Genomic DNA, 285983 nt, shown 5'->3' with positions numbered 1-285983 from the left:
TCAGCTTCATCTAGCATAACAGCTTGGTATTGTAGTCTTAACATGAGGATTCTAACCTGGACACTATCCAAGCCTATCCACCAAGGTCATGACTAGCTTTTAGAACTTCTAAGCTTATACGGACTGTGATCCCTGAGGCACAGTCCCAAGAAGTGTTAAGAGTACTAACATATGCAATGTTACATCATTTGTAATGGAAATCAAGCCTATCCCACACCTATCTTGACAGAACCCAGGACAAACATGACTGAGTTTCCCTCTAGGTCCCAGCTCTCAGCCCCAACAGCTAGTACACGGCTGGTGAGGGCTGAGAATTGACAGCTGTCAGGGTGGTCAGCAGCACCAGGTACAGTCCTTTCCAGTGAGGCTCGAGTGTCTGGACTCAGTGTAGCTGCAACCTGGAACTGATGGGATGTCTCAGGGGTCTCCGGGGCATAGGCTGCTGTCAGCTGTGAGCAGATTTCTTTCTGTATCACCTGTAGGTCTTTTAGCCTGGCACACAAATCATTATTACTATGGCACTATGACATGTTGGTTCAGTAACATCATCTAATACAGTCAGGGGGGCTGAGGCCCCATATAAGATCTCAAAGGGGGTAAGGCTGAATCTGGAAGGGGTATTTCTTGCTCTGAAGAGAGCAAGAGGGAAGGAGTGTCACCCAGTCTGTGCCAGTCTCCATGGTTAATTTGGTCAGGGTCTCTTTTAGAGTTCTATTTATTTACCCTACCTGTCCTGAACTTTGAGGTCTGTAAATACAATGTAATTTCCAATTGACCTCTAAATACTTGGCCACACCCTGGCTTACCTTGGCAACGAAAGTAGGGCCGTTGTCTGACCAGATTACCTTGGGCATTCCAAATCGGAGGAAGATTTCTTCCAGTATCTTCTTGATGATTGCAGAGGCCGTCTCTTGTTTGGTGAGGAAAGCTTCTATCTATTCCTGAAAAAGTATCTACAAGCACTAGGAGATACTTGTGATTATATTTTTCTGGTTTTATCTCAGTGAAGTTCACTTCGACTTTTCACCAAACTCTCTAGGTCTCTTTGCCCTGTTTGCTTGCTAAGCATTCACTTATTGACATACCTTATACTTTCTACTGCCTCTCTGGCTAAAATCTTAAAGTCTATTACATACACTTAACTACTTGGACAAACTTTTTATCTCCTAATTGAGTCCATTTCTGTATTTGGCAAAGTGAGTCTTTTCTTTGTTCTCTGGGAAGTATAGCTTTCCCCTCAATGTGCCATTGTCCTTTATCTTTTAAGCAATTTGGGCCTTTTCTAAGTGAGGCCATCCCTTAGTCCGATCCCAGTTCCCAGTGGCTGTCTCTTGCAGGCCTGCAACCAGGATGGGCTCCTGCATAACCATTTTTCGAGCCACTTTATCTGCTTCGTTATTGCCCCATGTCACTGAATCTCTTCCCTCCTGATATCCTGAGCAATGAATAGTACTCACAGTTGTTGGCTTCATCAGGACATCCAAGAGATGGTAAAGGCATCTGCAGTGCTGATGTACTGGGGGGGTAGAGGTTCAGCCATCCCAGATGACATTGTGTTGTCCACCATGGCAGCACCCACTTGTCTCTGACCTTCATTCATGAAGAGAACTGTTCCTGTCTGTGGACAAGGTCCTCAGGTTTCAGCAGGGGTCAATCAGCCAGTCGCAGAGGTCTTTCCTCCACCCATGGGCTTCTGCCAGTGCTTGACACTCGTGCTGTGGTGGCTCCAGGTCAGGATTGGGCAGCAAGGTGACCAGATTGCCCCCAACAGGTGGAGAATCTAGTCCATGGCAGCTGACCAGTGGTCCCATCTTTTGGGACACTCTATTCAAAGGCAGAACATCAGCCACTCTATCACAGTTTAAGTCCTGGATTGGGTGATAATTGTTAGTGCCCGGCTGGCAGGAGTGATATGTTCCAAGTAGAACAGCGCTAAGCCATTCGTCTCCCAGCATCAGGTACTGGTGCACTGAGACAGGTCTTAAGCTCCACATACACAGTCTGTAGATATGCATACACATGGCCTCACCCAGCCATTTCAGCCCACGCAAGCCATTTTGGGGAGCAATTTTCTCATGAGCAAGGGATAGGGGCAGTCAGGGATGACTATGAACTAGTGGGTTACCCGGCCCACGCCAAGGTCCACTGTTCTTCGGGCAGTCCATAAGTATTGTTTGTTGCCAGTAGGCCCCTGTACCCAAGGTCTTTGGATATTGGCCCACTGGAGGGGGGCATAGGAGCACAGAGCATTGGGTCCCTGCATCCACACTTCCCTTCTATCTCTGTACATAGCCAGCACTCTAGGACCAAGAGGCTCTCCAGTGTCCCCTCTTGTTCTTTCTGGGGCAGTCCCTGACCCAGTGTCTTTTTTTTTTCTTCGTATTAGGCACACTGATCTTTAGCCAGGAATTCTCTTCTGTTGCCAGGTACTATCTTCCTAGGTTCCCTAACTACTGTGGCCAGTATATGTTCCTCTCTTGTCTTTTATCTCTCTTTAGCTCTCTAATTTCCTCTTCCTTTAGTCTCTTTTCTTCCCTAGCTTCCTGCTCTTTTTAACCTTCTTTCTTTCTTTCTTTTTTTTCAGTCTCTCTGCATCTTCTTCTACAGCTATTAGGTGCTGTCCACTTTTCTGCACAGACCCTGAACCATGCATCAACTTACAATAACTCTCTCAGCGACTTAGCTTAACCCTTCAAGTTTCTGTAACTTTCTCTTCATATCTTTTCCTTATCTTAGCCAGATTGGTGGGGCATTTTCCAGCCCCTAGGAGACCGACCCTTGGAGCCTGGGGGCAGACCTGGCACTCCCTACCTTCAGGCGTCTGAAGAGAGCAGGCAGAAGTGAGGGCCTTCTATGCGTGTTGGAACCCTTTTTTTTTTTTTTCTGGCCTCTAGTAGGATTCCGTCTTTCCTCAGTGGTAAAGAAGACCTGTAACAGTTACTAACAAGCATATCAAATGGGATGGTGAGAAAACAAGAGAATCTTGAGAATAGAGTCTACCGAAGAGGGCAAACAGCATTTAGTCACACAGCTAAACCAGGAGGCCTTTCTTGGAACAAAAAGGCCATTGTCAGTGTCAGCTCCATGGCTTTGCCTCTCAAGAGAACCAGCCTCCAAATGACACTAGGCTTCTAGTAACAACTAATAACAAAAGGATGGAGAGATGGTTAGAACCTGGGTGCTAGATGCCAGGGGGCTGATAAAAGAATTGTAACCAGTTCACCTGGGGCTATCAGGACCTCAGTAGTAGCCCTTTACCAAACTGTCTCACTGGGTTTAAAGGCCCATGGAAAAGAAAACATTAATCCTGACCTTGGCTACCTCCAAGTAATTTAGTGCTGGAGACTGACTCCTCCCTTGGAATAAAGACAGCAGATAAGGCAGGCTTCCTTAAAGAACTTCTCTAAATGAGCACTCTCCTTCTGTGAGCAAATGTCAGAAATTCCTTTCCTGTTCTTGTTTTCCTTATAGCCCCACCTAGCTCTCAGCCTTTTTAGATTATTCTTCCTGTAGCATTTCTAACACAGCCTGTCCCTTTTTTTTTTTTTTTTTTTTTAGCCTGTTAACAGCATTTTTGATCTTTTAGGCAGTTATGCACTAAGTGTCATACGGGCTGAAACTCCGCCTTTAAGATTCTTTGCTCCCAAGCAAAATTTAAATCCTTTTCCAGCTTATCTCAGCTGTCCACCATGAGATTCCCAGAGATCGCGAACCAAGGTGTAGTAATTCACTAAGAAATCTCTCTATAGTGTTTCTTTTTACCTTAAGCCTTTTCCTTTTAAACAGCTCCTGAAGAGCCAGAAAAATTGGGTGAGACTTGAGAAGTCCCCATGCTCGCTGCAGCAGCTCCGCAGCTAATTTCGCTCCCCCCTCTACTGTGTGCTGCGAGCACAGATAAAACACTATTTTAAAAATTAACTTTGGCTATCAACCAACACACCGCCACTAGAGCGGGGTCCATAAGATTAAGTTTCTTACTAAGCATTAAGGGGACCAAGTAAAACTCTTCGACGAACAAAGCAAACAGTTTCATGATTTCAAACACAGTCGTCAGTCCAAGATTTTAAACACGGTCGTCAGTCCAAATTCAAACACGAAACAAAAGTCAAAAAAACACTGGACAATACCACAGAAAACAATCCAGACAAACAAGACCAAGACAAAGCATCCTATAACCAATTTCCACAGATGCCTGGTACCTTCAGTACCTGGCCCAAACTGCAGCTTAACCTTAGCTGCTTCCGGGATACCAAACACAGAAACAGAATACAGACAACAGACACTAACACATCTAAGCACACTTGTCCGTGCCTATACTTAAATAGGCAGCCGAACTCGACCTCCAAAGTCACAGTCAGATCTTTTTGACTGTCCGTTGCCGGGTCCTCCCGACAAAATTCGGCTCGAGGAACGTTTCTCACGCGTCCCAGAGCCAGGACCCAACAAAGGCTGACTCGTGGAACGTCTCTCACGAGTCCCAGAGCCTGCGCGATTGGGGCGTCCCCCGGTGCGCTTTCTAAAAAGGAAAAAAAAGAAAGAAAAAGACTAAGAATTTCTAAAAAGAAAAAGAAGTAGGAATCCTTCATCTACTCACAGGCGCCATTTCGGGGTGGGGAACCTTCTTCCACCCGTGCACAGGGCAGGAAACCTTCTTCTGCCCAGACAGTGCACTAAGACTCTCGTGCACAGGGCAGGAATCCTTCTTCTGCCCAGACAGTGCACTAAGACTCTCGTGCACAGGGCAGGAATCCTTCATCTGCCCAGACAGTGCACTAAGACCTTAAACCGGTACCGAAAAACACAGACTACAGGACTTAATTCACACACACTCACACACACGAGCACAAACAAAAGAGAAAAAAGAAAACAAAACCGACGTCGACTTCGTGTCGACCAGAGGCACTGAAACTGATCGGCAGGTCGCAGACCTTGCCTAACAAACCGGTCGTCAAGGAGTAAAGTCTCCTCTGGACCTATCAGATGGGGTTCACCAGGCGTCCCTGGTCCCCCCTTGTCCTCCTGGGACGTCTCCCAGGGCGAACGGACGGTGGGTACCTGGACACGTCTATCCCTATCCACCCCGCTCTCCTTCCTGGAGCGCGGTCTCACTGAGCGTCCGCAAAACCGAAACAGCGATCGCACCAGATTCCCAGACAGAACATAGACACAGACCCAGACACAGCGCTGAGATAAAACAGAGAATCTTACCTCCAAGTGGGTCTAGGACCCCTGGGTGGTCGCGCATATCCCGGACGAGCCCCCAAATGAAAGACCCCCGAAGGGAGCCCCCCACTCAAGTCTCGGGAAAGACGCGCACCCAGTAGGACACAGACACCGACCTGCTGCAATCACACGAGGAAGATTTATTGTAAGCGAGATGAAACGAGAGCTCAGGCCAGCATGCTGGGGTCGAGACTCATACACCACACAGGGAGTAGAGGAGTTCGACCCCGACCTGAATTTTCACAGAGCTTATAAAGGAAAAAACCACAAACCAGGGGGATCAAGAGGGAGGGAGGAGGGGAATTCCAAAACCATAAACTGCCCATACAATTTAGGACTTTGTGACATTGTGATTAGGGGTAGTGACATTTTACAGGGCCATTGGACCATTGTGGCCGGAGGCTATGGGTCATTGTGGCTGTTCCAGGAAACCTTTCATGCAAGAATGTTCCGGGAACCATTGTACAGCAAGGGAGGGGCGAAAAGTTCATGTTCTCACAGACCCTACCTCTTCTTTTTGGGTAGCTAGGCGGCTTATTATTAATTTTTAATCCTTCACAACCAGAGGACCCAGGTTCTACTCCCAGCAGCTCACAACCATTTGTAATTCCCATTCTAGGGGACACAAAATCCTCATCTGGGCTCCACGGAAACCAGGAAGTATGTGGTATATAGACATACATCTAGACAAAACACACCCATACACATTAGATAAAACAATACAATTTCTATACATTTTAAAATTATTAAGTTGGTAGCCTGGGATGTGGGTTAAATAGGCTGATCTAAAAGTGGTTCTGAAAGTGGTTCTAAAAGTCATTTATTTAAACATGAACAAATGACGGACAAAGGAACTTATTGCTTATAATTAACCATAGAAGCCAAACTTCATCGGGATTAGGCTGCGTTTCCTTGCTGACATACCGATAGTCACAATATCCTGAGGATGTTCTTGTGCTCAGCGTGACTCTGCGGTACTTATGGCTGTGGTATTTTTCTGGGGACATCCAAAACCAGGTCTGGGTAGTTTGTTTCGATGATGGGAAGTTTTTTGTTTTTTTCTTTTTTCTTTTTTTCAGAGCTGGGGACCGAACCCAGGGCCTTGCACTTGCTAGGCAAGCGCTCTACCACTGAGCTAAATCCCCAACCCCTGATGGGAAGTTTTGAAGGATAAGGTTTGCTTTTGAAAGCAGCAGGTAAGGCCACTTGCCACACAACCTCAAGGACCTAAGTGCAGTCCGTGGAACTCAGGCACAGGTAGAGGAAAGAACTGACACCAAAGTCATCCTGTGACTGCCATGTATGTACAGCCCTGTGTGGGATTGCTTCTTTGTCATACCCAAGAACACACAGGGAGAAAATTAAAACAAAACCAACGAAACAGCTCCCGGGCTGGAAAGATGACTCGGCACTTAAGAGTACTTCCTGGTCTTTCAGAAAACCTGAGTTTGGGGGCTGGAGAGATGGCTCAGTGGTTAAGAGCACCGACTGCTCTTCCCGAGGCCCTGAGTTCAAATCCCAGCAACCACATGGTGGCTCACAACCATCTGTAATGAGATCTGATGCCCTCTTCTGGTGTGTCTGAAGACAGCTACAGTGTACTCATATATATGATAAATAAATAAAACATTTAAAAAAAAAAAAAAAAAAAAAAAGAAAACCTGAGTTTGGTTCCCAGCACCCACACAGGTGGCTCACAACCGCCTGTAACTTTAGCTTCCGGCATCTGTCGCCCTCTTCTGGCCTCTATGAACAAGGGCATTCACGTGCCCCACCTCCACCTACCATGCACAGAGATAAGTAATAATAGTGTATATATTTTAAAACCAGCTGAAACAAATTTGGCCTGTAAGAAACTGAACCCACGGCCTGCTTTTTTTTTTTTTTTTTTTTCTGGAGCTGGGGACCGAACCCACGGCCTTGCGGTTGCTAGGCAAGCGCTCTACCACTGACCTAAATCCCCAACCCCAACGGGGTGCTCTTAAAGACAGAGACACTTCGATACATTGACACCACCCAGAAAAGAGTGGAAAGATACAGTTCCCGAGGGTCTAAGCCATTGGTCTGACACTCCTTTCTCTCTTGACATCCCGGTAACCAGGAAGCTGCAGACGTAAGAGCCAAAAGCAACCAACAAGGAAGTAATGAGACAGGGGAGGGGGGCAGATAGGATATGTATAAACTGTCAAGTTCTTAGAGTCTTCAAAACCTGTGTCACTGAACCCCCACCCCCACCCCCTCACCCACACCCTGCTTTCTTCCTTTTGGTGTTATTTTGTTTACTGGCGAATTTCCTTTTGAAAATGACAAATGTTCTCATCTTTGCTGGAGGCAACAGGGAGATTGGATTGCATGAACATCCGATTCTACGAAGCTTTCGAGTGGGGAGAGAGGTTACTGAGACATCAAGAGGCATGCTGGGTTGGTATTTTGATTTTTTTTTTTTTTGTTAGCTTCTCTATCTGTTCAAATGGACACCATTGAATCGTTAAAGATGTAGAGACAGAGTAGGAAATGCCCCACAGAGCTGCTGTCACAAGAACGGATGCCGCCAGCTCTTTTGGTATCCCAAGAATTGAAATGTAACGGGGTGGGGCAAAACACACCTGCAAGCCAAGTCCTCAGGAGGCAAAACCAGGAGAACATCTGTGTGCTTGTCTTACAGAGTTCCAGACCAGCCAAGGTTACATGATAACACTGTCTTAAAACAAACAAACAAACAAACAAACAAACAAACAAAAAACTGAACTATAATGGCACAGTCTTGAGGTTGATCAGTTTCCTCATCATACTGAACTGGGGCTGGCAGGGGTGGGATCGGGAGGGCTGGAAACATTTCTTCTAAAGCCAGGGACAAAATGAGGGTGTCGACTTCCTCTACTCTTGATTAATATAGTGATTTAATTCCCAGCCAAAGCAATAAGACAAGAGAATTAAATAAAAGAGATATCCAGGTGGTGGTAGTGTTTGTCTTTAATCCCAGAACTCAGGAGGCAGAGGTGGGCAGATCTCTTGAGTTTGAGGCTAGCCTGCTCTATGGAGAGAGTTCCAGGACAGCCAGGGCTATGCCAAGAAACCCTGTCTCAACAAGAAAGAAAGAAAGAAAGAAAGAAAGAAAGAAAGAAAGAAAGAAAGAAAGAAAGAAAGAAAGAGAGAGAGAGAGAGAGAGAGACAGACAGACAGACAGACAGACAGACAGACAGAAAGGTGGACAGGCAGGCAGACAGACAACCAGACCTCATGACTCAGGTCATGTAGGCTCAGCTTCTTGGAAGCCTGAGGCAAGAGCATCACAAGTTCAAGGCCAGATGGATTAGCCATTGCTTCCATTGGAAAAAAAATGGGGGTATTGTTACTACAGCCTTCTATGACCCAAGAAATATGGAAGTTCTATGCAAGCCTGCTCCATTTTTTTTTCCTGCGGGGACAACCCATTTGAAAACAAGCGCTCCCTGCTGAAGTTCTGGGGCCATATTACACCATTTGAAGAACTAGGGCACCCGGCAGACCCTGCCAAGTGTTCTGAAGCAAGACCAGAACTCAGGAAGTGTGGTTACAATCTTCCTCACATCACTGAAGACGAATGCCTGAATGCTCTACTCCTGAAGGATCAAAGGCAGAATTTCTTTTCTCTGCTTCCTGAATGGGTGATGAATATGTCAGATAAGAAAATTCTAGGGGCTGGAGAGATGGTGGCTCAGTGGTTAAGAGCACTGACTGCTCTTCCAGAGGTCCTGAGTTCAAATCCCAGCAACCGCATGGAGGCTCACAGCCATCTGTAATGGGATCCCACACCCTCTTCTAGTGTGTCTGAAAACGGCTATTAAATAAATAAATCTTTAAAGAGAGAAAATGCTAAAACTTACAGGTGAGAACAGGCATTACAGCTCATACACACACACACACACACACACACACCCGTAGGAGGTTGGCCTGATGTTGCTTGTATTCTAAGGCTAATACAGGTTAGAGTCTGCACATAGACCCAAGTGATCTTGCCCCCAGGTTGTTTCTGGTTGGTGAATAAGACTCCAACAGCCAATAACTGGGCAGGCAAGATGTAGGTGGGGTTTAGGGTTCTGGGGCTTGGGGATCAGAGGAGGAGAACCACAAAAGGGAGAAGAAGGTGGAGGAAGGAAAGGCTGCCATGAGTTGGGAGTCAAGAAAACGTGGTCCTGAGGGCTGGCCAGCTGGAGTTAAGAGCAGCCCAGATGAAACATAGTAAGTAATAACTCAGGGCTATCGATAGGAAATAGATTTTAATAATACAGAGGGTATCTGCCCAGCTCTAGTGCTAATTAAGGCTTATTATAAACATATGTGTGTCTTTTATCCTCCCAGGAAAGCAGACTTGTTGAAGAGTTCCGGGTGGGGGACCGAAACAAATGGCTTCCTGTTGTGTTTTCCAGATGTATAAACTGGGGCTTGTGTCAGCTGTCACTGACCCCAGGGGTTGCCTCAGTTGTCAGTCATGGTGAGTGGATCTCTTGCTCCTTTCCACCTGAAATTAAATGACAAGAAGAAGGGGTGGGATGGGAGGATTACAGGTTAACCTGAGCAATTTAGGGAAACCTTGTCTTCAAGAAAAAGTAAAGATGGGCTGTGGCTGTTGTAGGGGTCCAGGAGTCACCCCACAAACCACACAAACATTGATCTCAGTCAGACAGGGATGGTTTATTAAACAAATACCTTAATACAGATCAATCACGGTTGTAGCTCAGAATTCAGGGGCTGAGGTGATGGCCCCAAACATTTCTCAGGGCCATCCCATAAAGGGAAAAAAAACCACAATGGGCTTGTGTGCAGGTACTGGATGTGCTGACTCAAGCTATTTTGCCCAGCCAGCCAGAACAGTTCTAACTGACCTGTATTGGTCCTAAGTGGAGCTTACGTTTGAATTTCTTAAGATTAACAAACCTCACAACACAGAGACCATAACAGGGTATGTGGTCAGCATGACCGTGCTCTGAGTCAAGTTATTTTTCTGGGTCAATGGCTGGCGGGCGTATTTCAGCAACAATATGAAACAGCTGGCAGGCAGGGAACAAAATGGCTACAACTATGCTCAGGTGGGGCAGACCTCAGAGTTGTAACTCAGAGGTAGAACACTTGCCTAGTATGGATGAGGCCCTAGGTTCCATTCTCAGTACCACAGAAAGAAAGGAACGAGCAACTGACAAGCGCTGCTGAGCTGCTGAGATGCAGGAGAAAGAGGAACCATTGTGGGAATTATCATGGAGACTCTTCAAAAAACACTGTAGCACCATAAGACTCAGCTGTAACACTCCTGGCTTCTGCAGAAGACAAGAGTCAGCACACACATCCACAGCCCTACTCACAGTAGCTAAGTTATAGAATCATCTCAAGTGGCCACTGACAGACAAACACACACACACACACACACACACACACACACACACACACACACACACACACATTACTTACATAAAGAACCAACCACGAAGGGTCATTGATAAGGAAATAGGCAGAACTGACAAACTTCACAGCCAGACTCAGACCAAGATGGCATTCCCTCAAATCTAGCTAAGAGGGGGAGAGGAGGGGAGAGAAAGGAGGAGGGAGAAAGGAATGGGGGAGAGAGAGAGATGTGGGGAGGAGGAAGTAAGAGAGAAGAAGAGGAGGGAGGGAGAGAGGGAGGAAGAGAGAGAGAGAGAGAGAGAGAGAGAGAGAGAGAGAGAGAGAGAGAGAATGAGAATATCTAAAAGCACACACAATTTCCTTTTGAAGGATGATTGTTTTTTTTCCAGAGCTGAGGATCGAACCCAGGGCCTAGTGCTTGCTAGGCAAGCACTCTACCACTAAACTAAATCCCCAACCCCAAGTCCCTATGTTGATTCTCAGCACTAAAGGAAAAAATATGAGAAAAGATATGATGAGAGGGAAGGGGAGGAACAAGAGAGAGGAAGAGAGTGAATTCGTTCCTTTCCTGTTGCTGAGATAAAACAGCATGACCAAGTCAGCTTACAAAAGAAAACACTTAGGTTCCGGAGGGTTAGAGCCATGACAGCAGGAGCAGGGAGTGGAGGGCTCACACCTTGAACTGCAAGAACAGAGAGAGCAAATGGAGTTTTGTGAGGCCTGGAAACGTCAAAGCTCACCTCCAGTGATCTATTTCCTCCAGCAAGGGAAGGTCTTCTAGACCTCCCCAAACAGCGCCACCAACTGGGAACTGAGGGTTAAAACACCAGAGCCTATGGGGGAACAAACCATTCAAACCACCCCCGAGGCTGAGGGTGACCCAGATTCATTCTATGTACATCTGAAAATGTCACAGGGAAGCCAATTATATTACATGATTGATACACGCTTTAAAAAGTGGGTACTGGGGCTGGGGAAATGGCTCAGCGGTTAAGAGCACAGACTGCTCTTCCAGAGGTCCTGAGGTTCGATTCCCAGCACCCACATGGTGACTCATAACCATCTGCAATGGAATTCAATGCTCTCTTCTGATGTGCCCGAAGACAACTATGGTATATACATATACATAAAAAAAAAAAAAAAAACTGGGTATCTGTGGCTTCTGGATGCGGCTCCGTAGTGGGATGCATGAGAACCCCGGTTTGTCCCCAGGACCCTCCCTTAGAGAGTCTGGGTGCTACAAGACCTCTTATTTGTCTTTTTAAAATCCTCCTGGCCATCTCCGGTACACTTCGGCTCATTTGAGGAAGCATGGATATGATTTTGCCTTTAATGTATTCACTACCAATTATCCACTTGCACACAGCCCTGTGTGGGCGAGTTCCAGGGCTGGAATTCCCTGAAGAAAATGAATTCTAAGTTTTAGGTTGACTTTGATCGCTCCTCCGTTGCAGCCAGCTACCTGTGGCGAGGAGAACTCAAGAGAACAGATGCCAATTTTAACTTTTGGGTTGAGTCACGCTGATAAGGTTTAGCCTAGAAAACAGAAGAACTAAACCCTGGAGCTTCTCTGTGTTCCTTCTAATTTATAGGTCTCAGACAAGGAGACTGGGCTGATTTTAAAAATTCATAAGGAATGCGCTTTTCAGTTTTGCTGTTTGAAATATCAGGTGTTGCTCAGTCTGAGCCTCCGAGCCAGCCAACAAAATGGTGCACTTGGCAACATTTCTTTCAGCTGCCCAAACTCCTCCCACAGCTGGCACCTCTCTGCCTCACTGTGCTGGCTCACTCCCTGTCCTCTTGTCTTCCCCTTCATTTCCACAAAAAACACCCTCAAGGACTTGACCCCGCCCCCTCGTGGATGTGTTGGCACTCTGCCAGGCTCCCCACCCTTCTGCTTTCCTTCTTGGGTTCTGTTTGTTCTGTTTGCAATTAACTAACCCCCGGGGGTATAACAAGCGAGGCTGGTTCAACCTGCCCAGGGGAAATTGCCTTTCCAGATGTTTATTTTCTCCCTTCGGTGAGAACCCTGGGTGGCATGCCATCCGTAACTGACATTCCCATCATGCATTGGTCCAAGATGAATCACGAACCGGGTTCAATTATCAGTGTTTTGGTAGAAAAGACTTGCCTCCTTGAGTCAGTAGGGGACCCACCCTCCCGACCAAACTGGGTCTAGAAGAGCGGTTCTCAACCTGTGGGTGGCAACGGATGTTGACCGAACCTCTCACAGGGGTGGCCAGAGACTGTAAGAAAACACAGATATTTACATTACGATTCACAACAGCAACAAAGATACAGTTATGAAGTGGCAATGAAACAATTTTATGGTTGGGGCTCATGGTACTAGGAAGGTTGAGAATCACTAATCTAGAAGAAACTAAGTCATTGAGACGTGTTAGTCCATTTTAGAAAAAAACAAAAACAAAACAAAAAATACTCTAGGTCTGAGCGTATGTCCAGAGGAATTAAGCGGTTTGGAAGTTCTTTGCCCCTCAAAGGTTCGTAGGCTGGAGGCTGGCTTCCCCAGAGTGAAACTGAGAACGCCATTTTGGAGGTGGAGCTGGGAAGCAGTGAGATCTTTTAGAGAGAGGGTTGGTTTCTTTATTTCTATTTTTTGTTGTTAATTTGTTTTACTTCTTCATTTCGTGTACAGGTATCTGTGGATGTGGACAACCTGTAAGGGTGATCTCTCTTCCTCCCACCATGTGGGTTCTGGGAATCGAACTCCGGGTGTCAAGCTTGGGCAGCATTTACCTCTATCCACTAAGCCATCTTGCCAGCCCCTGGTTTTGTTTGTAGAGATTCAATGTGGCCCCAAATGGAAGGTCATGAATGTATTGAGTGGTTCCCCAGGGGGCTGCGTTGACTACTCAGATCCCCCAAACTCTCTTCTTCTATTTTCTCCCCTTGTGCTACCCACAGAGTTGCCCCTCCCTTCTGGTTGATGTCATATCCTGCCCCTGCCGTAGGCCAAAGTTACACAGCTGGGAAATTTAGGGATGGATCTGGACCACAGATGAGTGAGAGCTGCAGAGACAGGGTCTCTCCCCATCACGGACTATCCTGGATGTGGTGGCTGCTTCTTCTTCTTCTTCTTCTTCTTCTTCTTCTTCTTCTTCTTCTTCTTCTTCTTCTTCTTCTTCTTCTTCTTCTTCCTCTTCCTCTTCCTCTTCCTCTTCCTCCTCCTCCTCCTCCTCCTTCCTCCTCTTCTTCCTCCTCCTTGTCCTCCTCGTCCTCCTTGTCCTCCTCTTCCTCTTCCTCTTCCTCTTCCTCCTCCTCCTCCTCCTCCTCCTCCTCCTCCTCCTCCTCCTCCTCCTCCTTGTGTCCCCTTGTCTAGCAGTTTCCTCTGAATTAAAATATCCCCTCTAGGAGAGATGTGACTCTGAAGCTCTGGAGGTAAACAAAGGTCACACCTCTGGAAAGGTGAAACTTGAAAGATTCTCCTGGCCACACCCCACTCCCCAGCTTTTTCTAGATGCAGTAATCAACTACTTGGGATAGAGGGAAGGGGAGAAGGGAGAGGGGAAGGGAGACCCCAAGCATCGTGACTGAGAGAACTCTCTCTCTCACCTGGGCACCTGTGGGTGAGCAGCTTAAGTGTGTGGTTATCCATACTGGGCCGGGCCTTTTAGCTATGCAGTTGCTTTTGAGTCTCCCCTACTATAAGGAGCCCCTCACCCCTGCCCCACTCCTGTTAGGGACCCCTTACCCCTGCTCTGCTCCTGTAAACAACCCCTCACCCACACTCCTGTTAGTAACCCCAAAGAAACTCATTGGTTCATTAAGTTGGACTATGGTGCCATCGTTACTTTGAGCTGTTGTGGGCTCCCTTTCTGGGATGAGCTGTGATGGTGGTGATGGTGTGTGTGTGTGTGTGTGTGTGTGTGTGGTGTGTATACATGTGTGTGTTGCCTTCAATGGAAGAGTCTCATACAACAATCTCCCTAGGAAAGGAGTGTGTGTCCAGCAGGCAAACCTGCTAAGCATCCTCCCATGGACTGCTGAGCTGCGTGTAACTCGCTATGGACCGCTGGGCTCCATGCACGGTCCACAATTTTCTCAGGTAGCTTTACATTGTCCCTCAACTCCTTGTGTTTCTTCCACGTGCACCTCCATGGGTCTTTACCTCCTGAATCCAGCGCTCATCCTTGTTATAACTCTGCTTTCTAACCAGAAAGCCCTCCTCCAAAGGAATTTCATTGTCTGTCTCCTCCAGATGCTTAGGGAGAAGGTTAAGCCATCATGGAGAGTGCTAGGAGGGAAGGAGGCACACCTTTTGAGTAGAACATGGTAAGGGGAAGTAGGCCCAGTCACATGTGGTGGTGGCACCGAGTTGGGACAATAGGAATTCAAAGCCCGACTGACGGTGGTGTGTTAAAACAGTTCCCTAGAACAGAATCGATAGAGTATGCACACATTATTAAGGGCATTTATTAGAATCATTTGTGTGAATCTGCCTTACACTGAAGAGGCTGAGAACCATGAGACTGGGTGGTTTAGCAGTCTCTAGAAGGCTGAACTAGATGCCACCTGTCTCCCCAGCCCCCTCATCCTTATTTCCTAAGGACTTTGTGTGTGTCAGACACCATGCTAGGTTCTGAGGACCTAGCGATGGAGACCAATAATGGTCTCCATGGAGCTCCCTGCTTAGCGGGGAAGGAAGAAAGGACACATCTAAATTAGAAGCACAGGATGTAAGAGGAGAGTGTGTTCCGGGAGGTTTTGGTGCCAAGAAGCAAATTGCCTCCTAGAACTGTAGGATATTAATGGAAATGAGGAAGGCAGGGATTTCAGAAGGCTCCCAGGACCTACTGGTAAAAATGTACAACCCAGCCTGCCCGGATGTATCGGAATGTATCCCACTGGCTTTCCAAATGACTACATTGTCGGCTAGAACGCTGAGCTCCTCAGAGTCAGCCCAGAGTCTCTTTATTTCATGGGTAGATTACTGTAACAGTGAGCCACTCCCCCAATAGAGGGACTTAAACAAGTTAGTTTCTCTCCGCCTTGTGTTTTAGTCCATGCACAAAGGTTGGTTGAATGGCAGACCAGGCTCCTTCTGTGTTGATCCTCTGACACTGTAGCCTTTCTCTAGGATAAGTCAGCTCACCAGCACTGACGTGTTTGAGGCTGCGAGACTGCAAGAAAGAAATGAAGCCTGTGTGGGCAGGCTGCTCTAAGAAACACACCATTATGCTCTGTCTCAGTATGAGGTGTGTTTAGAATTCAGCAATGAATCACAGATAAGCAAGCAAGAGACACCAGGCTCCTGCCTTCCCCAGCTAGCGGCTGGCACCTCCTTGCCTGGGTGCTGTTCAATTTATCTTAGGGTTGAAAAGTTACAGTTGGACTGATCACTGAATCCGCAAATCAGGAAAGAGCTGGAGGGAGGGTGCTCAAGCTCCAGAAGAATGGAAAACTTGGGATGGAGGGAAAACTAGCTTCTGGGCAGAGTGTGCCACCCTGAAAAAGTCAGCCAATGAGGATCCAGGGAAACGTGATTGGGTGCACCGGCCATTTTTACCATTCTCTCTCTGCAGATTGATGCCCGGCTTTGCAATGTCTGTAATAGACTTCTTCGCTGCTGGGTCTCCAGGACTCTATGAGGTGAGGATCTCAGTGATTCACACGACTGCTCTTCTACTCTTCTCTTCTTGCTGCTTCTTCCTCTTCCTCCTCTTCCTCCACGTTCTTCTAAAAGATTTATTTATTTAATGTATGTGAGCACACTGTAGCTGTCTTCAGACACACCAGAAGAGGGCATCAGATCCCATTACAGATGGTTATGAGCCACCATGTGGTTGCTGGGAATTGAACTCAGGACCTCTGGAAGAGCAGTCAGTGCTATTTATTTATTTATTTATTTATTTATTTAATTTATTAACTTGAGTATTTCTTATATACATTTCGAGTGTTATTCCCTTTCCCGGTTTCCGGGCAAACATCCCCCTCCCCAGTCAGTGCTCTTAAACACAGCCATTTCTCCAGGCCTGGATGAATGTTCTGATTGAGTGTATGTGGTGTGTGCACCCAGCACCCACCTGTGAGCATGCGCACACAGGCATGTGTATACTATGTGTATGTATGATTCCTATGGAGGCCAAGAAGAGGGTGCCAGTTCGCCTGGACCTGGTGTCAAAGACTTAGGAGCCACCCAATGGTTCCTGGAAACCGAACCTGGGTCCTCAGCAAGAGCAGCCAGCATTCAAGTGCTAAGCTATCTCTCTAGCCCCCTTTTGCAAAGCTTTTAGATGCCTTCTTCTTTTGCATCATAAATTACCTCTAGCACCTTTTCCCTGCTTCCTGGCCTCCTTCATGCCCTGCAGCCGTTCTTCTCTGTTCACAGGCCATTTCTGCAAGGAAAAGTTTGCCAATAAAACGAGGCGTAAGGCAAGCTCAACCTTGAACAGAGCATGAATGGCGGTGAGTCTTCGGGGAGTGTTTATCAGGCCTTCTGAAGCAGCTATAGGAGTCATTGGATGTGCTGCTGTAGTTTGTTCTTTGTGGTGGTGGTTGTTTTGCCTAAGGCCTGTGCTATAAATAAGACAGCTATAGATTTATACTGATATCTGTTTCCTCCCTATGGCAGAGGGACAAACTGCTACTGGGCTGGTCAGGGAAAACAAAATAGACGAGTGGGAATTTTTTTATTCTTCTCCCCTAAAGGGGAGATAACTCAGTCAGTAAAATACTTGGGATGGAGGCATGAAGATTTGACTTTAATCCTTGGTATCACATAAAAAGCTTGATATGGTGGTGTCTTAGAAAGTCAGAGCTGGAGAGCCGGAGACAGGAGGATCACTGGGCTCACTGACCAGTCTGCCTTGTCTTATCAATGAGGTCCAGGTCTGTTTCGAACAAGATGCCGGCTCCTCCAGAATGGAAACCAAGACTGACTCTGGCCTCCACACACGTGTATATGCACACATATAGGTCTCTGCATGTGTAATCATACCTACACACACACACACAAACGCACACACTAGGGGGAACATGCAAAGGAAATGGCTCTATGCAAAGAGCCTTCCCCTCAATGCGTGGCTACCTTCAATGATAGCAGCTTTAGTAGAAAGCTTTGAAATTAAACACGGTGGGGGGGGGGGCGACTCTAACCAGGTGGAGGTGGAGCACACTGTTAATCCCAGCACTTGGTTGGCAGAGGCAGGAGGATCTTTGACTCTGAGGCCAGCCTGGTCTACAGAGTGAGTTTCATGATAGCCAGGGCTACACAGAGAAACCCTGTCTTGAAAAAAAACCAGACTGATAGATAGATAGATAGATAGATAGATAGATAGATAGATAGATAGATACATACATACATACATACATACATAGATACATAGATAGATACATAGATACATAGATAGATACATAGATGCATAGATAGATACATACACAGATACATAGGTACATAGATACATAGATCAAATAGATAGATACACACATACATACATACATAGGTACATATGTACATAGATACATATATGGATACAAAGATATATACATAGATACATAGATATATAGATACATAGATACATAAATACATAGATACATACATAGATATATACATAGATACAGATGGATATATAGATAGATACATAGATCAGATAGGTAGATACACACATACATACATACATATATACATACATACATACATAGGTACATAGGTACATACATACGTACACACACACAGAGATACCTAGACAGGCAAAGAGAGATTTCGATAAGGCTTACAGACACAGTGCTGGATGCTAGAGAGGTCTTACCCAGTGCAGGGAGAAAATGCCTGCAGATCTTTAGATTCCGGGAGTTGAAGGGAAAAGGCAGAGCCCTTGTGTTCATCTGAATCAGACACGGTGAGCTCATTGGGTCCTTTGGAGTCATCCTTGGGGTTTCTTAAGGCCTCACCCCCTTAATCATTTCAACTGTTTTTGTTTTTGTTTTTTATTTATTTTTTTAACATGTGTTAAACCAATCTGGTGCCTACCTTCTATGAGCTCCTTTCTCCTCTGCTCCCTTGCGCCTCCCTGGAGGAGGGGCTGTTGGGAAGTCAGTTTTGGGAACAGAGCACAAGCTTCTGGATGCCTCATGCCCTTCAGAAAAACGATTGGAGAACGTAGTAATGAGCTTTAAAATGCAGCCAACCTAACAAGCTGTCCTGAACGTGCTGATACAGTGGAACACTAATAATTGGATTCATGGCTAGTCCTCGTGAAATAGAACCGTGCCACTTGAGTGGGTGTCAGGTGGTGCTTAAATAAACGGGGACATATCACCTTGAGAGCTTTTGGAGAGTGCTGGACATCCAAAGCAAACATGGATTGGAATCAGTGGGTGCCTCTGCATATAAGTGACCATGTTTGACATCCTACAACACCATAGTTGAGGACAGCTCACTGTGACTACTAGAACAACTGAGAAATGGAAACTGGTTTCAGTTAAATTTTGTTAATTTTTTTTCCAACACGCTGAAAACAGCATATTCACTGACCATTTCAAAACGATCCATTCACCTTAATAATCCATTCACAATAGCTATTTCTGTATACCGAACACAAGTGGAAATGAAAGTATTTTGACTCTGTTGGGCTTACTAGAATTTACCACCTTTACTTAGTTCCAGAAAACATTTATTTCACCCAAAGGAAGCTCCTTACATAGTTTCTCCCCATCTCTTCTCCTAGTCCCCGTCAACCATCAACCATCAACCTATGACCCATCTCCTAGGAATTTATCTATCCTGGATATTAAAAAAAAAAAAAAAACCCGACAGATTCAGAGCCAATAGGATGGCCCAGTGGATAAGATTGTTGTCAAGCTTAATGACATAGCTTGATTCTCTGGATTCACACAGTAGAAAGAAAGAAATGGCTCTCGCAAGTTGTCTTCTGATCTATGTGTGCACATCGGTGTGGGCGCGCGCGCACACACACACACACACACACACACACACAAACAGATTTTCAAAAAAATGTAATAAAAAAACTAAAAACAAAAACACACCCACAGTGTACCTCCTCCACCACCCCCACACCACCCCCCAAAAACCCCCAGAAGCTGGAAAGATGACTCAGTGATTAAGAACATTCACTGTCTGCATTACAGAGAACCAGTGTCTGATACCCAGCATCCAACAGGGGAGCTTACAACCATTCCTAACTCCAACTCCAGGGACTCCAGCGCCCCCTTCTGGCCTCTGAGGCTACTGCACACAGACAAACATGCAGGCAAAATATGTAAATACGTAAAATAAGGGTAAATAAATTTTAAGGAAAAACAGAATCATCTAGTATGTGACGTTCTTTATCTGGTGTCTCTTGTCATGCTACCCTTAATTCCCATTTTAAATTTAAAACTGACTCTTGGCTTTTCTTGGAAAACACGGAAGTGTTCGGAACGTGTGTAGATAGGAATTCACATTTTTTGATCCGTAAGTTTGGTGAAATTCAAGTGTAAGGGGAATCCTTTTCCAACTAAAGTTTGACACCCCAATTGAGCTATGCTGTAGGTCGAATCTTAGCTTGATTCGTTGGGAGAGGCTTGGGATTGAACCAGGGCCTCTCATGTGAGAGGTGAGTGCCTTTGCCCCCAACTCTGCCACAAGTGTAATGTCGCACTTTCATTTCAAAGACTGTGTGTCAAAGCAGTGCAAAATATCTCCTTGGTATTCTTTGTATAGTGACCGCATTTTGAAATATTTTGGCTGTATTTGGCTTAATAAAATGTACTATTGGACTGGAGAGATGGCTCGGCAGTTAAGACCACCAACTGCTCTTCTGGAGGCCCTGAGTTCAATTCCCAGCAACCACATGGTGGCTCAAAACCATCTGTAATGGGATCTGGCGCCCTCTTCTGGTGTCTGAAGACAGTGACAGTGTACTCATATACATTAAATAAATAAATAAATCTTTTTAAAAAATCTACTACTAGGGGCTGGGGATTTAGCTCAGTGGTAGAGCGCTTACCTAGGAAGCGCAAGGCCCTGGGTTCGGTCCCCAGCTCCGAAAAAAAGAACCAAAAAAAAAAAAAAATCTACTACTAAACTAAATTTTACCTTGTTTGTTTTGTTTTTATTTGGGCTACTAGAAAATTTACAATGTGGCTGTGGCTCACCTTATGTTTCTGTCGGATAGTGCTGGTCTAACAAATATGGTCTGACTCATATTGTACACTCTGTTGTTTTTTTTTTTAATCAGTCCAGGTATAGTAAAACATGCCTTTAATTCAAGCACCCAGAAGAGAGAGACAGGTGGATCTCTGTGAGTTCAAGACCAGCCTGATCCACATAGACTGTTCCAGGACAGATAGCATTACATGGTGAGACCCTGTCTAAAACAAAACAAAACTTTTTTTTTTTTTGGTTCTTTTTTTTCGGAGCTGGGGACCGAACCCAGGGCCTTGCGCTTCCTAGGCAAGCGCTCTACCACTGAGCTAAATCCCCAACCCCACTTTTTTGAGCGTCTACCATGAAGTTTTCCTTTTTTATTCTCTCTAACCTGTGGAAAACTTAGTTAAGAATACATTTGCTGGGGCTGGGGATTTAGCTCAGTGGTAGAGCGCTTACCTAGGAAGCGCAAGGCCCTGGGTTCGGTCCCCAGCTCCGAAAAAAAGAACCAAAAAAAAAAAAAAAAAAAAAAAAAGAATACATTTGCTGCTCTAGTTTAAAAAAATTAGGGTTATTTATTTTATGTATATGTGTGTTTTGCCTACACACATACACACACACACACACACACACACACACACACACACATACACACACACACACATCCCGTGTGCCTAGCAGCTATAGATGTCAGGAGAAGGCATTGAATCACTGGAAACAAATTTATAGATGGTTGTGAACCGCCGTGTGAATCTGGGAACTGAACTCTGGTCCTCTGCAAGAGGTAGGAGTGTTCTTAACTGCTGAGCTGTATCCCCAGCCCCGATTTCCACTTAAAAGCGTTTATCCTTTTTGTTTTGTGTCTGTGAAGTGTCCTGCATGTTGGTCCTGGGTCATGTGTGTGCAGTACCTGCACAGGCCAGAAGAGGGCGCGGGAACGGGAGTTACTGATGGTTTACGAGCCACAGCGTGGGTGCTGCGAACTGGACCCTGGTTCTCTGCAAACGCTCTTAATGGCTAAGCTGTGTCCGCCCCTCACTGCTTCAACAACAGCAACAACAACAACAACAACAACAACAACAACAACAACAACCACCTTTCCTTTAGCCTGTTACAGAAATTGATCAGCATTGCATGAATTGGTGACTTGATCCTCATTCAGAGTCAGGATCTCCGGGGAAAATCTTAGATAATTATTGAGGAAATAAGGGGTTGGGGATTTGGCTCAGTGGTAGAGCGCTTGCCTAGCAAGCACAAGGCCCTGGTTCGGTCCCCAGCTCCGAAAAAAAGAAAAGGAAAAAAATTATTGAGGAAATAATAATTATTGGTGACTTAATTATTGGGGATTGCCTCTTTGAATGTTAAGTACACTCTCTGCCCTTGATTTACAGCCCTAAACCCCACTGAAATGTTTTAGAAGCGAGAGAAAATACGCGGGGTGTTGATTCATCCCATGGAAAAGGAAGGTGGTTTGAGAGTCACAAATTTGATTATCAAATAGTGGGCACTGGGGTAGGTGCAAGCAGCTGGGCCGATGTCCAGAGAAGTGACATTTGAGTTGACATTTGAATCAGGAGTCAGCCATTAAAAAAAAAAAAAAAAAGCCGTGGGAGGAATACTCTAGGCAGAAGGGGTGACAGAGGCGAAGACTGTGAGGTGAAAAAGAGAAGAGAGTGGCATTTTTGTTTGTTTTTGAGACAAGGTTTCCCTGTGTACCCCTGGCTGTCCTGGAACTCACTCTGTAGACCAGGCTGACCTCAAACCCAGAGACCCTCCTGCCTCTGCCTCCTGTGTACTGGGATTAAAGAAGTGTGGTACCACTGACCAGTGTGGCACTTTTAAGGAATAGAAAGGAAACCCCAGAGCTGGGACAAGTTTGTTAAAAGGGAGAGGGAGAGATGAGGCTGTGCCAGGTGGGGGCCAATAGGTCCTATTAAGAAGTTCTAGTTTAGCTGGGCAGTGGTGGCTGCACCTTTAAACCTGTTCTCCAGGAGGCAGAGGCAGGAGCATCTCTGAGTCCGAGGTCAGCTGAGTCTAGGGAGCAAATTCCAGGACATCCAGGGCTACACAGAGAAATCCCATCTCAAAAGCAAAAATGAAACAAAACATATCCTAGTTTTATTTTAAGGGAAACATGGAGCCAAAGATAGTTTTAGAGGACAAAAGCCAGCCCGTACCTGGTTTATAAAGGTAAGCCCAGAGATAGCTTCACAGAGAGCCAATATTAGCTTCACAAATAGCTAATATTTCTACGACACCTCCCTAAATGTTGCCAGAAAGGAGACTGAAGAAATAGCTCGCTCTGTCAGTATTTGCAAACAAGAATCCAGGGCCTTAGGCATGTTCTACCACTGAGCTGCACCCACATCCATTAGAAATGAGTATCGTGGTGGATGGCCTTTAATATTCAACAGGATTTTTAATGAATAATCCTCTCTTCCAGGACAGCTCATACATTTTTCATGGATCCTGTTTGCCAGAAGTACCCGGGGGGCATCACAGGGATAGTCATCAAAAGGGAAAGCCAAGGTTGGTTAGACAGGCTTAAGTTGAAACAAAGTTTATTTGGAAAGAGTTTTCATTTTAGTGGGGTGTGTGTGTGTGTGTGTGTGTGTGTGTGTGTGTGTGTGCATGTGGTGCTGGTATGGAGTTCAGCCATATGCATGTGCTAGGTAGTCCAATACTCTAGAACTTCATTCCACCCCTTGTCTGGGGTGGGTGGTTATTGAGGATGGTAGGACAGTCTTCCCTGGAAATTAAGTTTCAGGATCAATGCTTATGACTGACTGACCATGCCTGAGCTCGAAGTGCTGATGGGCGTAGACAAAAGTCAAAAGAACTTTTAGAGGGATATTTACTGAAGAGTGTTGTAAATAAAAAAACTTTTTGTTGATGTTGTTCTGGTCCCTAGACAGCATGGAGGTAACCGGAGTGGTTAGGAGGTAGTTCTCCTGGCTGAGTATCGGACAGCTTTGATACCACCGGTCTATTGGCATCCAGTAAACCAACAGTAGCTGGGTGAGAAAGACGATGCTCAGTGGAACAAGATGGAGATGTCCCTTGGCTAAAGTGGATTCAACCAAGACAGCATGTTGTGGTTGATGTCTGGAAACAAAGGAGGTGGTGTGGTCTGAATAAGAATGGCCCCCTTTGGGGTTGGGGATTTAGCTCAGTGGTAGAGCGCTTGCCTAGCAAGCAAGCGCAAGGCCCTGGGTTCGGTCCCCAGCTCCGGAAAAAAACGAAAAGAAAAGAAAAAAAAATGGCCCGCTTCTCGCCCTGTAGGCTCACTCACCAAAGCGTGGCACTGTTTGGAAGGATTAGGAGGCGTGGCCTTGTTGGAGGAAGTACGTCACTGGAGGGGGTGGGCTCAGAGGTTTGAAGAGCCCACACCCTGCCCAGTGTTCCTTTCTCCTTCTGCCAGCGGATCAGAACATAAAGCCCTCAGCTTCATCTCCAGTGCCATGTGTGCCACCATACTCCCCATCATGATGATAAGGGATTACAGTACAGCATTTATAAGCAACACCCTCAAATAAATGCTTTCTCTTTTAAAAAAGTTGACTTGGTCATGATGTCTCTGAAAGATGATACAGCACCCGCCTAAGTGCTGTTGCAGAAGGGAGAGGAGCTGGGTCGCACTAGCTTCTCTCTGGACTGTTCTCCAAAGGGTGATGTGGTAAATGCTTGCTCCTCACTCTCTGGTGGAACCTTTAGGAAGTGGGGTCTAATGGGAGAGGATATTAGGACACTGAGGACCCCAAGTCATTTCCTGTCTCTTTTTGCTTTCCTGACACAGCAGTAGAAGTTGCCTCTTCCACCTCATGCTCCTGCCATGATATATTACCACAGGAACAAAGGGACGGAAGCAAGTGAGCGTGTGTAGCATGTAGTTTTGTCTACACTGCTCTGTGTTCCTGGCTGGTTGCACGCAAGCATGCACCCGCCCAGGAGCTATCTCAGATCTGCAGATAAAAGACATGTTAGCTCCTTAGTAAACTTGATTATCAGCTCTGTGGCTGGGCTCTTCTAAGCCTTCCAGGGCTAGCATGCTTTTACCTTCACTCCTAGCTCAACACCTCTAAATCTTCCCTCAACTTAGTTGCTTGGTTACCTTCTGTGAAGTCCATTGGTTTGGGCTGCTTTCCCTTTCTGCCTATATTTTAGAAGATCTCCCCTACAGCTCTGAGTCTGTTTGGTCTCTCCCCTTCCAAGTATCTTGATTCTCTTCCTTTCTCCTAGCCTGTGAGAAGCTGGAAGTCCTGCCTCTTTCTTTCAGCCCAACCGTTGGTTGCTGGCATCTTTATTGATAGGTCAAAAACCAATTGGGGGCAAGGACCTTAAACGTCAGTAAACACAGAGTCCCGCTCAAAGCATCAGAACCACTCCCCCTACAAACATGGACAAGACCCTCTGACACCATGAGTCAAAACCAACGTGTGCTTCTCCAGACTGACTGTCTCAGGTAGTTTGGCATAACAGCAGGAAGCTGTCTAACACAGGTATCGATCTATTAGGCATTGATCTATCAGCTCCCACCCATCACTGGCTGAGAGCTCTTTCTGGGGCTATGGACTTGCAGGCATTTTGGGGACATGTGACTAGGTGTGTGCCCACAAAGAAAGCACCCATTCAGATCTCAATGAAAATTATTCAGTGCCTAGAGGGAGGACTGAGGGGCTCTAGGAGAGCCCCAATAACACCAGCAACAGCCCAGTTATGTACGCACAGGGAACTGATCATACCCGTGTCTGAGTTAGTCTCGTCTCTGGCCCTATCTCTGCCCTCATTCCTGATTTGTTTACCTTCCTTCTTTCCTATATAAAATTTCCACTACCTGGCAACGTGGTAGGTATCCTAAATAAGAATAAATAGGCTGTCTTAATTCTTTTCTGGAACACAGGAGACTATAAATAAATAAATACTAATAGAGTTGTGTTTTGATTTTGGTTTTGAATATTTTCTTCTCAGTCTGAGACCTCGGAATAGAAAATCTTTTTCTTTTCTTTTCTTTTTTTTTTTTTTCTGAGACAGAGTCTGCATAGCCCTGGCTCTCCTTGAACTCACCTTTGTAGACCAGGCTGTCCTTGAACTCACCTCTGTAGACCAGGCTGTCCTTGAACTAGTTATCTCTGGTCCTTTTTTACCCTTGAACCCAGTACCTAGAATAGCACCTGACACATAATAACTGCTTCTGTAAGTATGGATCTAATGTATTAATGAGACATAGAAGATTTATGTATAACAATGCCCCTCATGAGATGAGCCCCTCAGTCAGAAATCTACCAACAGACCGGAATTATGTGTTTCATAAGGTCAGGGTTGCCCTTCAAATGACTGTCATGTGAATGTGCTTATTTTCATAAACACAAGCTGTGAGGTAGAGACTAAAGATAGCTCCGGCAATCATGTTGGGGAATGTATACCCAGCAGGCTACATGTGCATCTGAGAACACCCAATGGCATTTCAGAGGCAGGCTGTTTATGAGCTTAATCTTTGCTTGTAGGTGTCCTGGCAAACGGTTCTTAATAACAACCCTGTGGAGAAAAGAATTACCAACAATGTGGGAAGCCAGGCTCCCCGGAAGCCTCAAATGCTAGCATTCCGGTGACTACTTTACATTCGAGGAATCAGAAAGAAGTTGTTTAAGTGGTGGGTCACAGGCATTTAGGTGTCTGGGGGTTTGTGCTAGAAATGTTTCCCTTAAGAGGCAAACGTAGTAGTTTTACTTCCTGAAAACAGGCATGAGAGGCTGAAAATGATCGCACTTTTAAAAACATTTTAAAATTAATTATTTATGCATATAAGTACTCTGTCACTGTCTTCAGACACACCAGAAGAGGGCATCAGATCCCATTATAGATGGTTGTGAGCCACCACGTGGTTGGTGGGATTTGAACTCAGAACCTCTGGAAGAGCAGTCAGTGCTCTTAACCGCTGAGCCATCTCTCTAGCCTGTGATTACACTCTTTTACAGACACAGTCTTGAAATTTTGTTATGTGACCAAACTTCTCAGAGGACTAACCCCATATTGGGATCCCATGACAAACTAAAGTACAGGAAACACCAAGGTCCAATCAGTGAACCCATGAATTTTATTGGGATTACTTAATAGGAATATGGATGAGGGGTAACTTAGAAGTGCAGAAATGTGTCAAAGACAGCTGCATCACCAAAGCCCTCCCCAGCTTGGGTGACATCTGGAGCACAACCTGCAGGCAGCTCAGCAGGTTGTAGAGTATCCTTTCAGGCTGCCTCAGTTGGTCTAAACCTCTTCCAGGCAGCTTGGCTGGTTTCTGTTACTTCCAGGCAGCAGGTTTGGCTGCAAGAGTCTTTTGCGGCTTGGCTCGCCCTTCTCTGATGAGAGCTCACAGCCTTTATTTTTTACCCTGGCAGGGAGAGGACCTAGCAAATCTGGTCAGTTTCAGGGACTTCCTGAAGCTATTTTGAGTTGTTTAACCTTCCTGTTTAGATCATTCCTACAGGATAGAATGTATCAATTTCAGAGGAAACAGTTATACACTGGGTTTCACAGGTCAGTGTTACCCATGTACACTTCATGTTCATATACTCTGTAGTTAGACTTGATGGTCAGCCTTCCTGGATTTAGAACCACCTAGAGCATTAGTGAGTACATCTGTGGGCTTATCTGTGATTATGTTTCCAAAGAGGATCAGCTGCCGGTGTGGGAAAGATAGGCAATGAACGTGTCACCATCTTCCAGCCTGGACTGAATGATACACAGAAAAGTAGAAAGTAAGGAGTGAGATGCTGGAAAAGATGGCTTAGTGGTTAAGAGCACTGGCTGCTTCCAAAGGTCCTAGGTTTGGTTCCCAGCACCCATGGTAGTAGTTCACAACTACCTATAACTCTAGTCCCAAGGGCTCCAAGACCCTGTTCAGACCTCTTTGGTCAACAGGTAACCACAGGACACACACACACACACACACACACACACACACACACACACACACACACAGAGGCAAGACACTCAGATTGATAAAACAAATATTAATTTTTTTTTAAAAAGATGCTGTTGGGTTGGGGATTTAGCTCAGTGGTAGAGCGCTTGCCTAGCAAGCGCAAGGCCCTGGGTTTGGTCCCCAGCTCCGAAAAAAAGAAAAAAAAATGCTGTTTTAATTTGAGTTTTATTGCTGTGAAAAGACACCATGGGGCTGGAGATGGCTCAGTGGCTAAGAGCACTGACTGCTCTTCCAAAGGTCCTGAGTTCAATTCCCAGCAACCACATGGTGGCTCACAACCATCTGTAATGGGATCTGATGCCCTCTTCTGGTGTGTCAAAGACAGCTGCAGTGTACTTATATACATAAAATAAAAAATAAAATATTTTTAAAAAAAGAGACACTATGATCCCTTGGGCCTGGCCTACAGCTTCAGAGGTTCAGTCCATTATCATCATGGCAAGAAGAAAGGCAGTGTGCAGGTAGACATGGTACTGGAGGAGTTGAGAGTTGTACGTCTTGATCCTAAGGCAGCCAGGAGGACACTGGCCAGGAGACTAGCCTCCACACTGGGGAGAGCCTGAGCCCTCCTACATAGTGACACACTTCCTCCAATAAGGCCACACTTTCTAATAGTATCACTCCCTATGGCCGATCACTCAAACACATGACTCTATGGGGACCAAACCTATCAAACCACCATAGACAGGATCTTGTAGCCAATATCTTGCTCCTCAGACTTTTACAATCTTTTTACCCCTTCTGCAACTTTGTTTCCTGAATCTTAGGAGCAGGACTATGTTGCAGGTTGTCAATTCAAGTTGTACTTGCCCTCTAAACCCTGTCTCCAAAAAACAGCAGCAGCAACAACAATCTAGACTGCAGGGTGCACTGTACCACTTCTGGGTGCGAATGACCCCTAATAGCACAGAGGGGATGGGCAGGAAGGCCTGTCCAGTGTTTTATCTTGAATGACACCAGTTCGATGTTTATCTTGGGTGAATCATCGCCTCTCAGGCAGAAGCAATTCTGGGCACTGGCTAACCTATTGATTTTTCATGGTTTATTATTTTTTCTCTGCTGCGGAGCCTGTCATTGGAGATCCAACGTATATTACCCTCCCAGGAGGTTTGCCAGTGTACCAGCTATAATGTTATTCCTTTCTCTCCCATTGGTAAGCATGTTAAATGTTGGCGAGGATCAGTTTGTTAGAGGGATAATATATTATGTACAAAAGGAGATAAATCATTCTCAGGCTTCAGAACTTCGGCCGTTAGCGTTGAATCACTCTTGGTTGCAGCTCCCGACCGATTGAATTTGGGAATTGCTTCTCTCCTTCCAGACTCCTGAATCGCATTAAAAAGTCATTTAGCCTTGTGGTGTCTTCATTTTCTCACCTGGAAATGGGAATGGCACTGCCTCCTCTGCCTGGTTGAGTTGTTGCGGTGGAAGGCAAATGTGGTAATGAGTGTCAGATCTTTGGGAAGTCAAGGTCTTCCACAGTATAGATGGCTGAGGTGGCTGTCTGTTCTAATTTCAGTTCCCCTGCTGTGATAAGATGCTTCAGGAAAAAAAAGCGACTTGAGGGAGACAAGGGTTCATTTCAGCTTTCAAAGCATCATGGGGACGTCAAAGCAGGACTTCAAACAACAGCTAGTCCCATCTCTTCCATTTCTTTTTTTTTTTTCTTTTTTCTTTTTTTCGGAGCTGGGGACCGAACCCAGGGCCTTGCGCTTGCTAGGCAAGTGCTCTACCGCTGAGCTAAATCCCCAACCCCATCTCTTCCATTTCTATTTCTCCACTCTTAGATCTGTCAGGAAACCCTGCCTAGGGGATGGTGCCGCCCACAGTGGGCTAGGTCCTCCCATTTCAGTTAACTTAATGAATTGGTCCCCTAAGGACATGCCAACCCAATGCAGACAATGCTTTGCAGAGACTCTCTGTCCCAGGTGATTCTAGGCTGTGTCAATTAAAACCAGCCTCACACAGCTATCTGTACCAATAGGCAGCCACATCTGCTGAGAATTTTCAGAAGCCACGTAAAGATTTACAAAATAGCTCGCAGGTCGATTTGCACGTACCTTATTTGCACAGCCATTCTTTCCTCCAGATATTTACAAGTCAAAAATCTCACCAGTGTTCTTGGTCATTTATGTGAATTTACTATATCTATGCCAAGGTATATTAGAATCCTACTGCCACAGAGGAAAGAAATCCAATCTGAGTTATATGCAGTGAACAAGGAAGAAAATTCCTGGATTATGTGAGAGGACCATGAGGATGTCCTGCTTGAAGGTAGCCATGGAAATAACTGGAACTTTGGGGTTGGAAAAACAGCTGTCAGTAAGTACTTAACTGAGTTTGGAGCCCCAGTATGGCACACATCTGTAGACCCAGAGCTGGGGTATTGTGCAATTTGAGATAGACAAGTGGATCCCCGAAGTTTGCTGGCTAGCCAGTTCAGTGGAGTCTGTGAGGTCCAAGTTCAGGGGAAGCTGTCTCCAAAAATAAATAAATAAATAAATAAATAAATAAATAAATAAATTATATATACACACATACATATGTATACACATACATATATACACATATATACATACATATATATACATACATATATACACATATATACATACATACATATATACACATATATACATACATACACGCATATGCACACACACACACATATATATACATATATATATATATATATATATATATATATATATATATATATATATATATATATGCAACTGAGGAAGGTACCTGCTCTTGACTTCCCTTCGGTCTCATGTGCATGCACGTGTGTACTTGTGTGATGATATACACAATCTACACCTCACATGCACAATAAAGAGGAGAAGGAGGAAATGGAGTGGAGGGTGTGGGAAGACCAGAACTCCAGACTTAAATACCGTTGTGGAAAAATCCCAGGTGTGAGAACCAGTTCTCCTAAGTGGAAGATGCTGAGAGACCACAGGAAGAAGCGAGACAACCCAGTGCACTCTGCTAGGAGCAGCATTTGGGCAAGCAGCAGGATGGGGAGGTTTCCTGTGCACTTAGGCATGAAGTAGGGGCTTTGTATGCTAATCTAGATAAAAAGTGGGCTACTGCTGACTGGCATGTCCTTGGGTGTTTTCAGGAGTGACTGACCCATCTGATGTCAGAGCATCATGGCCAGCACAAGATGCTTGGCTGGCTCTCTTCCTGAATTTGGTTATCCTATATGTTTTGGGATGCATGTTAATGTCATCTACCTTGGGTTCTATCCAAGATGGCTGCCAACTCATGGAGCTAGATTCCCACAAATGTCACAGAGATTCTAGGCATCTGTTCCCCCCCCCCATTGTTCCTTAGGCTGGAGCATGTGTGCTGGACATGGGGGAGGAGTCATCACATCCTTAGTCCCTTTGCCTGACTCACCTGCTCAGGTTAATGAGATGCCTAGGGAAGCACTGTTTGTCAGTGTGAACTGCTATAACTAAGTACCTTAGACTGGGCCGCCTTAAAGGCTCAGTGGATAAAGCAATTTGCCATGAAACCTGACCACCTGAGTTTGATCCCAGATTCACATTGGTATTTTTACCCCCAGTCCCCAAGACAGGGTTTCTCTATCTAACTCCCCTGGCTGTCCTGGAACTCACTCTGTAGACCAGGCTGGCCTCAAACTCACAGAAATTCACCTCTGTCTCTCTCGTCCTGGGATTAAATGTATGTGCCACCACTGCCCAGTGAGACCCACACGGTGGAAGGAGAAAACTGCCTTCTATAAGTTGTCTTGGCATGGGTGTGGGCACACATGCGTGAATGTGTTCATGTGCATGCCTGTGCACTTGTGCGCGCGCGCGCGCGCGCGCACACACACACACACACACACACACACACACACACACAGAGTGAGTTTAAAGACCAGATACCTTAGACTGCAATCAATAAACAATAGAATTGACTGATTAGGGTTCTGCATGGGGCTACTTCAGAAATTGGAGGGAGCTGGCAGTCACTGAATCTGTGTCTATCACGTCAGGAAAATACAGCCTTATATCCTGTCAAACCCTTATTCCTAATGAATCTATTACACTTTCAAGGCTATAAATAACGACCCGTTCCCTTCCTTCCAATGCAAATATTTTGAATATTTTAATGATTGCTTTCCAACGTCTACTTTTGAAATCACCCTCCTAAGGTTTGTGCCAACGTATACTCCCACAAACAGATGGTGGTGGGCACTCCTGAAGCATAAACTGTCATTGATCTACACTGGTGGCTCTCAGATGGGGGGGTATTTCACTCCCCCAGAGTGTTGTGGCAAGGGCCGAGATATCATTAATCATCACAGGTGATGTGATGCAGATTCTTCTAGCCACAGCAGGATGAAACACTGCTGGGAACCACTTGATACATGGAGCAGGTCTCCACAACAAAGAATTACCTGGCCCCAGAGGTCGAGAAGCCCTGGCTTACACAGACCTGTTCATTGTTTGTTAAAGATTTATTTTATATATATATATTTTTTTTCGGAGCTGGGGACCGAACCCAGGGCCTCGCGCTTGCTAGGCAAGCGCTCTACCGCTGAGCTAAATCTCCAACCCCTATTTTATATTTTTAACTACACACACATGCACAAGCGTGCGAGAGAGAGAGAGAGAGAGAGAGAGAGAGAGAGAGAGAGAGAGAGAGAGAGAGATGTGCAGGTGCCTACAGATTCCCGGAGTTAAAGTTCACTGTGAGCCTCTGGAAACCACACTCAGGTCCCCTGCTAGAGCAAAATATACATTCTTCCCTGCTGAGCCATCTCTCCATCTCTCCATCCTATATGATCCATATTGTTAGACTATAAATTAGTTTCTGTGAGAAGAGACAGAAAGACCTGAGCAACCCACTCTGTGGTTGGTCCTGAGGCCTCAAGTGCACACGAGGTCCTTTTTCCCCAGTTGGGAGGGTGACTGAGTAGGGCAGATGGAAATTTCCAAGGTGGCCAGCTCAACTGTTTCCAAAACTCTCTTTGAGCTCTGGTAGACACTGCATTAAAGACATTGGTCGCTGTACTTTAGCAAGAGGGATGTGGCTGTGATGGGAGACTCACCAAGTTCAACTTTATTTCCAGTCACTTCTATTCTGACTATGTGAGGAAGAAACGTCTAGCTTCATTGGAAAGCAGGTTATGTCAAATGATGTTTTCCCAGGGCACACAGGTAAAAGGATGTCTTGCTAAAGCAGACATGGGTAAGAATGTTTTCCTGAAGCAGAAACAGGTGAAAGGACGTTTGGATACAGCAGACATAGGAAAGAAGCTGTGATGGAGGAGTATAAATGACCCCCACAGGCAGTGGGAGACACTGAGCATTGGTTTGGTTTGCCTCTGCCTCGCTATTCTCCGCTAACACGCATGTGTCAGTTCGACTTACATAGCATTGTTGAGCTCAACTTGTGGTAACACCAACATTGAAAGAAACTTGCCCAATGACTATTCATGAGCTTTCCGAGCCAGTTTGCTGTTTCAGCAGCTTTGAGCCAGTTGGTGAGCCTGGTGGTTTCCTCGGGATTGAACTGTAACTGCTGGTTTGTGTGCGGTGTCTGCCTGCTGAGAGGACTGGACTGTAGCTACTGGTTCATATTTTGTGTTTGGTACAAGACTGAACTGCCAATCAAGATCAAGCTCACCCCCAAAGAACCATTTCTAAACACATCTACTTCCCCCAGATCCTAATGTTTCTCTTCCATTACTTCTGCTGGGTGGTGGGCTAGAGAAGAGGTTGAACCCTTATTAAAGTAGGTTGGAAAAATCTATGCCTACAGCTATGTATTAGTCAGGGTTTGTCAAAGAAACAGAACCGATAGGGTGAATGTAGACATCAAAAGGGGATTTACTAGTTTGACTTATAGGATATGGTTCAGGCAGTTCCACAGTGGCTGTCTCTTTTTTTTTTTTTTTTTTTTTTGGTTCTTTTTTTCGGAGCTGGGGACCGAACCCAGGGCCTTGCGCTTCCTAGGTAAGCGCTCTACCACTGAGCTAAATCCCCAGCCCCAACAGTGGCTGTCTCTTCTTGACAGAGAGGATGCTACAGCTACAGAATGGATGAACTTGCCATCGAGAGTAAAGGGCAAGCAGGCAAAAAGCAAGCTTCCTTCTTCCTTGTCCCTTCATGAGGCCTGCCAGCAGATGGTGCACATTTAGGGCGAGCCTTCCTGCTTCGAATACTCTGATCAAGAAAATGCCTCACAGAAATGCCCAGCAGATTGTTTTATTTTATTGATTCCAGATGGAGTTCAGTCAGCAACAAAGATTAGCCATCACTGACACTTGAAGAATAATGGTTACATAGTATAAAGAAAATGTAACGTCTGGCAAAACAGAAGTAAAAATCATTAGGAACAAGGTCTTTGTCTCATTGTGGGTTTCTGTCCCTGTGATGAAACTCCATGACCAAAGCAACTCGGGGAGGAAAGGGTTTATTCAGCTCACACTTCCACAGCACTGTTCATCACTGAAGGAAGTCGGGACAGGAACTCAAACAGGGCAGGAACCTTGAGGCAGGAGCTACTGCAGAGGGCATGGAAGGGTGCTGCTTACTGGCTTGCTCCGCCTGCTTTTTTATAGAACCCAGACGACCAGTCCAGGGATGGCACCACCCATTGATCACCCTACAGGCTAATACAGAGGAAATTTTTTCAAGTGAGGTTTCTTTTTCTCAGATGACTGTAGCCTGTAGCCAGCGCAGTCTGGATTTACAGTTTAGCTTTTAGCTTCCTTACTTGGTGTCCTTCTCCACACATTCACCAGTAACCACAACAAGTCGCCTTTTGTGCCTCTGTCTCTGTGAGAAAATATCCATGATTAAGGGCAACTTACGGGAGGCTTTATTTTTCTTTATGGTTCCGGAGGAACAGAGCTCATCATGGTGTAGCTGGGCATGGGAGAAGAGGTAGGCAAGGGGTTGTGGGTGATAGGTGTCAGGAGCCATCATAGGACAAGGTAATAACTAGGAGGTGATCTTCCTGAGATGGTCTGCCTTGATTATAACAATCCATGACAGATTTGCTCCCATCGGCAAAGTCCGGGAGAAAATCATTTAAGGAAAGATTCCTGCTATTAATGTGCTTTTTCTGTTATCACAAATAGGACAATCACTAGGTATTAGCCAACCCCTTTTGAGCAGATCTCTGCAGAACTATGAAGACATACGGTCTTGTAGTGGATGCTACGTAGACAAATAGATGACTTCTTAATTCTTAATGATAATCCTATAAGAATTCCCAAAATTATATCAGTATTTATTAAGCTTCTTTAATGGAAGACTGCTATTAGGTTCTTTCTGATAGTCAAAACTGCACTGAGAACTCTGTCAGTCTCCCATTTGTCACCAGTTAATCGCTTCTAGATAGTAACCAAAATTTTCTACTACTCAGAGCAAATTCCAAAAGGTTGTAAAACCATTATCCGAAGGTCATAAAAAAGGGAACTATGATTATTAGAGTCGCTAAGGCAGAAGATAAAAAATATTGACCGGGTTTATCTATACACAAATTCACTAATAATTATAATAGTTCCTGTCCTGTTTCATGGTCATGTTCCTGTCCTGGTCACGGTCAGGGACAGAAACCCACAATGGGACAAAGACTTTGTTCCTAATAACTAATAGTTATGGTTTTTAACTCTCCAATTACCTGTGGAGTTGTGACAGTTGATTGATGTTTAGCCAGATAATTACTCCTAATGGATATGCATGTAAACATTCTCTGTTGCAAACGTCTTATTCCACTTGTTGCTTGAATTTATGTGTAAACTCGCGATGAACTTTTTACACCTATTCTGAAAGATGTATAAGTACTGAGGACAAAGAAAAAAGACAGAACTGAGCTGAGGAGAACTTTTTGGACAGAACACTTTTTAGATAAATTGATGATCATTCCACTTTCACCTTTTTTTCTTGGAAAGCTTTCACAGGTAACTTTTTTTTTACAACTTAGAAATGAACGCTAAATCCACTTTTCAAAGCATCCCTTTTTCTTCCTGCAACTTCAAGGAGCAGGCTGAAAGTTAGAGACACGTAGTTCCCACAGAGATAGAACAGCTGTTAGTTAGGCTACAGGTGTGATTTGCCCATGCCAGTGGCTTTTAACCCTCAGAATGAGCAAGAAAGTTTTGGGGACTTTTTAGAAGTTATCAGCATTCAGTATAGTTAGACAGCTTGAATGTGCAGAGACCATTAGTTGTTAAAGCCACACCAGAGTCCTATTCTGTGTCCCATTTCAATCTGCTTCAGGCTGGGAGTCTCCTGGTAGATAGGAGGAACAGGAAGCTGAATGATTATATTTAATTTGGTTCTTTTCTTTCTTCTTCTTTTCTTCTTCCTCCTCCTCCTCCTTCTTTCAAGACAGGGTCCCTGTCTGGCTGTCCTGGAGCTCACTGTGTAGACCAAGCTGGTCTTGAACTCATAGAAACACTCTTGCCTCTGCCTCTGTCTCCAAGTACTTGGAATAAGGGCATATGTCACCCTACCTAGCCGATCACATCTTCACCCACACACAGAAAGCAAAGAGAGGCAGAGATGGAGACACAGAAAGAGAACAGGTAAAGTGCCCCCTCACCAGTGACATACCTCCACCCACAAGGCTCTACCTCCTAAAGGTCCTAAAACCCTTCCTCAACAGTACCACTAACCAGGGATCAAGTGTTCAAATAAGCTATGACAGAGATCTCTTATTCAAATGGCCGTAGTACTGGACAAGAGCAAGGTAAAGAAGGAAAGATTGTGCTGGAGAGATGGCTTTTCGGTGAAGACTGCCTACCCCTCTTAGACAGGGTCTTGAGCTGAGTTCCCAGCACCCACATCAGGTGACTCACCCCCTCTTGTGACTTCAACTTCAGGGAGATCTGATGCCTCTCTCATGGGCAAGAACTTCGGACATGGTGCAGATCTATACACAGATGCACACATACATGAGCATTATTTACAAAAACAATAAAAATGAAAAATATTTTCAAAGGATTTATTTTGGCTCATGGTTTGAAGGAATATGACCCATGAGAAAGAATGGCAGAGGGAATTGGCATTTGGAGATGGTATTACACTTTCTTTTTTGTGTCACTCTTTGTCTCTGTCTCTCTGTCTCTCTGTGTGTCTCTGTCTCTGTCTCTCTGCCTCATGGCCCCTACCTACAACCCCCATTACACTCAAATTTCCCTCCTTTCCTTTCTAGCTTAGTATAGAATACCTTCATAGACAGACCCAGGATGTGTCTCATAAATGATTCTGTTGTGGGTTGGTCTGGTGCTGCTACGAATTCAAATTCTAAATGCTGGCCCCCAAGATCTGGCTGCAGTCTAGGTGTGCACATTCTGATGTGCACCAAGTGATGTTGTATAAACTGTGCTCGCCTATGTTCTCTGACTGGTTAAATAAGTGTGGCTGATGGACAGTTACTGGGGAAAATAGACATAGGTGGGGCTTTGGTTACCGGGCTGGGGGTTACAGGTAGGAGGCAGAGAAAGAGAGACTGAGAGAGACAGACAGACACAGAGAGAGAGAGAGAAAGAGAGAGAGAGAGAGAGAGAGAAAGAAAGAGAGAGGGGGGGAGAGAGAGAGGAGAGAGAGAGGAGAGAGAGAGAGAGAGAGAGAGAGAGAGAGAGAGAGAGAGAGAGAGAGAGAGAGAGGAGGTATCCATTAGGTAGAATGGACCAGGAAATGCACCCCGAGGACAGACTGCTGGAGCAAAAATAACCCAGGCAAGACTTAAACAGCAAGTACTTGGTAAGCACACCTGGGAAATAGCCAGTCTAGCGAGGAAAAATAGTTTAGGGAGTCCAGTAATTGTGCTAAAGCTAATTAAATGAATTGATAGAACTCTGACTTGATGATTGGGTGGCGGGCTGGCCCATAATAAGAGCTAATCGAGTTATTAAATATCATACAAAAACATGATTCTGAGTCCAGAGGAATCTAAATCAAGATGATAAGGAAGAAGAACTATCCTTGGGGCCAAACGTTTCTGTTTAATTTCCAGACAGGATCTCACCCTGTAGCTTATGCCCACCAGGAACTAACGCTCTCACCCAAGATGACCTCGAACTCATGACAGTTCTGCCTCAGCCTCTTGAGAGCTGGGATTAAAAACGTGAGTGGTTGAGAGCACTTCCTTTTCTTCCAGCTGATCTGAGTTCTGTTCCTAATACCCACGTTAGGTGCAGGCTTGTATTTGGAGGCTTTCCACGGAGGAGATCGCTGGCCCAGCCAGTTGTGAGGGTTCAGGCGAAGGGGAGAGAACTCGAGCAAGGAGGGGCAATCACCTTCACTGCCTTCACTGCTGGTGCTGCTCCACCTCTGTCTCTACCGCTTCAGTTGCTTCAAGATGTTGGGCCAGGCTGAGTCAGCAGGAGGCTGACTAGCCAGTGAGGGGTACAGGGGAGCTTCTGGTGGCTTCAGGAGAGCGGATCTCTTCCCGGAGTGGCAGTGTTATGGCTCTTATGACAGAAGTTTTCAGACCATCACACCTTTATTCCTTCTGGATAGGATTCTTATACACAGTTTTGGGGGTGGGTCAGGGTCTGACAGTAGGTACTTCCTATTGGCTTGGTCTGAGAGCTTGGGGATATCTTATTTACATGTGGGAGGGCTTGGAGTGCTGCGCTGCTCCTACATGCCTGACAGTCACAAACCTCTCTACAGCGAGCTTGGGGGGGGGAGGCGGTGCTGTAGCTCCGTGACAGGCCTGGTTTCCTGGAAGTTTAGGGAAATGCCTACCGTCCCTTAGGGTCACGGGAGTATCAAACCTCAGCTCAACCGGGAACCAGGATACCTTTCACAGCCCACTGTCCCCCAGTCAGGGAGCACACAACCACCTGTAAGTCCAGATCTAGGCGGTCTGATGTTCTCTTCTGGTCTCTGAGACCACGCACGCACGCACGCACATGTGCGCGCGCGCCATAAATAGACTCCTTAAAAATTAGCCGGGAATGTCACCTGGACTCCCATTATGATTACCATTCTTGCTTTAGGTGTGACTTTGAGCAAATCCTTGTCTTTGAGATATAGATAATGGTACAGAGTACTTACTGCATGAAGAGCCTGGAGGGTTGGGGTATAGCTCACTGATAGAACACTTGCATAGAAGTGTTCTATCATAGGGGCCCTAGCTATCAGCCCAGCCCCTCGAGGCCTGAAGCACTATAAACTCTTTATAAATATTAAACATTTTGTTTTGACTTCTATCCCACTTTATGGAAAGCCTGGTGTGCCGGTAAGTCGTATATCAACTTGACGCGTGTAGTGGTTTGAGTGAAAATGGCCCCCATAGGCTCATAGGAAGTGACATTATTAGGAGGCATGGCCTTGTTGGAGGGGGCGTGACCTTGTTGGAGTGGGTGTGGCCTTGTTGGAGGAGGTGTGAACTTGTTAGAGGAGGTGTGGCGCTGTTGGAGGAGGTGTGGCCTTGTTGGAGTGGGTGCAGCCTTGTTGGAGGAGGTGTGGCCTTGTTGGAGGAGGTGTGGCCTTGTTGGAGGAGGTGTGGCCTTGTTGGAGGAAGTGTGTCACTGAGGGTGGGCTTTGAGGTCTCAGAAGCGCAAGCCAGGCTTAGTGGCTATCGGTCTCTTCCTGGTGCCTTCAGATTCAGATGGAGAACGCTCAGCTCCTACTCCGGCACCATGTCTGCCTGCATGCCACCATGCTTCCCTCCACAATGACGATGGACTAAACCCGTAAACTGTAAGCCAGGCTCAATGAAGTGTTTTCCTAAACTGGGTGGTGATGGCACACAATACTTTAATCCCAATACCCAGGAGGCAGAGGCAGGTGAATCTCTGAGTTGGAGGCCAGCCTGGTCTACAGAATGAGTTCCAGGACAGCCAGCGCTACACAGAGAAACTTTGTCTTGAAAAACAACAACGACGACGACAACGAGACAAATTATGAGTTGCCATGGTCTTTATAGCAACAGAAGCCCTAACTAAAATAACAAGCTAGGGTTATCAGAAAGGAGGGAGCCTCAATTGAGGAAATGCCTCCTTAAGACTGTGCTGTAAGTCATTTTCTTCATTATTGATTGGTGAGGGAGGGCCCTGTCCATTGTGGGTGGAGCCACCCCTGAGCTGGTGGTCCTGGGTTCTATAAGAAAGCAGGCGGGGAAAGACATGGGGAGCAAGCCAGTAAGCAGCATCCCTCCGTGGCCTCTGCATCAGCTCCTGCCTCCAGGTTTCTCCCTGCTTGACTTCCTGTCCTGACTTGCTCCAAAGATGAACAGCAACGTGGAAGTGTAAGCCAAATTAACCCTCTCCTCCCCAACTTGCTTTGGTTATGGTGTTTTACCGTAGCAATAGTAATCCTAACTAAGACCTCTGGTGGTTTGCAAATCCAGGAATCCTCCTGTCTCAGTATTCCCCACCCCCATACCCCCAACGTTAGAGTCACAAGTTTGTGCACAGCAAGGTCTAGCTTTTTTTTTTTTTTTTTCGGAGCTGGGGACCGAACCCAGGGCCTTGCCATTGCTAGGCAAGCGCTCTACCACTGAGCTAAATCCCCAACCCCAAGGTCTAGCTTTTTACCTGGCTTCTGGCATTTGAACTCAGCCCCGCATGCTCTTACAGGAAACTCTATTGCCGTCTCAGAATCTGGTTTTTAACAGAACCACATGCGATGTGTGTACACTGTGAGAAGTGCACACTGGACATTAATACGATTAACTACAGGGCATTAATTACCTCGCAAGGAGGAGTTTGTGACTCTGGATCCCCTTGTCCTATCAAACTCCAAGTGAAGAACCTATTTGATTCTTGTCAGACTCGATCCTGAGGTTTGGGACATTACTAAAAAAATCAACCAATTCTCAGCTTGAAAAGACACTTAGAGATAGAATTTCTTCTTCTTCTTTTCTCCTTCTCTCGGCCCATTTCATTTTTTAAAAGATTTTTATTTTATGTGCATATGTATGTGTGTGCCTGATTGTATGCACACCACATGAGAGCAGGAACCTCTGATAGCCAGAAGAGGGCAGCAGACGCCGTGGAACTGCAGCTACAGGTGAGCTATTTGTGTGGGGACTGGGAACTGAACCTGGGTCCTTTGGAGGAACACTGTGCACTCCTAATGACACAGCTATCTCTTTAGCCCCTTACTACTTTTGCTAAAACAAAATTTCCCCTTCCTTTATTTGTTTTATTTGTGGTGTGTGTGTGTGTGTGTGTGTGTGTGTGTGTGTACATATGTTCGTGTCACTGTGCATGTGTAGCGGTGAGAGGACAGCTCGGAGGAGTTAGTTCTTTCCTTCCCTCCATGTGGGTTCCAGGGGTCAAACTCAGGTAGTCAGGCTTGGTGGAAAGCCCCCATATACACTGAGCTGGGTGCCTATCATCTCTTCTCCTATTCTCTCTTTTCTCCCTTCCCCTTTTCTTTTTTCTTTTCTGTGAATCCTGTGTTAGGATTCTGTGAATCCTGTGTCTATCTGCTGCGGGCTGGAGATTGTAGTGTTTTCTTCCTGTCTTCTTCACTGGGGCAAACAAGGCAGTAATATCTGTTTTGTCGTAGTTTGAGAGCTTACCCCTTAGCTTTGACCAGCTACAAGGTTGTTGTAAGCCGGCCCTCAGTTTCCTTATCTGTAAAGTGGGAATAATTTCACCTGGTCAGTGTCAGCCTTGGTAAGCTGATATAAGAATGAGTTTGAGGGGTTGGGGATTTAGCTTAGTGGTAGAGCGCTTGCCTAGCAAGCGCAAGGCCCTGGGTTCAGTCCCCAGTTCTGAAAAAGAAAAAAGAAAAAAAGAGTGAGTTTGAAACCTTATATGTAAATATGTTCCCTCACTGACAAAGGAATATTAAAATTTAAAATGTAATGTCCACAGAGCATGGTCCTGTGGGAACTGCTTTAATTACGGTCACCAGATGGCAGCAAAGAGCAGGTTTCCCTATGAGGGTTCTACTGTCCACCTAAAGGGATCCAAAGGCAGAATAAAATGGTTGATGGCTCTCCCTGGGTTCTATTGCGTTCACGGTCCCTCGTGCACTCCTCTCTGCGTCTCCAAAACTTCCCTTGCCCAAGATCATGTAAGTAAGTCGTCTTCTTCTACCAATTCTTTCCGTGGGAATGATTTTTAAACACACATTCAAGGGCAAATTAGAATTAATGGCAGTCCCCGTGTTTACAGCTTGTAGTTAATGTGCATCGTCCATAAAAATTGAACCTGGGGGGATTTGTGAAATACATATTTATGAGGCAACAGGGAAATGTGAAACTATTTAAACAGATTATTTAAGATCCTGGTCCCTCTCCCAAGTGGCTGTATCTGGGATATATCTACCACCCATTCAATAAATATTTATTCCTGGCTTGGGAATAAAGATACATTTTTTTTTAAAGGCAGAGTCTATTATGTAGTTCGGCTGTCCTAGAACTTACCATGTAGACTAGGCTAGCCTCAAAATCCTAGAGACCTCTGCCTCCTGCGTGCTGGGATTAAAGGACTGCACTACCAGATTTTTTTTTTTTAATATTAGTTTTTGATATTGGCTAAGACACTAGGGGGAACCATAGTGGTGTGTTATGAGGTGACAATATTCGGAGGGGTCAGGGCGCGTCTACAGGGCTCCTTGAGGTGAGATGCAAGAGTTGGGCCATGCAAAGGAGCACACGGAACCCTCCAGTCTGGTGGAACAGGGCCCTTGATGGTCCAATGAAAGGGTGTGTCATTTTACCTCCGTTTGATTGAGAAAATAAATAATGGAAGACCAAATCATGACTCGAGGACACTTCGCTGTCACCACACCACCTGTGTGTATGTTGAAGGCTCCTCGGGTGTGCTCAGAGAAGACATCATCCATTTCTTCCAAGAGTGCTGAGTGGATTTCACAGAGTCCTTATGACAATGCTGTGACCACCATCGCTGGATCACACGGGGTTCTGTCATTACCCCAAGAGGTTGCTCATAGGACAAATGGTGTTGTGGTCCCAGCTACCTGATAACATCAAGACTCAACAAACTGTAACCCAATAATCAGATTTACATGTTAAATTCTCAATCCCGGGCTGGCCAGGGCTACTAGCAATGGGAGCGGAGAGACCACTGGCGCTAGAAGATAGCTAGGCTAACATGGCATGGTGCCACGCTGGAACCGGCCACTGCTGAGACAAATTAACATTAGTTCTATATGGCCCTACAGTGCCAGAACTAATAACAGGGAGTGACCGCCCAGGTCTGAGAGAACCAGGGGGGCCAGCATGGAGTGGTGAAGTGCGGGAACCGGTCGTGCCATTTTTAAATTTTTACCGCCACACAATGGCTCCTGTCACACAGACTCCACCTTAACAGGTCAGGATGGCCTTTATGAAGCATGTCTGTTTTAATGTATTTCACGCTTTTTTTTTTTTTCGGAGCTGGGGACCGAACCCAGGGCCTTGCGCTTCCTAGGTAAGCGCTACCACTGAGCTAAATCCCCAGCCCCTGTTTTAACGTATTTCTTGGCTCTGCTCCTATTCTCCATCCCCTGTGTTTGTGACACTGAGTGCTCTTAACCTGGAGCCATTGTGGTGGTTTGAATTAAAATGGCCTCCATAGGTCCATGGGGAGTGGTACTATCAGGAGGTGTGGCCGTGTTGAAGGAAGGGTGTCACTGGAAGTGGGCTTTGAAGATCCAGATGCTCAAGTCAGGCTCAGTCTCTCTCTCTCTCTCTCTCTCTCTCTCTCTCTCTCTCTCTCTCTCTCCTCCCTCTCTCTCTCTCTCTCTCTCTCTCTCCTCCCTCTCTCTCTCTCTCTCTCTCTCTCTCTCCCCTGCTGCCTGGGGAGCCAGATACAGAACTCTTGGCTACCTCTATAGCACCATGTCTGCCTGTGTACAGCCATGTTTTCCGCCATGGAGATAATGGACTGAACCTTTAAACTGTAAGCCAGCCCAAATTAAACGCTCTCCTTTATGAGAGTTGTCTCAGGGCATCTCTCTGCAGCAGTAGAACAGTGTCTAAGACAACCAGGGACCAGAGGCACTGTGGGTAGAATCCTCAGACCCACGAATTTGGGTGGAGGAAGAGAAACTGGTTTCTTTGCACCGATATTTAGCTGGAACTCAGGGTTTCTCCTTCTTTTATGAATGTAGACCACAGATCATGGGGTGTTCGCAAAGCCTGCATCTTTGCCACCAAGAGTCATAGATGTTTGTGTTTGGCGTGACTGGCTATTACTGACACCTCAGAATTCAGCCATCAGCACTCAGAAGTGATGTTGTTTTTTAGATTAGTGCCTGTAATTTTTTAATGGGGTTTTAGTAAAGAAAAATGTATTGCTACATCCCGATTTGGTTTTGTAAAGATTCTGGATTTTAATGTCATTATCTTGTTTTAGTTCAGACATTGTAGAATTTGAATCCAGCAACATGGCTGCTCTGGTAAGGAATCACATCTAAAAAATCGTTTTAGGTCTGTGTGATCTGGCTGGAATAACACAGCTTTAATCCCTCTGGCTGGAATACAAACAAATACCCTTAGTGTACACCTCTAATCCCAAGCAGTGTAGGAAAGATTAGTTTTTAGAAGGAAGCAGCCATGTTTGAAAGTGACCTCTCAGTAGAGGGCAGCTCTGTTCAGTAGATGCAGTCAGTGCAGTTCAGTTTGTGGAACTCAAGAGACAGTTTTTCCAAGCAGAGCAATTCAGTGAGAAGTCGAGAGAACCAGTTTGAATCTGTCAGTTTGGAGAGGAGTTTGGGCTAGGACAGCTAAGTTGAACTAGCCAGCCAGAGTTCAGAAAGAGCTAGAGAAAATGAACTTTTTCAGCAGTAGAAGCTTCTAAGACTACAACTGTATCTGGAGAATAAAAGTTACTTTTGCAAGGCGTTTAAAACCATTGCTCTGAGGACAGTTCTTCAGCTTCACAAAGTACAAAAGGAACACCACGTCCTGGAAAGATGAAGAAACTCTTCTGGGTGGCAACTCCCATCTCAGGGTAGATTCAGCATCTCATGGCTTTGTGCACCCAGAGCACCTTTTGTCTTTGTGGTCCCTTCTTCCATACATGATATCTAGAATTATGTCTTACAATTGTGTTTTTATATAAAGGTGAATCCCAGCCAGGTGTGGTGGTACACACTTTTAATCCCAGCACTGGGGACAAAGAGGAGTTTGGGGCTAGCCTGGTCTACACAGTGAGACTTTGTCTAAAAAAAAGAAAAAGAAAAAGAAGGCAACTGCCATCCAGACTGGATCCACTTTGTTTCATTTGTTTGTTTTCTTCTGCTCTCTGAAGCAATTAAAACATTTTTGTTGTCTCTCTGCATCTGCTCTGCCGGATGGAGAAGTTGGCCTCGAGTGAATTCATCCATTTCCAGTTCTTCAATAACATATCCCAATGGTGTTCACATCTCCATCCTCTCTGTCAGTCTGTTTGTCTGTCTGTCTGATATGTATGTGTATGTGGCGGGAACCCAAGGCCTTGTGCATGCTAAGCGAGTGTTCTATCATTTGACTACACCTCTACACCTTTGTTTTTTAAGATCAGCTCTGGTTATGTAGCCCAGGCTAGACCTGAACTTACTATCTAACACAGGTTAGATCCTCCTGTCTCAGAATCCTGAGAAGCTGGGATTATAAGGAAGTACAAAATGACCACTCAATCACTCCCAAACCATCCCTACTGACTGTCCTCAAGGCATCTTAAATTCATCCACAGACCACAAGTATCCACTTCTCCACACACCTGTTTTTACCTCTCCACCTTTATTTATGCTCCATGTCTCCAACATCTTTATTTCCCTACCTATTTAAATCCTTACCTGTTGGGCTTCAGTTCAAAGGCTACATATTTCAAGTTACTCTTTGATCTCTCCAGATACAAATCATTGTTACTATTTCTATATCTCTATACCACTGGTATAACATTGTTGCATGTAGCTTTTCTCCACCCTGCTTATGCTCTGGGAATAGCCATGCTACCAACTCCCACCCAGCTTCTTTTGAATGCATGCATAAAATACACAGTTGTTCTGGTTCAACTTGCCTTTGGATACAATTGCTGGACACTACTATCTCCTGCTTGGAAAAGCATGTCCTTAACAATATTCTTATTTCCAACCCTCCAACCTGCCCTAAACTTTAGTTGCTAGGATACACCTAGTTCCTGCTAAATATTCCTGACCACCTGCCTGTAGGAGCGGCACTCCTGCTTGATTCTCCCTACAAAGCATGGTGAATTCCCTGGGTCTGTCTCTTTTCCTCCAGGGACCGGAAGTCCTGCCTATTCCTCTTGCCCAGCAATTGGCTCCATCAAGAACCAATTGGGGAACAGGACCTTAGCCTTAGAACCATCCCTACATAACATTAACATTCTTCTTATAATTGGGCAGGTGGCTGAGATACTCCAGAACTCTAAAGACCGAAAATTTTGATAGTCAAAGTTGATTGTCAACGTGCTTAGATTGAGACGCACCTTCAAGCTTATTAAAGAACACCTTCGTGCATGTTGGTAAGCGCATTTCAAGTCTTCCCAAAGGGGAAGACTCATCCTGACTGTGGGCAGTGCCATTGCACAGGCTGGGGTCCTAGATGAAGTTAAAGTACAAAACACAGCGTGGGCTTTGTCAACTTTTGTCAACACAACCTAGAATGACCTAGGAAGAATCTCAGTGAGGAATTGTCTATGTTGGGATTTTAATTGATATGCAAAGACCTAGCCCACTGTGGGTGAGACTGTTCCCTAGTCAGGGGAACCTTAACTGTATGAATAAAGAAATAGAGCTGAGAGTGAGCAAACAAGCAACACACATGCTTACATCCCTTTCTCTCTGTCGTGATTGAGGATGGGATATGTCTATTTAAAGTTTCTGCTTTGACTTCCCCACAATGGCAGAGTATAACCTGCAGTCACCAGCTGGAATGAGCTCCTTTATCCTCTGCCTTCCTTCTTGTGAGGGTATTTGATCACAGCAGAAGAAATCAAGCTAGAACACACAGGCATTCACTCTCTCTGCTTCCTGTCTGTTGTGAAAGCTGTTCTCCCTCCTCAACTTAATAGGCTGAAACCTCTGAAACCATGAGCCAAAATAAATCCTCCTTGCCTTAAAGTGTTTGGATATTTTGTCATAGCAACTAAAAGTCTAACTTACCTAGGCCCTTTTGTACTTGGCTTGGGGAGAGATTTCCATCTGGAGGAACAGAGTGGTTGAAGTGTGTGGGTGGAGGGTTGGGGATTTGGCTCAGTGGTAGAGCGCTTGCCTAGGAAGCGCAAGGCCCTGGGTTCGGTCCCCAGCTCCAAAAAAAAAAAAAAAAAAAAAGTGTGTGGGTGGATAGAGAGGGATAACCTTGAAAGGGGCAGCTAGTATTGTCTGCTATGGACCACTCAAGCATGTTGATAATCAGTATGGACATACTAGCTGAAGAACAGCTATGTGTGAGACTGCATGCCCATGTACCCGTGTGTATACTTGAACATGTGTGTGAGTGGCGTGTGTGCACATGTGCATGTGTGTGCACACATGTGTGCCTGTGCACATGTACGTCTGTGCATGCATGTGCACCTGTGTGTGTGTGTGTGTGTGTGTGTGTGTGTGTGTGTGTGTGTGTGCGCGCGCGTGTGCCCTGCCAGGCTGAGAGCACAGTTTAAGTATGATCTGTTTCTCCTCTAAAACCTCTTTCTTGCTTTCTTGTCACTAGCTTCACCCAGTTCTCCACAGTTCTTTGGGCTATCTGCAAAACCAATAGAATCAATTCACTTTCTTTCCAATTTCTGTTCATTTCCCTTGCTTCTTCTATACCTGTTATAAAATATGACCAAGGCACTTTTTTTTTTTAAGACCTGAAAAATAATCAAGGAAGTAGGCATTGGACTCTCCTAGACTGATGGTCAGAGAGAAGCTCTGTGCTTCAAAGTGAGTACTGCTTCTTCTGAGGCCTGAGTTCAAATCCTACCACCCACATGGGTGGCTTACAACTTATAACTCTGGCTCTGGGTGATTGGATGCCTTCGCCTGGCCACTAAGGACACCAGACATGCACATGACACATATCCGTACACTCAGGCACTCATGTAAACACATAAAAATAAAAACAGAAATTTTTACAAGTAAATAAATCATTTTATTAAAAGAATCCCCTAGACCGCTAGGTTAAAATGCAGATTCCAGGTCCCCTGTGATGAGCCTACCAAATTAGATTCTCTGGATGGGACCAGAGCTTTGTTTGCTTACTAAGGTCCCTCAGGTAATTACGAGGCTTTTATCAGTTCAAGCACATTGCGTTAGGCTGTGGCTTCAAGCTTGGGTGCTTATTAAAATTACCTGGAGAGCAAAACAAAGCATCATAAAACATAAGTGACACACACACACACACACACACACACACACACACACAAAGTTTTAAAAAACATTTAAAGAGAGGAGAGAGGACTTGTCGGGCTGGAAAGATGGCTCAGTAAGGTTAAGAACAGTGACTGCTCTTTCAGAGGTCCTGAGTTCAATTCCCATCAACCACATGGTGGCTCACAACCATCAGTAACGGGTGATGAAGTTTGGTGTCTGAAGACAGTTACAGTGTGCTCATATACATAAAATAAATAAATAACTCTTAAAACAGAGAGAGAGAGAGAGAGAGAGAGAGAGAGAGAACTTGTCTCTCCTGTCACCAGTGTCTGAGCAACTCTTCTTCGTGGTTGCCATTTTCAAAAAATTATTCTCATCCTTTTTAGTCATTGTGCTAAGGAAGGGATGACATCACATCTGAAAGCTGACATTTTGTAAAGCATACGTATTAAAAGTAGACCCAGTGCAGTTCATGGCAGATGGATCTTTGTATCTGATTGGTTCTGGGAAAAGACTAAAATCAGACACATAAAAGCTCAGATGTGTCTCTCTGTGCTGGAGCAGGCTGCTGGTAAATACTGGCTGTCCGGGGATGTAACAAAAGTAACAAAAATAACAAAACCTGGTAACCAGGGGATCTCGGCGTGTAGCTCCAGGAGATTTCCTGCCTAACGCTCCCAAGACTCTGGGTTCAGCCCTCAGCGCTAAATGTGGAAGCACATCTGTAATATTTGCCAGTCTCTCTGGTGTCAGTCTTCCCAGTACAGCCAGTTTCAATCTAGCCATGGGATGCTACTGGTCGCGACTCAGACAGAGACCTACACAATTAGCCATTCTGGATAGTAACTTTCACCCCACCACACTCTAGTATGAAATTGAAATAACTATTGGGTTCTGGTCCAGGTCTTATTTCTGATGGTAAGAACTTAACTCATCCCCACCAAGTTGATCTGTGTTAGCAAAATGGGTCATGAGCAACAAAGCAATAAGCACGCCCTGGACTGCAGCGTCTACAGTGACCAGTTTGAAAGGAAGCAAGGACAGTAGGTGATGGCAAGGGTTCATGTCACCTGGAACTTATGTTAAATGTCCAGCTGCCTGGAACAGGACCAGCTTCTCCTTTGGTGTCATGTGACTCAGCTCTGGAGCCTTTACCCTTGCTTATGACATTAGTAAGACCTTGAGCGATTTCCCTTAAATATCTCTTCTCTCTCTCTCTCTCTCTCTCTCTCTCTCTCTCTCTCTCTCTCTCTCTCTCTCTCATGAACTGGCAGGGAAAGAGGTCTATTATATGACAAGGGGGCCGTGCAGAGCAGTCCACAGAGCTCAGGTACGGGAGAGTGGCTCAGAGCCCTCTGCACCACTGATTAGCAGGAGGCTGTTGAATACTAAGTTGCAGACGGCAGCCCGGTGTGCACTCCAGACCATCTCAAGACCTTAATTAGCATCGTGCAGGGTAGAAACGCAAGAGCTGCCTCGCCGCGGTTTCCCACTGACAGCAGTCAAGAGAATGAGGATTTTTTTTTAACCTCTCAACATAAAAAAAAAAAATACAACAAATCCCAGAGACGGAGGATTCAGATAGATAGATAGATAGATAGATAGATAGATAGATAGATAGATAGGTGGATGGATGGATGGATGGATGGATGGGTGGTTGGGTGGGTGGTTATATGCATAGATAGATGGATAGGTGGAAAGATGGATGAGTAGGTGGGTGGATAGATATATAGTTGTATAGATACATGGATGGATAAACAGGTAGATGAGGGATGGACAGATGGTTCAACCGTTAAGAACACTGACTGCTCTTCCAGTGGTGCTGAGTTCAAATCCCAGCAACCCCATGGTGGCTCACAACCATCTGTAATGAGATCTGATGCCCTCTTCTGGTGTGCCTGAGGACAGCTATAGTGTACTTATATGTAATAAATAAATGAATAAATCTATTTTTAAAAAGATGGTACAAATAGGGAGGTAGATGGATGGATGAATGCAGAGAGAGAGAGAGAGAGAAATTACCTATTAACTACAGCCAGCATTTAAGGGTGTTGCTTGGGGCTTATTTACTTTTAACCAGTTAAAGAATGCTTCCATTACATTTAGCTCTGAATACCGACTGCAAACCAAGTCACCTTGGGAAGTGACCAAGGACACTGTCTCTCCAGGCTGATCTGTTTTACACAGATTGGATTAGAATCCAGTAATCATCTTTTTTTTTTTCTTTTTAAACCCTCCAGGTAATTGTAATATTCCTAAAAACCACCAACCTAATGCAATGGTGCTCGAACTGATAAGTGCCTGGTAATGACTTGGGGACCTCAGTAACTATGCCAGGTCTCCTGTTTCCCGCCCAGGAGTCTTATTTGGTTGGCTGATGGTGGGGAATCTGGAATTTGCATTTTAATCTAGTAGTCCAGGGAGTTGCTTTTTTTTTTTCTATTCTTTTTTTTTTTTTTCGGAGCTGGGGATCGAACCCAGGGCCTTGCGCTTGCTAGGCAAGTGCTCTACCACTGAGCCAAATCCCCAACCCCCAGGGAGTTGCTTTTTAATCATGTTTTAAATGTATCGAAGGTTTATTTTTAATGTTTAATTTTTATATGTATATGTGAGTATCTGCGTGTGTGTGCGTGTGTGTGTGTGCGTGTGTGTGTGTGTGTGCGTGTGTGTGTGTGTGTGTGTATGTGTATGCACCGTGGTGTGACTGGCATCCTCAGAGGCCAGGAGAAAGTGTCAGATTCCCTCGGAACTGGAATTGTGGGCAATTGTGATCTGGGATGTGGGTACTGGGAATTGAACCCGGGTCCTTTGCAGCAACAAAAGTACTCAACAGCTGAGCCATCTCTGCGACCCTTTTTTATTTATTTTTAATGATGCGTGTGTGCGTGCACCATGTGCCAGTTTTTGCATGTGACTGTGGATGCCCACAGAGACCAGAAGAGGGCGCTGCATCCTGAGAACTGGAGTTCTGGGTGATCCTGAACCGCCGGCGAAGAGAAGGTTAAGACTGGAACTCATGTCCTCTGGGGGAGCAGAAAGTGGACCTAACTGCTGAGCCATCTCTGCAGCTCAGGATGCTCCTCTTAAGGACGTGACAAAAGTATGGGATGCATATAGCTTTGGGGTTTACCCTGAGGAAATAACTGGAGGTGTGTGCGATGCTGTGTACTGGAAAATGGTCGCTACGGCACTAGAGCTACCCGTGGTTGAAGTGGAAACTCCTGGTTTCTTTGGAAAGTCAGTGATGTCAAACGATGGTTTGCTGAGGCACACGGGTGAAAGACTGTTTTCCTGAGGCAGACACGGGTGGGAGGATGTTTGGATATAACAGACACGTGAAAGGAAGCTTGATGAAGGGGTATAAATGTGACCCCACAGACAGTGGGAGATGAGCGCTGAGCATTGGTTTGGTTTGCACCGCCTCCCTATCCTTCGCTAATGACGCCACAGGTATCAGGTTGCCCTACATAGAGTTGTTAAGCTCTGTGTATGCAGTTGGGAGAGATTCACCCAAGAACTGCTCTTGAGGCTCCTGCAGTAGCTTGTGATTTCAGCGGCCGCGCCTCAGGCTGGTGGGCGAGCTTGGTGGTTCCTTCAGGATTGAACTACAGGTGCCGGCTGTTGAACAAAATGGCCTAGAGTTGCTGGTTTGTGCCTGGGGTCCGTAGCTGCTGAGTCGTATTTGATGTTTGCTATGGGACTGAGCTGCTGCCCAAGAAGATCGAGCTCACCCCCAAAGAACTATTGCTGAACAGGTCCACTTCTCCCACATCTTTTTTTTTTTTTTTTTTTTTTTGGTTCTTTTTTTCGGAGCTGGGGACCGAACCCAGGGCCTTGCGCTTCCTAGGTAAGCGCTCTACCACTGAGCTAAATCCCCAGCCCCGCTCCCACATCCTAATAACTTTTCTCTTCCACCACCTCTGCTGGGTGGTAGGCTAGAGGAGTGGTTGAGCCCTTATTAAAAGTAGGTTGCGGGGTTGGGGATTTAGCTCAGCGGTAGAGCGCTTGCCCAGCGAGCGCAAGGCCCTGGGTTCGGTCCCCAGCTCCGAAAAAAAAGAAAAAAGAAAGAAAGAAAAAAAAAATAGGTTGCAGGGTTGGGGATTTAGCTTAGTGGTAGAGCGCTTGTCTAGCAAGCGCAAGGCCGTGGGTTCGGTCCTCAGCTCCGGAAAAAAAAAAAAAAAGAAGTAGGTTGCAAAAAATGTATGCCTATGGAGTTGGGGATTTAGCTCAGTGGTAGAGCACTTGCCTAGCAAGCTCAAGGCCCTGGGTTCGGTCCCCAGCTCCGAAAAATAGAAAAGAAAAAAAAAATGTATGCCTACGAGTGGTCTCTAACATTAGATCGGCTGGTGAGTTAAATGACCTAGGTGAATGCTTCTCACTCAGGTTGCAATGGGAGGAGGGAGTATAATGACCCTAAGAGATATTTAGCAATGTTTAGAGACCTTTTCTATTGTCACAACTGGGAAAGGGTGTGATATTGGCACCCGGTGAACAGGAGCCAGAGATTAGCTAGTACCCTAAGGTACTCAGGATAGCTCCCGACAACAGAAAGCTATCATGACAAAATGTCCGTAGGGGTGATGCTGAGAGGCCCTACAGCATCCTAATGCCACCCCCAGCTAATGGCGTGAGGTTTTCTTTTTTTTTTTTTTTTTTTTTTTTTTTTGGTTCTTTTTTTTTTTTTCGGAGCTGGGGACCGAACCCAGAGCCTTGCGCTTCCTAGGTAAGCGCTCTACCACTGAGCCAAATCCCCAGCCCCAGGCGTGAGGTTTTCTAAGGGAGATGTGATGGTATGTTAGGAACAGCAGCCCCTGGATGGGTCTCCCGGGTGACTGAGCTGAGCAGATCTAATTTTCATTTTCAGAAAATGGAAAATAACTTACAAGATCGATAACAAGCCGTGTTACATAAACTCTCCACTTTCATAATAACACCTGATTTCTGAGTTCGGCAAGGACTTTAGACGTCAATAAGAAAAGACAAACAGTGGGAATCGACTTGGAGGATGTCAAAGGGCAGTTCTTATAAACACACAGCTGAATGTGGTGGTGTGTACCTATAACACAGCACGGGGGGGAGGCAGAGGGGCAAGAGGGTTGGGGGTTCAAGGTCAGGGTCAACTGTAGTGAGTTCAAGGTTAACCTCAACTAAGATGAGATCCTATATAAAAAATTAAAACCAGTCAATAAACAAGAAAACGAATCCAAACAAGTAAAATACACACTCACTCAAACTCACTAATAACTAGATGCTAATTAACAATGACTATGTAATTTGCCTATTCACCTTTTTGATGACCAAATCTTAAAAAAACCAACTACCTGGTTGTAATGGTTGGTTTCTGTTAACTGGACACAGCTAGTTGTCTAGGAAGGGTAACTTCAATGTAAGAAATGTCTCCATCAGATTGGCCTGTAAGCACAATTATGACTGCTGTGGGAGGGCCCAGCCCACTGTGGGCGGTCCCACCCCCTAGGCCCAGCCCACTGTGGGCGGTGCCATCCCTGGGCTGGTGCTTCAGGATGCTATAAAAAAAATCAGGCTGAGCAAGTTGAGGGAGCAAGCCAGTGAGGAGTGTGCTCCTCCATTGCTTCTGTTCCAGTTCTTGCCTTGGCTTCCCCTGGTAATGTACTATGACCTGTAAGCCAAATAAACTCGTCCTCCTCTAAGTCGCTTTTAGCCATGGTATTTTAATAGTTATAGCAATAGAAACCTAAATCAGACACTAAAGTTAGCACGTGAATGGAAAACTAGGCACGTCTATAACCCACAGTGAAAAGGGAAGTTGGCACAAAATCTGCAGGTTGGTGCTATTTCACAAATTCAAAACTCGTGATAGATTACTTGTAAAGTCAAAAGACACAGTTAAACCCAGATACATAGCGTGATGGTTGGTATATGCTTCGCCCAGGGAGTGGCACTATTCGGAGGTGTGGCCTTGTTAGAGTAGGCGTGGCCTTTTGAAGTAGGTGTGGCCTTTTGAAGTAGGCATGGCCTTGTTGGAGTAGGTGTGTCACTGTGGACCTGGGCTTTAATGCCCTAATCCTAGCTGCCTGGAAGCCAGTATCTACAAATGTGCAAACACCACACATAAACATCCAAACACACCACATACATATATGAACATCCACATATATATCACATACCACATCCACAAACGTGCAAACACCACACACAAACATGCATACGCAGACACCACATACACCACATACACACACAGACATATAAACACACACATGCACACGTGCCCCACATACAAACATGCAAACACACAAACAGGAATGTGCAAATACCCCCCCACATACATGCAAACACATACACACACCATACACACAAATGAACATCACATTCACATATATACCACACACACTACATACACACACACAATCGTGCAAATACCACACACAAACATGCAAACACACACACCACATACACACACCACACACATGCACACAAACATGCACATACACACATAGAGACACCCTCCCCTACACACATACACACTTACAGAGAAAGCCTGGAGGATCCATATGCCTTCCTCTCCTGAAGTGGCCTTTTTGTGTGTGTTTTTCCGTTTTCAGCACCTCTGCAGTGAGGTTGTAATTCTTCTGAAATTAGAAATTCTGAGAAACCTACAAGAAATGCTATTTTCTCACCACAGAACATCTACCTATAACTGAGGGTGCTGTGCGCGGCTCTGGTGCAGTGGTGTGCAAACAGGATTTGACTGCGAGTGTGACATTTTGCCAGGGATCTGAAGCAAAGCTACTGGGTGGGTCAGCTGGAATGGTGACCCTGGGAGACCTCTGTGAAAATCAGAGTTTCCTCTGCCCGTGACGCCTGGTGGATTTCATCTGGGGATAATTTATTTAATATGAAAAGTGTTTCTGCTATTATAATCCATTGCTATCTTCAATATATACTATAAATAATATGTAATATATAATGATTTTATTACATAATATAATTACTATTTATATGTTAATTAATATGCAACACAATGATGTGGTTAATATAATTATACATTAACATAATTATATGTTGCATATTAATGAACTAGTTAATATATAATATCAAATGTTTATAATATGTTATATATTAATATATTATATATTAATTATATAGCAGATAACTAATGATATAGAACACATAAATTATACAACATATAAAAATATAGACATATTTATACAAATATACACACATAACATATATTTATACACATATACACATATAATTATGCATATATATACATTTATACTTATACATAAACATACACACACATATACCATCTGTAATGAGATCTGATGCCCCCTTCTGGTGTGTCTGAGGACAGCTACAGTGTACTTATGTATAATAAATAAATCTTAACAACAACAACATCAAGAAACACCTTAGCAGCTGGGCAGTGGTGGCGCAGGCCTTTAATCCCAGCACTTGGGAGGCAGAGGCAGAGACAGAGGCAGGTCAATCTCTGAGTTCAAAGCCAGTCTGGACTACAGAGTGCTTTCCAGGACAGCCAGGGCTACACGGAGAAACCCTGTCTCAAAAAAACCAAACAACTGAACAAAAAACCCCTACCTTGTGTCTCATTGATTATAATGCCTTCTGAGGAGAAGAACTTGTGGGTGACACCTCAGATCTGATCTTGATAGATGGATTTGCATTTTCAAGCTTGGGCAATGCAGCCTTACTGGGAACAAAAAATGTGTGTGTTCTATATGGAGACAAAAGAATCAAGGAGCCTCCCCTGTTGGTAGCAGGGGTGGGGAGAAGAAATGACTAAGGGAAGAAATGAGTAAGGAGGTGAGGAGAGACCAAGATGTATTTGTACTATGGAGATCTCTCTGCAAATAGCCTGGACTCCACCCCCACCCCCAGCTACTCCCCTACCACCCCCAGCTGCTCCCTACCACCCCCAGCTGCTCCCCTCCACCCCCAGTTACTCCCTCACCACCCCAAGCTACTCCCCTTCCACCCCCAGCTTTTACCCTCAACTGCTCACAGCTACAGACTGGTGATTCTCGGCCATTAGCCCCCTAGGGGGACTGCCTTCCTTAAAGTCAGCTGTTGTGCCCAAGGTCATCACCTCCCACAAAAGAGTCACGGGTCCAATAATGACAGGGGACCTGAAGGCTTCAGGGAGGGGGAAGGTCAACTGAGGCCTTCACTGAATCACTGCCAGGTCTGCTGCCTTCCAGAACATTCCCAAGGGATTCTCTCACAGAGCAGTCTCCAGTCAACACAGAGCCCTGGGCGCAGGTCTCCAGGTGAGATTCCCAGCCTGTGATAGGAATCTAAAGGTGTCTGCTGTAGCGGGGAGGGGTGATTTAGTAATGGTGAAACTAGCATCTCTCCTTGGTGCTTTTGAGACTGTGGTTGGAGGCAACTTGAGTCAGGCTCCCCGTGGGTGCCCAGCTCCTGTTCTTAGAAGTCTCCAAGTTCCACCTCCTAATGCTTCCATAACTTCCTCAAAGGACACCACCAACCAGGGATCAAGCATTTAAATACCGGATACTTTGGAGGACAGTTCTTATTCTAACGGGATGCAAATTTGGAAGGGGGTATGAGGAAGGGTCTGGAGGAGTCGGTGGTGGGAGCCAACAGTGGACTTAATCAAAATAAAAGCATTAACGTGTGAAGAAAAAAGAATTCTCTTCAGATGTGACTCCCTGGTGGTTTCTATGCTTCTTCAGGTACCTGGCTGTACACATAGGACTGAGGCATCATTTCTGGACAACCGCGCTTCCTCTTTAAAAGTCAGACTTGGGCTGGAGAGATGGCTCAGCCGTTAAAGGCTAGGCTCACAACCAAAAATAAAAGTCAGACTTTAGTGAGGTCCCTGTACTGTGCCTCCATAGTGTAGAACCTGCAGACCACACCACTTTAAATAGATTTATAACTTTAAAACGACGCTGGTCTCTCTCTCTTTTTCTTTTTTGGGCTGCTCCTTCTGGCCCTCGGGAGCCCCCTGTTCTATTTTTAGGGGTCTAAGGTAGGTGGATCAGATCAGAGCTGCAAAGGCAGCTTAAGAACTCAGCACAGCCTCGACCTGGAGCGCCCTGGCTCTGCTCTTTTCCCTCTGTTGCAGGTAAGCCGGGCCTCAGATTGCTGGATCAGAGAGAAGGCAACATAGAGAATGAATTGTCTGAACAAATGTTACCAGCACAGACATTCTCTGAATCACAGCTAGAGAGTTGTTTGTTTGGTGGTGGGGTTTTTTGTTTTTTGTTTTTTGTTTTTTGAAAGACTGGGTTATTCTGTAACAACCCTGGCTGTCCTCGAACTTGCTTTGTAGACCAAACTGACTTCAAACTCTCAGAGATCCACCTGCCTCTGCTTTCCGAGTGCTTCCTGCTTCTCCACTTCAACTTCCCTAGCGTGGACAGCATTTTTACAATGTACCCAATGTCCTCTGGAGGCTCAGTTCTTGCTCTTTTTAGCACAGTTAAAAAAAACATTTATTTATTCATGTATTTTGTATATAGGAATGCTCTATCTGCACGTACACCTACATGCTAGAAGAGGGCATCAGATCCCATCACAAATGGTTGTGAGCCACCGTGTGGGTGCTAGGAATTAAACTCAGGGCCTCTGGAAGAGCTGTCAGTGCTCCTAACCACTGAGCCACCTCTCCAGCCCCAGGACATTTTGCATTTTCCTACCAAATCATCTAGAGTTAAAACAAGCAAACAAACAAACAAAAAAAACCAACAACAAAAATGTATCTTCTGATATCTTGTAAACAAGTTCTGGGTCAGACACACCCCCTCCCCCCAGCTAGTTTCTAGTTCATGTACAAATCGCTCAGAACTTCATTAAGTCAAAAGCCTCTCAGGTTGTCTGTAGTGGTTTGAGTGGGTTTGGCCCCCACAGACTCCTGAGTTGGAATGCTAGGAGGCATGGCCTTGTTGGAGTGGGTGTGGCCTTGTTGGAGTGGGTGTGGCCTTGTTGGAGTGGATGTGGCCTTGTTGGAGGAAGTGTGTCACGGTGGGGACGGGCTTTGAGATCCTAAGCTCAGGCCCCGCCCACTGCATAAGAATGCCTCCTCCTGGCTGCCTGCCGGAAGACAGTCTCCACCTGGCTGCCTTCCGGTCCAGATGTAGAGCTCTCTGCTCCTCCAGCACCATGCCTGCCTGGATGCTACTGTGCTTACCATGATGATAATGGTCTGAGCCTCTGAACCTGTAAGCCAGCCCCAATTAAACGTTTTCCTTTAGAAGACAAGTCTTGGTCACGGTGTCTCCTCACAGCAATGGGAACCCTAAGTGAGCCAGGTGGTGCTTTTTCCAAGGCGACACCAGTCTCTTTCTTCCTTTCTTCCTTTCTTTCTTCCTTTCTTTCTTTCTTCCTTTCTTTCTTCCTTCCTTTCTTTCTTTCTTTCTTTTTTCTTTTTTTTTTTTTCTACTTTTCGGAGCTGGGGACGGAACCCACAGCCTTGCGCTTGCTAGGCAAGCGTTCTACCACTGAACTAAATCCCCAACCCCCACCAGTCTCTTTCTTCCCAGTGCTGCCATTGTCTCACGTTGTCTCTCTATTTTAATTTGCACAGAGGAGGTGACCACCATTGGTTCCTTAGCTCTTGGGTTTATGTCACAGTAGAGCTCTTCGGATGTTCAGGCTGACTCCGAGTTACCGGGGAAGTTCGTTTTCACTGGACTCGTTGTGTTAGTTCCTGTTCTTTTCCCTACCAAGGAGTTGGGGTCACATTGGTTAGACAAAGGGAGCCACCGCTGTAGCTAGGAGTGGAGACGAGTCACATCTCAAGGATTTAATGTCACCACCTGATAACCAGGACAGTGAGCATGTTCTTAGATGCCAGAGCCTAGGGAAAGTCCTCTACTCAACAGGCCTGACACAATTCTTCGGGTACAAGTGGTAGACACCAGCTTGGCCATTCTGGAACAGACATTTGTGTGTGCACATCTGGGGTCCTGGCATGGAGTCACATTGGAGTGGCCAGGGGGTCACAGTGCTCATTATGATAATGGACCTCAGTGAACCCTATTTTATTCAACTGACCCCTCTCTAACGAGATGTCTCCTCCTTTCTTTCTTTCCATTTATTTCTTTATTTATATACATATTTTTTTGCCTTTTGAAATGTCTGTGCACAAGGAGGGAAGAGTTCACAGTTGCCTATAATTCCAACTCTAGGGAATATGATGTACACGCATGGCCATAAGCACATGAACACACGCTTCCACCCAGAGGAGGAATAAAATAAAATTTAAAAATACAAACAGGGCCAGGCTTGGTAACACATGCCTTGACTTTAGAACTTGAGAGGAAGAGGCAGGAGGATCTCTGTGAGTTTGAGAACAGCCTGGTCTGTGTAGAGAGCTCCTGTCTCCTCTGGCCCCCAAATATAAAAAATAGCTGTGTTGGGGCTGGAGAGGTGGCTCAGCGGTTAAGAGCACTGACTGCTCTTCCAGAGGTCCTGAGTTCAATTCCCAGCAACCACATGGTGGCTCACAACCATCTGTGATGGGATCCGATGCCCTCTTCTGGTGTGTCTGAAGACAGCTACAGTGTGCTCATATACATTAAATAAATAAATGAATAGCTCTGTTTACGCTGGTGCATGTATGTGCCTATCCGTGTGACACAAACTCGGGTGTCGTTCTCAGGAATGTCATTCACCTCTGAGGCAAGGTCTTTGGTGGGCTTGGAGCTCATCAACTAAGCTAGACTGGCTTCCAGTGAGCCCTAAGTCCTCTAGACCCATCTCCCTCCAGCTAGGATTATGAGAGCATACCTTTACATTTTATGCGGGTTCTGGGGCTCAAACTCAAGAAGGTGCGAGACCCATCCCCCTGGCCCCTATGACTACATTTCTGTTCCTCTGTCTGAGAGCTGGAGTCTATCTCCTCAAGTCCCTTTGTGACTGGATTGGCCTTATGATGGCTCTTGACCAACTGTGTGTTAAATTTGGACCTCTGGGCTCCAGAGTCGGGACTTACACAGTCTATCAGCTCCTGCTACTAAACTCCTAGAGCCCGGAGATCACCACACCAAAGCACTAGCCTACTGGAGCTGGCGGGGAGTCACCTGGAGGAGAAACGAGATTTCCTAGGTACCCATCTGCACCCGTGACCACACGGGTTCTTCCTCCAGCCGTGCCAGCACTCCGGCTCAGTGCAGACCCCTAAATGAACCCAGGTAAGCTCAACATATCTATACCAATGTCCAACCCGCAGAATCCCATACAATCACGAATCACTGTTATGAAGCCTCCAAATTCTAGATAGTTTGTTACATGGATATAGATAGCATTGTGATCCTTGCCTGCCTCCTTGGCCTGGCAGGGTTGTATGTGCCTGAGGGGCCTCCTGAAACCGCCCTGGACTTCAACGGCGTGAGGACTACATACTGGGATTTTCCGCTGCCAATGGCCCAGAGCAAGGAGGCCAATCTTCAGTAACTAAGCAAGGTTCTGTTTAGAAGAGAGAAAGAGACGCCTGGAAGTTCAGAACGACAGGCATTTCTTCCGCTTGGTTTTGAGCCTCTCGTATGCAGAGATGTATAAATACCCTGGGTACCTATTGCATGTTGTGTTAAACACTTCTGAAATAGATGCCACTGGGACGGGTTGATCTGAATTAAACAGCCAGAGACTGCAGCCTATGCCATCTGTAACCCTCCACTTTCTCTCTTGGCCCAGTTTGAGAACACACACACACACACACACACACACACACACACACACACACACGGAGGGGACAGAGAGAGAGAGAGAGAGAGAGAAAGAGAGAGAGAGAGAGAGAGAGAGATCCACAAGAGAACTACTGATTTAGAACACATTAAATAAAGCAATCTGTAGGATGTCATTGCAGAGAACTCCAAGACAGGCCCCCCTCCCCCCGCACACTGACTCCCCAGTACATGTGAGGACAGGCCAGTCCCATGTGCTCAACGACTAAATCCCCTGCATTGGGAGTGGGGAATGGCATGGTTTTCATAGACTGAAATATCGCTATTCGGGGATTCTCATGGAGGGGGACTAAGCTCCTAGGGGATGTTTCCTGGCATCTCATGGTACCCATGGGGTTGTCCCTTCATGACAATGAATTATCTGGCTTTGGGAGTAGGGGTGGATAGGTGATGGAGGACCTGCTTAGTGGATAGAAGACCCTGGCTTCAATCCCTAGCATTACGGAAGAAGAGGGGATGAATTATTTAATTTTACTATTTTTGCATATGTGGTCCATGAGTGGGCATGCACGTGTGTGCAGGAGCATATGGCCATGTTTGTGTGTGCAGATGCCAGAGGAGGTCCTTGCGTGTCCCTCTCTAGTGTTCTCATTTTATCCTCTTGAGGCAGGGTCTCTCACTGAACCGGATGTTCAGCATGGTGGCTCCCAGGGCTGGCTAACCAGCAAGCTCCCAGGATCCACCTGTCTCTCCTCTCTCCCAGCGCCGTTTCTACGTGTGTGGAAGGGATCCAGACTTGGGTCCTTATGCTTGTGCAATGGATGCTCTTACACACTGAACCATCCCCCTAAGCCCAGAAAAGAAGGATTTGACCTAAAATAGCGACAGTGCAAAGACCCAAAGCCCCGACTTAGAAGAAATAAAAGTGCCTGATAGAATATGACCTTATCTTTGGTCCTGAAAACAGGTATAGCGGCATGGCTAACACTCCGTCTTGCTCTACCAGCCACTCATCCGCAGAGACACCGAAAGGCCTACACACAAAGCCTTGTGTGTAGCTCTTCCCAGAAATATTGCTCCTATGGTTCAAAACTATGCAACCAGAGGCTAGAGAGATGGCTCAGAGGTCAAGGGCATTTGCTGCTCTTCCAGAGGACCCGGGGTTTGGTTCCTGGCACCCACACTGGGTGACTCACGACTGTCTGTAACTCCAGCTCTTAGATATTCGAGGCCCCTTTTGGCCTCCGCAAGCTCCCACACACACATGGCATTCCCTCACAAAGACACATATAGAAGTAAAAACAAATGTTTCAAATACCGAATCAACCCCAAGGCTGGTAACTTGCCAATAGTTAAATAGAGAGTGGCCTGTCGGCACTAAAGCCAGAAGCGAGAAGGAATTAAGTGCCAACCCTCGATACGACAGCAGTCAATCTCAAATTCATGATTCTCTGTGAAAGAAGCCAGACTCACACCACCACAGATTGTTTGAGTTCCTTTACATAAAATGTTCCGGAAATAGGAAGACTACGAAGACAGGAAGTGAAGCAGGTGCCGTCTGGGGCTGAGGGTGAGAATCAGTGTCCACTCTAAATGGCCGTAAGAGATCTTATTTGGGTCATGAAAACATGCCCAAACTGGTCAGAGTGGTCGTTGTAGAACTTAGTGAATGCTCTCATAAAGACTGAACTCAGGGCTGGAGAGATGGCTTAGTGGGTAAGAGTGTGGAGTCATCTCACAGGGGGTCCCAAGTTTACTTCCCAGCACCTATATCAGGAGCTCACCTGCCACTCCAGCTCAAGGGCACTTGGAATCCTCTCCCGGGTTCTCTAGACACCTGTGCTCGCACGCACACTCACACATGTAATTAAAAAGCAAAATAAGATCTTTAAGAAAAAAACAAAACATCTAATTCTGGAAGCTGGAGAGATGGCTCAGCCGCTAAGAGCGCTGGCTGCTCTCCCAGAGGTCCTGAGTTCAAATCCCAGCAACTACATGGTGGCTCAACCATCTGTGATGGGATCCGATGCCCTCTTTGGCTGTGTCTGAAGACAGTGATGGTGGTGCTTGCATAATAAGATAAATAAATAAATAAATAAATAAATAAATAAATTCTTTTTTAAAAATCAAATTCTACACTTATTTTTTCCCTTCCCACCCCCAGATTCTACATTTTAGAGTGAGAAAATTTTATGTCCTACAAACCATGTTTCAATAAAACCTTGCAGTTTAAACTGTGTCTGTAGGGCCAGAATATCCAAATCACTCAGGAGATGGTTAGAAAAACAAAACAAAACAAAACAAAAAGACTTTAGGTAGGAGTGGTGGTGCTTGACTTTAATCCAAGTACTTGGAAGACAGAGGCAGGTGGATCTCCGTAAGTTTAAGGCCAGCCTGGTCTTCAAAGCAAGTTCCAGGATAGCCAGGACTGGTTAAAAAAAAAAAAATTAAGCCTCAGGCTAGACTTGATTTAGAATCTGTGTTTCATATGATTTTTTTTCTTGCAGTGTTGGGGATTGAACTCAGGACCTTGGGCATGCTAGCCAGCTATGCTTTCACTAAACTTATAACCCATCTGCCATCTGTTTTAAGCAAGATCCATGGACAGCATGCCGTCACATTGTGTGTGTGTGTGAGAGTGTGTGAGTGAGTGTGTATGAGTGTGTGAGTGTGTATGAGTGTGTGTATGTGAGTGTGTGTATGAGTGTGTGAGTGTGTGCGTGTGTGTGAGTGCATGTGTGTGAGTGTGTGTATGAGTGTGTGAGTGTGCATGTGTGTGAGTGTGTGAGTGTGTATGAGTGTGCGCGCGCGTGTGTGAGTGTGCATGTGTGTGAGTGTGTGTATGAGTGTATGCGCGCATGTGTGTGAGTGTGCATGTGAGTGTGTGAGTGTGCATGTGAGTGTGTGAGTGTGTGTGAGTGTATGAGTATGTGTGTGAGTGTGTGAGTGTGTATGAGTGTGCGTGCGCGTGTGTGAGTGTGCATGTGTGTGAGTGTGTGTATGAGTGTGTGTGCGCATGTGTGTGAGTGTGCATGTGAGTGTGTGAGTGTGTGAGTGTGTATGTGAGTGTGTGAGTGTGTGTGAGTGTATGAGTGTGTGTGAGTGTATGAGTGTGTGTGTGTGTGTGTGTGTGTGTGTGTGTGTGTGTGTGTGAATGTGTGGCAGAGGAAGCCATTTCTCATCACAATGAAGGGGAAAGAAATAGACCGTGATTCCATGACCCCTTCAGACACAACCCACAGTTACATGAACCACCATGTAGGCCATAATTTCCCAAGGTTCTGTTACCTCCAATAGTCCCAAAGCCTACGTTAGGCCTCTGGGGGACAGTCTATAGCTAAACTTGAACATTCCAGTAATTGTTTTTTTTTTTTTTTTTTTTTTTGGTTCTTTTTTTCGGAGCTGGGGACCGAACCCAGGGCCTTGCGCTTCCTAGGTAAGCGCTCTACCACTGAGCTAAATCCTCAGCCCCCAGTAATTGTTTTTAAAAGATTGATTTCATGTACATGAATATGCTGTAGCTGTCTTCAGACACACCAGAAGAGGGCATCAGATCTCATTACAGATGGTTGTGAGCCACCATGTGATTGCTGGGAATTGAACTCAGGACTTGTGGAAGAGCAGTCAGTCTCTCTAGCCCTCCAGTATTTTTTTTTTTTTTTTATCAAAGTGGTTCCAATATACATAATGAAATCTAGGCCTACTGCCTGTTGCTTCTGCCAGTGTATAGAGGGATGTGTCTCTGACAAAATGTGACCTTAGATCTAAGATAGAATGGCGAATATATTTACGCATATGAAGTAGTATCTGCTACAGGACACCTCTAATGGACCAACGCCCAAATGGAACATTCTAGAAATTTTATTGGCACTACATTAACTTAATTCTGGATTTATTATTATTTACTAATGGGGCAATAAGGCTCTCGAAGCTTCATGATATAGTTAAAAGTCACGCAACTTTTAAGATCACCTGCCTGTCAAGGGGCCCCCCTGGGAGGGGAAGAAGGAAGGGGTCATAACCTGCCTAGACTGTAATCCTGGAAACCTATAGGGGGCAGGGTTCACGGCACTTTCTGTGAATGGACAGCAATCAGCCTTGAGCCTTTTACTTCTAACATCTGTGGCAAATTCAATGGATGATTTTTGAGTGCACCAATCAGACCAAAAACTTTTGAGAGATGGAGAATACAGAAGGGTTTAGCCTGTTCAGCGACCTGATTTAGCAAAGTAACGACTCTGGCCAGCAGCTCTGCGCTGTGCAGCCACAGTATTGGAAACTCTCCACGGTGGTTAGAGGGAGCCGAGAAGCGAGCCCCTGATGGGATCGCTCACAGGGCTGGGGGACTCAGGTAATCCAAGCAGCCTGCCCACCAGAGGCACCGAAACTTTGGAGATGATGTGCTCACCACTGGGTCAAGTACTTGGAAAATAGGGTCAGGGTGCTGGAGAGACGGCGAGGCTGTTGTAAGGACCCAGGTTTGGTTCCTAGAACCAACCTCTCATGGCTCGCAGTCTCCTGCAACTCCAGTTCTAGGCGACAGAACACCCTCTCTGGCCTTCGTGGACACCAAGCACGGATGTGGTGAGCATGCGCATATGCAGGCACTCGGACATAAATAGAAAAATAAAAATAATTACATCTTTCAAAAAGAAAGGGATAGGGATAGGGTATTACAGCATTTCCATATCCCGTCCACTCGTGGCAGATCTGGGCTCTATTTCCCAGGCAGCGTTTGTGGGGCATAGCCCCTGGGGACCCATGATTGGGAATGGCTAGAAGGATACACTTAGCATGTGCCGTGATATTTTTGAGGGGTGTGAATTAGAGGCCTAAACGCAGATACTGGAGCAGAAAACAAGAACTTGAAGGCAGGAGATGAACACATGTAATTAGAAATGTGTTCTTGAGGACTTTGGCATCCTCTGACCAGAGGAATTCTTCTTTTTTTTTTTTTAATCTCATTTGGGCGTAGTTGCTTACACCTTTAATCCCAGCACTCAGGATGCAGAGGCAGGCAGATCTCTGAGTTTGAGGCGATCCTGGTCTATAGAACAAGTTCCAGGATAGCCAGGGCAACACAGAGAAACCCTACCTTGAACGCAAGCAAGAAAAAAGAAAGATAAAACAATTATCTTTATTTTTATTTATTTAACTTTAAAACTAGATGTAGTCATTTCATGCGTGTTTTTGCCTGTATACATGTTATGTGCACCACGCATGTGCTTGGTGCCCACGGAGGTTAGAAGAGGGTCTCAGATCCCCTGGAACAGGCACTACCATGTGGCGCTGGGACTTGAACCTGGGTCTTCTTCAAGAGCAGCAAGTGTTCTTAACCGCTGATCCATCTCTCCTGTTCCCATCTTTACTATGTTTAATTGTGTGTGTGTGTGTGTGTGTGTGTGTGTGTGTGTGTGTGTGTGCGAGAGAGAGAGTGCGCGTGCATGTGAGTGTAGGTGTCATGGAGGCCAGAAGAGGGCGCCATATTCCCTGGAGCTGGAGTTGCAGGTGATTGTGAACCACACCAGGTGCATGCTGGGAGCTGAATTCAGGTCGTCTGGAGGAGCGGCCAGTTCAGTGCTCTAACCACTGAGTCATTCATCCTTCCAGCACTCACTTCTTTTTTTAAGATTCCAGGTATTTGGGTTCGGTCCCCAGCTCCGAAAAAAAGAACCAAAAAAAAAAAAAAAAAAAAAAAAAGATTCTAGGTATTAGGGTTGGGGATTTAGCTCAGTGGTAGAGCGCTTGCCTAGCAAGCGCAAGGCCCTGGGTTCAGTCCCCAGCTCCGAAAAAAAAAAGAAGAAAAAAGAAAAAAGATTCTAGGTCTTACTATGTAGCTCAGGTTAGTCTGGAACTTGGCCTCCTCTGGCCTTAGTGCTGGGACTACAGATGCACGTAGCTCAGAGGCGTTACTACTCGAATACCATTGTAGCTGCTCCCACTTGTGAAGGGACACAAGCCAGCGTGCATGCTGATATCAGAGACACGGACAACTGACGTTTACTAATATTTTGAAGCAATGATTTAATCTTCACTGTGTCTTTGTTTGTTTTTGTTTTTAATTTTTATTTAGCAAACAACTAACGGGGTTGTAGAGGTTAGGTCCCTGTTCTTCCTCCCCAGCCCACTCCCCCAGAAATAAGACTCGGACTCAAAATATATTTACAAATACCTTGGCTACATAGCTAGGGTTTCCCCTGACTAGATCATTACTAAAATAACATTTATTTTTTTTTTAAGCATTTTTTTTTTGGTTCTTTTTTTCGGAGCTGGGGACCGAACCCAGGGCCTTGCGCTTCCTAGGTAAGCGCTCTACCACTGAGCTAAATCCCCAGCCCCAATAACATTTATTTTTAACCTACATTCTGCCACATGGCTGGTTACCTGTGCTCAGGCACCAAGCCTTAGTCTCCTCACATCTTCCCAGCTGAATCTCCCTCCTGGCTCTATCCCAGAATTCTTTCTGCCTCCCGGATGTCCCACCTTCTAGTCTACCCTTTCCTATAGACCCTACGGTTTTTGATTGACAGATGCCACATCCATACAACGCACAAGATATTCTTTCTATGGTCGGTAATAGCGGCACTCCTTCCATGGAATGTTCTAGAATACTAAGTGAGTTCCTGAACACAGGCGGTGTTCTTAGTTCCCAAAGGAAAACACTAGAAGGAATGTAAGTTTTTAAGACTAGGAAGAAAGCGGGGTTGGGGATTTAGCTCAGTGGTAGAGCCCTTGCCTAGCAAGCGCAAGGCCCTGGGTTCGGTCCTCAGCTCTGAAAAAAAAAAAAAAGACTAGGAAGAAAGCATGGGAGTGGCACACACCCTTTCATCTCAGCACTAAGGATCCAAGATCGCTGGAAGCTCAAGGCCAGCCTGATCTACATAGCAAGGCTATCCATGATCACACGGTTATATCCCATCTTAAAAACAAAAAAGTAGTTAATTGAAGGGAAAACGAAAAACAGACAAAAAAAAAAAAAGCCTAGTGTGGTGGTGCACACCTTTAATTTTTTAAATTTAAACTCAGGAGGCGGAATCAGGCAGGTGTTTGTGGGTTCGAGGCCAGCTTGATATCTCGTGAGTTCCAGGCCAGTCGAAGTTGCACAGTGAAACCCTGGCGAAAATGAAATGAAAACAAAACCCAAAAATAATAACATAAGTAAATAAGAAAGGAAGGAAGGAAGAAAGAGAAGGAAAGAAAGAAAGAAAAAAAGAAAGAAAGAAAGAAAGGCCAGGAATGTGGCAGGCACCTGTAATCTGGGCTACTCAAGAGGTGTAGGTAGTGAAGAGTTAAATTTCAAAAAGTTAGTCACAAAGTCCGGACATGCCTGAGAGAATTTGAGATAAGGCTCACCGGCCCCGGCTATCAGCCCCCAAGGACACTGGCCATCTGGAGCCACCCCCTCCCCTTCCTTTACTCCCTAAAGATGAGTCATCTCCCTGCTGAGTGAGATAAGTCACCCTACCCATATTGCTGAGATGCTAGATTACACGTACTCTTTGCTGATGTAACTCCACGCCAATGTGTAACCGTGCGAAGTCCCCTGGCTTTCCCTATATAAACCCCTGCCTTTAGAGGCTCGAGGTCGGCTCCTCTATCTCCTGCGTGAGATACGTGTCGGCCCAAGATCTCGTTAATAAAGCTACCTCTTGTTGTTACATCAAGATCGGCTACTCGTGTTTCCTGGGGCACACCATCCTGAGACTGGAGCGAGAGTCTCCCCAAATTTGGGGTTCTTTCAGTAGAAAGGTTCCTGTTTGGAAAGCAGTTTGGATTATAAAGTGTGACCTTATCTCAAAATAAAACAGGCATGGTGGTGGCCATCTTTAATCCCAGTGTTCAGGAAGAAGAGACAGGCACTATAAATTCAAGACCAACCTGGTCTACACAATGAGATCCAGGTTAGCCATGATGACAGACTCTGTCCCAGTCCCCCCTCCCCAAAACAGCAGACACCCTAGGGCTGGAGAGATGGTTCAGCAGTTAAGAGCATTTACCACTCTTCTAGAGGGCTGGAGTTTGGTTCCTTGAACCCACATTAGGTGGCTCACGAGTCATCTAACTCCAGCTCCAGGATCTGATACCTGTTCCTGGTCTCTGTGGACCCCTGTACACAGAAACACATACAGATATAAATAAAAGTAAACTTAAAGGGTTGGGGATTTAGCTCAGTGGTAGAGCGCTTGCCTAGCAAGAGCAAGGCCCTGGGTTCAGTCCCCAGCTCTGAAAAAAAAAAAAAGTAAACTTAAAAACTACTCCAGAGGTCCTGAGTTCAGCTCCCGGCAACCATGTGGTAACTCACAACCATCTGTATGGGATCCGATGCCCTCTTCTGGTGTGTCTGAAGACAGCTACAGTGTACTTATATATAATAAATAAATAAATCTTTTTATAAAAAACAAATATATTAGCAAATCAGTGAGCCCACAGTATTTATTGAGAAAAAAAAAAGACATATTTAGTCTCCAACCAAGTCCCACACAGTGGACTCACAGTAAATGCTTCTGTGCACACAATATTTCTTCTCTTTTGAAACTAGCCCTCAACCCTTTGGGGTTTAGGAGGACTGAGCAGAGAGAGCAGCATGGGTAGAAACTGATTGCTGGGTTCAACGTTGTTTGTTTTTTCTTTTTTTTTTTTTTTTTTTTTTTTTTTTCGGAGCTGGGGACCGAGTGGGTTCAACGTTGATTGCCCTTCCTCTGTTCCGCCTGATTGTGACAGAATGAAGTCTGGGTTCATCCCTGTCCAGCTGACCAAAGCCAGTTCTGACTTGTGTGTCGAGTATGGGATCGGAGTTCAAATATTCCAGAGAGCATTCTGCTCCAAGAAGTCTGTGTCTGTCTTTTCTTATCTTTTCCTTCCCATTGGATTTAGTTGGGATGGTGGGAGCTCAGGCTCTATGGAGGGTGAGGAGTCGGTAGGAAAGAGAGGCAAAGGCTGGTGGCAAGCCGTGTAACGGAAGTGTGGCTGAGGCTGGCCTTGGTGACAGTGGTGGCTGTTCGTGTTGGCACTCGGCTGTAATCCTAGTGCCTGGGAGGCCTATGTTGGAGGGCCATGATCCACAAGAGCTTCATAGAACCTATCTCATTCCCCTGAATGAACCTCCTATAAAAATCAAACACTCTTCCATTTTAAAAAAAATTACTTCTTACCAAGCGGTGGTGGCACATGCCTTTAATCCTACCACTCGGGATAGAGAAGCAAGCGATCTCTGAGTTCGAGGCCAGCCTGTTCTACACAGTAAGTTCCAGGAGAGCCAGGGCTACACAGAGAAACCCTGTCTTGAAAAACAAAACCAAACCTTATTCTATTCATGTTGTGTTTGTATGTACACGTGTGTGGGGGTGGGAGTGCCACAGCACATACATGGAAATCAGATGACTCTTTGCAGGAAGAGTTGGTTCTCTCTACCATCTGTGTCCTGTTTCAGGCCATCAGGCTCGGAGGCAAGCACCTTTACTCACTGAACCAACTTGTCAGACCTTAAAATACCAAAAAGAGGCCTGGTGGCTTAGGTAACATTCTGTGACATAAGCCACTATCTTAGGGTTTGCATAAGTACACTGTTGCTCTCTTCAGACACAGCAGAAGAGGGCATCCGATCCCATTACAGATGGTTGTGAGCCACCACGTGGTTGCTGGGAGTTGAACTCAGGACCTCTGGAAGAGCAGTCAGTGCTCTTAACCACTGAGCCATCTCTCCAGCCTCCCAAGGAGGACAACATTTAATTGGGGCTGCCTTACAGGTTCAGAGGTTCAGTCCATTATCATCAAGGTGGGAGCATGGCAGCATCTAGGCGGGCATGGTGCAGGAGGAGCTGAGAGTTCTACATCTTCATCTGAAGGCTACTTGGAGAAGACTGGCTTCCAGGCAGCTAAAATGAGGGTCTTAAAGCCCATGCCCACAGTGTCACGCCTACTCCAACAAGGCCACACCCACTCCAACAAGGCAACACCCACCCCAACAAGGCAACACCCACTCCAACAAGGCCATACCCATTCCAACAAGGCCACACCCACTCCAAGGCCACACCCACACCACGGCCACTCACTTCTTGGGCCAAGAATATCTAAACCTCTACAGGCAATTCTTTTGTACCTCAGTCTCTGTTCTATGTTACTTAGCTCAGTAAGAAAACAAAGTCTCTCAAATCTGTGTTCTTAGGTCAATGTAAATCAATCTTTTTATTTTAGTAGTACATTCTCTTTACGGAAGCGCTCAAACACATACAACCTAAATACAGTCGGGCCGACATGGGCAGCCACAGCTCTTATCCTCAGCTCACCATGAGCCTATATTGAAACTTCACTGCAAGCCTAGGAGAGCCACCCCATCCCTGGCACATGGACTGAGTGATGCAGCTTTTGCTAGGGTTTCCTTCTTTCCTTCCTTCCTTCCTTTTTTCCTTCCTTCCTTCCTTCCTTCCTTTCTGTCTTTCCTTCCTTTCTTCCTTCATTTATTCATCCTTTTATCCTTTGGCTTTTCAAGACAGGGTTTCTCTGTAGCCCTGGCTATCCTGGAACTCAGTATGTAGACCAGGCTGGCCTTGACCACAAGAATCTATCTGCTTCTGCCTCCAGAGTACTAGGATTGAATGGGTGCGCCACCGTGCCTAGCTTGCTGGGGATTTTCTGAGCTAGGTAGAAGGGCTGAAAATGCATTTTCTGTGTCGGGGAATGATGAGTGATTACCTTTAAACATCTTTGTTTTGCTAAAGCTTCCCCATCCCCACCGTGCGCTTTCCTTCCCGGTCTGTCTTTGTTGTATTACAGCCTAAATTTGCCTCAGTGCTGTGGAAGTAGGTTCTGTTCGGACACTTAGCTGGTCTATGTACTTAGAAAGACAAATGCTCCCTGTAGGTGGTTGATTGGTCTCCCAACCTTTTCCGAGGCGTCAGGGGAGGAAAAGAAAGAGAGACAGAGGGGGAGGAAGAGGGAGTAACCATCATTTATCTGCTAAGAATGTCTGGGTGCAATCTGTCCTGCTTACAAGATGTGCAGGGATGATGATGGGACAGAAATTGAGGGAAGGGCAAACCAAAGACTGACCCATCCCCTGAGAGGGAGCCCACCCCCGACACCATTAGTGATACTCTGCTTTTCTTGCTGACAGGCTCCTAGCGTAAGCGCCATCAGAGAAGCTTCACCCAGCAACTGATGGAAACGGAAGCAGAGACCCACAGCCAAACATCGTGTGGAGCTTGGGGAATCCTGTGACCACAGCCGGGAACGATTGAAGGAGCCACAGAGGTCAAGGACCCCACAAGAAAAGCCAAAGAACCAACCAACCTGAGTCCATAGGGACCCACAGAGGCTGGACCGCCAACCAGAGAGGATGCATGGGGTGGACCTAGGAGTTCTACACATAAATAACAGATGTGTAGTCGTTCCTCATGTGGGGCCCCTAGTAGCAGAAGCAGGAGTGTCTCTGACTCTGTTGCCTGCCTTTGGATCCCTTTCCCTTATCTGGGCTGCCTTGTCTGGCCTCAATAGGAGAAGACACCCCCAGTCTTACTCTAACTTGATAGGCCCAGGAGGGTTGATATCTGTTGGTATTCTGTCTAAGCTCCACACCCACAGTTACCTGGCAACAGCCAGGTATGCTCCGCCCCACAGTTACCTGGCAACAGCCAGGTATGCTCCGCCCCACCGTTGCCTGGCAACAGCTAGCTGTGGCTGGCACTATAAAGGCGGCTGCTTGCCCCCTCCTTGCTCTCTTCTCTTCTCTCTCTTGCCTTCTTGTCCTCTTCCCCTTTGTCCCTTCTCTCTGCATTCCCCTCCCCATTTCCCTCCACGTGCTCATGACCCACTTTTACTCCTCTCCTTTTCTACTCTTCTCTCATTAAACCTTTCCATGTGGAACCATGTTGGCTTGGTATGGTCTGTCTGGATGCGAGCCAAGACTTCTATCCCAACAGTATCTATGGGAGGACTCCCTTTCTCTGAGGAGAAGAGGAGGAGGGGGAGGAGAGAGGTGAGATGAGCATAGATTTTTTTTTTTGCAACCTACTTTTAATAAGGGTTCAACCTCTCCTCTAGCCCACCGCCCAGCAGGGGCAGTGAAAGAGAAAGTAATTGGGGTATGGGGGAAATGGGCCAATTCAGTGATATTCTTTGGGGGTGAATTTGATCTTTGGCACCAGTTCAGTCCTGCAGCAAACACCAAATACGATTCAGCAGCTGCAGACCCGTCCGCTAGGCAGGCAGACACCAGGCACGAACCCCAACTGCAGGAATCTCAAGAGCAGCTCTTTGGTGAGTCTCTCGCAATGGCAGTGTTACCACAAGTTGAGCTCAGCAGCTCTTTGTAAGGCGAACTAATACCCGTGTGTCGTTAGCGAAGGATAGGGAGGCGGAGCAAACCAAACCAATGCTCAGTGCCGTCTCCCACTGTCTGTGGGGTCATCTTTATACCCCTTCATCAGGGGTCCTTTCGCGTGTTTGCTCTAGCCGAACATCCTCTCACCCGTGGCTGGCTCAGGAAAACAGTCTTTCACCCCTGTGTACCCCAGCAAAATATCGTTTGAAATAACTGACTTTCCAAAGGAACCACAAGTTTCCACTTCAACACACTTGTTAGGCAATTTGCCACCGTCTGAACCTCGCAGAGCATGCCTACCGAAGCCCATGTGGTTAACTCAACCACTGAATCAAGTCATGTGATAAACACTAGCCATATGGAGCTCCTGCCGGCTTCACAGGGGACATTGTTTTACAGACGACTTTAAAAAAAAGGGGGGGGGGTTGGGGATTTAGCTCAGTGGTAGAGCACTTGCCTAGCAAATGCAAGGCCCTGGGTTCGGTCCCCAGCTCTGAAAAAAAGAAAAAGAAAAAAAAAATAAGTAGAATGGTGTACCCTGTCTTAGTTATGGTTTTGTCACTGCGGAGAAAAACCATGCCCACTGCAACTCTTTTTTTTAAAGATTTATTTTTTATTATACATAAGTACACTGTAGCTGTCTTCAGATACACCAGAAGAGGGCATCGGATCTCCCTACAGATGGTTGTGAGCCACCATGTGGTTGCTGGGAATTGAACTCATGACCTCTGGAAGAGCAGTCGGGTGCTCCTAACCTCTGAGCCATCTCTCCAGCCCGCCCACTGCAACTCTTATAAAGGAAAATTTCATTGGGCCTGGCTATCAGTTCAGAGGTTTAGTCCATTATCATCACCATGTCGAGAGTGTGGTAGCATGCGGACAGACATGAGGATAGAGAAGGAAGGAGCTGAGAGTCCCACATCTTGATGTGGCAAGCAGCAGAAAGAGACTGTGTGCCGCACTGGGTGTAGCTTACGCATAGGAGACCTCAAAGCCGGCCCCCATTATGACATACTTCCTCCAACAAAGCCATACCTACTGACAGTGCCACTCCCCATGGGCCAAGCATTCAAACACATGAGTCTCCCGGAGCCATTCCTATTCACACGACTGTCCACGCACCCTAGAATAGTCACCGACGCAGTATGGCCAATGCATAAGCCAGTTCCATACTTGTTATTGCTGTTACTCTGCCTTGATGTTTTGCGGCAGGGTCTCGTGTAGTCCAGGCTGGCCTCAAATCGATATGTAGCCGAGGATGACCTCAAACTTCTGATCTCCGGCTTCCATCCCTGCAGGGCTGGGATCGCAGCTTCCATTGCCACAGTCTAGTTCATGTGGTCCCGGGGGGGGGGGGGGTCAAAGCTTCAGGCTTGTAGGCGAGCATCTCACCCCTGAGCCTGTCCCCCATGCACTGTACTCTGCACACAGCTGATGCATTTATACAGACCTGGCAGTGCAGCAGGGTCTGTTCCACACCTGCACGACCTGCTGTGCTATTTTGTCAAGGCAGCCCCACCCCGCTGGGTGTTACCAGTGATCTGGCTCCATCGTCACCCGACCACATCGTGACCTGGCATGTGACTGTCTGAAGGGCAGATAGATAGGAGGAGGAAAAGGGAGGGACGGTGGTGGGCGGGGGGGGGGGGGGGGATAAGAGAAGCATCCCAGAGAGGCCTCATTGTGTTGTGAGGTGTAGAAATTGTTCGTCCCATTCCAGGGTTTCTACCTGGCCTTCGATCGTTCAGTTCCTGGATAAAAGACGCACAACTCTTACAGTTTACAATACGCCTTAAGTAGCACGAGAGCCGGGCAGGTTTCTACCCTCTGTGCTCTTAGAATCTACTCTCCTATTGATAACCCCAAGTTATTACTCATTATGTTTTATCTGGGCCGCTCTTAACTCCAACTGGCCAGCCGCCAGGGCCACGTTTTCTTGACACCTAGCCCATGAGCCATCCTGCCAGCCCCAGCACGGGGTGTTTCTTGTGTCAGTGACAACGTTATACCGCACACAGTAGCCGACACAGACGAACCTGACTGTGTGCTCAGATCACATGTTACAATTGCCCTCATTGTATTGGATTGTATAGTTGAATAGAGAGACAGTGGGGTAACTCAGAAAACAAGAAGACCAAACACATACATGACCATGAACGGTAGACCCCGATGTCTGTCGTCGAAGGGCTGATAGGAATATTTTCAATTGCAATGGTTTCTTGTTCCTTAAATAATCCTGGTTAGGTGGGGTGGGCATGGGGCACAAGGCTGGTGGCGAGTCTCAGGGGTATTAGCTCTCTGTGCTGGAGTGGTTTTCACTGGGCAAAGCAAGTGTGTGGTCAATTGTGCTCTTGAAAGCCGGGGGAGAAAAAACACCCTCTGTTTTTCAAAGACGGCTTATTTAGACTCCACTAATGGGGAAGAGAGAGCAAACCAGGTTGGAAGAGCAATCATCTTTGAACCACGCCGCCCCTGAGCAATACATTTCAGTTCTAAAAATATGCCAAGCGCACCAATTCGGAGAGCCATGTCTCACTGGCGGCGGGAAATCTCTGTGCCCAGAGAAATTGGTCACATTAAGTCGTCATCTCGAGTTTTGTCTATACCGTACATAAAGCACACCGATACAGCCCTTCATTGTTCTCTTTTAAGAGTTTCACTGGAAGCGCCGTGGGGGCTCACAGATCAATTTTCTGCTCCTCTCTTATTTCCTGTGTAGAGCGGCCTGAAGTCTTCTAGCCGAGGCTCATCCATTTCCCCCTACTTAAATCTCCAGAATTTTTCTCAGCTTGTAGGTGGTCTGTGTCTATGTGCTATGAAATAAAATGTCCTTGGCGATCTCCGGCTCAAATATAAAATCTTTTTTTTTTTTTTTTTGGTTCTTTTTTTCGGAGCTGGGGACCGAACCCAGGGCCTTGCGCTTCCTAGGCAAGCGCTCTACCACTGAGCTAAATCCCCAACCCCTTCAAATATAAAATCTTAAAGGACTGGGAGCCTTCTGCTCATCTTTCGTCCACAGGACTGCTCTGGAGGAAGCAGCTAAGACTGAAAATGAGAATTTAAAAAAAGGGGGAGGTCGTGTTCTAAAGAAAGAAATAATAGTCATGAGATTCCCCTCTTCATTAAGAAAGAACGAGAGAGGGAGGAGGAAAAGTGGTAAAGCACTTGCCTAATACATTCCAGGACCTGAGTTGCATCCCTAGAACCCTCGTACTGTATAAAAACCCCAGCAGTGGTAGTGGGCGTTTGTAATCTCAGTGCTGGGGAGGCAGAGACAGGCAGAGCTCTGGAAGGCAGCTGGGCAACCAGCCTCTACCTGGCAGAGTTCCAGAGCTCATCGGCGGGGCTGGGAAGGGGGGCAGTGTGTGTACTGTTCCAAACAGAAAGTGGAAGGCAGGAAGTGAGAAGGCTCGAGGTGCTGAAGCCCTTGCTGCATCTGCTGGTTTAAATGGGAAATGTCCCTCACAGGCACATGGGTTTGAACACTTGATCCCTAGTTGGGGGTACTGTGTGAGAATGTTACAGAACCTGTTGGGGCTGTAGCCTGACTGGAGGAAATGTGTCTACTGGGGTGAGCTTTGACCTTTTATTTTTTTATTTTTTATTTTTCCGGAGCTGGGGACTGAACCCAGGGCCTTGCGCTTCCTAGGTAAGCGCTCTACCACTGAGCTAAATCCCCAGCCGCTTTGACCTTTTATAAACCCCCACCCCCACCCCCACCCCATCTCTCTCGCTCCCCTACCTGGTACCATGTCTTCTCACCAGGACAGACTCATCTCTCTGGTCTGTAAACAAAAACAAACCCTTTCCTTCCGAACTTGCTTTGTGATTTTTATCACAGCAAAAGAAGAGTAACTACTACACCACACAAAACTGTCCAGGTGTGATGAATCCCCAGAACCAAGGTGGGAGAAAAGGAACAACTTCAAATTATCCGCTGACCTCCATAAGCCTCCAAGCCCCCGTTGCGTGTATTATGTATGCGCGTGCGCATACACACAAACACACGAACACAAACACACCACACACACACACACACACACACACACACACACACACACACACCACAAGATGAGGATGGAGCTCGCTTGTTTGCGCATGCATATCATACACTGTATCCTGGGGCAGATCCCAGCCCCCAAACCACAATATGAACAAACTATTGGGTTTTTTTTTTGTTTTTTTGGTTTTTTTTTGTTCTTTTTTTCGGAGCTGGGGACCGAACCCAGGGCCTTGCGCTTCCTAGGTAAGCGCTCTACCACTGAGCTAAATCCCCAGCCCCACTATTGGTTTTTTTATACCACTCCTGGGAAGCCATTTTTAGAGGCAGAAGGCTTCTGGTAGCAGAAATCCACTGCCTTGTGACATCATCGCATCGTGTGCCACAGATCTGAGGGACTCTGAGATTATTTATGCTCTCAGCTGATCTAATAACTTGATCCCCCACCCAAATAAGTTAATTTTCCCTATCTCTGTCTCTGCCCACCTTCCTCCTAAACCCTAAGTTTGGTGAATTTCCTAATTGCATTTATCCTCCTCCCACCTACATTGCAACAAAATCAGCATGCAATGAAATGCAACACTGTGGGGACATATTTAGATAAGGATACACTTGGATACATTGTTTTCGAGACCGAGTCTTGCTCGGTTTGTTGGCTCCGGTTCTCAAGTCTCTTGCCTCAGTTTCTTGCCTGCTGGGATTAGAGCAGGCATCATCACACCTGGTCATTTAGATACAATTTAGAAAGTTATATACCCGGAGCCACTGCTCTGTGGGTAAGAACTTAGGCTATGCTTCACTGCCGGAGGACGCCCAGGTTGCATGCGTGAGGTCTGTCCACCGCAGTGGACATGCGCTACATTGCCTCTTATCTGCTGGCCACCCTCGGGGGCAACTCCAATCCCAGCGCCAAAGACATCAAGAAAATACTAGACAGCATGGGCATCGGGGCGGACGATGAACGACTCAACAAGGTCATCAGTTAGCTAAATGGAAAGAACATTGAGGAGATGTCATCGCTCAGGGTGTTGGCAAGCTGGCCAGTGTGCCTGCTGGTGGGGCTGTGGCTGTTTCTGCTGCCCCTGGCTCTGCAGCCCCTGCTGCTGGTTCTGCCCCCGCTGCAGCAGAGGAGAAGAAAGATGAGAAGAAGGAGGAGTCTGAGAAGTTGGATGACGACGTGAGATTTGGCTTGTTTGATTAAGTTCCCCTGCAAATAAAGCCTTTTTATGTAAAAACAAAACAAAACAAAACAAAACAAAACAAAAAAAAACCCAAAAAAACAGAAAAAAAACCATAGGCCATTGCTTTACTTAAGACTAGAGTTCTGGGGTTGGGGATTTAGCTCAGTGGTAGAGCACTTGCCTAGGAAGCGCAAGGCCCTGGGTTTGGTCCCCAGCTCCGAAAAAAAGAATCAAAACAACAACAAAAAAAAAAAAAAAAAAAAAAGAAAGAAAGAAAGAAAAAAAGACTAGAGTTCTGTTCCCAGCATGTCAGGTACCTCAAAACAACCTGTGACTCTAGCTCCAAGTTATCAGAGGCCTCTTCTGGTCGTCATGGGCACTGTATTCTTGTGCACATACCCACGAGGACACGCACACAAACACACATAATTTAACAATATAAATTTAAGACAGTCATAATTTAAAAGAAAAATAAGAACGTCCTCACTGAGCCCCAATTGTCCCCTCATACCGTTTAAACTATTGGTCCTCATTCTCATTGCCTTCATTTCTTCCCTCTTTAAAACATATAAACCCGTCTGTACAGCCCCTGCACCCTTTTGTGCCTGGCTTCTTTTGCTTAGCGTGATACCTCGAGTTTCTTAACCGCAGAGTGGAATCCTACTCCAAGGACAGGCCACTGATTTGTTTATCTCGCTTTTCTGTTTCTAGGTCCACGTGGGATGAAAAGGAATCCCCAGACCGCCGTCTGTGCTGTGTCTTGCTTTAGCGTCTGTAGTCAGCGTTCACAGTTTTCATTGTGTGAGCCCTGGTCTTTTCTTGGTCGTCTTATTTATAGGACCTTGGTGGTGCGTAGTGGCTGGAGGGCACTCATTTCTTCTCAGTTTTAGCTCAGTGCTTGCCGCTGTAGAAGGGAAAGCCATCGGTTACTACCCTTTGTTCTTTCATCTTAAGTTTGATTGTCTCTCGGGAGTCTTGTTGGTTTTTAATAAATTTTTTTTAGTGTGCCTCTTAGAGCTGTTCGCCTTGTGATTCCATCAGCTGTAAAGAATGACTCGCTTCCTTTTTTAATCGCTTTTGTAATGTCTGAGGCAAAGGAGAAAAACGGAAAGAATATAGTTGGGGTATGGGGCTGGAAGGTCATCAATGAGGGGATCAGGGGGTCACCTGAGTTCCTCGTGTGGGAGACTCGAAATGAAGACAGTGGGCATCTTAGAATCTGGCTGCGAGGTGAGTTGAAAGGAAGGAAGAAGGGCCTGGGAAAGAGTCTAACGGAGACCCACTTCCTACTTCCGAAAAGTTTATAGAGTATAACTTTCTCCCCCTCTCACGGTTTGTATGTGCTCCGCCCAGGAAGTGGCACTATTAGAGGGTGTGGCCCTGTTGGAGGGGGTGTGGCCTCGTTTGAGTAAGTGTGGCCTTGGAGTAGGTGTAGCCTTGTTGAAGTAGGTGTGGCCTTGATGGAGAAGGTGTGGCCTTGGAGGAGGTGTGGCCTTGTTGGAGGAGGTGTGGCCTTGTTGGAGTGGGTGTGGCCTTGTTGGAGGAGGTGTGGCCTTGTTGGAGTAGGTGTGGCCTTGTTGGAGTAGGTGTGGCCTTGTTGGAAGGAGTGTGGCCTTGTTGGACTAGGAATGACCTTGTTGGAAGGAGTGTGACCTTGTTGGAGGAGGTGTTTCACTGTGATTGTGGACTTTAAGATCTTCATTCTAGCTGTCTCTAAGTCAATATTCTCCTAGCAGCCTTCAGATGAAGATGTAGAACTCTCAGCTCCTCCTGCACCAGGCCTGCCTGGATGCTGCCATGTTCCCACCATGATGATAATGGATTGAATCTCTGAACCTGTAAGCCAGCCCCAATTACATGTCCTTATAAAAGTTGCCTTGGTCATGGTGTCTGTTCACAGCAGTAAACCTCTAACTAAGACACTCCCATAATTTTAGATTCTACCATAAATGTCAGAGGAACTTTAAACCGAAGGGAACTACCATAAAAGAGCAGACCACTCTTTCTGGACAGTTAGTTCCTCCTCCCCGTTTTAATGTCCCATGCCCAGTTTGTTGGGAATGTTTTTCTTTCTTTCTTTCTTTCTTTCTTTCTTTCTTTCTTTCTTTCTTTCTTTCTTCCCTTATTGGTTGACTGTTGTTTTGAGACATGGTCTCTCTATGTAGCCCAGGCTGGCTTTGAACTCATTATGTTGCCCAGGATTACCGCGAATATCTGGTCATCCTGCCAGGGTGCCAGGACTATAGGCATGGGTTGCCATGCGTGTTTTATGGGGTGCTGGTATTCAAACCCAGGTCCTCCTGCATGCTAGAAGAGTACTGTGTCCGCTGAACTACATTTCCCCACGTTCGAGAGCGTTCGAGATGTCTTTTGAGGTTAGAAAGGGAAATTCAAAAGGTAATGGGTGAAGGAGGCGATTGGAGGAAAATAAAATAATTTCTTGGATAGACTGTCTATCAAAATGTCACCCGTGTCTCTACTCCTATTTTAGGAAAGGAGCCATTATGAGAACACCGGAGAAGTCCTTGTCATTTGAGGTGAGAACCTATCTATCTGTGCAGTAGACGTAGACGGAAGCCTTTCGTGGCTCCAACCAAAGGATCACAAGGTAAATAAAGTATCAAGTACCACCTGGGGAAGAGGGCTGCCCCTGCAGATACCTGCTCCGGCCACTAGAGAGCGCTTCTGCTTTGATGAGGCAAAACCACAACCAAGCAATGGCGCTTAAGGAGGTCTGACTAGGCGGAAGCCCAAGGGCTGGAGAAGTATAGGTGTACATTTCACAGCGTGGGATGCGTGGGATCCAGAAAACCCCCGAGTTTCAAGTGAGACAAAGGTTATTGCTAAACAAGGAAGCTAAAATTGTACAAGGGGGTGTGCGTGGCAAATACAGAGAAGACAGAAGTTTAGACATTTAAAAATGAAGTAAGTGGGCACAATCAGAAACCACCTCACACCGCGAGAATGGCTACTGGATATTTTGAGATCTGAAGACTAAGTCATGTAGGTGATGCTTGGAGTCTTGCTTCATAAGGGCTGGTAACTTTGAAAGGCGTGGCCACTATAAAAATATCATTTGCTGTTCTTCAAAATGTTAAAGACAGATTTAGTGTAAGACACAGCAGTCCATTCCTAGCCATTACGCATCCCCCCAAAACAAAACAAAACAAAACTGGGAGCAGGGTCTGGTGTGTGTGTAAACATCTTTAATCCCAGCACTCGAGACAGAGGCAGGTGGGTTCTCTGTGTGTTCAAGGCCAACCTGCTCTACACAGTGAGTTCCGGGGCTAGCCAGGGCTACACACCGAGACCCTGTCTTAAAGAAAGAAGAACAGGAGCAGAGAGTCAGACAGTTGGATACTAGCTCTCATTCAGGAGGTGGAGATGGGGTTGGGGAGGTGGCTCAGTGGTTGGGTGTCTGCTGCTCTTCCAGAGGACCAGAGTTTCTTTCCCAGCACCATGTTGGACAGACAGGTCACAATGACCTGCAATTCCAGCCCCAAGGGCTTCCATGTCCTTCTCTGGCCTCTGTGGCCATTGCATACTTCTCTTTCTGGTCTGTCTGTCTGTCTGTCTGTCACACACACACACACACACACACACACACACACACACAGAGAGAGAGATCCCCAAAGGTTGAAACATTATAGATGTCAATCAACATATATGTATGGATGTTTAGAAAGAGAGGGGGAAAAAGTCCCCAAAGGTGGACACAGCACAACTGCCAATCACCACTGCATAGAATTTTAAACATGTGGTATCGGGCTATGTACAATGGTAAACATCTTTAGTTCCAGCCCTCAGGAAGCCAAGGCAGATGGATCTCAGGGAGTTTGAGGTCTGGTCTACAAAGTGAGTTCCAGGCCAACCAGAGTTACACAGAGAAATCTGTCTCAAACAAGCAGACAGATGGACAGACAGACAAAAAAGCAAAACATGTGATATTGAGCCAGCAAGATGGTTCATCAGGTAACAGCGCTTCCTCCAGTTAATGACCCGAGTGGAATCCCTACCCACTTGGTGGGAGGAGACACTACAGCAAGTTGTCCTACGACCACCACACAGGCAACCATCCTGGCATCTCATGGCATGGGTTTGCAAGCAAAGACACACACACACGCGCGTGCGCACACACACACACACAGAATCATACACAGACACACACACACACAGAATCATACACACAGAATCAAACACACACACAGAATCATATACACACACAGAATCATATACAGACACACAGACACAGAATCATACACACACACACACACACACACAGAATCATGCACAGACACACACACAGAATTGTACACACACACAGAATTATACACATACACAAAATCATGTAGACATACACACAGAATCACACACACACAGAATCACACACACACACAGAGAATCATGTAAACATACACACACAGAATCATGCACATTCACGCACAGAATGATATACAAACACAGACTCTCTCTCTCACACACACACAGAATCATACACACACACTGATAATATAAAGATAGAAACATGGTATATGCACCACAGGATTTTTTCTTAACATGGAATGAGGTCCCAAACCACCAGGGCTAAGTGAAAGCAAGCGAAGGGAGATCATCCAGACACAGCCGGCTCTGTGTCGTTTGCTTCCACGACACGCGGCTCCTCACATAGATAAATTCTTTGAGAAAGTACACTGAAGGCTGAGGAAGCAGAACGACATTTCTCAGGGGTCGAAAAGAGGGGAGGGAAGTAGGAGGTGTAATTATTTAGTCGGTAAATCGTTTGTTAGACCGTAGCCCAACATTGTGAATACATTTAACCCTGGGACTTGGAACTTGAAAATGCTTGAAGTTGCTCAAGTATTGAACAGTGCTTTCCCATCTACTTGGTTGGCAAAGACGACATTTTGGTTTTAGTTTGGAGATGCAGTCTCACGTAGCCCAGATTGGAACTCACTGTGTAGCCCAGGATGACCTTGAGCTCCTGATCTCCTGCCTCCTCCCCTCTAAGAGCCAGGACTCACATTTGTGTCATCATGTCTGGTTTATGAGGTGCTGAGGATCAACCCAGACCTTCGAGAACGTTGAGCAAGTATTCTATCAACAGAAGTACACCCGTAGGTCCACCTACCTTTTATTTTTTTTGAGAAAGGGTCTCACATTGTAGCCCAGGCTGGCTTTGAACTCCCAGCAGTCCTCCTGCCTCAGCATACCATTAGTGTTTTGAATACAGCCTTGAGGTGATACACTCTGCTGAAGATAAGATATTTTACTGTCACACTGTGTCAGAAAGAAAAGGTGACTGAGGACACAGTTGTGAATTTCTAGGACTGTAACAGTTTTAATGAGCCTCTCAAACTACACAAAGCAGTTCCTTCAACTTGACACAATTAGTTCTGGAAATTTATCCTGGAGATAAACTCGCCTGGGGTGAAGTGGTATTACTCAAAGGCTGTTTTCTATTTTCGTTTCTGTTTTTTTTTTTTTTTTTTTCAGCGTTGCTGGACAGGACAGTACACCAGAGACAGCTTTAAGATGGTGTCATACCGTGACTGATGAAAGTCTGTCGCAGCCGTTTGGTGGAATACTAAATAACCGGAAAAAGTAGCAAGGAGATTCTTTATTGGCTAATTCGGTTGCCATCTCTCCATCCCTAACTTTTTCGTTTTTGTTTTTTCGAGACCGGTTTTGTTTCTGGGTAGCTCCAGCAGTCTCTCTGTAGAGACAGGCTGGCCTCGAACTCAGAGATCTGTCGCCTCCGCCTCCCAAGTGCTGGGATGGGGGGGAGCAGCACCTCCCACTCATCCCTAATTCTTTTTCACATTGTGCTTTGTTTCTTTGTGTGTGGAGGGTGCACACATGGCCCACAGTGCACATGGGGAGGTTGCAGGACAACTCGCTGGGAACCAGTTTGCTTTCTCTACCCCGTGGGTCCCAGGCATCAAGCTCATTCATGAGTTTGGTGACAAGTACAGAGCCAATCCCCCAGCCTCCCCAGAAAGGTTTGGAGGGGCTGTTGGATCCTGAGGGTTTCGTCTCTATGAATCCATTGATGGAGGGAGGTAGGGCCTAATTAGGGAGAGTGGGTCACGGAGAGCATCCTCTGAACGGACATACCTTTTCCTGGCCTCATCCTGTGATTGTCCCTGCTTCCTGGCCATCATGAGGCTAGAAGCTTCTGCCCACAGGATACGACGGTCTCAATTCAGGACCTCAGTAATGTGTCCAGCTGGAACCTCTGAAATCACAGGCCCTGATAAGTTTTTTTTTTCTTTTCTTTTTTTTTGGAGCTGGGGACCAAACCTAGGGCCTTGCGCTTGCTAGGCAAGCGCTCTACCACTGAGCTAAATCCCCAACCCCAAGTTTTTCCTTTTCATTAGATTGAGGTATTTGTCATAGTGGTGAGATCCGTGACTGAAACATAGGTCCCCCACAGAGATTGCTACGTGTGTTTGTGTGTGTGTGTGTGTGTGTGTGTGTGTGTGTGTATGTGGACATCCCATAGCTTCTTTCTCTGTCTTCAAAATCAGCAGGTTTGGGGCTGAAGAATTGTCTGGGTGGTTAAGAGCACTGGTTGCTTTTCCAGAGGACCAGATTTGATTCCCAGCACCCATTCCCATCTCATAGGATCTGGCGCCCTCTTCTGGTCTCGGCAGGCACTACACACAAGTGGTGTGTGTGTGTGTGTGTGTGTGTGTGTGTGTGTGTGTGTGTGTGTATGCTAATTTACTTAGGAAACAAGTTTTGAGCAATATGATCATGAGATGGAATTATTATCTGGAATTTCCTCCAAATTAAACCACCTGTATCCTTATACACGAAAGCAGAGGGAAGCTGGATAACATACAGTTACCACAACACCTGCCCCTAGTTAATTTATGTGACCCAGGAACACCCACTGATCCGCCCGGAAAAGTTAGAGGCTGTGGGTAGGAACTGCCATCTATCCTCCAATTGGAACTCTCTGGATGCAAAGAGAGTCAGTTTCAAACAGAAGGCTGGCAGCAGCCCAGGTCCCACCAATGGGGACTGTCTGTCTGGGGTAAAACAGATAGAGGAGTGCTTAAAACAATGTTCTTCTCAGTGCACTAGCTAGCCAAGAAGGCGTGTCTGTGACCTCTCTTGCTGTCCTTTTTTCTCAAGTAACCCTTCCTCAGCTGTGCTGACTGTGGAGGTCAAACAATGGGTTCCACATCCTACAGCCTAAGGACCATGCAGATGTTACTTATGGGATCAAGGAGACACTGCAGATGTGATTACATTAAGGATCTTGATATGGGAGCATTACCCAGGTGGCCGCAGTGTGACTGGAAGGGCAGAGAGAGGAGACTTGACAAGTGGAGAGGAGGAGGGGAAAGCTGGAGCGGGGAGGAAGAAGTAGGAGGGAGGGGGAGGGTGAAGGTGGAAGGGGAGGGATAGTAAGGAGTGGGGAGAGGAGAAGCTGCATTTGCTACCTTGATGATTTTTAATTTTTTTTAATTAAAAAAATGTAAGATTTAGTTATTTTTATTTCATGTGTACAAATGTATTCCCTGCGTGTGTGTGCAGTGCCTACCGAGGCCAGAAGAGGGCGCCAGATCCTCTGAGACAGAATGGGTGCTGGGACTCAAACCTGGGTCCTCTGGGAGAGCAACCAGTGCTCTTAACCATCCGGGCAACTCTTCAGCCCTAAACCTGTTGCTTTTGAAGGTAAAGAAGCCATGAGCTGTCCAAATACTTTAATTTGTTTCTGGGAAAGCACATGGCGGAAGGAGAGAACTTACTCTCACGCATTGCCCACTGACCTCCACACACATGCACACACAGCCACATAAAGAAATTACAATAAAACCTAAAAGGAGCCATGAGTCAAAGACCATGCGTGGCTTCTAAAAGCTAAAAAGGCCAGGAAATGGTTGCGCCCAGATCCAATTTGTCAATAGGCAGTGGCTGTGGCCGCAGGTCTTCAGACGCCTGGTGCTTGAATAGGTATCAAGCCGCTGTGGGAAGCGAATGCAGGGACTTCTGGACCCACAGAATCTCTCCTCCCTCAAGGCTCTGTCCGGTGTCCATGTCACGTGATTTGGTGTCCCTTGTTATCCTTCGTAGTCATCCGTGGGCCGCCTGGCCCCGGCAGCTCCAGTGCGCCTTGATCCTGATGCCTGAGGGTTCTCCCCCAGCATCTTACCTGAGACTTTTCCCTGTATTGGGTCGGGGTGGGGTTTCTTGTGGAATGTCACCCTCTCAAAGACGCTGTCCCTGGACACCTAATTCTCCCCGCCCCTGCCCCAAACTCCGCGAGCCGTCCCTGTGGTTCATTTTTCTCTGTGGCTCATTTACGGACTCTCCTTGATTAGTGTTTGCCCCACTCACTGGAACAGGGGGGACTCAGTCAGGATTGTGTTTCCTGGGTGGCCGTCCCTCCAGCTAGGCAAGCGCCCTCTGCCATGGACTGTCTACCACGGACGGGACTGGACCGTACTCACAGCAGCAATCAAGGGTATTTTTGCCCCCTTTATCTCCTGCTGTTCTAACACCTAACTAAACCGATGTCAGCAAATAGTAGAGACCTGATGAATGTGTGTGTGTGTGTGTGTGTGTGTGTGTGTGTGTGTGTGTGTGCATGTTAACAAACATGATGTCTCATTGAGGTCTTCATAGTCCTCCAACTCAAGACGTAATAAAGTTATTTTAGTCACCGAATTTTTTATTTTTCTTCCGGCTCTCGGTTTGTTTGTTTCCCTCTATTTTCCTTGGAGATGGAGCCTTGCTGTGTTGCCCAGGCTTGCCTTAAACGTGCAATCCTGTCTCTGCCTCCCAGGTACTGGGGTCCTAATGTACACCGCTGTCCCCGGCTTTTACCTATTTCTTAAGCGGCTTACACTGGCGTCTTCTGCTGATCGGCCAGTACAAACCCACTGAGGGATTACTGAGAACCAGGCACCATGCAAGCTTTGGGAGATGGCTGCCTGGAGCAAAATGGACCTAGAGTGCGGGTGGGCGTAGGGGGAAGGTTTAAAAATGAATATTAGGTTGACAAGAAAAGTGGGATTCAGTCTTATTGAACATTACCATTATATGCAGACTTAAGATGAGCCCCGCTGAAAGGTACGGGGCGGATTTAACCATAATCCCACGCCTGGGTGTTTGTCTTCTTGGAGCTCAGCCAAGGCCCAAGACCCAGGCAGACCACAGTGTGTGCTTTTCATCAGCGCCGAGAGATTGACATTCATCTAGTCTCTGTCACACTCGGGTGTCTGGTCTATCGTCAGTAATAATTTCGCTAAGGATCCAGAAAAAGAAGACCTGGGCCACTGCAGGCATTTAATGACATTTTCCCCCCAGTTGCCCTCAGAGGAAAGTTGATGTGCGTTTTATATGTTTGAATGTCTTGTATTGTAATGAATTGGGGATTGTGACAATACCCTGAAGCCGGCAGGCTGAAGGAATTTTTCATTTTACTTATTTATTTTTGGGACACAGTCTCACAACGGAGTACTGACTTGCCTGGAACTTACCGTGAAAACCAGGCTGGCCTCAAATCCCCAGTAATCAGACTCTTCCTGCCTCCCAAGTGCTAGGATTAAAGGAATGCACCACTGTGTCAGGCAGGATTGTTTTTACAGTGTGTAATGTGTGTGTGTGTGTGTGTGTGTGTGTGTGTGTCTAGTTGTCTGTCTGTCTGAGGTTGATCTCAGGTGTCTTTCTCACTTACTTCTCCATATTATTTGTTGGGACAGTGTCTCTCTGCCTCAGTAATCCAGCCAGACTTGTTGGCCACCAAGCCCCAGCCAGCCCTCCTGTCTCTGCCTCCCCAGGGCTGAGATCACAGACACAGGCTGCTGCCCCTGGCTCTCTGTCAGTCCTAGAGGCTGACTGCAGGTTCTCACAGTTAGACACCAAGCACTTTCCAACTAAGCCAGCTCCCCCAACCCTCTTCTTCTTGTTGGTTGAGACGGTCTCACACTGTACTAGACTGGCCTGGAACTCACCCAAAGCCCAGGCTGACCTCCAATTAGGGCAATGCTTTTCTCTCACTTCCAGAGCCCTGGGGTTACAGGTGTGAACCATGCCCAGATGCCAGAAGCATTACCGAAAAAAAAAACAAAAAAAACAAAAAAAACAAAACTAGCTGAAAAGCCGGAACATCCTAGAAAATTAGCTATGATCAAGTAGCAGAGAAGCCGGTTGTCATTTGATTACGTTTTGAGAATGTATCTTTCCTTGCTAGGCTAGAATTTTTTTTTTTTTTATCTATGGTTTAAGAGGGAAAACAGAGATTCAGAACTAGCCACTCGAACCCAGAGAAGGCATTCGGAAAGTGTCAGGCTCAGAGAGACCAAGTAACAATCCCATCAAGATTGTCATTAGAGTTAAAATTTGGAGAACGTATTGTGTTGTTCTTAGCTTGTAAACACTACCACCATTTTTAATAAATTACATTTCACGTCTTCGGCGGGGATTTTCACATCATATAGGTGTGACAGGTTAGTTCTCAGTTTTGTCTAGAAGGGGACGTGTGGAGCACAGGATTTTTTTTTTTTTTTTTTTCGGAGCTGGGGACCGAACCCAGGGCCTTGCGCTTCCTAGGCAAGCGCTCTACCACTGAGCTAAATCCCCAACCCCCTAAATATTCTCTTAAATGTTAAGTCTAACAATGGCTTTGTGTTTGATCTTAGAACAGTTGTCTTTACTGTCAGAAGACCTGCTCAAGATCAGGCCTGCCAACAGCTGGTCCTGGGGTAGGGAGGGTTCATGAGGCCCTGTCCTTTGAGAACCAAAGACAGTTATAGTAGCAGAGGTAAACACAATTTTGAAGTCCTGACCCATTCCTGAGTATCTATAGGAAGTCAGTGCTCCCTGGGGACATTTTCTACAGTGGTGTAAACATGGGTAGGGTTCATGCTCTTGTAATTTTTCTCCCAGGGTCTTGTAAAAAAAAAACAAAAAAAAAATCAAAAAACAAAAAACAAAACAAGCCCTAAGAAGGTGTTTGGAGACATGGTCCGGGAATCATGAGCGCTTGCTGTCTTTGTACGCTTTGTTTATTCCAGTACCTAGCACACAATATATTCGTGGTCTCAGGCATTTGAATAGTTGTTCCCCAGTTGGTGGCACTGTTTGGGGAGGATGAGGAGGTGTGGCCCTGTTGGAGGTAGGCTTTGAGAGAGTGAAGAGACTCTCACCATTATGAGTCACTCTCATGATTGATTTCTGGCTCTCTCTTTCATGCTCTGGGCTCCATTTCTCCCAGCCATAGTGGGTCCTTTTCCCTCTGGAACCACAGACTCAAATAAGCTCTTCCTGTGAGCTGCTTCTGGCTCGGTGTTTAATCACAGCAGCAGAGAAGTAACTGCTCTTGCAGAGGACCTGGGCTCTGTTGCCAGTGTAGTCTCAGGGAAATGTTAGTGGTTCCCAAAAACCAGACAGGAGCCGATCGGCTCACAGTAGGGCCTTTTAATTCGAGCTGACTGGGGGTTCCTCAGTGCACGGCTGTAACACTGGATGGTTTTGGTGATGAGGAACCCTGATTTGCAAGGGGCAAAGCTTTATAGTAACCTTCGAGCGGGGATTGAGTGTGCAAGCATCTAATTGGGAAGTTACTGTGGCCTTTAACATAATCGGCTGGTGCTGGAGTTGTATCGTAAACGTAATTTCTGCTTCTCTCTGCATTGGCAGTCATTAGGCAGGGGGTGGACTTGTAGCCTGGGGGTGCAGGTTTGTTGGGGGAGAACCTGGAGACACAGGCCTTGTTGGGGGTGAGCCTAGACCCTGAAGCTAGGTTTGGGTTTTGTTTCGGGGGGGGGGGTAACTTGGAAATCGATGCTAGTACCAGCTGGTCTCTTACCAGCACCCGGATGGCAGCTCGCAACCACCCGTCCACTCTGGTTCCAGGGGGAATCCGACACCTATATCCTGGAACCCCCTCTGTAGATCAGGTTGGCCTTGAACTGAGAAATCTGCCTGTCTCCCGGTCTCCAGAGCGCTGGAATCAAAGGCTTGGCATCGCTTACCGTGGTGATGAAGGTTAGACCCAGAGTCTGGTTTGCTCTGCTTTGACTGGCATCACGGAGCTACACTCTGATCTCCTGCTTCCTTAAATTACCTGTCCATCCCTTTCCCTTGATTTCATCATAGCGGGGTTGGTGGGGTGAGGATCTAGGAAGCTCGAAGTATTTAGGTAATTTTGCAACCGAGCCATCTTTAGAGTGGGTTCTCCCTGCAGGGAAGACGCTCCACTGTTAAGGTTGGCGATGAAGCCAGATTGCCAGGATATGGATTTACGGTGAGTCTGGAATGGAGCATGTTCATCAGACACAGATTCCTCAGTTCAGTCTTTAGCACGGCCACTCGCAGACTGCAGCATCTCCTGCTAGCAGCCCCTCTGTTCTCTTGGCATCCCTTCCTCAGGATGGCTGCACATTATACACTGGAGCCACTTAAGGGGGCTTTTAAAACACCCCGAGTCTAGATCCTGGAATGGGGAAGTGAGCTAGGAGCAGGGGAGGCCCATGTGTATGTATTCTTTTTGCCTTACGTTTTAATTTATATTTGCATCTTGCAGGGGGCGTAAGCATGCACAGGGAAGTGTGGCATGCACTGGAGATCAGAGGATGACTGGTGAGAACCGGGTCTCTATTCCACCGTGTGGGTGTGGAGGATCGAACTCGGTTCCTCAGGCTTGGCTGCAGACACCTTTACAATCTCAGCCATCTCGTTGGCCCACCTGTTGTGTAGTTTTCAAACCTCCTCAAACCTCCTCTGGTGGTTGCAGTGTGCCTACCGATGCTCTAAGTGTATCTGTGTGAGAAAGCCAAATTGTAGTCAGACAAGCCTACTGCTGTTACAGTCTTTTTTGTTTCAGTCAACATACTCAGAAATATCTATTCTGTGCTAGGTGCTGGGAATAGAGGAAAGTAGGAGACATTACAATTTGGTGGTTATAAAAATGGGCATTAGAGCCAGGCACTTGGTGTCATAGCCAAAGTCCTAGCACCCAGGAGGCGGGGGCAGCCTCTGAGTTAAAGGGTCAGCTTGGTCATAGGGTTCCAGCATAGAGACAGTCTGTCTGCAAAACAAAAAATACATACATACATACATACTTTAGAATGAAAGACCCCGGTTTGAATCCTAACCCAGCACTTACTGGTGTATGACTCAATTTCCCTCCCTTTTTTGGTTCCAAAAACTAGCCTCTTCTGCACCCCTACATCCAACGCCCCCTCCCCCCCAAAGTACCCATCTATCTATATTCTCATTGGGTCAAGAAAAAGGTCACTCTTTCTGCATAGTCCCTTCAAAAGCCTCCTTTCCAACCCCAGTTGCCTCTTTTCCCAGCTCTGCTGTCTTGATTTTTTTTTTTTTTTAATTCTTTTTTTCGGAGCTGGGGACCGAACCCAGGCACTTGTGCTTGCTAGGCAAGTGCTCTACCACTGAGCTACATCCCCAACCCCCTGTCTTGATTTTTTAACACCTGTGTATGTGTGTCTGTGTGTGGATATATGCACTCATGTGCGGGTGTCCGCAGAGGCCAGAAAAGGTCATCTGATCCTTGGAGCCGGGAGTTAAGGGAAGTTGTGAGGGGTTTGAGGTGGGAGCTGGGAACCAAAGGAAGGTCCCCTGGAAGAGCCGCTGAGCCATCTCCCCAGCTTTTGCTGTTGTGTTAGACACTATTTCGAACTTGCTGTCTTGTATGCATTTCACGGTTACATAATTAACGTAGAGAGGCCGTCCGTCCCTAATAGTCATAGAGTGCAGAGAGCCTCAGTGTTAGCAAATACTGCACTCCTATTTCACACTGCACTGCTATTTCACAGGTCAGTTTACACTCTACCTCGGTGTGAACGTAAACAGCGCCTCCTCCTCACAAACACCATCTCCCCCATTGCTAACGAGGCTGGGCACTTTTCACACACTGACTGCCATGGGACTTTCTCATTGGGCGAAGGGGGCGGTGTAGTGATCCTGGCTTAAATTTACTTGAACATATCTTTGTGGTGAGATCTTCACGATCTTGCTGCGGCTCAACCCAGAGGTACAAGCCAGGCAGGCTGCCTCAGCTGTACCGCACAGCCTCCTGATTCCCCAACGTGAGCCTACGTTAGGCATGGGCGATGGCTCAGTTGAGTGCATTCATGCAGAGTGCTGGAGTTTGGTTCCTAGCATCCTTATCTGGGGCGGGCGGTCTGGGCAGAGCTACCCGCAGGAGCTCGGACAGCAAAAGACAGCGCCCCAGACTGGGCAAGGGCCCCATCTCCAAACACAGCATCTTGCCAACCGCCAATTTCAAACTTCCCAGCCCAGCCCCGCCCGAACGCCCCTGCCCTCTTCCTATTGGTCGCCAGCCAAAGGAAGAAACAATGTGATTGGCTTTCCCATTTCACTTCCTCCAGCCCTCCAAGCCCTGGGCGGGTCCTGGAGGAGACCCCCGCTGTCCATCAGAGGGTGGCGAGCGCTGATTGGTTTAGGAGCGGCCGAGACCTGCCCACGTCGTTTCCTTCAAACGCTGGGGCGGGAGACTCAGGGCGGAGCGGAGCGGGGACAGTCAAGGTCGGGGGTCTGCGGAGTGTGAGTCCCGGTTGTGTGTGGGGTGTTGTGGGGTTGGAGAGGCTCGGGAGGGGAGTCCCCTTTCCCGGGTCTTCCCGGTCGGCCCCGTCCACATCGATGTCCACTTTCCTACCCAAGGCCATAGCGGGGCGGGGGGGCTGAGGGTCTGCTGTGGTTGCAGCCTGTGATGTCCTGGGGTAGCCCGCGGCGTGTGGGTGCAGCCGCAGAGTCTGTGGCTGCAACCCTGAGGGGCCAATGGGTCAACCCTGTGTCTGTGGTGCAGCCATGGTGTGTCCTGGGGGAAGCCTGGAGTCTGGGGCAGGGGTGGTAGCGGTGGTCTCCCCGGTTTGTGCTGCGGGAGGCTCCAGGGCTCCGAATCCCCTGTAGACCAGTCTCTGCCTCCTGTAAGCCTTACCGTATTCTTGTCCATGAGTCTTCCATTATCTGTGTGATCTTTATTCACTCAAACTCTCTGTTCCAGTGTCTCTGTCCTTTTTCCTGTCTAACCGGGCGCCTCCTTCTTGTGTCTTCCTATTGTAGCCCTCTAGCCTTTCTGGTCGTCAGGCGACCTTTCTTAGGACCATTGACCTCTGTACCCTCCAGGGGCAGTGCAAATCCCCCCCCCCACCCCCATAATCTTCAAGGCTCAGGTTACAGCTATTCAGTTATAAGGCATGAGTTTTGTTCTCCTCAGGATTCTCTAGGGGAACAGAGTGAGCAGAACGTATGTAAGAATATGTGGAGATTTATTAACTCGGCTCACAGGCTGCAGTCTGTTAGCCCACCAGTGGCTGTTAGTTCTTTTGAAAATGGTTTATTTCTGTTCTTCATGAGCACTTTTTGCCTTTGTGTGTCTACGTACCACGTGCCTGCCTACTTTTGTGGAGGTTGGAAGCAGCCTCCTGGTCGTGATCTCTTTAGGGAGATACGACTCTGCCAGGCCCCTCCTGCCTCAAATGTCAGTACACACTTGACTCTTTCCAATGTTCCTTCAGCGGTAGCGGAGAGATGTTGAAGTTCAAGTATGGAGTGCGGAACCCGTCCGAGGCCAGTGCCCCCGAGCCCATTGCCAGTCGGGCCTCCAGGCTAAATCTCTTCTTCCAGGTAAGAAGCTGCCTGCCAACAGTGCACACTTGTGTCTGCTGTGGTACCTGTCTTTGTATTTAATTAAATCCCGTGTGTATTTAATTAATTAATTAATTAATTTAATGTATGTGAGTACACTGTTGCTCTCCTCAGACACACCAGAAGATCCCATTACAGATGGTTGTGAGCCACCACGTGGTTGCTGGGAATTGAACTCAGGACCTCTGGAAGAGCAGTCAGTGCTCTTAACTGCTGAGCCATCTCTCCAGCCGCCCCCCTCCCCCCGTGTGTTCTTTTACACGTCCTGCCTGAGCTGGACAGAGGTGTCACTGTGTAGATGGTTATGTGGCTGGACTGTGCCCTGGGGACATCCCCTTGTTTCTCACAATTCATACTTTTTTTTTTTTTTTGGTTCTTTTTTTCGGAGCTGGGGACCGAACCCAGGGCCTTGCGCTTGCTAGGCAAGCGCTCTACCACTGAGCTAAATCCCCAGCCCCAGTGAACGAACTCTTAACCTTGAGCCATCTCTTTGGCCCCAGGGTAGAATAATCTAATTCCACACCAGGGATATCTGTTTTGTTTTGTTTTGTTTTCCTTTTTCTTTTAGCTCAGGCTGTCCTAGCACTCGATATGTAGCCCAGGATGGCCTCCCCAGATCTACACCTGCATCTGCCTCCCAAGGTTAAAGGCGTGAGCCACCGCACCTGGTGGCTCTCTGGTTCTTTTGATCGAATACCACACCCACATTCCTCATGCAGGACCTCACAGTTCAGTCTTCTGTAAGGACCAAAGTCATGAAAGTATTTCCAGACAGCTTTCTAGTTCACTTCCCCTCTGACTTGCCTTCCAGGTGAGCCGTGAATTGTAAACTGAAATTAGCCCTTTCCCACCCAAGTTGCTTCTGGCCGTGATGTTCCTCACAGCAGTGGGAAACAAACCAGGGCATTTTCATTAGATCCCTTTTTACTTTTTTTTTTTTTCCGGAGCTGGGGATCGAACCCAGGTCCTTGCGCTTGCTAGGCAAGCGCTCTACCACTGAGCTAAATCCCCAACCCCATTAGATCCCTTTTTAATGTGGAATGACCTAAGTTGGTTTTATATTATGATAACGACATGCCAGAGGGTGTGTGCTTTTATAAACAAAAGAGGTTCCCAAGGGTCACTGTTCTGCACCCTCAAGTACACCAATGGCTTCTAGTTGGCTCAGCTCAGGGCCTGGTTACAATGTTACCACACAGGCCAGGCGGATGTGCAGAAATCACATGGGCCAGATAGGAAGTGAGAGACCAGGCCTACTCCCTTTCCAACACTTCAGTTCCTGAAGGTTAAGAAAAGCGTTTTGTCTCAAACACCTGATAACCCACTACAATATCACCTTTTAAAGCTGCCACAATTTGGGGTCCAAACTTGTGGCACGTGAACCCTTGGAGGATAAATCACATGCAGATGGTAGCAGTGAGTGCCTCCTGCAAGAAGAAACGGGTTGTGGCGAAGTGTCCCGCACACTGGCACACCTGACATCAGCCTTATGCTCCAGCTGAGGCTGCTGTGCTGCTCCCAGGCAGGGCTGTCACCCTGAGGGTCAGATACAGTGGCTGGTTTGTTTTCTCCTGAGGTGTGTCCTTTAGACTGGGTCTCCCTCCTACTCAGGACACTTTCGGTGCTTGGCAGACTTCCAGAGCCCCAGAAATCTCACAAATCACCAGGCGACTTTATTTTGCCAAGCAAGGATGTAAGAAAAAAGCTATTACTTCCTGGTCTTTTCATTTCCCAAAGATAGGGCATTTTAAGAACCATGGAGAGAGTGAAAAAACACATCAGAGTGAAGGGCCGTTTTTGAGGTTGAGTCCCCTGAGGTTTTTTGAGAGTGCCATGGGGCGCTCTGAGCTTAAGCCTCCTCGAGTCTCTGGGACCCCCTCCTCTACTTGGGTTATCTCTCAGGTGAACAGAGAAGGAAATGAGGCCCAGTTTCCAGAGTCTGAGGCAACCAAAGGGACAGGCTTGGCGGCTCCCAAACTTGACTGTGTCTGGAGGGGAATTGTTAAAACCGGTTCTAAGCTGCGATCCAGAAGAATTTTAATTCAGGAGGTTGGTAATGGGGACAGAGAACCTGTTCTTTTGTGCTTCTCTGGTGACTCACACGCAGCTGCTCTTGTATGTTGCCCAGTGTTGTGTAACAAGCCCTAACAAGACTTAAAGGAGCAATGGCTTCTCTTCCCAGGATTCTGTAGGTCACCCAGCAGGCCCGAAAGTACACACCTTTAATCCCAGCTCTTGGAGGCAGATGCAGGTGGATCTTGGAGTTGAAGGCCAGCCTGGTTTATATGGCAAGACAGTCAGGGTTACAAAAACCAAAATAAACAACAAAACAACCACAACAACAACAACCACAACCACTAACCCGAGGCACCGGAGGCCCTGACCCAAAACAAACAAACCCACCCCAGCATTTGCTGTCCTACAGTGGGTGGCTCTTCTCCACCCGTGGGCTCAGCTGGACTTACGGGGTCTGTAGTCAGCAGAGAGTACACCTGGGGCAGTAGAATATAGGCACTGACTGCTCACCAAGGCACCCTGATTATTTAGATTTAGTTATTTTTGTGTGCTCACGTGTTTGTGTGACTTTGGGCGTGGCATGGGCAACTGCGCATGCGTGGGCGTGCCGTAGAGTAGTGTGGATATCTGGTTGCAACTTTCAGGAGTCTGGCTTCCTCTAGCTGTAGTTTGAGGCAGGGTCTCTCTTGTTTTTGTCCATGCTGTCTTCCTGTCTAGTGGGCCTACAGACTTGCCGAGATTTCCCTGCTGCTACCTTTCATTTTGAATTAGGAGTGCTAGGGTTACAGATGTGCCTCCACATCTGGCCTTTTATGTAGATTCCAGGCATCAAGTTCAGGTTATCAGGCTTCCGGGCAAGCTCAGGGCAAGCACTTTTACCAGCTGACACCCCCCCAACCCCCCTCCCCCTGGTCTCCGCCCACCCCCCTCCGCTCCCGTGGGGGCCCCCCCTTCCCCGCCCTTATGTGGCCTCTGTAGGCTTTCATTTATTTAATCATTTCCTTGGCTACCTGGGGCTCTTTTTCATTTTTCCCCCTTTTTCTCCTTTTTTTTTTTTTTTTTTTTTTTTTTTTTTTTTGCAAATAATAAAATGTTTTCCATTCTGTGGGTCATTCAACTTCGCCACTGTAGCACCTAGCACCTGGTGTGTCCGGGAATGCTATGTAAATGAGTGGGCGTGGCTGGGTTCAGACAGAGCTCTGTTTACAATTCAGGCAGCGGGCCTTGTTTGGCTCAGGGGCTGCCCTTTGCCAAACCCTTAAAGTGGGCTAAACTCCTGTTTATAGCAGCTGCCTTCCCACGAAGGCTGTTCGGCTCTACCCTGAACCAGCACAGCGCCATTTTCGTTTCTCTCTGCTGTTTAAAGTGAGTCTCAGGGATGACGTCTGTGCATGGAGACCAGAGGTACTGAAGGGAGACGTGGCCTATGAGAAAGGGTCTGCCACTCGGTTTCTTTTGAAGTCACGATCCTCCTGCCTCATTCTCCCATGTGCTATGGTTATAGGTGTGTGGCACCAAGTCTGGGTGCACTGAAATTGTGGGCGCTCGAGCTGTAGACACTGGCTGCATTTCCTTGGTTGATCAACACTGTAATGTTTTGAGACAGGCTCTCTCACTGAAGCTCATCAATTCAGCTAGAAGAGCTAGACAATGAACTTCAGGAACCCACATTCCCATCCCCCACTGTTGGGATAATGGGCACTTGCCTCTATGCCTAGATATTTTACGGGGGTTTTGGGGATCCGAACTCAGGTCCTTATTCTTGTTTGATGGGCACTTTCCCCCAGCCCCTGAAGTCATAAAAATCTACTTTCTGTGCCTCCCCCTGTAGCTGTTTTTTCAGAGATTTTATCCCACAGTCTACAGCCTCAAATGGGAATCGTCCTCTAAACTTGGGTTCCCAAGTCAGGTTTTGAGAGGCCAGACAGTGGTGCATAAATGGATCAGGCTGGCCAGACAGAAGACAGGAGGTCAAGTCCGCAGTGAGCTTTGGCACTCGCAAGAGGGGCGGGCCTCAGCTTCTGTTATGATCTAGTCAAACCAAGGGCAATGTTGCCAGATCTGCTAGTTTCAGGAAAAGAGAGACATTTTGGGGTGTGTGTGTGTGTGTGTGTGTGTGTGTGTGTGTAAAATCTACTGATTTAAAAATATTGGCAGATAATTCAAATTATTTTAAATACTTGGAGCCAAACAAAACATGTTTGTGGGCTAGACACAGTCTGCCAATCTGTAACTGATCCCGCGGTTCATGAATAAATTGTGCCTCGCGGCAGGCATCCATTCCTACTATTTGAGATGAATTAAAGAGGCTGAAGTTGGACCAGCCACCCAGGGAGGGAGTGCCAGTTACAGTGTCCTATGGAAGAGATGCGGTGTCATCTCTGAACTCTAGGGTCCGCAGTTCCAGACGTTCCCAAGGAGCTCAGGCTCTGCGAAGGAATGGCCTGTTTACAGGGCCGGTGCTGTCTGTACGATTTTCATTCCCCCCATTCAGGTGAGTTACCACCAGCAACGGAGCCACGCAGATAAAAACTTAGCGTTCCCAGAATCGGTGCCAGGGTGTCATGAGCAGTCAAGTTGAGTCGGCTGGTTGTGATTTACTCCGTGTGGATGTTATTGATCAAAGCCTTTCATTATTGACAGAATCCCCATCTGCTGTTTGCCATTTTTAGGGGAAACCGCCCCTCATGACTCAACAGCAGATGTCTGCTCTTTCCCGGGAAGGGGTGTTAGATGCCCTCTTTGTTCTCTTGGAAGAGTGCAGTCAGCCTGCCCTCATGAAGATAAAGCACGTGAGCAGCTTCGTCCGGAAGTGTAAGTCTGGGGTGACTCGATCTCGGCAGTGTTCCCCGGAGAGCAGCTGCTCTCAACCCGTGGGTCTCCGCCCCTCTGCACAGCACACACCCTTCATATCAGATACTTACATTGCGATTCACAGCAGTGGCAAGAGTACGGGTGTGAAGTAGCAATGAAGTGATTTTATGGTGGGGGTCACCACAGCATGAAGAACCGTATCAAAGGGTTGCTCAGGGTGCTGGAGGCGGAAGGCGCTGGTTGGAGTTGTAGAAAACTGTGGCCTGCATAAGACCGACGGGGGGGGGGGGGGTGTGCGCAGATTGTGCGGTTGGGGACCAGGATTAAGTGAGCCTTCTCACTGCAGCTCACAGCACTTCAGTCAAAAAAGGAAACATGTTTACTCAGGAGACAGATCCAAGGATGCTTCAGGCACGGCTGGTTCCAGGGACTGACTTGAGGGGACGCTGTTCTTGGACTCTGTCCTAACACTCTGAGCTAACCCTCCCTGCAGGCAGAGCAGGCTTAGTGCTTAGGCGCCATTGTGTTTAAATTCAACAGGATATTTTGTTTCAGTTGCTTAATTTTAAAATCAGGATAATAGATTAATATAGTTTTCTGAATCTGCCGTCTCCCCTCCTCCCCCTCTCCCCTCCCCTCCTCCCCTACTCTTCCCCCTCATCCTCATCCTCATCCTCTTTCTCTACCTCCTTCATGGTAAGCATTGCCAATGAACTACACCCCAAGCCGAGCCTCTTGTTTTATTTATACCACTGATGTCGTGAGATGTAATTCTTAAGTTTTCTTAAATGGAGAAGCGACTGATGACAGCAAAGTGCCCTGGGCCTGTGAGCGTCACGGGTCTGCGGCTTTGCCTGCCGACTTAGTATTCCCGACTTTTGCTTGACCCTGGTGTGGCAGGGTGGTTGGATGCTGGTTCCACACCTTCTAGTATTTTCTGCTCCTGATTTCAGTCAGTGAGTGTTTCATTCCAGCATCACTGAAAGGCCCTTTAGGTTGTCACAGCTAGGGGCACAGGAGGGTGTTACTGGGTGAGCTGGGGTCCTGCCAAGCATCTTGAGCACACAGGGCCATCTAGTCAGGCATGTCAGACTTGAGGAACTGTCTAGTCTAAGATGACCGTCTAACCAAGCACTCTAATCAGACCGTCCAGGCTGAAAGCAATAGTTTTATCCCTTCCTCATGAGTCTGTGGTTTGATTGCATTCAGCTGGGGATTCCTCTGCTTGGTGACACATTGGCTAAGATTCCGGGCTCTCTTACTGGAGTATTCTAGATGACTTGCTCAGAGTCTGTGACCCTGGCTGGAAAGCTGAGCTCCATTTTCAGTCAGGCAGTCTGTGTGTCTCTCTCTTTCATAGAGATCAGGGTCTTGTACTCTCTGTGGTTCCTCTATGTGAGGGGCGAGGAAACTATAAACTATATATAAGCAAAGCTTTACTGGAACCAGCCACGCCCACATGCTTGTGCCACACCCATGTGTTTTAGTCACACATTAGAATACCTGGAACAGAGGTCATGTGACACCCCCCACTCCCCACCCCAAGCCTAAACTGTTCCCACCTGAGCTGTCTGAGCTCAGAAGCCAGATGTCCCTCCTCAGTGGCCCTGAGTGTGTGAGAGTGCTGGAGTGGAGGCTGCTTTGAAGGCCTTCTCTGGCTGTGGTCAGTCAGCTTTCTGACACTGTAACAAGACACCGGGAACAGTTGAGGTGCAGAAGAGGAGAGGTTGGTTTGCACCTTTGGGGATTTTAGACTATGGTTGGTTGCTTTGGGGCCTATGAGTGGACAACAAATCAGGGCAAGAGGTTGTGTTTACCTCAGGGCTAGGAATGCTCTGGAGAGAGGGAGGAGTCAGGGTCTCACTGGCCCTTTTCAAAGGCACAGTCTTGGGAACTCCCCTGCGGCCTACCTCTTGCTGGGAGGAAGGCTTGTGCAGCTCTGTGTGGTTTCTATCCACCAGGGGTTGGGAGAAGAAAACAGAGAAGAGGTTCACTGCCTTAGTAGTGCTGCGCTAGGGGCTTGAGCTTTAGCCAGGGGCCTCTGTATTCTGTGTGTGAAGAAACTGCACAGGCCGTGAATCCCAGGTGTCACTTCACCGGAAACTAGTTTTAGAGACTGGATACCGCCTCGTGCCCAGGTAGATGTGCTAGTTTACTTTTTAAAGACAGGATCTCATTGTGCAGTCCTGGCTGTCCTGGAACTCACTAAGTAGACCAGGCTGGCCTTGAACTCACAGAGATCCGCCTGCCTCTGCCTCCCGAGTGCTGGGGATTAAGCAGGTGTGAGTCACCAGGCCTGGTGCTAGGTGGTTAGTGTTACACAGTCCCAGGGAAGGTTCTGATTGGTTCTGCTCTGAGTTGCTCACAGGAAGCATTATGATCAACCCTTTCTGAATCCACAAAGGAGCTGGGAGCACTGATTAACCCGGCCTCCTAGAGTGGACTGAGCAGTTGTTGCTCAAAGGCCCCAGGAGGGCTGAGTAACCAAAATAGACGTCAGTTTTCCTACCACCGCTGTGACAGAATAGCTGACAGAAGCAGACTGAGAGAAGAGGGGTTTGAGAGAGCTCATGGCAGAGGATAGTGTCAGGGGCTGACCAGGAAGCCAAGAGCTTGGGCAGGAGAAGGCGATGAACCCCAAGGCTTACCCTCTAGCCACCCCCATCCTTATCATCACCCCCTGAGTGTTCCACAGCTGCCCCAGCTAGGTACCACATGTTCAAGTACAGGAGCCTGTGGGGGCCACTTTACATCCAAACCATGAACAGGGCTTCACGGCTTGTGTGTGTCTTGTCGGCTCTCAGTTTCCTCATCTATGAGAAGATGTGCAGAGTCAACAGTGCCCAGAGTGAGTTAGTAGAGCACGATGGTCCATCTGTCAACTTGATAAGCTCACGGCTCATTAGGTTAACACCGTTTCCTGTAGGGAGACCGGCACCTGTAACTGTACCCTCTCCTGTGGGGAGTCCCGCCCACTGTAATTGTACCACTTCCTATGAGAGGCCCGCCCACTGTGGTTACATCACTTCCTGGGCTAGGATCCTGGACCAATACAAAGGAGAAAATGAGTACATTTAGTGCTTCATGCTTCTTCAGTGTGGGTGCCATGTGACGAGGTGCTGAGAGCTCCTGCTGTCTTGACTGTCCCACGGTGATGGACTGCACCATGGGCTTGTGAACCAGCATAAGCCTGCCCTCCCTTAGTTGCTTCATGAGGGTATTTCTCACAGCAGCGGAAAAGTTACTAGGACAACCAGGCTTGTCAACAGACAGTACGAGTGAACCACAAGCATCCCCCACGATTAATCAATACAGTGTGCACCTTTAAAATGTCCTTGAGGCATTCACTCAGCATCCTGCATGTGTCTAAATATTCCTCCATCTTTTCAATATGTAAATTATCAAGTAGGCAGTGAGAGGGGGCGGAACCTGAAGGACCCCTCTCCAGGTTTGAGACCCCAGGGATGCTTCAGAGGCGTCAGTCAGTCATAGGAGGCTGTGGAGTGGAGCTCTTCCGGGATACTCGTTCATACTTTCTCAAGAGGCTTCCTGGAGAGGACCCTGAAGAGCCCGTGATTGAAATCCAGAGACTGCCGGATTGAAATCTCCACCCCCACTTCCACCTCCACCCTGACCCGAGTTGAGTCTCTGTTTCCGAATGTGAGCTTTGGTTTTTTCCGAGTGGCGAAGGGTCCATCGGCTGCCACTGCCCACGTTTGTAGGAGTGGAGGTTTCCTCTGAGCTGCCAGCGGAAACGGACAAGGACAACTGAAGTGGTGCCTCTCACTAACGTGCCCCTGTCCTTGAGCCCGTGGGGGACAGGTGATGAGCATGTGGGAACCGGGGAAGTAATTCTTGTCTTCGCTACCCGCAGTCCTGCACGGATTAGCTATGGGCACGTGCTCTGGTTGTTCCGTTAGATATTCTGTGGTTGTGTGGCCATCACAGGATGCGTACACAAACCCAGGTGGCATAGGCCAGTAACTTCATTCCCCTCCTGTGTCTCTCTGAAATGAGGTCTTATTATACACAGTCCTGGCCGTCCTGAACTCATTATTTAGACAAGACTGGCTTTGAATTCACTGAGATCCACCTGCCTCTTGTTTCCCAGGCTCTGGGGTTAAGGGCGCGCACCGCCCTTGCCTGTGAATTCTCTCTTGGGGTTGGACAGATGGCTCAGCGGTCAGGAGCATTTGCTCTGTCACAGAGGACCGACCTGGGTTTGGTTCCCAGCATCCTCATAAGAGCTGATGACTTCTGTAGCTCCAGTTAAGGGGACCTGGTGTCCTCCTGTATAAAATACATGCTTATGTAATTTATACATTTATGTAACTAATATAATACCTCACATTTTAAGTGATATACGTTTGTATTTCATATACCTGCTTATTTATGATCGACTGATATATGTATTTATTTGAGTTATTTTTATGGGTGCGATGGCACATGGCTCAACAACAACAACAACCCCAAAGCACACTTGTTAATTTTCACGTAAGGCATGTGACACGTCCAGCACTTATTTTGCTTCCTCAGTTTTTAAAGGATGTGGTTGGTATGTGTGTGTGGGCATCTGTACTGCACTGTACCAGCTCGAGTTCAGGGATCTCAGGTCAGCCTCTCGCCACTTCCTCTGTTAGCCTAGCAAGACACTCACGGAGCAGATGCTCACCAGGTACCCGATGCAGGCAGCAGGCAACTTGGTCCAGACACAAGGCTGCAGCTGGGCGTTCAGTCAATGTTCAGAGAGGAAGCCACCAACGTGGTAGAGGTCCAACGGGAGCTAAACCGAGTCTGTTTCTGCGGCCCTCCTGGCTTACAGCTCCACGAGTTCCAGACAGATTTCTGACAGTGCTGTTCTAAGGATCCTACTGTGTCTGGAGAGATGGCTCAGTGGTTAGAGCACTGACTGCTCCTCCTGAGGTCCTGAGTTCAAATCCCAGCAACCACATGGTGACTCACAACCATCTGTAATGGGATCTGGTGCCCTCTTCTGGTGTGTCTGAAGATAGCTATGGTGTACTCTAAATCTAAAAAAACCCTACTGTGCTGCCGGCCCCACGGACATCCCATGCAGAGTTGTATGAGCTCACTGCACAGCGGTGGCGAAAGGTGACTGCCCTACTGCTTTATGTGCTTGCTGTCCGGGCCTGTATCCTCTCCGTCCATCATCTCAGGGTAGAACTGCTTGTTTAGGCTGAGTATAAGAGAGTGTGCCAGGCCCCACCCACAGCAGCCTCTTAAGTCAGGAGGCTACCTTGATAGGATTTTAACTGTTGACAGGACAAAGAAATGATCAGTGCTCAATGAGACGGGAGAGCTCGTTACTCCAATGTGTTACACAGGAGATGTAAGCAGGTGTGGGGCTGGTGAGATGGCTCAGCAGTTAAGAGGAACGAGTTCAGTTCCCAGCACCCACACGGAGGCTCACAACCACGCGTAGCTTCCAGTTCAAGGTGATCCAATGTCATCTTCCAGCCTCCAAGGGCACTGCATGCACATGATACACATGTGTACATGCAGACAGCACATACATAAATAAATGATTTTTTTCCTTTTTTTTGAGACAGGGCCTTCCTGCTGAGCCCTGGCTGACCCGAAGCTCCCTTCTGTGGTTGAGCTTCCGATTGTTTCCACGTTGGCGCTCATGGAGGTTTAGGGGCAGTCAGGTTGCTTCTGAGTATTTTCCTTTTCAGTTTTCTCTGTGAGCCTCTTCATGCGCACCTCGTCTCAGCGCGTGTTCTGTGAAGGATGGATTCCTTGTCTTTGGACTGAATTTCTGGAAGGAAGCGGTCGATTGATTCTGCCTGGTTAGCTTTGGCTGCCCTCGAGCCCGCAGATCCTGCCGTCTGTGTAAGGAAGCCACAACCCGGGCTGTGTTTTCATCACCGTGCCCTGTGCCATTCGGTCAGCCTTGGTACCCACTGGGACCCTAAGCACCAACCAAATGTTCACGGAAATGGCGACTCCTTATGGTTTTGGGGTCACAGGAGTGGCTGGTGCGGGGAGGAGTTGCGAAAGACTCCCCACCTCCTTTCTCTTTTTTAAAATAGCCAGGGGTTTGGTTTTAGCATCTCGCCTGTCCACCTTAATAATGCAAATGCCTTTGGGGGAAAAGAGAGATTTGGAGTGCTTTCCTGCAATTCTGAAGGCGTCACGGTTTTCGCCCACAAAGCAGTTTGTCTAACGTGTGATTTAGATGCCTGATCGTCCCAGTGATGGGTCCAGAGTTACTGAGTTGGGCAACACCGTAAGCAGTTTTAGAGCCCAAGGCATAAAAGGAAATGAAGAGATATTGGCTTGGGTACAGCCAAGACAAAGTCAGGTTCGACTCGGAAATCTGCAAGCCAGTGCATTTGGCTAATTGTAATTCAGTACTCAAACACTTGGCAGGAAGGGAAGCCCAGAATGGAATGGAGACAGAAGGCAGACCGGGCTTGGCATGGTGGCACCTGTTGTGGGTCACAGCATCATAGGCCTTTACCCACTGAGCCATCTCCACAAGCCTAGATCTACTTTTTTTTTTTTTTTTTTTGGTTCTTTTTTTCGGAGCTGGGGACCGAACCCAGGGCCTTGCGCTTCCTAGGCAAGCGCTCTACCACTGAGCTAAATCCCCAACCCCCTAGATCTACTTTAAAACTGCTCACGGGGTTGGGGATTTGGCTCAGTGGTAGAGCGCTTGCCTAGCAAGCACAAGGCCCTGGGTTCGGTCCCCAGCTCCGAAAAAAAGAAAGAAAAAAAAAAACTGCTCACAACGAATGCATATAGATCCACATATCACTGTAGGTTGGTCCCCAAGGGATCCAGGGAACCTTTGGTGTGACTGGTCACCGTGGGACTGGGGGTCAGAGGACTGGGGTCATAAGTTACACGCCTGGCATTTTATGTGGGTGCTGGAGACTTGAACTCAGGTCCTAGTCTTTTAGCTTTCAATGTGAATGGGATTCTTTAGGGTAAGATTTTTTTTTTTTTGTTGTTGTTGTTTTGTTTTGTTTTTGGTTCTGGTGTTGGGATTTGAACCTAGGACCTTCTGCATGCTGAGCGTATGGCTCCACTACTGAGATGCACCCTGAGCCTAAGGTAATTTGGACTGTAGGTCTTTCTTGCCTTCTGTGATTGTAACCCCCATTTCTGATGCAGCTCCTCTGTTAGTCACAGGGCTCCGTTTTTAGGCCATCACCGCTGTCCCTTATGTTCTTACGAGTCAGTAGGGTTCCTGGTCATCTAGAGATGTCACAGTGCGTGAGATCCCACAGTACCACCCACCCGCTCAGCCCTCAGCCTGAGAGACTGGACTAGAGAAGGAGGAGTAAGATTGTGTCAAAAATGTGAAGGTGGCAGGCCCATCTGGATGAGTGCCTGTCAGCCTCGCGGAGCAGATATCAGGGCTCTGTTGGGACTTGGGGCTGACCCTGTACCTCTAGCACTGCCACGGACTAAGGGTGTGAAAGGAAACCATTGACACAGTACAAGTGGCTGAAGCCCGGGTAGAGCGCAGCTGGCTAGAACAGAATGATTCAGAATCCACTCCAGGAGGCCATGTTGTTCCTGTTACATTGTAACGCCTTTCAGAATGCTGTCCTGCTTGTTCGAGCCCAGCACTGTGCTGCAGCCCTCAGAGGGAGATGAAAAGCATGGCAGTGTGCTCCCTTCCTATTTTCTAAGTCTACAGGACTCGAATTATAGCTACCATGGAAACCGCACTTTGGAATTTCTGGAGCCCTTAATTTTAACAGATAAAAAAACACGTTGGTGCTGATTTTATAATTGTTCATGATAGATAAGAAGTGACTAAACGTCTTCTGAAGGGGAAGGGAGACAGAACACGTTTTTCTTTTTCTCCCCCTCCCCCCGCTCTTGCAAGATGTGTTCATTCGAAGGGTGTCCTTTTGTCTGGGTGTGACTCTTCCTCCTTCCACAGATTCTGACACGATAGCCGAGTTACGGGAGCTCCAGCCGTCGGTGAGGGACTTCGAAGTGCGAAGTCTTGTGGGCTGCGGTCACTTCGCCGAAGTGCAGGTGGTTAGAGAGAAGGCCACCGGGGATGTCTACGCCATGAAGATCATGAAGAAGGCGGCTTTGCGGGCCCAGGAGCAGGTAGGAGCATCCGGATCTCAGGTCTCGCCTCGGTCTGCACCCAGTACCCCTCACAGAGACGATAACCTGCTAATTTGACGTCTAGGATCCAGAGAGTTGTTCATTATGAGTGTGTGAGCCGAAAAGGGCCTCCTCAAGCCCTTAGCTCGCTCTCAAACTGACGTTGATGAATTCTGAAGCCTCAGAGATTCCCATCGATTGCTTTGTCATGCCTCTGCAGCTGCATTCTACTGTAGAGCCATTGGGCTTTTAAACTAAGGCTGATGACTTTAACGTGACCCCTCAGGGCTGTACGCTTGGGTCTTAGGGACCTGCCTCCCGATGGGGTAAATTGGCAGCGTCCGTCCGCACCTGTGCCGTGCTCAGGCGCTCCTATCGTGGGCACACGTGTTTAATTTTAGAGCAGGCCTCTGCGGAAGTCCAAGTAAAACCGTGTTCCCTGGCTTGTGAGTGGCTTGTCTGAGAACAGGGTACGGAGTTATCTTTTTAGCTGTGTTTTTCTCTTCCTTTGAAGAAAGGCTGCTCTCCCCCAGACATATTGATTCATTGACTGTGTTTTCAAGAGACAGCCGTCAGCCTTGGAGTTCAGAGAGTAATTCATTAGTTACAAGCGGTCTAGTTGCACATCATGAGTCCGACAACGTGCCCAGCTCCGTGGGAAACCTGCAAAAGGAATTGAAGTCCCACGGCCATCCCTTGCAGGGTTGACCCTCAGCTCCCAGAGGTGGAAGGAAACTGCAGATCCATAAAGCCGGTGCTTACCGGTTAAGCAGCACGGGGGTGGGGGAGAATTAGCAGTTTCATTAGGAGTGATGTGAAGGGTGATGTCATGGGTGAGCCAAGGGCAGTCAGGAAAGTCCTTAGGATGAGAGGGAATGGTGACTGGGTAGAGAATTAATGGGAACTACCAGGAAGACACATGGCCGAGGTGACATCCTGGGGGTGTGAGGTCTGGGGTTCTGTACAGGGTGTGTGTGTGTGTGTGTGTGTGTGTTTGTGTGCACATGTGTTTGCACATGTGTGTATGTAGTTGCATGTATGTGTGTGTGGGTGCATGTGTGCATGTCTGTGTGCATATATGTCTTGGTATATGTGTGCACATATGTATGTATGTATGTGCATGTGTGCCTGTCAGTGCATATGTGTGTCTGTCTCTGCATGTGTACATGTTTGTATGCATGCGTGCACATGTGTGTCTGCATGTGTGCATGTATATGCATATGTGTATGCATGTGTATGCATATGTATCTGTGTGCATATATGTCTTTGTACATGCGTGCATGTGTGTATGTCTGTGCATATATGTGTCTGTCTCTGCATGTGTACATGTTTGTATGCATGTGTGCATGTGTGTGTCTGTGTGTCTCTTATGTCTCTGTGACTGTGTGCATGTATGCATGTGTGCTATTTGTGTGAGAGAGAAAGAGAGAGCAGAGGAGAGGGGAGGGGAGGGGAGGAGAGGGGAGGGGAGGGGAGGGGAGGGGAGGGGAGGGGAGGGGAGAGAGGAGTTTGGTTGAGAACTAACTGAGAAATGAAGACATTTGGGTGGGCAGTTTTTCATCATGTTAAACTACCCGACGTAACATGTACCACGTCAGCCATTTTTACCATAGGATTCAGTGTCCCTGTCCTCCATGCTGTCAACCAGTTCTGCCATGACGAAGGTCCTCAGAGAAACTAGCCTGGAAGGGAAGGTGCTTTGCTTTGGCTCACGGTGTCAGGGCTCTTACTCCACGGTCATCAGTGCCTTCCCTGCTTCAGGCCCGCAGTGCGGCAGAGTGCCATGGTTGGGGGCCCGTGGTCATGAAGAAGAAATGAGGGATGGGGAGGGAGTAGGGGAGGGGACTGTCCCTGGGGCAAGACAGGTCTTTCCAGGGCAAGCCCTCCAGTAGCCTGCTCTCTTACCTGTGCCCACCTCCTACACCCTACATTTCCCAGGAGCCCATACATTACTAATCCAAGAATGGAGTCACCAGCTTTTGGGGGACAGTTCAGATCCAATCAGAAGGCTCCTAAACAAAATCCCAAGATCCCTGTGTGGTTGCTGTTTTCTGACTTTTAAGACAGAAACTGCAGCAGGGGGTGGGAAGCCACTTGTCAGAGTCCAAGCACGACCCGGCTTCTGTGTTCCCGAATGAAGTGTGAGCAACATCACAGGAAGGGAAATGACAAGACACTGCCTGTCATTAGGAGGCTGGGGTGGGTGTGCTCACTGAGCTTCCCCACCCAGGGAAGCGCTGTCCGTCATCCATCCTCTCTCACTGAATGTGCTCAGCATGATTCTGGGTCCTCAGGCACCAGGTTAGCCCAACCCTCAAGCGCTTGTGTTAGGATGGGAACTAGGGCATATAAAAGGAAGCAAGTCTAATGTGCCACATGTGGGCAGGCAACTGAGAGCCAAACAGATGCACTTTCCTCCAGGAAAAGGACCTCAAGAGACCATGGTGCTGAGGTGCGGGCCTGGGACTTTAGAAACCCTGTTTATGAAGGAGCTAATAAAACTAGCTTTGGTGGTAAATATACCATTGATGGAGAGAGTTAATGTAATAAAGAAAAGCAGGCCCCCTAATGGAGTCACTGTGAGGATTTGGAATTTAAGGATATGAAGAGAAAAGAGCAGCATGGGAATCTGAGGGAGTAGTTAGAGAGAGAGGACATGAAGAAATGGTGTCTCATCACACGGGAGAGGCTGGACTGCTGTGACAGCCAGAAACGGTCCTCAGAGACCTGTTACCGTAAAGGAGTATTCAAGGGTCAGGCAGAGTCAACGGTGAGCCAGTGAGGCCTGGGCCTGTTCAGGTCCAGCTTCCCCCACTGACCACCTTCCCTGTCAGCAAAAAAGATCACCCTCTAACATGTTTGCTAAGCGGCTAAGATTTAGCACTGGGGTCTCCAGGGTGACTTTTGGGACTACATGGAGGAGCTGCTTAAAAACAGTTCAGAGCTAGGGGTCTAGCCCAGAGGCCAGAACGCTTGTCTAGCAAGCGTGAAGTCCTGTGTCCAGTCCGCAGCAACGACTGCATAAACTGGGCACGGTGGCACACGGACCAGCACTCAGGACGTAAAGGCCCGTGCACAGAGGCCAGAGGAGGATGGTGTGTTGCTCTGTCCCTAGAATCAGGGTCTCTCACTGGACCTGGAGCCGGACCGGCACTCACTGGTCTCTCTCCTATGGTGTGGGGGTCTGGAGTGCCCGGCTGTGCAAGCCTCTTATGTATTTACTTATTTATTTGATGTGGGCTAGCAAGCCAACTTGGGTCCCAGCCTGGCTTGCTGCCACACCCACTTGCCAGCCTCCTCACGGAGATTGAGCCCCGCACCAGCGGCACTGTGCCTCTCTCTTACCTGGCCACCATTGTTAGAACCATCCAGGAAGTGAGGGTGCATGGGAAGGGAAGGATATTTAAGCTCAAAGCGAATTGAGGAGAGATGCTAGGTGTGTAACTGGATGGATAACGTGAGGGCTCGGCAAAGCTGAGCTAAGCAGTCAGTAGCGAAATTTCAGAGCGCCATGCCAAGTGACTTTTTAGGACCCAGAAACATCAGTTTAGACTGAGAGGCGGGACATAGGCCATGTCCCCTTCACATTTACTTCTATCAAAATTACTATCTAAAGAGTTTCTCTTCGCCCCCAGGTTTCATTTTTCGAGGAGGAGAGGAACATATTATCCCAGAGCACGAGCCCTTGGATCCCCCAATTACAGTACGCCTTTCAGGACAAAAATAACCTTTACCTGGTGAGTCTTCACGTCTGTGCCCATGAAACGCTCTGCGGCTCTGATACTCAGATACCACGGGTTCTTGCCGATGTAGCCCATGACATCTCTCTCTCATTCAGTGGACCTTCTGACTAGACGCCTCCCATTGTTCTGATGATAAAGAGATAGAGGAGGCCCACTGTGCGCGGCCATGGAGTGCAGCGGCGAGAAGTCAGTCATCTAACTGGGAACGGTCTCTAACTACCTTTAATAGGATCCTGCTTTAATTAAATTAATTAATTTAGTTCCTGAGACGGGCTCATTATGTGGATCTGGCTGGCCTGGAATTTGCTCTGTAGAGTAGGCTAGCCTGCAGGCTAGCCTGGAACTCAGAGCATCAGCCACCGCCTCTGCCTGCCCAGTCCTGGGATTAAAGGTGTCCTTGTCTTGTTTTAATTTTTTTTTTTTTTATTCCTTTTTTTTCGGAGCTGGGGACCGAACTCAGGGCCTTGCGCATGCTAGGCAAGCGCTCTACCACTGAGCTAAATCCCCAACCCCTTGTTTTAGTTTTTAAAAGTGAAGGTAATAACGCAGGATGGATATAAGAAAATGCAGCCTGTTCCCTCCTCGCACACATGGAAGCCGGACAGGTTTATCTCCTAGAAGCACAGAATAGGATGGTGGTTGCCTGGTTACCAGGATGAAGAGAGGCAGGGAGTGATGGTTGATGAGTAGACAAGTTAGATTACCCTGAGTCGATAGGTAAGGGATAAATAAGTCTTAGCGTCCTATTGTGGGGAATGATATGCCTCACAATAAGTAGAAGGGGTTGAACGGTCCCAAGACAGAAAGCGGACGGTCGATGTTTAACATGGTGAATCTGTTAACTGTTTTGATTTGATTATTGTGCATTGTATCTACTTATGGAAATAGCATACTGTACTCCATGGCTATACACAGTCATTAAGTAGAAATTAAAAACACACACCAGGCCCTCCAAATCCCACCCTCTAAATGCATATGCCTGGCCAGTAGGATGGCCCTGCAAGTCGGGCTGCTTGCTGACAAGCCTGAAGACCTGAGTTCGATTCCTGGGACCCACAGGATGGAAAGAGAACTAATTCTCGCACATTGTATGCACACACACACACACTTTAAGAAGTTTAAACACGTATACTCTGAAGGCATGTGAGGAAAGTCACCATCCTCTGGAAGGAACACGCGCTGATGGAGGAGCCTGCTCCTTCTGACCTTAACTGTGTCCTATCGGGGAGAAACTGAACGCACTGCTGTGTATGCAACCAAAGGGTTTTTCTCTGCAGGCGTGGGGGCCCATGTCTTTAACCCCAGCTCTCAGGAGTCAGAGGCAGGCAGATCTCTGTGAGTTCCAGGCTGGCCAGGGCTTCATAGTCTCAGACATTGTTGACATCACTACACACTGCCATTTTCCATTCTTTTGGGGGTCAGGCATGGAGGCCAGGGCCTGGAGCGTGCCAAGCCCATGCGTTACTGAGCTGCAACCCTGGCCTCCAGGTTAGCCCTTGGATGATGGCAAGGCATTTGTTCCTGGTCCAGCCTCTTGTGTGAGACTCTAGTGTCCCCGTGGGTGAGGACAAGCAGGCTCCCAGAAGGGAGCAAGGAGCTGGTTTTTCCTTTGAACTCCCACTGGCCCAAATTTTTTTTTTTTCCTTTTAAAATGATGTTACTGCCTTTGTTTCTGATCTGGAAGAGTCAGACTGTCTCATTCCCATATGAATTGAAGTCTCTCCTTGGCTCCACCCAGACCTCTTTTGGACATGGTGGTTTGAGGACCCCATAGCTGGGGTTGCAGGCACGCACCACCATGTCCAGGCCACCGAGCTTTCTTGTGTGTCTGTACATGTTCATGTGGGTGTGTGCACACGTGCCAGAGGCCTGAGTTTGGGTATCTACTCTGACCACTCCCACCTTGACTTAGTTCTTATACAGGGTCTCACTGTGTAGTTCAGGCTGTTCTGGAACTTTCTGTGTGGAAAGTCTTAAATTCACAGAGAGCCCCTTGTCTCTGCCTGCCAAGCGCTGACGTTAAAGGCCTGTGCCACTACATCCAGATCCTCTAGGTTTCCAGACGTCCTCCTCAGGAAGGCAGTTTGCTTCCTGTGAGATAGAATCTCTCGTTGGCCTGAAGCTCGCCGATTAGGTTAGGCTAGCTGGCTAAAAAAATTCCTGGGTTGGGGATTTAGCTCAGTGGTAGAGCGCTTGCCTAGCAAGAGCAAGGCCCTGGGTTTGGTCCTCAGCTCCGGGGGTGGGGGTGGGGGTGGGGGTGGGGGGAATAAAGAAAAGAAAAAATTCCTATTTGCAGCAGCAGCCCGTCGAACACAGCTCACAATTTGTCTGTGGAGTTAGCATGGCTCATGCCAGTCTTTGGCTCCACTTATCAAGGCTCAGCTGTGACTCTGGCAGATGGCTTGTGGAAGCAAAATCACGAGGGAAGCTAGCTGAAGGCCTACAGTTTTAGGTTCTCAGTCCATCATGGCAGGGTGGGCGTGGTCGAGAAGAGAAGGGCAGCTTTTCATAGTTGCCAGGGAGCAGAGAGAGAGAGGGAGGGAGGGAGGGCGGAAGGGTAGGAGGGAGGGAGGGAGGGAGGGAGGGAGGGAGAGAGAGAGAGAGAGAGAGAGAGAGAGAGAGAGAGAGCACGCAAGAGAGCGCAAGAGCGAGCACTAGAGCTTGAAGCCAGACTCCTGGCTCCCCCTACCTTCTGAATCCCCACTCAGGGTGCTATACAGCCGTATCCAGAGCGGCTCCCGATAGAGTCCTGCTCTGGTTGTGCTGTCTGAGGGTAGTTTTTCAGTCTTTCAACCCACAGTTGTGCAATTTTGTGGACAGTGTTTCCTTTCCATATAGGAACGGCTTGGAAATGACCTGTTTGGGGCCACTGACCCCAGGGCATTTGTTGACACTGGCATCTGTTGCCATCCCGAGTCAGGAGGGAGTTAACGAAGGCAGAGCCTTTGTTTGTGCCAGAACCAAGTGACAGCTTATGATAGTTTTGACAACGAGACATGTGCTGTTTTGATCTCTTGGCTAGGATTTTCTGAATTTCAGGCATGTCTCAAAAATCACCAGGCACGTGCTTTCTTGTTTCCTCCCTGGAAGCCAGGGTTTAGGAGGCCACCATCAGGAAACCTGGTGTTTAAAAGGCCTGTTCTTGTTCTGTCGCTGCTCCATGTTTGGACTTCCCAGAGTCGTCCTTCTCAGCTTGAATTTTCTCATTGGTAAATACGATGGCCTGGGCATGTTACCGTCATTGGGGTTCTTTGAGTTTCAAATAGTTGCTCTAGTCCAGGTCTTGGGGTGTATTTCAAGAGAGTAGTCAGAGTTTGTTCTTTTCAGGAGCCACAGTTTCATTAAATGGCCTCAGTTCTTTGTCTCCACTCTCTGAGTCTCTGCTTCCGGAGGTCTGGCTGCTGCTGCTGCTGCTGCTGGTTCAGCAGCCTCTCTGAGAAGCGTTGCTCTGCAGACACAGGGCCTCCTGTTTCTGATCGTTGCTTCTTCCTTCGCCTGTGCAGTGCCATAGCATGGGCATCTGAAATCACTTGTTCTGTTGAGGCTCAGGAATGGTCCATCGTTGTCATCCTCGGCTTATTTCCTTTGTTTACCTGAACCTCTCTTGGCAGCCCTTCCTTAACTCATGTCTTGGGTTACTTGGCCAAGTGCACTGCTTCTTGTCCAGACTGTGTGAGTCAATGCTCTATAAGGACTTTTTCGTTTTAAAAAATGGCTGAATCAGGCTGGAACTCAGAGGTTCAGAGATAGAAAGCCCTCCTTGTCTCATCTGCTAGACAGCAGCTCTCAACCTCCCTAATGCTGCAGTCCTTTAACACAGTTTCCCATATTGTGGTGACCCCCCAAACCATAAAGTTATTTCATTGCTACTCCATAACTGAAAATTTGCTACTGTTATGAATCATAATATAAAAATATCTGATAAGCAGGATGTCTGATATGTGGCCCCAAAAGAGTTGTGACCCACAGGTTGAGAACCACTCAACCTGCTCTAGAGGTTACCTTGACCTTTCAGACAAATAATGTAAGGTTTCTGTCACGGACACTTTGCTTAGAGGATTCCAACATCCACCCTGATGCCAGCATTCAGAAGCACTGGGCTGAGCGCAGTGTGATGACGAGGGCTCCATTGCATTTCATGTGGCACACGCTGAGTGTGCAAACATTTCGAGGTGTCATTCCTGAGAGGCAGCTGCTCGGCATGTCTCTACTGATGCTCTGTTCCAGCAAGCTGGACTGGAACTTGTCTCAGTCCACCTGCTGGTGCTCTAACAAATTCCCAGACAGCAGTCTGTGAGGCATAGATGCATATTTGGCTCACGACCCTAAGAGCATGTCACTGGCATCAGGCTCGGACCTCGTCACAGTTTTATTGCAGTTTTTGAGAGCATGGAGGAGAGTGTCACATGCTAAGACAGTCAGCATTTGAGGCTGTGTCTCTCCTTATAAAGCCACTAATGCTATCGGCACACTGGCCACGTCTTACCTAACCTCCCAAAGGCCACACCTCAAATAGCATCGTCATAGAAATTTGGGGTTAAATAGCCAATGTTATGGACATTTTTTATCCCTATGTGTATGTATATGGGCACGCATATATGTGGTTATTATGTACACATATGTGTATATGCATGTGGAGGTCCGAGGGTGATGTTGGGAGTCTTCCTGTATCGCTCCACACTTCATTCATTGAGGCAGTCATCACATGAGCCCAGAGTTTGCCAGGCTGCTGTGTGGATCCCGGTCTCTGCCTTCCAGATTCTGGAGTTATAGGAAGACTCTGCCACGCCCATCCACGTTTACACAGGTGACAGGGATCCAAGCTCTGGTCCCCACGTCCTAGCAAGTACTTTGCCTGCTGAGTCGTCCCCAGGCCCATCTTGGGAACCGTGTGTGCAAGTGTGTGAGTGTATGAGTGTGAGTGTGAGTGGGTGTTAGTGTGTGTGTGTCAGTGTGTATACATATGAGTGTTTGAGTGTATGAGTGTGTGTCAGTGAGTGTGAGTGGGTGTGTGTGTCAGTGTGTATACATATGAGTGTTTGAGTGTATGAGTGTGTGTGTATGTGTGAGTGGGTGTGTGTGTCAGTGTGTATACATATGAGTGTTTGAGTGTATGAGTGTGTGTGTATGTGTGAGTGGGTGTGTGTGTCAGTGTGTATACGTATGAGTGTTTGAGTGTATGAGTGTGTGTGTGTGTGTGTGTGTGTGTGTGTGTGAGTGTGTGTGTGCTATGCCTTCCATGACGTGCTCGTAGAGGTCAGTTCTCTTCTTCCACAGTGTGGATTTCAGGGAGTGAATTTGGGGTGTCAGGTCCCCTTTCCTGATGAGTATCTCCTAACCCGAAAATGCAAACTTTTGAGGGCATATTCAAACCCCACAATACTAACTAACTGTGAAGTGTTCACACCCGCCTACCCTGTACACACGCACACGCACACAGATACATGCACAGAGAACACGCATTTGTCCTTCATTCTGACTTTAGCACAATGAATGGAAATTACCGTCAGTCCTTGGAGTATAGATGCAAAACCCAACAGTGAGGCTTCGGCTCCTTCCAAACGGAACACATGTAAGATCTGCCCTTTAATTAGCATTTGCAGCTGCCGCTGTAGAAGGGCCTGTCTCTGTTGGCCAGAAAGTCTTTGCTTTGAAAGAGCGAGTCCTTCACAGCCCCAAGCCAGGCTCGACTGTCAGCTGCTGTGCGGTCTCTGCCATCAGTGGGGTTGCCACATTGTTTAGGCCTGTTTCACTGGAGGGGTCTTTCTCCCATCTCATCTCCCTGACTTTCGATTGCTGTGATTTGGTGATTTCCCCATTTGTGTGCCCTGCGCCTATTCTCTGTGTAGATGTCTCTCCAGTCCTTGCAAGGGTGGACGGTGACTGTTTCGGTGCCAATGGTCTGGTTATTTTCCAGCCCTTTATTGTCTGCGATCTTGTCTTGATATTCAGAAAGCCTCGGGTAGTCACTGAAAAAAAAAAGGAAGCAGAAATGATGGCTGTATTAAAGCCAAGGTCTGTTCAAGGACAGGCTGCTGCGGAAACGTTGAATACGACGGGATTAGGAAACAGAATTGGTTCTGCAGCCTCATCAATAATGGTCCCGGTGCAGTGCTGGGTGAGTGGTGTTGGAACCAATCCTTAAAAATGCATTCTCCAGGCCGGCGAGATGGCTCAGGCGGCAGAGGCGCTCGTCCTGTGGTCCTCATGACTTGAAGTCGATCCCTGGGAACCATGTCAACTTGGGAAGAGAGAACTGACGCCACAGAGTTCTCTGACCTCTGTATGCACTCCTCTCCCCCTCTGACAGTAATAAAACAAGTAAAGTAATATATAATTTGGGAAGATACATTCCTTAACTGGATGGGGAAATTAGCACCCATATGCCCAGGACTCAGGAGGCTGAGGCAGGAGGGTTGCAAGTGTGAGGTCAAGAGTGGGACCCTGTCTCACACATTGTAGCTCTGTCACCTGTTGATGGAGGTCAGAGGGCAACTGGAGGAGTCAGTTTTCTACTGCGTGGGTCTCAGGGACCAATCTCGGGTTGTCAGACTTGGTGGGGAGCGTCTTCACCTGTAGAGCCACCTCTCTGTCCCATGTCACAGTTTTTACAAAGTACTCCTCCCAGTGACCCTGATGGACAAGCAGGCTTGAAAAACCCTCTGTGGAGGATTTTATGGGGTAGAAGCCATATTTTGGGGGTGCTGGGCAGATCCATGCCATCTCTACAAAGATGAGCAGCAAAAGTTGTGGTCAGAGCGCACCCATGGACTGAACCAGACACTGCACGTTGATTCTAGCACATCATAGGTGGGCCTTTGTCCTTCATTAGTTTATAATGGTCTCTGGGCCTCATCACTGGGCCACAGCCCATCTTGAAGACATTTAGTCTGTGACGTTCGATGGGGACTTTGGTTACCTCTTGGCTTGGTGCCGTCTTTCAGAGTCCCAAGGTGTTTCTGAAAGACCCCAAACCCTGATTCTTTCTCATTTAAGTTCAGCAGCATGGCAACCGGTTAAACCTGGGTTGCATTTCACACACACCGACTCCCCCAAGAGCACCATGTTTTCCGAATGAGAGCTTTATCTTGTAGTGTCATTGTGGGCAGTGGATGATGTCTTGATCCTCGAATGGACTCCTGAAGGTTCTGTTCTGGTGCCTCGCCCTTGCAGACTTTAGTGTGCTAATTGGAGATTGTGTTGGTGCTTGAGGAGTGATTAGGCTCTCTGATAAAGATTCGTCCTTTTTAGATGGTTGTCATTTAGGGTGTCTATTTTGGCCCCATGTCACTGAGCACACAGGCTAGCAGCTGTTGTAATCTTTGTGGCTAGTTTTCTCAATCAATCCCAGTTTCCGAAGACTCGGGGAGGCTATCTGACCCTCAGAAAAGACGAGTCGAGTTTGCGTGGACATCTTGCAGAGGGAGCGTGGTAAACCTGTGTCTTCCCCCTTTATGCTGTTTTTCTGGAAATTCCTGCTGGTTCTACTGTCAAATGGAATCTTCAGGAACTGACGCTAAATACTTAGTAGCAGTCGGCACTCAGCTCACCAAACTTGCCGACGGTTGCTGTGGTTTTGACTTTCTCAGCCTTAATCTTAGAAGCCATTCTGGTGCTCACAGCACAGAACCCACAGGTCTGTAACAGTGGTATGTCATCACACATAGGCATTGTTCTTATTTAAAGCCATCTGCGTTCCCAAAGTACTAGTGCGTCTGCTATTATCTGCGGATTCCCTTTTGCTGCTCGAGACCCTCCTAATGGCAGTATATATTTAAAGCAGACTTAGAAATTAGCATTCACCCACATTGCCATGCCTGTAGAGAACCAGGTTGGGATGAGTGGGTGAGTTACAGCAAGCCAGGTGGCTCCTGTGGGCTCTGTGGGGCTGAGGTGAGGGGCTGACGTCATTGTCATCGGCTGGGAGTTTGGAGGAAATAGGTTTACCCCTTCTAGGTGTCATACTTCTTGCTGGTGAGCCACTTTGCTCTTAGCAACTGTGGTACGAAATGACATCTTGCCTCCCCACGCCAGTGGTCCTGTGTGTGCCGAGGGAGAGAAGCCACGTGAGCGGGTTGGTTCCCAGGCTGTGAGGCTGTGCAAGTCCCCAGGGGTATCTGCTTCTGGGCTGGCCTGGTGCTAGGTGGACTTCTTAGAGTCTTTAGGAGGACCAGCCTGGAGCCTCTGGAGGTCCTCCTTCTGACTTGCTGTGGGAACTTTCTCTTGCCTTGATAAACACCACAAGCCAAAAGCAGCTAGGGGAGGAAAGGTGTTCCATTTGATGCTTCTGGGGCACAGTCCACTCCTGAAAGGAACAATAAGAACTGAGGTAGGAAGCCCCTTATGGGCTTGCCCTCAGGCTGACATCCGGCTGCCTTCCTTCCATAGCCCGGGCCCACCTGCTTAGGGTTAGTACCACCCTCCGAGAGCTGGGAATCAAGAACAGGCCCACTGCCATGCCCACCAGCCACGAGTTGGCGTGGGGGGCGTGATCCATCTGCTGAGGGTCCTTCTCAGGTGTTGGCAACCTTGGGTGGCCGCCACACTTGCCTAGAGTTGTTTTCTAAGAGTACAGGAGAGGCAAGCTTGGGAGGATAACAGAATTCACAGCCCAGAACCGGCTCCTGGGCTCCGTAGACATATCCATTTCTTCCCCCATTGCTGTGACTCAATGCTTGGCAAGAAGAAGCCGCAGGGCGGAAGGTTGGTTGTGGGGAAGGCATGGCAGCAGGACGGTGAGGATTGCTCACATTGTGTCCTCTGTCAGCCCAGGACCCCAGCCACTGGAGCTGTGCTGCCCATGTCTAGGGCGGCTCTTCTCTGTTCACACCCTCACAGCCACCCCTCCTCCAGGGGTGTTTCCATGGTGATCCTAAGTGCAATCAAGTGACAGGGTGAACATCACAGCGGATTTAGTGTTTGTTGACAGAAGTGCATTGAAACGTGGCCTCTCTTGAGAGAATTGGATGCAAGCTGACGCTGGCCAACACAGTGGACCTTAGAGCAGAGGTCAGAGAGCCCCAGGAGAAGGGCAGCACACTCAAGTGGGTCCTAGCTTCTCTACAGCCAGAAACAAAGCACAGTGAGGGAAGGGGAGGAGGCCTGGATCTCCCAGGCACTGAGCCAGGGTCTTTCAGGTCCTGCTCAATCCTCACACTGTAGCCTGGGGATTAGTCTTACCTTGAGTTCTCAGAGGTGGACCATGAAAGGTTGAGTCATGAAGCCACCAGGTGAGTTACACCGAGTTCACCGGCCTCCAAGTCATTCAAGGAGTCAGGAACGCCAGGAACGCCACACCTGATTCTCATCAAAAAGATGGCGGGCTTCGGATTTAGCTCAGTGGGTAAAAAGCGCTCGCCGTGCAGGTGTGACGCATTCAGTCCAAATTACAGCATCCATGCAAAGCCGGATGCTGTGTGAGCATCAGTCGGCCCAGGGTTCCTTCAGGGAGGCCGGAAGCTGAAGCAGGAGGATGTCTGGAAGCTGGTGGCCAGCTTATCTGGCTTTGTAGCGGCAAACCACAAAGAGACCCTGACAAGATTGGAAGCAAGGACTGACTGACACCTGTGATTGTCCTCTGACCTCTGCCTGTGTGTCATGGCAGGTGTGTGCCTATGTTCACACATGTACAAATGCTGTGTGTGTGCATTGTGTATGCACAAATGCATACAAACACGCGCGTGCGTGCATTTTCACATTGATGGTTTTCACTTCCTTGGGGTGGAGTTTTCTTCTCTAAGCATTTTAGCTGAGAGGTTATATAGTCTGATTTATTTCTTATATATGTCAACAAGTTAATTTTCTTTCTGATTGGAAATGGAGGTTATTTTTATCCTGTACAGAATGTCGCTTTCTGCGATATGGACCACTTTCCATAGTAGCACGGATACCTAGAGTCATGTGGTTTTAATATCCCAGTCGTAGCCCATGATTTAGAGGACTCACAATTTAGCCAGTCCTTATGGATGGCGATTTGGATGATCTCCAAGTGTATTTCCCTGTTATAAACCATTCAGTGGAGGACCTATTTACTTATCTATCTTTTATCTCTGCATTGTAAGTACCAATAAAGTAAATTGTTCGGAGTGGAATAGCTAGGCCAAAGGCTATATATTCACTGTTAAATTTTTAATAAGAGATCATCAGCTGCCTTCCACACTGACTGTAAAGGGGAAAGATTGCATTGCGTTTACCACAGGCCTCCTACCGTCCGCTCTGAGCTGAGGGGATGCAAAGTGAACGTTGGCGAGTTTGTTGCCCTCTAGGGTATCCATCTACGCAGTGGGCCTGATCCGAGGGAGCGAATGTCTGGGGTGTCGACTCTGGTGGGTGTCGGAGGAGGAGGAGGATTTACTTCAGCTTCTCAGGTTGGCCTCGAAAGCATCACGCAGGGCGACGTCTGTGGACGTTCTCTCCATTCCTTGGCGTCACGTATGCCATTGCTGTGGGGCAGAGGCCTTACCTCGTGTCTTAGGATACGTCTTCCACACCTTTGTCGCCCCGTACACGGTCGTGATTACCTTGTCTGATGTTTGAGGGCCCTGATGGAGGTGTTCCCTGTTTGGGGTTTGTAAAAAAATGAGTGACTTTGCCTCTCTGCAGGTCATGGAGTATCAGCCTGGAGGGGATTTGCTGTCTCTTCTGAATAGATATGAGGACCAGTTAGATGAAAACATGATTCAGTTTTACCTTGCTGAGCTGATCTTGGCTGTCCACAGCGTGCACCAGATGGGATATGTGCATCGGTAAGTGAGGCCCCAGGACCGCACCGAGAGCGTCTCTGCCTCACGTCCGGGTTCCTGAGCGGCGAGAGACTTCCGGGTCAGAGGGCATCTTCATCTGGTTTTAGCCAGCCTGGCCTGTGATTGGCTTAATGGCTCTCCAAAGTGGCCTGCATCCTATCTTAGCACATCCATTCGACCATAGACCTGGCCATCAGATGCAGCCAGTTAGGAGCAGGAACCCCTTTTGTGGGCCCTTAGGTGGGGAAACTGAGAGATGGGGAGAGGGGCTGGCTCCTATCCTGGGAGCAGCCAGTCAGCCTGGCGTTGCTGGACCAAGTACCTAGTGGTTGAGAAAGGGCCGTTTTGGCTCCCTGACTTGTGGGTTTCCTTGGTCCGTTTGTTCCGTTGCCTTGGGTGTATGGCAGAAGCCTGTGTCACAGTGACACCCACTCTGTGACTGAGACACAGAGACGGGAGGAGCCGGTCCTGCAGATGATTCAAATCTGAAATTTCCCTTCAGGGCTAGTGTACCTTGGCTGCCTGCCGTGATGCTTGAATTGATGGGGTCATGAGGACTCGGACTTCATTAATGGGTTAATGTACCGAGGAAGACATTCTTCGGTGTAACCTTGGGATTTTCCACCTGAGTTCCCCAAAATAACGACTCTGAGACTTCTCATATATGAGTAAATGCGTAGCCCGATGGCTTTGGCTTGTCTCCGCTAGCTCTTAACTCGGTTATCCCGTTTAAGCTAGTCTAAGTCATGCCGTGTGGTTAGTTACCTCTCCGAGGTTCACATGCCTTCCTGCATCAGTGTTGGGACAAATCCCTCATGCCTGACTATTTCCCAGAATCCTCTCTCTCTCCCCTGGATGTCCCACCTTCTATTCCAGCCTCAGCTCATTGGCCGTAGGCTTTTTATTGACAGGTGATTCTTCCACACAGTACATAACGATTCTTTCTGCATTTTGGTGTTGTGGGGGAGTTCTAGTAACTGTGAGGTGGGGCTGGATTGAACAAGTAAATTCCTGGAGAGCGCCTTTGAAATGTACACTTCATCCCTGTTCCTCTGGTCGCTCTCTGTTTTCTGTTGTCTACAAAGTGAGCTGCTTTGCTGGGTAACAGTCCCCATGCCATGATCCTCTGATGCCATGATCCTCTGCTGGGCATCAGGTTCAAAGCAGCAAGGCCACCTGCTGGACTCGAACCTCTGCAGCAGGGTGTGAAGGCCAAACTCCTGTTTCTCAAAATGTTCCTCTCAGAGATGACAAGTGTGTAAACCATAAGGCAGGTCTCAGTGACCTGACGATCCCCCACTGTGTGCCACCTCTTACGGGAATCCACCAGCACCCTCTTAAGTCACGCTGGGGTTCAAGCTTGCAACACATGTGCATTTGGAGGGCAGGTTCACACTGTAGCATGTTAGTAAGTCGCAAAGATGATTTGCAGAAGTCTCCACTCACAGCTGTCTCTTCATATCCTCGCATGTCTGATTTCCATGTATACCTTAGAATGTTGTGTGCGTGCGCTCGAGCATGCATGCAAACACACACACACACACACACACACACACACACACACACACACACACACACACACCACAGTGGAGATACAGAGTATGGGATAAAGACCTTTCCATGTGTGAACCACAGGACCTTGGGCACGTGCCTTGGGTTTTTCGGTCTTAGATTTTGCAGCGTAAAAAGGTTTGCTTTCGTTTTCTCCCTCCCTTTCAAAAAAGTTAAATTTAGTTTTCAAGATGGGTGCTAATCACTCGTCTCTGCCAGTAGGGAGGATCTGCCTAGCATAACACAGGCACTAAGGTTCTCTGCTGTCGTGAGGCCTGAGGTGTACAGCTGGCTGCTGACTGACACAAACGCCATACTAATCCAGTGCCGGGACCTTCTTTCTCACAGAGACATCAAGCCGGAGAACATCCTCATTGACCGAACGGGACACATCAAGCTGGTGGATTTTGGATCAGCCGCTAAGATGAATTCAAATAAGGTGATTAGAAAGTCGAGCGAGACAGACCGCTCAGGGGTTCCGTTCGCTAAGGAGCGTTCTGTGTCCTCATGCATCCGGCAGATGTGAGGATTCCGTGGTGAGCAGCACTGGGGAGCCTCACCGCCCCGCTTTGACTTCTGTGTGATGGAGTGGAGGTTACAGAGATGCCTCCCAGGTGTGTCTCCCTCATGTTAATGCCTGCCAGCATCCCGCCAACCCTGAGTATTCTTACCCTTCCCTTTAAAAGAACGGAAGATGCTCATTTTATTTTCCCTCACCTAGAGAGGCCGTGCTCTGTTGCGTCACCCAGCTTCATTTAAAAATATTTTGATGAAACGTGACTTCCTTCTCCTTAAACGTTCTCCATGTGCAGCAAAATTGAACTTGCTAACTAGCACTAGAGACTTGGAACTAAATATCCCGAGATGTCAGGATGTTGATGTTCAAAGTATCATTTTCAAGCCTTGGGCCCTTGGAAAAGTTAAGTCACATTGCACATGCTAATTAGACAGCCAGGAGAAGGGGCCGTTTGAGATGAAGACGGCTGCTTTCAAGGAAGTTAACAAAATTAAAGAGGCCAAGAGCTAAGAACCCTCTAATAAAGTTGGCTCCTACTGAAATGTGGATTCCAGGTTGGCTGCGTAGGAAGGACAGGTCTTTGGGAAAAGCTTCCTCAGGCTTTGAGTCTGAGCTGCTCGGTGACTGGAGCAAATCCCCTCTCCAGAAGACGTAGATTCTACTTAAAATGCATAAAACCTGAGGCTGGAGAGACCGCTCTTCAGAACACCTCCAGGTCTGAGACTTAAGTCCTTTATATGAAGGACAATATGTAAAATTACTTTTTCATCCCCAGATTCCTCTGGGAAAGGTGGATATTATTAGGTTGATATTAGGAAAAGGCTCAGAGCATGTTAACTCTGTGCACTTTGGAATCTGGCCTGTGTGTTCTGCCGCTCTGAGAACTTTTTGAGGTAACTTACTCAGCTTTAGGCTGCTGGGAAAACAGGGGCTCCTCCATGCTGTCTAAAGCCGCATTACTTTCTTTTTACTTTAAGGTTTTATTCTTTTAAAAAGGATTCATATTATAATAATTATTATTAGTTTTAATTATTATTATTGGATTTTTGAGACACAGTTTCTCTGTGCAGCCCTGGCTGTCCTAGAACTCACTTTGTAGACCAGGCTGGCCTCAAACTCAAAGATCTCCCTGCCTTTGCCTCCTGAGTGCTGGGATTAAAGGTGTGCGCCATCACTGCCTGGGATTATTATTGTTTTTATGTGTGTGTGTGTGTGTGTGTGTGTGTGTGTGTGTGTGTGTGTGTGCATGCCTGAGAAGGCCAGAAGAGGATGACAGGTTCCCCCAAAGCTGAAGTGACAGGGTGCTGTGAGCTGCCTGGCCTCAAGTGCTGGGACTCAGAGTTGGGTCCTCTAGGCCGGCAGCAAATGCTAACAACAGTTGACCCATCTTTCCAGCCGCTCAGGTGATTTTCTTACCATTTATTTATTTATTCATCATTTAAGAATGATGTAATCAGGGGCTGGTGAGATGATTCATCGTGTTAGGACACTTGCTGTCAGTTCTGATAACCCAAGTTCCACCTCTGGGCCCACACGGTAGAAGGAAGAAAACTCAACTTCTCTCCACAAACTGTCCTCTGACCCCAGCATGCACACAGTGGCACACACACAAACACACACACACACACACACACACACACACACACATACATACACACATACACATACACACACACATACACACGCACACACACGCACTCACACACACATACATACACATACACACACACAGAATAAATGAGTATACATAATACAAAAGAATTTTAAAAATATTGTAGAATCAAATAATTTTATGCTTTAAATTCCAAAATAAAATAGCATTGAGGATGCCTGGAAATAAAAACCGCAGGGAAATATTTCATTTCATAAGCCCATAAATCCATATATACTATATTTAACAAAAGGTGTTGAGGGTATAGCTTGGTGGTAGAGGATATACTTTCTGTGGGCTAAGGCTCTGAGACCCATCCCCGGCACCTCCCCTCCCTTTCCGCCCCACATAACATCCGATTCAGAAATGTGAAATAGATTCAGACATTGAATTTAGTGGGGAAATGCATAGGGAACAGATTAAATAGCATAAAACTGTCCAGGGATTTAGAAGCTCACAGACTGTATTAGCAACATTAATAAACTGATGTGCTCGGGGGAAAAAATTACAGGACATGTTTATAGCCCGACAGCAAATCCTTCACTATCGCCGTCTGGGTAATTCTTTGATGTGGGACCTGTGCTGTGTGTTACTGGATGTCTGGCTAAGTCCCTGACCTCTGCTAGCTTCATCTGCCTGCCCTTCAGTTATGGCGTCCTCAGATCTCTTCAGCTCTCCCGGTGTACTCAGGGTGGAGGCAAGAAAACCCACCCTGGGTTGGGAATGCCGAGTGTAGATTGAGAAGTGTTTGAAAATGAAATAATTATAGAGTTGGCAACCGTAGATGACAGTTTACCGCCATTGCTTAGTAAATAACAAGAGGGTGAACCGTATGCTCTGAGCTGGGAATGGCGGCTCATACTTTAATCCCAGCATTTGGGAAGCAGAAGGATATCTGTGAGTTAGAGGCCAGCCTGGTCTACATAGCAAGTTTTAGGGTAGCCTGGTCTACCTAGTGTAGACAAGGGCTGGGGTCATTCTCTCCACTGTCTCCTCAGTTTGAACTGCAGCAGGCGGCTCTCCGGGCAGGAGACATTCGTTATTGGTCATGGAGTCACGGTGCTCAGACACACTTGAGAGGCTTCGCCCCTTCCTGTGCTGTCAGGGCCAGAATGGGAAAAGCAGATGAGGACACATTTTACAAATTTGTAGTGTTTTAGCGTGTGTGTGTGTGTGTGTGTGTGTGTGTGTGTGTGTGTATGCACATGTGTGAGTATGTGGATGGGTGATGTGTGAAGCATGTATGTGTAGATGTGCATGCATGTGTGACCGTGCGTGCATATATGGATGAGTGAGTGTGTGCATGCATGTATGTGTGTGTGCATGTATGTGGGAGTGGGTGGATATTTGATGTGTGAAGCATGCTTGTGTATATGTGTGGATGTGCATGGATGAGTGAGTGTGTGCGTGTGCGTGTATGTATGTATGTATGTATGTATGTATGTATGTATGTATGTGTGTGTGTGTGTGTGTGAGTGTAGGTGTGTGCAGGCACGTGTAGCAGTCAGGATAACCTCCAGCCCCACTCCTCCAGTTGTACCTTGTTTGATGTGGGATCTTGTTGCTTCTGTATACAGCAGGCTGCCTGGCCCGTGGGTTCCTGGGGATTCTTCTGTTTCCACCCGTGTCTGGTGATAGGTGTGCTGGAATGCAGGTGCTCCTGTGCTTGGCTTTCTGTGGATTCTGATCCTAGAATTCAGGTTCTCCGGCTTTCACTGCAAATGCTTTACCCCCTGAGCCATCTCCCCAGCCCTTTTAGCAGTTTTTTTTGGTTCTTTTTTTCGGAGCTGGGGACCGAACCTAGGGCCTTGCGCTTCCTAGGCAAGCGCTCTACCACTGAGCTAAATCCCCAACCCCTTAGCAGTGTTTTAAGTGTAAAGGTCTTTTATTGTAGAACAGCAATTTATAGTCTAGATCCTGTGGATTTATCGATGAGAAGTTATATTGCTTTGTCTCTGATTAATGGTAGGCATAGAGCTGAACGTGTTCGTATTGGATAGGATAGGTAGGTTATAGGCCTAACGTAGTTCTGCTTGGTTTTCGTATTATAACTACTATGAGAATACAGTCTGGGCTGGGGAGATGACTCATTTGGTGAAGTGCCGTCTTGTAAGCAGGAGGACCTGAGTTCAGTCCCACGTGAAAAGGTGCACAGTGAAATCCAGAGCCGGGGAGCCTGGGACTGGTTAGTTAGCAGAAGCAGTGAGCTCCAGGTTCACTGAGAGATCCTCTCTCAGAAACCAAGGCCGAGAGGGCTGGCAAGATGGCTCAGCAGGTTAAAGGAGTTTGCTGCCAAGTCTGACAACTTGAGTTCTATACCTAGGACCCACTTGCAGGAAGGGAAGTACTGAAGTCTTCAAGCTGTCCCATGACCTCTACATGCTTGGCGTGGTATGCTTGTGTGTGCATGTGTGTGCGTGTGTGCGCGCACATGTGTGGGTAAGACATGAAGGTAGAAAGTGAGGAGGACACCCAGCTTGTCCTGTGTCCTCTCTTCACATATGCACACGTGTGCCCCCCGGTTCCCATGTGCTGAACTTCCGGCACGCCATCCATCCGTAAGCCCACAGATCTCTGTTCATTTCCAGATGTCCTCCTGTCCTGTGGGTACTCGTGAGTCATACACAAGTTGTGATCTTTCCAGCTCCAGCTGCCTTTATTTCAAGCTTCTCATTCAGAAGGTGCCTTTAGTGCACCTCACCTTGGTCAGCAGGACCTCAGGGCCCTCAGTGTGACCTAGGCCCCCTTCCCTGATCGGAGTCTGAGAAGGGTGGACAGCTGACGGGTCTCTCCTGGCTCTCAGGAAGCTAGTTGTAACAAGTTTGTAAATAAACTAGTGTGTAGTAGTCGGTTCTCCAGAAGCTGGAAACCCAGAGGCAAAAATCGTTTTCACACTTATGTAGGAGCAAAGGCTTCTTCTATTTCTCTTGTTTTCCTAGTCCCTGTCTTGTGTATTTATAGACAGAAGTGTGCCTGTAACATAGACACATGGAAATCACGCCTGTGCCTCTGCCCTCCCCTCTCCCTCCACCCCCTCTCTCAGGCCCACACTCTGGGGGTGTAGGCTTTCCCAGCCCCAAAGCTAGAAATTAGAGAAATGAAAACTTATTCCTCCTTCTGCAGGCATGTATGCATGTGTGCATGTGCACATGTGTGTGCTTGTGTGTGCGTGCATGAGGGTGTATGTGCGTGTGTGTGTGTGTGTGTGTGTGTGTGCACAAGCATGAGTGCTACAAGGAGAAGTTGTTTGCGAAGTTTTACATCTCAGATTTTTATGGCAATGGTTTAAGAAAAAGAGAATAGTTTCCTCCAGTATTTTATTTTAAAGATTTATTTAGAAATGATGGTGGTGTGCATAGCTAGTGCAGTCCCCACAGAGTCCAGGAGGGGCATCTGACTCCCCCCCACGCCCTCCCCATCTCCCAAGCTGGGTTTCAAAGTGGTTGCGAACCTCTCCTGTGGCTGCCCGAAGTCAGACTGGATCCTCTAGGGATCAGTTCCTTTGTGTTTACTTTTTGGTTTCTTTTTTTTTTTTGGTTCTTTTTTTCGGAGCTGGGGACCGAACCCAGGGCCTTGCGCTTCCTAGGTAAGCGCTGTACCACTGAGCTAAATCCCCAGCCCCTACTTTTTGGTTTCTTAAGACAGGGTTTTTCTATGTAGCCCTGAGTGTCCTGGAACTGTAGACCAGGCTGGCCTCAAACTCAGAGATCTACCTTCCTCTGCCTCCTGAGTGCTCAGCGTGCTTTCTTAGCCATGGGACCGTCACTCTGACTGTTCCATTTCCTTTAGAAGATTGTACTAAGTTTCCAGCTGTACGCTGCTCTACCCCTTGCTGCCTTTCCCTTGATTCTTCCCTTTCTTCCTAAGACATGGCAGGCGCGCTCTCTCCTGCTCTTCTGTCTCTGTTGGACTGGCTTTATTTTCTCTGTCTGCAGAGTAAGAATTAAAGTTGAACAATACCTGAGCCCTGTCAGACAGTGTGCTTCCTGGGCAGCTGGAGTAGTGTCTTAGTCAGAGTTTTACTGCTGTGAACAGATACTGTGACCAAGGCAACTCTTTTTTTTTTTTTTTTTTAAAGATTTATTTGTCACGTATTAATTACACTGTCTCTCTGTCTTCAGACGCACCAGTAGAGGGCATCAGATCCCATTACAGATGGTTGTGAGGCAACATGTGGTTGCTGGGATTTGAACTCAGGATCTCTGGAAGAGCAGCAGTCAGTGTCCTAACTGCTGAGCCACCTCTCCAGCCCAAGGCAACTCTTATAAGGACAACATTTAATTGGGGCTGGCTTACAGGTTCAGAGGTTCAGTCCATTATCATCGAGGTGGGAACATGGCAGCATCCAGGCAGGCCTGGTGCAGGAGGAGCTGAGAGTTCTACATCTTTGTCTGAAGGCTGCTAGCAGAATACTGGCTTCCAGACAGCTAAGATGAGGGTCTTAAAGCCCATGCTCACAGTAATACACCTCCTCCAACAAGGCCACACCCACTCCAACAAGGCCACACCCACTCCAACAGGACCACACCTCCTAATCATGCCACTCCCTAGGCTGAGCATATACAAACCATCATAAGTGGCTAGGATACTTTGACTATCTCACCCACATTGGCTGCTGCATTAGGGTCAGAGGAGAAGGCGAGCTCGCAGGGAAGCCCTCATGGTCACGTGAGACCATGCGCTGCTGGGAAGGACCTCGGTGCAATCTCGGCAATCAATAAAACCTTTGCCAGTTGCTAAGGAGCACCGTGGTTGGAGCTGCGTCAAGCCGTCAAGCGTGCGCTAGCGGGAAGTTTTGCCTTCCTTGCCTTCTAGCTCAAATTACTGATGGAATTCAGGTGGTTATTAGGCATAGATAGTTAGGATATGTAAATATGTCATACGTTTCTATCCTGAGGTAAGAGGAGTTCTTTGGTCATTAGGTATAAATTAGGTGTTGACAGTTTACACCCTTTGATTGGGTCAGCTCGCTGGGTGTGGACAAGCAAGTGATCTTGTCCCATCAGCTGCCAGCAAGGAGGACAGAATATTCTGGAACGTCCCACGTGGCAGTAAAATAGACTCTAACCAACGCAGATGATGATCACTGAACAACAGCGTAGTCCGAGCTCTTGCAAGAGAATCAGGGGTTGAATCAGTTAGGCTCAGGCTGCCGACCCCAGGGCTGGCTCCTCCCGGTTTCAAGGTTACGTCACACTGTGCGCCTGTGTAGGCGCATCTTCACCATGCAGCCTGCATAGGCTGCCTGTTTCCCGTACAGCGCGACTTTGGAGCTTTCTCAAATGGGTCCTTGTAGTGAAAGGCTGTGGTCCAGAGGTCAGTGTCAGAAATGCCACTATTTCCTATGCTGGAGGCCAGGAGATCCTCCGTGAGAGTGTGGGCCTGGGGTGGGGGCGGGCGAGGGGGGTGGGGGAAAGGGAGGGCAGGACATGGAAGACTAGCAGGAGCCATTCTGGCTTTCCAGTATTACACATACACGTGTGTCTGTAATAAACAAGGGAAAGACTATGAAAACCATGGGGATATTCTGATATTCCTATTATAGATCCATGTGTAAAGGAACGGGACAGTCTCAGCAATGTTTTATGTGTTCATATCTGTACACGTATACACACACGTATGCACACCTGAATATACAGGTGAGGGAGTGAGAGACACGCTTGAAGTCATAGTTGAAAGAGCTTTTTACCCTGTCACCCGTGAAGGAGGCTTTGTAGTGCCAGCCTCCAAACTTCCCATTCCTCTCAAAACTCTGAAATCAAAGCAAAGCAAATTTGCCATCGTTCTCCTCCTCTTCCTCCTCCTCTTCCCCCTCCTCTTCTTCCTCCTCCTCTCCCTCCTCCTCTCCCTCCTCCTTGTCCTCCTTACCCTCTTCCTTTTCTTCAGGAGGTCTTGCTTTGCAAACCCTGGTAGGCCTAGAACAGAACTCCTATGTCACCATGCCTAGCCCAAATCTTGATGTAAAGTTCAGCCTTAAGGGACTGTGGCTGTAGTCCACGATCTTTGGGCTCTACTGAGGCTGCTTTGTCTCCTTTAAAATAATGAGTTTTTCTATACCGTCTAACTGCTGATCTGAGGTCCCAGGGCAGCGGTTAACACTCTGTATCTGAAGTCAGCAGGCTCCGCTTTGATGGGCAGGAGGAGAGGTGGGTGGACACACACACAGGTGCTCTCAGACTTTTACATTTCCTGCTCGGTAAAACTTGAAAAACCGTTCTGAAGAGCAGAGGGGCTGCCAACTTGCCGAATCCCCAGTGAGGGTCAGGGAGGCTAATTCTTTGATCAGCATCATTTCAAGAAACAAAGGCATTAAACAGTGAAACAGAAATACTAGGGGTCAGGGACGGTCCCCGTAGTGGAATATGTGTGGCTCTGTCCAAGACTTCCCGCCGTGTCCTGGTCTGTCTTTTCCAAGGGCAGTGCTCCCGCGCTGGTGGGTTGGTGGAGGAACCTGGTTTCCCAACTGTGAGGGGACCATAGGAGCAGTAGTTGGGAATGAGGAAGGCGATGTTAACGTGCAGCCTATCGAGGCCTCACTCTTCACACTGCCCTGCAGGTGGGCTGAAGGAGGAACGGATCCCAAGGCCTGTTTGCATGTCCCCCAGATTTGAGATGTCTGACGTCATGCTGTGTTGTGTTGTTAGCCAGACCTCAGTAGTAGATTATTGATTGGTCTTATGTCATAGGTCCGGGGTCAGGCTTCGTTCTCATTCATTGTTCTCTCTCCCTCTTTCTGTCCGCATGTGCAGTGTATGTGGGTGTGTGCACATACGTATGTGCAAGGGCGTGGAGGCCAGAGGTCAACACGGGGTCTCTTCATCACTGAATCCAGGGTTCACCAGTTTTGCTAGCTTGGCTACGAGCCTGCTGTACCCCCTCATTCAGTTTTGTTATGTGGGTTTTGGGGGTTCAAACTGAGGTCTCCACACTCACACCAGAAGCACTTTTCCAACAAGAGTCCTCTCTCCAGCCCCATTCATATGTATATATTTTTCACACTTTTAAAAATTCTCTAATCTTTTTCTTACAGCCCAGTCTTCATCCTCCTCCTGGTCCACTCCCCCACCCCACCCCGTTCCCCGACTGTTCCTCACCCCATACCTCCTCCCTCATCTCCAAGAGGATGTCCTCACCCCCCACCTCACCCGACCTCCCCACTCCCTGGGACTTTTATTTTCTTTAATAGAAGAAGTATAAGTTGTGTTGTGTTGGGATTGTAGCTGGGGCGTGGAGTGAGCGGTTACTTATCTCACACAAGGCCCTGGGTTCAGTCCCCTAGTACTGCCAAGAAGTTCTGGCTTATCAGTAGCTTGTACTGGGAAATCCACCTTAAAACAGTTGTGTAACGAAACCAGCATCGACAAACCCTGCTTGCCTTTGGGCTGTGTTATTTGCCCCCCACTCCCCTCCTTTTAGCCATTAGTAAAACACTGCCATTTCTTCACAGTGTGCTGCTCGACACAAGGTTTAAATGCCTGGGTGGACAGTAATCAGTGGCCAGTTGGCTGGCACCTGATGTGGGTGCTGGCACCCACTGGAGGGTACTTGAGAGTGCGCTGTGCCCATTGTAATTTCTGGCTTTCCAGGTGGATGCCAAACTCCCTATTGGGACCCCAGATTACATGGCTCCGGAAGTGTTGACTGTGATGAACGAGGACCGAAGGGGCACCTACGGCCTGGACTGTGACTGGTGGTCTGTCGGAGTGGTTGCCTATGAGATGCTTTACGGGAAGACCCCATTCACGGAGGGAACCTCCGCCCGGACCTTCAACAACATCATGAACTTCCAGGTGAGGGGTTTAGCGTTTGAACGATGCAGAGCAGGTTTGAGCTTTCTTCTGAGGGCCAGTCGTCCAGAGGGCACCTCAGCGCGTTAGGTTCTACCAAAGAGGGAAAATGGCAGCCTCTTACTTAGCTCTGTTTTTATTGATTTCGAAATGCATCTTGAGTTCACAGTTGTTAAATGTGCGTAAGTGTGAGTCTTGGAGTCGGCCAGAGACCACTCCATAGCTCCCTTCTTCTCCAAATGCTGAGGGGACTAAATGGGAGAGATGAGGGACGGCCTGAATTGGTGCCGGCTGTGTGAGTCTGAAGCCGGGAGGAAGTGAGCAGACGACTTAGGATGGTAGTCACATATGTCTGTGTATACACACAAATGTGTCTGGAGTAGAAGTAAACCACCCTCTAATACGTACACTGGTGCTCCATTAAGCCGGTTTCTAAAGGCTGTGACGAACCTGTTTTTTTAGCTTCAGCTTAAATGAGTAAAGAGGCCTCATTCCCTCGAATTCTGTATCGCCCGACTCTCATTTCCCTGGCATGGTTGATGCAGGGTTTGCTTTTTTTTTTTTTTTAAATGTATAAACACTGTTACTGAGGCTTCTCGTGAATCGAAATTTCTCTCTGGATAACCCTTGGAGGGAATTTCCACCTCAGTCTGCCCATTCAGTAACCCAGGCTTAGCAGAGCTGCACTAGGTGCCCCTGGGAACCAGGCCATCAGCAGTGAACATGGGGCCATCTCCTCCTTCTCTCCTCACCACACCTCAGAAACCCCCCAGCACATCACGTCCGTACAAAATGGGAACACAAGTGGGTGGGTGGTGGCAGCTGGACCAGGAGTTCAAGGTCCCCCTCTGTGGCTACATTTTGAGTTTGAGGCCAGCCTGTGCTACACGACACCCTGTTCCAAAAAACCAACTGCAGAAAAAATATGGCATACAGAGGGAGTGCAGAAGGGAGCGGCAGGCCGGGAAGTAGCCAGCAAGAGCTTCAGGGTGGTGCTGGTTCCAGGCTGAGAACAGCACGAGATGTACAGGGATCTCGAAATAGCTCATGGCTGTTGGACAACAGAGAGAGATGGGGAAGGAGGAAGCTTAGCTGGGAGAGCGAGCGGCGCACAGGTCAAGTCACAAAGGACATTGAACCCCGACAAAAGGACCAGGCCCATTGATGTGAGCAGGCAACTTATTTCTGGAATATGCCTTTGCTCTGAAGTTATGAGAGCACAAAACTTTATTTAAAAAAAAAAAAAAAACAGAATGAAAGGAACCTGCATGTATGGGAGATTCCCCCCCTCGCTTCAGGACGAACTGAATCACAGCTAAGGAGATCTTCTCTCTCTCTCTCTCTCTCTCTCTCTCTCTCTCTCTCTCTCTCTCTCTCTCTCTCTCTTGAATAGCGGTTTTTGAAGTTCCCGGATGACCCCAAAGTTAGCAGTGAGCTCCTTGATCTGATTCAGAGTTTGCTGTGTGTCCAGAAAGAGAGACTGAAGTTCGAGGGTCTCTGTTGCCACCCTTTCTTTGCCAGAACCGACTGGAATAACATCCGGAACTGTAAGTAGGACTGACTGCGCTCCTCCCCTCAGCTGGGGTCTGGGACTGAGAACCACGGCAAAGCTGCCTGAAGTTGGCCTAAATGAGGCCTTCAGTTACTCACAGGCACAGAAAGAGCTAACAATGCAGCGGCCTTTGATTAATAATCGTCCTCACAGAAGTGGGTTGTTTACCGCGCCCTGTCTGTCTCAGAAAATTTCTAGGAGTTAGAGGTGCAAGTTCAAAGGTTGTCCCTGGGCCTGTCAGTTCCTTCCAAGAAGAAACACAGCCTGGCTAGTTCATTTTCCTAACCGGGGGGTGGGGTGGTGGTGGTGGTGGTGGTGGTGGTGGTGGTGGTGGTGTTTGGGAATGGGGGTCGGGGGTTGGGAGGGCTGGGGGAGGGGAGGCGGGGGCGTGGCGGGGCGGTGGGGGTGGAGTCAGGATGCAGAGGTCAGCAGCTGGGGCTCTGCCTGGGACCAAGCCTGGGCCCAGACTGTGAACAACTGGCTGGGTTCATACTCTTCCTTCATGGCGCTTCTCTCTGCTCAGAAGCGTGTAGTCTGAACGGCATACATTCAGGGGCGCAGTCACACCCTGTCAGTGTAAACTGAACCAGTTCACTAAGAACAAGGATCCGATTTACCATCAATGACACCAAGAAGCACGTTCGTTTATTTATTTCTACGAGTCGTTGATTTTGTTCCGAAGCCTTTTTTTCTTAGCGTGTTGCTGATTGAAGGTGACCCCCATGACCTGGCTCAGCGATCAGCTCCGAGTAGAGTGTCGGTTGTCTTGTTGGGTGCGTTTATTTTATTTTTGGTGCTGATGGGAGGCAGGGGAAGTGGAAGCTGTTTTTAGGTGTCAAGTCTGAGCTTCTAATTGGAGCTGTGATTACAGGTTGAAAGTCCCTAATCAAAAAAAAAAAAAAAGGAAAGAAAAAAAACCTCCAAAATCTGAAAGTTTTTTGAGCACTAATATGCTATCCCAAGTGGGAAATTACCTCTTGAGTGTTCCCTCATGAGAGTTTGCATTAAATATATAAAGTTACTTCCGGCTATGTGTGTGTGGGACATGCATGAGATCTGTGCTTAGACATGGCTCCCAATGTCTGTCTCATTTTTTTCTAGATGCAAATATTCTAAAATCCAAGGGGAAAAAAATCTGTCCCGATTGTTTAGGATGAGGGACTGTGTAACCTCTTATGCCTTCAGCTGGAGGTGTAAGAATGGCTGGCATCTTGACTTTTTCCTGTTGCTGCAGCAAGGGTACACTGGCCAACTTCAAAGAGAAAGGGTCTACTCTGCTCACAGTTGAAGGGTACAGACCAGCTTGGTGGCAAAGTCAGTGGCAAGAGCTTGAAACAGCAGGCAACCCATATCCACAAGTGGGAGGCGGAGCGATGGGGGTTACTGCTCAGCTCAGCTCCTCTCTCAGCTTCCGCCCAGGGAATGGTGCCGCCCACAGTGGGCGGATCTTAACCACTTGAGTTAACACAAACAAGGTAACCTCCCACAGGTGTCCCATTTCTTAAGCGAGTCTAGGTTTTGTCCAGTTGACAACAGTATCGCTGTTGGGATCTAGTATTTTGAGCCAAAGGCCATTCTGATTTCCTCTAACCACCTGCTGAGGTATTTCAGTAGACTGAATTTCTATAATAGTCTTTCTGACAGCTGCGGTAAAATATCCAAGGAAAATCAACCTGAAGTGAGAGAGTTGATGAGAGCTAATGATCTTCAGATGTTTCAGCGCGTGGCCTCTGCTCTGATGCTCTGGGCCCATAGTGGCTCAGTGCTCCCCGTTGGGAGGCACAGTGTGAGGCTCATTTACCTCATGGTGGGTGGGAAGCACAAAGAAGGAGGTCTGTACCTCAATATCCACCAGGCCAGACCTACGAAGGTCCCACCTTTCCAGGAGTGCCATAGTATTATGACCAAGCTTTCAACCCACGGCCTAAGCCACAGCATTGGGTAGACATGCTGGTTCATTTTTCTCATACCCAGACAATTCCCTCCACTCTTCCAAGGTGAGACTTCTTACCAAACTCAGGGCCTTGCGCTTGCTAGGCAAGCGCTCTACCACTGATCTAAATCCCCAACCCCAAGGTGAGACTTCTTAATCCGTAATATATTTTCATTCTCTCCATCGACGCTCTGGAAAGATTTGATAGACTGTCCTGTAGATGCCATTCAAGTCCTTAATCTTTCCTTGTCTTGCCTTTTTATCTCATCTTCTTGAACAAGCAATTAATGTTTTTATGCATGAGCTTGCTAATTATCCCCAACGACACATTTCCACTTAGGTGAGTTGGTGAATGGTGGTTAATTATCTGAGTAACTTTATTTTGTGTTTTGGTAAGACTTCATGTTGTTTTTGCCAGGAGAGTTTGCCCTCCCTCTTGGGAGGGGGTTGGTTCCGGGGACAATGCCCCTCCCTCTTGGATCCCCAAATCCGAGGCTGCCCAAGTTCGTCTGTATACAAAATGACACTCAATTGCATATACTGGGCAAGCATCTTCCTGTCTACTGTCAGTCACGTCTGATGGCCTACCTCAGCACCTGATACGGAAGCGTCCTGAGTAGTCACTGCGGTGTCCGTTTAGGGAGTCAGGGACCAGGGACAGCGGCGGGAGGTCTCCCTCCAGTACTGTTTTACTTAGTTCTGTGTATTTGTGTAGATGGCAGGGGTGTGCACGTGCACATGCTGTGGCCTTCGGAGGCTGTGGAGGACTGGCGGCAGTGCTCTTTCAGAGGGTGGAGAAAGGGCTGTGGCGGTGGCTCGCTAGCTAAGAGCAACTGCGGGCTTCAGAGGACCAGTGTTTGGTTCCTGGCACAGGTGCGTGCATGTACCCACGCACACAGACACAAACCCATAAAGACCCTGATGACTTTTATTGGCTGTCAACTCCCGGTGCAGTCAGGGGCTCCGAAGACTCACGAAACAGGTTTGCATAAAGGAAATAGGAATTCCTTTAATTCCAGGCAGTCTTGTGTCTGTGCCATCAGCCTTGGGGAAGTTGCAGAGCGGATGCAGTAGCTCTGGACCCTCTCCATTACTCGTCCCCAGGGACAGCTCTAAGGACAGCGCCTCCCTTGTCAAAACTCAAAGTTTTTCTCATAATATCCTCACTTAAACTCGAGACTTTTCATGGACTTCACCAGTTTTTATAATGCGGGTCCCTCTCCTGTTGCAGACCATGGCACATGGTGTTTGTTTTGATGCGGCTCGTCCCAGTTTAGGGTAGCTCAGCAAGGACTGGAAACTTCGTTCTCTCTGAGGATTGGTTGGTGGGTGCGGAGAGGTACCGGATCCATCCAGCGTGTGCAGCAGGTGTTTCTCCTTTTCTTTGTGTTTTCAATCAGCTCCTGGCCTTGTGAATCAGAACACCGCTGTACTCAAGATTTAAGCTGTTTCCTAACATAAATTACGCCTTTGTCCAGCTCTGTTTCTCACAAACACTCTCGGAGTGACTCTCATCAGCCCAGAAACCTTGCAGTCATCAGGCTTCCCAAGTTCCCGGTCAGCGCTTCAATGCCTTGTGATTCCCGGCCGCTTCCCACAACAAGACATTGTCCCCTGATGAAAGCAGCATTAGCCTCTTTGGTGTCTCACCTCTAATTCTTCTTCCTGTTGTAACCAATGAAAGGAAGTGCTGCTTACCGCAGCAGGTAATGATTGTCGAGAGTGCATTATCTCCAGGTGGCCCTGGCGGGATGCAGACTTCCGATTTAAGAAGGGTCCAGGCAGGTTGATTGACACCACTGGGGGTGGAGGTAGCAGGGGAGGGAAAACTCACTTGTGCTTCAGTTCAGGGGCAGGCAGAGCATCCTTGTCCCCTAGGTGCTGCCCCTGGGAGTTGTCATGGGCAGTAGCCTATGACCCAGGCGCCTGAGCAGTTCAAGTGTTCTTAGTCTTCAGTAAGTCTGCGACCCCGTGAGCAGTGACTGCCACACAGGTGGGTGTTCAGGCACCACCACTCAGATGTTTGCTTCCTAGCCTCATGTGTTTTCCAGCACTTACTTACAGTGGCGTTATTTCAGGGCCGAGCTCCAGGTCTCAGTAGGGACTCCTTAACCCAGCAGCTGCCCGGGGCTGTGCAATGCCAGTGTCTCAGATTCTTTTTAACCTGGCTTGATTTGTCTAGAGTCCCGGGAGCCAGTCCGAGCTCTCCACTCTCGTACTTAGGGGCTTTCCTGGCATCTCTCTGCTCCTGTCAGTGGGAAGGTTGTGCTGTCTGGCGCTTCCTCAGAGCACATCTTTTCAAATGTTTTCCCCCAACGGAACTGGCACACTTACACCTTTCCCCCAAGGCCTCCATGTCTCGAGGATGACAAAGGTATAAATGTGGGAGGTGACGTGAAGTCTCTCCTTGAGCGGCTCTGGCGAGGGTCCTGAAAAGCCAGCGTTGTCATGGGCTTTCACTCCCGACACGGTCATCTCAGTGTTCTCAACATGAAGCAGTTTTTGCCAAATTCTTCTGGTTGTCCAGGTCTGTGGCATTTGTTAGCAGAGAGTCCATTTTGTTTTGAGCCAGCCACAGTGTTTTGGACAGCCCATGCTAATGGCACATTGAGCTCTTCTTCCAAATCGATGTCACTTCCCTGTTCTCCCTGGCCCTGGGCAGATGGGAGTTGGAGAGTGAGAATCTGCTCACGTGACTGAAAATCTTCAGGATGGGTGGACGCATCCGGCTGAAGAGGGGTACCCACTGCCGAGGGACAGTCTTGACGATCTTATGTATAGAGCAAGCACTGCTCTATAGCGTCCTCTTTTTTAAAATCGCAGACCTCGAGTAGTGTGGACTGCATTTTTTTATCCCACTACAAGATATTCTAATATGTCAAATGGCATTGCTTCAAAACCCTTGGATTGCAGATGTGGATCATGTTGTAAGTTGCTCAAGATCATATGGGGAACAGGTGTGGTTTTGAGTCACATGGATTGTTAGATATGTTTCCTGCTTCACAGATTCCCACACTGGGTTACTGGATCACATATGCCTGACCTAAAACACAGACTGTAGACCCTGACCCGGAGACCCGTCTCCATTTGGAGCATCTGCCCTTGTGATCCTTCATGTCTCAGAGCTGGCCTGGGAAAGGACGGTAGATTGATTAAAAATTAGGAACTGTAGCCCCAGGGGCATGGCACAGACTGTCCTGTTTCTTTAGAGCAGGGTCTCCCAGCTTTGGCACCGCTCACGTTGGAGGACAGGCGAGTCTTGGTTGGAGGGCTGCTGTGTGAACTGCAGTTTGCCTCTCAGCATCCCTGGCTTCTACCCACAATGCCATTTAGCATCCTCCTTCTGTAGTTGTGAGACTCAAAAAAGTGTCTCCAGACATTGCTCTTGGTCTCTTGAGGGGGGACTCAAGGGATTCCGTTGTATCCCGATGAGAATTTCTTGAGGAAGAACAACATTCCAGTAATGTTAATTCCCCAAGACTGCTCTTGCTAACGAGCCCCGAAACTGTTGCCAGAGGTCAGTAGGCCATTTCTACTCGAATTGTGGATTTCTACTCCGATTCCATGGACCAGCAGCGCTGTCACCACCTGGGAGCTTGTTAGAGATGCAGAGGCTCGGTCCTAAGTTGGAAGCTGTGTTTTAATAAGATCCCCCGGTGATCCCTGTGCGTATTAGTGTTTACAAAGCTCCAGGGGAGGAGAAAATCAGATGTGTCAGGCTTAGCGTTTCTTCTTGCTCATCTTTGTGGGGCTTCCTCGTTTTCACTGTAGGCTCAGGTTGGGGAGAAGATGCTTTTTGGTCAAGGATTCCCATGGGTGGATCTAACTGCTTAGAATTGTTGACTTAATTTTAAAATTTTCATTTATTTATTTATATATGTGTGTGTATATGTATGTGTGTGTATGTGTGTGTATGCGTGTGAGCATATGTATGTGCATGTGGGAGTATGTTTTTTTAGCATGTGTGTATGTGAGCATGTGTGTTCGTGTGGGTGTATGTATCTGTGTGAGCATATATGTGTGTATATGAACATGTGTGCATGTGTAGTTTTGGGGGGTGCACACATGGGCCTTGGTAATGAGTATGGAGGTCCGAGGACAACTTGTGGGCGTTGGTTCCCCTCTTTCACCCTGTGGGTCCTGGGAATCAAACTCAGGTCGTCAACTCGGCAGCAAGCACCTTCACGTGCTAAGCCTGCTCACCAGTCCAGAATTGTTGGATTTTTATGCTCCACTTTTGAGTAATGTGAAGCTTTTCTCTCAGATAGGCTGACTATGCATCCTTGAGATGATGTATAACCTCTTCTTTATTTGATAGCCGAGGGAATTTGCTTCTCTCTCAGCTCCCTGTCAGTGAAGGATGGCGTCCTTCACTAATTCCTCTCCAATGCTAAGTACCTACTATGTGCCAGGGCTCCGCTAAGCATCTTACTGCCCCTTCTGCTCCTCCCTAGACTTCCAGCAAGTCAGTCCCTAGAATGAATCCCACACATACTGCCATGAGCTCTTAGGGAGGTCGCAGATCTTGTAGCTGCCTATGGTAGGCATGGAGTTTATGCCCTTCCTACTCCTGCCTTTTTACTTTTTATCTTGTTTGTGAAGGCTTTTGTTCTGTGTTTTAAAGATAGTGTCTCACCATGTAGCCTGGGCTGTCCTCAAATTTATGATCTTCCTGCCTCAGCCTCCCAAGGGCTGGTATTATAAGTGTATACTACCATACTAACTAAAACTGATCTCTTCAGGTTTTTATTGTTTTGAGACTGTTGGAATGTTAGAAATTTTGAGTGATACAAGGAGCTGGAAATACGGCTCAGCAGTTAGGAGCACTTGTTGCCCTTGCAGAGGACCTGAATTACATTCCCGGTGCCTATATAGTAGCTAAGAATGGTCTCTAACTTAACTTCAGTTCCAGGAGATTCACCTCCTCTTCCTGCCTCCTTGGATATCAGTCATGTGTGTGACACGCATACATACAATACATGCAAGCAAAACACACATACATACAAAATAAAAAATAAATCTAAAAGACCTAAGTGACGGAGACAGTTGTAGTACCAAAAATGTCTCCCGACCCCTCCTTTTATGAGTTTCTTATTTAACTTTCCGGAACATTCTATGGTAATATAAAATACCATTACCCCGTGTCCTTCTGACCCCGTCTTTGTTCTGCTTCTCAATAACTTAGGTGTTCAGCCGGGCAGGCTATTTCTGTGGTCATTGAGAAGAGTGAAGCCAAGGCCTCTAGACCCTCCTTCTCCCACGGCTGTTTCTTGTGGACAGCATTTGTCTCTCTCCCAAACAAGACTGAGTCCCTCATAGTGCTAACACCTGCCTCCCACTCCTGTACTTGAGCGTTTCACCTGTGGTCCTGTGTGCCGTGTGGTGTGGTCACTCGCTTGGCCTTAGCCTTTCAAAGCTGCTAGGTTCAGAGTTCCTATTGCCCAGCCAGGTCTCTGGAAACACTTTGTCTTGTCAGCTACTGTGAAGAGGATGCAGGCGAGCCTCTTTGTAGGCTTGGTTGATCCTGAAATGTGTCCCTCTGCCAGACCCCTGGTCAGTGTAGGAACAAGAGGAAGCAAGAAAGAGGAGCTGAGGCCCCCGGGTATCAGCTCTCAGCAGCCGGGAGCAGGAAGCCAGCGGGAGGGTGGGTTGCTAAAGAGCATCCAGGAACTTAACTAGCCAGAGCGAGGCGAAGGAAGGATGGAGAGAAGCTGGCAGGACTCGGCAGCCTCTTAGGGAATATGCAGTGGGTATGTATGCGTCTCCTGGGGGCTATTCTGCTTTTACAGAGTAAGTGATGAAGAGGGGAAGTAGGCTAAAAGGAGCTAACTGCTTATGAATTAGGATCATAGGCCTTTTCTCCTACAGCTTGGCGTTTGGAGGCCACATTGGCAATATTAAAAGGATATATTCTACATTATAAATGCCGACAACTTATTCCAGAGAAGACTGCAGTGTTAAGATACAGGAGTGTTGCGATCTGGGTGAAGGGGATTTCTGGTTCAGGAAATAAAAGTGCTGGTTCAGAGTCAAAACAAGGGAATCTTAGTCTGTTGCTGAAGGACGGGTGACTTGGAAATCTTGGCTTCCTGGTGGCCTAGTGAGAAGAGTCACTCAGACCATTAAGGGAGTCGGGCTTCATGAAGGGTAGAGGTCTGGAAAGATTTGTTCTCGAAAGACTTGGTTTTCCACCCACTGACTTTTGGGGATTTTCCTTACTGTATTTCCCATAAATAAGGCCCCTTGTGATGTGATGGACCATGTCCTCTGGGGTTTGCCCCTCCACGGGTCTGTGTTTTCTCTGTGCCCCTCAGCCCAAGCCCCAGATTTCCACTGGATCAGTTCTGAGATAAGAGAATGCTTTTCCGTGGAGAAGATGGGAGATGGTAACAGATTTGTCAGGGAACCCAGAAATGGGAGTTCCCCCCACCATTCAGCTCTTGCTCGCTCGCTGAAAGCCCTTTCATAAACAAGCAGGCATGGAGATGATTTGGCCGGCGATTCAAAATTATATTAAACATCTGGGACTCTGTTCGGCAGCCAACTCTCCAATCAATTCTGTGAAGAGTGCTGATTGCATTTATGCTCATCTTCTGAGGGTGAAGGTTGGCTAGAACCAAAGGGGAAGCCACAGGAGATGACAGCATTGAGGACAAAGCGGCAGCACAGGTGGTCAGCGGCTGAGGCTTGGGAATGTTTTCCCACGTGTTACTTCAGAGACAATGACTACAGCCAGTGTTTTGCACCCTGGTGTTGGATACCCAACTGCAGCACTCAGAGTTGGAGACCCCAGACAACCCTTCCCGACTCACAAAGGGATGTGTGCAAAAGACTGGCCCCTAGGCGTGAGTGCTCGGTAACCCTTGAGGCTAAAGTCTGTCCTTCCTACAGAAGACAGCTAAACTTTGCTTCATGGGCAGGCTGGCCTTGCTGCACAGCCCTCTGGGAGCAAGGACAAGAGCCAGTTGGGTGAGTGCCTGCCAAGTCCGGTTGTGGGCATCGAGAATAGGAGGCTCTGAGCTGGGACCTTAAAAGTCCTGCTTCCTAGTAAGCCGTGGCCAGTGACCGCTCAGCTCTGTGGAGTGCAGTGAACCCCTCCTCGTGCAGGGCGCGTTTGTCTAATTCTTGCGCCTCGCTTCACAGGAAGGCGGAGGCAGGGTAGCTGCTCCCTACCTAGGACAGGACAGAGAATAAATGACCTCCCCTCTAGCAGTTGGACACAGCTTTGTAGAGGAGTGGGAGACAAACAGAGTCCATGAGTACAGTTTAAACCTGGATATGCATATAACACATGAAGTCAGCACCAGACTTAAGACGAACAAACCCATCACTCCCAAAGCGTATGAATTAGGATTGTAGGCCTTTTCTCCTCTAGCCCCAGGACCCTCCATGGTCCTCCCTGACCACACCCTGACCCCTCCCTTTTGTCTTTCCTCATCCCTTCCTTTGTCCCTAGCAATGACAGAGCTGACCTCGAGCATGGTGGGTAGTGGAGCTTATATATTCTGGAGTTGATGTAAACTGAATCAGTCACTCAGTGTGTCCGCCATCTCTTACCCCACACTGTTCTCAAGTTCCTCCTGCTGAGGCGAGGTCCCCAGTTCACCGCTTCTTACTGTTGGGGTGGGTTGTCGGTCTCCTCACCGCCACTGGGCATTTGGGTTGTCTCCAGGTTTTTGCTCCTGGAACATGATTGGTTTTATCACATGGGCATCGGTTGTCAGACGCATGTCTTCATTTCTTTCTCTGGTCTTCTCTGGTCTAAACAGGGTTGGAGGAGTGGTCAAACCAAATGGTACACATGTTTACCTTTCAAAGGGGACACCAACCTTGTCCAGGGCATTCGTTCCATTTTACAGCCTTGGCAACAACGCCCGTGAGACTCACTAGTCCTCCGAAGGGTGGGACCCAGAGCCGCTTTGTCTCGGGATGCAGTCAGCTGTGGAGATGGGCCTGAATTGCCTCCCCCACCGTCCTGAGGTCTGGGGTGGATGACTCGGCTGGTAAAGCACGTGTCTCGGGGTGACCTGAGCTTAGACCCCAGCTTGATGTAAAAAGCGACTCCTGTCATCCCAGTGCCGGGGAGGTGGAGACAGGAGGATCGCCAGAGTACGCAGGCCAACCAGTCCAGTCCACCAGGATTAGTGACAGACTCTGCTTCAAAAACTAAGGTGGAACGTGATTAAGGAAGAAACTGGGCATTGAACACACACACACACACACACACACACACACCCCTGTACCCACAATCACATATACCCAAATACAGCACACACATGAGATCCTCTAAACATTCATATGTACATGGTCTCTCTCTCTCTCTCTCTCTCTCTCTCTCTCTTCCTCTCTCTCTCTCTCTCTCTCTCTCTCTTCCTCTCTCTCTCTCTCTCTCTCTCTCTCTCTCTCTCTCTCACACACACACACACACATACACACACAGTCTTGGCATTGACTTGAAAAGAAACCATGCCATCCATCCTTAGGACACGCCCACAGCCTGTGTCGGCTCCCTCACTCAGCAGGGATAGACAAGTTTGGAGCTTACTCTTCGGCTCCTGGCAAAGTTCGCTCCCCTGGCCCCCATCAAGGAACAATGAAAACACTGCAGTGTCTCGAAACACACCAAACGCGTAACAGTGCATGAGCTCACATTGATGCCAGGAGGAAAGGTCATTGGTCACTCCTCGAGGAGCCGAGGCCCCTACTTCACTTTTCTTTTTTCTTTTTTTTAAAAGATTTATTCATTTATTATATATAAGTGCACTGTCTCTGTCTTCAGACACACCAGAAGAGGACATCGGATCCCATTACAGATGGTTGTGAGCCACCATGTGATTGCTGGGACTTGAACTCAGGACCTCTGGAAGAGCAGTCAGTGCTCTAAACACTGAGCCATCCCTCCAGCCCCGCCCTGTCTTTCTCTTTGAGTGTGTTGATGGGCTAGTGAGTGTGAGGTGAGAAAGAGCGTCTGAAGACCACCTTCTGGCACTTAGGAAGTAAATGGCTCAGAGATAATGACCACTTTGGATGTAGAGCCCATCAGGTGGAAGACCGGAGAGAACTTGCTGGTGGGGATCTGGGTGGCATCAAACTCAGGGACCAATTTTACACATCACAAGAAGTGAGGTCAGGGGCTCTGTGCTCCAGAGTGTCATGTGACAGCGAGTTGACAACCCATCCTTGGTGATGCTCACGGAAAAAAAAAATGCACACAAACACTCAGAAGGCCCCCGGTTTATCTGTCAATCAACAAGAAACACCTTACATGATGCTCTAAGGAAACCGGCCGCCAAGTCTCGAATGTGAGAAATTCTGCAAGGTTCCACAGACAAATACATTCTTTTTCCTCTAAAGGCAGAAGAGTGCAGGTTAAAAGAGACATCAAACACATCAGGACCCGAGCCTGCTGGTTTGTGGCCTAAATAAAAGGCATCTTTTCAAACATGTGGGGAAAGTGGGCAGTTTGTCACGGTGGGTGTGGTAGAGTCCCTGTGTCTTTTTTTTTTTTTTTTTTTTTTCCGGAGCTGGGGACCGAACCCAGGGCCTTGCGCTTGCTAGACAATCGCTCTACCACTGAGCTAAATCCCCAGCCCTTTTTTTTTCTTTAAGCACTATAATACATCTATGTATGTGTGTTTTTGTATGTGCATGTGTGCGTGCGTGATGTCCATTCCACGGTGCATGTGTAGAGCTCAAAGGACAAAGAGAAAGGAAGAAGAGACAGGAGGGAGAGGGAGAGAAGCCATGGCAGGAGAATATGGCGGGTGACGTTAAGATTCCACACTGTGGGCTGGAGAGATGGCTCAGCGGCTAAGAGCACTGACTGCTCTTCCAGAGGTCCTGAGTTCAAATCCCAGCAACCACAAGGTGGCTCACAACCATCTATGATGATGTCTGACGCCCTCTTCTGGTGTATCTGAAGACAGCTACAGTGTACTTATATATAATAAATGAATAAATCTTTTTTTTTTGTTTTTTTTTTTCGGAGCTGGGGACCGAACCCCGGACCTTGCGCTTCCTAGGTAAGTGCTCTACCACTGAGCTAAATCCCCAGCCCCATGAATAAATCTTAAAAAAAAAAAAAGATTCCACACTGTACCTTACAGGTTGTCACAGATGTTTTTAAGGGATGGATGTGTATTGGGTTTTGTATGTTTAGGTGGGCAATTATATCTTATCAATTGGATCTAAGGTTACTGTGTTGTGTGTTCTTTTATGTGACAGTTTGCGTGTAGGAAAGTGAGCTGTGACGTGGGTATTAGGGACTGAACCCCAGTCCCCTGAAAGAGCAGCCAAAGCCCTCATCTGCTGAGCCATCTCTCCAGCCTGATTTTTTTTTTAAACTTTATGAGTACACTGTGACTGTCTTCAGACACACCAGAAGAGGGCGCCAGATCCTACTACAGATGGCTGTGAGTTCCTGGGAATTGAACTCAGGACCTCTGGAAGAGCAGTCAGTCCTCTTAAACACTGAGCCATCCTGCCAGCCCTCCCCCCACCCCCTTTTAAATTTTAACTATCTATGTGTAGGGGGTGCACTTGTTTGTGTTGGTGTGTGCACATGTGCGTGTAGGTGCCTGTAGAGGCCAGAAGAGGGCGTCAGATGCTCTAGATCCAGAGTTACAGGTGGTTGTGAGCCACCAGATGTACGTGCTTGAAGCCCAACTGTGGTCCTTCGGAAGGGCCATGTGTTCTTAATGACTGTTCGTCTCCCCAGCCCCTAAGCACTTAATGTTAAGGAGACTCTGAGGAGGACTGTGGCCTCTGGGGGTAGAGTAGGTCAGAACACACAGATCCTGAGGTCCATGGCAATCACCACCTGAGGGCCGTTAGCGTGGTTGTTAGCCGGCAGGTGCCAGCATTCTTTAGACTGATCAATTGATGGCCGCTCATTTTCCTGTGCTAGCTTCCTTATTTATCTCAAAGACAGCATGGTAAAAAATTGATCACCAAAACAGTGTTACCTTAAAGTTTATTTCTGGCTCTTTGGGGAGTCGAAGGGATGAGGTCTCTCTCTTTTTTTTTAACTTAAGGCTGTCACAAACTGGTTGTTGTGCTCTGTCGGTCAGGTTGTCCTCACTACTCTGTGCCCCAAAGAGCGGAATTGGGGTGGGTCTGAGGCTCTAGGCAATGGGCTCTCTTCTCGTGGGCTGTTCTACAGTGTGTATTGGTGAGCTGGTTTCGTTTGCCCACCTCACTACTTCACTTCCTTACCTGCATTGTTCCCGTGAGAACTCAGGTAAAGCTGTCTTTCGAATCTCTCCCCTCCAGCCATTCTCTCTTAGGAAGAACCCATGCCTGGGTGTTTCTGGGATGCCTGCTGTCCATGTCCTCCCTCTGGAGTTGGTCCACACACACACACACCCCACCCCACCCCCAGTGTGCGGTTGTTTTTGTTGACTGTTACAGACCTGTCCATCTTGGGCACAGTTCTAGCACCGACCCCTTCCGGCCAGGAAAGTTTGCATCTGTGCAGTCCGCTAAGACTCCTCCTGATATTATCGTCAGTCCAGGGCTCCCTCTTCAAGGTCAGCTTTCCCCATGACTCTCTCCGGCCTCCACTCCAGCTACTGGCATTTTAAAGCCCTGCTCTTCCCCACTCCAGTTCACGAAGGTAGCTTTTAGCCAGCTCTTGAGAGTCCATCCCCTCCAGCACCCATAGCCCAACCGACCCCTTAGTGATGCAGATGGCTCCCTCCCTCTCACCAGCTCAGAGCTTCCTTTGAATCTTCCTTCCTAAGGATGTGCTTTGTCCATGGGGGGGGGGCATGGAGTGAACTGAAAGCATCTCTGATTGTAGCCCATTAGTTGAACATTATCAAGTGCTCACTGCCGGCCAGACAGGGTTCTGATTTGTGTCGTTATCACACCCTTTACTTATGCCTTTGTCCTTTGTGACAGGGCGCTTGCCACATGCAATTCAGTACAATATCTGTCAGTCACTCAGATGGATGATTAGAGTTAAGGAGTAGGCTTAGCCCCCTCGCTCTCTTTCCTTCTCTCTCTCTCTCTCTCTCTCTCTCTTTGGAGACAGTGTCTTGCTGTGTAGTCCTTGTCAGCTTTGTAACTCTTGGTTCTCCTGCCTCAGCCTCCTCAATTGTGGGAGCCACCTGGCTTTTCCTTTTTCTTCCTTTCTTGAAAGATACTGGTTCTTCATGACCAGATGAATACTCTGACGGATATCCTGACTGGAGTTTCATAAAAGTGGTGTGTTGCATGGAGTGACACATTAAGTCTGAGAAATTAGCCCACACCCCGGGTTTCTGTCAAGAATCCCTCCAACAGAATCCATATTAAACACTGACTAGGGGTGGCGGGGTGACGCTCTGATAGGTGTTCAGCCATGCGCAGCACATGCCAGCTCTTCCATAGCCCACAGGAGATTCCCCCACAGAGAGCTAGCACCAGTAGACCAAACCAAGACCATCTTATGTATGGCTGTAAAAAGCTATCAGTGGGAACAGAGAGCCCAGCAGGCCATGAGCCAGGAGGGCAAGGGCACACGCCTCTTACTTCACTGCTGTTTAAAAGAAAACAACAAACTTTCCTTCTAAAGCTTTTAATGAATGTCAGGATTAGAGAGAGGAGAGGGAAGGAGAAAGAGAGAGACATGGAAGGAGAGGGGATTTATAAAGGGAAATTTAGGTACAGCTCTTAAAATAGCCTTTGTTTCCAAGAGCCTTGTTCTGTCTTATAACTGGGGGTGGGGTGGGGCTCCCCTCAAAGTTACCTCTGCCACTAAGGAGAATGTGCCCGGCCACAACCTCAAACATGTCGGTTTGTTTTTAAAAACACGGGGAAAGTTTTCCCCATTTTTCTTGTGTTTTAATGTATGGGTTCGTATGTATTCATCATTAGTGTGGTGGGCATGTTGCGTGAAGAGAGCCGATGACACCATGACATCGAACCGGGAAATAGTCACATAGGTACTCATTAACATATTTTTCAGACAGAACAATCTTAACTTTAAAGCCTTCTCATTTGATCCAAACATCCAACACTCCCTTCGGCAAGGTCCAACCTAGAGCCATTCAGACATATATTTGCTCATGAAACATTCAGAGTACCTGCTACACGCTGGCAGTGTAGCACCACACGGAGTGCTGGGACAGTCAGCGTAAACGTAACACTGGTCATCAGGATTTCAGTGAGGTACTAATTCTTTTTTTTTTTTTTTAAAGTCAAACAGAAAATAGTTTATTTATATGTGTGAGTGAGTGAGTGTTTGTGTGAGTGTGTGTGTGTGTGTGTGTGTGTGTGTGTGTGTGTAGTGTGTGTGTGGTGTGGGTGCTACAGTGCAGCCATCTGTGAACATGCGGGAGTTGCAGAGCCACCTTCAGCAGTCAGTTCTCACTACGATCTTTTGAGGCAGGGTCTCTCTCGCTCCTGCTGCTGTGCTGTGCTCTGCAGGTCGCCTCACCTGGGAGCTTGTTGGTGTTCTCCTGTAGCCATCCCTCTATCCCTCACAGGAGAGCCGAGAGAGTGTATGTGGTCCTGGAATCTGAACTCTGAGTTGTTGGGTTCCCATGGCAAGCATTTCCCACTGAGCTCTCTCCAGCCTTATCCTCCCCTCCCAAAGTGTATAAAGGCCAACAAACCAAACAGAACCAAAACATTTCCATGGAGCATAAGAAGTCCAGGAACTATTCCCTGCTTCCTGCCTCTCCCATCAGTGTGGTGTCCTACACGTAGGCTTTGGGCTTGTGCTGGGGTGGGGAGTGGGGGTGGTGGTGGTGGTGGTGGTTTGTTTTTTGTTTCCATATGTATCAGAAGTTCACTGAAGGGAGACTACAGAGGGGTATGCCACACCTCTCCTTTGGCTTGGCTTCAAGAGGGCAAGAGAGGACCCGGGCTGAGGTGAGCTTGTGGGTGGCCTTTGTGGGAGCATGCTCTCTTGGCTGAGTGAAGCTCAAGCAATGGAGGGCTGGCAGCCCGCCCCCTTCCATATGCTGCTCTCTGGGATCCCATCCCTCGCGGTTACTCCCTGTGGTCATCAAACGGTTTCCTGGGTGCCAGAGGGTGATGGGTGCGTCATCTTCCGTGCTGACAGTGGCGTAGTTTCCACCTAAGAGGGGCCGCTAGGCTGTCCTGTCGTCCTGTCTAATGGACGTATCCAGACCCCACAGTGTTGTTTTAGGATGAAGTATCCTGGTGTTAAACCTTTTCATTCTCTGAGTGTCTCAGGACTCCAGTGCCTTCCATCTCCCTGCCGCCACGGGGTGGTCTACAGGAACTCCCCGAGCTAGGTGCCTGTGAATCACCTAGGGTGGGGCTGGGCTGGGAGCCTTGCTAGCCAGCTGACCTTCTGAGCCTGCCTCTACAGAGAGAGCACACTCTTCAGGTCTCACCTGCGGGTCACTGAGCTTTTCCTCGGCTCTGTTTAACCTACTGACCTGGTTTCCCTTCTGTGATAAACAGCCGGACAGTGGCAACTTTAAGGGAGGGAAAGATTTATTCAGCTCATGTTTCTACCTTACAATCCACCACTGCAGGGGCATTGAGGCACGAGCTTGGAGCAGCCAGTCACGTCACGTGCACAGCCACGAGCAGAGAGAATGTGCATGTATGTGCTGCTGCTCAGGTCATGTCTCTTATGCAACTCAGGGCCCTAGACCCAGGGACTAGGGCCATCCGTTTTAGGCTGGGGCTCCTTACATCCACCATCAATGAACGTAATCCGGAGAACCCCTCAGGCTAGCCTGATTTGGACAGTCTCTCATTGTGACTCTTCCCAGGTGGCTCTGAATTGTGTGACGTTGACACTTAGATCCACATTTAACGTTCAGTGAGTTTTCAACTTTACATGTTTTTTCTCTCTTTTTTTTTTTTTTTTTTTTTTTCGGAGCTGGGGACCGAACCCAGGGCTTCCGCTTGCTAGGCAAGCGCCCTACCACTGAGCTAAATCCCCAACCCCTAACTTTACACGTTTTTAAAAGCATTTTACCATGTGTGCATCTGTGTGTGTGTGTGAGCGTGGCTACAGGCCTCCGGCAGCTGGAGTTACAGGTGGTAGTGAGCTGCTGGCTGTGGGTGTGGGATCGAGTGATCTTGAATCCTCTGCAAGAGCAGCAAGTGCTCTTTACCTCTGAGCCATCTCTCTGGTCCCTGTTGTAAACTTTAAATTCAGTAACAAGACCTTACCCTTCTGGATCCCTTTCAGATGTTCTCGGCTCCCCATCCTTGGGTTAGAATGCTGACTGACTTCTGTGCTACAGCAATAGGTACTCTACTCTCTGCTCTGCTTTGTTTTTGCAGAGTCTCACTGCATAGCCCTGGCACACACTGAACTCACAATTTCCTTGCCCTAGCTAGGTTTCTGGTGTGTGCAGTCTGCCTGTCCCTTCAGGTCCCTTACCTCCTCGCCCCGGCATGTTCTGAGGACGCTCTAGAACTCCTGGTTTGCAGACTATGGGGACACACCAGTGCAGCTGGCTTAGCTGCTCTTAGGCTTCAGAGAGCTGGCTCTCTCCCCGCAGTCCCAGGTTCACTCTCTGTGGAAGAAGGGTAGTCCTCTTGCATGTCCTGGGTGGAGTGTGTTCACATGCTCTCTCCACTTGTGTGTGTGCCGCTATCCATGTTCAATTTCCATAGTTCTAGCTCCCGTTGCACTACACACGTAGCCAGGCTGCCCCCATTGCAGTTTCTAAGTAACCACTGAGCTCTTCCCTTCTAAAGGGCCTGGATAAGGGGGTGGGCATCCTCAATCCTGCCTGGGGGGGGGGGTTCACTCATTTCTGGGACACTTCTTTAGCTTTGAGATCGTGGCTTTTGATGTTGTGTGAATGCAGCCCCAGAAACCCTTGTTTGTAGAAGATCCTGTTCTGGCAGAGGTTGACCATCTAGCCTGCTTTTAATCTGTGCTATGAGTCCTCCTCTCTCACCTTGAAAATTATCTGACCCTCTTTCTTCATGTATTCCTTCCCCTTGGTGCTGAGGATTGAACTCAGGGTCTTGCCCATGCTAGGTAGCACTGAACAATACTCTCAGCCTTGTGTGTGTGCGTGTGTGTGTGTATGCATGTGTGCGTGTGTGCTTGTGTACATGTGCATGCAAATGTGTGCTTCTGCATGTGGAGGCCAGTGGACAATCTCGGGTGTCATTTCTTAGGTACCATTCACCTTTAAAAAAATGGCAACCATGTTTTCTGTATGTGGTTTTGTCTTCGTGTGTGCCCGATGCTGGTGGAGACCAGAAGAGGGCGGCAGCTCCAAAGGTGGAGACACAGATGCATCTGAGCTGCCATGTGGATGGCAGAAATTGGACCACCATCCTGGAGGGTAGAAAATGCCCTTAACCACAGAGCCACCTCTTTAACTACTCTCCTTTCTCTTTCTGTGCCGTGATCTCGCCCTGGCCTTGGGCTCCCAGTGTAGGCCAGGCTGGCTAGCCAAGGAATGCCAGAGACTCTCCCACCTCCGAGGCTCAGCTCGGCCCTGGTGAGGAGTCTGTACCATCCTGCTTGGCTTTATTTATTTGTAACCTGTGGGGATCGAACTCGTGCCCTTACATTTGCTGAGCAAGCGCTTACCAGCTGACTCAACTCTCCGACCTCCCACATCACCCAGAGACTGAGTCTCACGAAGTTCCTTGAGCTCATCCTCTGTAGCCCAGGCAGGCCCTCTTCCTGTCATCCCCCTGCCTCGGCCTCCTGAGTGACTGGATGGCAGGCCGGTGCTGGCAGCCCGAGCCTCTTTTCTAATCTTGACCACATTAATGCTTTGAGCATGGCAGAGTTTTACAGATGAGCCTTATTTTATAGTACAGAAATTCAAAAATCATAATTACTTCACCGAGGGTGGCTCCTACCTCTCTATTAATCATCCTCCTCACACAGAAATGGAATTCTATTTTAGTCTCCTACAGATAAATTAGTCTATAGTGGAAAGGGATTCAACTTGTGCGAGGAATTAACCGCTATGATAGAATTAACACAAACATTCACCTTGGTGTGCCTGTGCTTTGTATAGCAGAGACTGACTACTCAAGGCAGATGCCGCGCTGTCTCACTGGACTCCGCCACATCACGTACTGTATGCCGGCAGTGATAACGGCCACAGGTCACCTTCATGGGTGTTTACTATATTGGAGAAGCCATGCTAAGCACCTTGCATAGATTCACCTGGCAGCCAGGTGCCGTGGGGGTGCACCTGTGAGCCCAGTGCCCTGGAAGCAGAGGCAGGGGAATCACAAGTTTGAGGCCAGTCTTCACTGCTTAGGGACACTCTTTCAAAACCAGAAATGACCTCGCCACCAGCTCCCTCAGTGCCTACAGAGGTTGAGTGCCTGTCCCAGGATCACAGAGCTGGAGCGGGTGAAATTGGGAGCCAGTTCAGATTACAAGCCCCGAGCCATCGGCCACCATGCTCCTGTATCTGAGTCTCCCACATATTTCCATCAGTGACTTCCCCGTCACTATCTGGCTTTCCTTATCTTGGGATGGAAACACTTCTTTTGATCCTCATACATTGTAATTTCTGTATTTCAGTTTTAGTCATTGACCATGCATTGGGTGAGCATGGTCAGGTCGGGTTTGTACCCTGGTTGATGTGAACCCCTGCTTTCAGCTCCAGTTCCCCTCCCATAAGCTAATGTTTAAAGCATTAAGCCTGGATCTGACTCCAGCAGGGAAGAGAGAGCAGCTTGGAGGTGTTAGATAATTCTCTGCTAGTGCACATTCTACATTCTCTGATCTTCTCTTTCCACCTCACCTCCGTGCACTTGAAGCTCTGAGACTGTTCTTTTGCATCTCCCAAAAGCATCCACCCGCCCCTCCGTGTTCACCTCTCTCTCCTCCGCACCCCTCTGTCACCTCCATTTACTTCTCTGCCACCACTTTGTCTGTTGTCCTCGGGGAGGCTTCAGCTACAGCTAGATCTCTTTGAGTATGAAGACTCAAATACTGCTCACTTACCCGGCACAGAAAACTGTTCGGAAAACAAGAGGTTAAAAGAGAAGTCTGGACCGTGAAGGGCTGTGACAACTGTCCTAGGGGGAGCTCTAGCGAGCCCTGGTGGGCAGTGACTCATGCTGCTCCGTCACTCAGATCGGCATTGGCCCCTGCCACGCAGGCGGCCAGGTGGGGTTACCGCCAGAGCGCGGCGCACTGAGGAGTGGGGAGGTGGGAGCATGCAGCCTGCACTGCGGGGGATGTGATGCCGGCTTGCCAACTTCCCCCTGCCTGGTCCACTGCGGACGCCCCAGCCTGCAACCATGGTAACACTTCTGACTGGATATGCCCCTGGGAGCCCCCCACGATGGGCAGCCTCCTGGTGACTGATGGACAGCTGATCACACGCCTGAGTGAGGGAGCCTAGTAGGTCTGCAGGCAGCAGAGACGATGTGATTCTACCCCCCCACCCCCCAGCTGGGAGTCATGCCATAAGGAGGTAGGAGCCTTGCCACAGATGTGAGTCTGTGGGTCTCTGTATCCCTGCACTGGTGCTGGGTGCCGAAAATCTGCAACTTTATTTGGCTCTCTTTTGATTATGCTGGTTGAACTGCGGAGGATTCTATGGGCAGGGTTGTGTTGGGGGTGGGGGAGTGGGAGGGAGAGATAATGAACTAAAAAACAAAAAGTGGTTAATAGGATCTCTGAGTAGACTCATCGGGCTATGAATGAACCAGACTGCAGTGGTGACCGACCCAACAGTGGTGTGAGGCTTCCTAAGCCTGCCGGCCTGTTCTCTCCCCTCATTCTGGCTAAGTCATGAGACATGCTTGTCTTCTATCCGACAGCCGTGCATATCTCTAACTATTAATCATTTAGACCTGTCTGGAAGAGGGGTTCAACGGGCTTAGGTCATCGGGCACCCTGGTATTCCAGCTGTCATGGGGGGGAAGACGGCTGGAAATAATGAGGCAGCAGCTGCCCGCTCGGGTGAGTTGCCCAAGTGCTTCGGTAGGATCCGAGTGACCTGTCTGAGTTTATCTTTCACCTCACCCACTGCCCCGAGAGGCAAGCTGTCTGCGGATTGGTGGCCATGTTGGCAGCGAAGGGGTTAATCTCTTGTTGCTGTAGGAGCAGAGGCTGGGTCTGCCTGCGCTAGGAGCTGGGTTGAAAGCAGGCGCTGCAGTGCTGTCTCCAAACGCCTAAGGAGTAAGGCGCTTTTTTTTTTACCCCCTCTGCAACAGTGTGGAATTCGTCTGAATTTTTCTCTCCCCCCTTTCTTGTTTTTCTTTTAACCAGCTCCTCCCCCCTTCGTTCCCACCCTCAAGTCTGACGATGACACCTCCAATTTTGATGAACCAGAGAAGAATTCGTGGGTTTCATCCTCTCCGTGCCAGCTGAGCCCTTCGGGTTTCTCGGGCGAAGAGCTGCCCTTTGTGGGGTTTTCATACAGCAAGGCACTGGGGTATCTTGGTAGATCTGAGTAAGTGACGGGGACTCTCTGGGGGACTTGCATGGATGCCCGCACGGCAGGCACACAGAGCCAAAGGTGCTGGTGCTGTGCTGTGCTGGTGGGAAGGTTGGGGGAGTGCGTCGGAGGGAAGCCTCTGGGCTGCCTATTTGGGGCTCGTGGGGCTGGACTGTTAATGTTCTGTTCTGCATGCCATGCTAGGTGCCTGCTCCTGCCCGCGGCATCCTAACAGTCAGCTGGGTACTTTGGGTTAGTTTTTTCTATCTTTAGTCTTATTTAGAGGGAGGAGAGAGTGGGAGATTTCTAGCAGTGCAGATCCTTGGTTAAAGGGGAATCTTGGATGAGTTAAACTGAGCTGTCTGTCCATCCATCTCAAGAGGGCGGCTGGCTGGGATCCTGGCTATATTGGAAGGATCCTAAACAGCAAACAGCGTGTCTCACAGCCGAACGGGTTCCCGAGGGTTTAACCGAGCTGCAAGTGGCTGAACCGAGCTCTAGCAGAGATGGTGCTCGGCTCCTGTCCAAGTATGCTGCAAGATCAGGGATCCGGCAGCGGAGCCATTCGGAGCAGGGAGAGAGCACTGGCCTCCAGAAGCCCCGCTCCTTCCTGTGAGCCCCCAGGAGGGAGTGCGAGGTGGCCGGCTACTGAAACCCTAAACAAACTAGGCAGCTAGACCGAGAAATGGAGATGTTCTGTAACCCTCTCGACCTGTCTGATAGGAAGCAAGCTGGGGCTTGCTTGAAGGGTCCTGATTCCCAGACTCCCAGAATCTATGTAAAACATAGCTGCCTTGGGATGTGGGAGCCCCATGACATTCCTGTTTTTCAGGGGGGCAGTTTCCCCTAGGAAGATCTCAGACCAGCTACGCTGTCCTTTAGATTCCTTGGCTCCCTCGCACTGAGGCTCTTGGGGGCAATGCTGGGTAACTAGTTACTGCCCACTTAGGAGAACACATTTTCTTTTTAATTCTCATTGGTAGAATGAGAATTACCTGTTTGGTGTGTTTGTAGTTTAGATATTGATTTGAAGGGATGCGATATTGGTTCCTGGACAGTGTCTCCCCACAGGTACAATTTTGAGGTCCTTAAAAAGATAGTAGATTTTTCAAAGAGAATCGAGCATTTGATATAAGCCGGGAGAGTGTGGGCTGTTCTTGATTTTTGACAGGGCCTCCTTTTACAATGAGAGATGCCAGGGTAGGCTTTCTTTCTTACCTTGCCCGCGGTCTGGGTTTAAAATCTAGGTGGGTGCTGGCATTATTAGGTCTGCCTTTCTTGCCGATCTAACCACCAAAAGCAGCCCGGAGGATGGCAGAAAAGGCAAAAATCTAACTCGCTGTGGAATGTGCCATCAGTCAGAATTGCTGTGGTCTAAGCAGGGCTAGGAGGTCTGGCGCTGTTTATCAAGGACCCAGGCAGGAGTGGAGGCCCAGTGGAGGAGGGTGCATACTTAGTGGGCAGTGTAACCTTGACACAAGAGGCACACTGAAGGTCACAGATCCGGTCTAGGAGGAGAGGTGTGCTCATCTGGTTAGCAATGGGCTAGGTGTGTTGAGAGAAAGCTGTCTGAGGGTGTTGATCAGTGATCTCAAAAACCTGGGAGGCCTGTGGGGGTGGGGGTGAGCTTTCAGGAGCAAAGATGGGGGGATAATGCGAGGGACAGGCACCGTGGCCACTCAGAGACAGTGTGATTAATTGCTTGTTGTTCAGAAAGACTAATTGCATCCTTCTGCTTCTCAGAAAGCTTGGTAAAGGGAGGTCTGTCACAGGGACATCTCAGCGTTAGGGCCCAGGCACCGGATCGTTGACTGAATTTACTCCCGAGCCTTTCCCCCGCCCCGGAACGCTGTTGCTTTCTGATTTCCAGGGTTTGCCGTCTCACCTTTGACTGTGCAAACCCCATCCCTAATGCATCAGGGGAGCTCGCTTGTGCCCCAGCAGAATGTTTAATAAGATCCTCACAGAAATAAGATTCCTCATAACAGAGCCGTGCGTTTGTTATCTGGAAGATGTAACTGGAGGCCTCTTAACCTTTGGGGAACTTGATGCTTTTTCCTTGGCAATTCAGGGCCAGGAGCAGGAGCTCCTGTTCTTTGCCAGGGATGGCTGGGTGGGTGGAACCTGCAGCCGCAGCCTAGAACCCCGCCCACCTGTTGGTTGTAGGTGACCCCCGGGCATGTTGGATCAGAGTTAATTGGGAAGCCAGTGAGAGAGACTCAGAGAGATTGCCAGGGGCGCCTGCAGCTTCATAGATGGAACTGGTGCTGTGGTCTCCGGGCACCACCTTTGCCCTGTCGTGACCCCACTTTTTCCCTGGGTTTTCCTACTCTGGCCTCCCCTTTCTAACACCAGGCTTTTATTTACGCCATGCTCTTCACAGCACCGAGGAAACCACACATCCTACTCCACGCCGCGCCAGGGAATGGACCCCATACTTGTTAGCGGGGAACTGAATGAAACATTCGGAGGTGGAGCTGAATGAGCGAGTGCTTTCCACGGAGACTGTGGCCTCAGGAGTGATTCATGTCTCTGTGTTCCGGTCGCTCCTCACGTGTCCGGGTCTTTCTCTTTTCGCAAGGGACCCCAGACTATTTCAGAGCCAGCCACAGCGCATTTCTAGGTTCCGATTCATCAAGAAGCCGGTCTCGGTGTGCCGGTGACTGAGGCGTAGGGCGAGTTCCTTGATGCCCAAGTTAAGAGGCAGGGGGGCTTGGTGAGAAGCAGAACTGTTTGGTTGGTTGTCTCTGTGAAGTTAGCTTTATAGAGCATCCACACCAGTAACTCTTTTCCTGTCCTCCCACCCCCAAGCGGAGCTGTGCATTGAACCAGGGCCTTGTCTGTGCTGAGCGAGCGCTCTATCTCTGTGACCATTGAGCGACACTACTCTTCCCAACCCGGTTACGTTTTGCTCAACAAGAGCCCAGGTCCTGTTCCCACGCTTGAGTGCCTTGATCCGCTATTTGCTGTACAATAGTAGGGTAGAAATGAATTCTTAAGTGGAAGGTTTAAAAATACCACGGATCCCCAGCACTGTGACTGTGTGTGTGTGTGTGTGTGTATGTGTGTGTGTGTATGTGTATGTGTGTATGTGTGTATGTGTGTGTATGTGTATATGTGTGTGTATGTGTGTGTGTATGTGTGTGTGTGTGTGTGTGTGTGTGTGTGTGTGCATGCGCGCATGCGCGCACGCCAGTCAGCGCAGGATGAGTTGCTTTATGTCCAGCTGCCTCATTGTCCTGGGTCAAGTCAGGGTGTCTCTACAAGGCGATGTGACCTTGATGAGGCTGGCTTTGTGGGTTTGAGGGTTGGGTCCAAGTGAGCTGTCTTGGGAAGGGCGCTTTCTTCCTTCTGGCATCCGGTGGCACTTTCCTTTGAGTGGATCTAGAGATACGGGGATTGAACCATCCCTTCGGACATGGCAGAAGGTTAGATGGCCAGTTTTCAGCGCCTCTTTCAGGGTTGGGGGTTGTTTACATGGTAATGTCCCCTATGGTAACATGGAAACCAGCATACCTTTTTAAAGGCTTCTAGGAGGATAGCACGGAACAGAAAGCATTTACTCTAATACCTGGTATTTGAAAAGGCCTAGTGACGGTCTCCTGTTCTGTTTCTTGCTATTTCTGACACACCAGTCTATATTTATGTAGAACTCTTCCATATGTCGTAAGAGATCATGGCAAGGACGCAGCAGTAATTAGGGAGTTCCAAGTGTGGCCAGACCCACACTGAGGTCTCCAGGTCTTGGGAGTTTTTCTCCTGGAAATGCTTAAATGTCCTGGCCAACTGCAAGAGTTAACATTCTGTTGACAAGAAGTGTTCTTTGTAGAGGAGTAGATTAGAGGACAGAAGGACAAGAGTAAGTCCCAGATGCGCACCTTCCCATCAGGGTGACTCCGTCAAAGCCGGTTTGTTGAAATAGTTCACAGAGCTGAGCAGGCACATTAGCTGTGGCATAAGGATAAATGAACAAGACAGAGTCTCAGGGAGCACTTATAGAGTGAGGCCAACTCAGGCTTCCCTGCTAATGAGCAGTGATGATCTTTCTTGGAATGCTGGTCCATTGCCCTGAGCATGCCCTCATGGTCTCAGCACAGGACGCTGTGGGGAGCACTTGGTGACTATGCTTGCTCCAATCGAGCTCACCCATACACCGATGGAGGATGGGTGCTGGGCCTCAGCTCTGTAAAAGACGGTGGATTCTGGACAGAGGGGAGGTAGAGAGGGACAGCGGGTTTTTGTAGCCTGGTCTCCAGTGGATTCTGGTCGGAAGGGAGGTGGAGAGGGATGGAGGGTTCTCGAAGACTGGTCTGGCACGCAGGGCACCCAGTCTCTGGTTCCATTCTCAGCCCTGCACACAGATGAGCTTGCTCAACACAGCCACCCAACCTTTCTCCCACCTTACCTTCAGAGTCTCTTGACCACCGCACTATGACACTGCACCCAGGTTCACATGCTTGTCTGAAGTAGGCTCCATGTGGGGGAATGAAGAGCCGTGAAGCTGGGTGGGGTAGGTATGAAGGGAGATGGCATGCAGGTCAAAGTGTTGCTTTTGGTTTTGGCCTTTATGGGTTTGTTGAGTAGGTGGCCCTCATAGGTTTAGACTTCTTCTCACTTAGAGACATTACCTGCTGTGGCTGTGTGTGCGCATGTGTATATGTATGTGCATATATGTGTATATGTGTTTATGTGTATGTACTTATGTGTATGTGTGTGTATGTATATAGGTGTGTGTGTTTGTATGCTGTGTCTGTGTGTATACTTGTGTGTGTGTATGTGTATATATGTATGTCTATGTGCGTATGTGTATATGCATGTGTGTATGCTTATGTATATACTTGTGTATGTGTGTGCATGTGTGTTTGTGTATGTGTGTGTATGTGTGTGTGTGTGTGTGTGCGTGCATGTCTGCATACATGCACATATACATCCATAACCACTCACATTCTTACTTTCTAGGGTAGTGGTTCACTGAGGACAGGATACAGCATTGACCTTGGTCTGCATCCAGTCTTCAGGCTAATTACTTATAAACTGTACAATAAATATCTCACAGAGTGGTCCAAGCTATCTCCCCTTCTTCCTCTCCTGTAATAGTGTCTTCTATGTAGCCCAGGCTCAGCCTCCGAGTGTGCACCACTGTACACAGCCAGATCACCCCCATGGCTGCTGGTGATGGCTATGATTGTGTTCCTTCAGATTTCCCATTCTTCCTGGTGCCTTCCATCTGGCCCCCAGTGACTTATTCTAGGGAAGGGAGGGGAGGGGAGAGGAGGGGAGGGGAGGGAGCATTTGCCCATCAGTCCTACTTTTTTTTTTTTTTTTTCCTGGAGCTGGGGACCGAACCCAGGGCCTTGTGCTTGCTAGGCAAGCGCTCTACCACTGAGCTAAATCCCCAACTCCCAGTCCTACTTTTATTGAGCTACTTAGGAGCAGTGTGTGTGTGTAGGGGGGATCTTCTTTTAAAAACTGTTTTTCCTAGAATTGCTGAAAAGGCAGGTACCATAGTGTATGCGTAGTGAGTATAGCGTATGTCTATAGTGGTGTCTGGGCTGGCGCGGCAGACACCCTGGCCCACTGGAGGCCGTGTCTCAAACAAGGTAGAGTGAAGGCCGACAACCACGGCTGCCATCCATCCCACCTGCACATACATCCTGTGGCTGTGCGCACAAACCAACACTCACAGCGGCAGAGAGAGACAAAGGACACACAGAGAATGACAGAGATAGAGACAGACAGACAGATAGAGAGAGAGAGAGACAGAAGAAACTGTTTCCTTCTGTGTCCAGCCAAAAGCTCCTTGGCCTTGTGCTTCCTACCCACATCCTTGTTACACAGTCTCATCTGTGGTTGGTTTCTTTTTTTAAGTAGCCAACAACAGCCCCTTCTCCTCTTTCCTAAAGTCACCTATTTAAGAGACTTAATGTGTTCAAGAGATTTGATGGTAACCACCCTCAAGTGCCTGTTTGTCTCCTGCCATTACCTGGATCTTGGATTGGTTGCTCGCCTCTGGGTGTTGTCTTTCTCTCCTCTCGCTCATTCAGTTCGATTGTCAAGCACACCTTGTCCCCTGGCTTGCCCTACCCTGCTCTCTGTTCAGATGAGCATGTGCCCGCCTCATCTTGGCAGGACCATTCTACCATCTTCTCATTTGTCTTAAAGACACCTTTAGGAACTCAGATCCAAACAGGCCCGTTCCACCCCTGCAAGTCAGGTGCTAGGAAACCTGTCAAGGGTGTGCTTTGGTGGTCCCCACAGACTCATTTGCATGCTTGTCTGGGTCCCTGAAGAAGGTAGTCACTGACTAAATGTGCTTCATGTTCCCAAGCATGGCATCAGGCTGGCAATTCTTCCTTTGCCTGAGCAAATCCCTCTTGGCTCGCTCCGCTTTGCCTTTCGACTCTTGGCCTCTCTCTGAGGGACCCTCCCGAAAGAATCATATGTTCAGTGGCTCTTTTCTCTAACCCCTGTACAGTGCAGGGACCATCGAAAAAGCTATTGACTTCTCTCAGTCAACAATGCAAGCCACTGGACTCCTCTAGTCAGCCCATATCTCCTTTGCTTTCTGGGCTCCGGGCACAAGTTCCCTCCCATATCTCTCCTCCGATTCCTCCTTTAGTGTCTCTTTAGGCCCCTGAAACTTGCATACCATCACCTGCTGTCCCATTCAGTTTTTGACTTTGCCTCCGCCCTCCCCGCCCCTCCTCTTACTCTTGTTAAGAAAAAATGACCACTCCGTACCCTTCTAGGCAAGAAAATGGTGGTGCCTCACACACTCTTCTGCCTCTGCTCCTCCTGTCACTGGCAAAGCTCTTTGATGACACTTGTGCCTATGCCACTGTTCTGTCCCCCATCACCTCAATGGACACTTGCTCAGACTGGTGCAGTAGGCTACAAATAAGCCCTCTGCCTCTGGTTTTCCTGGCTGCCATCCATTCTCCAGAGTGGAATTCCTCCAGAGCCAAGGCTGATGATGTAATCGTCCTGTGGGGACCTTCAGTGGCATCTTTGTGCACAGAATTAATGGCCTCTCCTGAACTTGACATCCAAGCTTGCGTGCCAAGACCCTAGCCTGTGCTCCCAGCCCTACCTTCTTTTTTGTCCCCTAGATCTGGCCAAACTACCCAGGGCTCACTGAGGACAGGGCTGTGTCTTCCTTTTGCCACAAACAGGGCTTTGCCTCAGGTAGGTCGAACTTTCATTAAATTGAGTTAGACTGAAGTGATCTGGGTTGTACCAATTCCTTCTGCCCAGATTACACAGCATCTGCTAAGTGCTTCCTGTGTGCCCAGAACTATTATCCTAAGACTGTCCGTGCACGATCTCATGGCCTCACCATAGTTTACTTGATAGACACCAAGACCCTGGGAAGATACTTTGTCTGGTTACCCCAGACATACCACCTGACCCCAAACCGTCACAGCTTTGCTGGTTCATGTGAGAAGGGCAAACTTGTCCAAATAGTCAAGGTAAAGGAACAACTTTCTGGAGGGGTCACCCACATGGTCTGTACCGTCATGCCACTCAGCACTATTTGTTGTCTCTAGATGATAAAGCTGGAGATGACCAAGCCCGGGTTCCCTTTGAGGATCACACAGACCATCCCTTTAGCACTACAGCTCATGAAAAACACCCATTATTTTGGGGGACTGGCTGTAGCACCCCCAAGAAAAGTTCAGGCTTGAGAATTAGGCAGGGGCTCAGAGCTGGGTCTCACCCCCTTCTGGTTTTGAGAACAAGACACTGACTTCTTTTAGATTCTATGGGGACTGTAGTAGTGTCTGGTAGGTTTCCTGCAGAGAGGGGATCCCGGAGCAGGTCAGGTGTCCCTGTTCTGTTGACTGCTGTTACTGAGATGTAACCCAGTTACAGTATTTTGTGCCCTGTCCCCAACAAAGATGTCACCTTTTCTGTCTAACCCTTGAGTACTTGAGTGTCCTCCAAGGTGGGGTGGGTGAGTGTCATGGGATGCTGCTGCCCCAGGCCAGGCCCAAGCACTTCTCTGATGTTGGGGCTGGAGACTTTCTGTGCTCTCTCGGCCTTGATTCTGCACAGAAATTCTCATTTTGGATTCTTTTGTCCATGATGATCAGTATACTGAACCTGCCTGCTGCCTGTATGCCATTCATTCATTCATTCATTCATTCATTCATTCATCCATCCATTCATTCATTCATCCATCCGTCCATTCATTCATTCATTCATCCATTCATCCATTCATGGGCTTAATGGGTCCGTGACTGTAGGCTTCAGGGGTATAAATGTGAACAGGATAGACGCTGCCCCTGTCCTCAGGAAGCCACTGTACATGGAGACATATTCAAATGGTGGCCAGGGCTCTGTAAAAATCAGACCAAAATGTGGACCAAAATCAGGTGGTCAATTTAGACTGACCAGAAGGCTTCCCTGAGCTGAGCACTAGGAGTTTGTGGGAGGAGGTCGAGTCACCCGAGGTGACACTCCTGGCTACCCACGAGCTGATGTAGAAGTCTACACTGAGGTCCCATGAGGTGCCAAGCCCTGTGTTAGAGGCTGAACCTGCAGTGAGTCTCATCACAAGGCTCCTGTCCTGGTGGTATAGGGTGAGCACTCATTCACTGGACCATTCACTCAGCAGTGTCTTGCTGTCCTACTGTGCGCCATGTGCTTCCCAGGCACTGAGGATTCAACAGTGAAGGGAGGAGGCGAAAGTCCTGCCTACATCATCTATCAGAATGTGGGAGTCGGCTCTCGATAGCGATCCCTGGAAGGTTGTTCCTGGTGGGGAGAGGCAGACATGAGTGCCCAACCAACAGCCAGCCTATCAGAGCATCGGGAAGCTGGAGCAGTGTGGTCTTGGTCAGAGAGCTTGGCCTTGCGTGGGGTAGCCCTGAGTAGGCTTGGCAGGGTTTTAAGTGGGAGCACAACAGATGTCATCTTCTAAAGGATCTCTCCGACCACTGTGGGAGGGTGGTTAGCAGAGGGGTGAGAGTTGAATTCAGGAGGGTTAACTAGGTGGTGGTTTTCATTCAGGGACGTGGTGGGGACACGCTGACAAAACCCTGTAAAGCGAGACGCTCACTTAGGGCTGGTAATGGTATTAAAAAAAATCGTCACATGCCTGGCTATATTTTTATGAATAGCGAGGGTTTTGATAAATGATTTTTGTGCCATGTATTAATCACTCTAGAGCAAATGTTTCTCTTCATCTGGAACCCACGGGTGGCGGCGGTGGCAGCGGCCGAGCTTGTGTGGTGGCTTATCTAGGTGTACATATGTGCTGTGCTCCAAAGCCAGGGTCTGAAGCTCCCCCAGGGGAGTGGCATCTTTCACATTTCCAGGAGGAGGAGGCTACGATGGGCACCACCGTGTGTTTTAAAACGGGCTTATAAAGTTAGTTCATAAATTTCAGAATGTACAGTCTTAAAAGCCAGCGTATTTTTGGAAACGGTGCTGACGGTTTTTAAATTCTCTTGTCCCACGTTGCAGCTTCTGGTTACATATATTTTTAGCGCCGTTGGCCACAATTAAGGTGAGGCCCTCGGCTGAGCTAATTTCGACGACTCTGGCATTAGCATCTTGTTTCTACACTTGGTTGTCTCCGAAGCATGGGCGACCTGTGGTCTGATCGGGCCACAGATTTTTCAGGCAAGGGTGGGCTTCCTAAGGAAGCAGTTGGATGGCTTGATACTTGCCCAAGATTCTAGGCCCAGGAGTCAAGAGACGGCTCATCCCTGCTCTGCGGGGTGGATTCTCTTAAGATACGAAGTATTTCTGTTAATAGCTTTCCTGGGTTTTTCTTAGTTCTGTGGATTATGTATAGGCCATCATTGGGGAAACTGCATTTTATCCTCTTTCTTAAATGTGATGGTTCTGTGTGAAACAGCCTTTTTTTTTTTTCCTTCCTCTTTTGGTCCAGTGTAATGTTAGGCAAACTTGTTCTCTGGGCTGTAGGGGCTGGCGATCCCGACTTTCTCCCTCTGTCTCACACTGTCCTCTCTTGACGCTTTTTGGGCCTCTGTAATTATAAGGCAGATGTATGTTAGCAAGAGATGTTGATTTCAGAGTAAAATTTTCTAGAAAATAGAAGCTGGGGGGAAAAAAAGGAAATCCCAAACTTGGCTTGACTCTGGAAGAGACAGTGCCACTGCTGCTGTGTGTGTGTGTGTGTGTGTGTGTGTGTGTGTGTGTGTGCGCGCGCGTGCACGAGCTCGCGCGCGCGTGCGTGCGTGTGCACGCACGTGGGTGGCTGCATGCACCTGCTGATCCTTGGGGGAGCAGCCCACTCCACAGGGGCTACTGGCAGCGCATCCAGAATGCAGCTGGGGGAGGGGCGTGGTGAGGAGTAGGCAAGCAGCGAGTGGGCAGGCAGTGTGTTCTTTTATTAGCATCTTTGTTGGACTGGGTCCCATCCAGTCAAGAGCATGAACTGGCCTAGGCTTCCGACATCTATCTTTTTTTTTTTTTTTTTGGTTCTTTTTTTTCGGAGCTGGGGACCGAACCCAGGGCCTTGCGCTTCCTAAGCAATCGCTCTACCACTGAGCTAAATCCCCAACCCCCCCCCCCCCCCCCCCCCCCCCCGCCACATCTATCTTGTTACTCAATCTTAATCGTCTCACCTCCACCCCCAGCCCCCAGCCCCACCATGGAGCGGTGGAGGAAGAGTTGCTTTTGTGTATGTGGGTTGAATTGTGTCTGGGGGCAGGGGCGGGGGTGGTGTGGTGGCAATTGGATCGACTTAGCTTGTGGATGCTTTTGGGTTCCTAGACTGTCTTGAGCTCTGGCTTAGCAACAAACGCAGCCACTGGTGGATAGAGCCACCCTTCTCTTCCCTCCATGACTTTGCCTTTCTGGACATCTTGGTACTGTCTGCTTGTCCAGTGCTGTCTAGCCAAGCAGCTGAGTTGAGATTTGAACTTGCAACCATCGATTGTAGACATTTCCACTTTTCACTGTCCATCACTCAAACAGGGTAGGTGTAGAGGCTTTAAGATCAGTTCTTAATTACATGCACATGCTCACTCAAACGCACATGCGTGCACACATGCACACACACATGCACATGTACATGCTCCATGCCAAGAGGGTAATAGCACCCATCCCACAGGATTGTAGAGGCCTGTGAGGTAGCCCGTGAAGCACCTGTACATAGAACTTACTCCTAAGTGGCTCCCCCACTCCTGGCAGGGCCAGTGCTCATTTTCCCTCTGGGATGGTCCCTAAGAGGAGAAATGGAGGCCTCCTTTGCCTTATGGCCTCCACGCTGGGGTTTATCAGCCTGGCATTGGTGACATTTGGGGCCCAGTGAGTCCTGTAAGTCCCTCCTGTGAGAGAGATTGTTGAGCAGTGCCTCAGACTCCCTCATACTGAATGCTAATAGCACCTCCAGCCCCTCCCGTGCCCCGCCCCCACACCCATCCTCCCCACCCCCACTAAGACCATGGAGAATGTTCTAAATATCACCGAGTGTATCCTAGGGAAGAGCCATGGGCTGTAGGAGAGAATTCTTCTTCTTTCTGTAAAGTGAGAGTTCTTCATGTGTTTCATGTCACGTGTTTTCCTGCACATATGCACGTCTGATTTCATCACTTTCTGGCAGTTCTGGGCCAAGGGCATGTACCAAGGCCTCAGAATTCTTATGAAGTATCCCACAGAGGAGTGGTTGTTTTTTTTTTTTTAAAAAGATTTATTCATTTATTTTAAATAAGTATACTGTAGCTGTCTGCAGACACACCAGAAGAGGACATCGGATCCCATTACAGATGATTGTGGGCCACCATGCGGTTGCTGGGATTTGAACTCAGGACCTCTGGAAGAGCAATCAATGTCTTAACCACTGAGCCATCTCTCCAGCCCTTGTTTTGCTTTTTAAACTTCCCTCCAATGATGTAGGCTTTAAATAACACCATGCCTGCATTAGACCAGAGGCTTAATGTCTGGAAACGGCAACTATATGAGGTGGTCTGGCTGCTCTCAGCTGTGCTTGGATGAGACCTCTCAAGCTGAGGGTTAAACCATGCCCAATTCTGGGGATAGCCACCACCAGTCACTTTGGAAGCTAGTTAGGGACAAACCTAGAGAAAGTGAGCTGAGGGGACGTTTGTTAGGGCTTATCTGGGGACTGGCGAGATGGCTCCGTGGTTAGGAGCCCCTGCTGCTCTTGTAGAAGACTCGGTTTGGTTTCCAACACCCACGTGGTGTTTGCAACCGTCTCTAACTCCAGCTTCAGAAGATCTGGTGCTCTCTTCTGGACTCTGCAGGCTTCTTCATGTACTGGGTGCTCATACAATCTCAGGTAAAACACAACAGTCCTGGACATAAATTTTCAAAATTTAAAAAAATGTTTCTATTGGAGCTTGCCTTTGGTACTATGAGTTGATGGCCTTAGTTGTATCGAAGATAATATCGTGTTAGCATTCTGAGCTATATCTGGCTTCACTGTTTTGTTTTTTTGAGAAACCCAAAGATGGTACAGTTAAATGAACTTACGTGGGCGTCACGGCACCTTCCCATAATCGCAGCCCTTGGAGGCTGAAATAGGGGTATCATATGCTTGCCGTCAGCCTAAGCTACCAAGTGCAACCCTGTCTCCAAACAACAGAAAAGGGCGGGTGCCATGGCTCAGCTATAAAGTGTCTGAGTGGAAGGACAGTTGGAAGGGGAAAAAAACCCAGTTCCCTAACGTTGTTCCGTGTCACACGTGTGCGTCACGGTACATGCATGCATACATCCACTACATACATAAAGCTGTAAGCATATTAAACGATAGAGAATTCTCTTCTCAGTTACTGCCTGATGCTTGTATGTACTGTGCTGAAATTCAGACCAAGGCGAGGTCCCCCTAAAGAGTGACCACTGAAGAGTGACCAGAGACTGTTGGCCTCACACCGAGGTTGACCACACCAGAGCGTTCAAAGTCTTGACAGCCTTGACTTGAACCACAAGCACGTCCTTCCAGTGAGCACCCCGGTTTTCCACCCTGACCATCCATCAGAATCACCCTGGAGTTTAAAGGAAACGGTACTGTCAGGCTCCTGTGTAGACTGCATCCGTCTCCGGGAGCCCCATCCCCAGCTTTTCGTTGCAACAGTTCCATATCCGGGTGATGCTAGTTTGTCTGGACTGAGGAACAGGAAGTTGCCCAGAGCCACAGTGACCTTTGCCCTCCACCCCCTCCCACTGTTTGTGCAGTCGACGATGCAGGGTGAGTTTAGTCACAGTGTTCCCACCAGAGCTTTTTTTAGATGTGGTTTTTATTTATTCTTAAAAGAGAAAGGTTTCTTTAGTATATTTAGTCTGAAGAGCTCTTAATTGGCATACTTAGAACTCTTAAATGTGAACATTTGTCAGGCATCAAAACAGCAGAGTGAATAGCCGGACACGGGGTGACTGCACGTTGTCCCCTGCGGGTGCTTGGCTCTGGCTTTCTGGGCCCTATTAACCAGTGACCTAGAAACACTTTTTCTTCCTCTCTTTTTTGGCGAGTAAGCACTCTGTTTTGTACTCAAACCAGCGAACATTCAACTTTAAGCTCTGCTGGAGCCCTGCCCCCGTGTGTCCTTAAGTGAGCCACATCCCACCCCAGCATCATGAAGCACACGCAGTCGTATTTCTAAAAAGGCTAGCTTGCCCCCAGGTGCAAAGAAGTGTGGCCTGGGCTGTCACCCATGATGTATGTCCCTTTGTGATGAATGGATGGCCCTTGATCACAGAAGGACCAGGGATCATCCCTGTCTCCTCAGGTGGCCTGGACCTTCTCTTCTAGTCTGTCTACCACAGTGGAATGAGGGAAACTTAAGACTACCCCAAGCAAACCCTACGGAGGCAGGGCTCTTTCTGTGCGCACGCGCGCGCATGTGTGTGTACGTGTGTGTGTGTGTGTGTGTGTGTGTGTGTGTGTGTGTGTGTGTGTGCATGCACGTGTGCGCTCCCGCTTATATTTTGGCTAGGAAGTAGGCTTGTGAGAAGTGTTAAAATTTCTAACCCAATGTGAGAGTTAAAAAAAAAGCAGGTTTATTTCTGGATTTAATCCCCGTTGCCCATTCCTATGAATAATCACTGTTTGTCTTGATGTGAATAACAGCGCACAGCACATCCAGCCCCCTGAGTGTTACCATTTCAAGCAACTGTTTTAGGCCTGTGAGGCATGTGCTATTTGCAAAGTTGCTGGGATCTTAATAAAAATGCCAATAGTCATAGTAATGGCTGACATCTGTCAAACCCTCAATGTGCCATGGATGTGCTTGGGGCTCTGCATCTGCGCTCTCCTCACACCCATTTTACAGGAGGGGAGCCTGAGGCTCGTTAGTGACAGGCTAGGTTGTACACAGAGCAGCCCAATTCCAGTTGTTGACCCACTTGGCTGCCCTTGAGTCTAGAGAGAGCTGTCAGTGAGTCAGTCAGGAGTCTCACGTTGCTGTAGGAAGCTGACCTCTTTTAAGCTGAGAAGAAGTTGTCTGGGGCAGCAGAAACAGAACTTGAACCTGCTGGGAAGACCCCAAGTGCTCATCAGTAACCAGCTCCTGCAGGCCTGTTACCAAGGAAACACCGCCTTGTCCCTCTATACATTGGAGCCTTTGCTTGCTGTTGGCTGGACTTTGTCTTTCATCCACCACGGAGGGACGCTGGAGTCTCATCTGCACGAATAGCTAACCCACAGGACACCATATGGGTGGGGCACCCTCCAGTACGCACCTGCATAGCCTGCCATGGGATGTGATGTTTGCTGAGCTGGGCATCAGGTGAATCCGGCCACTCTTAGTCACCCGCTTCCTGTACACTGACAGAAATCCTTTCTCAGCCAGCAGGTCCCTTAACCTCACCAGGCTTCACTTTCCTCTCCTGGAACATGAGAATAAATCGTACCTGAGAGGTGTGAGGGGTGAACGATGAAAGCACGTCTGGTGTTCAGGTAGAACCAGCCATGTCCCAGAGCTCAGAGGGCAGGCGCTGAGTCTCACGCTGCAACAAGTCACCACAAACCGAGGGCATAAAAGAGCACACGCCTGTTATCTTGCATTTCTGGGGTCAGGGGTCCCAGTGGGTGTCTCTAGGCTGAAGTCAGCTGAGATGAGGCTGTGCTCCGCCTGCAGGCTCTGAGGAGAATCCGCCTCCATCCTTGTCCAGCTCCTAGAGGTCACCTGTTTGTGAGCTGTGGCTGGTGGCTGCCCATCTTTGTGTACGTGATGTTGGTAGGGTAGGTCCCGTGCGCATGTGTGTACTACACATGTTTCACGGCACCTGTGTGGAGGTCGGGGGACAGCCCTTAAGTGTTGGTCTCTTGCTTTGTGGCTCCACAGGCTGGGGGCTCAACGACTGAGCCACCCCTCTCAGCCTGACACTGCATCTCCAGTGTCTTTGTATCTGACCCTGTACCTTGCCTCCGTGTTTGGCTTTCTGTCCCCAACTAGGACCTTTATGAATACATTGGACCCGTTCAGATAATTTAGGATGATCTCTGCATATCAAGATCACTAACCTCATCACAGCGACAGAGTGTTCACTGTGTAGTAAGGTCCTTGTAGCTTTCGGCGTGCATGGCTGCATCTTTGGGAGGGAATGAGGATATCCTTTGGCTTACGACCATAAGCATAAAGCTGGCTCTAGAAAACCAAACCGAATGGATGGACAAGCTGAGGGGAGTGACAGAGCACTTTACAGTGTGGTTTTACTGAAACCACCCAGTCCTGTCTGCCCTGCCTCAGGGCCAGTGTAGCTGCTGCCCCTGTCCCTGGAGCATCCTTTCTCCATGATCTTGTGTCCCTAGAACCTCCTCAGCCCTCAGGTCTCAGCCATTCGTTCACCGCCATGTTCTTGGCTTACACCCCCCTTTCTCCCTCAAGAAGTCTTTCTCATTCATAAGCTTTTTGAAATCTTCCCAACACACTGTCTGCTCTCCCTACACCATCAACTTTGGGAGGGCCCGTGTCAAGTGCCCTCTGCTGTGCACAGTGGCCCCTAGTGAGTGTTGGGTCCATACCTGTTGAGTGTGTCAGTGGAGGGAGCCCTGCCAGGCTGGGCTGTGCATGGAGTGCTCACGTTTCTGTGTGGCAGGTTTTCACCTCACCATCCTACTGTACTGCTGTGCAGACCAAGGCTCTGAGAAGCCAGTTCTGGTCCCAGGTTCCCTTGGATCTGCATCTACCTGCCACATCCCTTGCTTTCTTTCACCTCCTTGACCCATGGGTTTAATGCACTAGAAGATGCTGGCAGATCTGCCATTGCCCTGCAGTGTCCAAACACCACTCCTGGGCTGGTATGCTGACTGCTTGACTTTTTTTTTTTAAAATTTTTGTTATTTTTATATTTAGGTCTGTTGTGTCGGGTCTGGACTCCCCTGCCAAGATTAGCTCCATGGAAAAGAAACTTCTCATCAAAAGCAAAGAGCTGCAAGACTCTCAGGACAAGTGTCACAAGGTATTTATCTGTGCAGCCGGCCTCCGTCCTTGCTCCAGGATCCTCCCATCACTATATGCCAAGGGATCTGCCAGGGGCCGCTGCTGGCACTGAGCCTCCTGATCTGTAGAGAGCGAGGTGCCGCCCGCCTCCCTCGTTGAAGTCGCGCCTCCATCAGCTCAGAGGGAGATGAATTCGGGCCTAGACATTGCCATAAATCCTTTAAATCTTTACCAGAGGAGGCCCTGGATTTAAAACGGCCCGTTTCTCAGCACGACCCAGCCCGATGTCTGCTTCTTCCGGCAGGCGGCCTGGGTCCTCCTCACCTGGGGCTGAGAAGCGTCCCATCTGCTCGGAGTGAGGCGAAGTCTGTCTTCCTAGTCCTTTAAAACTCCTGCTTATGTCACTGCGGCCACTGTGCTGACTATGCTCACGTCTCTTAATGCAACTCTCTGAAAGCCCAATAAGAAACCACTGCTCGTGTGGGACTCCTAAGAGTTCAGACGAATCATTGTCTCTCAGCCTGGCCCTGGATCTGTCCTCTAGGTCTTTGCAAGGAGATGGGGGGACCAAGATGGATTTAGGATAAAATTAAACTGGCATCCGTATAAGCCAGACCGATACCAAAAAAAAAAAAAAAAAAAAAAAAAAAAAGCAAACAGGTGGACCATGATGGCGGTGGCTTCTTGGCTCAGTGTGCTAGAGAAGTGACTGCGCAGCAGGACTTGGATGACAGGACTGACAGCCTTTGGTGACTGTCTTTTTGAAGAACTGTACGCTCCTGGGTGAAGAAGCAATGGTATTTCCATCCCAGCTCTTGGCGAATTAGCGGTAATCGCCCCGCAGACCACCAGGTGGCCTGGGGCCCCGCCCCCCGCTGACGCGTAACTGCCCCCGGCAAGCGCCCGGCTCCTGCCCCCCCCCCCCCCCCCGCAAGCGCCCGCCTCCTGCCCCCTGGGTCCCTTTTAACCCGCGCGCGCGTGTTTATTTCAGATGGAGCAGGAAATGGCCCGGTTGCATCGCAGAGTGTCAGAGGTGGAGGCTGTGCTTAGTCAGAAGGAGGTGGAGCTGAAGGCCTCTGAGACTCAGAGATCCCTCCTGGAGCAGGACCTTGCCACCTACATCACAGAATGCAGTGTGAGCCTTCCCCAAAGCCCCCTGCCCTCGGAGGGAGGCGGCACTCCCTGTCGTGTGCGTCTCATCCTGTTTCATGACAGCTCCATGAGGCGCACCACAGCCAATGGCAGAGTAGAGAGAGACCGAGTGAGTGGAAGGGCAGGCGGCTGCCAGAGGTGGCGAGAGCAGGCAGGAGGCCCCCTAGCAGTTGGGCTGGAACTGGCACTCGGCAGGCAGCCAGAGTGGGCTGCCGAGCTCCACCAATCCCAGAGACGGGGATCCAGGGTCACCGAAGCCTTCTTCAGAGGGGCCTGTCATTTGTCCCAACCTCGCTGGTCTATGCTGTGTCTGGCACCATCAGCTTTGAGGGCTAAACTCCCAAATTCGTGTCAGAAAACATAATTCGAATCTATCCGGAATGAGTTCTTATTCCCTTAGAAGCACTGTGGCCCAGGAGACTTGGCTTCTGAGACCCAGGCTCTGTCATTATTCATGCGACTCCATTTTTTTTTCCTTTCCTTCACAAGAGTTGACTGTCTCCTTCATTGTCTCGTGGAGTTTTCATTCAGGTGTTTTCTACTGTGCCCAACGAAACAGTCGTAGAGGTTGAATCACACATTTATAAAGGTTTATTTTTTTTTTCCTCACAAGGGAGAGGAAATCTATAGAATGTGGCTGATTAAGAGTAACTGCTATGTTTGCCTTCCAGACTTGGCCGCCTTTCAGTGGTGGGTGAAGTTTACAGCTGTGTATTTCAGATGTCTCCCTCAGTGCCATGGATGCCTGGGATGGCGGGGGTAGGGGGTGAGCGGTGTGCGGGATGATGGATCATAGGTGTCTAGGAGGCGGGTACCCAACTGGACTCTGAAATGACAGCTGGATAGACCGTGAAGCTGTTGCTTCCTTTGAAACAGACGTGCGTACCTGAGAATCCGGAAAAGCATTCACATTCCCAGAACACACTAGATAGTCATGGAGGAGGTGGCTGTTCTAACAGACACAGAATCTTACTGGTTTTCAGTCCTGAACATACAAGTGAGCCAGGAGAAGTAGACAGTGCCAGGCTCCGCCCCCTGTAAGGTTGTGAGGTTGCGACGACATTTCTTCCGCCAAGTAGCTCTTACAGGGTGAAAACTGGAACCGGCAACGGCTGCAAGTTGTCTACTGTGGCCCATCACCCGAAAGTATCCCGCCCGGTGTCCCAGCAGCTCTCCTAATGAGCCTTTTCAACCAGAACAGGATCCATGGGGCATCCCTGTTAAAATCTTTGCTTTCTGCAGAGCTTAAAGCGAAGTCTGGAGCAAGCGCGGATGGAGGTGTCTCAGGAGGATGACAAAGCTCTTCAGCTTCTCCACGACATCAGAGAGCAGAGCCGGAAGCTCCAGGAGATCAAGGAGCAGGTACGACTCTCGCCAGTCCCCAGCGGCTCCAGCCACCAATCTCAGGCATGTCTGAGAGGCAGAGTCTGCTGGAATAAAGGTTTGGGGACACAGGGAGTGGCATAGACTGCCCATGGCTCAACCCCGGTGTGTGTGGGGGGGCGCTGGATGCTCCTGTCACCTCAGTATGTTTTAAGTGATGGGTTGACAAGCCTCCTGCTGTGTGAGAGCATCATAAATAAATGAGCACAGAGAACTTTGCAAATGGGTCATCAAGTCCCCTCACAGTCCCCCTGCAAGGGCTCTGAGACTTCTGACAGGTGACTCATACACCTTTCTCAACACAGCTTTTCTTCTTCTCCACCCTGGAGGTTGCAGGAGGTAGGGTTGGTTCATCTCCCACCAGTCCTTTGTGTTTGGAAATTAATTTAGGGGATATCCTGGGGAAAATGAAAGCTGCCTCTGGCCACCAGAGGGTGTTCACGAGTGCCACAGAAAGAATTAATCAGGACATTTTGGAAGGCTCGGCACTCTGGCGGTTGAGTTCAAAGAGATGTCTTTTTGCGGTTCATGTCACAGCCGGCGCGCATGTGGAGTTTCAGATTTAATGACTGCCCAAAGTTCCGATGGGGCAAGAGAAAACTTTTCGGTTCTGGATTTTACTTTTCTTCAAAGGAAGATGTGTTTATAATGGTGTGATTTTTTTTTCTTTTTTTTAGGCCCCCACTGTTTGCACACAAAGAGAATGCATTTAAGGCTTCCAACAAACACATAGTATTTATTTTTTGGTGCATTGGCGTCTCAGGGATTTAGGGTGAATCCCCCGATTTTTCTTTTAGAACTCAGTTTTTAGTACACCGGCTCATTTTTGTTTTTAATCCTCTGTTTTAACCCAGAGCCCGCCTAGCAGGGTCCCCTCATGGTTTGACTCCAAAATCACAAAACAGAGCGACAGTTCTCAGAAGTCATCAAGTCATCAAGAAGCCCCAAGATGTCAGGGGAGCAGGACCACCACCACACAGTCACACCATCAGTTGTTGGTTTCTCTGTTCAGCTCAGTGCCAGGAACCATTCCATGCTGAGCTACAGTGGCCTCCCCAGCTGCCCTTGCAAACAGAGCTGGCAGTCTGCTCTCCTGAAGCAGGGATTCGCTAAGCTGTTGGCTTTATGGAGTTTCCCTAGAGTCTCCATCATAAGGGAGGCTGGCTGATGAGAGGGTTCTTCTGCAGAGAGGGATGTTGGGAATGCTTGCTTTCCCTCCACCTGCAGGCAGCTCAGGGACCGGAGGCATCAGGTGGGGACAGGGCGTGCAGGAGGACTTTTGGGCTACTTTATTGGGTTCTTATATCTCTACTCCCTTTTCTGCTCTTTTTCCACCTCAATCCCTTCCAACCCCCCAACACTAGGCAGGAGGGAAAGAAGGTTTGAGAGGGAAGGGAGCATAGATCTCTTTAGACTACATCCTGCTGATTAGGGGCTTCGAGTTCCTTGGGGCAAGTCCAGTCTCCGTAGTCAGGATATCCAGTTCCTTCTTGTCTCTTTGCTCATGGCCTCTTGACAAAATGCAGCAGCAGGAACAATCCAGGGCCCTTCCCAGTGCTCTCACATATATATCCTCTCAAGAGTCCCCAGAATTCCAAATGTCACATACTCATAGAGATGATCTGCAGCTGGCACAACCACGTCCCTGCTAGAGCACGAGGCAAATCACAGTCACCTGCTGTGAAGCAGCCTTTCATCCCACACCCAGGATTAAAACAAACACATTCTCAGAACATAGCTGGGTTTTTATTTATTTATTTATTTATTTTTGGTTCTTTTTTTCGGAGCTGGGGACGGAACCCAGGGCCTTGCGCTTCCTAGGCAAGCGCTCTACCACTGAGCTAAATCCCCAGCCCCCATAGCTGGGTTTTTAAAGAAACCGAAATTCTCACTACACAGGTGCTTTTTTGTCCTTGCTCTGAAAACAAAACAAAAACCAAAACCACAGTAGTTTATGGTTTCTTTATAAGTTTAAGAAAGAAAAGGGAGTATGGATAAAGGTGACGTAGAGCATGAATACCTGAGCTTGATTCCTGGGACCCACAGGATGGAAGGAGAGCCCTAAGTCTGACTGTCCTTTGACTTCCACAGGCCAGAGCGTGGATTAGACAGACAGACACATGCACGTGCACACGGACACACACTACTGCCATACAGTTCTTTTTTTTAGAGGTTGAGGCTGAGGACAAAGGTGCCCAGGATCTTCTGGATCTGATGTCCTCATAGCTCGAGGGGGTTGCGTCTGCCGTTTAGGCTGCTTCTTACACTCCGCACAGCAGCCTCGGGGAGGGGACCACTGTACTTCTAGGGCGGCACAGTAGTGAGGCCAACATGGAACTCTAATCTGGAGTGATAAATAGTCCATAATGTTCAAATATTTTTAGCTTTCTCATATGTAGCCCAGGCTGGCCTTCAATTTGGATTCCTCCTGCTTCAGTCTCCCAAGTGCTCAGATTTCATTTTTTTTCCTTTAAATAACAAATATTGAGCTTATAGGTCACAAGCGTCGCTTTTATAGATATTAACATCTTTATAATTATATGAATATAGGGTTAAGGTATAATCATATAAGATATACTACTATGTGAATGCAATTATCTTTATGTGTGTGTGTGTGTGTGTGTGTGTGTGCATTTACACATATGTAAATGCGCCGTCTTTGTGGTGTGAGACAGGGTCTCACATAGCCTGGGCTGGCCTCTAGCTTGCTATGTATCTGAGGATGACCTTTGAACTCTGGTCCTCTTCCTCTAGCTCCTAATTGGTGGGATTACAGGCACCTGTCACTTCACTAGGCTCCTCCTCCTCCTGTTTTTTTTTTTTGTTTGTTTGTTTGCTTTGTTTTCTTTTTTTTTTTTCCCTAATGGATGAATGGGTCAAAGGAAGGCACAGTTCTAAGAGTCATGAAAGTCATAAGGTACCCCTGGACCTCATAAGGGGGACCTCAAAGAACTCCATGAAAAGGCTATATACCATTTCTCTGTGGCCCACATCCTGGGGCAGGTGACTGAAGTCCTGTCATTTGGCATCATGTACTTTGTGTATACTGAGCAGGACACCCACGAGCCATGGTCCCAAGGTTGGTCTTCAGTAACCGTGTACTTGTGGGTGGGAGGGAGGGATGTGATGCCCATGCTTCCCACTCTGGCTCATGCTTCCCATGTAGGGTGAGTGTTGGGACCCGAACTCCGTGTGGATTCAGTGATGTCACCCCCCCTAGTGACTGTTAGGTATGGATCTGCTGCAGTGAGATCAAACAGGTATCAAACACCCAACTACCACAGCGCCCAGTCAGATGGCTCAGCGGGTACAAAGCAATCACCACACAAGGATGGCGGGTTGTAGTTTGATCCCAGCACCCATGTGGTAAGAGAGAGAACTGACCAATTGACAACTGTTTTCTGACCTCCGCATGCATGCCCAGAGTCACACACACACACACACACACACACACAGAGAGAGACAGAGGGGAGAGACAGTGCTGTCATAAACGGCTGGGATTGTTCAGTGGTTGGGCACTAACCCAGCACATGCAAAAGAGGGGCTCCATCTACAAGAATAACCAAAGCGTTAACGGCAAAGCACCCCGCCAGCACCGTGTCTCAGCTGATGCTTCCCTGTCAAGATGTCAGCATAGTTTATGGACGTCAATGACTGTGTCGGCTTAATCCCTGTCCTTGTCATGTTTGACCTGCCTGCTCCTGTTCTGGTCATAGTTAGGCAGGCCTCATGCTCTCCCTACTCCGCCTTGAGTGCTCTATTGAGGAGTCTTTCTATACTCGGTTCCGAAGTTTTCAAGGCCATTGCCTGTTTCATTGTGTGTGGGTGGGAAGGCGGTGGGAAGCCTTTGATTCGAATGTTCTCATTTGGTGTTAAAATTCACTGTGGAAAACATCAGACTGTTTGGGTCATTTTAAGGCTTTTTGTTTCAGGGAACAAGATAATTTTTCTTGGGGAAAAAGTCCCCCTCCAACCCCCTACAAGTTACTTTGTCGAGGTCTGGGATTTTGCCACCCTTCCAGATTCCAGGGCGACTTGTATTGCAGGAGCAGCGCTAAGCTCAACCTTCTGCTCTGAGCCCAGAAAAATTAATCGTGAGAAGCTGACGCTGATGAGTCTCACCTTCCCTGAGGTTTCCTCTGAGGCTCCCAATCACCCCCTGGTTCCAACTAAAACGTTAATTCCAAAGCTGGTACCATACCCAGTTGTGCCAGGGGCATGCGGCATCCGAAGGACAAGTCCGTTCTCCTTGGAGGAGAACCCCACACAAACAGTTCGTCTTCACTCAGAGCTCAGCCCTCTCTGAGCTCATCCCTGGGGCTTCTCTGAATCCCTGCGGCCTCTGATTCAGCACACGTGTTCCCGGTGGGGTTACTACTGGCACGTGTTCTGCGTTAGAGCAACTTAATATTCCTTTCCCCCTCCCCTGCCTCCCTCTCTAGATTGTTTGAGTCAGTCCAGAAACAATTGTCTTTGTCTGTTCATCTGTCCCCTGTCACGTTCCCTCCGATGTACATCTTCCTCCATGGTTGATCTGCCTCTGCCTCCCTGCTCTCCCCCTTTGACGGGGGTCCCCGGCTCACCTCCCGTCTCTGCCCCGTCTTTAGGAGTACCAGGCTCAGGTGGAGGAGATGAGGCTGATGATGAATCAGCTGGAAGAGGACCTCGTGTCAGCCCGAAGACGCAGCGATCTCTACGAGTCTGAGCTGAGGGAGTCTCGGCTCGCCGCCGAGGAATTCAAGCGGAAGGCAAACGAATGTCAGCATAAACTGATGAAGGTAGTCAGCCACCCTCCAAGAGGGGACCCTGGGGGCACGGCCCCGGATGATCTTCACAAGACACAAGGCCACGCTGGCTTAGCGAGTGTAGGTTGGAGACACAATGAGATTCTTTAGAAAACGCCCGTCTTTATTTTAGGCTGATACCATTCTTACTGTTTGTTGTGGTTTTGGTCTCGGAGGCCAAGGAAGTACAGCAGACAGTGGCAGTGGATTGCTGAGATTTCCCAATATGTTCTCTTTTCACTCACAGGCTAAGGACCTAGGGAAGCCTGAAGTGGGAGAATGTTCCAGACTGGAGAAGGTGCGTCTTCTGCAATGGGGTGTATTATCTGCGACAACTTGTACTTAGAGATAGTTGTAATATTATTAGTGACTGCTTACCACATAAGAATACTTTTCTAGTGGCGATATATTTATTTTCGTTTTATTTTGGTGAGGGGCAGTGAATGCAAGTATGCACTATGCTGAACTTCATGCCCCTACTGTAGTGGCTTTTGGGTAACTATGTCAACCTTTAGCTGTGGTTCTAAAAGAGAAGACGCATTTCTTTTTTTAAAGAGAGTTCCATGTAGACCAGGCTAGTCCCATGGTCACTGTATAGTTGAGTCTGACCTATACTGCTCTTTCTGATTCTGTCATCCAAATGCTGGGATTCAGGCATGTGCCAACTTTAATATAATTTACACACACACACACACACACACACACACACACACACACACACACACGCGCGCACGCACACACACGGTTCTACTTCCTCACAGTAACACATAAACCCAGACCCTTGGTACCATTTTTATTGTGTTCATATACGTTGACAGTCCTACATGGACAGTCCATACCACAGCTTGCCTTGGGATGGGCCCATGCTTCTCTGACAGGCGAATGTTCTTTCGATGCTAGCAAATTCTAGAAAACAAGCCGCAGAGGCTCCTGGAGCCTCCGCGGGTGCTGATGACGTCCGTTTTCTCTCCCGGCTTCCATCACAGATCAATGCTGAGCAGCAGCTGAAGATTCAGGAGCTCCAGGAGAAGCTGGAGAAGGTAAGTCTGGGTGATGGGGCTCCCCCATCTACATACCTGCCTGCCTCACCCTGGAGCAGTAAAGAAGACAGAGGCCAGGTTAGTCACAAGCACCACAGACAAAGGGTGCATCCGTCAAAAACATCAGGGTTCTGTGTTTAGGTTTTCATTTGGAGGCCATGTCTGCAGTGTTTGTTTCTAAAAACCGACCGAACTTGCTTGAGACTCAGGGACAGAAGCTCACCAGTCTTCCCATTTTGCATACTTGTTGGGGAAGTCTGGTTTGTCCTCTTCCAGGACCCTGAAAGATTCCTTCTGGGGCGAGGACTCTGCTGTCATGATGTGATTGTGTGTCGGGGAGAGGGAGGTGTTGGCAGTTTGTGCTAATGGCCTTGCTGCCGTAGTACTTTCCAGACACTGGTGGGCATGCTTTAGCTTTACCAAGGAACAGTTGAAAACAAGAAAGCTTATATCTGGGGCTGGAGAGATGGCTCAGTGGTTAAGAGCCCTGGCTGCTCTTCCAGAGGTCCTGAGTTCAATTCCCAGCAACCACATGGTGGCTCACAACTGCCTCTGACTGCAAGCTATGGTGCCCTCACATGCAGGCAGAACACCAACGCACAGAAAGTAAAAATAAGTAAAAATGTAAACCCCTTATACTTACAGTGTGCAAAGTGGGGTTTGAGGTATATATTCAGCTGTGACGTGATCAGGCCATTAGCATCTCAGTCACATCTCCCCCAGCAAGGGGGTGGAGGGGTCGTGGCCGACCTGGTTTCTGCATCAAGTCACCTGTGCGGGGCTGAACAAGGGCAGCTTTGGCTTCCTTTTGAAAAGTACTCTGAAACCAGAGCAATGGTGTGGCAGCTCCGTCTGTCCACGTACCTGGACATCACGTCCCTGGGAAGTTCTTAACCATTCGCCACTGAAAGTCAAGCCCCCGTCAATGCATTTCTCAAAACAAAACAAAAAAAAATCCCACTTTGCCATGTTTCAGGGTTCACTGTCCCCCATGGGGCACATGGCAGGTCTCAGACTCTCAATGTTTTATTGTTGTTTCCACTTTCTTATTTTACCAGAGTCTTGCTATGTAAGCCCAGGCTGGCACCAAGTCTATTATCTTCCTCCTAGATGCTGCCTGCCAACACAGGCCTGTACCAGCTAACTGACTGCACTTGTTAAAATCTCAGTTCAAACAATATGTATGAGGTGCTGTGTATGTGTCTTCCTATGTGCCATGAACATATTACACAGGATCATTGTGATTTGTCTCATAAATTCGTATGCTGCCCACAGTACTGTAAAAAGCTGTAGTGCAGGTTAGACCACAATAAAAGTTAATAAATGACAAAAATAAGAGGCTTAGCCTCTTCTCCTTCTGTCTGTGTCGTCGCTTGCCACAGACACCAAGGCCGTTACAGCCTTTGAAGGGTCATAGGTCATATCCTAGCTCGAGTCTTAACCTTACTCTCTTACTGTGGTGGTTTCCACATTCCCCACAGGAAGAACAGTCAGGAAGTAGGTTAACTCTGGGTATGCCAGCTCTTTGACACCTTTCCTTTGCTCCTGTGTTTATCATTACTCTGGATAGACAAAGGACTTTTTGGTCACCCTGAGAAAGGGAAGCACATCATTGGTAACTATGAGACTAGTTCCAAATTCAGCGAGATTGGAAAACAGCGCACCCAACAGACAAAACATGCAATAAATGAATGCTGGAAACCGGATCCCATGTGGTCGGCGTCTCCCGCTTTTTCTGTGTTTTTGTCTTTTCTTCTCCTGTGTAAACACACGTAGACATCTGTGTTCTGCCCCCCCTCTCTCCCGTCAGGCTGTAAAAGCCAGCACCGAGGCCACAGAGCTCCTGCAGAACATCCGGCAGGCAAAGGAGCGAGCTGAGAGGGAGCTGGAGAAGCTGCACAACAGGGAAGATTCTTCCGAAGGCATCAAAAAGAAACTGGTGGAAGCTGAGGTGAGCGGGGGGGCCCCCCCTCAGCCTCACCTGAGCTTGACCCTGGTTGTTCCAAGGTAAAGAACCTGCTCCTGTCTGACCTCCTTCCCTCTGAAGATCCCTGTGCAGGCGGCAGGCCTGGAAGCCTGTCTCCGCAGCTCCAAGGCGACGGCTGATAGATGGATGTGTTGTCCAGCCCGTTTCCCTCTGGCCTCCGGAGCAATCCGGTGACTTTGTATTTTCTCTAGGCTCTCTGGCTGCTGCTCCAAGGTTTTGTCTTCTCCCTTTTTTTTGCTGTTTCTAACACAATGCGGATCTAACCCATCTGGTCTCCTCGACTTCACCTGTTTCCTGTGGCAGTGACTCTGGGCCTGTGTTCTGGGCCCTGTCCCCATGAGATTCTTTTGTTGTTGTTGTTGTTGTTGTTGTTGAAATCATTTATATAATTATACTGAAAACACGACCTGCTTTTCACTGTCAGACTTAAACAGTGCAGACAAATAGGAGTATGGGGTGAGATGTCTCTAGCCGTCTCTGCCTCTCTGCCACCCTCCCTCCGTGTCTGTTTCACACAGTGGATTGTAACACATTCAGTTTCACTGTCCTGTCTGTCCCTGGGTCTTCCCACTTCCCCACCGCAGTGTGCATGTGACCCGGCCTGTACGTGGCTGTCTGGGGTCTGACCTCACCCACCTTCCTGTGTTTCCCGTTGTGGTCCTGAAATCCCGAGTATGTGTGTGAACAGTGTCTCAAGTTCAGAGTGGCCCCAATACTGTCCCCGGAAACTACCTTCCTTTAGTTTCTCTATGGCGGTCGAGCCCCCCGCTGTTCTTCTGGTGGCTGCCCCAGCCTTGAAAACTTGGTGTCATCCTCTTGCCTCTGTTGCTGTTAGTGAATTGTGGAGCCCTGTAAACATAAGAGAGCTGACTCTCTTCCTTGTCCTCAGTTTCTGTATCTTCCTCATGGGCTGGACCCCTTTCCCTCTCCGACGAAGTAGCTTCTTGATCTCCAGCAGCTCCAGATCTTTCTTCCTCCCAGCCTAACTCACATAGTGTAAGATTCATGGACCCCCAAGTACTCCTGTCCCACCCAAGTCTTTTAAGGGTGTCTCTGTATTAGATGTACCCTGAGCTCTATGGGGCAGCCATTTGACCCCCCCAGTTGCTGACTGCTTTTCTCTCGATCTTCCCCACCCTACACAGCGGTCCGTCTAGGCTTTCCTTAGAGCTCCTGTTGGGTTCTGACAAAGCCTGTTTCCCCTGAGCTCCCTTTATGTGCGTGACTGTTGTGTGTATGAATGGCCTCCTGCACCCTATTCCCTACCCCTCCTCACTCCAAGCCACCCTGCGATGTCTCGCCTGAGCCCATCCCCATTACCAACACCTAAACTGTGCAGCTAAATGTCCCCCTTGTGTCCCCCACTCCTACCGTGTGTGCTTATTTGTGGTTTGTCATGTCTTTTCCAAGGGCAGTGTGTCGTCTTCCTCTGTATTCCACACGGTGCCTAGTGTGGTACTTTGCAGATAGTAGGTGCTTGGTAAATATTTGAATGAATGAATGCACTCTTGTAATCCGCACAGCTGAGCACCCGAATTCTAGAGCGGTCGCCTTCGCCGTTGCATCAGGTGCCCAGGATTTTCCCTTCCTGACTCGCGTGTCCGCCTCTTGAGGGCTCTGTCCCTTGGTGCAGGTGCTATGCCCACAGCGGTTGCTCCATTAAAACTCTCTGATTGATTCACGACCCACAGGAACGCCGCCACTCCCTGGAGAACAAGGTAAAGAGACTAGAGACCATGGAGCGTAGAGAGAACAGACTGAAGGATGACATCCAGACAAAGTCCGAACAGATCCAGCAGATGGCTGATAAAATTCTGGTGAGCAGGAACCAAGGATGCAAAGTGCAAAGCTAAGAGGTTACAGGTCTCACAGGGAAGGGGGCAAGAAGGCTCGCACGCCATCCCGTGGGGGTGTCACCGAGTAGGTGGATGGAGAGCAGTGGTGTCAGAGACACCTGTGGAGTGGTGTGGATGAGCCAGGCCTGTACAGCTTAGCACCAGTGACAGAACCACTGCAGTTTCTCAGTCTGCTCTTGCCCGGCATCTTAAAAAACAGAACCGGGCCTTTGTCACGCCCTCCTCTCAGCAGAGTTTTGCTTGGCTGGTAACTTGGCAAAACCAGTGCAGAAAGCTTTTGGGACTTTAGACATCTACAGCCCAAACCCTGATTCTCACTCTCAAAAACGAAAGAAGTGAGCCACACGGGCTGTTTTCCTCAGGGCAGTATCTGTCTCAGGCGCTGTGCTGCTGCTGACGGAGGCTGTGCCCTTACCTCATGGTCTCAGCTGGAGCTTCTCTTCTCAGGGCTGCTGTCATTCAGTCTGTCTTTGGCACTGATGACCAAATTAACTGAATGAAGGGAATGTTGGCAGAAGCGTTAGCTTATGTCCCCAACACAGGGTAAAGGACTGCCTTCGAGCTTTGCTCCCAAAGTCAGAAGTTTGATGTCATGTTTGAGAGGCTCAGGGGTGGTTTGTAAGTCAAGCACAATTCCCCTGTTGTCCCCACAGAAGGAGATGGGGGTGTCACTTCTGGGAAGTGGGATACCCATGGGCGTATGGCCTCAGGGACGGCTGACTTACAGGTTTGCACAGTATTTACACCTCATAGATGACTCTGTGTCTCTTCACAAATGTTAAGGTTGTTCTTGAGCAAATTCCTAAGAGAGGAATTAGTTAAATTGTTTCCCTTTGCCATCCAGTCTTTATATTTATGTGCGTATGTGTGTGTGTCCGCACACAAAGGCAAATGTGGTTGTCTCTTCTCTTCCGATCTCTTGTTCTGTCTTCAAAAATCTTTTCCGCTGTTGTTAAGCATGTGAGTTTTACTGTGAGAAAGACAAATGCTGACACTGTTACCCTTTACCTGGTTAACAAGCGACTAACAAAAGGTTTAACTCTTTCGTGGTTCCAGAGTGTTTCTTTACTTAATGGTGATGTGTTCATTCATTCATTCAACAAATATTTAATGAGCTTCTACTATGCGCCAGGTCCTGTTCCAGGAGCTGGAAATGTAGCAGTGAGCAGGAAGAGCTGCTCTAATACTTATAGAAAAAAGATACATTAAAAAATAATAACAACAACAACAAAGACAAAAACCACCCAGTAGTGAGGTGTGAGTGACCCGACCCTGCATTGTAGAAACCGTCCCTGTGGTTGTCAGGCCCAGCTGTCTGAGTGGTGGGCTTTCCCTTGAACCAGTTTGTAGGTTTCTATCCCCTTTTCTGTGCCACTGTGTGAGGACTGAACCCATGAAAGGATGATTAGCAGGTGACTTGTAACCAACCAGAAAAGCAAAATTTCTTTATCCGAATATACCTCGTCAGCCTGCCCAAGTGCCTCTGTGCATGGCTGTCTGTGCCCTTGTTTTAACAGAATGTGCCTCTCGCTCAAGGGCCTTGTTCTCAGGCTGCAGAGCATAGGGGACGTGGGCCAAGAATGGTCCTTCACACTGTCCCAGGACAGAGACACTGCGACAGGTCCCAAATGTGCTTGCTCTTCCAATAAGGAATTTCAAAATGTGTTAGCGGGGCCCTCAATCAATCAAAGGAGTCTTTGCCTCAGGTCCTTTAGTGAACATGCTCAAAGCCCGTAAAATGTTTTTATTAATTAGACTCCTGTTTATGTCCAATTTCCGGAGAGCACATCTGGTGGACTGCACTGGGCTTTGTGCACCTGCTCCTAAGACCAAACATTTAAACGCCGAGCTTGAGCCTGCAGGACTGTGGTTTCCGAAGCTTCAGGCTGTAACATTTTTTTGTGAGCACGTGACTCTCATAAGCTCCCCCACCCCCTGTTTTGTGGACATATCCCACATAATTTCCTCATTTAGAATTCTCCATCACTGTTTCCACTTCACAGGAAAAGTTCAAATAGTGTGAAAGAAGAGAACTTGGGGATACTGACCTCCTGTGACCTCTGGTGTGAGAAATTACAGTGGGCCCAGATTCTGTGTCTGTGGTTTGGGTGCCTACATCTCGTTGGATGCCGCCTTTCGTAAAGGGCCAGTTTCTACCACACGGACGAATGAATTGCTGTACTTTTCAAATGAATCCCACTTTTGTTTAAAGACAAAAATAGCAAGAGAGCCTTCAGCTCTAGCTGTTCACGTAACCCCAGCTTCTCTCCTCCTCACGCGTGTAGGAAGGCGTTTCCGAGGTCACTGCCCATGTTCCCGTTCGCATTGTTTCGCATAAAAATTGAATCACGTGCTCATGTCCAGTGTTCACATGCCCACATTCCAGCCATTTACGCTAACCTTTCATACTTGCTAATCGTAGTCGCTTTCCCCTTTGGTGAGGGTTCTTGAGCAATGCTTAATGAACGGGGAAGACCCCCAGTACTGCTTATCTCCATAATAAACCAAAACCCCTTTTCTTATTCAAGGCTGATGAACCTCAGCACCGTAAATAGCCGGAGGCTTAGGACAGTGGTCAGGGTCTTTGTGCCGTTTGTTACCTTTATTTCTGTGTGAAGTCAAGCTGCTGCCTCTGTCCTGACCTGTCACACCAATGCATCTCCAGTCCCAGCCTCACAGCCTACCGGCTGAGTGTGCATGTGTGTGTGTGTGTGTGTGTGTGTGTGTGTGTGTGTGTGTGTGTGTCTGTGTCTGTGTCTGTGTGTGTCTGTGTCTGTCTGCACGCACTCTTGGAGTTGGGAGAGCCAGGACCACACGGTGGCGCTGCTTTCCTTCCCAAGAGCCTTAGTCTAGTGTTGCAGGAACAGCGGCTTCCTGTCACCTGCAGTGTCTATGGAGTCGCATTCCCCTGTGAGTGTCTCATGCTTGGGTTGGCACCCTTCCCCGACCCATCATGCCTGACTGACTGCTCTTTTGTATTCAGGAGCTGGAGGAGAAGCATCGGGAGGCTCAGGTCTCAGCTCAACACCTAGAAGTACACCTGAAGCAGAAGGAACAGCACTATGAGGAAAAGATCAAAGTAAATCCACCCCTCAGTGTCGTCTGACCTCCCTGCACAGCTCACGTGCAGCTTCTCTGCCACCCTGGGCTTCCGGGCTTGGCACTTGCTAGAGCAAAGGGCCGACCAGCATGGCAGCTGGACTTACTGCTCGACATAAGACTGTCAAGTCCGGAGCTTAAACTATCCTTCGTTCTATATTGTGGATCCGTCTCTCCTCCCTCTCCCTCCCCCCCCCCCTCTCTTTTATTTTGAAGTTAGTTTTTAAACCACTGTGATTCAGGGCATGATTTGTTTAGATTTGGCTTTGTTTACCACATTCCAGATTCTTGGCTTTTCATGTTCTTTCCACATCTCTGAATTGGTCAGGTACCCCTTCCTTTGTTTAAAGTACGTCCTTAGGAACTTAATTTTGTGTGAAGATCTGGGGTTGTTTTGAAAATGTGCTTGTTTTACCCTCACTTTCAAGTTTTGCCTATTTTCTTACCTACACACAACACACACACACACACACACACACACACACACACACACACACACACACGTATGTGAGTTTGGCATGTGCATGTGAGTGCAGTGCCCGGGGAGGCCAGAAGAGGGCACTGAATCCCCTGGAGCCGGAGTTACCGGTGATTGTGAGCTGACTCGTGCTGGGAATCCACCTCAGGTCCTGGCACTCTTAACCACGGGGCCATCTGTACAGTTCCTTAGGCTCAGTCTTTAGAAATGGCATGTATTTATGGTACAAAACACTGACATCTGTTACGACATTTTTTTATACATCCATCTCTTACTTGGTTCACATCTCTGATGCTACCCTCTCTTGCGTCTGTCCCTCCTTGTTGGTTCTCTTCTCCCTCTCAGAGTCTTTCTTCCACTCTTCTGTTACATATTTCCTTTGTGAACGTGCATTTTAGGTCAGTGAATTTGTTGTATGTATAATTTCCCCCACCTCCCTCACAATTTTTTTTAAACATTATCTGAGAATTTGATACTTGCAATGCATTCTGGTCATTTTTCACCCCTGCTTTCCCCCAACTCCCTCTGTACTCACACTCACATTCACACAGCCTCATTCTTAGGGGCACCACATTCTTCACTGGTTTTTCCAGGGCTCTGTGGCTGTCCCTCCACTGTCCTTTGACTTTTATTTTGAAACCATGTGTAAGTCTTAGACTTTTATTTTGAAGTCATGTGTAAGTCTTACTGTTACCTTCTTAACCTAAGCTTTTCCCCCTTAGTGTTTTCCTCTGCCTAATCCTCCTAGGTCTTTCTGTGACTGTTGGGATGCCTATTCCGCTTGAAATTTATGAAGTGTGGAGTCCTTCGGCACATTTTCACTCTACCCAGGGAATTAGTGTTTGGTATATTTCGAGTGTTATTTCTCCATCTCTTGCCTTTTTTGCCACTTTGAGAACTTGAGTAGACTTGTGCTCGGTCTCCTGGAATCCCCTCTCCCATGCTTCCCTTTCCTCCATCTCTCTGTGCTATGTCCACTGCCTTGCCTTCCATTTTGCTAACTCTCTCTTAACTGTGTCTAAACTGTGGACCAACACAGTCTACTGAGGTTTTAATGTCAGGGGTTTGTTTTATTTCTGGGAGGACACTGTCTGTCTCACTCCCGAGTTTACTAAGTTATGGAAGATGATATGAAAGACGATTTTCAGTTGTACGTATTTATCTTCACGTCTGTCTGTCAGTTCAAGAACTGCAGTAGGCACTGCTGTCTGATAATGGCTGTTTCTTTTTTTAAGATTTATTTATTTGTTATAAGTACACTGTGGCTGTCTTCAGACACACCAGAAGAGGGCATCAGATCCCATGACAGATGGTTGTGAGCCACCATGTAGATGCTGGGAAGTGAACTCAGGACCTCTGGAAGAGCAGTCAGTGCTCTAACCACTGAGCCATCTCTCCAGCCCTAATGGATGTTTTTGAAGATTGGCTTTTCACCCCCTCTCACATCGCATCTGTACTCTTTCGTCTTGTCTGTCAGGCTGCCCATCTTCTTTGGAAAATCATCAATGGAAGCATTGATTCTGTCTTCTCCAGTTGCTTTTTAAGGCTGTGGAGCCTGAAGCTTAAGTTCATTCATTCAGCAAGCGTCTCCAGTTAGGAACAGCTTTGAATCAGCTCTGCTTGGTCTGAAATATTTGAATTCTCTTGTCAACCTCCCCACCCCCACCCCCACCCCCACCCCCATCCCCTGAGAACTGAGCCTTGCTCCTTGCACATGACTTTGGTCATTATATCCTATGTGATTTCTTCCCTGACCAGACGTTTTAATTTGGGGTTTGTACTGGCTTCCAGGCTTTCATGTTTGGAGTGAGACTTTATATGGTAGTCTCCTAGCCCAAGGACGTGATGATGGCAACCCCTGTGGAATCTACTGTGTGGTTTGCAAGAGGATATGGAAGTGCCTGTCAAAGGCATGTTCTGTCTTACATCTCTACCCCACCCCCATCTTTGTGATCCTCTTCCTGCCGGTCGGATCCTATCAACGCTGAGATCCTTCCATTCTGGGTGAAGGCTTGATCCTTCTGGGCCACATGCAGCTCTTACTGGGACCCATCGATGCCAAGGCCCAGGTCTGCTTTAGAACAGTCATCTTGACCACGCCTTCCTTTGTATTCACACCCTGAAGAAAAGGAGGCCTCCCGAGACTGGGCTTTGTGTGTGTTATGAGGCCTCTATCCCTCTGGCTAGACAGAACTTTGACGGTCAGACCCTGGGGAATGTTCAGCAAAAGCTATTTCCTCTGCCTTCTCTACTGGGATCCACACAGACACCCGCTTGTTAACCTTTCTGTATTATGTTCTGGTTCCAGCTTGTCTAAGGCCGTCTCTGCCATGGCTTTGGTTGTACCCTGGATCCACTGTGTTCTTGCTCGTAATTTTAGAACCACCCTCAGAAATCCAACAGAGCGGTCACTTCATCGTCCCGCTGAAGGCTCCGCTCCTCGTGACCCTGCTCTCAACCTTCCGCTCTCCACGAGCTTTAGCTCTTTCTCCCCTCACCAGTCAGTTCTAGTTTAAAGCCTTCTTTGAAATTTGTTCTGTTCTTTCTTCTGTGGACCCCTTCCCTGCTGGCTGCCTCTTTTTTTAGCAATGATGTCCCGAGAAACTGAAAAGGGCCCCTCACAATAGGCATTGTGGGGAAGGCATATTTCAGATCCCATCTGTGACCCCAATTCTGATAGCTTTATTCCCAGTCTCTTCTTGTTCTGGATGGCAGTGGGTGTCGTTCGCAAAGGCAAAACGAGTTCTTTGTGAGGAGGAGCATAGGCTCTGGCTTGGTCAAAGGCTCAAGGGACTTCAATATCTTCTTTCCTCTCCATCCCTTGGGGTTTTGGCGACTGGGAGGGCCAAGTGCCTCACGGAACATTAGTTCAAGCTGGTGTTTGGTGACACCATTACCCTGTTATTTTCCCTCTTTAGGAATAGAAGGTGCTCACGGTAGCAGTGAGAGCCCGGAGAACACAGCCTTTCTCTCTTCCTGGGAACAGTGTCTTTTTCCGGGGACTTTTCATCCTGGTTACATCAGAGGAAAAGAGCCACCTTTCCCCCTCCCTTATATTATCTTCCCCACCCACACACTGCTGGGCAGTATCTTCTTATCCCTGGCTGTGTCGGAACATCAGCCTCAGTCACCCAGACTCACCCTGGCCCTTCAGCTCCTCTCCTCCTGAGATGCATGGCCTGTCAGCATCCAGAATTCACTTTGTACAAATTAGGAGCAAGGCATGTTCCGAAAACTACTGGTGTATTGGCTAAGAAATACACCCCCAGGTAATGTAACGTTCTCAAATGCAACACGCTTCACTCTACAGGACTAGGTGCTGACACATATACTCCTCTCTCTCTCTGTCTGTCTGTCTGTCTGTCTGTCTGTCTCTCTCTCTCTGTGTCTGTCTGTCTGACTGTCTGTCTGTCTGTCTGTCTGTCTGTCTCTCTCTCTCTCTCTCTCTCTCTCTCTGTGTGTGTGTGTGTGTGTGTGTGTCTGTCTCTCTCCTCCTTCTCCCTCTCTCGTACACACACTAGTTTTTGGAGCGGCTGACTTGACAGTAGGCCCCTCATTCATGGTCTCCTAAGTTTTGTCCCTTGGCAGCCGCGCTTACACCTGCCCCTCTGTTGGGGATTCACCTTCTCTTGGAGTCTGGAGGCTCTGGTCCTCTCCTGCCTCTCTTCCTCCTCTCCTGCCTCTCTTCCTCCTCTGCTGCCTCTCTTCCTCCTCTGCTGCCTCTCTTCTTCCTCTCCCTGCTCCCCCAGTGTAGCTTCCTGGGATATTCACATCTTAATGTCTCCGTAGGTGTTGGACAATCAGATAAAGAAGGACTTGGCCGACAAGGAGAGCCTAGAGACCATGATGCAGAGGCACGAAGAGGAGGCCCACGAGAAGGGCAAGATCCTCAGCGAGCAGAAGGCGGTGGGTATTAAGGCCTGCCACGCCCCCTTCTCAGGAGGGGCTTATGGTTAACACGATCTCCCCGTGACAGCAAGTGAGGTTTACAGGTTTCAGGAAGCTTCCTCGGAAACAGCTTCCTGTCCCACAAAAACGATCAGTAGCAGATTTATGAAACTAGACAGCTGACTGCTGCAGAATGCCTCTGGACAGCGCCCAGTGGTCGCCCTCAGTCACCCACGTCGCTGTTTTAAATTTTCTAGTTTCTCTCCCTTCCAACTTAAACTTGCTGGGCATGGGACTGGTCTGTGATGCTTGTAAATCTGTGTTGTCCTGGACGCCCACTGGGGCACTCTGCCCCAGAATTCCCAAGAGAAGGACTGGGTGTTTAGCTCAGTGCTCAGTGCTTGCCTTGCACGAACAAGGATGCTGGGTTCGGTGTCCTTGTCCTCGTCCTCTAGTTTCCCTAAGAGAGGGTCCTGTTCTCCTTGTACTTTAGCCAGCATCCAACCTCCTTCACCCTCAGCCCCTGTTGTTTAACGAGTTAGGAAAACGTGAATGTAGAGGGATACATTATATATGTACCTGTATGTTATATATGTACCTGTGTGTTCAAGTTGGAAGCTCCTTAAGGCCCAGGTTACAGACAGAGGACACTGGGGTGTAGAGAGGCCTCCCCCGAGGCCCTGCTGTGTGTTTTTGACACAGGCCGCTCAGTGAGAAGACCCTGGTTTCAGTTGGAAAAAGAACTGAGGGCCATCCACTAAGCCACTAGTGACATCTGTGACCTTCAGGGCACAGCCTGGTGGCTCATCTACTGCCTCTGGCCAACCTGTGGATTTCTAAGGAGATTTTCAGTTCAGCTCCCAAGGCCGACCTTAGCCCCTCTGTCATGTGACTGTTGACGTGTAAGGTGTCTCCCGTTTCAGATGATCAACGCAATGGATTCCAAGATCAGATCCCTGGAGCAGAGGATTGTGGAGCTGTCAGAAGCCAACAAGCTTGCGGCAAACAGCAGTCTCTTCACCCAGAGGAACATGTAAGCGCACTTCCCGCACTTGGCCACCTACGCCGGCACAGAAAGTCTGTCCTTCTGTCTGATGGACCTCCCAACTGGTTGTCACGTGCACGCATCGGCTCAGCCTTCCTGTGCACGCCTGTGTAGTTTACTGTCCTCTGAAGGCTTTTAATCCTCCATAGCCCCCCTTTGAGTCTGTTACTCTGAAGTACCTCAAGCCTCTACCTACAGACCACAGAGAAGTTTCCTGGGGTTGGAGATTTAGCTCAGTGGTAGAGCGCTTGCCTAGGAAGCGCAAGGCCCTGGGTTCGGTCCCCAGCTCCAAAAAAAAAAAAGAGAGAAAAGAGAAGTTTCCTGAGGCTAATGAGGCTGGTTAGTTTGGTTCGGGGGAAGCTGCTGCCCCTCTTCCCCATCCTGAGCTGCTCTTAGTCTGCAGGAGGTGACCTACTCCTGTGCACCCTGCTTTCTGTTGTGTATTCTGCTGGAAGGAGCTATGTCTGGGGGTGGGGGCTCGGCAAGAATGGCCGGGTTCATACCTCTTCCTGCTAGAGGATTACATTCCTCAGGAATGTTCATCCCTTTAGAGATCTGTGAACACATTCCCATCTTAACGTGAACCAGTTGGATAAGAGCTGCTCTGAGGTCTCAGGGTCTAGGCTTTGATACTTGTTGCAGTTGGTGGAATGGAGTCCCCCCCACCCCCCAGAATTCTATAAAGATCCAGATTCTTTTCCTTGATGGCTGTCTTTCACAGAGCATGTGTTATAATCTCTGAGGAGGGCACCTCTACTCAAAGGAGACTTCTTGCTTCTCTGTAAATAGGCTTAAAAGAGAAAAATGAAAAGGTCTGCCAAAGAATTGACATGGTAGCATCTGTTGCTTGACCTTACTTAATTCAAGACGAGGGACTGAAAAGGTCCCAGGCTCCTTATCAGGGTGGGGCTAACCTTGGGATGCCTACAGCCCACTCACTGAAGATGTACCTTCTCACTCCATGTCTGTCTGTTATCCCAAGGAAACATGTTTACCTCTGGTAATTCTCTTTGGATACCCCCACCCCACCCCTACCAGGAAGGCCCAGGAAGAGATGATCTCAGAACTCAGGCAGCAGAAATTTTACCTGGAGACACAGGCCGGGAAGCTGGAGGCCCAGAACCGAAAACTGGAAGAGCAACTAGAGAAGATCAGCCACCAAGATCACAGTGACAAGAATCGGCTGCTGGAGCTGGAGACAAGGTTGAGAGAGGTGAGGGCGAGGGGTGGTCCCTGGAGAGGTTTGGTGGGAGGAGGGGGTGGGTAATCCAGTCCTGGAGCCAGCCATCTTCCAAGGGTAAGCCAGCACACAGTGGAGGCCTTGTGCATGGTGACTAAGAATAGAGACTGGGCCACATGGTTTTGGGTTTGAATTCACCTCTATTCATTACTTTTAGAAAATAGTGTTATATGTATGCAAATGCATATTTACACACACCACAGCATGCCTGTGGCAGTCAGAGGACAACGTTCGGGTGTTTGGTTTTCTCCTACCATTAGGCTCTGGAGGTCAAACTCGGGTTGTTCAGGCTTGGCTGCAAGCCCTTTAACCTGTTGAGCCCTCATGTTGGCCCTGTAGCTTTATGCTCATAACTACTAAATCCACGCTTCAGTCTCATCTGGTAAGTGTCCGTGGTGATGTGTCTCCCTTTTAAGGCTATTCGGGGGCCATGCGGATTGATGCATCTGTCTGACAGTTATGAGTTGGCAGGTTAATGAGGACCATGAGATGTACTACAGCAAGGGCCTGGCTACAGACCTACAACTGAGGCAGAGGCATCCTAATGACAGGAAATTAAAAGACAGCCAGGCAAACGTTTGCTTGATGGAGGGAACCTGGGCAAAGCCATGCTTTTCAGAGGGGAATACAGCGAGGGACGGTGCTGAGTTTCATCAAAGTCAGGAAGTTAGATGCAGCCGCCCAGGGTGGATTTGTTAAGTACCTACTGTGTGCCAGTTAGTAGTCAGGGTTTACCGTGCTAACGTCAGATGAGTATTCCTGACCTTGGGGGCGTATCCATCGAGCTGACCCCAAACTAACAAGACTGGAAAGCCATTCTTTCAAGTCAGACACCCAGGCAGGCGTGAAGTGACTCGTGCACTGCAGACGCACGGGTTTATCATGGGGTTTGTAGAAGAGCGTATTCTCTTTCTTAAGGAAGAGACTGCGGTGGAGAAGAAATATGGCTACAGATGTGGGCTCCATAGACAGCATAATCCCGCTTCCAGGGGCTGTCAAGGTCTGGGTCCCTGCATCAGCATCACCCAGAGCCTCTTACAATGCCCTCCCAGGCAGCATCAGCTTTTTACTGCAAGTTCTCTGAGACAGTGCTGACCCTACCTCAGCCCCACGAGGGCTACCACAGGCGTGAGCCACAGAGCATATATATTAAAAATATTAAATGCTAAATATTAAAAATGGAATTTGGAAGGGAAACTTGTAGTCAGTTTTTAAAGTTTCCTTCCTTCCTTCTTTCCTTCCCTCGATGTTTAAACAGGCACTCTGTGTGACTGAGGTCCTCCCTGCAGTGTGAGAATTGGTCTCACTAGGATCACCCAGTAATGTCAGCCTTAAGAGCCTTGGTGCAAATAATCCAACAGATGCTCTCAGCCTGAGCACAGCAGCTGTCTCTGTCTTTCCTTTCCATGTCTGTCTGTCCATCCATCTGTCTGCCTGTCCATCTTACTGAGCTTGCGCTGTGCAGTAGTTCACCTGGGAGACCAGAGTCGTCAGGGAAGCTTGGTGGTGGTGGTTCTTTCTTGAATAGTTGACTGCTTCCCCCCCAACCCCAGGGTGGTAGGAGAAACTTGAAATGTTTCATAAGAGGCTCAGGGCTCTGTATTCTCCCTGGGAGTTTTGGAGTTTAGCTGTAAATAGAACAAGGCCAGGCCATGTTCTCTGGCTGACATGCTGGTGCTGAGATTCGGGGCAGAGGCCTCAACCTCAAGTCTGCTCTGCCTTAAAGGGCCCTGAGCTCCATAGCCTCTGTGTATGGTGGTAACTCTATGGTTCCCTCGGGGCTTCTAAGTGCCCGGCATTCAGCTACCTGATTTCTCCTTGACTCACTCTCACCCGTGCCTCCTGGTTTTGCCAAAGGACATCTGGGGAATTCTCGGGCTGGTAGAGTCCCAGCCTGCTCTGACAGCTGGCATTTTAATGAGACAAACAGTAAGACTTCATGTTTGCAAACACGAACTCCCACCATACTTCCTGGGTTCGAACGCCAGCCCTGCCATCTTTTTATTTTGTATTTTTTTTAAGCTGTGTAGTATTTTGCATAGTTGTCTGATGTCTTCGAGGTGGTTTGCTTATCTGTAGAGCAGAGGTTCTTGGGGAGCTGCCCTGAGTGACCCTGGTAGTTTAGTGTTTTCTAGGGCAACATCGTCTTGGCTACAGTCACTCGAGGACCTTGGACTGCTGGCTTTAGCTGTCTCTAGCATTTTAAGACTGCCAGGTCTAGATTGGTGACAGGGCCTTTCTCTTGAGCTTCTGAGCCTTTGCTACAGAAGACTGTAGACCTCCACGCTGAAGTGTGTCCCATGGGGGAAGTTCAGCATGTTAGTATGTTAGTGCTGAATTGTCTATCGTGTCCTTCACACAGGCTCCTCTCTTCCTCCTGTCCGCTGGGACCACTGACCTCGCTTCCTGGGAGGTGTCCGTTTGGAAGTACCACAGGCATTAACTCTGCTGTCCCTTGTTCCCTGGCCCTGTTCAAATTAGCCACAAGTATTGTTGGTTAAATCTTTTGCAATTCCTTCTTCTCTTTGCTCTGGTGAGCTGGGACTTGGGTGTCACCTTTTCTGAAGTTCCTTCCCCGCTGCCGCTGTTGTCAACTCCCATAGATAGCCCTGTGAGGACAGCAAACAAACGTCCCTCACTCACTTGGCATGGTCCCGGCATGGCTTCGTCCCTGCAGTGGTCTTGCTTGCTTCCACACCTCTTGGACACCTCACTTTCCCTGACTGAAAAAAAAATCAAACTTGACCAGGGCCTGGTGCATACCAGGTGCACGCAAAATCCTGTGCTCTGTCTCTAGCTTCTTTACCATCTGATTTGACTCTTTATGATTTTTTATTATTATTTATGTGTATGTATGTCGTACATTTGCAGTAACCCACAGTGGCCACAAGAGAGCATCAGATATCCTGAGACTCAAGTCTCTTGCTTTGCCCTTCTGCCTAAGTCCATCTCACTGGGCTTGCCCTGCCTGCCCTGGTATCTATCAGTGTCCCCAGGGAAGCTCGTTGCTCTTTGTATTGTTCTGTGTCCCCCAAGGTCAGTGGAGGACACTAGTCAGATCACATGGAGCTGGATTCACAGGTGGCGATGAGCTGCAGTGTGGGTGTGGGGAACTGAGCTTAGGTCCTCTGCAGGAGCAGCCGGTGCTCCCTAACACCGCCTTTCAGAGTCAGCTGCTGTCCCTCTGCTGTTTCTACAGCAGCCTTCCATGTCCTGCCCATCATGCTTGACTGCAAATAGTGACTTTTGTCTCACTTCTCAACTCGAAGGTACAGGCTGTCTTTCCTCTCCAGATCCTCCTCTACACAGAAATAGCTCATTAAATTTTCCTTAAATGAATGCATAAAACATTGAGTAGAAGGATGGATGTTTGGGCAGATGGAGGGAAGAGTGCTTACCTCAAAACATGACATTACTGCAGGATACCTAATGGGGATAAATCAGCATGAGACTATCTAGAAGAAGTAGAACCGATCCCATTGTGGCATTTGCATCCTGATTATGAAGGTGTCTTTGTTACTAATAGATGTTATTTCTATCCATTTACCTTTAAATGTTCTTCTCATCCGATGATTCATTAGTTTTCATCGAGACTCCCTTGTCCCTCTTGCCTTCCTTTGGAAGCCTTCCTAAGCATCTGAGTAAGGGATGGTCAGTAGGGCGTGGGCTCTCGGACTCTGCTCGCTGCTACCAAACCTGTAGCTGCTCTTCCAAATGTCCTTTGGAAGAGAGGGAGACATCCGCAAAGAACCTCTAAGTGGTCTCGTGTGTGCTTCAGGGCACAGAGGACATCTCTGCTATGCAATTGTTCTCCAAGAAGCTACACTTGCTCGGTGGTGATGGGGAATGCCTTTAGTCCTGGCACTCAGGAGGCAAAAGCAGGCAGATCTCTGAGTTCAAGGCCAGCCTGGCCTACAGAGCAAATTCTAGGACAGCCAGGGCTACACAGAGAAACCCTGTCCGGAGAAGCAGCAGCAGCAGCAGCAGGCTCTCCACTGTCCTGTTTAGGGGAAGGTGACATTTCTGTATGTGTTCAGGCATGTCTGACACAGACCCAGCCTCTGTCCGATCTCTCTGAATACTCTCAGCCTATGATTGAATGAGCCCATGAGAGAGCTCACTCCACATCCTGCTATGTCTCTCCTCAGAGCTCTGACTCCTGGGAAGTTAGCCGCTGGATTCGGACCAGGACAAAGCTGCAGGCTTTGCGGCAAGCTGTGTCCTCATGGTCTTTCTAAAGCTTACTGAGCATGTACCCATCCCTCTGCAGGTCAGCCTGGAGCATGAGGAGCAGAAGCTGGAGCTGAAGCGGCAGCTCACGGAGCTGCAGCTGTCCCTGCAGGAGCGTGAGTCCCAGCTGACGGCCCTGCAGGCCGCCCGGGCTGCCCTTGAGAGCCAGCTCCGCCAGGCGAAGACGGAGCTGGAGGAGACAACTGCAGAAGCGGAGGAGGAGATCCAGGCACTCACGGTGAGTCTTCGAGCAAGCATCTCGGAGCCAGCATCTCCGGCAGGTTCAGGAGGTCTAAGCCGGCATGAGAGTAGGCGCCAAGTGTCTTTGTTTACTCTTAGAGATGTCAGGAGAGAGGAAAAAAGAAGATTCCTGGGTGCGGATGGTGGGTGGAAAAATAGCTCGTGTAGATAGACTTCTCCTTTGTTGGTATTAATACACTCGCTCATCTGGGAAGATCCTCCCTCCTGAGTTTATCTGTTGTTCCTCTCTTTACAGCAGCCATTGTCTCACGTAAGACTTCTTTTCAGCTAGAGTCTGTGCACTTGGGTCTTCTACTGGGGTTCTTAATAATCAGAAGAAAAATCAATAATTTCTCTCCTGCAGTCATCTACTTCTTTATCCTGCTCGGTCTCGGTTTTGTTACTGTTTTTTGTTTTCTTAAGGTATAGATTCCCCTTTATGTCTTTATTTTACTTTTATTTATTTTATTTTTATTTTGTGGGTGTCTTAAGATGAGGACTTGTTGTGCAGTCCTGGGTGGTCTTGGATTTATAATCCCCCTGCATCTGTTTCCCAGTTGCTGGGACCCCAGGTGTACACTCCCATGCTTTCTGGGTTTTTTTTTCTTTCCCTTTCGGTTCATTTTTATTTAGCAGTGCATCTAAATCTATGCTGTGTGGGTGCAGTTCCTGCAGAGGGCGTCAGAGTCGCTGGAGCTGAGCTTGCAGGATATTGTGAGCCACCAGACAAGGTGCTGGAACCAACCTTGGGTCCTCTAGAACTTGGTTATTTGGAATTGGAGGACACACTCTTCACCCGTGAGCCATCCCTCCGGCCTCGTTCATGTTTTTTAAAGCTTCTGGTATGATCTCTGTGGGAACTCCCCCCCCCCATCCTCTCCATCCCCCCCCCCTCCCCGAATGAGAGAGGTTGAGATTCTCTCCAAAAGCAACCTCTCAAACCTGCTGTTTCTGAGAGACAAGTTTACCAGGCTGGAGAGAGCTCTCCTGCAGTTGAACATGGAAAGGCAGCAGTGGCCTCACACCTCCATTCTCTCTGGAAGACTTTTGGCCATCCCCACCACCAGTGACCATTCTACAGGGACCAATCCAGGAAGACAGGCAGAGCTCACAAAGGCTTTCCTGGGGTGTCAGTCATCAGCTTCCAGATGCACCTGCTGAGTCGACCAGAATGCGCTGGGTGGGTGGTCCTGACACCTCCCACATCAGGGACAGTCTACTTAACCCCATCACTGAGGGCTGGAGAGGGCTCCATGGTTAAGAGCACTAGCTTCTATTCCAGAAGACCTGAGACCTGCGTTTGGTTCCCAGCACCATAGTGGGTAACTCCCAGGGATCAGACGCCCTCTTCTGGGCCTCCACAGGCACTGCCTCTCCTCCCCCCCTCAACACACACATACACACACACACACACACACACACACACACACACACACACACACACACACACACACAGATAAACCTTTAAGGAAAGCAAGCAAGTACTGTTAGGTTTGGAAGGCTGCGTGGTGGGCACAGACTCTGGAAGTGGAACGAGCTTCTCCATATTAGATGCCCACACATTTCTCATAGTAACACACTGCTCCTGCCAAGCAGATGGGCACAGCCATGCCTGCTGGTCGGGGTGCCCTTTCCTGTGGGCAGGGCACAATGCAGCTGATTTATTCAGTGATTTCTTTTTAAATGGGTTCATCATCAGTTCCAGTCCCACTTGGCCCTGTCTACATCAGCTAATTTCTCTGCATCTCTCAGAGTAGTGTTAACTTCTATAGGTTTTAACACGGTCTCTTTATAACTCACCTTGTTTGAAAGGTGCGCGCGCGTGTGTGCGTGGCTTTATCTTTAAACCAGTTTCATTCTTACAAGTGGCCTCCTGTTGTTGGGTTTAGGCAATCCCGTCGTTTAAACAAGATTGAGAATGTGATGTTTAGGGACAGGCCAGGGTGGAGACCAGCGAGGGCCGCAGCAGTTTGCATGACAGCACTGAAGAGTGCCCACTGTAAGGAAGCCCCGTGCGGCCTTGGTTTTCTGGGACTTATGCCAAGTGTGGATATTGATCAAGCCCTAAAGTTCTATCATCTCTACGAGAACACTCATTATGACGCCACGTGTCCCCAATATCTAGCTTGGGGGGAAAAAAGATAGCAATGCCATCTCTTTGTTTATGTTCTGCTTTGAGAATGGATTGAAAGCAGTTTGGCAAGCTGGACACCATGAGATCGAAGAGGCAAACAAAGTAGGCGCACGGAAGACAAAACAGGGCAAGGAAGGAGGGAGACGGTCTTTGAGGCGTGTGCGCCAACAGGAGAACCACGGTTACTTAAAGCATGTGTCATCTGCTTTCCCCGTGTGAGGTGTGAGCGTCTGAGCTCGGAAGCGAGGAGACATCAGTGAGTTAATCCGAGATGTGGAGCACTTACTCGCCTCGCACGCGCCGAACATTGTGCTGCTAGCCCGCTCTCCCTAGGGGATCAGCTCCTGACTCCTTTTTTTTGGCAGTGCCCAAAGATGAGACACGGATCTCACTGCTCCATGGGGACTAGGAGGGCAGGCAGCAGCCATGCATCTTCCTGTGCCCCTGGTGGACGGAGGAGGACATAAAATAGAGCGTGCGTCACGGCCGTTTATCTGTGGGAAATGAGTCCCTTAAATCCTGCCCTGCTGCTGGGTGGGGTGTGCCCTGTCTACTGGCTGCTTGAAGCCTCACACAGCAGCTAGTCACGACTTAATTTAGTCAGATGAGATCACTGCCTCCAAGAATCTTTACAAAGAAACAAAACAAAAGCCTTCGCTGGTTCTGAAAACTCAGGCTCTCTCGCTCCTGCACATGAAGGTTCATGGAACATAGGCTTTGCTCAGACTCATGGGAGAAGAGCCCGAGAGGGCCTGAGGCCACACAGAAGACCCTGGCCTGAGGAAGAAAGCAACAGCAGAAATGCCATGGGTCAGGCAGCTGTTGGCAGACATGTCTTGGAGAACCCCCCTCCACACCCCTACATGCTTCTGTTCCTATCCTGGGGAAGCATCCCCCAATATGCTTACACTCCTGACCATTCCGAGGCCCCTTGACTTTCTCCTCCTCCTTGACAGGGTCTCAGACTGGTTCTGGGCAGCATGGGGCTGCCAAGTAAAGGTCTTGGTGGACTTGGTTCCAAAGAACCTATTTCCTAGAAAAGGAAAAGTTGCCGTAAATGCATACTTTATTCCTCTCTGTTTAAGGCCCACATTCAAATCCAACGGGAACATCAATCAGGTAGATCAGCTGGATCTAAAACAATCTCGTGGGAGGTCGGAGAGCCTCCCCTCCCCGCAGGATGCTGTCATCAGTGAAAAGAATGGCAGAGTGGGCTATTATTTCTTAATTCACAGGGGCGGTCATCTCCCAGGCTGGGAGGGAGCAGCTCACCTGGTGCGGCCTTACCCCCGGGACAAATTAGATGGAGCACAGTTCAGTTACAGTTCTCCATCGAAGGAGCTTGACAGGAGCAGCTGGGGGCCTTTGTGCCTGCTTGGTCCTCGTTCTCACTTTACCCATCCTGTTGATTGCTCCTGCACTGAAATCGGTGGAGACTGAGTCAAGGCACCCGCAGCAGAGTTAAAACTGTGGCACAGCCACGCCACTGAATTTCCTGTCTGTATCTGACCCAGAGGGTGGCACCGCCCCTTCCTGTGAGGTAGAGGCCCCGAGGCGTGCAGCTGTGTTTTGGCTTGGTGGGTGGCTCCCTGGTGCTGACCGCATGCTCCCTTACTCTTTTGGTCAGGAGGTTTAGCTGAATAAGGAGCGGAAAGCTGGACACCGAGGGGAAGACGCCGCCTCTGTGCAGCGAGATTGTGCAGCCAGAGCCATCGCTTTGGATTTGTCGTTAATCAAGCAGGCTCCCACCCCGTCACACAAACCAGCCTCATACTTAATTACTAAGCTGTTGGCGTAACAGCCAAGATGTAGGCTTGGGGCATGAAAGTGCAGAAAGGGTGAGGCCCACAGGCTGTGTGTCCCGGAACACGCATCACCCGAGCACCGCCTTCCTGTCCTTGGCCCTGTGACCCTTCACTCTTGCTGTTTAATCCTGACCGGGGGTCTCTGCCCGCCTTCGCTCATTCAGTTCCTGATAAAAGACACACACATTCTTTGTATTTACAGCACAAGAGCTGGGCAGATGCCTAGATGCTGTTAGAATCCACTCTTCTATCGATGACCCCGAGTTACTACTTACTATGTTTATTACTTTTTATGTGCATGGGAGTTTTGTCTGTTCTGCGTGTGTGTGCAGTACCCAAGGGAGCCATGAGAGGGAGCTAGATCACCTGGAAGTGGAGTGGCAGGTGGTTGCTTGTCTCCATGTAGGTGCTGGGAACAGGGTTCAGCCCCCTACAAGAACAAATGCTCTTAGCTGCTGAGCCCTCTCTCCAGCCCCTCTTACCGGTTCCTTTCTGGGATCAGCTGGGTGGTTGTTAGACCTACCTGATGGTGACGCTGACACCCACAAGGGACCAGTTTCCTGTGCTGTGATCACTGCTCCCATCAAGGACAGAGCGTAGCCATACTGTCAGTGGCTCAGTTCAATCTGCCCCAGAGAGAGCTGGCCTCTGATGTGTCCAGATGACCCAAAGACCCCATCATGGTGGGTTTAATGGGAATGAGTCATCCAGGACTGAAAGTTCAGATTCCAGTGCTGCAGTGAATGAGGTTTTAATGCTATGGAGTTACTGGAATCTTTGTTGTTAGTAAGAAAATATAACATGTAAGAAAGCTTCGACATCCCTGTGTGGGCCAGCCAGCCTTAGTTTAGAAAGAACTGATACCACTCTCAGAGAGAGGGAGAGAGAGAACATGAAAATAGGTAGGGGGTGTGTGTGTCTGTGCACGTGTCTTTGCATGTAAGTTGTGTGTACACGTGTGCATATATATGTGTGTTTGTGAGTGTGTGTGGGAGTATATTGTTGCCTGTGTGCACATGCGTGTGTGCACATGTGTGTACTGTACATGTGATGTGGAGGCCAGAGATCTGAAGCAGGTGTCTTCTTCCATTGGTCTCCACTTTATTATTTTCTTTTCCACTTTATTTATTTATTTATTTATTTATTTATTTATTTATTTATTTATTTATTTATTTGAAATAGTGTTCCACTAAACCTGTAGCTTGCCCATCGGCTAGCCAGGCTAGCCAGTGTGTCCCTTGCATCTTCCTGCCTCAGCCTCTCCAGGGCTGAGGTTAGGGATGTGCTCTCTGGTGCTCAGCTTTCTAGGCGTGTGCTGGAGAACATGTGCGCATGTGCGCCTAATCAAGGCGGCTCCCCAGTTTCATCTGCATAGCATATTTCCTATGATTTCCTATGAAGACATTTGCCCTCGGATGATCAAACTGGCCTGCAGACCCAAAATGCCCATTGTCTCTCCATTCAAAACAAACGAACCAACCAGCCAACCTTGTGACCCCTGCTGCAGGTGGCACTGACTTAAGACAGTCTTCATGTTGTCCATGGGGGCCTCAGCGTGGATTGGAGGGGTGAGGGGTTCGTGGGGTCAGGCTGTGCTTACTCACTGGCCACAAGTGGGATTTCAACGGTAGCACGGGAGTGGTCCGAAGCTGCATAAATGCTCTCCTCGCTCCAGCAAGTTGGTCTGTGCTGACGCTGGGACATTCACTCATCCCAGTACTGGAAGGAAATATTGGGACAGTCAGTGTATAAAGAGAAACGATTGTTGGGGGGGGGGGTGTCGCAGTTTTGACAACTCTTGTCCATGATGGATTACCTCCTTGTGATTGGGCCTATGGCAAATCACTCACCAAGTGAGCGGAAAGCAAGGGTGGAGGGGGAGAGTAGGGGCAGGACCCACTATCCATTTCAAGGTCAGGACTTTAGGGAGTCCTTCCTAGGTCCCCAATAACGCCCAGTAGTGAGTGTATATGTGGAAAACATTGAAACACAAGTTTCCGCTTGTCTTTGCCTTGCCTGAAGGACTCCTGTATAGTGTCCATCTGCCTGGGAGAGTCCCCTTACCCCGTGCATGCCCCTGGCAACCGTCATTTCCTCCTCACTCGGGAGAGATACTTTTGCTAGAGAATGCTGGGCAAACGGACTTTTGTTGTTGTTTTCTGTTGCAGTGTTTAAAATGCTGCTATACTGTTCTCAGGTCAACCCTCCCACAGCACCGTCCAAGGACCTGACTTTCTTGTTACTCTGCGTCACTTTGTCAACCTGACATAAGCCAGGGTCATCTGGGTGGTGGGAGCTGCAAACTAGAAAATGTTCCCATCAGTTTGGCCCCTGGCATCTTCTTGGTCACTGACTGATGGGAGGGCCCAGCCCACCATGGCCAGTGCCATCCTCTCGGCAGGTGGGCCTGGTTGGCTAAACGAGCCTTGGGAAGCAAGGCTGCTTCAGTTTCTGCCTCCAGCTTGAGTTCCTGCCCAGACTTCCCTTTATAAAGCAAATAAATCCTTCTTTTCCCAAGTTACTTTGGTCACGACGTTCCCAAGATGGTCTCAAACTGGGGAGTCTAGTACGGCAATTACCCACCACTCCACCCACGTCTGGCTTGGTGGACCAATGAGTTTATTAGGGTAGGAATGTGGGCAGCTTATGGGCAGCCATACCATTGCGTTCCCTCCTTCAGCCATCTCTTACGGCTGTGTATCATAGGGAACCTTCCCTTTTCCTCCACCCCGAGAGGCCCTGTACTGGTACTGAGAGTTGCCCTGGTCCAGGATGGCGATAGTCTCGTCCAGCCTGGAGGATGGCAATCCAGCACTTAGCCCGCTGCTGTCTGTGTGGTGCTCGTTCTCGTGCCTCATTGACGGTCTCTTATGGATGAGCTGGCTTTAAGCGGTTGGATTGAGGTGCGCTTAAGAATAACTGTCTTTGTGTTTCCCAGGCGTGGGTTTGCTGAAGTTCGTGGACCTGTGGGTTCAGAGCTTTTAGCAACTGTGGACATCTGTGGCCATTTCTTCTTGCGGTCTTTTCTCCAGCTCACTCTGAACCCCTTCAGAGTCTCCAGTTGATGGGGGTTCTGCTCTCAGCTGCCCCCCTCCAGTTCTCTGGTTGGATTTTAAAGGTTTTGTTACTGTTGTTTTGTTTTTGTTTTTGTTAACTTTTGTGTCTTATTTTGCACAGTTTCTAGTGCTGTGCCTTCTGGTGCACTATTCTCCAATTATAAATGTCTAGGGAAGTGGATACATTAGAGAGAACATTATAGTTCTAATTTCTTTAGTTGCCTTGTAGACTTATGGAAACTAAGGACTTCTTTTGGCTCTGCCTTGAGGCAGATGGTTCTCTGTGCTCTTATAGCCAGGCAAACAGTACTGTAATCCAGTCACCTGGCCCGGTGCGCCTGGCTTCTCCTCCCCTCACACCCTTCCACTTGTCCTCTCAGAAGAGGCCGGATTCCACTTGCTCACCTCTGGTCTCTGCCACCATCCTGTGCTAACACACCGTCATCTCTTTCTTGACCAGCAACCTGCCCTCTCCCTGTTCCTTGGTGCCTTTCCGTCTCCACCGCTGATACTCACAACATCCCCGAACCCTTAAAACAGCCGTAGGAACACATCCTTCCTTTCCTTGCTTTCCAGTTGTTTCAAGTGAGCCTCAGATGCTTTCCCAGACCATCCCCTCCTCTCTGTCATGACCTGGGCTATCCTGGGCTATTTCCCCCCTTTTCTTGCTTTGTTGTTTCAAGCACTGACCACAACTCAGAAGAAAAATACATTTTCCCCTGTAGTCTAATGCAAGAGGGAAACAGAGTCATTTCTGAGGTTGATTTCCAGAACCTCTTACCTGCACCTGAATTAGCAGATGTTCAAGACCCTGCATACAACGGCCGGAACCCCATGTGTGTCCCCTCCTAAGTGCTGTGAAGAGAGGATGCTGTGCTGTCTTAAGAATGGTAATGAGGGAAGCCCAGGCCTGTGGTCAGCACCGGCGCACCCCCTGCCGGGCCCCCCCCTCCAGCCTCCAGCTGGGGTCCTAGCGCTGCCACCTGGGAAGGAAGAGGCTTCTTTCACCTTAGGGCTCATAAGAAGCCCCCACATCCTGGGAAGTGGGGGCAGAAGCTAAAGCTGAGGCCATGGAGGAGAGATGCTGCCTGGGCTGCTCTCCACGGCTGGTTCTCTGCCTGCCCAGTGACCAGGGCTTACCTACATCATCATTTACCTGTGAAGTGTACCGCAGACTTGCCTGCAGGCAGCAGACCTTATGAGGTCCCCTCTTCCTAAATGACTCGAGCTTGTGTCAAGTTGACATAAAACCAGCCAGCACATTCCCCCCAAATATTTTCTGTCCCTGGCTGGTTGAATGTGTGGATGCAGACCTGCCCCCCACCCCCCACTCCTCTATACATCCAGAGGGTCACTACCCGTATTCCATGGACTGTAAGCTGACTCACGGAGTCATGGATGCACACGGACATGCCAGGGTTAGATCGACTGCACTCTTTCTGAACGTTACATAGAGTAGAGCAGCCGGCACCATGGAACTGGGTGGATTACAGATCTAAATCAAAGCTTTGAAGTCGGGCCTCACCTTTCCCACCCAAAGCACACGTCCTCTGTCAAACCTTTCCTGTCTAATGGGATGTATTGGAAAGACAGACTCCCTCCTTGACATGCTTGCTTCTAGGTCACAGTCCTGGGGCCCCTCCCTGTTCTGCACCCTCAGCTCTGTTTGGCCTGTCACGTGTCAAGCCCTTTCTTTCCACCATCTGCCTTCAACAGGATGAAGGCAGGGGCTCCCTGTGCTTGTTGCCTACCTTAGTGCCTATAGGACATGTGTCAGTCAGCTTTCTGTCACTGTGACAAAATACCCAATTATTCTCCCCGAGGAGAAGTTACTGGCGTTCACAGTACCTGGGGCTCTAGCTCATGGCTGCTCAGCTGTGTCCTAGCTTAATGCTATCGGGCACATGCTGGAGGGCCTGCTTATTTCTGTAGCAGGGAAGCAGAGACCTGCTTGAGGGGGCTGAGAAAGTTCAGGGTTCGAGTATCTTCTTCAAGCACCTCCTGTGGTGTAACTTCTAGTTAGGCCATTTGCCTCTTGTTAGTGCCACAGGCCCACAAGCAAGCCTTGAACACAAGAGCCTCTGGAGGACATTTCAGATTCAAGGTGTAGCGGCAATACTGCTGTCTTAGGGTAGCATTGCCTCAAGAAAGTCTGGTGTTCACTCCCAGGTCAGTGTGATGTTTTATGAATCTCGGCAGCTTTAATTCTTAAAAAGTCTCTGCTTTTTTCCTGACATTGTCTTTGGGGTGTGTGTGTGTGTGTGTGTGTGTGTGTGTGTGTGTGTGTGTGTGTGTATGTATGTGTGTCAGTTGGTCAGTCTACCAAGCTGGGAAGGGGTTAGTTGGAGGGAAGGTTACTCATGTTCAGAACTGGGGTTCTGTTTCCAGCCAATGAAGAGGAGAAAGAATACCGTCCTTTACTCTCCCTGGCTCTCCCCTGCTCTCCCCAGCTCTCTCCCTGGCTCTCCCTGGCTCTCCCTGGCTCTCCCTAGCTCTCCCAGGGCTTAATGTAAACATGAAATGTTGCCTGTGCTCACGATGTGGTCTGGTCTGATGTGGTCCGAGTAGCGGTACTCACCTCACAGCTCTGTGAGGCCCGCTTATTGCTGAGGCCTAGGCTGAACTGAAGAACCGGTCCTCTGCGAAGCAGATGCTGGGGCTGCTGCGACAGCGCACCTGGCTTTTCAAGCAAACCGCCGCTCTCTCTGTTTGACCCATAGCATGTAGAATTGCATTCTTCCCTACGAAAAATGTTTAATGTACCTCTTACCTTTTAGGCACATCGAGATGAAATCCAGCGCAAATTCGATGCCCTTCGCAACAGCTGTACTGTGAGTATAAACATCTGGAAGACGAGCAGAGTAAAGCGGAGGGCAGAGGGCGGAGGGCGGAGGGCAGAGGGCGGAGGGATCTATCGAATATGAACAGAGTAAAGCGGTGGGCGGAGGGATCTCGGGTTTTCTGCACTGCTGACTGATCCACGATCTTGTAGCTTGAAGACCATAATGCTTGGTTCTGTTTCAGTTTTCCAGGGGGCTACCTGTTTTAAAGATGCTAAAACCACTCTTTAGGTTTGGGAGGGGCAGGTGGCTGGGACAGTTAAAAGAGTCAGGTGATTCTCAGTGTGGGGACTCGCACCCGTAAAGGTAGCTGAGGCAGGGGAGTGAAGAGATCGAGGCAAGTCTGGGCTACAGAGTGAGAACTTAACTCAAAATAGAAAGCCGACACCATTTCCTTTTCACCCTCACTAATAGACTGTCAATAGTACTGCAGCTTCAGCAAAGCTCCTGAGGTAGCTCATCGCTCCACATGACTGTGGAAGGGTCCCGGGCCCATCCGCGCTCGAAACTGTCCAAATGTCAGGGACTGGCGTTGTACGTGGCTTCTCCAGCCCAGGGCCTCTGCCAATCAGTTCTCCTGTGGACCAAGGAAGTATATCTTCCTAGCAGAGAAAAAGTTGCTTTTTTAATATGCAAACCCACAACCCAGGAGCCTCGCGGGTGACATCACTTCTGTGGAGATTTCCATCAGCAGACAAGCCTCAGTCACGGGTTACGTAATCTCGTCAAGTCAGTAGAAAAGCAAGCTCTATTTCTGATCAAAATGAAGGACAGAAATAGGCCCCTTTGAGGAGATGGGGACGTTCTCCTTATTAGTACTTCCGTGCCTTTGGTCTTTTTGTGACTCTCTTACTTTCTCGGTCACTCCTCAGTGGTCCTTACTATTTCCGTCCATGAATTTGCAGAAATGGCCCCTCCCACACGCCTGTGGGCCTATGCGTGAGACTTCACAGGGACCCTCTTCCCAACTAACTGGGGCATTCGGTCTTGGGTGCACTCAGTCAACGTTTTGTATCTAAGCCACCCACAGCGCAGCCACAGCGTGCTCGGTGTCCCAGCCCGTAGGCGGCTCCACGGCTCACCTGTGGGGTTCTTGTGTGGACCTGGCCAAGAGCTGCTCTCTTTCTCTTTCCTTGGTTTTTTCAGAGTGTGACGAGGACCACAGTTTGGCTCATTCTCCCCTAATGGCTGTGTAGATCTTTCCAGGAGGAGTTAAGCCGTTGTTAGGGAAGGTTCTGTGCAGATCCTTTGGTGGCTGTAGGCACTGATCTCTGGTGACCAGGGGTGGAACTGCTAGGCCGTGAGAGGCTTGCATTTGTCAGGTGGTTTGGTCTGTATGTCGGGATGCGGCCGGGAATGGGACTGCCTCCGGCTACCTGTAAGCTCCCTGTACCCGTTCCCTGAGGAACTGGAGGATTCCAGTCCTTTTCTTGGCCGTCTAGAAGTTTTGCTTTCTTATTTGTGCACAGTGTTTGCTTGTACCACACACACGCTTATGCGTGACCAGAGAGGAACACCTCACTGTTCCAGCCTTTCAAGTACTGCAGTTCCGGGCAAAGGGCAGACTCTGCCCTGGAGCCCTTTGCGATGTACCTAAATATCTTACCGAACAAGCGGCCTACATGGAGAACGACTGACAGGTTCAGTTGATAAAAATATGACTATCGTTTTCATTCAAAATACATCAACACTATTAAGTGAGAAGTAAAAGTATGAGACACACTGGACAGCAACTCTCTAGAGTAACTGTAAGCTTTTATAGACTGATACCGATCAATTATCTAATTCATAGGAACAAACATTAGCTGTGACTCCTTGTATGACTAATCCTTTCTTAAACTTGGACTTGGACGGCTTTAAAATTTATCATCAGTTAATCCGATTTGTCCCTTTTGCCTAAAGACCCCTTTTTACTTCCTTTAGTTTCCTAGGGTAAGAACTCAAAAGAAGCCATTTTTATATATGATTGCGGTGGGATGGGTACAGAATAGGAATGGAGGGTTTCAAAGTGTACATACACACGGGAAACCAACAGGGTCAGGATAAGAAACACACCCAGCACCCTTTACATTGCTACCCTGGAGAGCCTGGCCGCCATTTATAAAATTGGAAGTTTGGCTGCAAGGGAACCTGCGAAGTATGTGGGATTAATTTGATTTCTGCCTTAGCTTATATAATGTTTATACTTTCTAACTTTGATTTCTGAGAGACAGAGATTTCCAGTGTTTGTTTCCTTTACTGATGGTGTTTGGTGGCCAGGCCTCTGGGATGCTTTCCAAAGGTGGTGGTGGTGTGTATGTGTCGGAGTGGGGCGATGGAGGGGGAAGCACTGACCTGACAGAGTCACTCCACACATCAGCTGGGAACAGATGGGAGACAGTGGATGACATGGCCTCTGAAGTGGCCTCCAGCAGCCTCCCTGACACCATCCTCCCTGGCTCCCGTGTCCTTGCTGTGAAATAGGGCTAACCTATGTTGCTCCACTTCCAACATGACATTGATTTTTCCAGCTTACAGCTAGTGACTATAGTTTGGGTGCTGGATGAGGGCCCATGGGGAACTGCCTGGTTCTAACAAGGACTGGCTTCCAGAAGCAGCAAGACATCAGCAGCCGGGACGCCCCCTGGCATCAGAGGCCATGCCTGCAAGGACTCCTGTCATAGTTTTGCAGTGCGTGCATGGGCTTGACCCGTGGACAGGAGTAAGTGTCGCTGGCTTCTCCTCTTGCCTTGGACTCCTAGCATAAGCTTTGGTTTGGAGAAATGGCCTTTCTACTTTATAAAGCCTAGGAACTGTTGCTTCAAGGCATTTGGCCACAAAAGTGGGTCTTAGTGACACAGTCAAGTTCAGTGTGGCTTTCAAGATTGTCGTGGGCATGGGAGCTTGTCCTGGATGGTCTACCCCTTTCGATTCTGTCCAAGATTACCTCTGCTAGGAGGCACCCGTCACCTCTGTCACCGGCAAGGGCTCCATGATAACTCAGCCTTGAGGAGCGCCAAGTCGACGATTTCAGAAAGCTCGGGGGCAGGAGACTTCCAGGCTCAGACCGGTTCTGTGTTTTGAAAGGATTTTTAAAAAAAGGATTCGATCCAATCTGGCACCTAAACTCCCTGAGTCTGTTTTAGAGGGGAGTTGGTGGGCAAGCATATGACACAGCTTTAATTATGAATCAATCTGTCAGCTATAAGTTTAAAAATAAATACTATGCGAATAGCTGCCTTCAGGAAAGTAGGCATTAAAATAGGACGTCAGTCCCAGCCTCTGTCGCTGAGGCTGAGGCTTGTTGATTCCACCCCAACTCGCCATTGGTCCTCTTCCTCCCCACGAACACATGCACTCTTACTCTTTGTCCCCTGGTCTGGTGTGAGGAGTGAGCATGCAGTCCTGTGATGGCAAGGTCCACAAGGTGTTGTTTCTGACGCTGAGAGCAGGTCTAGATTCTTATTCTTTCTTAGAACTGCACCAAGATCTCTTGTCTGCACAACGGTCTACAAGAAAACCTGGCTGGGCCCCATGTGAGGGCTGCCCCAGCCCTGGCATTTGTTTTCACTGTGAAGACAGAGTTAGGCTCTCCGTGTATCTTCTCTTTAACCCTCTGTTCTTGGGGCCTAACAGTTAATGAACTCATAGCTAAGTCTGTCAGTAAACAGATCGTCTGCCCTCAGTGTGGGAAGAATTTACTCACAGTCACAAGGATGACCTAAGGAGTTTTGCAGGTTACCTGGTCTAAAAGCAAGAGGGGTACCAGACATTGGCACACACCCATATTCCCAGCCTGAGGCAGGAGGATGTTGAGTTTGAGGCCAGTCTGCTCGATAGTCTCAGAGAAACAAGCAGGAGAAGGCTTAAGAAGTTGGAATATCCCTGGCGTCTCTGTTTCAGAGAGCAGCGTCCTCAGGCATTAAGACAACGAAGTCTTGAATTTCAGGGCTGGGCTCAGTTTTGTCACGTTACCACAGCCTCACCCCAGCCACTTGAAAGGGACAGAAGCCAACATGTTCTGACTTAAGCACATGGGGCAGTCCAATGAGTTGAAAGGCTTTAAAGTCCTCCGTGGTGACAAGCATGAACACATGTATGCACTTACACACACGCACGTACAAGTGCATGAATGCTCTCACACGTGCATACATGCAGTACATATGCTCTCTCATACATGCATACTTGTAACAATGCAGTACACGTGCTTTCTCACACATCCATGCACGCATCATACGTGCTGTCACACACATGCATGCACACAGCACACAGGTTCTCACACACATAAACACATGTAGCACAGATGCTCTCACACACATTTGTGCACACAGCACACATGCTCTCTCACACATGAACATACTCACATGCTTTCTTTCTCTTATACACACGTATAAGCACATGCAGTACACATGCTCTCCCACGCATGTATACATGCAGCACACATGTTTTCTCACACATCCATGCATGCATCATACATGCTCTCACACACATGCATGTATGCAGCACACATGCTCTGACACCATGAACACATGTGGCACACATGCTCTCACATACATGAACACATGCAGTACACATGTTCTTGGAATGGATGCCGAGAGACAGGTCCCTCAAAGACCGGATGACTGTGGGAACAGAGGGACCAGATCCTTCCTTCTCCAGCAGGCCTGCCTCAGTGATGGAAGACCCACTTTGTCACCTCATTAGTTTTTCTCGGTTTTCTTCTTTAGCTCTTTATAGTCTTATTTTGGGCAAAAGAGAAGAGATGACAGAAATGGGCTCATAATAAACTTTTTTTCTGTGAATCAAAGAAAGGAAGTTGTATCCAAAAGCTTAAATATAACCTTGAATGGCAAGGAAATTATACACTCTCTGTGAATAGATCTTGTGCACTTAGTGTGTTCCTCGAGACATTCAGAATGGAACAGTGTTTGGTCATTAGCTTATATCCCGTATCTCTCATGCCACAGGGCTTGAATAGATGCAGGGCAGTTAAAGGACAAAGAATATAGAATGTTTCTCTGTCATACATGGAGGAACCCACCCAAGTTCAAACTCACTGGGAGTTCCGGGGCCTGACCGGTCTGCTTGTTTGCCCAATCCTGCTAGTCCTCCTTGGGGAAGGGCAGGAAGAGGCAGATGGCTAGGTGGGGACATTTAAAGCACAGCACTAAGTGGTGGGGTTACATGTGTAGGATGAAGACAGGCTGAGTGCCTGCAGTTGTCTGCCTTGTTAGCCGTGGCACTGGAAGGTGACAGACGCAGGAACCATTTGAGGCAAACTGTCCTGGGGTGGGGGAGTAGCACAGGTTTTTGAGGAAGCAGTGTTGTCCAGGATCCCGACCACAGTCTTCATTGCCCACTCTTACCTCACAGTGTCTCTCTAAGAGCACACAGGAGTCAATGTGGGTGTCCATGTTTCAAACAGATTACTAGGCCATCCTGTCCCCGAGAGGCTAGCAGCTGGGGGGCGGGGAGGACTTTCTGGGGTTTGTCAAAGAAATGTCCTTAATTTACACTCTTTAATTCTGTGTACCCACCCAGGAAGACTTATATATCTTTCTAATTGAAATAAAAAATTAGAGAGCAATGCTGACAGATCATGAGCTGTGTCTGTTATAGGTGTGGAAACAGTTAATAATTGTAGGCTTAAAGATGTTTCCTTTTAATTACTTCCTTTTGTTGCATAAAATTTAATTTATGGCCCATGTGTCTTAGCCTAACTATTACGAGAAAATTACCCTTAAACTTCTAAAGTATTTTCTATAAATGTCCTCTGCAAGCACTGATCCTTAAGCTTCAGCTAAGAGAACAGACCAGCTAAACGCACTGAAATGGAAGTCATTCTGCTATTGAACAGGGAAATAATTTAGTAAAACCAGATTAAATCTCTCTGAATAAAATGACAATTTCATATACTCAAAGAACTCACTGTGTAGTGGAATCTATTAAAACCACATCGTGATGTGGTATTGTATCCTCAGAACTATCCAAGCTCCCCTTAAGATTCCTTCCCCCTCTTCGTTACCAAGAATTAAATTCACGGCCTGGGGTTTTATTCAAATTCACTGTGATTCTTGACCGATAAAACTTCCTTTGCTTCCTAAGGCCATGGCTGCAGTGGTGCAAGCCTTAGTGTTCTGAGGGTGGTGTCAAGGCCGGCTCAGTTTAACTAGGTGATGTCCATACCAGTTGACCCCCTCTCCTTGACCTGGGCTTCTCTCCTTGCATAATTCTTTCTGCAATTAACTGGATCTCACTTGAGCTTGGCCCGTCCATTTAGTACTTGGTTGATTGGCTCTCGCCATATTATCGTCCAGTTAGAGAGAAAGGAGACATCCCCCTGCCCCTGTGAGTGTTCTAATAGGGTTTGGCAGCAAGTCAGATAGCTGTGTGTCGGTTCCTGTTATCATGAAATGCGACCCATCCAAACCGCTAGGTGAAGAAGCATGTCCTTGCTGACAGTGAGCTTTCCTGATAACTCCCCCCCGCCCCGCCCCCACCCCACAGGTCATCACCGACCTGGAGGAGCAGCTGAACCAGCTCACCGAGGACAACGCCGAGCTCAACAACCAAAACTTCTACCTGTCCAAACAACTCGATGAGGCTTCGGGTGCCAACGATGAGATTGTGCAGCTGCGAAGCGAGGTGGACCATCTCCGCCGTGAGATCACGGAGCGGGAGATGCAGCTCACCAGCCAGAAGCAAGTAAGAGGGCAGCCTGGGCCCTGGCGTCCCTGGAGGACGCTTAGGATTTAGAAGGATCCGGGGTTCCAAGACGGGGCTGGCCCCTACAAATGGGCTCCTCGTCAGTTCCGTTTATAGCCAAAGATTAAAGTTTTAAAAATGACTTTTCAAAGTGAGTACTGGGGGCTAGAGGTGACTTAGAAGTTAAGAGCCCTGACTGCTTTTCCTGAGGGTGTGGGTTCAGTTCCCAGCCACACTCCTTGGTAGCTCCCAGCAGTCTATAACCTCCAACACCAAGGGTTTCAACAGCATCTGCCGGCCTCCACAGACACACACAGCAGACACAGTTGGTTTTTAAAGACAGCGTCTCACTGAGTAACCCCACCGAGCTGGAACTCACAGTGAGCTCTTGACCTCCTCCGCAGTGCTGCCATTTCAGGCGTGTCCCCCACCTCCTCACCCTGAGACTAGCTTTGTGTTGTACCTCTCAGTAGGTAGAGCAGGGATCACCAACCCACTGTCACCTGGTCCCCTCGGGATGAATGTGGGAGAGAAAAACAAACTGCGGTTAGGGACTTAGGCTTTCCAGAGGCCGGTGTAACAAAAGTAACCTGAAGGAATCCCTGTTTGATACAAGGCGTAACTCAGTGCTGCTGACTTGCAGACAATGGAGGCTCTGAAGACGACCTGCACCATGCTGGAGGAGCAGGTCATGGACCTGGAGGCCCTGAACGACGAGCTGCTGGAGAAGGAGCGCCAGTGGGAGGCCTGGAGGAGCGTCCTCGGGGACGAGAAGTCTCAGTTTGAGTGTCGAGTTCGAGAGCTACAGAGGATGCTGGACACCGAGAAGCAGAGCAGGTGGGAACCCCCCTGTGTAGAGGGCCTGTGCAGGTGACCACCCTGAGTCCCTCTGTCTCCCACCCCATCCCCGTCTTTCCCCTTTTAAATAGTTTTTTTGTGTACTCCTGCCTGGCTTTCAGTTGCCCCTGCTGGGCCCATCACAGATCAGGGAACTCTGTTCACATCAAATGTGCCCCCTAACTGAGGAGACTTTAACACCCAGTTTGTAGCCCTTGACATCATACAGCTTAATTCTAATCATGGTATGTAAAGATGACAAGAACTTATCATGAACCCTGAGGCCCTGTCTCACTTTCTCACATGGGCGAGCACTTGCCCATGCCGTCATGTCTCTCTCTGCATGGTGTTTATCCTCCATCTCTGCTAATGCCAACCCCACCCCCACCCCCACCCCCACCCCCACCCCCAGGTCTCCTGTCAGCAGGGTACCCTGATCAGACTGTGTCAGGGTCATTTTATCCCCACGATTAATCGGTGGCAGTAGGATGTGCAACAAAATAGGCTGTCTGAACAGTCTGACTCCTAGATGAGTTGAAATAGGAAAAATGGAAGCCAAGGATGAGAACTCTCAGATTGCAAGAAAACCTGGGAGCAGCAGTTGCTTTGTGTGTGGCATATTAGGATGTGTGGTGCGAAGGACCGTGGTTTTGAAAGCCTATCTAGGCTTCCTTCCAAACTGTTGGGCTCCCCTAGAAGTGCTAGCCGCTCCCCCACAGACCCCTCCCAAGCCACCCTCAAGATCAACTGCCCCTTCGGTCTGTCAGGCTCAAGGCTGAGGGGTGAAAAGTGTAAGGACTGCCTCATCCCAAGTCCCTTCATCAGTGGTGCAGTTGGGAAAAGTCCCCCTCCCCCTTCTTGTTTGATATTATGTAGCTGGACAAAATATACTTTTAAAATCACTGTCCTTGCCCTCAAGAAGCCAAGACTCACCTTTGTGTGTCTGGTATCTTTTGCCTGTATACTTGGAGAGAAGTGATCTATGCTTTGGGTGGAGAGCAGAGAGGCAGAGCTGGGACAGGTTTTAGCGCTTGTAAGTTTATAAAGTAGAACGTCTTCACACGTGAGCCAAGGTGCAGAGGCAAGAAAGCGCAGGACGCAGATGTGGGAAGAGAAGTCTTTTTCCCCCTTTACATTTGAGTTTCTGTGGTCTTTAGTGAATACATTTGTCAGGTTCAAGTTTCAACCTTTTATGAAAACTTAGAACCCCCTAGGCCTTTCTTGTGCTCGAGGTGAAGAAGACATTCACGAGAACTTGAAGAGGTCTCCCATGGTCCACCTCACACTCTGGTTCCTTGGTGGCTGTGTGGTAGGGGGAGCATTCCACGTTCTCCGCCCCACAGGGAGTCTGTGACGCTTTAGACCCATCCCCATTCAGTCCCTTTGCATTTGAGAATGGCTTTTTCCTCCTCAGCCTTTCCAGTCAGTCCCCACAGGAACTTTTACTGCTGCAGGGCAGTTTTAACCCAAGTCTGAAGTGGGTCAGATTTTTGCTCTGTAAGCTGTCAGGAGGAAGGCAGCATTTAAAGGTGGAATCCATGGTTGGGATCCCATCCAACCTGCAGGTTGTTTAGAAAGGGACCGGCCCCCTCCCTCCAGGTCAGTGGCATGGGGCTCCTGACAGTGGGCTGTGCTTCTCTGGCAGGGCTAGAGCTGATCAGCGGATCACGGAGTCTCGCCAGGTGGTGGAGCTGGCAGTGAAGGAGCACAAAGCCGAGATTCTCGCGCTGCAGCAGGCTCTCAAAGAGCAGAAGCTGAAAGCTGAGAGCCTGTCGGACAAGGTCAGCACACATCCCCTTGGCCACAGGAAAACGGCCTCGTTTCCTCCTTTAAAGGTTAACGCGAGTTCAGACACAAGCCTTGGTAAACATATTTCAAAAGCATTCCTTTGTCACTCTAAAATCCTCAGACAGGGCTGAGCGTGGGCGTTCTTGGTCAGCAGTGGCATAGCCGGGTGAGCTGGGCGTTGGGGTCGTCCTGGGTGGGTGCTGAGTTTTTAACATCTACTTATCTAGGCCCCCGAAGTCCAGCACTGGGTACACAGCACCATTTTATTCCCAGAAGGCTTTATAACTCATGTTTTCAGAAAACACAGTGACAGTGACTGTCTCTTTCAGTGTGATTATAGGTCGCCATGTTCTCGGTGAGTCTAGTGTAGTTCATTTCCTGTCACTATAACCAAGTTCTTGAGACGAGGTAATTTGTAAAGAAGAGTGTCTGGCTAACAACTCTAGAGGCTGGGAAAGTCTCAGGCCATGGTACTGGCAACCATTGAGAACTCTCTTACTGTGTCTGAATGGTGACTGATACTGCATGGCGAGTCCAACTCCACTGAGGAGGCGGTTAATGCCTCTGGGGGGGGGGGCTCACCCTTACAATCCCACAAAATACTGATATCACCCAGAGGCCCCACTTCCAAATGTCACTTACACTTGACTTAGATTAAGTGTCTAATACAAGAATTTGGGGGGAGCATTCAGACCAGAGGTGGGAGGGTCTAACTATGCTCACACATCCTTAGCATCTCGTGATAGGATGCTTGTCTTCTGTCTGTGCCCCGGGCCCCAAGATGCTCTACACAGATGCACCACTGTGTGGTGGTTTTGTCCAATAAAGCTGGAAAAAAAACATAGAACAAGCACTTGACAGTGACAGATAGCAACAGATGCCAGAGAAACGTTACACGCACACATTCCTTCTCGCACATGTACACATAAACAGGCGATCTGCAGGCTGCATTTTTAAATAACACCGATCATATGTTTATAAAAGTTATTACTGAGGGCCACTGTGGGAAACAACACAAGTACAGGGAAAGTGGAAGAGGAACTGGTAACAATGGCCTTGAGTGGTAGACTGACTTAAGCCTCTGTTCCTCATTCTTGTGTACACACGCATGTGTGCACGCACCTTTTTAGGCCTTTACTATTTATACACTTCCATCCTTTAAAAAAAAAATCATGTTATCAGAGGCTTTTCCTGACTTATTAAATATTTTTTAAACATAGAATTCTGAAAAAACAAAACCGCAGGCAGGCACCTAATTTAAGCATTCCCTTTGCACAGGAAGTGTGTGCTTCTTCCAACTTTTTTTGAATATGAAAATGGTTGGTGAGCATACATCTTTATGGACATCTGATTATTTTCTTACCAGAAACAGAGCCATGGCCTCGAGGCTGTAGCTCACCGCTCCAGGATAGTCCTGACTCAGAATCGAGCTGGTTATGGTTTTTAATAACTTTAATAATTTTTTAATAACTTGAGGGAAGTACATTTATTGTCTGGAGACAAATGAATCTTTCTGGGTTTAATGCTGTTTTTCTAGTTGGATATTTGCATAGTATTTAGTAGCCGACTTCTGTCCAGACATCGCAGTTCTGTCTTATCTTACCCGTTTCTGACCGTTTTCTCTTTAACCAACCTTTCTTCTAACACGACAGGCCTCTGTCCTTTGAGGTCATGCCTTGTGGTAGCCACCCTCTCTGCCTTTCTGGCCCAAATAAGATCCTTGGGAGGGGTTGGCCATCTTCCCATCACAGCAGTGCTCTAACTCCTAAGAAGCCCTAAGGATATGATTATTGAATTAAACTCAGGCAAAGTGTGGCAGGTGAACTGAGCAGCCACATTCTTAAAACTTGTTCCAGTCACACAGCGGGGATGCCCTTCCTCACGTCTGTCACGTGAACCTCCCCCCACCCCAAATGAAAGCCTGTGACTTTTAGACTTTGGTATCTTTACGTGTGAAGGTTTGGGGACATCTCAAAAAAGTCTGCAGTCTCTCAACCTCCCCAAATGTAGCATCATGGCCAATGTTCCCAAATGTGCAGCTCAACGACCTGGAGAAGAAGCACGCCATGCTTGAGATGAATGCCCGGAGCTTACAGCAGAAACTGGAGACAGAGCGGGAGCTCAAACAGAGGCTTCTGGAGGAGGTGAGTGTAAACCACCTGAGCGATAGTGTGTGTGTGTGTGTGCGCGCGTGTGTGTTACATACATGTGTGTCACACACCTGTTACATACATGTGTTACATATGTGTTACACAGGTGTGTCACATACATGCGTGTTATATGCACATGCACGTGCCCATGAGTGTGTGTTACATGTGTGTGGGGAGTTATGCGCCTGTGTGCTTACACATGCAGAGGACATAGCGAGCGTGTTGGTGACTTATCTATTGCTGTCCACCTCATTGCCATGAGACAGAGCCTCTCACTGAAATGGAAACTGGGCCTTTTGACTAGACTAGTGAGCTCAAGAGATCAGGAGCCTCTGCCCCCACCCTGGGGTGGCGGGCATCCACAGCCACACCAGCATTTTGGGCGGATGGTGGGAATTCCAACTCAGGCATTCCTTCTTGCACAGGAAGTCATTTTTACCCACTGAGCCATCTCCTAAGTACCACCCCTCCCCCGCCCCCCATAAGATTTTGAGAGAGGAAATTCGTTATGCTGTCCTCAGATGATTGGAGTCAAATTAGACATTTTGGAACTAAAATTTTTGAGGTAGAGTAAGGGGAGCATATGACACTTTCGAAAGCTTGACAGTAAAAGAGTGTCTCTCGGAGGCTAGACAATCTCCCTGTGACTTGTGTCTTCCGATGTGACACTTCATTGAGACCGACGTTCATCATGGTAAGTGTTTACCCAGCTCACTGAGCGATGGCTGAGCAAGTGTGTGTCTGCCTGGAGCCTCGAAGCCTGGAGAGGGCAGTGGCAGGGGACAGGTGTTGCTTTAAAGCCTGAGAGCCTGCGGACATTCTAGCTCTCTAGCTGTACTGAAATGCAGCTGGGCGCTTGGGGAAGTTCAGGAGATGGGTGGTGGTGTCATGTGTGCAGCAATGTGAATGTTCTTAATACCACTGAACATACATCTATGGCCAAGACGGGGTGACACACTTGCTGGGATGGGATCCACGGCAGTGCAGTGGCTTGTCTGTGACCCCAGTGCTGCTGCGGCCAAGACCAGAGAGTCCTTGGTACTCTGTAGTGAGCCTTCCAGCTTAGCTGAGACAATGAGCACCCAGCCCCAGAGTTAAGGTGGAGCCACCAAGATGGCTCCTTACCACCCGGTGACCCGAGTGCAATCTCTGGTCATGGTGGAAGGAGAGAACCAGCTCCCCTACACACAGAGGAGGGAAATAGCTAAAATGGTCTGGTGTGAAAGAGACAGTTTTTTCTTAGCATTGTTTAAAAAAAAAGAGAAAGAAACAAAAGGAAAAGAATGCAAAAGAAACATTAAAGTGATTAATCTTATGTTGTGTAGTTTGTCACCAAAAGTTAAAAATAAATTTCATACATGCAAACACATATGAATGGAATTCTTCAGATATAATGAAATTTGCTGTATCCTGGGTTGACTATTCCCTACTAAAATACTTGGAGCTGAAAGTATTTTGGATCTTAGAAGTACTGGCATTTCAAAGATCTCTTGGGGATAGGACCCAAGTATAAACACGAGATTCTCTTACATCGTATGCACCATGCACACAAAGACTGGCAGTGCTGTTAGACTGTGTTTGCATGTGGTTCTGGGGCTTCAACCCAGGGCCTGATGCATGCTGTAGCCCTGAGCTGTACCCCAAGTCTTTGTCTAGTGTTTCTAACAGCCCACATTTTGACCGTGACCATCACATGAGCTCAGTTGTGGCATTCTCTACTCAAGAAGTTTTGGGTTTGGGAGCATTTCCAACTTGGGCTTTCGATACTGGGAGTGCTTAACCTGTAATAGAACCCATCAATCTACCAGGTGGTCCTTTCTCTGGGATGAATAGGCAATGTTCCTCCATTAGGCACATGCCGGAAACAGAAGCAGGGCAGACATAATCGAGGCTCCTGAATGTCCTATTTCCCATCTGCAGAGGGTAAGCTGGCCCCGCAGCTCCGAGCTTGGTCCAAGGTTAAATGGTGACTCAGTGGCAAAGACAGGAATAGCGTGCTGAAGCCTGACTCAGCCCCACCTTCTCGGGGGCTGAGAACATTCCGGATAGATGTTTGAATAGACATCTGGACAGCAATGATCTGAAATGGAACTCACACATCATCAGAAACCATTATAAGGCAAAAAAGAGATTAACCCTTACCAGCTAGGACGGTTGCGATCCTGGGTTGTGGTATGTGCTTCATAAGTTTGGCCACAACCAAAGGGTTGTCCTCAGGGGTCAGAGACTGAAAAGAGACAGACTTGGAACTTTTAATGTCAGCCAACCCAAATTCCTCTCAGGCCGACTTTCCGAATGGACCTTACAGTGGTTCTTTCTCCCACCTCAGCCCTTGGGAAGTCATTCCGGAGACGAGTGTCCCTCCGCCCATTGGTTCGTGTCCCACACAGGGAGGAAGGTCCCTTCCACTACCAGGGCAGCTGCAGGGAACCGGAGACATCACTTCCCTAGTGTCCAGCAACCCTCAATTCCTAGACAAGCCTTTACTTCGAAAAGCCTACAGCTGCCAAGTACTTTGAAGCTACTGTTGTATCAGGAATTAATATTAGTAGTCAAGTTGGCTTTTATTTTTATTTATGTGTTTGTGCCTGTCCATATATGTGCGGGTGCCTATGGGAGCCAGAGAGGACATTGGATTCCCCTGAACCTGGAGTTATGGGCAGTGGTGAGCTCCTGACGTGGATGCTGGGAATAGAGCTCCATGCCTCTGGAAGAGCTCCACTGAGCTGTCTTTCCAGCCCCAAGCTATGTACTGGAATGCGACTTTACTGGCAGAGTTGTTAATTGCCTAAGGCAATTAATTAGTTAGGCAACTAATTATTAATTAATTAGTTGTTAATTGAACAAGGGCTGGGGTTCAACCCCCAACAGTATAAAAGATAAAATAAAAGTCCAACACACAAAACAAAAGCCAACAAGTCAAAATGCGCGTGTGCACGCATGCACACACACGTACAACAAATGTCCATCACTAACACAGTTACTGCTCGCCTGGTGTCTTAGTACCGTGCTTGAATCTGTGTTGTTCTTGCAGGAACCCTATGGGACACCTGTGTTCTTTCCTGTCTCGTGCATGGTGCTAGTACAGTCTGCATGTGCTCTTTCTGCAGTGGGGGATTTCCACCTCTCCCTTTAGCTCAGCAAGTACTGACAGTCTGAGTGACCACGCCATTGAGTCCTCTTAACCTATGAAATTACACCTATCCATCCGCAAAGTATGTTCTCAGACATCTTCACGCCCATACTTAGTTGATGGTTTTGAAATGCTGCCCTACCAAACTGTTTCTTCTTTGCTTCCTTCGACCCATCCTTCCTGCTCCCTGCTCATGCTCCAGTTCTGTCACCAGCTGCCCGCGTCACCCTCCCAGCTCCCTGCCACTCTCATAAAGTGCTTGGACAGGTCTAAGCAGGTCACCAAGGTCCACCTCCCAGGGGAGCTCTGGCCCACAAGCACAGCCCGCTTTGCTTCTCTCTGGGCAGTGGATAAATGGCTTTGAAAAATATTCCACAGAGGACAAGGATCCCTCTCCCCTGGCTTTTATTATACTAAGTAAACAACCCATTTCCTGGTGGGCCAATGGAGGATCACTGTGTTTAGTCTAGAGAAATATTTTTGGCCCAGCTGTCACCAGGTGAATCATTTGTGCCCGTGACATGGTTCCCTTGGTTCCTGCTTGCTAATTAATGTCCTAAGAACAGTGGAGAAATCTAAGTAAGGGAATCACTTGGGACTTTACGGACCAAAACCACCCTTTAGGGCAGCATCTTAACTGGTTTCTTCTCTTCCTTTTGTTTAAATACAGACGTCAGTTTATTTTAGAATTCTAAGCTACGCACCTCAGGAGTGACTTCCCTCCCTGTTGGGACAGACACCTGACTGAGACAACTTGCAGGAGGAGGTGTTTATTTTCGCTCACAGCTTCAGAAGAACCATCCATCTTTGTGGGGAGGGTTTGGAGGAGTGGAGCCATGGACACCATGGCAGCCAAGAAGTGGAGAGCAGGAGGTAGGAGAGGGCTCAGGACAAGACACAGCCCCCAGGGATGTGCATCTTCCAAGCAGACCACACTTCCTGTCACTTAGCCCTCTCCCCAGGCTTCCAATGTCATACTGTGACTCCTTTGAAGGCCCACCAGGCTGGAGCACCTAAGATCTAACTGCCCCAGGAATTCATCTCAAAGACACTCAAACACGGGTATCCTTCCCAAAGCAGAGAATTGAGTTTAGCCATCTCACGTGCTAAATGCAGCTGGGCTGGGAGGAAAGGACTGAATTAGAAGGAGAGAAGGAAGAAGGACAGACATAAGGACAGACACAGAGACTACCACCATCTATGTGAGCACTTACTGTGTGACAGACACTGTGTGGAGTTTGTTACCCAGGGAGGCAGGGTCTTACACCCACTAGGGAAGAAGGAGGCAGGGCAGGGTGTCTGTGATGAAGTCAGGATCTAAGCCAGGATCTAGACGATCGCAGGGTCTAGCTCGATGCCTCTGCTAGTCATCACCAGAGGAATGGGGAGCAAGACATAGGCAGAAATCAGGGAAGTAAGAAGGTGGGGACCAGCCAGCTCTGGGGCCACTGTGTCTCTCATTGTGTTGGGGTTGGGGACTGGGGTGTCAGCCTTGGGCTGTCTGAAAGCACCCACGGTGACGTTTATTTTGCTTTCTTACCTTGCTTTCCCGTAGTCTGCAGAGTCTAGCCCACCGGGGGAAGATGTTCTGGGGCCGCAGTAGCTATGGTTACAATATAACCCGAGGGTACATGAAATCAAGCAGGGTCTCCCCGGATGAAGCACGTTTTGACTTACATTTTAATTAGATTCTTCAACACAAACTCTCTCCAATATATGAAACTGATTTCCCCTAGTGGGTTTTAGCAGCTCCTGTTGTATAGCTAGATTCTTCTTCCTTCCTCCCTACACTGTAGAAATGTATCTTCTAAATTGTGGCTGTTTATATACTCAGGGGCAACCCTCAAGTTACAGCTGATGTGGCTTATCTTTTGTGCACACCACACAGCCTTGTCAGTGGCTTTTCTGATCACCCACTGAGGTCCTAGACACCCCCGAGTGGGACAAATGGAACTGATTTGAGCTGCTTCGCTGTCAGCTCTGGACTGTGCTCTGAGGTGCCAAAATGGCTGCCTTTGTAACACAGAATGAGTGGTCCCGGAGTTCTGCTACCTTGCAGTGTGAGATTACAGGCATGTAGCCTTTGGGGGTTCCTAAAAATCTTTTTCAGCTGTGCCCTCCTCTCTTGGAAGAGAAAACAGCCAGCAAATTCTGGAAGGAGTTGCTTTCACAAAGGAACTTCCTGTGTCATACCGGAAGTCTGTTGGGGAATGGGAACCAGGGTGGGAGCGGGCTGTACCTTGTGCGGCGTCAAGCCTCTTGCCATTCCTTCCATCTCACCAGCAAGCCAAGTTGCAGCAGCAGATGGACCTGCAGAAGAACCACATCTTCAGACTGACACAAGGGCTGCAGGAGGCGCTGGACCGGGCGGATCTGCTGAAGACCGAAAGGAGCGACCTGGAATATCAGCTGGAAAACATTCAGGTGAGGGCCAGCAGGGGGCGCTGTGGACAGCCGATGCCCGCTCCTGCCCCCTCCCATTCCCCCTACCCCCCCACCCCCACCCCATTCCCCCAAACCCCTGCACACTTCTTTTCGATTGTTAGTGTCCTTTGGTTGCTTGCTGCCTGTGTTTCTCCACCATTTAATGATGGCAGCCACCATGACCCAGAGTGCCATCTTGCTGGCCTCATGGTGGTTTTGTTTTTCTTGCATTTCCTACTTGACTGTTCATGTCCTTATAACACCAAATCCAAACATAATGCTTCCAGCAGCCTCTGAGGCCATCCTTGTTCCTGTGGATTTTAGGTTCTCTACTCACACGAGAAGGTGAAAATGGAAGGCACTATTTCTCAACAAACCAAACTCATTGATTTCCTGCAAGCCAAAATGGACCAGCCCGCTAAAAAGAAAAAGGTGAGTTTTGGCGCTCAACAGTAGAAGCGGGTGAGCTAGCTCCACAACCCACGAATCGGTAGATGCCACTGTGATAAATAACCATGGAAACAGAAGAGAAGCATGCGTTTTTGTTTGTTCTGGGTTGAACTCTATCAGAGCATAACCGGAACGGCCTTTATCACGGGACCATTGATCAAGACCGACAGATAAAACTGCTTTCACTCCTGTGGGGAAGCTGGGATCGGGCAGGGCGTCATCTGCTGAGGGAATGGGCTTATACGGAGAGGTTGAATGTTAGGTCTCTCACGTGGGTCAGGTCACGTGTGTCTGAGAGTTTAGCAGGTCACATGCCTGGGACTCTTTGGCATGTGTCACCTCCGTGGGTCTCCAGGAAGTACTCGGGGTTGATCTAATCCAGTGCTTTTAGTTAGCTTTATGCTTTGATCCTTTTCAAGACAGAATTTTGCAATGCAGTTCAGGCTGGACCTAAAACCCATAATGGTTTTGCCTTTGGAGCACTGGGACTGTAGGTGCGCGCTCCCATAGTCCCGTGCAGTTAAGTGGCTCACAGATGCAGGAAGTTGAAATGGCCTGCTTAAAATGTGACTAGACAGCTGTCTTCACCAGCGCTGCACTCCGCTTTAAACCGTAACAATGGGGTGAAACCCTAGATGAAAGGCCAGCTGTGACAGGAGGCCCTAGGCTCAGCCCCAGTGTGGAGTGACCAGGTCCTAAGAGGGTCCCTGTGAGGAGATGGCTTTCCATAAGCCCAGCCTGAGGGCTCCCCAACTGCTGTAGCTCTCGTCCTAGCACAGGCCAATCAATCTGAGCGCCAGGAAGGTCTCTGAGGGCTTGGCAGTTTCCTTCCCAGGGTCTTAGCACACTGTGGCAATCACGGCAGCAGTGTTAAGGGAAAGGACGGACCTGATGACCTAGAATAGCCAGAGGAAGGGACCAGAGGAACAATGCCCACAGTTGGCCTCTGTGATCCTTTGGTCACGTCTACTGCTCAGACAGTGCACACAGTTCCCTGAGGCTGTGTCTGACTAACTCCTGGTCACGGGAGGGTTAACACTTACCATGTTACCGTATATTCTTGCTAAAGCTCATGATATTTAACCTTTTTTTTTTTTATTCTGGCAGCGGACTATTGTCTGGTTGTGTCATTGATGTTAGGATGTTTTGCGTTCGTTTTCCTGTTAATTGATTTTTCTTTTGTCAGACGCGTAATTCCATTTTTACTCTTCTGTGTACAGTAACTTTCTGTTGGTATTTTTTTTTTTTTAGTAAGCCCTTTGTTTCGATATCATCTTAGCATTTGTTTTCAATTTTTGCTTTCTTTTTTAAAAAAGAAAAACAACCCTCCCCCTCCCACTCCCCATGTCTTGTCACCAAGCACCACGAGACAAGTTCAAAGGCAAGATGGACCTCTGACCCATAACCACCTCTCCCAGCTCCATACTCCATCCATCCTGATTCCATTTTTTGAGGGGCAAAGACTCCCGGGAAATGGCTCTCCTGTCTTGGGAATGCTAAAGGAAGAGGTGGTGGCAGTTGCAGCATCTTTAACCCTCTTGGTGAAAACCTCTGAACCCGCTCTTTTTTACAGCTGACCGGAATGGGCTGAGGCTCAGCCTCCCCTCCCCCCTCCCCTTCATTTGCCATTTCCCCCCAAACACACTTACAGTGAGTATATGCCTGGCCTTGGTGGCCTGCTCCTCCCGTGTCAGCTTCTCCTTTAGCCTGGGTCCAGTGTCAGTTTCTAGGAGTTAGGAGATATCTCTGTTTCCATTGCTAGGGTTTATTTAGTCGACGGAAAGAGGACCCTGCTTTGCCCACACAGGTTCCTCTGCAGTACAATGAGCTGAAGCTCGCCCTGGAAAAGGAGAAAGCGCGCTGTGCGGAGCTGGAGGAAGCCCTTCAGAAGACCCGCATCGAACTCCGGTCCGCACGGGAGGAAGGTAGGAGCCCTCGGAAAGCCTTCAAAACTATGGAGCAGGCGGAAGACCATCCCCCGTGAGATTGGCCAGGACTAGCTCAGCATCTCTGTGGGCCACGGGCTTTCATTCTTTCATCTCAGGCGCGCCCTGAGTCTGAAAGTTTTGCAGCCTCCTCCGTGTCGCCGAGTTAGCACAACTGCCCTTTTGGTCTTGGGTTCTTGAAAGACAGCCATGGGCAACCTTCTTAGTCTGGTGCAGTAGGTGGCTGAGCCAACCGAAGGCTTTGTAACCGTTGTCTCCGCAGCTGCTCACCGCAAAGCCACGGACCACCCGCACCCATCTACGCCAGCCACTGCGAGGCAGCAGATCGCCATGTCCGCCATCGTGCGGTCGCCTGAGCACCAGCCCAGTGCCATGAGCCTGCTCGCCCCACCATCCAGCCGCAGAAAGGAGGCGTCAACTCCAGAGGGTACGCTCTTGCCTCTGTCCGTTCTCTACTGTTAAAACGTCTGAAATTGGGTAGCTTATAAAGAAAAGTTTGTTTGGCTGAGAAATTCAAGAGCATGATGCCAGCCAGCATCTCAGAGTAGCAGAGGGAGCCATGTAGCCAGACAGAGCATGGGAACCAGGGCGTCCGTCTTCCTGTAAACCCGAGTGCAGTCACAGGAAGCCTGTCCTGATGACACCAGTCTGAGGCTAGAGTCTCCTTCCCTGTCTGCTACCCAGAGTCAGCCGTTGTCGTTTCCAGCAGTAGCTCGTGTTAATATTCAGTCCCGTACCTGATAAGAATGTGTTTCAAGGGTTGGGGATTTAGCTCAGTGGTAGAGCGCTTGCCTAGCAACCACAAGGCCCTGGGTTCGGTCCCCAGCTCCGAAAAAAAAAAAATAAAAAAGAAAAAGAATGTGTTTCAAGAGCATGAAACAGTCTGGTGGTGCATAGCTTTAATCCCGGCACTCAAGAGGCAGTGACCGGCAGATGGCTGTGAGATGGCTTTGGGCCAGCCAGGGCTGCACAGAGAACCCGAGAATATTATCCTGTGTTTCTTAGGTTCACTTTAAAAATCTCACTGACACTCACTGACCTGTACCCTGCAAGCTATCGCCGTGTTATTTAAATACTTTGAAAGAGTGCATTAGATGTGCTTCCCTCTGGCAAAGAACTTAGCAGTATTCCATGTGTGGGTATATGAGTCCCCTACCAAACCAGACCTGCCCTTGCTGCCACAGCACCTCACAGGACACCCTGTGCTTCTAGGGGTGGCTGGCGGGTGAATTCTTAGGAAATGAATCAGTGGGTGAAAGGTTATGGGCCACTTCAAATATGACCCACTGGTGGCCAGTTGCTGTGACCACTGACAGTGTCAAGGGTTTCCTTTGTGGTCTCTAAAGTAGTGTGTCACTCAGAGATGGGAATGGGATGGGAAGGAAGGTAGTTTGAGAAGCCTTAGGAGAGCATCTTAGAGCGATCGATCATTCAGCAGCCTGATTCACTGTCACCCTTCTCAGGTTGTAAATTTTGATGACACTGTCTTGTTGCTGTGTTTATGGACACTTTGGTCAGAATGCTTAACTCTAAAAGTCTTCCAGATGGGCAAGAACGATCCCTGGCCAGGTGTCTGCTGACAGGTGTCTGCTGACAGGTGGCCTGGAGCAGATCTCTGGGCACCGAGGTTCCCCATCTCCCTCTTGGTGTGTATCGTACCTTCTGGGTATTGCTGTGCATTTGTGTCAACTTCCTGAGAGAGGAAGGTGTGGCATTGTGAGGAGACCCCAGCAGAGCTGGGCTTGGCATATATTCCGAGCTTCTCTCTGTGTAAAGTTGCCTTCAGGTTACTGTTAATGGAGAGCCAGTAAATGGGGGTGGGGGGAACTTGTTAATTTAGCAGGCAGGAATAGAAATGTAAGACTCAGTTCTCCAGATGTAACAAGTTTTGAAGAAAAGGTTATTCATGAAAAAACTGGACGTAAAAGAATTCTTGAGTCAGTTCCTAATTCAATAACAAATTCTGTAGCTCATAATTACTACCTTTAATCTGAATTCTGTGAAAAGCATTAGATCTGTATTCCATGACTAAACGTTTACAAGTAATTAGGGCTGGGCTGGCTGTGCACACCTTTGGTCCCAGCATTCAGGAGGCAGAGGGAGAGACAGGCAAACCTTAGTGAGTTCCAGCCAGCCTGGCTGGTCTACCTAATGAATCAGTCCCACACCAGCCAGGGCTGCAGACTGAGACCTGCCTCAGGTAACAGTAACCCCTGCCTGCCCTTAAATGCCCACAGGCAGGGGTGCTGCAATACAGTCAGCTTCTTCCAATAATAATATGTTCTTAAATAAAGTATCATTGGGCCACAGAGGGCATCTTGCTGATTTAAACAGCTCTAGGTACGCACGCAACAGCTCCAGTAATTACAGGTCATGTTTTAAAGGATATGCACCTCACATGCCCTGTGAATCACCTCCTGAAAATGTGCAGTTTGGTGTTTTCAGAGTACTCAGTGTGGTCTGGCCCTTGCTCTGACTGTAGGGCACCCGGAAACCAAACAACCCCTGCTTCTGTCAGCAGATGTTCTGCATTTCTCCCTCTGGCGACCGCTAATCTCCTTTCTCTGTCTGGACCTGCCATTCGTGGTCTCTCAATACCTGGGCTCATACTACAGGCAGCCGTCCGTCCTCCACTGGCTTATTCTCCAGAACACAGCGTTCTTTGGGATCCACCCACACTGTAGCACGTCGCTGTGCCACTGTTTTCTTTTTTTTTTTTTTTTTATTTATTCATTTATTATATATAAGTACACTGTAGCTGTCTTCAGACACACCAGAAGAGGGCATCGGGTCTCCTTACAGATGGTTGTGAGCCACCATGTGGTTGCTGGGAATTGAACTCAGGACCTCTGGAAGAGCAGTCGGGTGCTCTTAACCGCTGAGCCATCTCTCCAGCCCGCCACTGTTTTCTTTACATGGCCGAGTAATATTTCATCGTTTGGGTGGCACATGTTAGCCGTTATGCTGCAGAGGGGCACTCCAGCCTTTTCTGCTGCTTGGCTGCTGTAAGTCACTGTTGCCGCCGTGAGCAGTGTGCAGTTTTCTCGTGGGTTGGTACGTTTTCTGTCCTCTTGGGCATAGAGCTAGGAGTAGAAATTGCTGGAATAATGTACGTATCGTAGTCTATGTATAGCTATGTATGAGGAACTGTCCTCCTGGGTCCTGAGGTAGCTGTTCCACCTCCCACCCCCTTGGAAAGTGCAAACAATGTCGTTTCCCTGTGTCTGCTTCAACCTCGCTTTTCCATCTCTCAGACTCTAGACATTTAGTGGCACGGCACCTTGCTGTGGTTTTAATCTGCATTTCCCCTAAAGCCTAATGACACCTAGCGTTTTTTTCAGGTTCTTTGTGGCTGTTTTTCCTCTTTGGGGAGATATCTAGTCAAAGTATCGCGTTGTGAGAATTCCCGATAGCTTCTCGGAGCCAATCCTAGGGAGGCCGTCTCCCGTCCCTTGGATTGATTCTCTCTTCACTTTCCACTGACCATTTTTCTTTTCCTTCAGAGTTCAGCCGGCGTCTTAAAGAACGTATGCACCACAACATTCCTCACCGGTTTAACGTGGGCCTGAATATGCGAGCCACCAAGTGCGCCGTGTGTCTGGATACTGTGCACTTTGGACGCCAGGCATCCAAATGTCTCGGTAAGAGCTGCAGTTGTGTGTCTGCTGGGCACCTCCATGTCTCCATCTGGAAGAGCTGTCAGGTGGAGGCGATGTTCTAAACTGTCGTGTAATATATTCACCGCCAAAGCTTTTCCCTTCTGTGGGAGGGAGGGCGCTGTATCAGGCTAATGTCTCCCAGTTGGCTTCAAAGTCGTGAACATGTCAGCATGTTCCTGTGCACAGCTCTGTGGGGGCCTGGCCTCAGGGTTGCTTGCGTGCCCAGCTTCACTTGCAGTCCTACTGGGCGTAGGGGAGCTCGGGCTGGCTGGACGCCCAGCTGCCTGTCTTCAGATCCCTGGTTGCTCTCCTCTAGAATGTCAGGTGATGTGCCATCCCAAGTGTTCCACCTGCTTGCCCGCCACCTGTGGCCTACCTGCCGAATATGCCACACACTTCACCGAGGCCTTCTGCCGAGACAAAGTGAGCTCCCCGGGGCTCCAGAGCAAGGAGCCCAGCAGCAGCTTGCACCTGGAAGGGTGGATGAAAGTGCCCAGGTACCTGCTTCAGGGTGGCCTGTGCCCGTCCAGGAGGGTCCCAGGCCACTCCCCATGGCTTACAGGGAAGTGTCTTTGAGGGCCCCTCCCACTTGCTTCTCCCTTCTGACATTTTCCCTGTCTGCCTTTCTGTCCCCAGGAATAACAAACGAGGACAGCAAGGCTGGGACAGAAAGTACATTGTCTTAGAGGGTTCAAAAGTCCTCATCTATGACAACGAAGCCAGAGAAGGTAAACTAGTCAGTGCTGGGGTGAAGGCTTTGTTCTCGGTGTTCAATTTTATTTATTAATTAATTAATTGATTTGTTTTTTTGGTCTGCCTCTCAAGCCTTCTCTGCTCTCCCATTTTTCGAAGTTAAAAGCCAGGTGACTTCTCTAAAGGTTATTGGTGCGGTACTCAATCTATAGGTCTCCCCCTTGAAGGACCCGCAGGGTGCTGCCCCGAAGACCCCACCTGCTAACACACCAGAGAGCTTCCGCCTCAGTCAACTAGCACACAAATCCGCAGCGGCGTCAGAAAGCTGACTGTGCCCTTCATCTGACACACTTTATTTTTTTTTTATCTTCCCCCTCTGCCTTGTCTGCACCTCATTCTGTTCTTTGTCCTTGTGCGGCTCTTTACATGCCTCTCCCCTCCTCTGCTCTGCTCTCCTCTCCCTTCCTCTGCTCTGTTCTCCTCTCCTCTCCCCTCCTCTGTTCTGCTCTCCTCTCCCCTCCTCTGCTCTGCTCTCCTCTCCCCTCCTCTGCTCTGTTCTCCTCTCCCCTCCTCTGCTCTCCTCTCCCCTCCTCTGCTCTCCTTTCCCCTCCTCTGCTCTTCCCTCCTCTCCCCTCCCCTCCTCTCCCCTCCTCTCCTCTCCCCTCCTCTCCTCTCCCCTCCTCTGCTCTCCCCTCCTCTGCTCTTCCCTCCTCTCCTCTCCCCTCCCCTCCTCTACTCTCCTCTCCCCTCCTCTGCTCTTCCCTCCTCTCCCCTCCTCTCCTCTCCCCTCCTCTCCTCTCCCCTCCTCTGCTCTTCCCTCCTCTGCTCTCCCCTCCTCTGCTCTCCCCTCCTCTCCTCTCCCCTCCTCTTCTCTCCCCTCCTCTCCCCTCCCCTCCTCTCCTCTCCCCCCCCTCTCCCCTCCTCTGCTCTCCCCTCCCCTCCTCTGCTCTTCCCTCCTCTCCCCTCCTCTGTTCTTCCCTCCTCTGCTCTCCCCTCCTCTCCTCTCCCCTCCTCTCCCCTCCTCTCCTCTGCTCTCCTCTCATCTCCTCCCCTCCTCTCTCTCATTTCCTCCTCTCCTTTCCTCTCCCCTCCCTTCCTCTCCCCTCCTCCCTCTCTTCCCTCTTCTCTCGTTCTTGGTCCTGTTCTTTTGTTTTTCTTTCCAACCTTCCTCTTCACACCAAGCTGGACAGAGGCCGGTGGAAGAATTTGAGCTGTGCCTTCCCGATGGGGATGTATCTATTCATGGTGCCGTTGGTGCTTCTGAACTTGCAAATACAGCCAAAGCAGGTGAGTGGGATCCAGAAGAGCCCCGCCCAGGAGGCGGGCTGGGGTTGACAAATTGAGAGGAGCAGGATGGGGATGTGGCACTTTGCTGTGCCAAGGAGGACCGCCTCTGTCCAGGAGTCCAGGCTGCAGGGCCTGGTGGGATTCTGATACAGTGACAATAGTCATCCCTGTTGGGGGGTGGGATGGGGAGCATCCATGGCCAATCTCGTGCTCTCTGGAATCTTGTAGATGTCCCATACATACTGAAGATGGAGTCCCATCCGCATACCACCTGCTGGCCTGGGAGAACCCTCTACCTGCTGGCACCCAGCTTTCCTGACAAGCAGCGCTGGGTCACAGCCCTAGAGTCTGTCGTCGCAGGTGGGAGAGTTTCTAGGGAAAAGGCAGAGGCCGATGCTGTGAGTATGTGACCACGATGTGGGTCGGGGTTTCTCTGTAGGGTGAGTGGCTGTGGGCGCTGACCATAAGGTTGGGGCCCTGCCCGGCAGGGTCCCCACTTGCTCTGTCTGGGAGCTGATGGCCGAAGCCAAGGTCATGCCTCCCTTTGTGGTGCAGAGCAGGGGAAGCTCCAGTGTCTGCCTGGAGCAGCCTCAAAGCAGCCAAGAGTTTGTAAGGAAGCCCTCCACCCCCGTTTCCTCCCTGAGGTCCTTGAGTTCTAAGCACTTTGACTGGAAACCCGGAAGCAGACACTGTCAGTGTGCCAGTGAGCACCTGCGCTCCCAGAAGCTGCACGCAGTCTGTCCAGCTGCCTCTGCAGCATCTGCTGTCTGTAGGCAGGTCTGAAATCCCAGCTGTCCCTAAGATGTTGCAGATTCGCCGTGCTGATGGGCACGGCTCCTCCTAGACACTCCTGGGTGCAGGCTGGGCTCTTTGCTCACTGGTATTTGCCCCTCTGAAGACCAAGCAGTGCTTTTCTTTCTTTTTTTTTTTTTTTTTGGTTCATTTTTTCGGAGCTGGGGACCGAACCCAGGGCCTTGCGCTTCCTAGGCAAGCGCTCTACCACTGAGCTAAATCCCCAACCCCCAAGCAGTGCTTTTCACATTCTTAACTGTGAGCCTCCTGAAAAACTGTCCTGTCCCACACATGAGCCTCTCTCTGAAATGTCTGTTAATGTGTCCCAATAGGCATGGGACTGTACTTCTTGTGAGCGTCTGCCCGTGTGGGTTGAGGTAAAGAGAACTAGAGGCTCAGCTTGCGAGGACGCCTGCACTCTGTGTTCTTGCTGCAGCTGAGGTGGGGAAGGGGCTTCCTAACAGCTCGTTAACCCTCTGTACCCTATCTTACCATTTCCTGTCACAGAGTCGCTTTCTGTGCCTATGTCACCCACCTGTGTGTGTCCGCACAAAGCCATAACCCCAAAGCTAATTAAGGGCTGCCCAAGATAAGCCATTAACAATGACCTGGGGTTTCAGTCAAGGGATGTGGCCAGTGCCTGGGTCACGGCTCTGTGGCCGAGCACTTGGCTTGGCGTGTAAGCTTGACTTGAGGTTACTGTCCCTCTGGACAGCATGGCCATAGACAGTGTGAACTCACCCTGCCTCATCTTTTCTGTTTTCTTTCACATATGGAAAGAAATTACTTGGAAACTCTCTGCTGAAGCTGGAAGGTGACGACCGGCTTGACATGAACTGTACCCTGCCCTTCAGCGACCAGGTACGTTGCCTGGGCACCGGGCACGGTCGGCCAGCAGCTGGCTGCAGTCACGCACGGTCAGGGTGGGGGCAGGGTAGCTTTATTGCTGGTGAGCACGGGGTTATTGCGGTGTCTGCTTATGCTCTGTCTCTGGACCTTGCCCTCGCAGGTGGTGCTGGTGGGCACCGAGGAGGGCCTCTATGCGCTGAACGTCTTGAAAAACTCCTTAACCCACATCCCAGGAATCGGAGCAGTCTTCCAGATTTACATCATCAAGGACCTGGAGAAGCTGCTCATGATAGCAGGTGGGAGGCCCAGCGTGCAACCTCTTTGCTGGCTTTTGTGGGCAGCACTTGGAGAGCGGAGCTGCATGCAGGAGCTGCGCAGAAGCAGCCTCCTGGCAGCAGGCTGGAGCAGCACCGTCCCTTTTCTGTGTCTCTGCTGATGCCAAGCCGCAGCTGATGGGCCTTTGCCCACATTTGGTTCCCTGTGCAGTTTACCAGCCTGACACCCTGAAAGGACTCTATGCCATTCTGCCGCAGGCAGAGTGCTGGATTAGCTCTCGTTGCTATAACCAGGCTTCTGAGGAAGAAAAGAGGTTTATTTACCCCACAGATCCCTCCGGAGGTTCCAAATCCCAAAGGGCATCACACCCGCTTGTTGAAAAGTTCTCCCTGGTGGCGTGACCTCATGCAGGAGCATGCAGGTCATCACCACACAGGAACACTGGATAGTCAAGGCTTACTCCTTTATAGACCTCTCACGAACTCATGGGAGCTGCTTTCTGAGGCCTGAGACCTCCCGTTAGACCCTGGGCCTACCACTTTCTGTGTTTAATTTTACGTGTCTGTACACTGCAAGGCCTCACGGACTGAGTCAAGTCAAACTTTGTTTTTCTGTTTTAGATAGGCTTTCATGTCACCCAGGCTGGCCCCAGACTCCTGATCCTTCTCTTTCCCACGTGTAGGAATGCTGGGAATATCCGATCAGGTTGGGCGGGCCCTTCGTTCAAGTTGCCCCAGCTCCAGCGTGGGCTGTGATCTCCCGAGAGCTAGCCCCCTGCATGTGATCAGGATGTGGTTACCACAGGATCCTCCCTGTGTTGATGAACGGCAGACCTTCCTCTGCCTCATACTCGCCAGCGTTTTGTTACGTGTCTTCCCTTTTGTGCATTTTTTTGTTTTTTATCCATTTGAGTTAATTGTAGATATGAGCCGCAACCCAGTCCATCAGCCTGTGAGCCTGGCCATCCTGTCACATGTCTATGGCACGCGTGAGCCGGGCCGTCCTGTCACATGTCTATGGCACGCATCTTCTTTTTAACCTTACTGCTCGCTGGCAGACTTTGTTTACTTGCTTATATTTTTGAAGCAGGCGTCCCAGGCTGGCCCTGGACTCTATGTAGCTGAGGATGGCCTTGAACATCCTACCTCCTGCCTGCACCTCCTGAGTGCTGGGATCACAGGCACCAGCCGTCACCCCTCTGTCTCTCACACCACAGACACATCTGAATATCTGGACCCCTTTGTCGATCCCCAACACATTCTTTCTCCCGTGTTCTGGGAGCATGTTTGAAATTCTTTAGTTTTTATTTTCCTGCAAAATTATTTGCATTCCCCAAGAACCTTAAGACTGGGAAATCAGTGGCTTTCATTTCAGATCTAAAACATGGGCTAAGACACTGAGCGTGGGTGCTGGTTAAGTGTGTCCTTATAGAAAATCCAAAAACCTTCCGCCCAGTCTCAAAATGGGTGTTGTATCAGAACCACCGGCAGAAAAATTCCTTCCTGGATCTTACTTGATGGGTCTCAGGCAAAATAAAGGACCCTTCCTCCGTCCCCCAAACCATGGTATAGAATTAACTGTGGGCCTTAGAGCTTTACCAGACCCAAAGGAATTCCATGTGTAGACTTGGGTCCTATCCCCTAGGCATTTTGTTTTATACGCAGATATTCTAAACTCAGAAGCCCTTCTGTCCCCCTCATCTTGGATAAGGAGCACCCCCTACTTTGTCCACAGAGGCTCCTGTGGTTTTTGGTCACGGGTAAACCAGCTGTCTTCATTTTTGGGACCCCTGATCACAGCTCTTCCTTTCCTCTCAGGGGAAGAGCGGGCTCTGTGTTTGGTGGACGTGAAGAAGGTGAAGCAGTCGTTGGCACAGTCACACCTTCCTGCCCAGCCTGACGTCTCCCCCAACATATTTGAAGCCGTCAAAGGCTGCCACCTGTTTGCTGCTGGCAAGGTAACCCCTTCCCCCCAACCCCCTGCCTCCAGTCTTTTGCTGATGGAATGTTCTGGAGATCAGGCCTGCTCCCCTTCCTATCAAACGCAGCTGAGTCGACCCTGAAAATAAGGCCTACGAACACTTGGGTTCCTTCTGGTACTGACGTAATTTGGGTAGATGTGAGGCATTGACCCAGGCTTTGGGTCAAAGGGAAATGTCTGAGGAACATGGACGCTGCTGGTAAAACCCAGGGTCACAGAGCCCGAGAGAACACGTGATGAGCACCCGGGAGGCAGAGGCAGGCAGGTCTGTGAGTGCGACGTCAGCCTGGGGTACAGAGCGAGTCCTAGGCCTGCTACAGATGTGTTGTGAGCCTCTGTCTCCAAACAAAACAGAAACAATCCAGAAAAAAGGCAGTCCGCCTGGAGAGAGTGTTTATTACCAGAAACTCACAAATTCTAGGTTATATTTATTTGCTGGTCCCTCGGTACCTGCCAGAGACTGGCTCTAGAACCACCACTTATACAAGGCGAAATGCAAAGATGCTGCCAACCTCTTTGCTGTGCACAGCTGGTGGGGTCTTGTGCTCTTCTCCCTGCTTCCATCATCCCTAGATGATGTATAGCACTAGTGTGGCAGTGTCTGGTGCCAGGACAGGACACGCCAAGACAAAAGCCTCCAGAACGTTTATTGTGCCCTGGCCCAAGACATTTCTGTATGGGTCGGTTCTGCAGTGTTAGGAGCCAGTGGTAGAGGGCCAAGGGCGCAGCAGAAACTACTTTCCAGAACTTGCCAGTGCCAGTTTTCTTGGGTTTTCAACCTACCAAAATTCAGCGTAGAAACATCGATCTGTCATTGGCTTTCTCCTTTAAAAATTGACAAGGCCAAGAGTATTTACTTATAGCTGTGTACACACACACACACACGTGTACACTTCCGGTGATATCAGAACCAAGTGTTTTTTTTTTTTTTTTGTTTCAGGACAGGGCCTCACTAGCTTTGGCTGGCCTGGACTATTTAGATCAGGCTGGACTTGAGCTAGAGACCTGCCAGTCTCTGCTTCCCGAATAGAGGAGTGTACCGACTCACCAATCTTGAGTCAAGCACTGATAGAGCCCCTAGTACTGTAGGGTTCTTCTCATTTCACCCCCATGTGGGTTCCAGGGGTGGAATCAGTTCACCCTGCTTGTGCTGTGACTGCACTCACCAGCTAAGCCATCTTGCTGGCCCAATGCCTTACATTTCGCCCCCATTCATCTCGTTAGAGGGGATTTGTGTTGCTTTGAAAGACCTTGGTGGTCTTTTCACTCAGAGGACTGAGTGTTCCACATTCAACAGGGTGGATGGTGGGAAGGTCATACATTGACCTTCATCCATGCACCATGGTGTATGCATAGGCATACACACATGCACACCTGTTGGAATCTGTGTCACAGTGTTGCTTTGTCTGTCATTATCTTCTGCCTTTGCCTTTTTATTTAATTTCCCTCACTCCTCCCACCCCCATTATCCTCCCAGTTTCTTATCTAGCTCACTACTTCCATAGTGGAGTTTTTTTTTTCAAGGCTACGCATTGTCCTCTGACTACTATTTTAGCTGCACCCTGTATCTGTTGGTGTGTGTTTATCATCATCCCACGGATTTTAAAGTTCTTCCTATGAACAATGAGTTACTTAGGAATGTACATATTAGTTTCCAAAAATAACTTAAAAGTTATAAATCACCCCTTTTAATTATTTGGAATACTAAAAACAATGAGAATGTGCACGTAAACTATAAAGCCTTGTACTATATTACACGCACTGCCCCTCCAACCCCAGAGGCAGCATCACCAGCAGTCTGCTGCGTTTTCCTCTCTGCCTTCAGCTCCAGGCCTTCAGCTTCCAGACGTATGTGCAGTGGGTCTCTTTTCAGTCGTGGTGGGAGATAAAATCCTGACTGTAGGAGGTAGAAACAGGATCTTCATGTAGAACTCCATAGCCACGGACCCAACTGAAGAACTTTTCCCCCTGCACCCAAATGTATTCGTTCTTGTCTGCATTTGGCTCAGCTTTTCCAAGGTTCTGTCAGTCTGTCTGTCACTGCAGGAAGTCTTGGCCGCCAGAGCTTGGAACTCGAGGCTGTTTCTGAGATGCCTGTGTATCAGAAGGCAGACAGGAATGCTGGCTCCCCCATTTCCAGCCGTATTCAGTATGGGACCTCTGTCCATGGCAGGGCCACCCTGTAACGGCTGTTGTTGGTTGCTAGCTGGACAATCTAGAACCACCTGGGAGAGGAGCCCCTCTATAGGACTTTGGGGGGTTACCTTATGAAATCAGTATGAGCGGTTTACCTTAGCTGTGGCCAGTCCTTCCCCTAAGCAGGGCGTCCTAGATTGTATGGCTGGGCAAATCAAGCTGAGCTTTGGCATGCGTGCATTTGTCTCTCTCCACTCCCCCACTCCATGCCCTCCACCCCTCACCTGCCCCCGCTTTAGCTCCTGTCGACCTGTGTTCACTTCAGCCATGAGCTGCACCTTTCACTGAGAACCAGGTTTAACCCCACCTCCCACTCATTGTTATGTCAGGAGATCTGATCACAACACCAGTTAAGAAGCCATGACTGTGATAATCTGCTCTGAAAAGGCCCTAACCATGCCCCAGGGGTATGTCCTCAGGGGTTCCAACTCACCAAGTTGACAGTGGAGATGAACTACCTCACAAAATTCCCTAGTACCTACCCCTTACTCCCTGGCATCACCGTGTCCTCCCCTACTCAGGGTAATGTCAAAAAAGTCTGCCTCCTCCCAAAGGCACGTGTATCTGAACTGTGAGATGTCACAAGGTCCCTAGGCCTTCTCTTTGTCCCAGCTAAGGCAGTGAGTCTCAAACCAGGGCTGATTTTGTCCCCAGGAGACATCTGGTAATGTGTAGACAGTTTTGATTTTCACAAGTAAAGGGTGGTCAGGGCCACGATGCTCCGTTGTCCTCCAGTGCACAGTGGTCCAAGATGTCTGTGGTGCTGAGGCTGAGCCCTGTCTAGTTCTGTGCAGAGTGTTAGTTAGTTCATGCTGGTCACAGTTCTCTTTCCTGCCCCCATGGCCTTCTAGATCGAGAACAGCCTCTGCATCTGTGCCGCCATGCCGAGCAAAGTCGTCATCCTGCGCTACAACGACAACCTCAGCAAGTTCTGCATCCGCAAGGCAAGCCGCCAGCCCCGCCCCCGTCCCGGGGTCCAGCCCTGCCCCGGGGTCCAGCCCCGCCCCCACCCCGTCCAGCCACACACTGCGCCCTGTTGAGGAAAGTTTATGTCTGTCTAGAGCATGAGACCTGTCCTGGAAGATCCCAGAGCCTGTGGTAGCCACAGTGTCCCCTCTTCCTTTACTCCTGTTTGGGGTCTGCTCAATGGACTCAGCTTTCTGAAGGTGGATGGAGGAGATACCCCTCTGTGCTGACAGAAAGCAGCTGTCTTAGAGGTTAACAGTCCCAGGCAGTGTCTGTCTGTCTCCCTCAGCGCCTGCAGGTTTCTGGTGATAAGGGACAAGCCGGCACTGGCTCCATTTTGTCTTGTGGTCAAAAGTCTGGTTCTCCTCGGGACAGAATGCTTTGTGGGGATGACCACTGTATGGAGGAGAAACATTCCAACCCTTAACGTTGCCTCGCTTCTGGAGACCACGTCCGCTGTCCCCAGACTAAGTGTGTTGTGTAGTGATAAGTCTGGCTCATGCCTGGTCATGTTCATGCTGATACCAGAGTGAAAAAGGAAATGAGCTATGTGTCCGGGTTGTTGGTGAACGGCTGTCACTGTAGCCTCCTTAGCCAGTGCTGCTCGCCCAGCCGTGTATCGGACCGAGCTGGCCCCTTCAGGGTTCTGATAAGCAAGTCGAGTAGCAAAGATGGGAAAAGACCTGCCTTCCCCATCTAAGGCTGAATCTACCTTTGGCTTTTCTTATCGCCTCACGGTAACATCCATGTCTGTTTCCTTAGTATGCAACCGATGTTACATTTTCTGTGACAGTGAAAAAAGCTTGAACCTTTGGCTTCAGGCAAACAGGATCCCGGCCGTCACCCTGAGAAAGCGTGCTGGTTACGTTTTGTTCGGTTTTAATGAGGATTGGCCTAGAAACAACTCCGAGTGATTAGGAGGCGGTGAAGGCAGGGGTGCAGGCATGAATGCTGTGTGGATAAAACAGCCTCATTGAGAAACCAGCAAATTACCATCCAGCCCAAAGGTGGACCTAGGCTAGGCAGCGCAGCCACCAGTGCTAGGAGTTGGTGTGAGTCCCCAGCGTTCTGCTCCTTCAAGGACACATTGTTGCTGTTCTACCCATCTGTGAAAACGGTGTTTCTCACCCATTTGAGGGCTGCAGTTCCCCCTTGTTTTTTCAGGATGCCTGGGCTCTGGGGTAGAGTGACCAGTGATGGGATACCTTACGGGTCGTGGGTCACCCTCGCAGGCATGTTGTGAGAGGCTTGGCTAGAGGCTCAGGCAGAGACAGAGCAGCAGAAACAAGGGGTCCTGTGTCATCTCTGTCCCTCTGTCCCTCCCCTCAGGAGATTGAGACCTCTGAGCCCTGCAGCTGTATCCACTTCACCAATTACAGTATCCTCATCGGAACCAACAAGTTCTATGAGATCGACATGAAACAGTACACGCTTGAGGGTATGGCTGCCACCCTCCCTCCTCCTTCCCACCCCATGCAGCCCTGGCCCTGTGGAGGGCGGCTCGGGCTTTGGACATCATCCCTGAAGCCCCGCCTGGCCTGCCTTCACAGAGTTCCTGGACAAGAATGACCATTCCTTGGCACCTGCTGTGTTCGCATCCTCGACCAACAGCTTCCCCGTCTCCATCGTGCAGGCAAACAGCACCGGGCAGCGGGAAGAGTACCTGCTGTGTTTCCACGGTAGGTCCCCAGCCGGGACCCATTGCACTGCCCTTGCTCGGCAGGGAGAGGGTGGGGTCTTGCCAAGGGGACAGAGAATGTCTTCCCAGCATCACAGATGCCCACTGCGGTTCACTCCCAACCATGGCAGGGGCCTGGCCATCCTGGAGTTGCTTTCCCGCCTTCCCTCCCTTGCTGCCTCTGATTTTTACTACCTTTTCTCTTGATTTTTTTTTTCTTATTTAAGTTTTTCTTCTTTTTTAATCTCTGGGCATTTCTTTTCACCGTTCCTGCCTGACTCCCTCCTTCTGTCTCCCACTTTTTTTTTTTTTTTGCTTGAACTCTCTTTCTTGAGGAAAACTGATTACTCAGAAAAACTTTACTTAGGAAAAATTCAGTTTAAACTGGAGATGGATTTGTGACAGTCGTCTGGTTTTGCCAGTCCAGTTAGATCCGGCCAACTGTCCCCTGGACTTTGGCCCTCATTCTCCCACCAAAGCGTGTGGTGTGGCTGATGTCCCCATGCCCTTGGCACCTTACAGAATTTGGGGTGTTCGTGGATTCTTATGGAAGACGTAGCCGCACAGACGATCTCAAGTGGAGTCGCTTACCTCTGGCCTTTGGTATGTGAGGTACGGGGCGGGGGCGGGGGATCACCTGTTCCCCAAAGCTCTCGTCCTGGGAAGGAATCATGTGGAATTCTTGGCTTTGGTCTGGTACTGGTGTCTTCCAATGGACTTAAGTGGCATGGGCGGAATTCACCTAACTGTGTTTGTGGAGAACTGTGGTCCTGTCTCCAAGCCCACACAGGCCATCCTTATGGGATGTAAACTCTCCATGATACAGAGGAAAGCGTTCTTCCTCGTGGATCTTCAGTTATCTTCCAGGCCATGTAGTGTCCCATGGCACATGTGAACACAAGTTAATTCTGACTAGGCAGGACTGTGAGCTCACGCCTGTTCATTCTGTAAGCACAACACCATGGTCGGCTTCCTTGTGCTGTCTCGTCACATGCTGTTCATTGATAGTACGTCATCCCTATGTGTGAAGTAGGTCAGAGATGAAACAGATATGCAGGTCCACAGGACAAGACTCTGGACGCTCTGCAGCACCATGGTAGCCAATGGGATACACACACACACACACACACACACACACACACATACACACTGTTACACAAATACACACATACACACTCACATGCTACCTCTGTCACACATACACAATTCTCTCTCTGTCACACACATACACTCACACATGCGCACATGTATTCTCCAACTTGCATGCACAGAATAAACAAACAAATGTAAAGAATATACCTTTTGTTGTTCACCCTTTGCTATGCAAGAAGCCATCCTGGATCTCAGGAGCTGGAAACAGCAGTCTGTTGTCTTCAGCTCTGGGTCTGCTCAGCTGTGTCCCTCATGGTGTCACTGGATCTAGGACAAGGAGAAACAAGGTGGCTTTTCCTTCTCTGTTTTGCTTTTCTTTTGTTGGCCACGGGGGTTTTTAGCTAGAGGCCTTGGTTCCCTTCCATCCGGACTCATCCAGGATTATAAACAGAGGCTTCATGGCCGTTTTTTTTTTTTTTTTTCTTTTTCTTTTTTTAGGAGCTGGGGACCGAACCCAGGGCCTCGCGCTTGCTAGGCAAGCGCTCTACCACTGAGCTAAATCCCCAACCCCATGGCCGTTCTTTTACACCACATTCTGCTGGTTCAAGCAGGCCCACAGGGCTGCCATGTTCAGTCATGGCTTGCCACAGGAGCAGCAGTGACAACAGAGGAGAGAGAACAGGCCATCCTGTCTTCTCTGGTTGCAGTGTCCCCTCAGAGAGAGAGATGAGTATTAAGATGTAGCTGCTATGCTGGCACACAGGAGGGGTCTGGAGTTCATGGCCAGCCTGGGCAGCATAGGGAGACTGTGGAGAAAATGAATAACAGTGGAGCCCACCACAGTATCTAAATCCCGGTCTTTTAAAACTGCTTGGAGAGAGGGGTTAGGGATTTAGCTCAGTGGTAGAGCGCTTGCCTAGCAAGCGCAAAGACCTGGGTTCGGTCCCCAACTCAGGGGGGAAAAAAAAAAAAACTGCTTGGAGAGGTCAGAGAGAGAGCACACTGACTGCTCTTCCAGGGGACCCTGGGTTGGTTCCCAGCACCCAGGCTGTGGCTCACAGCCATCTGTAACTCCAGTTCTCGGGGATCTGACACCTTCTTCTGGTCTCTGAGGGCATCAGGCACAGATGTGCACAGACACTCATATACGGGCAAAACACATGTATAGGAAAAGAAAATCTTTAACAACTTGCAGAGTGTTGTAGTGTAAACAGGTCCATAGGAGCAGGCTCACACTGTTGTCTGGCTCCTAAGTTCTCCATCTTGTTGTCCCCAAAGAGAAGGACGTTCCTGAGCTTACCATATTCCCAGCGTTCTGTGCAAATAAAAGCATACAGTCGGCTTCTCCCCATCACAAGGGTTGCATGCTCTGCGCATGCGTCTGAACTTGCTCTGCCAGCTGAGCAGAGCACTGTGGGTAGATAAGGGGCTTCCTGACGTGTCTCTTACCTTGCGCAGTGCAGAGTTCCACAGGGTTGCAGTAATTTTACTTAACTCATTTCTCTGGTGTAAGTTATTCTGTCTTACGCTGTAGTGAGCAACAAGGCAGGACTGAACCCAAGCTCACGTGGTGACGCTGTGTGGGTGCTGGATGCTGGGTCACTGGTCCTTGTTCAGATTTGATTTGACTCATCTCCCTACCCTCTCTTTTTCCTCACGTTCATCCTCCATGGCCCGGCAGCCTACAGAGAGCCTTATCTGTTTGTGACTCACTTTAACTCCCTGGAAGTAATTGAGATCCAGGCACGTTCCTCACTGGGGTAAGCATTTCCTTCCATGCTTTGAAGACAGGAGTGCCAAGCGGCAATGGAGGTAACCAGTAACTGTCACCTCTCTCCTGGAATCCTGCAGGACCCCTGCCCGAGCCTATCTGGAAATCCCAAACCCTCGCTACCTGGGCCCCGCAATTTCCTCCGGAGCAATTTACCTGGCCTCCTCATACCAGGACAAGTTAAGGGTCATATGCTGCAAAGGAAACCTCGTGAAGGAGTCTGGCACTGAGCAGCACCGCGTGCCCTCCACATCCCGCAGGTACTGAGGCTCCTTCCCTCCTCCACGGGAAGATGCTCAGGGTAAAGCATGCTTTCGTGTCTGGCCATCATCTTAAGCATCACAGGGATTGTGGAGGGCTCCTGCTCACAGCGGCAGGGAGTGTCTGACATTTCCCTGAGGGAGTCTTCAGTGGCACTGTCCCCAAGAACAACTCAAGACTTATGCTTCCTTCTTTGATCTGTGCCTGCTGTGATAGCAGCTGAGCCCCAGGGAAACCTGTGGCCCCTCCTTCAGGCTGCTCATGCCCAGTGCAAGAGGAAAGCAACTGGAAGCCTCAGTCTAATCCTGATGGGCCCACTAGAACACTGTGGGAGCTCCCCAGAAAGCCTGCAGCCTAGAATTGGGACCAGGAAGGACTTCCCCAAAGAAAGAAACCAAGGGAGGGGCATCAGGAGGGCAAAGAGGCGAGGCAGGCAGAGGGGAGGTCCTGAGAAGTGAGGCGGGGCTGGGTTGGTGTGGGGCCGTGGCCACTGAAGGCTTCTATGGAACCTGAGAACTCTTCAGTTCTAATAGTTTATTTTAAAACTTGCATTTATCTTTGAAATCTAACCCCCAAAGGGCACAGAAAGTATTAAGTAATAGTCTCTTTGGTTTCTTTCTTATGTTTAAAAAACAAACAAAGGGGGTTGGGGATTTAGCTCAGTGGTAGAGCGCTTGCCTAGGAAGCGCAAGGCCCTGGGTTTGGTCCCCAGCTCCGAAAAAAAGAACCAAAAAAAAAAAAAAAAAAACAAACAAACAAAGATTTATGTATTTTTATTTATTTTTGTTTGATTGAGATAAGGTGCCACTTTGTAGCCTTCACTGGTCTAGAGCTCTATATTGTGGACCAGGCTGGCCTTGAACTCAGAGAGATCTTCTGCCTCTGCCTCTGCCTCTGCCTAGACTGTCTACTTACGCACCAGCTCTTTTTTTTTTTTTTTTAATTTTTATTTTATGTATTTGAGTATTTTGCCTGCATGTATGTGTGTGCTTGGAGACCAGAAGAGGGTGTCAGATCCTCTGTAACTGAAGTTACAGACAGTTGTGAGCCGCCATGTGGGTGTTGGGAATTGAATTCAGGTCCTCAGTGTTCTTAACTGCTGAGCCATTGGTGCACCTGCCCCTTCATGTAAAGAGATGATGGTCTTGTCAAGTTTCCAAACTACCCTGAACTCCTGGCTCAGACAGTCCTTTCCCCTCAAGGATCTGAGAATCTCCTTCTTCCTCCCCCTCACACCACGGCCAGGGAAGAAGGCAAATTTGTTTCTATTCAGACATCTTTCTGCATATACACAAGCACAAGTCCATGTTTACTACGCCATAAAAAACGATACCTTATATCAGTCTGCTTTCTGGCACTACCACTAAATGCCTGATGCTGGGTTACTTATAAAGAGAAGAGGGGCATGGGACTTGTCTCAGTCAGGGTTTCTATTCCTGCACAAACCTCAGGACCAAGAAGCAAGTTGGGGAGGAAAGGGTTAATTGAGCTTACACTTCCACATTGCTGTTCATCACCTAAGGAAGTCAGGATTGGAACTCAAGCAGGGCAGGAACTTGGAGGCAGGAGCTGATGCAGAGGCCATGGAGGGGTGTTGCTTACTGGCTTGCTCCCCATGGTTTGCTCAGCCTGCTTTCTTATAGAACCGAGGACCTCCAGCCCAGGGATGGCCCCACCCACAATGGGCTGGGCCCTCCCCATTGATCACTAATTGAGAAAATGCCTTACAGTTGGGTCTCATGGAGGCATTTCCTCAAGGGAGGCTCCTTTCTCTGTGATAACTCCAGCTCGTGTCAACTTGACACACAAACCAGCCAGTACAGAACTGTTCTGAAGTCAAGGATCCACACGTGTACCTGATACGTGGTCTCTGTATCCAACCCTGCTCACATCCTAAAGGCTGTGTCTCCACCTCCCAGGACTACAGTTAAATTCCATTTCAACCAGCTTAACTGCGGAGAACTAGAGAGACCGCTCAGTGGTTAGTGTGACTCTTGCAGAAGACTAGCATTTGGTTCCCAGTGCCCATACCAGGGGCTCACGATATCCGTGACTGGAGTTGCAGGGGATCCGCCACCCTCTTCTGATCTTCTGGGCCACCTGCATGCACACAGTGCACTTAAACTCACACAGGCACACGCATGTCAAACTCCACCAGTATCTAAGTTTAAAATGTTTCTATCACCCCGAAGGAAGTTCGTTCTCCCCTGCATCAGTGACCGGTCAGGCATGTTCCGCCTCAGGCATGTTCCACAGCCAGCAAGGGCTGTTGTTCAACTCTTGGTGGGGCCTCCTCTTGTCCAGCAAGTCCCAGGTTCTGTCTAGCAAAGACAGCCCCGAGTGTCTGTGTAGATTTTCCAGGTCAGATATTGATCCTTTTCTGGAAATGAGCTTTTGGGGCACTGGAGCCTGTCTGTGCCTTCCAGATGTGGCAGGCTGCAGAGTCCTCATGGTGGCTGGCTACAAGCCCACTGGCTTCAGTTCTACCATTGATCTGGGGAGAGGCATGGGCCCAGGGCATGCTAAGTTGTCATTGAGCCTTAGCAAGTTTGGTTTTCTTGCATAAGTGCTGTTGGATTGCTCCAAGCTGGTTTTGCAATCCTTTTGGTCAGCATGCATGAGTGTGTGTGTGTGTGTGTGTGTGTGTGTGTGTGTGGTGTGTGTGTGGTGTGTGGGTTTTTTTTTGGGGGGGGTGCAGCACTGAGAATTGAACCCTAGGCCTGGCACACTAGCCAATGGTTCTGCCACTGTGTCACCCCTGCCCCCAGCCTTGGTCAGTGTGGTTTTAGTTAACCCAGGACCTTGATGGGAACCCTGAAGTGACAGATGGCCAGTTGCTCCCAGCTCTTCTGAAGCTGATTTACAAGGTCTCCAAACACTGTGTTTGTTCTAAGTCCTGTGAGGTTGCTTTTGATGACCTTTGTGTGTCTGGTGTCTGTTCTTTGTTCTCCTGGCCCTCAGAGGTTCTGCACCTCAGCTTCCTTTCCTCCCCCTCCTGAAGGGAAAGTATGTCAGGTGTGGGTGGGGATGGCCTCAGGGCAGTGAAGGAAAGTGGCTTCCTTCTCCTTTCCTGGCCCTAGGGCCCCTGTGCCCTCTATTTCAGGCAATGCTGCGCTTACCTCCCTGGGGCCGCACCTACTTGCAGCCCCAGGAGCTTGGTGTAGAAGTTAGTCGCCTCATCCTGGTCCAGAAGACCAGGAACCAGAGCCACACTGAGTGTGGGGAGCTGGAGACCTTGGTCCCCAGAAGCTCTGAGATTAGCCCAGGGGACTATTTCATTGGCCTGCCCTGTAAGCAGCTGTGAGGATGTCCTGCCCGTTGTGAGACATCATCTGGGACTTTGGAGAGCACTGAGTGCCCACTGAGGGCACACTCCGTATTCTCAAAGGATCAACATCACCAAGTATTCCAGAATCCTTAGGCATGGTAGAAGGCAGAGTGTCTTTAATATTCTCATGCCACGCCAGGACAAGCTGTCTCTCTTATTGATGGGTAGGAATCAACGTGTCTGAGATATGTGGTCCTGCGTCCCCATGCAGGTCACTATTCTGCAAATGGCAGAGTACTACACACTCTATGTTGTACCTTAACATGTCTGAGTGATGTTCACCCCTAAAGTGCCTAGAACCTTGGTGTCATTTCTAAGTCGTGCCAGAAAGGGGTCCGAGTGTTGGGAGTAGGCTTCCTCATGGCTGTGCACCCCACATGGTCCACTGTAAGTACCTGTTGCGTTGGCCCCAGGTGCTGTGAATGGGAAATAAGTAACCCGCTGGCTTCCCCGGACCGGGGTAGGACCTTGGGGGTGGGGTGCAGGGCAAGCCCCACTCCCGCCTACAGTCGGTTCTCACCAATCATTCTTGCTCCTGGCTGCTGTGGGCGTCTCAGAGTGTCTGTGACGGGCTTGACTGGCAGTGATTCACAGCAGGCTCTGTTTTCCTGGTCCAGTTAGCAGAGCAGGGACCATAACTCTGCAGAAACCATAAAGTGGACATGTTAGCTCATTGGCCATTATGGATACGGAGATGGAAGAGTGCCCAGTTGACCTGGAGTGATGAGTGCTGTCTTCCTTTCATTAATCTAAGCAGCTGTCTGGAGTGGCCTTTCCCGAGCCACCCTGCTTCCCGACTCTGAGCTCCTTCCCACTACTCTTAACAGACAGTGCCCCTGAGGACACATTCTGGAATGTCTCTTCCGTTACAATGAGGCATAATGTGTTTCTCGCCTTGAATTTATTTGTTCTAATGTGTCTTCTGTCTGGCCCAGTTCTGCAGCTTGAGGCATTCGAAGACCTTAACTCCAGGGTATAGAAATGAGCTCTCTTGCATTTAATGCCCCAGAGACTGAAGTCTGCTGGCCTTCGGAACATTTACCTGGATCGCCAGTTAGCCCTGTGTGGGGAAGCGAGGCGGCTCACAACTAGCTACACTTAGAGATCGTTCCGCAAACCCTGTTTTCCAGCTCCTTCCCGCAGGCTGTTCAGGCCAGGGCAGGGCTGAGGGTTGGACTGATCCTACTGAAAGGCTCCAGTACCCTGGGACTTGGTGAAGAGGGCTGCAGTTCCCAAGTAGATGGCTTGTGTGGCTGGCTTTGTGTGGCATGCACAAGGCCTTGGCTTCAGGTTTTAGTACCACTACGGAAATGGGTACTCAGAGGGTCAGAAATAGTTAATGGTTACTCTCTGAGCCACGGTGGTTTTTTGAGCTAGCTGGGCTTGTCCCGGTGTGCTTGCTCTGTTTGGTTTCCTAGTCTTACCAGGACTTATCCCTGTGTCTGTAGGTCATTTTATTCCTGTGGCTGGGAAGCACCAGCCGTGTGAGCATCTGTATCAATTGCCACAAAAACCACCCTTGGGGAGAGGGGGCCAAACGCCAGGCACAAGGCCCTAACGGTGACAGCCTTTCTCAAAACTGCTCCCTTGCACCAGGCCCTTGATGGGCCTCTGATTTCCGAGTTGTGATAGGCTCTGGGAAATATTAGGACACCAGACTGACCTCGCTTCGGCCACTCGGTGGGCAGCTAATGGGGCCTCTCCACCTCCGTGCACCTGCCTGTGCGGCGACAAGAACTTATTCCCATTTGCTGATGCATGAGACGGTGAGGGTTTAGCTGAGGCAGGAGCATGTCGAGGATGCAGTAAGTAGGGGCTGGCACCGACACTGGAAGTCGGGGGTTCTGCCCTTGTCCTTGGGTCTAAACTCAAGAGTGAATGGGAGTTATGTCTTTAACCCCAGCCCTCGGGAGCTGAGGCAGGAGGATTGTGACTTTGAAGCCAGCCTGGGCTTTATAGTGACTACATACCGGAGTGAGGCCTGTCTCAAACATTAAACAAACGAACTCTGTTGAAAGGGGGCCTGCTTGGATGCTTAGAGGGGATGGCAGCTGCAGCTTTGGGCCTGTGACGTCACGGCTCCCTGATTCCTTATTGTCCCCAGCAGCCCTAACAAGCGAGGCCCACCAACATACAACGAGCACATCACCAAACGTGTGGCCTCCAGCCCAGCACCACCAGAAGGCCCCAGCCATCCCCGAGAGCCAAGCACACCCCACCGCTACCGAGACAGAGAGGGCCGGACAGAGCTGCGCAGGGACAAGTCTCCAGGCCGTCCTCTGGAGCGGGAGAAGTCGCCAGGCCGGATGCTCAGCACGAGGAGAGAGCGGTCCCCGGGGAGACTGTTTGAAGACAGCAGCAGGGGCCGGCTGCCTGCGGGAGCCGTGAGGACCCCACTGTCCCAGGTTAACAAGGTGAGGCAGCATCCTCAGGGCCGTGCAGCTGTCATGCATGCTGTCGTTGCAAAAGCGGGACACCATCTCTGTCATGCAGGCCTGTGGGAAGTAAAAGCTTAGGAAGAAAACATGCTTTAAGGAGCTTCCAACACAAATGACAGTGTGTGATTGGAGAGAAGGGGTGTGTGTGTGTGTGTGTGTGTGTGTGTGTGTGTGTGTGTGTGTGTGCGCGTGTGTGTGTGTTACACCTCAGAATGTAACAGCTATCAGCCGGTATGCTGTTCCCCGCCATAGAGGCAGTCATAGTAATTTCTGGGGCTGTTCTATGCATACAAGCAAATAAGCCTATGTATCCCCCTTGTAAAATACACACGATAACATTTTGGACATTTTCCCAGCACACAGGCAAACATATGTATACATATTGTAGTCACAGATATTTTCTGGAAGGCTACCCAGAAACTTGCAGCTGCGCTTGCCTTCTTTCGAAGTCTGGAGTATCGTATAGCTCTGAGGATAGTGTCTGAATCAGTAGCCGGAGTTGTAAAGCGGGAAGCTTTCAGGACTGCTCACACAGGTCCTGGCGTTCGGTCTGCCTCGGTGGGCTGTCCTGTTTCTACAGCCCAGTGTAGACAGAGGCGTCACCTTGCTGTCCCCGGGGATGATTTTCCGAGCGGCACCCTCCTACAGATGCTATTACTTGCACAGCACTTCTAGTGGAGAAGGAAGCAAGGCTTCCTCGTTAAAGCTGAGCGTGTGTGTGTGTGTATGTGCACGCAACTGTGCACATTTGTGGGGTGGTTATCCAAGGACTCCGTTCCTGCCCCACCCATGCTTTGAGGGCTGGCTCTGTTGAGTTAGCATTGTTGGAGGTAGTACCCTTGTCAACTGCTGGAGGGACAAGATAGGCACCATAAAGTCCTGCTTGCCTTACCCAGGGAGCCAGCAGTTCTGGCTTTGGATGCTAAAATCCCCCTCCTCTCTGTTTGGCTCCTAGGTCTGGGACCAGTCTTCAGTATAAGTCTCAGCCTGAAGAACTCCTCCTCATCTCAGTCTGCAGGAAGACAACTGCGCCCTGGGTCTCCACCGCAGGGGACCCCAGCACCGTCTGCTCGCCGCATTCGGCACAGCTGGGTCCAGACTGTCCTTGGCACGGATACCCCCATCTCCGAGGGGTGCAGATAGCCAAGGCTCTTAGGCGCTGCCAGCGCTCAGTTCCCCCCTCGGAGGGGGGAGCACCCTCCTGCGGTCATCTCTGCACTGTTACTCTCTCACAGCATTCACAGACTTTTGTACTTAGCTCCAGCCTGAACCCGTTCATCAAAAGGAAACCAACCCGGACTCGAACCGTGGCTGGAAGTCCACTGCTACTCTTAAGATCCTTGGGTTGGTTATTTTTTATTTTTCCCTTTGGTTTTGATCATCTCCTCCTCTTCTTCTTCCTCCCTCTTGTTCCTCTTCCTCCTCCTTTCTCCTTTTTTTTTTTTTTTAAGACAACAGAATTCCTAGTAGACTTGGTAGCGACGTATTTCCTGTTGTAGTGGTTTTAGCTAGATCACACCATCAGGTCTTTGCCACTGAATCATAGCCTAGAAGAGCCCCCGTCGGCCGGCTAACCCCCCCCCCCCCCCCCCCCCCCCGTGTTCATGTAGCTTCAGTCATTCTTGTCCCGGACCATTCTCATAGATGGCCCTGTCTTACCCAGGGTGACATCGTAGCCAAATGTTTACCGTTCTCATTGCCTCTTATGGCCTTGACAACTTCCCTTCCCACCAGCCAAGAATGTATGGAGGGTCAATGGTGCCTCGCCTCAGAGGCAGTGACCTGGGGCCAAGGGACCTGGAGCTCTCCTTCCCCGCCCCTCAGCCTCTTCCACCCAGCCTGCTTCCCCGCATAGCTTTTGCCAGGAAAGCTTGCAATAGACTTGCTCCAAGCCCAGCATTAATAGGCCTTGGGGTTGGGCCTGGGCAGGGGGCACCCGCCTCCTGTCCAAGCGTCTGTGTGTTGGCCCTCACTCCTCTGGGCTGAGGAGGAGACCCGACTGGGAGCCCTGCATGGCGGATCGCTGCATGTGCTGCCCCTGACCTGCCTGACTCCTCCCTGGGTTGCTCTGCCGATGTATTGCTGCCATCCCATAATCCCACCAAATCAAGACCCTCTTCGATGACTTGTCGACAAACCGGCCACAACAGGCTGCAATCTGTAGCACTGAACAAGCAAACAAAAACAAAACAAAACAAACGCTCAAGCCTTACGACCAGAGAAGGATTTCAGCAAACCACACTCCTCCCTCGGTTTCCCTCCCGCCTTCCTTCTCCCTGCTGACTTCAAGGATGACTGTGTGCTCACACAAAACCCAGCACGGTTCTACCCCACGAAACTGTGACTTCCTAGATGAGCCTCTCCCTAGGGCTGGACCTAAGGCCAGGACATTGGAGAGAAGCCGCAGCTCAACGCTCCCAGCTCCTCCTGGGCTGGTGAGTTCCCCCTAGGTGCAGTGCGGCTCACCCGGTCTCTTCGCCCTCTTTAGAGCGCAGAATTCCTGGCAACTGGATAGAACCAACATAGAGGCTTTGCAGTTGGCAAGCTGACTCGCGGCCTTATCTTTGCCTTTAATCTCCCACAAGGAAGGCCTCTCTTGCTTTGGCTTCTCCTCGACTCTTAGGCGTGCCTCCACAACCAAGGCACACCCTAGGTAGGCTGAAAGGTAGACCTGTCCCCACCGCAGCAGGTGACCGTGTCTGTGTTTTAAGCCCACGCGTCCACAGTCCACGTCACTTCCCAGATTATAACCTGGTCTAAATGCCGACTCCTTCCTGCTCGTCTCTAACCTAAGTGCTTTCTCCTCTGAACGCCTGTGACCCTCCACATCCCGTGCCCTGCTGTTGTGTTTTATGTGTTGCTTGGAGTCTTTGGGGTCATGTTCCCTATCCTGGTCCCCCTCCCAGGGCAGATCTGACTGGCTGTTTGCTGAAGTTTTTGTCTCTTGGTCCACAAGTATTTGGAATGGTCACTGATAGCTGGTCTCCAGTCTTGGCATCTCATTTAGGACCTCCACGAGAAATGGGCACCTTGAGCCCTGACAGTGTATATTGCGTGTCTCATCTGTGAAGTGCTTCCTGCTACATAGAGCTAGCTCAGACTGTACATATTTACAAGAAACTTTATATTCGTAAAAAAAAAAAAGGAAATTGAATTGGTTTCTACTTTTTTATTGTAAAAGGTGCATTTTTCAACACTTTTGTTTTCATCGGTGGTAGCTGTGGGCGGCCACCTCCGCTGGAGTGGGGAGCTCTCTGTGTGACCACCGAGATGCCAGCAGGAAATAACCGTAACCCGAAATCGCAGTCAAAAGCTTAGATTCGCATCAGTAAGATTCTAGGTCTCCAAAATTACAGGCTTTTTCTTCATTACCTTTTTTATTAAGAAGGAGGAGAATGGATGGACGGTTCCAGACCTGCCTGAGAGGAAAGACTCTGTTGTTGAACCAGAGTGAAATAAAGCAGTGGTCTCAAATGTTCACTCCCTCGGTATCATCCTTTCTTGTCAGAGACCATGGTCAAGGTCCGTGCCGGCTCACTGGCACTCAACTCTGAGGGAGGCTTTTCCAGGACTGGAGAGAACCAAAAGCTGTTGGAATGAAGGGGTTTGGGGGCACAGTTTGGTCAGCACTTCTGTGAACTAGGGACTTGTTATTAAGGTCATTTTCCAGAGCAGGCAATTCAATGAGGCTACTTTACAAGGATTAGTCCAGAACAGATTAGCCGTAAGGCAGCTAACCAGGAAAACAGGTCAATACGAGGTTTTTCTGATCCCGTTACGCTCAGGCTGCTGCGGCTGCCAAGAACTTAAATTTGCAAGCCTCTTTTGAGGGAGTTCCGACCAAGGTAACTGGATGCTTCCTGTTCTGACTAGAAACTTCCTGTCTGCAAAGTAAACTGGCTCCTCCACTTGTGGTTCATTATTTCCCCCCCCCCCACTCCACCCCTACCCCCAGGATACCTGTGTAACAAGGTAGTCGGATGTAGTTAAAAGTTGACTTTGCTGGTTAAACCTATGATTGTAAGAAAGAAAATGACTCACAAAGAGGGAGATGTTGCAGCCTCTTCCATAGAACGAGTGCGAGAAAAATGACTTCACCATCCGCCAACCAGGTCAGCTATTAGCCTAGGGATTCTTGGCAGCCAGGGGCTACCTTATACGCTAAGTAAACAGGGATTGGCTCCAAAAGGAGTGTGCTGAGACGTAGGGCGTCCTCCAGACCCAAAGGAGCTGCCTCTGTGGCACAACTCATGAAATCACACAGCCCCGCCACAGTAATGAGGCTGCCTCTCTGAGTTTAGTGTGAAGTTGTATCAGACGCACACCTTAATTCTCACAGAATTCAGGGCACTGGGTGCACACCAAGTTTCCTGATTGTCAAACTCTTGGGCCCCACTTACTAATCTGTCTGCAGCAGAGGGCCTTTTCCATAGGTTGGTTAAGAACATGCACGGGGAAGAGAAGAGCTGGCCCTCAGGGGCAGCAGAACTGCCACCAGTCTGGCACCTTTCCGTGGCTCTCAGCCAGGACAAGTTTGCCTGCCTTCCCCCACAGGACGCTTGGTGGTAGCTAGGTAGCTAGGGTTCTGGTTATCACAGGTCTGGGTTCCTGATGGTATCCAATGGGTGGTGAGGTCAGGGACAATGCTACACACACACACACACACACACACACACACACACACACACACACACGAGAGAGAGAGAGAGAGAGAGAGAGAGAGAGAGAGAGAGAATGATCCATCTCTGTCGTGCCAAGACTAAGAACCGGCCTGTTCTTATTCCGGGCAGAGGCGGCTCTGGTCGGCTTTCTTGCTGCGTTAAAATGCTGCTTATACTATCTGAAGCTCGAGGACTGGGACCCAGTCACATCTCGCATCTGTTTCCTGAAGCAGAAAGGGGCTGCGGGTGGAAATACAGGAACCACTGCTTTCCCTTGGGTCTGTCAATGAGTAATAGAGATGTTTGCCCAGAGGGGTTATTCGGAGTGGAGGAAGACTTTGAAGGTGACTCCCCTACCGTACCCACCTGTGGCACCTTCAGACAGCTACAGATTAGGGAAAGTGGGGCTGACTCCCGGTATACCTGGCTGTGCGGTTTCCAGACGGCACAGTTGAGTTCCCTTTGGGGCAGAGGTGGGGCAACTGTAAGGTCTAGCCTACGGATGGGGATCCCAGCGACACGTGCATCCATCCCATGGGGACGGTAGCTGAGCCTCACAGACCTGACTCCAGCTTGTCCTGGGTTTGGACCCAGATACAGCTGTCAGGAATACTGGATGGTTCCTCCAGGTAACTGAGATGAGATGACGGACTTTTGAAGAAATGCAGCCATTCACGACTTCCTTGCTTTCCCTGGAGGATGTGAGAGTAAAAGGCTCAAGTCTCTGTTTGTATATTAATCTGCCTTGAAGTACTGAGGACTCATCGGAAGCGGGACCACTCACTGACCCAGCATAGGTCTCCATCGTATTGCTCAGACCGTCGGTAAACACGGGTCAATGTGTTTGTGTAAATACCTGAGGCGGGGCAGTTTATAACAAACAAGTGTATTTCTTGCAGCTCTGGAGATTAGAGAGTCTGTGACTGGCGAGGACTGCTGTAGACTTCTGAGATGAGGCTTTGTTTCTGAACTCTTCACAGCTAGAAGGCTGCGTGCTCATGTAGTGAAAGTCAGGAAGGCAAGCTGGCGAAAAGCTTCATGAAGCTTCTGTTGTAAGGTTGCACCCCCTCATGTGGGTTGGGGAGGGACTCTAATGACTTAACTACTTAAACAGTACCTTTTGAAACCATCACAGCACAGACAACTGACCTTTGGACTCTATGTAGTCAGACCACAGCAGATGAGATAGCAGAACTCACTTGAATGAATGTGAATTGTGCTCATGTTCAAAGAAGCAAATTAAACAGAATCTTGTTCTCTAAAATGCCCTCTGGTCTCTGGTCAGTTACAGGTTTCTAGGATTTCTTGACTTGCTGATGACTGCACGGTAGTTTCCTTGTCTGGTGCCCTGGCTTCCTATTTGTGGCCATAACTCATTCTTTTTTTTTTTTTTTCCTTTTCTTTTTTTCGGAGCTGGGGACCGAACCCAGGGCCTTGCGCTTGGTGGGCAAGCGCTCTACCACTGAGCTAAGTCCCCAGCCCCGCCATAACCCATTCTTGTTCTGTGGTTCCCAGTGTGAGGTTAGGGAGTCTTGGGTATCAACTTGCCTAGCCCGACCTCACTTTCCAGAGGGCATCCCTAGAAACTGTGTGATTTACACACAGCCCCGAGCTACATCGGGTATGGGACTCAAAGGCTGACACTGTCAAGCTGGTGACCTAGTCTTGGAGCACTGTCAGCTTCCCTGGTATCTGTACTTACAAGTAGGGACAAAGGGGAAACAAGTGGCCTCGCCCAGGTCCTCTGGATTCAGTGTGTTTTCTGTGTGGTGCTCTGATTGTTCAGGTGGACCGCCTAGAGAGCTATACAGGGAGTACGCCTGGTATCCATTCATTTAACCCACCTAAACTAAAAATGGTTGCTAAGAACTTGTATATACACAGGCAGCATCAAGCATAGAGGAAGATGTCTGTAGCTTATATGTAAATACTGTGCTGACTGCAGTGTCTGGAGATTTTCACAGTGGGAGCAGGAATATAAGCAGTCGTCTGAAGATATCGAGGAAGCACTGTATCAATCTTGAATTATTGTTACGTTTTACTAATTTTCAGGCCCTACTTTTGGCCTCTACAAATGTGTTTAAGTTTCCAGAGGGAGGAAATGTATCCTTATGGAAAAGCAATTTGAGTAAGTTGTCCCCTAACCATGGGCCCAGTCCTCATCTATAGACAGAAGGCTAACAAGGCAAACATGCCTTGGGTCACAGCTACAGGTGACAGTGCTTCTGAGGGCTGAATGCAGCTGCTCCTTTCCCATTCCTTTGAGGTAATTTACTCCACTGCCTTTAGCTCCTGGCTGTGGGATCGCTCACTGGACCGGTGGGCATCTCCTGCACCACAGAGGACATCCTCTTGCTTGGAGAAAATGAGATTTTTCTAAATACACACATGTAGCGCTCCTGTCCTCATGTTTTGAGGGTGTGCCTGCTGTCTGCTGCTCTGCCAATTGTGTCCCTTAGGAGCCACCTATGATCCTGGGCGCTCATTTACGTAGGGTGGACCCTGAACTGGCTTGTAAGATGGCATTCTCAGTTGGGTGTTTCAGCCCCTTCTGGGTAGAGCTAGAATTTTTTTCTAAAACTGTTTGTTTTATGAGCGTTGGTGTTTTGCCTGCATGCCTGTGTGAAGGTGTCAAGATCTTGGAGTTACAGACAGTTGGAGCTGCCATGTGGATGCTGGGATCTGAATCTAGAAGGGCAGTCAGTGGCCTTAACCACTGAGCCATTTCTCCAGCTCCTGACAGGGAATACAGGATGGACAGGTGTCCTGATCGATCCCCCCTTTCCTCTTGAAGCAGGATCTCTCAGTGAACCTCAAACTCCCGCTTGAACTGCACTTGCTCGCCGGCGAGCTTTGGTCTGCTTGGTTTTGCAGCGCAGCCCTAGGGCTGTAAGCACACAGAACCTTTAAGTGGTTACTGGAGATCTGAACTCAGGATCTCATGCTTGGGCAGTTAGTGCTCTTAGCAGCTGAGCCATCTCCCCGGGGCCTCAAGAACTAGCTAACTCCCATGTGACATTTTCTAGTTGTACCTCCACCAGTCTCAGAGGCGCCCACAGGGGTGATGGCGAGGAGTCTGGTGCTGACCCTCAGCCTGGCAAGCACAGCTGTGTGGCCCACTCACTGCGGAGTACCACAGGACAGCCACAGGACAGCCCGAATGAACCTGGAAGTTCCAATCTTGTCTTCAAAAAACATTGTAGAGTCAAAACTTTCTCCAGTTATTTTACAAAGCTTTATTGAAACTTGTACATCAAGATGACAGCAAGTCCGTGTTTTGAAAACAGTAACAAAAGGTACCCAAAACTCAGGTTTAACCAAATAGCGGACACCACAGAGCTTGTGCCTACCTATGCTGACAGGTGACAGGAGCCTGTACCAATGGGCACGTCTGTGACATCACTGTGGAAATCACACTGAGCACACGATAGGTTCACTCGTGCCAACCCTGCTGGAACCTAGCAGTCTGCCGCAGGGTGCCAAGCTCTCTTAGATCAGGCAATAGTAACCACCGTGACACTCTCTGCTCACTGGAGACACGGCCCCCAGCTGAGTAGCACGTGCTAGAACTAAAAAGAGGGCGGGCACTTCGACCAGGTTGTCACGGTAACATGGCCAACACTGCAACTGAAATAAGGTGGACAACCTCCCATGGTGGTCAGTCCTCAGGATCGTCTGGCTTGATGGAGAAATGGCAGTGGTTTCTGATGTCTGTTTGAGAACGATTATTGCTCAGTAGTCACATGACCTATAGTCTCGTCCTGGTGACTTATTGCCTTAAGTGAGAGTGGACAGCCAGCCACTCTGGTTAAGAAGGTCTCAGTGCACAGTGTCAGGAATCGATTGCGAAGCTGCATCTGGAAATTGGACACTGAAATTCCATGGAGTCTACAATCTACTGCTGTGATTCGGAAGGACAGGCAAGACCGAGCACTGCTTTCTTCCAAGCCAGGCTTCAGCAGGGATGATGAGGGCTTTGGTGACTTCAGTTCCTGTCCTAGGTTTTCTAGCAGGAACCAGCATTCAGGTCTGGCTGTAGACATCTCGGGCCAGCAGAGGGATGATGCTTAGAGCACTAGAGCCTGGCGCACTGCCTGCGGTGCTGGGACCACGGGCTGCCGTCCATCCGATTTCTGGCTGTGCCTGGACAGACCTTCAAGGAGGACTATGTGGGGGTGAGATGTCCCGGAGTGAGGATGCGCATGCACACGGAGAGCCCAGCGCCGCCCGCCTGCTGTCCCGTGGCCCACGGCTGGCTCATCCTCTCATATGGGCTTGTAGAGGAGGGTGGTGACGTACTTTTTCTTGTACCGATGGGTCGCACTGAGCACCATCACTCCATCCTAAGAGGGTAGAGATGGCCCGTCAGGGACTCAGACTTCAGAGAACGTGACTCACCACAAGCTTACGGCACACACAGCTCTGGGGCCCACCTTCAGAGCCCCAGCCCGCCAGCCCCGAAGGCCGCTCTGCTTATCAGCACACCAGGCCATCCTGGCAGGCTGGGTTCTCAGAGCGCACGCTCAGAAAGGCCAGACAGGTCATTACCTTGATAGAGAGTGCATAGAGGTGGTTCAGCATGACGTGGTTGGGCTCCGGAAGCAGCGCTGGATCACACTGTGAGGGACAAAGGGACACATGGGCAAGGAGGATCTGGAAGTCAAGACGGCCCCACCCCCTATTTCATGGCCTGGTCAGGGTAGCCCAGGAGAGAGCCAGGCTCTGGAGTTGGCCTGTCTTCCCAGGCTGGGCAGCGTGAGCTTGTGGAGAGGACAGGGAAGGTGAGAAGAGTGGTTCCTCCATGCTAGCCAGATGCAACAGAATGCACTTCTGGTCAAGTTTTCACCCGGACCTCTAATGCAGGCCCCACTCTAGTCTCTTACAGAGAAGAGGCAGAAGACCAGGCACCCACTGAAAATGCTCTCCCGGAATGCAAGATCTGCTGTACGCTGTACGCTCCATGCTCCATGTTTCTGAGAACCAAGTCTCTACAGCTACACGGTGAAGCATGCAGGTGACTCTGACATGGGCACTGCCTCTCCACACCGTTCTACCTAGAGAGGCTGCCGGCTAGAGCCTTTTCATTCCACATTTCCAACTTTTAAGAAAATGCACTCACATGGGGCTGGGGGCTGGCCTCAGGCTACCAATCTGGCTTGAGGCTGCAGTCCCTGCCTCAAGGGAAGGACATGTTCATGTTACTCAATACTCTGGGAATCCCAGTCCTGATGTGACTTCAAGATCTCATAGCTGCCAACAGGCCTCTGAGACCTTGGGTTGAAGGAAACCAAGAGCTCTAGAGGTGTGACCAGGCCTTTCCAAAGCATAGGCATCCTGGGGGCTCTGAGTGTCGGCCTAAGGAGTGGCCACCTGCATCCTGGAGAGCCCTGCAGTGGCTACGTCTGAGTCTGGGGAAATCTGCTGGGGACAGAATGACCTGTACTCAGGAGCACAGGTCAAAAGAGAAAGAAAGGCCAGGTCCTAGTCCAGCTTTGCCCACCCAGCAGGGCCTCCCAGCACGCACGGGTCCTGCTGTGAAGCTAGCAGAGAGCCCGTCCTACGTGCCCCAGCTGCTTCAGCCGACCGCTGCCGGGAGCGGTCCAAGAATAAATAACAGTTTCAATGCGTTGCTTTAAAGCACCATGTTGGGGACACGCGAGTTCTGTGGAATGGCTACATGTTCATCCTTTAGTGTGCATGTTAAAAACAACCACTTAAAATCTGCTTTGTGCTGTTACTGAGCAGAGACCAGTATTGTCTACGGAAACATGGATGAGCCACCATATGATTCAGCCATCCAACCCACGTGTGTGTGTGTGTGTGTGTGTGTGTGTGTGTGTGTGTGTGTGTGTGTGTGCGTGTGTGTGTGCGCATGAGCGTGTCCAAAGGAGACAGAATCTGGGTAAGAGACACATACTTCCACGATCATTACAAAGCCATTCGCAATAGCCAAGATGGAGCCGGCAGCTGAGAAGCAGACTGACACATGTGGCCTGCGGACAACGCTGGGGTGCTGTGCTAACTGGAGCCCGGCAGCATCCGGGTAGGACACTGCATGTACACAGGAGGTGGCCAGAAGGCACACATCTACTATGGATGACTACGGACACAATGAGACCCCTTCCTCAAACTCCTGCTGTTTCCCCTGGTAGGATGGACTAGAACCTGGACTGGGAGTTCAAACATTCCCTTTCTCCTTAAATTGCTTTTGTCAAAGATTTTATCATAGCAACAGGAAAAGAAACTACAACAGTATGTGGCTCAGCCTTAAGAAGGAAGGAAATTGTCATATTCAACACACATATGAATTGTGGACATAAATAAGCCAGCCAAAGGGCAACATACGCATTCTTTCAAAAGCAAGCTAGGAGAACTGGAATGGAGTTCTGGGGAAGATATGGATCAAAAGCTATAAGATGTCTGTTGGGCAGGAGAGACAGGAGAGCTGGGAGAGGAGCTACTGAGAGAGAGAGCGAGCAGGAGGACCAGAGTTATCGAGAGGACAGCAGATTTCCCAAAGCCTCTCAAAGACAGCCGACCCTGAGGCTCCTGGGATGCCAGTCAACACATCTGTATTCCGGTCTCTTCACTGTGAAGCGGAAATAAGACCCCATGGACAGCACTGCCCTGACTGAGACAAGAGCTGTGAGAGCTGAGGCTGCCTCTGACAGTGAGGTCCCAGAACAGGTTCCCCCGAATCCATGTTCTAGCCTCTCACTGGCTTTTGTGGGTGGGAGTGGAGGGCTAGGGGGTGTGCCTTCCTGGTTAAGGAGGTACTGAGTGGCTTCCAACCTCTGAACTTTTATACAACAGTGAGGCGATGGCCTCGGCTGAACCTTTGGGGACAGTGGCTAAGGGTCCTTGCAGTTCTTCACCGGGTACCTGTTTGAGATGTTACCAATAAGCGTGGATACATGGTTCTGTCAGTGGGTCTGAACCTGACTGGTCCTAATTCACAGGAGTGACACCAGCCGGAATCTGTGCTTGGACACAAGTGAAGTCTGGTGCCTTGAGGAAGGCATGTCTTCCGAGACAGAGCAACAGACCCTGACACTGCAGCAGGGAACGCTCCACGCAGTCAGCTCCCCAGCACACGGGCTCTCTTTAGCGCCAGATACAGTTTGCTCTGTCCCTAAGTCTCACGCACTGGGAAGTATCCCCAGTGACTGCTGGGAGAGGTCCTAACGTGATGAATTAGGTCACAAGGGCAGGGCATGGTTAGTGCAGGCACCCCCAGTGGTCAGTCATCTTCTGCCATAGTGGCTGCAGAACAGAGGAATGTGTTAAGACAGCCAATTCTGCCCCAGAGGGCTGATAATTCTGAAAGCAACAGTAATTAAAACTAGATTCTAAAATGTTATAGCTGGAAGAGGAATTCCGAGATCTAGCTGACCACAGGGTGTCGTAACAGGAAGCCAACCCTTCATAAGCAGCCTGTGTCTGTGTCCGGGGAGGACCTCAGCAGTTCCCAACAGTAGAAGGCACCGTGCTCTCCACTGCCTTGTAGGAGGCGAGCAGAAAGCAGCTCGGCTGGGAGTACTCACAGAGATGCCCGTGTCCTTGTTCAAGATGACCTGCAGCAGGTGAGGCGGGAGGATGGGCGGGGCCTTGAACCGCTCCTCTGGTTTAGAGATGTAAGGCTCCTGGTGGTAGGGTCCTGGGGGGGAACTGGACAGCTCTGTTGGGAGAGGGTGACAAGACGCTCTGAGACTGTAGGCTCTGGGGCTGCACTTGGTTCGTGGTGTCCTCGTCTAGCTCGAGATTGCACTGTCCTCAAAGACACTCAAGCCCCAGGGAAAGAGTGGGGCTGGGAATGCCTTGGAGTCAGAGTGCTCAGCTCCACGGTACCTTGAGCTTCTCAGTGAAAGAGCAGCTGTGGCAAAGCCAGATGTCTGGGCCCCTCCAGGGAAGTCTGGCCTCTTGTCAGCAGAGGAAGGCTTGCTTCTAACTTCAGGCTGAGTTTGAAATGCCACAAGTTCTAGGCTTCAAGTGGGCATTAAGTGGCCCAGCCTACATTACAAGGCCTCCCAGGCAGAATAAAAGAAGTCTGATGAGGTCCTGACGTACTGAGAAATAACAATAGCGCCTAGGTGTGGAGGCTCTTGGCTCTACACTCCTGGGTCTGAGTGTCTTTACCTCACCTTAGAAGCACCTCAAATCCTGACGCTGGCTAGCTAGATGATGGCACTGAGCTGTCACCCGAATACCTAATCCCTAAGCTTTCTAGAATGCTAACTTTCTCAACATCCATTTCTAGGTCAGGCTCCCTTCACACCTCAGCACAAGACCCAAGAAAAGCATTACATGTACAAAGCCGAGTTATAAGAAATACATTAAAAACAAGACCAATGGAGCCGGTGGAATGTCCGACCTGGCGGGCAGCCGTGGGTGGTGCACTTCCTGCCAATGATCAACCAGACCTTTAGCTGGAAGCTTTGGTGTAGATGAAGTTCAGTGCCAGCCGGCGAGGAGTGTGTGCACTGCCTCCAGGCTGCACTCTGCCCATTTGAGAATGTTAAGTGGTCACCTAGGAACAGCCAGCGACCCCAGCAAGAGAGCACTGGCTTTGGATTTCTTTTTTTTTTCTTTTGGAGCTGGGGACTGAACCCAGGGCCTTGCGCTTGCCTAGCAAGCACTCTACCACTGAGCTAAATCCCCAACCCTGGCTTTGGATTTCTAAGCCCAGATCTGTAACCTGACCATTAATCACCGCCAGCCAAGCCCACCAGTCAATTACGGCTGTGGCGTCAGAACTGCTAACAGAGATCCCAGGACACCGAGGGGAGGACAGGAAAGCCTGTCAACTGATGGCTGGCTACCGCTGAGAGCTGATCTTACCGAATTCCACAGGGCCCAGTCAGCAGCCCCTCATACAAGAAAGGAAGCACTCCTAATGCCCATCTGGACTGTGACACTCGGTTCCTCTCCTGTGCTGTCCCTCTGACCTCCCAGGTCTCTTCCTACCAGAGAGGGCAGAACGAAGGCCACTGAAAGCTCTGTGCTTAGAAGACTCTCGCTCCAGGGACTCAACAGAACAGGGTTCCAATAAAGAGTTGTGCCTGTTCTCTGCCGAGAGCCACTTCTAGCCGGGAAGCCGGACAAAGTGTGAATGGAGTACACCAGTGACAGCCAAGGTCACTGAGGTGTCGTTTATCACCTGTCAGCCTGCAATTCTCCAGGCACTGCCAGCAGGACATGAGCTGGCAGTGTCCCTGGCACTGGTTCATTGCTGACCCTAGATGTCCTCTCAGCCTCATCAGGCCTGCCTGTGGCACAGCATCAAGTTTAGTTCTGTTCTACAGCCGAGTGGAACTGCAGGAGACCCCACAAGACAAGGGAGGGACTTATGGCTGCTTTGGGGTTAAACTCCAACAGCCAGGGCTGACAGGGTAAGGAATGAACTGCTGTGGCCCAGAGTTACCACTGTCCGCCCCGCTGGGCAGCTCAAGTGTGAGAGGCAAGGGAGACAGAGTATGTCCAGGCCACACAGCCCCAGCCTGCACACGTGGGATAAAGTAACTGTTCATACCAGATACATCGGAGCACTTTTGGGAATCCACCATTAAAGCATCAAATACTTCAAAGTCAGTTTTCTTCACTTGAATGATGTTGTTAACTGTGCCAAGCTGGCTGGTTACTATTGGCTGGGAAGAGACAGACAGGCAGAAATCATAACATGGAAGGTCTGCGGAGTTCTTCAGAGGACTAGAATTCCTGGCTGGAAGGCCTCGCTACCTGGCTAGCTACTCTTCGTCAATTATACCAGTGAGCGGGCAACTGGCGCTATCTAACTCAGAGCCACACACAGGGAAGAGGGACCTGATAGCATGTCACAAGGGAGGTGACTGGTTAGTTATGCAGGTACCCAGAGGGCCAAGGGCTGCAGGCAGAGTACCTCGGAAGGATCGTGGGTCCACTGGCCATCCACAAAGAACTTGTACTGATGCTCTCCTTCCGGCAGGTCCAGGATGGCTACGAAGTTGTTTTGGCTGCAGAAAGAAAGGAAGTCGTATTTCAGCTGGGTGGGCTGCCCTCTGACTCCAGGTACAACCAAGAGTTCGGCTGTAGGACAGCAAACATGGCAACCAATTCGAGGTCTTGACCTGGCAGAGCCACTAATGGAGCAGCAGGCAAGAGTTCCCAGAAAGGTCACTTTGCTCAGATTCTAGGAACCTAGAATCCTAACACGAAGGTCAACAAACAGCTATTGATGCTCTTCAAGCCTATGTGCAGAATACCACCCACCAGGCACTGGGAGCCAGAGGGAAACACAGGCTATCAGTCTGCAGTGGACAGGGACTGAGTCAGTGGAACAAGGCTCATGGACATTCTCCACACAGACCTGTCTACCCTGCCACCACTAAGTGTTTTCCGAGTAGCCATTTCTCTGCCTGACTTGCCACCTCGTGGCTCCAGGTGCCGTGGTTCCCTCCTGCTTTGGTGTCAGCCCTGGAAACCCAAGTATCTGACAACAATTGGGCTCAGCCCAGCAGGGCACGGTCTCTCCCTCTGTTTACCAGAGGTGGTCACTAGTGACGATGTGGAGACAGAAGTCCACACCCGGGTTTTTGATAAAGTGTCTCACTAAACCCTTGCTATACCCTTGCTGACCCACACCCTTAAGGGCCCCAGCCCAGCACTCCGTCTAATGCACTAGGAGCAACTTTCTCAGAAGAAGGGCATAGCTGAGCATCAGAGTCCGGCACGGAGAGTACGGCATTGTCCACTGAGATACTGCTCTCTTCTACCAACGGCGACTGCTGGGGTTCGGGATCTGAACTCTCTAACTCATTAAGTATTTCCTCACTCAGCATCTGTCTTACAAAGATACCCACACGCTGGTCACCCACAGACATAGATCATTTAGAAACCAGAACACATCCACCGCTAAGACAAGAGACACAGCTAAGACAAGAGACCATGTTGCAAGCCAGTACCTTCTAGTGAGGGGCAATTTGCTCCAGTTGTTGAAGGATCCAGACAAGTAGACCTCCTTTCCACCCCCTGTCCATCGAAATACGGTGGGCCGAGCCTGGGCGGGGGCTTTCTCATTCACCTCGAGGTCGTGCTGCCACGCCAGGAACTCCTCCTTCTCTGGAGCCTAAGAGGCAGAGGCGTTCACTCAGGGTCAGGCAGACAGCAGTGAGCTCCCCACCCCGGCTGTTAACCTAAGAGACCACTGCAGTCCGATCAGGCCGAGGTGCTCATCCCCATGGCATATGACTTGTGTCTGTCCCCTACCTGTCAAAGGGAGATAATAAAAACTACCGCTTCTGTGGTATCGTGAAGACGGAGATAGTCTGACCCACATGGTGCTTAGCCATTTGCTACTGTTACTGCAGTCAGACTTCACAAAATCTCTAGAGGTGGCTACAAGGCCTCCTCAGAAGACCACCATGAGTCCAAGGTGACCTTAATACACTCCACTTCCCTTGTTAAGCAAGAAGTACGTAAGAATTTACTAGGGGCAACCGCAGAGCTGTTAAAGCTGGCACAATCAGACGGTGAGGGAAGAGCTGGGGTATAGAGAACTAGATAGATAAAACACACTGGTCCCTTCACTATGGCAAGATGTGAGTAGGACAGAGTAACTAACTCCAGACAGAGATAAAGGGACACATCCAATCCTGGGGCGAGACGCAGTTACATACAGACCATTTCTACTCCTCAGTTAGAGGAAAAGCCAAACACTGGGCTTCTCTGGTAGGGGAAAGCCCTGAAGGAAGTCCAGGAAGCTTCTATCCACCGCAGATACTGATCTGCTCTTATCTAAAAGATCCCTGCAGTCCTTGGATCTAAACTACACAGATCAGATAACATGCCAGAATTGCTCTAGGGCAGTGCTGCTTAACCTTCCCAATGTAGTACTGACCTCAACCATAAGATGATCCAGCTTCACAACTGTAACTTAGCTACTGTCAAGGATCACGATGTAAAGATCAGGTACCCAGTGTGTCTGTTATGCCGACCCCCTAGAACTCCAGAAGGGTGGCAACCACTGCTGTGGAGGACAACTAAGTGTAGCTACAAGGTTGAACTGGGGTAATGGGAAGAATCTGACTTGACCCATCAGTCACTACTGATGAAAAGAGAGGATGTCGGGTAAGCCCGTCCATCTTCCCTGACCCTGTAGAGAACAGCAACACCACGCATTTCTTTTTAAAAAGAAAAGTAAGTTTATCCAGCTCACTGGAAAGAGAGCAGAGGGCACCAGGGATATACACACACCTGCCCCAACACAAATACCTTTCACTTCCTCTTAAACAGCCTTGGGCCAAAACGACTTCTAGGGGTGGGGACAGATCAACTCCCAGGAAACATGCTAAAGATCACTGTACGCACCTTTCCCCTAACACACCAAGCTCAGAAAACAAGCTCCTATCACAGACAAGTGTCATAAAAGCAGAAACAGTAACGTGGGTCCTCAGCCCAATCTGGGGGTGGGTGGAGGTGGGGGAGTAAAAACAGAGTGAGTGGCCAGGCAATTAGCCTGTTTTAGTAATGGGGATTGGTAGGCAACAAGCCAGGTAACAGAGGCTCTGCTGGTCAGCGTCAACCTTCCTGAATGCAGTTTATTCTGAGGAATTAGCTTTTCTCTTCTAGAATCAACTGAATGCCCTTGGACTGGGCCCCATAGCCGGAAGCACTGTGGTTTTAAGAGAATGTGGTTCAAGCAGGAACTTTCTGCTTGGCCTGCAAGAATTGTTTGCTCTGGTCTGCTTAAAGTCCAAGGCATTATGTCAGTAAAGCAGGAGAGTAGTGGGGTAGTTAGCTGCTGGCTGCTGTTCAAAGAGACTCTTGGCCACTGACCTCAAGTGGAATTGCTGGATCTAAAATAGAGTTAGCAGAATAGCCTGAAACCATCAAAACCAAGCACCTCTAGAAGTCAGCTAGTCAACTGCACGTTCAGCTTAACATATGTGCTCCTCGCACCTTCAAAACGAACACTAAAACTCCCAACCCAACTTTTGCAAAAAAACAGCCAGCCTGAAGTTGTGGGGGAAAAAAGTGTCGCGAAGCCGCGCAATCAATTACACCTAAGAGAAAAGTAGACACTAGCGTTCAATTACAACTAGCTCGACTCTTAATTAATTAAGAATCTGAAACTCGGTCCCAGAGCTGCTTTCTCCTTAATGATGTTCAACGAAGCCCAGGGTGGCTCTCCCATCGGTAATTAGGGACAGGTTCCCGGGCAGCAAAGTGGACTGTGACAGGGCCAGCTCCCTCCAGGTGTGAGGCTAGGAATGTGGCGGGAACAACAGCAAAGGGGCCCTGCCCTCAACCTGAGTCAAGAGGGCTCGGATGCCCCTCGACTCAGCACCTTCATTTCCTCGGTGTGGAAGATGTCGGCGTCTTCGGGGCTGTCCATCAGGATCTTGGGCCTGTCCCCATCCTTGGTGCCCCCCGAGCTGTCCCTCCGCGGCGTCTTATGGCCAGCCTGCCGCTCCAGCGCGGCGCGCTCGCTGCTCGTATTGCCCATGGCGAAGTGTCTGCGGGGACACAGGGAAGCGGGAAGGGCCGGGCCGGGACCCCCGGGACCGCGGACCACGCCCCTCGGGTCGCGCGCGTTCGCCGAGCCCCGCTTTACCTGCTTGGACCGCAGCGGCTGGAACTCCGACAAGAGCGGGAGCGTAACCTGACACTCCTCGGGCAACTCCCCTCTACCCCTTAGCAACTTCCGCTTCCGGCCGGGCCCCGAGAAGGAAGGGTGGTCACTGCGGACGGAGCGCTGGAGGCTAGCGTGATGTCACTTCCGCTTCCGTTCTTGGCGCGAGCGTCCGAGGACGACCTCCTCCAGCCGCTCCACGCACAGCCGCTGCGGGTCGTTCCGGGAGGCTCCCAGGTCGAGTTTCCTGACGGCAGGCAGGAGGCGCTCCGGAGCTCGACTCTTCCCGCTCCTGACCGAGCAAGTTGCCATTGACAGCAATGCTGACCTCATCCCAAGAGTACCTGGGTTGGGTTCCGGGCGCTTAAATGGTGGCTCAGCACTATTTGCAGTTGAAGTTCTAGGGGATCCCGGCGCCCAAGACAGGGATCATATAAAGGCGGGCAGAGCATGCATACACATAATCTTAAGAAAACAAAAGTAAAAACACATGTTTAGGTCTCTCCTGTAGATACGCTGGCTCTCACCATTGAGTGTATTAGGATAACCTAGTGTTCCTTCGAAAGGACAGCCTCTCCAGACTGGCCAAGTCAGAGTTTCTGTAGACAAAGGTGGAGGATGCAGAGCATCTTGCCGGTGTTTGAGCAAAATGACAGACCTTGATTTCTGGGAAGTCGGTGTTATAAGTGGGCTTCTGTTGTTTGATTAAAGTTGTCCCATTGATATGACATTTTGCAAGGTGCCTTGGAGCCACATTGGTTATATTATGCATACAATGTAGTAGTGCTTAGTGCTTCCGTAGAAGTGTAGACTCTTGTTATAGAATGTTCTCACCTTCACAGCCAGCCTTTTTAAAAACATTGTTTGTGGGTTGTTGTTGTTGTTTTTATTGTTAGTTTTTAAACATTGGACTTCCTAGGCCATATCTTATGTTTCCGGGGTTTTGTTGTTGTTTTGGTTTTGTTTGTTTTTTCGATACATGGTTTCTGTGTATAACAGCCTGGGCTGTCCTGGAACTCACTTTGTAGACCAGGCTATCATCGAATTCACAGACCTCTGCCTGCCCCTGCTTCCCAAGTATTAGGATTAAAGGTGTGCACCACCATGCCCGTCATATATATATTTTTTAATTATCTGCAATGTGACACATTTTTGTTAAGAAAACTAGGGACCCTGATGTCTGACATACAGTCTTCTAGAGGGCCTTTAACAGTATCTAAGAAAAAGGAAACAAATTTTTATGGACAATTTCTATAAAACTTCACACATGAAAGCAATACACAAGCATGTTCTTCTGAAGCACTGCTTCTAATTATTACACTAATGCTAAGGTGCACGTTTCAAAATACTTCACCGCTCCGAAATTGGATGCTCCAAGCCATACAAGAATCTTAGATTTCATGAAATAGAGAAATTTAAAACCCCAGAAGTTTGTTGATACAAAAAAAAAAAAAAACAAAAAAGGCTAACTCCATTTTATAGGATATTTAAGCAACATTACAAAAAGAAAAGAAGAAAGAAAGCAATAGGTGGATGTGGTGGGACACCCCTGAAGTCCTAGTATCACAGAGGTTCAGGTCTTGAGTTTGAGGCCAGCTTGGGCTACACGGTGGGAGCTAATCTCAAAAGTAGTGTGTGTGTGTGTGTGTGTGTGTGTGTGTGTGTGTGCGTGTGTGTGTGTGTGTGTGCTGTTAGATGATTCAGTAAAGGTACTCGCCAAGCTAGTGTTTGCCATCTCTAGAACGCTACCACACATGCATACACACACACACACGCACACACACACACACACACACACACGCGCGCACACACACACACAGGCACGCGCAACACATGCACATACATGCGAGTGCAGACATGCATGCACATGCAAACACATACGCATGCACATACGTGTGCACATGGGCACACACATGCACACACATAATTTTAAGCAAAAAGAGAAACAACCAGCATTGTGTGGCTGAGTGTGAAGAGATGGTTCTAACATTCCGGAGACCTTCCAAAGCCGAGCCCCAGAATGACAGAAGAACATGGGCTCCGACGTCAGCCTGACCCGGTTCAGAGTCATCATGGTGTCTATTGGGAAATGGCCACAAAAGTAACATCTGTCTTAGAGGCCTGTTCGGTGACTCACTTCTTACCAGTCAGGGAATGTGGTTAGAACGCACTCAATGGGCGTGGCTTTTTTTTTTTTTTTTTGTCAGCATCATCCTTTTTGAAGATGGGAAGTTCTGGAAGCATACAGAGCAAACACCATGAATGGCTTGGCCTGAGAATGAGACAGGAAAAAACAGAAGGGAGGGCTTTGCTTTCTAGCTTGTGCTTTCTACACTTTGCTTCACTTCCTTGCCAGCGAGGCTGTGAACAAAAATAAATGAGACAAGCCCCAGCTCTAAAGGGATCCTTATAGAAGAGGGGTGGGCCACAGGAGGGTGAGGCGCAGGTCGCAGGGGATTCTCTCCGAGCTACAAGAAGGGCTGAGTGAGAGCCAAGGAGAATTGTCTGGAACCAGCGAACAGAATTTGCTCAGTGAAGTCTGAACTGTTGAATGTTCCGGCAGAACTGAGTAAACCAAGCTGGAATGGATGAGCTGTTTTTCTAAGAGTGGTTCCAACGTCCTCGAGTAGTCAGCAAGGAGCCCAGGAGCTGTGAGTTCTTATCTGAAACAACTGGAGAAGTGAGTGTAGCACGTGTGGACTGAATGTGTGGACTGAAGGCCCTTATCTGAGCTCTGCAGATGCTTCGATGTGCCTGGACAGTCTCGAGACTTCTGCTCTCACTCAGATAATTGCGAGACACCCTCGTGCATAGCTAGATCTTGTCAGTGTTTTCCAGTCAACGAGACAGTCCAGTTCCTGAGATTGCACAAAGGAGTTCCGTTTGGGAACGCCTGCTACAGAAGGGAAGTGGGCACTGAGATCTTGACTAAACCCCCTTCTCAAGACTGTCTGGTTGTATGACCATACCTCATGGACTAACTCTAGCCTCTTTCCAACAGGAACAATCAACATAAGAATCAGAGGTTTGGGGTGGAGAGATGGAGAGGGTATAGGTGCTGTAGCCTGATGACCCGAGTTCAACCCCCAGACTCAAATTGGTAGGAAGAGAGAACAATTTAACAGTTGATAAATAATATCCCCCTCCCCTTTTTTCTAGAATAGAAATAGCTCACCATTTGCCAAAAACCATGGTACTCATAATTAAATTTCAGAAAATCGCTTTTAATTCTCTTTTAAAATTTATTTATGAGTACACCATTGCAGAAGGGGATGCTGGGAACTGAACTCAGGACCTCTGGAATAGCGTCAGTGCTCTTAACCTTTGAGCCATCTCTCCAGCACATTGCTCTGAATTTTTAAAGAGACATTTTAGTCATCAGAGTATTTGAAGATTGTAGAAAGAATCGCTTATAAGCAATACCTGTCCCAAACAAACAAACAAACAAACAAACAAACAAACGACACCTATGACCAATGAGCTGAGGCAGGAAATAGGAGGTGGTAGGACACTGGCAGGAAGAGAGAGGATTCCAGGAAGTCAGTCGAGTCGCTAGAGATCCTCCTGGGAACATAGAGAAGGTTAGAAGTCATGGGGCTGAACAGGGTAACCAGCCACATAGAGGATCTCAGGATAGAAAAAAGTGGAGATTCGCCGAGGAAGATGATGAGACAGACGCCGGTGATGAGTCATGTAGCAGAATGTAGATTAGAATAAATAGATTACTTTAAATTATGATCTAGTCAGAGAAGAGCCTAGCTATATGGTCAAGGTATTTGTAAATATATTTTGAGTCTGAGTCTTATTTCTGGGAACATGGGGGCTGGGAGGAAGAACCAGACCTAACTTCTAGAGAAGTTATTTAGTATTTTTTTTAATGTCTATGAATGTTCTGCCCACATATATATGTGTGCCCAGTGCCCACAGAAGAGGGCATCGGCTTCCCTGGAACTGGAGTTAAGCAAAGTCGTGAGCTGTTCTGTGGATGCTGGGAACCGAACCCAGGTCCTCTGTGAGGAACTGCAAGTGCCCTTAGTCACTGAACCATCTCTCCAGACAGACACGGTGTGGTGGTTTGAATATGCTTGGCCTAGGGAGTGGCACTATTAGATGTGGCCTTGTTGGAGTGGGTGTGGCCTTGTTGGAGGAGTTGTGGCCTTGTCAGAGGAAGTGTGTCATTGTGAAGGTGAGCTTTGAGACTCTTTTCCTCGGGCTGGAGAGATGGCTCAGCCGTTAAAGGCTAGGCTCACAACCAAAAATATAAGAGACTCTTTTCCTAGATGTCTCATCTGCTCCTGGCTTTCTTTGGATGAAGATGTGGAACTCTCAGCTCCTCCTGCACCATGCCTGCCTGGATTCTGCCATGTTCTCACCTTGATAATAATGGACTGAACCTCTGAACCTGTAAGCCAGCCCCAATTAAATGCCATTTCTTATAAGAGTTGCCTTGGACCTGGTGTCTGTCCACAGCAGCGAAACCCTAACTAAGGCTCATGGTCCTGGAGAAGGAGCCAAGAATTCTTCATCTTGATCCAAAAGCAGTCAGGAAGAAGCTGTAACAACTGTCCTAGAGCTTAGGAGACCTTAAAGGTCCCTAAGGGTCAAGCATTCAAACACATGAGTCTATGGAGGCCAAACCTATCCACGCCACCACAATAACATTTTTTGGGGGTGTGTGTGATTGTGTGTGGGGGGTTGGAAACAGGATTTCACCATGTAGCACCGGCTCCCAGAAACTTACTCTAGACACCAGACTGGTCTTGAACTCAGAGATCTGCCTGCCGTCTTGAGCTCAGAGTATTTTCAAACCCAATTTGTCTGCTTGTGCTTGCGTCCTGTGAAGGCAGTGGTGGGTGGGTGGATGTGCAACAGCCTTAGAATGCAGATTTGAGGCCATCTGACATAATGCTGCCTTATGCCCTCAAAACTGGCTTTAGCATGCACCCCAGGAGATCTCAAAGAGATAAAGTTGAGGGCCAGAGGTCCGGATCAGCTGATGGGAATCTCGATGTGTTGTATTACTTTTGTATGGACAGAAGGACTAGCAATCATATCAGCTCTGGTCCATGTGGGAAGTCCAGGTCAGTGACTCTCCATTTTGTGTTCTTGTTTTTATTTATGGTGCTGGAGAGCAAATCTGTGGCTCTGCACAAGCTTACAAGGCCGTACCCTAGCTCCCAGACGGGGCCATACCCTAGCTCCCAGACGGGGCCATGCCCTAGCTCCCAGACGGGGCCGTACCCTAGCTTATAGATGGGGCTGTACCCTAGCTCACAGGCGAGGCTCTACTCTAGCTCACGGATGGGGCTATACCCTAGCTCATAGGTGAGGCTCTACCCTAGCTCATAGACGGGGTGGTACCCTAGCTCACTATATTACTTATCCCTTTCTTTGCTTTTTGTTGTTTGTTCTTTGAGAGCTCTTTTTAAAAGACACTTGTCGATATTCAGTATCAAAAGAGCTGTATTATAAGGCTCTCTTTCTCCCAATTGGCCCCAAAGAGATCCCAACCAAAATGAGCACATGTCTGTGAACGGACATCAGGAGCCTCACCTAAAAGTATCTATCAGGGGCTGGAGAGAAGGCTCAGTGCTTAGGAGCACTGGCTGCTCTTCCTGAGGATCTGGGTTCAGTTCCCAGCACCCACGTGTCTGCTCACAACCATCTGTAACTGCAGTTCTAGAGAATTTGGCACCCCCTCCTGGCCTCTACAGGCACTGCAGGCACACGTCGTACAGACATACATGGGGACAAAACATCCTTACACATAAGATAATCTTTTAATAAGGGGTGATTGGATCAGGAAAAATCAGCAGGATACCTGCTCATAGACTATAGAGAACCTTCCCAGGACGATGGGGTGGCCAGGGTGCCTGGGTCCCCCAAAGTGCAACTTTTCAAAATAATAATCATTAAAAAAATTAGAGCTGTGTACGAATGTTACTCAAAGCTCGGTCGGCAGTGTCTGGTACAAAGCCGAGTGAGGCCATCATTGGAGATCGCAGCTGCAGCAAAGAGCCATGAGTTGATTTCCTATGCCCGGAGCAGAGACACAAATGTAGTGATCAGGGGGGCAGAGAGCACTGAGAACCACCTCACCTCACCGCTGAGGGGTTCCCCATCCACTTCGAGAGCATTTGGGTAGGGGGTAGACATGGAAGAGTTTGGTCAGGGAGGGGGCGGTAGAAGCGCTTGTCTGGTGTGCCCTGGGGTGGGGAGGCGGTGGGGTTTCAGTGGCTCCCTGTTTTACTGTGGTTACTTCTGATGAACAGGGTGAAAAGGTGTCTGGGGCCGGAGACATGGCCCAGGGGTTGAGCACAGCTGCTCTTCCAGAGGACATGAGTTCAGTTCCAAAGCACCCATGTAGGGTTGCTCACAACCATCTATAACTCCAGTTCTGGGGGATTGGCCACCCTCTCCTGGCCTCCCTGGGCACCTGCAAGTGTGTTTGCATATGTGAGCACACACGCACACACATATACACACAATGGTATATACACACTGACATACACACACATACACACACACTCATACACATAGTTATATAAACACATGTAAACACTCACACGCACACACTCACACACATATCACATACACACTCACATATACAATGACATACACACATATGTACACACTCATACACACACTGACGTATATACATACACATATGTATACACTCATACACAGACAGACACACACTGACACATACACATACACACACTCACACACATTGACATAACACATATGTACACAATCTCACACACATACACACACTGACATATACATACATACGCACTCACACACAGTTATACACACATATACACACTCACATACATCGACATACACATATGTACACAATCTCACACACACATACACACTGACACATACATACACACAGTTATACACACACATATATACACACATTGCACATACACACACATTGACATACACACATGTACACACTCACATATGCAATGACATACACACATATGTACACACACTGACGTATATACATACACATATGTATACACTCATATACAGACAGACACACACTGACACATACATATACACACACTCACACACATTGACATACACATATGTACACAATCTCACACACATACACACACTGACATATACATACATACACACTCACACACAGTTATACACACAGTATACACACTCACATACACATGCCACATACACACATTGCACATACACACATGCACACACAGTCTCCACACACACTCCATAAAATCTTTTAAAACCTAAGTAGTGGTCTAAAGATACCTGACTCTGAAACCCTCCATGATTTCTTTTGTTTGTTTCTTTGTTTCCAATGTCTCAGCTAACTTCCTAGGATCTCAGCAGCTTCAGTTGTTGCTTGGTACAGAACAAGAGGTTCCACACAGCGAGGTCTTCCCCTGCTGGATCTGGCTCTCTGAGAGGAGACATTTACCCACTCTCCTCTTTCATATAGTCATTGGAATGAAGAGTTACCGTCTCATAAAGCGAGGGAGAATCGGGGTGAGGCTTCAGAGCTCCAGGAAGTACTTGGGATGCTTTGCAAATGGTTGCCACGACGACGACAAAATTACAAAACGGGCAGAGCACAAACAACATGCTTTTAAAGAGTCTTCCTGTGGTACTTTCTGAGGATGTAATATGGAACCCAGCAGTCTAACCCCCTCTCATGGATACCCACTGGCACACTACAGAGACACTGTGAGTCCTCAGCTAACAGACTTGCTGTTGCCAGGTTCTCTCACAGGGGAAGTGAGCTTATATCTAAGAGGGTATTGGTGAGCACACATCCTGCTCCCCCCCCCCTTCCCTGACTCCAGCTTGGCACTCAGAGAGCCTGGCTGCAGGCTTGTGCTGTGAAGCCTCCGCTTGACCTCAGAAAGTTATAGGGAGAGTCCATGTGCCCACACTGTTTCTGCTGCTCGGGATAGAGCTCTCCTCCCAGACCCCGCTGTGTTGTTGTCGATCTGTCTGTCCATGGTGATAATAACTTCTAATACACGCCTTACTCCCAAGTAATCCATCTCAGTGTCCCTCTTGAACTTCCCCTCCCCCAAATAAAAACCTTCCTGGGTTCACAGTCCCTCAAGCCATATCCAAGCTGTCATGACTCCCTGAGCTCCAGGTCCACTATCCAGTCCTCAATGTGGTCTAAACACAACACTGTAAGCAGTCATGGAAAGTGGTTAGCACCTGACCCTAAAACGCATTCCATGGTTGCCACTTTTATTGGCACCATCAGTCTTGAAGATGGATAAATATATGTATACCGAACACTGTTGGTGAATACAGAGACTGAAGAACAAGGGAGTCAATTGTTTTGAACTGTGTGTGTTGTGTGTGCGTGTGTGCGTGGGCACAGACATATGTGCATGTTCCTGTCCCCGTGGAGTCCAGAGAAGTCATCCAGCATCCTGCTTCATCACTCTCTGCTTTACTCCCTGGAGACAGGGAGCCTGGGCTAGACCGCAGCCAACGAGTCCCAAGCATCCTCCTGGCTTGGTCCGCAACAGCTCATGGACAGCCACACCTGCCTTGTGTACATTGAGTTCCGTTCTTCTTTCGTATTTCACCGTCTCCTCAGCCCTTTCGCCAGCGTTTGTCTTCCCCAAGACTGGATCGACGATCTTACCTAGGTTGGATATCTAGAAGGAGTAGCTGTGTGAATGGCTGTCTATGCACCACCCCGTGACTTTCCAGGCCAGAGACAAATCAGTAAGTTAGATCGGCGATTGGCTAAATGTCTACTTCGAAAGCGTCAACCTGTACCACAGCGATTTTTACCCGGGACCCCGTGTGAGTAGACGAGATCCCCGCCCCCCCCCCCCCCCCCCAGCTAGTTCCTTCACAGGTTCAATGTTGCCGAGCCAGTTCCCAGCACTCACTGGTCTAAAACGTACTGGGGAAAATACTGGGGCCGATTTTACTTTTGGGGGAAGTTCAACTGCACACGTATCACCTACCCACATTCCTAGCACCCTGTTGCTTCTTTTCCTTACTAAAGTCATGCCATTTTGTTTGAGTGGATGCCTTCTGAGAGAATCAATCACCGTGTTGGGGGCATTCATCTGCACGCTGACCCCCCAACACTCCTCGCTACCCAGAAGATCATCCCCCCCCCCCCACGGGCTTGTTGTGGGCTTACTCTAGGGGCAGCAGGGTAGAGCATTGGATTCTTGCCCAAGTACCCACTTGCTCCTTGCTCCCTGCTTTAAGCAGTCCAGATTCAACACACATGGCCTGGGGGAGGGGCCGTGTGTGCGCAGGCATGCGTGCGTGCGCCTGGGCTCGTGCATATAGTGTAGATTAGGGTGGGGAATCTATATTCCCAGATGCTCTTGTCAGTGCTTGGTAAAGGCATTCTAGGTGAGGTCAGTGGAGTGGAGGAGCACCCACATCCCTGTAGGCACCTCTCCCTTACGCTTCATAAGGAAACCCAATACGTTCATTGGTTCCCTCAGTTATCTTTGGTTGAACTGTGCCAGGGTTTCCCGTTTCTGTTGGGTCCTTAGGAGAAGAAATAGGTGCTGGTTACACCTCCCCACCCCCCGACAAGGGACGTGGGCAATCCAGTTCCTTCCAGTTTATTTCTAGATGTCATTGCAAAAAAAAAAAAAAAAAAAAAAAAATCCTGTCCTGTGAGGCCAGGGATTGATGTACCCTTTAGCAGAGCAACATCCTAGGGTGCCATTCTCCGAGGCTCCCACTAGAGGGCACCCTAGACTCAAAGGAGGCTTGGGAAAGGCCACCGGGACTCAGCTTCATGGGTTCTTTATCTTGACATAGCTTCTGAAGAGCCGCATTTTCATTTCCTCCTTTTGCTGAATCACCGTGATAAGCGATAAAGAGAAAATGAGTGTGTTTGGGACAGAATTTCTACCTAATACCTAGATTTAGTCTCAGCTTGGCTTAAACGTCAAGGTTTTCTTCTGCTTAACAACGACAAGATGGTGGAGAATTCCTCAACCCCGGTTTTCTTCCATTCCCAGTCCTCTCCTTCCCCGCTGGCTCATCCTCCACCCTTTTAATGAATGCTCATGGATAATTTTTCTTTCCCAAGTCCCGAGTTCTCTAGGAATCAGAGGTGAACACACTGGATGTGGATACTAGCCCAGAGAGCTTCTACAATGCCTGGAAAATCCACACCAGATGATCATTACATAGAGTGTATCTAACATGCCTTGTATTTATCTATTATCACCGTGTGTGTGTGTGTGTGTGTGTGTGTGTGTGTGTGTGTGTGGTGTGGTGTGCTTTGTGCGTGCCTGTGTCTTGGCACTCACATGGTGGCCCCTATGCAACTTTCAGGAGTTAATTCTCATTTTTTACCTTTATGTGGTGTGCTGGCTAATTTTATGTCAACTTGACACAGGCTAGAGTCATCTGAGAAGACAGAACCCTAATTGAGTAAATGCTTTCATCAGGCTGAGCTATAGGCAAACCTGTAGGGCATTTTTAAAATTAGCGACTAATGGTGGAAGGCCCATCCCATCATGGGTGGAGCCACCCTGGGGCTGGTGGTCCTGGGTTCTGTAAGAAAGCAGGCTGAGCAAGCCAGGGGGAGCAAGCCAGTAAGCAGCACCCCTCCATGGCCTCTGCATCAGCTCCTGCCTCCAGGTTCCTACCCTGCTTGAGTTCCTGTCATGACGTTGTCCAGTGATGAACAGCGATATGGAAGTGTAAGCTGAATAAGCCCTTTCCTCCCTGGTTTGCCTTTGAACCTGATGGTTCACCACAGCAGTAGGGAGCCTAACTGGTACAGAGGGTATACCAGATAGTGAGGTGTCTCTGACAGGCCTGGCCACTTTTGGGGCAGGATTGTGGAAGGACTTTGGAGCTTTGTGCTAGAAAAGCCATGTTGAGAGCTCTGTGGGATGTTCTGCGGGCACTTGGAAGGCAACGTTGAGAACAGTGCAGACGAGGCTTGGCTTGTGAAGTTTCAGAGGGAAGTTTAAAGACCCTTATCAGGGCTGCTTGGTATTCTCAATTGGGAAAATGTGGTTCTGGTTAGCTGGGGCTGAAGGGTCGGCTGTGATTAACAAGAGACCAGCACCATTGAAGTGAAACCTTCAGGTTACTGGGACAGTTGGTGCTGGCCAGCTAAAACTGAGGCATTAGGGCTGGTTAGGAAGACGCCAGCCTTGCTGAGGTGAAATCTTCTGTGGAGGGTTTCCTCAGGGTCAGCACCCAGATGCTGTGTGCCAGCGGTGGCCACGGTTGTACCTCACACTGGCAGCGGACTCTATAAGAGTCACCCAGGCGGTACTGTTTTTGAAGGCCTGACGGGGTCATGGAGGGCAGCTGAAGTCTGGCACTGTGTGGCTGGGCTGGAGTCCCTGAAGAGAGCCCAGGAGAGGCTGTTGGTGAAGGTGTGGCCATTTGCAGAAGACCCCAGGATTTTGGAGATGCCAGTACCATGGGACAGCCACCAAGAACAGCAGCCTGTGTGGAGTGTGGAGTTGACATAAACCCACAGACTGAGCTGGAGAAGTAACTCAGGCCCTTCAGAGGAGCCTAAAGGATGGTGAGTGGATCCCAGATAATTGGGTACTGAGTTCTTAATGCTTTTGGAGTTTGGTTTTGCATTGTTCGGATTGTGACTGAGCTCTTGATGTAAGAAAATGTTTAGCTTCTGATTTTATAGGAGCCCACATTGAAAGACGTTTTAATTTTTACACTCAATCTTAGCTAAAAGGCTGAGAAGCGATGACCTTTTAATTTTTAAAAGAGGTTTTAGATTTTAAAAGAGACTTTAGATTCTTAAAGACTGAACTTTCAAAGTGTTCGAATTGGTAAAGACTGTGGGACTTCTACGTTTGTGATATTATTTTATCTTTGTGATATTTTTAAATATGAGGTCTTGGGGAATTACACACACCTGAAACAAAGGGAAAGATTGTGTCTTTAAAAGTGCTGGGTGTCAAGTTGGCAGGGGGGGTCAATTGTGCTGGCTAGTTCTATGTCAAACTTGACATAAGCTAGAGTCGTTTGAGAGGAGGGAGCCTGGATTCCCTAGTTGAGAAAATGTCTCTGTAAGATCAGGCTGAAGGCAGGCCTTTAGAGCATTTTCTTAATTATTGATTGATGGGGTGGGGGTGGGGGTGGGGGAGGCTCCACAGTGAGGCTTTTCCTGAGACACAGAAGGGAGAGCCTTTGGTTCTGCAAGAGCTGGTGCATCAGAGGTGTCTCTAAAGAAAACCTGAAAACTTCCTGTCAGAGTTCGCCTGGGCGGGTGAAAGAGAAACAGCTTGAAGGAGGTACTCCTGTTTTGGCCCAGGGCTCCATGGCTCAGTCCACAGTCCTGGGCTCTCTGGAAATAGGGTGACTCTGTGTCAAGTGACCAGTGCTCTAAATGACAATAAGGCCAACTGTGTGAGACCTAGGGTTGGTGTTGGGGTGCAGGGGGTGCACCACAAGGTGAGGCTATAGCTGCAGCAGATGGGGTGGTGGGGCAGCAGCAGAGGAGCCCTGCTGGGCAGCCTGCCAAGGGGCTGACTGCTTAGGACTTGGCAGGGTCTTGACCCTGGCTGACCTCTTGATTTGGGCCCAGTGAAACCCGCCTCAGAATTCTGACACCCAGAGGCATGAAATCTGGGTTGAGTCACTGCATTTGGTTACTTTTCTTGTTATTGTATATATATATATATATATATATATATATATATATATATATATATACATACATACACACACACACACAGGTATATACCCACACCATATTCAAACCATATTCACACCATATTTATACCATATTCACACCATATACACACAAACACACCATAAACACACATACATACCATATACACACATACACACACCATATACACACATACACACACCATATACACACACACACCATGTCATATATACACACACCATATGCACACATACCATATACACACACACCCCATATGTACACATACCATATACACCCCCCATATACACCCCCATATACACACATACCATATACACACACACCCCATATACACACACACCCCATATACACACACACCCCATATACACACACACCCCATACACACACACCATACACACACACCATACACACACACCATACACACACACCATATACACACACACCATATATACACATACCACACACACCATATACACACACACCACACACACACACCATATATACACACCTACACACACCTACAGACAACTACACATGCACACACTTGCATATACATACACCCATATACATATACATACACACAGCTACACATAGATATACACGCAGATACACACACACACACACACACACACACACACGGACTGGTTTTGGCTCACAGTTTGGAGAGCTCAAGCTATGCTGTCTGGCTTTAGAGACCACACCATGACGATGGTGGCACAGAGCAGGGAAGCTGCCATCCTCTCTGGGGACACAGGAACACTCTCCCAGACACACCCCAAGGCCCCTCTACTCAGTCTCCTGGGTGATTCTAATCAGTTGTGAGGATCAGCCATGGTAGTTTGGGATTATATCTGTTTGTCTGTGACAGGGTCTCACTGTGCAGCCCTGACTGGCTTGGAACTCACATGTGTTTGTGTCTGCCTCCTGAGCACTGGGATTAAAGGTCTATTGACGGCACACTCTGCCCCGGTTTGGGATATTGGTAATGCCATCAGAAATTAATGGTATTGATGGGGCATTGGAATATTTCTTTACCTTCTCTCTTATGTGTGGCAGTTTGTGTGAAGCTCTCTGTCAAGCCATTTTTATCCTTCTAGGCTGTAAAATAACCACTTCCTATTCCCATGAGTTCCGGTCACCCCTCCCCCCCAACCCCCCAGGAACGAATCGGGAGCAGCCTCCTTGGGAAAAGCAAAATGGTTGGGGATCATCTGTGGCCTGCTGTGTGGGTGAGGACTGGGAACCACCTACACTTTGGGAGAACACTGTGGCCCGGCCACTGTCAGCTTGCCTGGATGCTCACCTGGGCATGCGAAACAGGTACCAGTAGGAAATGCACATGCTTCATAAAACACGAGGTTCCTGGCTGCTTCCCCCTCCTTACCTCTGATGAGGGATGATCAGGATTGGGGAGGGGGATTTCTTCAGTCTGTGACTTCTCCATGATGATATGTAACCCTTAAAGAACATCTATAATTCCGTAGAATGGGAATTAAATGTGTGGGTTCAGGCACCTACTTTTAGGATAACTCCCCAGGGACTAATAATAATAGGAATATGTCTTTTTTTGGGATCGGTAGTAAACCGTGAATATGGATGCTATTTTAGGGCAAAGAAGTAGTTGGTAGCCCTAAACCATCTCTTATATTTAGAAGCCCGGGTCTAGGGTTACATATCAAGATCCGTACGGGAGCTGTTTTGCTGATTGCAGCTGTCCTGCTCTTTGCCAGGGCTAATTTGCTGATTCAGGAGCTGAGGCCAGCGATTTTTTATGTCTGCATCTGCTTCTGCCCATAACTCACGGGCAAAGACATGACTGGCTTCAAGGTACCAGCCTGAGCCATGAGCGGAGCGGTGGGAAGACCCGCACGTGCTTCCCTGAATTGTCGGCCCCTCGCAGACAGCGGACTCTGCCTTCTGCAGGGCGCCTAGCTGCACAGGGCTTTGTGTCTCATAGCTTCCTTCTTCTCTTGCGTTTGCCTCTTTCCCCGTCAGGGGGTGAGCAAACTTCCTGGGGTTTCCCCCTGGTGGGATTAGAACTTCAAAGCCCAGTTTTCATGCTTGAGCAGGTGCCCAGTGAATGCCAGCGGTCGGAGTCTCAACACAGTTGGGAAATGACTTTGGAAGCTGGTAGATCACTCTGCTCCTGCTCGTGGAAGGCATAGTTAGAACAGGAGGCCTGATGTGGACAGTGTGTGTTTTCGGCCCACCGTCTGTCTCTCCTTCTGGTAAAAGCTCTCTGGTTTTCCTCTAGGGAATCACCTTTCCTGAGTTCCCCCTCTATGAAGACTGAGTGGTGCTAATCTCGCAGTGGTCCAAAGGATGGGGGACGGGGAGGGGGAGGGAAGAGGGAAAGGAGAGAAGGGAGGGGAGGGGGAGGGGGAAGGGGAGGAGGGAGAGGGAGGGGGAGGGGGAAGGAGAGGAGGGAGGGGAGGAGGGGGAGGGAGGCTTATAGACTCCTGTTTGCTGCATCAGTTTGTATTGACCACACCTCCTGATGGTTGGAATCCACTCCATGGACTTTGATTTCCTGGTTCTGATCAAACGTACATTATTTTGAATTGTATTAGATCCCCCACCCCCCCCAGCAATTATGGAAGAAGATGCTTCATTTCTATGGTTATGGCTATGAGAGATGGAGGGGAATGAATTTCCAATAACACAGAGCGACCATTGAGGACGACAGTCTCCCAATGGTTTTTCAGTTACACAGTGAACCCTATGTTTTGCTTCAGCCAGTTGGTGTCATGGGCTGATGGAAAGATCCTCTTGGCTGATGTACTAGGAGAGAGGATGGTGTGGCTCCTTTTCCTGTGGCTGAGATGAAACACCCCCTGACAGAAGCAATTTAAGGCAGAAAGTGTTCTTGGCTCACAGTCAGAGGTGGTACAGTCTGTCATGGTGAGGGTGCCACAGCATCAGGAAGAGGGAGGGTTGGTTACATCTTTCCCTCAGGGAGGGGGAGGGGAGGGAGAGGGAGAGGGAGAGGGAGAGGGTAGAGAGAGAACTGGTTACATTTCTTCCTCAGGAAGTAGGGGGAGAGGGGGAGGGAGAGGGGGAGGAAGGGGAGGGGAGAAGGGAGAACTGGTTACATTTCTTCCTCAGGAAGTGGGGGGGAGTGGAGAGAAAGGGAGGGAGAGGGGTAGGGAAGGGGGGGAGAGAGAGAGAGAGAGAGAGAGAGAGAGATAGAGAGATGTTTGTGTTTAGCTCAGCTCACCATCTCTTACTCCTGCGTGAGGAGTGGTGCTGCCCACAGTGGGTCCCCGCCTCACTTAATCTAGAGCAGATAACCCCTCACCACCATGCCAAGAGGCTTCTCTGGCAGGTGACCTCAGATCCCATCAAGTTGACAATGGAGAGTCAGCATGAAGAGGAGGGACAATGTAGACTTTATAAAAACTCTAAACAAGAGAACTGTCCCATAGTGTTGATTCTAGTGCTTAGGGCCCTGGGGTGCCAACAAGACTCAGAGCCTCTCTTAACCCAGTTGATCACACTGAATGACAAGGGATGTGTTTATAAAAAGATAGAGAGGGGAATATGTTCTGGTGGACGTGTGGTAAAGTATGGGGGTAGGGGGTGCCTTGGCAACGTGATGGTATAGTATAGAACAGAGTTTATTCAGGGCATGGGGAGACAGGGGAGGGAGGGAGGGAGGGAGGAAAGAGAGAGAGAGAGAGAGAGAGAGAGAGAGAGAGAGAGGGGGGGGGAAGAAGAAGGAGAAGAAGAAGAAAGAAGAAGAGGAAGAAGAAGAAGAAGAAGCAGGAGGAGGAGGAGAAGGAGGAGAAGGAGAAGAAGAAGTAGAAGAAGCTGGCAATGAGCACGTTGAGGGGACAGGGTTAAGGGAATGGGGAGAGAGCAGAAGCAGGAAGGCAAGTGCAAGAGAGCCAGGATGGGGCAAGTAGCCTCTTTCCTAGGGAGTCAGGCATACCTGGCTGTTGCCAGGTAACCGTGGGGCGGAGCTTAGACAAAATGTTAACAAGAGTTTCATCTTATTTTGACTTTAGCCAGACTAACATGTTAAATGCCTCATAGGTCAGGCATACCCTGGTTCAGCAATGGTGGCCTCTCTAGCCCCACCTCTGTCCTCTCTGTGATCTTCTCTGTGGAAGAAGGCTGGGGTGGATGAGCACATGTTAGTTATGGAAGTTTCTAGAAGGTCAAACACAGCAAGAAAAACAGACTCATACAGCTTGGCAAATGGGCTAACTTCAGGCCATTTTTATTCTGTTCTA

General features: G+C 48.8%; 2 protein-coding genes, 3 long non-coding RNA genes and 1 pseudogene across 39 annotated transcripts; 3 read left to right on the top strand and 3 right to left on the bottom strand.

Annotated features, from left to right (window-relative positions):
• Positions 1–15872: 15872 nt before the first annotated feature.
• LOC102547619 (uncharacterized) lies at positions 15873–19887 on the top strand. The gene is made up of 3 exons (XR_358749.5): positions 15873–16212; positions 16952–17028; positions 19711–19887. It is a non-coding gene; the product is annotated as an uncharacterized LOC102547619 (long non-coding RNA).
• A 57850-nt stretch (positions 19888–77737) lies between these two features.
• Rplp2-ps3 (ribosomal protein lateral stalk subunit P2, pseudogene 3) lies at positions 77738–78109 on the top strand (annotated as a pseudogene).
• Positions 78110–89087: 10978 nt separating this feature from the next.
• Positions 89088–92369, bottom strand: LOC120095999 (uncharacterized). Of its 2 annotated transcripts, none has more exons than XR_010056829.1 (2): positions 92045–92369; positions 89088–90865 (listed from the first exon to the last, which is right to left on the bottom strand). It is a non-coding gene; the product is annotated as an uncharacterized LOC120095999 (long non-coding RNA). The 2 variants fall into 2 exon arrangements; XR_005492049.2 differs by having other exon boundaries at positions 89088–91133; positions 92045–92361.
• Positions 92370–92523: 154 nt separating this feature from the next.
• Positions 92524–254285, top strand: Cit (citron rho-interacting serine/threonine kinase). Of its 27 annotated transcripts, none has more exons than XM_006249469.5 (49): positions 92524–92632; positions 93607–93715; positions 98425–98566; positions 106488–106663; positions 110299–110400; positions 121009–121151; positions 123048–123138; positions 132454–132657; positions 134048–134201; positions 155326–155509; positions 171784–171889; positions 172862–173005; positions 174265–174384; positions 179013–179183; positions 179437–179487; positions 180176–180229; positions 182040–182180; positions 183908–184033; positions 187056–187151; positions 191439–191555; positions 192461–192570; positions 193621–193795; positions 198093–198290; positions 208065–208118; positions 214614–214811; positions 215455–215648; positions 217294–217429; positions 219476–219580; positions 225003–225143; positions 225468–225575; positions 227356–227518; positions 227802–227966; positions 231043–231180; positions 231515–231695; positions 231835–231926; positions 233074–233178; positions 233407–233576; positions 234303–234347; positions 234751–234831; positions 234980–235115; positions 236913–237052; positions 240123–240215; positions 241567–241675; positions 241788–241916; positions 242438–242518; positions 244689–244767; positions 244859–245038; positions 250475–250781; positions 251761–254285. In XM_006249469.5, exons 2-49 carry the CDS (start codon positions 93620–93622, stop codon positions 251782–251784), a joined length of 6255 nt encoding a protein of 2084 aa, XP_006249531.1. In that variant the 5' UTR covers positions 92524–92632; positions 93607–93619; the 3' UTR covers positions 251785–254285. The 27 variants fall into 27 exon arrangements, with proteins under 27 accessions (XP_006249531.1, XP_008767491.1, XP_063127775.1 ...); XM_008769269.4 differs by having other exon boundaries at positions 250472–250781; XM_063271705.1 differs by having other exon boundaries at positions 179013–179270; positions 227401–227518.
• LOC120095998 (uncharacterized) lies at positions 168709–172522 on the bottom strand. Of its 6 annotated transcripts, none has more exons than XR_005492047.2 (4): positions 172195–172522; positions 170952–171075; positions 170168–170314; positions 168709–169956 (listed from the first exon to the last, which is right to left on the bottom strand). It is a non-coding gene; the product is annotated as an uncharacterized LOC120095998 (long non-coding RNA). The 6 variants fall into 6 exon arrangements; XR_010056801.1 differs by having other exon boundaries at positions 170168–170252; positions 170339–171075; positions 172195–172331; XR_010056802.1 differs by having other exon boundaries at positions 168709–170252; positions 170339–171075; positions 172195–172331.
• Positions 254286–258678: 4393 nt separating the features above from the next.
• Positions 258679–269195, bottom strand: Prkab1 (protein kinase AMP-activated non-catalytic subunit beta 1). Of its 3 annotated transcripts, XM_006249481.5 has the most exons (8): positions 269055–269195; positions 268788–268956; positions 266404–266567; positions 265362–265455; positions 264996–265110; positions 263011–263144; positions 260015–260083; positions 258679–259809 (listed from the first exon to the last, which is right to left on the bottom strand). In XM_006249481.5, the coding sequence occupies exons 2-8, from the start codon at positions 268944–268946 to the stop codon at positions 259732–259734; spliced, it is 813 nt and encodes a 270-aa protein (XP_006249543.1). In that variant the 5' UTR covers positions 268947–268956; positions 269055–269195; the 3' UTR covers positions 258679–259731. The 3 variants fall into 3 exon arrangements, with proteins under 3 accessions (XP_006249543.1, NP_114182.2, XP_063127783.1); NM_031976.2 differs by having other exon boundaries at positions 258696–259809; positions 268788–269071; XM_063271713.1 differs by lacking the exons at positions 258679–259809; positions 264996–265110 and having other exon boundaries at positions 260013–260083; positions 268788–269134.
• Between the last annotated feature and the right edge of the window lie 16788 nt (positions 269196–285983).

Source organism: Rattus norvegicus, chromosome 12 (assembly GCF_036323735.1).
Source record: "Rattus norvegicus strain BN/NHsdMcwi chromosome 12, GRCr8, whole genome shotgun sequence".
NCBI classification, from domain to species: domain Eukaryota; kingdom Metazoa; phylum Chordata; class Mammalia; order Rodentia; family Muridae; genus Rattus; species Rattus norvegicus.
Note: the sequence above shows the minus strand (reverse complement) of the source record. Positions and strands in the feature narration are given on the sequence as shown.

Excerpts from the sequence above, each read along its gene's own strand:
- Cit (XM_039089818.2), top strand. The coding sequence starts at position 93,620 with ATGTTGAAGTTCAAGTATGGAGTGCGGAACCCGTCCGAGGCCAGTGCC. Across the intron at positions 208,119-214,613 it reads CCCTTCGCAACAGCTGTACT|GTCATCACCGACCTGGAGGA; the intron begins GTGAGTATAAAC and ends CCCACCCCACAG. Across the intron at positions 227,967-231,042 it reads GGAGGCGTCAACTCCAGAGG|AGTTCAGCCGGCGTCTTAAA; the intron begins GTACGCTCTTGC and ends CTTTTCCTTCAG.
- Prkab1 (XM_006249481.5), bottom strand. The coding sequence starts at position 268,946 with ATGGGCAATACGAGCAGCGAGCGCGCCGCGCTGGAGCGGCAGGCTGGC. Across the intron at positions 265,111-265,361 it reads GGACCCACGATCCTTCCGAG|CCAATAGTAACCAGCCAGCT; the intron begins GTACTCTGCCTG and ends GTCTCTTCCCAG. Across the intron at positions 259,810-260,014 it reads TCTATGCACTCTCTATCAAG|GATGGAGTGATGGTGCTCAG; the intron begins GTAATGACCTGT and ends CTACCCTCTTAG.